Source organism: Glandiceps talaboti, chromosome 10 (assembly GCF_964340395.1).
Source record: "Glandiceps talaboti chromosome 10, keGlaTala1.1, whole genome shotgun sequence".
In the NCBI taxonomy this organism is placed as follows: Eukaryota; Metazoa; Hemichordata; class Enteropneusta; family Spengelidae; genus Glandiceps; species Glandiceps talaboti.
Window position 1 is genome coordinate 23,137,902 of NC_135558.1, and position 219,561 is coordinate 23,357,462.

At 35.1% G+C, this 219,561-nt stretch overlaps 2 protein-coding genes across 7 annotated transcripts; one reads left to right on the forward strand and one right to left on the reverse strand.

The window, feature by feature from the left end:
• Positions 1 to 40,304: 40,304 nt before the first annotated feature.
• On the reverse strand, positions 40,305 to 84,862 carry LOC144440983 (uncharacterized). 3 transcript variants are annotated; one of them, XM_078130479.1, is made up of 12 exons: positions 84,734 to 84,862; positions 76,104 to 76,306; positions 75,505 to 75,646; positions 72,072 to 72,338; positions 67,818 to 67,908; positions 64,333 to 64,356; positions 57,368 to 57,486; positions 54,502 to 54,567; positions 51,988 to 52,358; positions 50,873 to 51,007; positions 47,948 to 48,186; positions 40,305 to 41,686 (listed from the first exon to the last, which is right to left on the reverse strand). In XM_078130479.1, exons 2-12 carry the CDS (start codon positions 76,279 to 76,281, stop codon positions 40,667 to 40,669), a joined length of 2,652 nt encoding a protein of 883 aa, XP_077986605.1. In that variant the 5' UTR covers positions 76,282 to 76,306; positions 84,734 to 84,862; the 3' UTR covers positions 40,305 to 40,666. The 3 variants fall into 3 exon arrangements, with proteins under 3 accessions (XP_077986605.1, XP_077986604.1, XP_077986606.1); XM_078130478.1 differs by having other exon boundaries at positions 84,730 to 84,862; XM_078130480.1 differs by lacking the exon at positions 64,333 to 64,356 and having other exon boundaries at positions 84,730 to 84,862.
• An 11,994-nt stretch (positions 84,863 to 96,856) lies between these two features.
• Positions 96,857 to 205,522, forward strand: LOC144441174 (patatin-like phospholipase domain-containing protein 7). Of its 4 annotated transcripts, none has more exons than XM_078130718.1 (29): positions 96,857 to 96,987; positions 99,345 to 99,423; positions 105,795 to 105,886; positions 106,363 to 106,445; positions 108,365 to 108,508; positions 112,794 to 112,953; positions 118,118 to 118,198; positions 122,921 to 123,049; positions 124,532 to 124,781; positions 129,964 to 130,056; positions 139,820 to 139,989; positions 141,899 to 142,108; positions 147,883 to 147,960; positions 148,264 to 148,472; positions 155,158 to 155,289; positions 155,992 to 156,165; positions 159,870 to 160,144; positions 163,405 to 163,468; positions 164,823 to 164,937; positions 165,907 to 166,112; positions 174,667 to 174,828; positions 175,871 to 176,091; positions 177,605 to 177,727; positions 178,520 to 178,636; positions 182,696 to 182,844; positions 190,630 to 190,742; positions 193,043 to 193,196; positions 196,641 to 196,728; positions 203,995 to 205,522. In XM_078130718.1, the coding sequence occupies exons 1-29, from the start codon at positions 96,886 to 96,888 to the stop codon at positions 204,129 to 204,131; spliced, it is 4,110 nt and encodes a 1,369-aa protein (XP_077986844.1). In that variant the 5' UTR covers positions 96,857 to 96,885; the 3' UTR covers positions 204,132 to 205,522. The 4 variants fall into 4 exon arrangements, with proteins under 4 accessions (XP_077986844.1, XP_077986845.1, XP_077986847.1 ...); XM_078130719.1 differs by having other exon boundaries at positions 129,967 to 130,056; XM_078130721.1 differs by lacking the exon at positions 129,964 to 130,056.
• Positions 205,523 to 219,561: the final 14,039 nt, after the last annotated feature.

Here is a 219,561-nt window from a genome sequence, read left to right on the forward strand (position 1 = left end):
CCTATGTGTAGCCTCCAACTGCATCAAGTTAACATAAACTATTACCCTATGTGTAGCCTCCAACTGCATTAAGTTAACATAAACTATCACCCTATGTGTAGCCTCCAACTGCATTAAGTTAACATAAACTATTACCCTATGTGTAGACTCCAACTGCATTAAGTTCACATAAACTATTACCCTATGTGTAGCCTCCAACTGCATTAAGTTAACATAAACTATCACCCTATGTGTAGCCTCCAACTGCATTAAGTTCACATAAACTATCACCCTATGTGTAGCCTCCAACTGCATCAAGTTAACATAAACTATTACCCTATGTGTAGCCTCCAACTGCATTAAGTTAACATAAACTATCACCCTATGTGTAGCCTCCAACTGCATTAAGTTAACATAAACTATTACCCTATGTGTAGACTCCAACTGCATTAAGTTCACATAAACTATTACCCTATGTGTAGCCTCCAACTGCATTAAGTTAACATAAACTATCACCCTATGTGTAGCCTCCAACTGCATTAAGTTCACATAAACTATCACCCTATGTGTAGCCTCCAACTGCATCAAGTTCACATAAACTATTACCCTATGTGTAGACTCCAACTGCATTAAGTTAACATAAACTATCACCCTATGTGTAGCCTCCAACTGCATTAAGTTAACATAAACTATCACCCTATGTGTAGCCTCCAACTGCATTAAGTTAACATAAACTATTACCCTATGTGTAGACTCCAACTGCATTAAGTTCACATAAACTATTACCCTATGTGTAGCCTCCAACTGCATTAAGTTAACATAAACTATCACCCTATGTGTAGCCTCCAACTGCATTAAGTTCACATAAACTATCACCCTATGTGTAGCCTCCAACTGCATCAAGTTAACATAAACTATTACCCTATGTGTAGCCTCCAACTGCATTAAGTTAACATAAACTATCACCCTATGTGTAGCCTCCAACTGCATTAAGTTAACATAAACTATTACCCTATGTGTAGACTCCAACTGCATTAAGTTCACATAAACTATTACCCTATGTGTAGCCTCCAACTGCATTAAGTTAACATAAACTATCACCCTATGTGTAGCCTCCAACTGCATTAAGTTCACATAAACTATCACCCTATGTGTAGCCTCCAACTGCATCAAGTTCACATAAACTATTACCCTATGTGTAGACTCCAACTGCATTAAGTTAACATAAACTATCACCCTATGTGTAGCCTCCAACTGCATTAAGTTAACATAAACTATCACCCTATGTGTAGCCTCCAACTGCATCAAGTTAACATAAACTATCACCCTATCTGTAGCCTCCAACTGCATCAAGTTAACATAAACTATCACCCTATGTGTAGCCTCCAACTGCATCAAGTTAACAAAATACATAAATGATCCAAGACAAATTAGTTTCTCATCCCCCTTTCTTCAAACCTCTAAATATTTTAGAGAGTTCATTTTAACTGTACTTACAATAATTGTCAATACAATGAAAACATCAAAAGTGATGTACAACTTTTAACACAATACCCAAATACTGATCTAGTTCTCAAGTACTGAGCTAAATGAAAACATCAAAAGTGATGTACAACTTTTAACACAATACACAAATACTGATCTAGTTCTCAAGTACTGAGCTAAATATGTGTTTACTAATGGTCATGATAAAACCCCTTACTGACTGACTTTCTATTGAATCCTGTAGATGACCATTGTCTACTATTTGTTTTCATTAAACTTGTTTGGTGCTGGTTCTTGAAGGCTTCCATTTCTCTCTTAGTATTGAGAATCATTTTACTGAAAAAAACCACAATAAAATCATTGCATAAATATCTTTTGTTGCAAGACCAAGGGCTCTAGTTACCTGTGACAGATGCAACAGTTAAAGTAAGTATGACTGGACACTGCATTGCATATCTTTCAATTGGTCAAAGCTCTTGCGTCCTTGAGCTAGCTAGAGGGCACTATTTGTTGCATAGTTTGTGGTGGTGAAAACCAGGAAGCAAATGTTTTGGAAAAATACTTGTAAGTATCCCTTTGACAAACGCATGTTTGTGTGATAGTGAAATACAATGTATAAAACCAGACATGAAAGAAAGGACACATACAAAGGAATAAAATAAATACAATTCAAAAAACATGCAACAATCACAATTTAGATCCTAGAAGTGAAAATATGGGGACTAGACTGTTTAGCAAGGGGGTTGCTGTGGAATAAATGAGTATCTCTATTGGTTTTTGACTTTAGAACTTTATACTGCAAACAGAACGGTAAAAACTTCCAACTACTGGTGAAGGGGATGCCGGTTGTTACTTAATTAAAATGGTCTTGACTTTGCTTAATACTTGTACTTTTGGGATATAGAGAATTCACAAAGGAAGTTTCAATCAATCAATCAATCAATCAATCAATCAAATGGATTTATATAGCGCCAAACTCCAATATGTAGTAATGTTTAATGGTGCTTTACAAAGTCTGAGTAGAGTTGGTAGTGTGCTCTGCTAAAGGGAGAAGTTTTGATGTGCTTTTTAAAATTATCAAGGCTGGGTGACTGGCATACTTCTAGAGGGTCACTATTCCAAGTGAGGGGGGGGGGGAGTTTAAAGTTTAAAGACTTACTTCATAGTAGTTAGTTCTTGTATAAGACATGCAAGCATCTTTGATCCTCTACCATCATCAGTAAAAGACGAAGTCTGACACTTGGTTGGCAAGGAAACATATACTGGTTCCCTTGGAACTGGTGGTTTGACTAGGGCTTGGTTTGACTGGATGTCAGGAATTGTTGAAGCTAGGACACTTTCACTGGGAAAATTAAAACACAATTATCAAAGACTAGATCATAGATGTCACGGAAGCGAAGGCACTTAGACATACACTGGAAAAAGACTGTCAGAAAGTGTGGAAACAAAGGCACTTAGACGGGTAAAAGACTCAGAAAGTGTGGAAACAAAGGCACTTAGACTGGTAAAAGACTCCGAAAGTGTGGAAACTAAGGCACTTAGACTGGTAAAAAACTCTGAAAGTGTGGAAACTAAGGCACTTAGACTGGTAAAAGACTCAGAAAGTGTGGAAACAAAGGCACTTAGACTGGTAAAAGACTCAGAAAGTGTGGAAACAAAGGCACTTATACTGGTAAAAAACTCAGAAAGTGTGGAAACAAAGACACTTAGACTGGTAAAAGACTCAGAAAGTGTGGAAACAAAGGCACTTAGACTGGTAAAAGACTCAGAAAGTGTGGAAACAAAGGCACTTATACTGGTAAAAAACTCAGAAAGTGTGGAAACAAAGACACTTAGACTGGTAAAAGACTCAGAAAGTGTGGAAACAAAGGCACTTAGACTGGTAAAAGACTCAGAAAGTGTGGAAACAAAGGCACTTAGACTGGTAAAAGACTCAGAAAGTGTGGAAACAAAGACACTTAGACTGATAAAAGACTCAGAAAGTGTGGAAACAAAGGCACTTAGACTGGTAAAAGACTCAGAAAGTGTGGAAACAAAGGCACTTAGACGAGTAAGAAACTCAGAAAGTGTGGAAACAAAGACACTTAGACTGGTAAAAGACTCAGAAAGTGTGGAAACAAAGGCACTTAGACTGGTAAAAAACTCAGAAAGTGTGGAAACAAAGGCACTTAGACTGGTAAGAAACTCAGAAAGTGTGGAAACAAAGGCACTTAGACTGGTAAAAGACTTTCAGAAAGTGTGGAAACAAAGGTACTTAGACTGGTAAAAGACTTTCAGGAAGTGTGGAAACAAAGGCACTTAGACTGGTAAAAGACTTTCAGGAAGTGTGGAAACAAAGGTACTTAGACTGGTAAAAAACTCAGAAAGTGTGGAAACAAAGGCACTTAGACTGGTAAAAGACTTTCAGGAAGTGTGGAAACAAAGGCACTTACACTGGTAAAAAACTCAGAAAGAGTGGAAACAAAGGCACTTAGACAGGTAAAAGACTGTCAGAAAGTGTGGAAACAAAGGTACTTAGACGGGTAAGAAACTCAGAAAGTGTGGAAACAAAGGCACTTAGACGGGTAAGAAACTCAGAAAGTGTGGAAACAAATTAAGGCACTTACACTGGTAAAAGACTCAGAAAGTGTGGAAACAAAGGCACTTAGACGGGTAAGAAACTCAGAAAGTGTGGAAACAAAGGCACTTAGACTGGTAAAAGACTCAGAAAGTGTGGAAACAAAGGCACTTAGACTGGTAAAAAACTCAGAAAGTGTGGAAACAAAGGCACTTAGACTGGTAAAAAAGTTTCAGAAAGTGTGGAAACAAAGGCACTTAGACTGGTAAAAGACTCAGAAAGTGTGGAAACAAAGGCACTTAGACTGGTAAAAAACTCAGAAAGTGTGGAAACAAAGGCACTTAGACTGGTAAAAGACTCAGAAAGTGTGGAAACAAAGACACTTAGACTGGTAAAAAACTCAGAAAGTGTGGAAACTAAGGCACTTAGACTGGTAAAAGACTCAGAAAGTGTGGAAACAAAGGCACTTAGACTGGTAAAAGACTCAGAAAGTGTGGAAACAAAGGCACTTAGACAGGTAAAAGACTCAGAAAGTGTGGAAACAAAGACACTTAGACTGGTAAAAGACTCAGAAAGTGTGGAAACAAAGGCACTTAGACTGGTAAAAGACTCAGAAAGTGTGGAAACAAAGGCACTTAGACTGGTAAAAAAACTCAGAAAGTGTGGAAACAAAGGCACTTAGACTGGTAAAAAAACTCAGAAAGTGTGGAAACAAAGGCACTTAGACTGGTAAAAAACTCAGAAAGTGTGGAAACAAAGACACTTAGACTGGTAAAAGACTCAGAAAGTGTGGAAACAAAGGCACTTAGACTGGTAAAAGACTCAGAAAGTGTGGAAACAAAGGCACTTAGACTGGTAAAAAACTCAGAAAGTGTGGAAACAAAGACACTTAGACTGGTAAGAAACTCAGAAAGTGTGGAAACAAAGGCACTTAGACTGGTAAAAGACTTTCAGGAAGTGTGGAAACAAAGGCACTTAGACGGGTAAAAGACTCAGAAAGTGTGGAAACAAAGGCACTTAGACTGGTAAAAGACTCAGAAAGTGTGGAAACAAAGGCACTTAGACTGGTAAAAGACTCAGAAAGTGTGGAAACAAAGGCACTTAGACTGGTAAAAGACTTTCAGGAAGTGTGGAAACAAAGACACTTAGACTGGTAAAAGACTTTCAGGAAGTGTGGAAACAAAGGTACTTAGACGGGTAAGAAACTCAGAAAGTGTGGAAACAAAGGCACTTAGACTGGTAAAAGACTTTCAGGAAGTGTGGAAACAAAGGTACTTAGACGGGTAAGAAACTCAGAAAGTGTGGAAACAAAGGCACTTAGACAGGTAAAAGACTTTCAGGAAGTGTGGAAACAAAGGCACTTACACTGGTAAAAAACTCAGAAAGTGTGGAAACAAAGGCACTTAGACAGGTAAAAGACTGTCAGAAAGTGTGGAAACAAAGGTACTTAGACGGGTAAGAAACTCAGAAAGTGTGGAAACAAAGGCACTTAGACGGGTAAGAAACTCAGAAAGTGTGGAAACAAATTAAGGCACTTACACTGGTAAAAGACTCAGAAAGTGTGGAAACAAAGGCACTTAGACGGGTAAGAAACTCAGAAAGTGTGGAAACAAAGGCACTTACACTGGTAAAAGACTCAGAAAGAGTGGAAACAAAGGCACTTAGACAGGTAAAAGACTGTCAGAAAGTGTGGAAACAAAGGCACTTAGACTGGTAAAAAACTCAGAAAGTGTGGAAACAAAGGCACTTAGACTGGTAAAAGACTCAGAAAGTGTGGAAACAAAGACACTTAGACTGGTAAAAAACTCAGAAAGTGTGGAAACTAAGGCACTTAGACTGGTAAAAGACTCAGAAAGTGTGGAAACAAAGGCACTTAGACTGGTAAAAGACTCAGAAAGTGTGGAAACAAAGGCACTTAGACAGGTAAAAGACTCAGAAAGTGTGGAAACAAAGACACTTAGACTGGTAAAAGACTCAGAAAGTGTGGAAACAAAGGCACTTAGACTGGTAAAAGACTCAGAAAGTGTGGAAACAAAGGCACTTAGACTGGTAAAAAAACTCAGAAAGTGTGGAAACAAAGGCACTTAGACTGGTAAAAAAACTCAGAAAGTGTGGAAACAAAGGCACTTAGACTGGTAAAAAACTCAGAAAGTGTGGAAACAAAGACACTTAGACTGGTAAAAGACTCAGAAAGTGTTGAAACAAAGGCACTTAGACTGGTAAAAGCTCAGAAAGTGTGGAAACAAAGGCACTTAGACTGGTAAAAAACTCAGAAAGTGTGGAAACAAAGACACTTAGACTGGTAAGAAACTCAGAAAGTGTGGAAACAAAGGCACTTACACTGGTAAAAAACTCAGAAAGTGTGGAAACAAAGGCACTTAGACTGGTAAAAGACTTTCAGGAAGTGTGGAAACAAAGGCACTTAGACGGGTAAGAAACTCAGAAAGTGTGGAAACAAAGACACTTAGACTGGTAAGAAACTCAGAAAGTGTGGAAACAAAGGCACTTACACTGGTAAAAAACTCAGAAAGTGTGGAAACAAAGGCACTTAGACTGGTAAAAGACTTTCAGGAAGTGTGGAAACAAAGGCACTTACACTGGTAAAAAACTCAGAAAGTGTGGAAACAAAGGCACTTAGACAGGTAAAAGACTGTCAGAAAGTGTGGAAACAAAGGTACTTAGACGGGTAAGAAACTCAGAAAGTGTGGAAACAAAGGCACTTAGACGGGTAAGAAACTCAGAAAGTGTGGAAACAAATTAAGGCACTTACACTGGTAAAAGACTCAGAAAGTGTGGAAACAAAGGCACTTAGACGGGTAAGAAACTCAGAAAGTGTGGAAACAAAGGCACTTACACTGGTAAAAGACTCAGAAAATGTGGAAACAAAGGCACTTAGACAGGTAAAAGACTCAGAAAGTGTGGAAACAAAGACACTTAGACTGGTAAAAGACTCAGAAAGTGTGGAAACAAAGGCACTTAGACTGGTAAAAGACTCAGAAAGTGCGGAAACAAAGGCACTTAGACTGGTAAAAAAACTCAGAAAGTGTGGAAACAAAGGCACTTAGACTGGTAAAAAAACTCAGAAAGTGTGGAAACAAAGACACTTAGACTGGTACATGGTAAAAGACTCAGAAAGTGTGGAAACAAAGGCACTTAGACTGGTAAAAGACTCAGAAAGTGTGGAAACAAAGGCACTTAGACTGGTAAAAAACTCAGAAAGTGTGGAAACAAAGACACTTAGACTGGTAAAAGACTCAGAAAGTGTGGAAACAAAGGCACTTAGACTGGTAAAAGACTCAGAAAGTGTGGAAACAAAGGCACTTAGACTGGTAAAAGACTCAGAAAGTGTGGAAACAAAGACACTTAGACTGGTAAAAGACTCAGAAAGTGTGGAAACAAAGGCACTTAGACTGGTAAAAGACTCAGAAAGTGTGGAAACAAAGGCACTTAGACTGGTAAAAAACTCAGAAAGTGTGGAAACTAAGGCACTTAGACTGGTAAGAAACTCAGAAAGTGTGGAAACAAAGGCACTTAGACGGGTAAGAAACTCAGAAAGTGTGGAAACAAAGGCACTTAGACTGGTAAAAAACTCAGAAAGTGTGGAAACAAAGGCACTTAGACTGGTAAAAGACTTTCAGGAAGTGTGGAAACAAAGGCACTTAGACGGGTAAGAAACTCAGAAAGTGTGGAAACAAAGGCACTTAGACAGGTAAAAGACTGTCAGAAAGTGTGGAAACAAAGGTACTTAGACGGGTAAGAAACTCAGAAAGTGTGGAAACAAAGGCACTTAGACGGGTAAGAAACTCAGAAAGTGTGGAAACAAATTAAGGCACTTACACTGGTAAAAGACTCAGAAAGTGTGGAAACAAAGGCACTTAGACGGGTAAGAAACTCAGAAAGTGTGGAAACAAAGGCACTTAGACTGGTAAAAGACTCAGAAAGTGTGGAAACAAAGGCACTTAGACTGGTAAAAAACTCAGAAAGTGTGGAAACAAAGGCACTTAGACTGGTAAAAAAGTTTCAGAAAGTGTGGAATTGGAAACAAAGGCACTTAGACTGGTAAAAGACTCAGAAAGTGTGGAAACAAAGGCACTTAGACTGGTAAAAGACTCAGAAAGTGTGGAAACAAAGGCACTTAGACTGGTAAAAGACTCAGAAAGTGTGGAAACAAAGGCACTTAGACTGGTAAAAAACTCAGAAAGTGTGGAAACTAAGGCACTTAGACTGGTAAGAAACTCAGAAAGTGTGGAAACAAAGGCACTTAGACTGGTAAAAGACTTTCAGGAAGTGTGGAAACAAAGGCACTTACACTGGTAAAAAACTCAGAAAGTGTGGAAACAAAGGCACTTAGACAGGTAAAAGACTGTCAGAAAGTGTGGAAACAAAGGTACTTAGACGGGTAAGAAACTCAGAAAGTGTGGAAACAAAGGCACTTAGACGGGTAAGAAACTCAGAAAGTGTGGAAACAAATTAAGGCACTTACACTGGTAAAAGACTCAGAAAGTGTGGAAACAAAGGCACTTAGACTGGTAAAAGACTCAGAAAGTGTGGAAACAAAGGCACTTATACTGGTAAAAAACTCTGAAAGTGTGGAAACAAAGGCACTTAGACTGGTAAAAAACTCAGAAAGTGTGGAAACAAAGACACTTAGACTGGTAAAAGACTCAGAAAGTGTGGAAACAAAGGCACTTAGACTGGTAAAAGACTCAGAAAGTGTGGAAACAAAGACACTTAGACTGGTAAAAGACTCAGAAAGTGTGGAAACAAAGGCACTTAGACTGGTAAAAGACTCAGAAAGTGTGGAAACAAAGGCACTTAGACTGGTAAAAAACTCAGAAAGTGTGGAAACTAAGGTACTTAGACTGGTAAGAAACTCAGAAAGTGTGGAAACAAAGGCACTTAGACTGGTAAAAGACTTTCAGGAAGTGTGGAAACAAAGGCACTTACACTGGTAAAAAACTCAGAAAGTGTGGAAACAAAGGCACTTAGACAGGTAAAAGACTGTCAGAAAGTGTGGAAACAAAGGTACTTAGACGGGTAAGAAACTCAGAAAGTGTGGAAACAAAGGCACTTAGACGGGTAAGAAACTCAGAAAGTGTGGAAACAAAGGCACTTAGACTGGTAAAAGACTTTCAGGAAGTGTGGAAACAAAGGCACTTACACTGGTAAAAAACTCAGAAAGTGTGGAAACAAAGGCACTTAGACAGGTAAAAGACTGTCAGAAAGTGTGGAAACAAAGGTACTTAGACGGGTAAGAAACTCAGAAAGTGTGGAAACAAAGGCACTTAGACGGGTAAGAAACTCAGAAAGTGTGGAAACAAATTAAGGCACTTACACTGGTAAAAGACTCAGAAAGTGTGGAAACAAAGGCACTTAGACGGGTAAGAAACTCAGAAAGTGTGGAAACTAAGGCACTTAGACTGGTAAAAGACTCAGAAAGTGTGGAAACAAAGGCACTTAGACTGGTAAAAGACTCAGAAAGTGTGGAAACAAAGGCACTTAGACTGGTAAAAGACTCAGAAAGTGTGGAAACAAAGGCACTTAGACAGGTAAAAGACTCAGAAAGTGTGGAAACAAAGACACTTAGACTGGTAAAAGACTCAGAAAGTGTGGAAACAAAGGCACTTAGACTGGTAAAAGACTCAGAAAGTGCGGAAACAAAGGCACTTAGACTGGTAAAAAAAACTCAGAAAGTGTGGAAACAAAGGCACTTAGACTGGTAAAAAAACTCAGAAAGTGTGGAAACAAAGGCACTTAGACTGGTAAAAAAATCAGAAAGTGTGGAAACTAAGGCACTTAGACTGGTAAAAGACTCAGAAAGTATGGAAACAAAGACACTTAGACTGGTAAAAAAACTCAGAAAGTGTGGAAACAAAGGCACTTAGACTGGTAAAAAACTCAGAAAGTGTGGAAACTAAGGCACTTAGACTGGTAAAAGACTCAGAAAGTATGGAAACAAAGACACTTAGACTGGTAAAAAAACTCAGAAAGTGTGGAAACAAAGGCACTTAGACTGGTAAAAAACTCAGAAAGTATGGAAACAAAGACACTTAGACTGGTAAAAAAACTCAGAAAGTGTGGAAACTAAGGCACTTAGACTGGTAAAAGACTCAGAAAGTATGGAAACAAAGACACTTAGACTGGTAAAAAAACTCAGAAAGTGTGGAAACAAAGGCACTTAGACTGGTAAAAAACTCAGAAAGTGTGGAAACTAAGGCACTTAGACTGGTAAAAGACTCAGAAAGTGTGGAAACAAAGACACTTAGACTGGTAAAAAACTCCGAAAGTGTGGAAACAAAGGCACTTAGACGGGTAAAAGACTCAGAAAGTGTGGAAGCAAAGGCACTTAGACTGGTAAAAGACTTTCAGGAAGTGTGGAAACAAAGGCACTTAGACGGGTAAAAGACTCAGAAAGTGTGGAAACAAAGGCACTTAGACTGGTAAAAAACTGTCAGAAAGTGTTGAAACAAAGGCACTTAGACGGGTAAAAGACTCAGAAAGTGTGGAAACAAAGGCACTTAGACTGGAAAAAGACTGTCAGAAAGTGTGGAAACAAAGACACTTAGACTGGTAAAAAGACTGTCAGAAAGTGTGGAAACAAAGACACTTAGACTGGTAAGAAACTCAGAAAGTGTGGAAACAAAGGCACTTAGACTGGTAAAAAACTCAGAAAGTGTGGCAGCAAAGGCACTTACACTGAAAAAAGACTATGTCAGAAAGTGTGGAAACAGGTGCACTTGTATTGGGAAAATAAAAACAGTGCCAATGGCATTGTAGCACAACTGTGCAGTTATGGGTTAATTTTTGTTAATGTTAATGGACAGTCTGATCTTCATCATGAAGGTCATGAAACACAGTGATGTACATATACTGATTATTGCACCTAATATCTGTTGAAGGTTTGACCCAACATATAAATGTATGCTTATGGAAGATTGTGGAGAAATGAAAATAAAACAATCTACCATAAATAATTGACAGCAGATTTACATGACAAGTTGTAGCAATGAACAATAGTGTCTGTAGTGTAGGTTTTTCACCTTGTACTTGTCATCTGCCAATCTTCTGTTATACTGCAAAGCTGAGAATCAGTCAAATCCATCAAACCATCCACCATATGTTGTGCATCATCTGATCACAATAAATAAAGACCAATGGGAAAAAGAAAAATATTTAGCACCTCGAAAACTCAGTGGACAATTCTTCTCATTGAATGACAATAGCATGTTGTGTTGTGTTGTGTTGTGTTGTGTTGTGTTGTGTTGTGTTGTGTTGTGGTGTGGTGCCCTGACACTTCAATGAAAGTTCATTAAAGATATATCACCCCCTCCCATAGCTATGTAACCCCTCCCACAGCTATATCACCCTTCCCACAGCTATATCACCCTTCCCACATCTATATCACCCCTCCCACATCTATATCACTCCTCCCACATCTATATCACCCCTCCCACATCTATATCACCCCTCCCACATCTATATCACCCCTCCCACATCTATATCACCCCTCCCACAGCTATACTGTCAACATTAAAATCAAAGTCTTGCACCACTAACCTCTTTAACAACCATGATAGCTTTCTGAAAAAATATTTTAAAAAGAGAACTACAAACATAAAAACCCTCAAACCTTGTTTACTTGCTACCACTAGATGGTGGAAATTACAAACCCTCTAACTTTGTTTACTTGCTACCACTAGATGGTGGAAATTACAAACCCTTTAACCTTGTTTACTTGCTACCACTAGATGCTGGAAATTAAAAACCCTCTAACGGTGTTTACTTGCTACCACTAGATGGTGGAAATTACAAACCCTTTAACCTTATTTACTTGCTACCACTAGATGGTGGAAATTACAAACCCTTTAACCTTGTTTACTTGCTACCACTAGATGGTGGAAATTACAAACCCTTTAACCTTATTTACTTGCTACCACTAGATGGTGGAAATTAAAAACCCTTTAACCTTGTTTACTTGCTACCACTAGATGGTGGAAATAACAAACCCTCTAACTTTGTTTACTTGCTACCACTAGATGGTGGAAATTAAAAACCCTTTAACCTTGTTTACTTGCTATCACTAGATGGTGGAAATTACAAACCCTCTAACCTTATTTACTTGCTACCACTAGATGGTGGAAATTACAAACCCTTTAACCTTATTTACTTGCTACCACTAGATGGTGGAAATTAAAAACCCTTTAACCTTGTTTACTTGCTATCACTAGATGGTGGAAATTACAAACCCTCTAACCTTATTTACTTGCTACCACTAGATGGTGGAAATTAAAAACCCTTTAACCTTGTTTACTTGCTACCACTAGATGGTGGAAATTACAAACCCTCTAACTTTGTTTACTTGCTACCACTAGATGGTGGAAATTACAAACCCTCTAACGGTGTTTACTTGCTACCACTAGATGGTGGAAATTACAAACCCTTTAACCTTGTTTACTTGCTACCACTAGATGGTGGAAATTACAAACCCTCTAACCTTGTTTACTTGCTACCACTAGATGGTGGAAATTACAAACCCTCTAACCTTGTTTACTTGCTACCACTAGATGGTGGAAATTACAAACCCTCTAACCTTGTTTACTTGCTACCACTAGATGGTGGAAATTACAAACCCTTTAACCTTGTTTACTTGCTACCACTAGATGGTGGAAATTACAAACCCTCTAACCTTGTTTACTTGCTACCACTAGATGGTGGAAATTAAAAACCCTCTAACCTTGTTTACTTGCTACCACTAGATGGTGGAAATTACAAACCCTTTAACCTTGTTTACTTGCTACCACTAGATGGTGGAAATTACAAACCCTCTAACTTTGTTTACTTGCTACCACTAGATGGTGGAAATTACAAACCCTCTAACGGTGTTTACTTGCTACCACTAGATGGTGGAAATTACAAACCCTCTAACCTTGTTTACTTGCTACCACTAGATGGTGGAAATTAAAAACCCTTTAACCTTGTTTACTTGCTACCACTAGATGCTGGAAATTACAAACCCTCTAACCTTGTTTACTTGCTATCACTAGATGGTGGAAATTACAAACCCTTTAACCTTGTTTACTTGCTACCACTAGATGCTGGAAATTACAAACCCTCTAACTTTGTTTACTTGCTACCACTAGATGGTGGAAATTACAAACCCTTTAACCTTGTTTACTTGCTACCACTAGATGGTGGAAATTACAAACCCTCTAACCTTGTTTACTTGCTATCACTAGATGGTGGAAATTACAAACCCTTTAACCTTATTTACTTGCTACCACTAGATGGTGGAAATTACAAACCCTCTAACTTTGTTTACTTGCTACCACTAGATGGTGGAAATGAAAACTCAGGACTGAATGACACAACTATAATAACTAGTACTTCTGAAAGATTGCATTTTTGCAGTATTTTTATGTCGTTTAAAAAATTCATCTACAGGATATATATCTGTCTATCGTCACCTCACTGGTCTCCATAGACTCCAAAACTACTGTAACAGTCAGTTGTTAAATGTCAATAAATAAAGACAGGCTTACCTTTCATTGATAGTAACTTAGATTGGTGCTGCTCCACAACTTCAGAGCCTGTTTCTTCAACAGTTTGGAGTTTGTCATTCACTGATTGAGGTTTTACACCATTTATCCTACATTTCTGAGTTTCATCATAGTGTAGTTTAGTTTCACAAATCACATTGTTATGTGCAAGATGTTCTGTTGTCATTTCTTCATCATTTATCAAGTCACTGTCAATTTCAGGTAAATCTGCTGAGGATTTTGATACAGTATCATTTTTAGCCTCTTTATCTTGGATTGCCTGTACTTTTGGCTTACTAATACTACTATCTGTCTTTGTGGCAATTTCAACATATGTCTCATTTTCCATGTATTCCCTTTCAAGTTGTTCCTGGTTGCCAGTCTTCAAATCTTCTAACTGTGTCTCACATTTAGTGTTACTCTTAGTACTCCCTTCTCCAATCCAGTAAGTTGATGTGGTACATCCACCTAGTTCTGTAACTGTCTTTACTGTGTTACATTTTTGTGAAGGGATGACATCAATGTTCCTCTCAATTTCTCCATCCTGACACATGTTGTAGTTTTCTTTCTGTTTATTACTATCTCCTTTTCTCACTATTTCTTCAGTACTGTTCTCCTCTGTAGTTTGTGGTTTAGTTTCATCATCACTAATACATTGGGTTGGTTTGTTAACGACTACTTTCCTAACTGGTTCTGATGGTGTTAGTATAGTTGGTGTAGTAATATCTTGCACTGTTACTTCTGATGGTGTTAGTATAGTTGGTGTAGTACTATCTTGCACTGTTACTTCTGATGGTGTTAGTATAGTTGGTGTAGTAATATCTTGCACTGTTACTTCTGATGATGTTAGTATAGTTGGTGTAGTAATATCTTGCACTGTTACTTCTGATGGTGTTAGTATAGTTGGTGTAGTAATATCTTGCACTGTTACTTCTGATGGTGTTAGTATAGTTGGTGTAGTAATATCTTGCACTGTTACTTCTGATGGTGTTAGTATAGTTGGTGTAGTAATATCTTGCACTGTTACTTCTGATGGTGTTAGTATAGTTGGTGTAGTAATATCTTGCACTGTTACTTCTGATGGTGTTAGTATAGTTGGTGTAGTAATATCTTGCACTGTTACTTCTGATGGTGTTAGTATAGTTGGTGTAGTAATATCTTGCACTGTTACTTCTGATGGTGTTAGTATAGTTGGTGTAGTAATATCTTGCACTGTTACTTCTGATGGTGTCTGTATAGTTGGTGTAGTAATATCTTGCACTGTTACTTCTGATGGTGTTAGTATAGTTGGTGTAGTAATATCTTGCACTGTTACTTCTGATGGTGTTAGTATAGTTGGTGTAGTATTATCTTGCACTGTTACTTCTGATGGTGTTAGTATAGTTGGTGTAGTAATATCTTGCACTGTTACTTCTGATGGTGTTAGTATAGTTGGTGTAGTATTATCTTGCACTGTTACTTCTGATGGTGTTAGTATAGTTGGTGTAGTATTATCTTGCACTGTTACTTCTGATGGTGTTAGTATAGTTGGTGTAGTATTATCTTGCACTGTTACTTCTGATGGTGTTAGTATAGTTGGTGTAGTATTATCTTGCACTGTTACTTCTGATGGTGTCTGTATTATGGTTAGTGTTGTTATTTTCTTCTTTTTACCAAATGTTGGCACATATTTGGCAGCTTGAGAGAGTGGCATCTGTGATAATGACATAAATTCATCATCTAAATCATTCTCTGCCAACTGGGTTCCTCCAAATGCTTTCCTAGTAGTATTACTACAAAATAAACAAGTACAGATAATGTCAAAGTTTATCTATTCCAGCAAGCTATCATGCCTTAATACATATTCAGAGATGTAATTGGTTAAAACAGCTCCTAAGGTAATATTTATACAAATATTGATCCTGATTGGTTAAAATGGTTCCTATAGTAACAGTTATTGGATGTGATTGGTTAAAATGGTTCCTACAGTAACAGTTATTGAACATGATTGGTTGAAATGGTTCCTATAGTAACAGTTATTGAACATGATTGGTTAAAATGGTTCCTACAGTAACAGTTATTGGATGTGATTGGTTAAAATGGTTCCTACAGTAACAGTTATTGAACATGATTGGTTGAAATGGTTCCTATAGTAACAGTTATTGAACATGATTGGTTAAAATGGTTCCTACAGTAACAGTTATTGGATGTGATTGGTTAAAATGGTTCCTATAGTAACAGTTATTGGATGTGATTGGTTAAAATGATTCCTATAGTAACAGTTATTGGATGTGATTGGTTAATTAAAACAGTTCCCTTAGTAAGAGTTATGCAGACATTTTAAGAAAACATAGTCTACTAATCAATCTAATATTTATGCAGCTGACAAATAAGAGAGTGAAATTCAGCATATATTTGAAAGATAATAATTAAATAAATATTATATAATAATAATAATTTTGATAATAATCATGTTTATTTGAATATTAACCACCCTACCTGGGATAGTTTTTTATGCTGACTTCAAAAAAGGGGGTTATTTAACTAATCTCCATTGCCATGCTGGGAACCCAAATCACCATAATATGTGGATGATTTTTTCAAAATTTGACATAAAACATGGAAAAAAAATAAAAATTAATGAAAAAATTTCCTTGTTTTTGACATGTATGAGATGGGGCTATCTGTTGTAACACAAATTGCCTAAAATAGGATAGCTGTTTCCATGGAAACAGAGTAGAGTAAAACATGTGGTGTTGGTTAAACACCTAAATATCTGGAAAATAACATGAGAAATTTAATCATAACATAGTTTATTTGCATGTTAACCACCCTATATTGGGTAGTTTTTTATGCTGAGTTCAAAAATGGTTATCATTTTAGGAACATCTGTTGCCATGGTAACCTAAATCACCATATTATGCATTATTTGGCAAAATTTATGTAAAATTCGAAGAAAAAAATTTTTCCAAACCAAATTCCTTACTTTTGGCATATATGCACTAATGCCATCCATTGTAAGACAGATTATCTAAAATTGGATAATGGCTTTCATGGAAACATAAAATATGCTTACAAATGCCATGTTTTAGTAAAAAAAATACATCTGACATACACCTACAAACAAATGGGTTTGCTATTGAAATACCAAATATTTTGTTACTCTAAGTCCAAATAAAATATGCAACTAGTCACAAACTGAGTGGTTGTAAAAGCTTAACATGTATGTCAGAAGATCTGTGCCGATTACAAGGTCTAATTACGATCCCAAGTTTTGAAGGGAAGGGCCTAACTAACTACAGTAACTGGGTATGTTGTGGCCAACCAGTGCATACAACACCTTGGTAGCAGTGGCCTTAGTACCACACTAGAAACCACAAGATACTGTGGCAGTGTGAGGCATATATGGGCATCAATAGTGTATTTGATTCACACACTGGACATGTACTTAATAGTTCTACCAACTACCAACTACAATCATCTAGTAAACTACCATCCAAGGTTGTTAAATACATTTACGAAGAGTAAGTTACCAAAGGTCTTGGTCTACTCAACAAGAATGTGGCAACAATATTACCAATAATCCACATCATCATCTTGCATACCAAAATACTATAAAATAAGGGACTGGCCAGTTTCTCAAGCCTGGGGGAGTCAGTGGATTTGTTCATCGGAGCAACAAAAAGTCATCTTAAAGCCAATTTTAGGCTATCCAGACCCTTTCAAGCAATAACCCTCCAAGCTAAATACAAGACAGCACCATCAAGTATCAGAAACTATTCTTTATAACTTACATAGGGTTGAAATATGTTCTTAAAAGTTAAATGGCATCATTGTAGTAAAGGTGAGCACATCTAATGGTAGTATCATTGGTAAGGGAGATTTGGAGTTTTAAGGCAATTTTAGACTATCTTGGCAAACATTTCACATCTTTAAAAGACAATATCATCTCACATGTAAGGTTTATGGTATAGTAAAGTCACTGGTATGTTAGAGAACTTTAGGTGGTCATACCTAGTGTACAATAGAAACTTGAATCTGATGAGATGTGGTGATTTGTACTATCGATAACATGTAGTGTCCGAAATAGAAAGTTATTAATCCATTCTGACAAGTTCATACTGACGAGTAGAACAATTTAAGATTAACTTCTTTTATAAACTATCTATGAAGATTACCATTATAAAACCTTCAAGTTCATGTTTGCCCCAAGGTGCAATATAAGTGAAGCATTGATTGTGAAACAGCAAAGCATTTCCATGACATGTTCCGAAAGTGGTGTGGTAGCTAGGTAATACATGTGTGTGTGTGTGTGTGTGTGTGTGTATATATATATATATATATATATATATATATATATATATATATATATATATATATATATATATATATATATATATATATATATATATATATATATATGTTGAGGGTAGAAGAAAATCAAGTCAGGTTTTTCGTCTCTACAAGCCTGTTTCGTGAGTAAATCACTCGTCAGGAGATGTTGATGTATATATATATATATAGTTTTACTATTATGCTCTGCCACATATATGTACAGTTATGTTTGAACTCTTATGTGAAGTAATATTAAAGAATTGATGTAAGAAACTGGGATAAGAATTTTTTTTTACATGTACCACATTTCAGAAAAGGCTATATGCCATTGTAGAAAAGGATTTTTTTTCTTCCATCACAATCCAAAACACAATGACCCCCCCCCCCCCCACACTGCCAATTTCAAAAACAGGGTGACCCCCCCTACCAATCCATTGGTCCCCCCCCCCTCCCCGGCCAAAGAAACTGACTGGTCCCTAACAACTATCCTGCAAATCTAGTTCATATATCGTGACTACTTCCACTTGTTCTAGCTAACTAAGAAGATATGTATATAAAAGTCAAGTCAAATGTCAAATGACATAATGATGAAGAAACAGATTTATCAAAGGTAGAGTTAGCTATAGGTTCAGGTATCAAGGCAGGTCGCTTTTCTCTGCAGTTGTACCACCTATAAAAACTCAAAGAATAGATAGAGGGTTGTTAGACTAATAGTGAATGTGTGTCGTTAATGAATAAGAAAAAACACAGGCTTTATCGTAAATTAGTGACCAAAAATTTGGACCCCAGACTTAAGATTCATTAAAATAGCACAGAAACACTCTGAAAAGTTTGCTCAGAAAGTCTAAAAAATTGTATTATAGTAAAAAATTTAGAGATTTTAGAGATATATATTAATGATACTACCAAATCCTGGAAAGTTATCAATGAGCTCTTGGGAAAATCCCAGCGCACTCCCATGATGCAACTCCCTTGTAAATTACCCATTTAAATGGGGAATGCCAAGATTAGCATTGTCTTTGCTATTTTGCCAGCCCCCAGTCACACAGTTTTCAAATCCATGAGGTCTTTTCTCTCATTTTTCTTTCTCTTTTTTTTATGTATATGTATGAATTTCTTTCTTTCTTGTGATGTAAGCGTATCCTTTATGTGTGGCGAATAAATAGATAAATAGATAAAGTGTCTAATATATATTGGCAGATCTCTATTACTCTGCATGTACCCTCTAGACTCTTAAGAAATCATAGACGTGTCATCTGGCTAATCGCAACTCAAAGGCAATTCTCTGCAGCTTAGATAACAAGAATTAGACAAATTCAAATTTTCAGTCACCTAACTACAACTCTAACTGTTGAAAACCATCACTAATACACAGTGTTACAACCCCTACAGTTTTCTACTACATTTTATACTTTTTTGGGGTTCACTCGGTCGCATCAAGAAGAAAGTTTGGATAACCAATAGGTCAAACAACTCCCCTGTGTATACAAGTAGAATGTCACAACAAACCCTAATATACCCATGACAGTGTGACAACTACATAAGAGTTCATCAACGACTGATATATCACACCCTGTCACAACCCCGGCTACTATCTGTTAGGCTGCCCCAGTCAACAAATGACACTAGTAATAGGCCTTATCCCCTCGACAGATGGTCACACCATGCACAGGCTTCCAGTGACCATGCCCCTGTGACGAATTCCCTATCTCTACTTCAGACTGCTATAGTCTACACTCATATACAGTACACTGTACCTATTCTACCCATATGACAGTACCACAATTACAACCCTGTAAGTAAGGTATACAACCACTTTGACTCGGCCTACACATCATCAAACATGAATGGAGGATAACCAAACTCAATAGCCTACGACCCAGGATATTTATCCCTCTACACTGGATGAGGAATCATTCCATACAGACATGACAAATCAGCTTCTTGGTTAAAGTCAGAAGTAAAGTCCCTCCACATACGATGTATAGCAGATAACAGCCTGCCTAACCCATAACAATCAATAAGTTTACTAACCCAATTAGGGTACCACCTCCTCCTTATCCCAGGTTTACTATAATCTACACTTCCCACATTATCCTCATGGACATCTTTTACTGTACATGTACGTCCACCTGACTGGAGTTCCTCACACTCATCCTGACAATACAATCCATTTCAGCCTCTATAAGCGCATAGGATTAAAGCATTCACATTGCAACCTCTATCCTACCAGGTTTCCAATTATACAGCTGAGTGGACTGAAGCACAGTCATGGTTCAAATCTTGCCAAGGACTTTAGCCATTCAGAAACAAATGGCAGCAATGGTGCAAAACCTGCAACCTGCAGATTCCAAGCCGGCCACTCTAACCATTCGCCCTTCATGACTCCACGATGATGAAGATGAAGTTAGTTGTCATAGAACTTTATTTGAACTTACTGAGTTGGTTGTCTGTTTTCAGAGTTTGTTTTTGTAATCTCCTTCCCATCTAAATTCTGTATGGCTTGGTTAACTGCCTTACTTGCAATCATGTCATCGGCAGTATGTTCCGCTGAGTTTTTTAACAACTTTAATTTCTTCTCCTTTGGTTGTTCATCACATTTATGGATTACATCCTTTTTACCATCCTCTATATAATATATAATATTAAAGTAAAACACAACAGAAATGTGTTATAATACAAAACCCAGTAAGTGTAATTGTTACAATAGTTTTATACAAAACCTAGTAAGTGTAATTGTTACAATAGTTTTATACAAAACCCAGTGAGTGTAATTGTTACAAGTGTTATACAAAACCTAGTAAGTGTAATTGTTACAATAGTTTTATACAAAACCCAGTAAGTGTAATTGTAACAATAGTTTTATACAAAACCTAGTAAGTGTAATTGTTACAATAGTTTTATACAAAACCTAGTAAGTGTAATTGTTACAATAGTTTTATACAAAACCTAGTAAGTGTAATTGTTACAATAGTTTTATACAAAACCTAGTAAGTGTAATTGTTACAAGTGTTATACAAAACCTAGTAAGTGTAATTGTTACAATAGTTTTATACAAAACCTAGTAAGTGTAATTGTTACAAGTGTTATACAAAACCTAGTAAGTGTAATTGTTACAATAGTTTTATACAAAACCTAGTAAGTGTAATTGTTACAATAGTTTTATACAAAACCCAGTGAGTGTAATTGTTACAATAGTTTTATACAAAACCCAGTAAATGTAATTGTTACAATAGTTTTATACAAAACCTAGTAAGTGTAATTGTTACAATAGTTTTATATAAAACCCAGTGAGTGTAATTGTTACAATAGTTTTATACAAAACCTAGTAAGTGTAATTGTTACAATAGTTTTATACAAAACCCAGTGAGTGTAATTGTTACAATAGTTTTATACAAAACCTAGTAAGTGTAATTGTTACAATAGTGTTATACAAAACCTAGTAAGTGTAATTGTTACAAGTGTTATACAAAACCCAGTAAGTGTAATTGTTACAATAGTTTTATACAAAACCCAGTAAATGTAATTGTTACAATAGTTTTATACAAAACCTAGTAAGTGTAATTGTTACAATAGTGTTATACAAAACCTAGTAAGTGTAATTGTTACAATAGTTTTATACAAAACCTAGTAAGTGTAATTGTTACAAGTGTTATACAAAACCTAGTAAGTGTAATTGTTACAATAGTTTTATACAAAACCTAGTAAGTGTAATTGTTACAAGTGTTATACAAAACCCAGTAAGTGTAATTGTTACAATAGTTTTATACAAAACCCAGTAAATGTAATTGTTACAATAGTTTTATACAAAACCCAGTAAGTGTAATTGTTACAATAGTGTTATACAAAACCTAGTAAGTGTAATTGTTACAATAGTTTTATACAAAACCTAGTAAGTGTAATTGTTACAATAGTTTTATACAAAACTTAGTAAGTGTAATTGTTACAATAGTTTTATACAAAACCCAGTGAGTGTAATTGTTACAATAGTTTTATACAAAACCTAGTAAGTGTAATTGTTACAATAGTTTTATACAAAACCTAGTAAGTGTAATTGTTACAATAGTTTTATACAAAACCCAGTAAATGTAATTGTTACAATAGTTTTATACAAAACCCAGTAAGTGTAATTGTTACAATAGTGTTATACAAAACCCAGTAAGTGTAATTGTTACAATAGTTTTATACAAAACCTAGTAAGTGTAATTGTTACAATAGTTTTATACAAAACCCAGTAAATGTAATTGTTACAATAGTTTTATACAAAACCTAGTAAGTGTAATTGTTACAATAGTGTTATACAAAACCTAGTAAGTGTAATTGTTACAATAGTTTTATACAAAACCTAGTAAGTGTAATTGTTACAAGTGTTATACAAAACCTAGTAAGTGTAATTGTTACAATAGTTTTATACAAAACCTAGTAAGTGTAATTGTTACAAGTGTTATACAAAACCCAGTAAGTGTAATTGTTACAATAGTGTTATACAAAACCTAGTAAGTGTAATTGCTACAATAGTTTTATACAAAACCCAGTGAGTGTAATTGTTACAAGTGTTATACAAAACCTAGTAAGTGTAATTGTTACAATAGTTTTATACAAAACCCAGTAAGTGTAATTGTTACAATAGTGTTATACAAAACCTAGTAAGTGTAATTGCTACAATAGTTTTATACAAAACCTAGTAAGTGTAATTGTTACAAGTGTTATACAAAACCCAGTAAGTGTAATTGTTACAAGTTTTATACAAAACCCAGTAAGTGTAATTGTTACAATAGTTTTATACAAAACCCAGTGAGTGTAATTGTTACAAGTGTTATACAAAACCTAGTAAGTGTAATTGTTACAATAGTTTTATACAAAACCCAGTAAGTGTAATTGTTACAATAGTGTTATACAAAACCTAGTAAGTGTAATTGTTACAATAGTTTTATACAAAACCCAGTGAGTGTAATTGTTACAATAGTGTTATACAAAACCCAGTAAGTGTAATTGTTACAATAGTGTTATACAAAACCCAGTAAGTGTAATTGTTACAAGTTTTATACAAAACCCAGTAAGTGTAATTGTTACAATAGTTTTATACAAAACCCAGTGAGTGTAATTGTTACAAGTGTTATACAAAACCTAGTAAGTGTAATTGTTACAATAGTTTTATACAAAACCCAGTAAGTGTAATTGTTACAATAGTGTTATACAAAACCTAGTAAGTGTAATTGTTACAATAGTTTTATACAAAACCCAGTGAGTGTAATTGTTACAATAGTGTTATACAAAACCCAGTAAGTGTAATTGTTACAATAGTGTTATACAAAACCCAGTAAGTGTAATTGTTACAATAGTTTTATACAAAACCCAGTAGGTGTAACTGTTACAATCCGAGAAAGTGTAACTGTTACAATAATTTGCCCAAGTTATTGACAACCTATGACTGATTTCACTAATAGTTAGTGAAATCTGTGACATGGTCCATGGCTTCACAGAGAGGCTACCCGCTGAGGTGCCTACATTGTGGAGCTTGTGACCTACCCTATCTATATAAACACATAATTATAATTACAGACATTCTGATAAATATCTCCAACTGCCAGTTTTAAACTCTAATGATATCTTTATCCAGAGATTACCAAGATAATAAAATGTGAAAACTTACAATATGATTTGAAAGATGTACCTTTTTTCTTGTCTCACAAAAATTCAATAAAATTTGTATATATCTCAATGAACATTTTTCTTGTGATTACTTTGTTCTCTATTTCAAGAAACTGAGTGTCTTATTCGGGGGCAGTTGTCCTACGGGGTCAATTGTCCTAGAACCTTCCAACCTACACTGAAACAATTATGTTAGTCACTATTATAGTAATACCCTAAATATAATATAATTTCTAGACAAAAAATTCCTGTTTATAAACAAAAGAAAGAATAAACATACCTTTACCTTTAGCATGTGTATTTCCAACTTTCTTGGACTGCTTTAATCCTCGTTTCCTTCCTACCTTTGGCTTCTCATCTTCTCTGTTGTCAGAACAGTTATTTACAGACTTACTCTGTCTATTCCTTGGCATAGTGTAGCTTTTTAAAAGACTTGAAAAGTAAAAGATACGAAACAAAATTATCATTCAAGATAAATTGCAAAAATATAGATACAAATGTGAGTATACCAACAAATGCAAATTTATGTAGTCATGATTCTTGTGATCTTTTACTCATGTATTCAAGTGTAGTCAAACTTTCCTAGCTGCATTTACTTTACTAATAAAATCTACTTTATCGTCAGTATTGTAAAATGACATAGCTACAATATGATACCATAGGACATTTTTAGACGTCTTCAAGTTTGTTTGAAGAATTCTTCATCCAGATAACCTAGAATACCTGCACACCAAATTTCAGCCCTATCAGTCCCTTAGTTTTGATGCTGTCGCTTCTTTTTACTTTGAATTTTTTTATTTACAAAAAATCACGGTTTTTGACCCCAAAAATTACCAAAAACAGAAAATTGAAGATATCTTGCTGTCATAAACAAATCTGAATAGACTTCACGATAAAAAATATCGCCAATGGCGTTGTAGCACAATTGTACAGTTTTTAAAAATGTTTTCCCACATGCTGATCCATGCTGGGTATAGAAGTTCATTTGCTGAATGATCATCCATACATTATTGAATGTTTTTTCATTTGTCTATTTGTCCCTGTTATCTTTGCAATGTATGTGATCACTTGGCTGTTGCTTTGGGCGTGGTCTTGTTGCTGGGCACATTTGCATACATTTTTTAATGTTTATTCATTTGTCTATAAATCCGTGTTCTTTGCAATATATGTGATCATTTGGCTGTTGCTATGGGTGTGGTCATGTTGCTAGGCATATTTGCATACATTGTTTTGAACGGTTATTCATTTATGATATATGATATATGTGTTTTATTGTCATATATATACTGATACATATATAATGAAATGTGCATTGATTTTGCGTGTAATGAAAATTGACGAGATTGATGCGTCAATAGAGAACTTAAATTGTATCATTAAGAGTGCGGACTGCAGTTGGGTAAAAGCTAAACAATGTGCGATTAGAACCTGATTTGATCGAACGGTACCGCTCGCCTGAGCGCATAAGTTGGAATAAATTACGTGCTGGATGGAAATCGTCTTTTACAATTGACTGAGCTCTTTTTTTTACTGGAGCGTTGTACAACTCATTAAGAGAAGGAAGTTGGCATCCAATGATGCTACTGGCAGTGTTAACGATTCGATTGAGACGTTTCAGGTCATCAACTGTGGCATTGCCCCACCAAACGATAATTAACAGTGTCAGGACACTCTCAATCACCGCTCGGTAGAACTTAATCAACAGTCCCTGGCTGACACGGAAACTTCTCAATCGTCTTAAGAAGAACAGTCTTTTCTGTGCTTTCTTTCACAATATGATCAGTATTGATTTCCCATTTCAGATCGGCTGAGAGGTAAACACCGAGAAACTTAAAATACTGCACTATTTCAACCTCTGAGTTGTTGATGACTAGAGGAACAATATCAGATGGATTCCTTCGAAAGTCCACAATAATCTCTTTGGTCTTTTTGACATTCAGTTCAAGATTGTTTTCAGAGCACCATGTTATAATAGAGTTCACTTCATTACGATATGATGTTTCATCGTTTTTGATTAATCCGCCCACGGTGGTGTCATCAGCAAATTTGATGATAAAATTATTATCAGACACAGTAACACAATCATGGGTAAATAATGAGTATAACATTGGCGACAAATTACAACCTTGAGGTGTACCAGTATTAAGAACTAGAGATTTCGAATAATTATTTCCAATTTCAACAACTTGCGATCGATCTAATAAAAAATGTAACACCCATTTACATATACTAGCAGTAAGTCCCAGCGATATTAGTTTGTCATATAATCTAAAGGGTGAAATTTGTATTGAAAGCTGATCAATTATCTATCAATTCCTTTTATTTTTACAACTATTTTGTTGCTATGGGTGTGGTCTTGTTGTTAGGCAAATTATATATATTTTTTTAATTGTCTATTCATCTCCATGGTTATTCTTTGTGAAATACACCACCGATTGGCTGTTGCTATGGGCGTGGTTTTGTTGCTAGGCAAATTTACATATATTTTTGGAATGTTCATTCAATTATCTATTAATGTTATCATTGTTGCAATATATCTGATCATTTGGTTGTTGGTATAGATGTGGTCTGGTTGCTAGGCATATTTGCATACATTTTTTGAATGCTTATTCATTTGTCTATCAATTTGCCCAGTTCATGAAATAGTCAATCGTGTTGCCCAGGTTATGAAGTTAGTATGGTAAGATATGCCCAGTACATGAAATGAGCATCTTTTATAGGACACACACAAAATAGAATAAAAATCTTACTTTATTATCATGTATTTACAAACTCATCACTTCACAATTCTTATTTTATTATAATTCAGTGTAGCTTGTGTTTTTAATAGAGTTCGATAATCAAAATCCCAGTTCAATATGTTGTCAACACAACATAGTTTCAAAGTTGTCAATTAAAAAAAAAATGTCCCTATTTTTTGAAAACATTCAGCTGATTTCAAATTTTTGAGGCAGGAAAGTAGACATTTGACCCTTGGTTTCTGGCTCAAATGTAGACTTTTGATCTATTTTAAAAATTTTTTAGCATTTGTGCTTATAATTTGAATCTGTCAGGGTACATGTACCTGTGCCCATTACCCAGCCGATCTGAGTACCCCCCCCCCCCCCCCACTAATACTATTAATAGGTCGTGATGTTCATTCGCGCCTTTTTGAGATCTATACAGAAACTTGATATGCATCTTTTAACATGTCAATAAAACTTGAGGTACCTATTTTGCAGCATATACTGAATGATTTAAAGTACTAATTGCGCCATTACATAGCTGATCTGAGGTGGTAAAATCTATAAGATACATCCTTCTTTCGGGAGCAAGAGCATATCACGTCCTCATCAAGGTCAACCACGCCACGGGCACTTGTTACCCACGATATGTATCAGAATGTTTCTATCAGAATACAATAAAATGTCGATAATATCAACAATATTGACGTATTTAGCTAACTATAAATGAAAGGGGTAAAATTACACTTGTTTCTGTGATCGCGCGCGACAAGTGTAATATTACTCGATATTATCGACATTTTAGTGTATTCTTATATATAATCCCATGAAATCAATGTTAGTTTTACGTCATAATGCTCCGAGTATGATTCTGCGGACTAATTAAATACAAAGTTTCTACACATTGATTCCAGTACCTGTCATACTGTTGTGTGGTTTCTCAACCAAAATTATCGGTTATAACCTTGCGATGTACATTGATAATCTACGTGATTTTTAAATAGAATAAAATGTATCAAATTAAAATAAAAGGACTGCTATATGTCATCCAAGGATATATGTAACGTAATGTATGCATTTACGTTTTGAAAGCACATAATTATTACGATAAACTTGATCGTAGCGTAAGATTGACACGAGCACTCGAACAGTACGGAGAAAAAAATAGTTCGGTAGAACAGGGGTGATATGCTCTGAAATCACCCCTGTTTGACGTCACGGTGCACAGTAGAAGATATGCACGTATTTATGTGATAATGATACATTCTGGCAGTGATACATATCTGGGTAACAAGTGCCTGTGGGGTCACCGGTCATCATGTATACAAGTAACAATAACATGGAACTCAAAATTCAAAACATAGTCTATAGGCTCCAGAAAATGGGCAACGTCAGTACCGATCGACTTGCTCCAGTTACAAGCAGAACTAAGAGTATATCCATATTGATAAAACGATACATTAAAAATCTTACCAAAACACAACAGCTATAGCGTATAGGTTGAGTACAAAATACGTCAACTTCTATGTAGCAGACGACACACATGATACATGTGACATGCATGCACAATGTACCAGATCGAGGGCCAGGTAATTTGCATACATACCATGCGCGTCATGCATGCACATGATGTATGCGCTTCGTACGTACGTAGATTCGTAAATAACTTGCTGAGGCTTATTTCACAAGTATGTTTATGATAAAACAAAAAGTAAACAAACAACAACGAACATCAACACTGACATTCGTGTCTCGACAATGGTGATGAACTATGAATTAAAAAATTCAAATATGCAAATCAACTTCCAATCTACTGGAACGAAATTAGGCAAGAACCATTTGATTCCGGGGGGGGGGAGGCATGAGGATTTTGAGAAAAAAATTGTTGGCAGGTGAAGGAGGAAAACAAATAATTTGATCCCATAATAGCTTGAGAAAAAAAAATTGTTCAAACAGACAGAAAATAAAAAAAAATGTGATGTGCTGAAATCAGTTAAATTTGGGCGGTAATAAAGGGAAGGGGACTACAACACCATCAATATTAAATAAGTGTTTGACATTATTGCGTTTACCATATAACCACAGGGTTGTTAAATCAAGTTTGTTAATAAGTGGAAGTGTTTTCCAAAGCTGGTTCAAACTTGATTATTTTGTTAAATTGGTATAATAAATTGGTTTAAAGGTCAGTTAGCCAAGTGACCGGTTTGTCAAGGTTATTGACCCTGGTATTAGGGTAGGTACGTTAGCAGGGAAAACATTGGCGATACGTCCCCTGGTCGATACCTAGTTGACCCTTCTTTTAAGACGTATCGGACCGGCTGTTGGAGTCCTTCACCAATCGCAGTCATGTCGAACAAGACAGCATTCTCGCATTTGTTTGGCTTAAAATTTAATATTGTTCATCAAGCAGAGATGTATTATTTCAATCACATTATGACCAGCAAGGCTATTTTCAGCCTGGCTTTTAGAGGCAGAGGACTTCAGTTTAGTTATGACAAGTATGCCTTTAAGATTTTTGTTTCGTTCTTTTCTGTGCTATGATTGGTTTAGTCGGGTAGAGTTGGTTCAAGGTTTAATACATTATTTTCTAGCAGTTCCCAATGTTTTGTGAATGCGTCTTTTAGTTTAGACGTTTTGATGTTGGGACTATATATGTTGTTTTGAAGACGAGAGGAATCTCTTGAGTTGGTGTCCGATTTTGGAGATATTAAGTCTCGGTCCTATTCTCATAACGGACCTAACGAGCGAATCACTTCTGATTTGTTGTATCCTCTTTGTGTTAATATGTTTATGAAGAATTTCAATTTGTTTTGGAAATCTTCTTCGTTACTGCACGTTCATACCTCATTGTTTCGCCTTTAAAAACCATTAAAGACCGAATTTGGGTGACATGATTGTCTGTGGAGGTACTGAAAAGTGTCAGTCGGTTTGGTGTAAGTCTGGATGACCAGAATGTGGTTTCTATAACCACACACTGTATAAATCGTAACGATCGATACTGTATAGGAACTAGACTAGTTTGGTGTGAGTCTTGATAACCAACCTTTTGGTTTGTTTGAACCTATGACCTAGTTTGGAAATCACCAAATCAAGGCATACCACTTCCGTTTCTGAGCTGACCAACGAACATTTTAATGTTGGGTGCATTTCATTTATCTTTTCACTCAGAATATTGAGTTCAGTTTGTGTGCCACGGAATAACATGAATATGACATCTCTGAAACGTGTCCAAAGTGACATTTTATCCATATATAATGCGACACTCAAGTTTGTGGAATGTGATGTCAGTTATCTCTTGAGAAACTGGTGAGCCCATACTACAACCACATGTTTTCTACAAACAGAGGCTACTACAGGAAAACCACCGTTTGTAATTTCTCTTGAATTTATTTGTAATTTACCAAGGTGTTTAAGGTGTGTTTCGTGTTTTTGTCTTGAAAAATTTTCTTCTATACATATCGGGAGATTATTCGCAAGACTTTATTTGTTGAAACTATAGTTTAGTGGCTTGGTAGTTCTCTTTTTGGAGGATGTGGTGGCCATGGAAAGGGTCGTTAGCAATAAAGGGAAGGGGATTCCTAACACTATCAATGTTAAATAAGTGTATGACATTGCGTTTACCATATAACCAACTGTGTGGGTTGTTAGACCAAGTTTGTTAATTAGTGGTAGCGCATTTTCCAAGGTTGGTTCAAACTTGATTATTTTGTTTGGTAATAATAAATTGGTTTAAAGGTCAGTTAGCCAAGTGATCAGTTAGCTCCTCATGGATTTTTTTTACCAGCTATCTATCTTTAATAGAAGCATGGATTGTTAACTGCTACTTATTGCTACTTACACAGAACAAGTTAGTTGTAAACCAGTGACATGTAGGTATAGCTATGAACCGTACATTACAAAATTGGTAACCGAGAAAAAAAATTTGCATTGCTTCTGCATATGGAAAATATAATCAAATGTTCTCCCCTTAATTCTTTTGTTACCTAAGCTTATATTATACGTGTCTCTCTGTGTCTGTGTCTGTGTCTGTGTATGTGTATGTGTATGTGTCTATCTATCTGCCTGTCTGTCTATCTGTATGTCTGTCTGTCTGTCTGTGTGTGTGTCTGTCTGTCTGTCTGTCTGTGTGTGTGTGACTGTGTCTGTGTGTGTCTATGTGTGTCTGTCTCTGTGTGTGTATGTATGTGTGTGTGTGTGTGTGTGTGTGTGTGTGTGTGTGTGTGTGTGTGTGTGTGTGTGTGTGTGTGTGTGTACGTACATACACAATTTGGAAACTAATGAATAAAATGATGCATTCTACTTCATAGATATGAGGTGAGATCACCACCTATTCATTAGAACGACTTTATTCACATTAGGCTTATTACACAAAATTGTGTGGTTCTGATTACGCTCAATTTTAGAATAGGTGGGAGGTAGATTTTTAGCACAACTGAACTACAATGTAGGTTCAGTAGTGCTATAGCCTATAGGCATCGAGCTGTGTCTGTCTGTCTGTCCGTCCGTCCATCCGTCCGTGTGTGTGTGTGTGTGTGTGTGTGTGTGTGTGTGTGTGTGTGTGTGTGTGTGTGTGTGTGTGTGTGTGTGTACGACTTAAACTCAAAAACTGCTAACCCGATTGGCTTGGTATTTGGTGGGGATATTACTTGTGGGGGTCTAGTTTGGAAATTGTTCAAATCAAAATGATCGCATCACAGGTGTGTGATTTGGGTCAAAAAATGTGATTTAACAGATTGGGCTGGAATTTAATGAGGAGGTTTAAATTAATAATGTTGACTATAGGAGGTTTAAATTAATAATGTTGACTATAGGAGGGCTTAAATTAATAATGTTGACTATAGAAGGGTTTAAATTAATAATGTTGACTATAGGAGGGTTTAAATTGGTAATGTTGACTTGACTATAGGAGGGTTTAAATTGATAATGTTAACTGTTAACTATAGGAGGGTTTAAATTAATAATGTTGACTATAGGAGGGTTTAAATTAATAATGTTGACTATAGGAGGGTTTAAATTAATAATGTTGACTATAGGAGGGTTTAAATTAATAATGTTGACTATAGGAGGTTTAAATTAATAATGTTGACTATAGGAGGGTTTAAATTGATAATGTTAACTATAGGAGGGTTTAAATTAATAATGTTGACTATAGGAGGGTTTAAATTAATAATGTTGACTATAGGAGGGTTTAAATTGATAATGTTGACTATAGGAGGGTTTAAATTAATAATGTTGACTATAGGAGGGATTAAATTAATAATGTTGACTATAGGAGGGTTTAAATTAATAATGTTGACTGTTAACTATAGGAGGGTTTAAATTAATAATGTTGACTGTTAACTATAGGAAATTGATAATGTTGACTATAGAAGGGTTTAAATTAATAATGTTGACTATAGGAGGGTTTAAATTGGTAATGTTGACTTGACTATAGGAGGGTTTAAATTAATAATGTTGACTATAGGAGGGTTTAAATTAATAATGTTGACTATAGGAGGGTTTAAATTAATAATGTTGACTATAGGAGGGTTTAAATTAATAATGTTGACTATAGGAGGGTTTAAATTAATAATGTTGACTATAGGAGGGTTTAAATTGATAATGTTGACTATAGGAGGGTTTAAATTAATAATGTTGACTATAGGAGGGTTTAAATTAATAATGTTGACTATAGGAGGGTTTAAATTAATAATGTTGACTATTGACTATAGGAGGTTTAAATTGATAATGTTAACTATAGGAGGGTTTAAATTAATAATGTTGACTATAGGAGGGTTTAAATTGATAATGTTAACTATAGGAGGGTTTAAATTAATAATGTTGACTATAGGAGGGTTTAAATTAATAATGTTAACTATTGACTATAGGAGGGTTTAAATTGATAATGTTAACTATAGGAGGGTTTAAATTAATAATGTTAACTATAGGAGGGTTTAAATTAATAATGTTGACTATTGACTATAGGAGGGTTTAAATTAATAATGTTAACTATAGGAGGGTTTAAATTAATAATGTTGACTATAGGAGGGTTTAAATTAATAATGTTGACTATAGGAGGGTTTAAATTAATAATGTTGACTATTGACTATAGGAGGGTTTAAATTAATAATGTTAACTATAGGAGGGTTTAAATTAATAATGTTGACTATTGACTATAGGAGGGTTTAAATTAATAATGTTAACTATAGGAGGGTTTAAATTAATAATGTTGACTATTGACTATAGGAGGGTTTAAATTAATAATGTTGACTATAGGAGGGTTTAAATTAATAATGTTGACTATTGACTATAGGAGGGTTTAAATTAATAATGTTGACTGTTAACTATAGGAGGGTTTAAATTAATAATGTTGACTATTGACTATAGGAGGGTTTAAATTAATAATGTTGACTATTGACTATAGGAGGGTTTAAATTAATAATGTTGACTATTGACTATAGGAGGGTTTAAATTGATAATGTTGACTATAGGAGGGTTTAAATTGATAATGTTGACTATTGACTATAGGAGGGTTTAAATTAATAATGTTGACTGTTAACTATAGGAGGGTTTAAATTAATAATGTTAACTATAGGAGGGTTTAAATTAATAATGTTAACTATTGACTATAGGAGGGTTTAAATTAATAATGTTGACTATTGACTATAGGAGGGTTTAAATTAATAATGTTAACTATAGGAGGGTTTAAATTAATAATGTTAACTATTGACTATAGGAGGGTTTAAATTAATAATGTTGACTATTGACTATAGGAGGGTTTAAATTAATAATGTTAACTATAGGAGGGTTTAAATTAATAATGTTAACTATTGACTATAGGAGGGTTTAAATTAATAATGTTAACTATAGGAGGGTTTAAATTAATAATGTTAACTATTGACTATAGGAGGGTTTAAATTAATAATGTTGACTATAGGAGGGTTTAAATTAATAATGTTGACTATTGACTATAGGAGGGTTTAAATTGATAATGTTGACTATAGGAGGGTTTAAATTAATAATGTTGACTATAGGAGGGTTTAAATTAATAATGTTAACTATTGACTATAGGAGGGTTTAAATTAATAATGTTAACTATAGGAGGGTTTAAATTAATAATATTGACTATAGGAGGGTTTAAATTGATAATGTTGACTTGACTATGGGAGGGTTTAAATTGATAATGTTAACTATAGGAGGGTTTAAATTAATAATGTTAACTATAGGAGGGTTTAAATTGATAATGTTGACTTGACTATGGGAGGGTTTAAATTGATAATGTTGACTTCACTATAGGAGGGTTTAAATTAATAATGTTGACTATAGGAGGGTTTAAATTAATAATGTTGACTATAGGAGGGTTTAAATTAATAATGTTAACTATAGGAGGGTTTAAATTAATAATGTTGACTATTGACTATAGGAGGGTTTAAATTAATAATGTTGACTATAGGAGGGTTTAAATTAATAATGTTGACTATTGACTATAGGAGGGTTTAAATTGATAATGTTGACTATAGGAGGGTTTAAATTAATAATGTTAACTATAGGAGGGTTTAAATTAATAATGTTGACTATAGGAGGTTTAAATTGATAATGTTGACTATAGGAGGGTTTAAATTGATAATGTTGACTATAGGAGGGTTTAAATTAATAATGTTGACTTGACTATAGGAGGGTTTAAATTAATAATGTTGACTTGACTATAGGAGGGTTTAAATTAATAATGTTGACTATAGGAGGGTTTAAATTAATAATGTTGACTATAGGAGGGTTTAAATTGATAATGTTGACTATTGACTATAGGAGGGTTTAAATTAATAATGTTGACTATAGGCGGGTTTAAATTAATAATGTTGACTATTGACTATAGGAGGGTTTAAATTGATAATGTTGACTATAGGAGGGTTTAAATTAATAATGTTAACTATAGGAGGGTTTAAATTAATAATGTTGACTATTGACTATAGGAGGGTTTAAATTAATAATGTTGACTATTGACTATAGGAGGGTTTAAATTGATAATGTTGACTATAGGAGGGTTTAAATTAATAATGTTGACTATAGGAGGGTTTAAATTAATAATGTTGACTATAGGAGGGTTTAAATTAATAATGTTGACTATTGACTATAGGAGGTTTAAATTGATAATGTTGACTATAGGAGGGTTTAAATTAATAATGTTGACTATAGGAGGGTTTAAATTAATAATGTTAACTATAGGAGGGTTTGAATTAATAATGTTAACTATAGGAGGGTTTAAATTAATAATGTTGACTATAGGAGGGTTTAAATTAATAATGTTGACTATAGGAGGGTTTAAATTAATAATGTTGACTATTGACTATAGGAGGTTTAAATTGATAATGTTGACTATAGGAGGGTTTAAATTAATAATGTTGACTATAGGAGGGTTTAAATTAATAATGTTAACTATAGGAGGGTTTAAATTAATAATGTTAACTATAGGAGGGTTTAAATTAATAATGTTGACTATAGGAGGGTTTAAATTAATAATGTTGACTATAGGAGGGTTTAAATTAATAATGTTGACTATTGACTATAGGAGGTTGAAATTAATAATGTTGACTATAGGAGGGTTTAAATTAATAATGTAATAAACATTATTAATTTAAACACTCCTATAGTCAACATTATCAATTTAAACCCTCCTATAGTCAACAATATTAATTTAAACCCTCCTATAGTGAAGTCAACATTATTAATTTAAACCCTCCTATAGTCAACATTATTAATTTAAACCCTCCTATAGTGAAGTCAACATTATCAATTTAAACCCTCCTATAGTGAAGTCAACATTATCAATTTAAACCCTCCTATAGTCAACATTATCAATTTAAACCCTCCTATAGTCAACAATATTAATTTAAACCCTCCTATAGTGAAGTCAACATTATTAATTTAAACCCTCCTATAGTCAACATTATTAATTTAAACCCTCCTATAGTCAACATTATCAATTTAAACCCTCCTATAGTCAACATTATTAATTTAAACCCTCCTATAGTCAATAGTCAACATTATTAATTTAAACCCTCCTATAGTTAACAGTCAACATTATTAATTTAAACCCTCCTATAGTCAACATTATTAATTTAAACCTCCTATAGTCAACATTATTAATTTAAACCCTCCTATAGTCAACATTATTAATTTAAACCCTCCTATAGTTAACATTATTAATTTAAACCCTCCTATAGTTAACATTATTAATTTAAACCCTCCTATAGTCAACATTATTAATTTAAACCCTCCTATAGTCAACATTATTAATTTAAACCCTCCTATAGTCAACATTATTAATTTAAACCCTCCTATAGTCAACATTATTAATTTAAACCCTCCTATAGTTAACATTATTAATTTAAACCCTCCTATAGTTAACATTATTAATTTAAACCCTCCTATAGTCAACATTATTAATTTAAACCCTCCTATAGTCAACATTATTAATTTAAACCCTCCTATAGTTAACATTATTAATTTAAACCCTCCTATAGTTAACAGTCAACATTATCAATTTAAACCCTCCTATAGTGAAGTCAACATTATTAATTTAAACCCTCCTATAGTCAACATTATTAATTTAAACCCTCCTATAGTCAACATTATTAATTTAAACCCTCCTATAGTTAACAGTCAACATTATTAATTTGAACCCTCCTATAGTCAATAGTCAACATTATTAATTTAAATCCTCCTATAGTTAACATTATTAATTTAAACCCTCCTATAGTCAACATTATTAATTTAAACCCTCCTATAGTCAACATTATTAATTTAAACCCTCCTATAGTCAACATTATTAATTTAAACCCTCCTATAGTTAACAGTCAACATTATTAATTTAAACCCTCCTATAGTTAACATTATTAATTTAAACCCTCCTATAGTCAACATTATTAATTTAAACCCTCCTATAGTCAACATTATTAATTTAAACCCTCCTATAGTCAACATTATTAATTTAAACCCTCCTATAGTTAACAGTCAACATTATTAATTTGAACCCTCCTATAGTCAACATTATTAATTTAAACCCTCCTATAGTCAACATTATTAATTTAAACCCTCCTATAGTCAATAGTCAACATTATTAATTTAAATCCTCCTATAGTTAACAGTCAACATTATTAATTTAAACCCTCCTATAGTCAACATTATTAATTTAAACCCTCCTATAGTCAACATTATTAATTTAAACCCTCCTATAGTTAACAGTCAACATTATCAATTTAAACCCTCCTATAGTCAACATTATTAATTTAAACCCTCCTATAGTCAACATTATTAATTTAAACCCTCCTATAGTCAACATTATTAATTTAAACCCTCCTATAGTCAATAGTCAACATTATTAATTTAAACCCTCCTATAGTCAATAGTCAACATTATTAATTTAAACCCTCCTATAGTTAAGTCAACATTATTAATTTAAACCCTCCTATAGTTAACATTATTAATTTAAACCCTCCTATAGTTAACATTATTAATTTAAACCCTCCTATAGTCAACAGTCAACATTATTAATTTAAACCCTCCTATAGTCAACATTATCAATTTAAACCCTCCTATAGTCAATAGTCAACATTATTAATTTAAACCTCCTATAGTCAACATTATTAATTTAAACCCTCCTATAGTCAATAGTCAACATTATTAATTTAAACCCTCCTATAGTCAACATTATTAATTTAAACCCTCCTATAGTCAACAGTCAACATTATTAATTTAAACCCTCCTATAGTCAACATTATCAATTTAAACCCTCCTATAGTCAATAGTCAACATTATTAATTTAAACCTCCTATAGTCAACATTATTAATTTAAACCTCCTATAGTCAACATTATTAATTTAAACCCTCCTATAGTCAACATTATCAATTTAAACCCTCCTATAGTCAATAGTCAACATTATTAATTTAAACCTCCTATAGTCAACATTATTAATTTAAACCCTCCTATAGTCAATAGTCAACATTATTAATTTAAACCCTCCTATAGTCAATAGTCAACATTATTAATTTAAACCCTCCTATAGTCAACATTATTAATTTAAACCCTCCTATAGTCAACATTATTAATTTAAACCCTCCTATAGTCAACAGTCAACATTATCAATTTAAACCCTCCTATAGTCAACAGTCAACATTATCAATTTAAACCCTCCTATAGTCAACATTATTAATTTAAACCCTCTTATAGTTAACATTATCAATTTAAACCCTCTTATAGTCAACATTATTAATTTAAACCCTCCTATAGTCAACATTATTAATTTAAACCCTCCTATAGTCAACATTATTAATTTAAACCCTCCTATAGTCAATAGTCAACATTATTAATTTAAACCCTCCTATAGTTAACAGTCAACATTATTAATTTAAACCCTCCTATAGTCAACATTATTAATTTAAACCCTCCTATAGTCAACATTATTAATTTAAACCCTCCTATAGTTAACATTATTAATTTAAACCCTCCTATAGTCAACATTATTAATTTAAACCCTCCTATAGTCAACATTATTAATTTAAACCCTCCTATAGTCAACATTATTAATTTAAACCCTCCTATAGTCAACATTATTAATTTAAACCCTCCTATAGTCAACATTATCAATTTAAACCCTCCTATAGTCAACAGTCAACATTATTAATTTAAACCCTCCTATAGTCAATAGTCAACATTATTAATTTAAACCCTCCTATAGTCAACATTATTAATTTAAACCCTCCTATAGTCAACATTATCAATTTAAACCCTCCTATAGTCAATAGTCAACATTATTAATTTAAACCCTCCTATAGTCAACATTATCAATTTAAACCCTCCTATAGTCAACAGTCAACATTATCAATTTAAACCCTCCTATAGTCAATAGTCAACATTATTAATTTAAACCCTCCTATAGTTAACAGTCAACATTATTAATTTAAACCCTCCTATAGTCAACATTATTAATTTAAACCCTCCTATAGTCAACATTATTAATTTAAACCCTCCTATAGTCAACATTATTAATTTAAACCCTCCTATAGTCAACATTATTAATTTAAACCCTCCTATAGTTAAGTCAACATTATTAATTTAAACCCTCCTATAGTCAACATTAATTTAAACCCTCCTATAGTCAACATTATCAATTTAAACCCTCCTATAGTCAACATTATTAATTTAAACCCTCCTATAGTCAACATTATTAATTTAAACCCTCCTATAGTCAACATTATTAATTTAAACCCTCCTATAGTCAACATTATCAATTTAAACCCTCCTATAGTCAACATTATTAATTTAAACCCTCCTATAGTCAACATTATTAATTTAAACCCTCCTATAGTTAACATTATTAATTTAAACCCTCCTATAGTCAACATTATTAATTTAAACCCTCCTATAGTCAATAGTCAACATTATTAATTTAAACCCTCCTATAGTTAACATTATTAATTTAAACCCTCCTATAGTCAACATTATTAATTTAAACCCTCCTATAGTCAATAGTCAACATTACCAATTTAAACCCTCCTATAGTCAACATTATTAATTTAAACCCTCCTATAGTCAACATTATTAATTTAAACCCTCCTATAGTCAAGTCAACATTATTAATTTAAACCCTCCTATAGTTAACATTATTAATTTAAACCCTCCTATAGTCAATAGTCAACATTATTAATTTAAACCCTCCTATAGTCAACATTATCAATTTAAACCCTCCTATAGTCAACATTATTAATTTAAACCCTCCTATAGTCAACATTATTAATTTAAACCCTCCTATAGTTAACATTATTAATTTAAACCCTCCTATAGTTAACATTATTAATTTAAACCCTCCTATAGTCAACATTATTAATTTAAACCCTCCTATAGTTAACATTATTAATTTAAACCCTCCTATAGTCAACATTATTAATTTAAACCCTCCTATAGTTAACATTATTAATTTAAACCCTCCTATAGTTAACATTATTAATTTAAACCCTCCTATAGTTAACATTATTAATTTAAACCCTCCTATAGTTAACAGTCAACATTATTAATTTAAACCCTCCTATAGTCAACATTATTAATTTAAACCCTCCTACAGTTAACATTATCAATTTAAATCCTCCTATAGTTAACATTATTAATTTAAACCCTCCTATAGTTAACATTATTAATTTAAACCCTCCTATAGTCAATAGTCAACATTATTAATTTAAACCCTCCTATAGTCAATAGTCAACATTATTAATTTAAACCCTCCTATAGTCAATAGTCAACATTATTAATTTAAACCCTCCTATAGTCAATAGTCAACATTATTAATTTAAACCCTCCTATAGTCAATAGTCAACATTATTAATTTAAACCCTCCTATAGTCAATAGTCAACATTATTAATTTAAACCCTCCTATAGTCAATAGTCAACATTATTAATTTAAACCCTCCTATAGTCAATAGTCAACATTATTAATTTAAACCCTCCTATAGTCAATAGTCAACATTATTAATTTAAACCCTCCTATAGTCAATAGTCAACATTATTAATTTAAACCCTCCTATAGTCAATAGTCAACATTATTAATTTAAACCCTCCTATAGTCAATAGTCAACATTATTAATTTAAACCCTCCTATAGTTAACATTTTTAATTTAAACCCTCCTATAGTCAATAGTCAACATTATTAATTTAAACCCTCCTATAGTCAACATTATTAATTTAAACCCTCCTATAGTCAACATTTTTAATTTAAACCCTCCTATAGTCAACATTATTAATTTAAATCCTCCTATAGTCAACATTATTAATTTAAACCCTCCTATAGTTAACATTATTAATTTAAACCCTCCTATAGTCAACATTATTAATTTAAACCCTCCTATAGTCAACATTTTTAATTTAAACCCTCCTATCATTTGGGATAATTTGAGTTATTGAATCGAATTGAATTGACATATTCTGGTATTCAGACAAATTCAAGATCTTGAACAAATTTACAACAAAGAGATTAATATCAAATCACTTTATTTTCTATTGCATAAAAATGTTAGTGTAAAAACCTGTACAAACAACATCAAGCAGTAGAAGAGGTATTGTTAATAAGACTATAGTAGACAGAGTAATGCTAGAAGGACAACTTAAGCCTATTGTATGGTATTTGTAACTCTGTACAGAAAATAAGTTGGAATGAATAGATGATATACAACATAATGCGATATTCTGTAAAGAATGATCCACAACAAATACATATGAAGCAATCTTATACAATGGATGCTTATTTACTATATACACTACTCAAATGTGTGACAGATTTACAATATTAGCAAACATGGGGTAAGAGCGCCCCCAACGACAGCATTTTTTGCATTACTTTGTTTTAAATGTTCAATGCCTCAACAAGTTCAACATGTCAATCAAAAGTGTACATTATGAATTATTTTGTTCAGTTTGCTCACTACTAGCATGTTGATCTTCAACATTTTGTTGTGTAATGTCTGTGGATATATCTCTTGTTTGTTCAACTACATTTACAATGGTCTCTTCTACAGTGTCCCTTTCATTCTTTCTATCATCTAAGTTGCTGTCATCAGTTTCTGCTGCATGTGTCTCATCATTTATATTTAGTGTTTCTAAACTAAGTTCAGGAACAGTTTCACTGTCTTTGTCCTTTAGTATTTGATCATCTGTTTCTCCAAGTTCTTCTTCTTCTTCTTCTTCTTCTCCCTCCTCCTGTAGTGGTGCTAGAGATGACTTTGATGATGTCTTGCCTACCTCCATATTCTCATTAACAAAAGGTTCATTTTCCTCATCTAGTTCTTTCAATGGAGAGTCTCTGGGTTCTGGGGATGGAGGTGGTGGTGCTGGTGCTTCATCTTCCAGACTTTGCTGCTCTGCTAATTTCTGAGCTGCCAAGTCAGACTGTGCAGATCTCTTACTACTGTCTGGACTTCTGTTATAGTAATCCCTTTCATTGACTTGAGGCCAAGGCTCTGGTGACGGTGCTTCTAACACTACAGTATGGAATGACTGTATTGGTGATGGTTTAGATTTATCTGACACTTGTGGAATAAGGCTATTTAAAGCAGGTGACCAGCTTGTTGATGTTCCCTCAGACTTAGGAGGCATGACAGTCAAACTAGGTGGTGGGGATGGTGAATATAGGAAATTATCAGGTATGGTTTCACTATTTGCTTCTGTTATGGTTCTCAATGGGATCTTCTCAGGACTAGCAGGGCTAGGGTTTGGCATCATTGGAGCATTGGGTCCTGCCAATGGTGTATTGGATGGGGTCAAAGGTTGATCTGGTGACCAGTTCTCATCTGTCTTTCCTACTGTGCTATGTCCAGTCTTAGGAGGCATGGTATTGGGTGTAGCATTGGGTGGTTTAGGTACATGGGTTGATAATGATGGTGACACAGCATGCAATAGGTAGTCCTCAGTACCATCCTGTAGGAAAATCATATGGAAAGTTTGACATACATACAAAGAGAAAATGATAGATATTTGACACTAAACCTATTAAACCTACACTAGCTGCAACTAGGACAAGATATATTCAATCAAAATTGATCAGTTACTTATAAAATGACATTGTATCTGTTAGTGTTAATTAGTGGTCAGTATGTCATCTGTAGGCAGTGAAGTGTGGAATCTTGAATGAAAGCTCGGTTTTGAATCTGTCATCATGTTTTCAACAGTCACTGTATACTAATTGTAACTGGAGTTACTGTATCATTTTTTGATCAGACAACCACAATTGTTTTATGATCACCACTGACAGTGCAAAGCTTTTGGATGTAGACAATCCACTTGAACCAGTTTCGTTCTCGGCCAACAAAAACGATTTTAATTCTAATGGAATCTGCTTGTATCCCTAAGTAAAATACTTTTTGAAATGTCCTCAAATAAAAAATTGAAGTATTTTCGCTGGATTAAATGGCACAAGAATATTTTGGGAACAAGGTCAAATCCCAATCTGATTAAAATCCGATGTATGATTTCTTTTTGGCTGTTACGTTTACTGTCATTTGTTCTTTTGTGAGCACTCATTACATACATCTGACATAATGCCATAGGTTTTCCCAAACCCAATCTTGTGCTTACAAGTAGCCAACCAGAATCTGTCTTACAATATAACACTCAACATTTGAAATTGAAAGAAAGAAAACGACCAAACAATAATGATATGATCATTGTCTGAGCTCTGTGCTCATACTCTTTTTGAACAGTGTGTTCTGAAGTACTGTACCTGTATGTTTCAACATGTGGCTTGGGAAAACCAATAGTACTATGTCAGATGTATGTAACGAGTGCTCACAAAAGAACAAATGGCAATAAACATAACAGCTAACAAGAAATCACCAGTGTACACTAATACATTTACACGTACTGATGAATACGATTGGCTATAATAACACTCTAGTGAAAAATTGTTTATCAACCAAAGTTGAACCACAATGTGAGACAGTGTTCTCCCACTAAAATGTTTGTGCACTATAAAACATATATTGACAGTATTGACAAACTTGGGTACATGAACACATTCTAAACACACACAAGAGAAGACAGAACAGTGTTTACAGATGCAAAACTTTTGTATTATGAAGTTTAATGTTAATAAAGTCAATCTGCACACATGTGTTAGTATTTGAGAATGGGGAAAACATTATATATTGATGTAGGTGTGTAACATGCATTATTATGCTGTGTTTGCAGAGTTACTTTGCTGAAAGGGGACTACATAGCATAGTGTAATCAAATCTAATCTCATCTATTTGCTGATATACATTACTAGTGTATCACTACCTTTGACACCAATGACCACATATCACCTTACCTTGCTTATAAAATGTATTTCATATATACAGAATCAATTATAATTATCTAATATGGGAAAGTAGCAACAAAATATCACAGACACCAGGGCTGTTTTTAAAAAAAAAAAATGCAACCAATGGCATTGTAGCACAACTGTGCAGTTTTTAAAAATGTTTATCCATATGATAGTCCATGCTAACAATAGGTGTTCATTTGCTATCCAGTTGCCTATCCAACCATATTGCTATCTTTGCGATATACGCGATCAGTTGGCTGTTGCTATGGGTGTGGTCATGTTGCTAGGTACATTTGCATACATTTTTGAATATTTTTGTCCACTTGTGTATGAATTCCTGATATTATCTTTGCAATATACATGATCATTTGGCTGTTGCTATGGGCATGGTCTTGTTGCCAGGCACATTTGTATACATTTTAAAATGTTTATTCATTTGTCTATCAATCCTTGTTATCTTTGCAATATACGTGATCATTTGGCTGTTGCTATGGGCGTGGTCTTGTTGCTAGGCAAATTTACATACATTTTTTGAATGTTTATTCAATTCTTGCTACCTGCAATACAATTCTACACATTACTGTGGAGTCAAATGGAACGAATTCGTGCGACAACGCGTTCTAATGTCGACAACTACACTTCCGGTTGGCTATGCTAATACACAGGAATGTTTCTTTCCCATTTTCAGTTGTAGACATCTCTTGTAATTTTGCTCTGGAAAGATACTGTACATATTTAAATTTCCCACCTCCATAATTATATGAGCTTAAAACTTGCGTTTATCTTATTTGTTACAAATTAAACTGTTTGGAAGAAACATTCACGTGTATTGACATAGGCGACCAGAAGTGTAGGTGTCAACAAATGCAAGCGCGGTCACGAGACTGCATTCCATTTGACTCCTTAGCGATGCATAGAATTGTATTGCAGATAGCGAGAATTGTCTATTAATCCTTGTTATCTTCGCAATATATATGTGATCATTTGGCTGTTGCTATGGGCATGGTCTTGTTACTATGCACATTTGCATACATTTTTTGAATGTTTATTCATTTTTCTTTCATTTCCTGTTATCTTTGCAATATACATGATTATTTGACTGTTGCTATGGGCATGGTCTTGTTGCTAGGCAAATTTACATACATTTTTTGAATGTTTATTCAATTGTCTATTAATCCCTGTTGTTATCTTTGTGAAATACACAACTGTTTGACTGTTGCCATGGGCGTGGTCATGGTTGCTAGGGATATCTGCATACATTTTTTGAATGTTTACTCACTTGCCTACCAGATATTGTTATTTGACCAAAATATACTGCCATTTGGTTATTGCTAAGGGCATGGTCATGGTTGCCAGGGCCAATTGTGTCAAAATATTTTTGAAGAAAATCTGCTGAATAACACTTCTAGAAACATCTCACCAAGTTTCAGTCTCATTGACCAAGTACTTTCTGAGAAATAAATTTTTGACCAAAATTCACATTTTTACACCTAATTTGCATATCACTCGAGATCATTATATGCTTAATATTTCTTCATCTATACACCCACAGATGCATCCCTATTAAATTTCAGCCCAGTCTGCAGAGTAGTTTTGGAATTACAGGTTTTTGACCAAAAAGACACATTTTTAGCCCTAATTTGCATATTACTGAGGGAATTATCATGTCATGAACAAATCTTAATTCATTCACCCCTAAGAATGTTCCCACTAAATTTCATGCCAATCTGCCCAGTATTTTTGGAGTTTAAGTTTTTTGACCAATAATCACATTTTTTGACTCAAAACCCACATCTCTGATGCAATCATTTTCATTTGAATAATTTCCCAACTAGACACCAGAAGTAACATGACCACCAAATATCAAAGCAATCGGTCCAGCAGTTTTTGACTTTAAGTTGTTTACACACACACACACACACACACACACACACACACACACACACACACACACACACACACCTACATGAACACACACACACACACGCACACACACAGACAGACAGACAGACAGACACACACACACACACACACACACACACACACACATGATGATGTTAGAACTTGCTAAATGCAAGCATGACAATACCATTACTAGCAATATTTATAATGAATTCCCCTTCAGCAAAGCAAGTACTGACCAAACTATTAGCAAAACTCAAAAGGTTCACCACCCTAAACTATCAAACTGAGATTGAGATACAATCTGAAAATGACAGCTAGTAATACACAGTGAAACATGCACAGAAAAAGACATTTCATGCACAACTAAATTTGAAATTATAAACATTTGATATTTTATTAGTAAAAAGTGTTGTAATGGTACCTCTGTGTCAAGGTATATGGACTGTGAACAAAAAGATGACAGCTTTGTGTTAATTTTACAAACATAACATAACACATACAGTTAAAGAAAAATATTAACAAAATAGTCTTGTGTATGTGTCTGTATACATATATGTGTATGTGTCTATGTGTATATATGTGTATGTCTGTATACATATATGTGTATGTGTCTATGTGTATATATGTGTATGTCTGTATACATATATGTGTATGTGTCTATGTGTATATATGTGTATGTCTGTATACATATATGTGTATGTGTCTATGTGTATATATGTGTGTCTGTATACATATATGTGTATGTGTCTATGTGTATATATGTGTATGTCTGTATACATATATGTGCATGTGTCTATGTGTATATATGTGTATGTGTCTATGTGTATAATACATGTGTATTTGTCTGTGTATACATGTGTATGTGTCTATGTGTATACATGTGTATGTCTATGTGTATATATGTGTGTGTGTCTATGTGTATACATGTGTCTAGTGTATACATGTGTGTCTATGTGTATACATATGTATGTGTATATGTGTATACATGTGTATGTCTATGTGTATACATGTGTATGTGTCTATGCACATGTGTATACATGTGTGTCTATGTGTATACATATGTATGTCTATGTGTATACATATGTATGTGTCTAACATAGTATGTGTATACATATGTATGTGTATATGTGTATATATGTGTATGTGTCTATGTATATACATGTGTCTATGTGTATACATATGTATGTCTATGTGTATACATATGTATGTGTCTATGTGTATACGTATGTATGTGTCTATGTGTATACATGTGTATGTGTCTATGTGTATACTTGTGTATGTCTATGTGTATACATGTGTATGTGTCTATGTGTATACATGTTTATAGGACACACACAAAATAGAATAAAAATCTTACAACTTTATTATCATGTATTTACAAACTCATCACTTCACAATTCTTATTTTATTATAATTCAGTGTAGCTTGTGTTTTTAATACAGTCCGATAATCAAAATCCCAGTTCAAAACTCTTGCCCCAAAAATTCAATTTGGCCTTTTTAGATCATAATCTATACTCCCATTTGTATAAGGTTGACCACTCCATGAAGTTACATGCACATTTCATGAATTGGGCAGTTTCATAGATTGGGTGTAACAAATACTATCTATGTGTATACATATGTATGTCTATGTGTATACATATGTATGTGTCTATGTGTATACATATGTATGTGTCTGTGTATACATGTGTATGTGTCTGTGTATACATATGTATGTGTCTGTGTATATACATATGTATGTCTGTGTATACATGTGTATGTGTCTGTGTATACATATGTATGTGTCTATGTGTATACATGTGTATGTCTGTGTATACATGTGTCTATGTGTATATATGTGTATGTGTCTGTGTATACATATGTATGTGTCTATGTGTATACATATGTATGTGTCTGTGTATATATATATGTGTGTCTATGTGTATACATATGTATGTGTCTGTGTATACATATGTATGTGTCTGTGTGTATACATATGTATGTGTCTGTGTATACATATGTATGTGTCTGTGTATACATATGTATGTGTCTATGTGTATATATGTGTATGTGTCTGTGTATACATATGTATGTGTCTATGTGTATACATATGTATGTGTCTGTGTATACATATGTATGTGTCTGTGTATACATATGTATGTGTCTGTGTATACATATGTATGTGTCTATGTGTATACATGTGTATGTCTGTGTATATATATATATGTGTGTCTATGTGTATACATATGTATGTGTCTATGTGTATACATAATTATGCACTTCGTTATCAATTCATGTCCCAAATTATATTTAATTTGAAGCATGCATTATTAAGATATAGCTTAATTACTGAAAACTATTAATTATGTAACTAGCTCATTAATTTTCATAATCAGTTCTAGCCATTATCCTAAAGAATATGTGCACCAAATTTTGTTTTTTGAGAAAACTGTGACTGAGACAGACAGACATACAGACCTTTGGCATTATATGGTTGTGCCAGGGATAATCATTAGAAAGTGCAGTGTGAAAAAGTACTATAAACAAGTCCATATAGTAACAAAGTGAACTTGTCTAACTCAGTTTTTATGTTCATTGGACACATATCATAGAATGAGTCACAAATTGCAAATATAGTACTAATATTCTAACACTTCATGCACACACATATTCCTTTCATTCACAAGCTTTATACACTGTATGTGTTTCTATCAAGGTAGAATACAAGAGGGGGGGGGGAGTGCACATTTATGATAAATATGGTTGCTGTGTACTTGTATATGTTATGGATGTCAAGGCTAAGGCTGTGCATTGACAGGGAAACAGAGGGACAGACAGTCAGATACACATGTACATGAACATGCATGGACTTGGTCAGTCCTATTGCCAGGCCAGATCTTTGTGTTGTGTCTGTTGGGGTTTAAAAATATAGAACAAAAAGTAGACATACATAATATATGTTGGAGTCCAAATGAGTGTTAGACTTACAATATCTTCACTAGGCATTGGTGATGATGTCATCTTAGCAGATAAACCACCAGAATATCCAGCTGGCACATTGACAGGACTTCTATGATAGAATGCAACCGGTGTGTTAAGTCCACTACGATCAGTTGATCCAATTGTTGGCATGGTAACATGAATGGACGAGGCATCATGTTCAGAATACATACTCTCTGCTTGATCACCAAGTGATGGATCATGTCTTGCTGGACTAGGTACAGGGCCTGCAATGTATTGTTGTCAAAATTTGATTAAAATGGCATTTTTTTAAATTTGAACTTTAATACCAATTATTTTTTTTAAATGACACACGAGTCAGGAAACCAAAGGTGCAAACAAGCGACCTATCGGTCAGAATAGCTCCGCTGTTTTTTTATTTTTTATTTTTTTTTTATTTTGGTGACATGAAGTGGTTCAGTTCTTCACTATGCAGTTTTGTTTTAGCGATGTAATAAAGTGGTTACTGGTTTCATATGATGTCTCACTATAAAACACATTTTACACAGAAGTTGGTAATGTATTGTACTTTTATACCATAGTCACCATTTTATAACAAAAATCTACTGTTATGAAAAATTGCACAGAATCTCAGAAAAAAATGACTGGGAAATGCACACAAGAAAAAGAAAAAAAAGAGAAGATTTTGAGGTTGGCTATAAATAATTCCAGTGTCTTACAGCTTTAACCCTGGAAAATTTTAATGATGAATGAAATAAACTAGGGATCTAAAATAATTTTGAGGCAATTTGAATTTCAATTTTCTAACAAATTTACCAAGTCAACAACATTCAACTTGTACTAGTTGTAGTAGATATATATAGGGAAGAAATGTATTAATCGTCATCTTAGTTTCCGTACGATGACAATCCCAAGTACCCGGAAGAGAGTCATTCTCAGCCATACGTTACAGTGGTAACACTCGTTCATGTTCGATTACCTTTCATAAAGAAAACACAACGAAATGGTTGAAGTGATCTTTTTTTAAATTTCTTTTCATCACAAAAACAAAATCTGTGTGATCAAAGTGTTGTAAACTAAACCAGAAAGAATTATCGAACTGGCTAAACTTCCCGCTGAACTGGAGTAAGGTCCAAGCCTTGATAGTACGTGAGGAAATCGTCTCAAACTAGCGATACAACTTGCAAAATATAACTTGACATGTCTTCATTTGTTAGAGTTATACAATTCAAGACGGGTTTTCACTTGAAAAAACAATTCTGTGAATAATGACACTCTGAACGCAGCGATTTCTCGGATGATGTTACCACTGTAACGTATGGCTGGCAACGACTTCCTTCCGGGTTAGTCCCTCGTGCATCCGGGTACTTGAGATTGTCGCCGTACGGAACTACCACATCGGTAATTTTGATGCTGTGATTTTGCCACCAAGATTGATCATACAAAAACAAAACTCCATAAATGAACCACAAAGTACTTTCCCTTTCAAAATGTGATAATTTTAGAAAGAGTATTATCGTTTTTATTGACGACTGCTCTGTCAAAAATCATCCCATACACTTCAGTTCAGGCATGCTCATAGAGCTCACTTGATCGTGAGGTGCGTATACTGGAATGAACCATTCTGTAGGAGGGTGGAGAATTTGGATTTGAAGTTTACAACCCTGTTTCGAACAAATATTTGTCATTTGGGCGCACAATGCGTAGAATTAAGACTACAGCACATATTACATTTCTTGTTTGATGTCAATAGTGTCTTTTGAAAAGTTGCAGTTTACCTAAAGACTCGCGGACTGATTTCCAATATGGCGGCGGTCATAATGCTCATTAACATATTCATTTTTTTTTAAATTACAAAAAAAAAATCATAAAAAATAGATAAAGAAGACGTGCTGACTTGAAATTAACAAATCTAAGTAAGCTACCCCCTGCGCATCAACACACCAGATATCAAAGCAATCTGACAATAAGTTTTCAAGGATATGATGAAAATGACATTTTATGAAAAAAAATCATAAAAAATTGAAAATGGCACAGATCAACTTGGCATGAACAAATCTGAATAGCCTTCCCTCAGGGAACATGCACACCAAATATCGAAGAATTCCGACTGTCACTTTCGGAGTAGATAATGAAAATATAAAAGTTTGACGGACACCTATGATTCACTCTTAGTACTCTCTATACTCTATACAACCTATACCTAAAGCTACGCTTTCAGCTTTCGCTGACAGCAGAGCTAAAAAAAATTGATGTATGGAAGACCTATAAAACATGTCTTTGTTGAAGAGAAAGATTAGTGTCCTGAGATGAGGCTACTTTTTTTCAGTCAAACATAGTTGTCCTTCAGTTAAAAGATTCAAGTTTTAAAAGTAATTCATGCATCTATAGTAAAATGTACAAATTCTACAATGTATGAAATTTACTATAGTCAAATAATACACCGCTTGTGATACACAAGGAAAGGATTGATTTTGATGTCAAATCAAAGTCCAATTTAATACCATAATTATGGTAGTATTAGACAACTGAACAATGTCGCCATGTATTCTTATCAACTACATGTATACTAGAAATCATTTATTGAAAACAACAAATGTGACCAGCATTCCATCAAAGGTTGTATGTGCACTAAAATAATTCACACTAAATATGTTCATTATTTGTGTTACTTTTCAAACAAGGTTTTAAACAAAAAATTGACCTTTTCAAAATATTACCATATGACTTTGAAAGTCATAGTCATGGTCAAATCTGATGACATCGCCAGTAGATTCATATCTGATATTACTATGAAGGAGAATGCTTGAACCAAACTCTATGCATTCATTATCTAGTTCCTTAGCTTTTGTACACAAAAAATGTACTATACTATACTGACTGTGAGATCCATTTGTACATCATCTATCAACTAGTTTGAACCAGTTAGAACTGGGCCAGGTACTAACTTACCTAGAGTGAGATCCATAGAATTTCCTTTGTACATGAAAGGCCTTGTAGGCCTTGCTCCTGGTTCCAATGGGGGAAGACTTTGTGTTGAGATAGATGTAATCTTGGCACGGTGAATTGTAGAATCCATGGATGTCCCTAACAACAAAGAAATTGAAAAGTGAAACAATGACATGAATTTGTGACAGTAGAGATTATTGTGGGTTAATCTTGTCTTCTGAATTAGTATCCTGACAATAGAACTTAGAAGTATAAGAACTTGTCTGGCAAAAATGGCACAGCTAGTAAACTCAGTAATGTCTGTCTTTACTAACTCATCTATTAATGATGAAATGACTAACACTGACTTTGCTAGTGGCAAAGCTCAGGCAAACCATAACAGTGCCTTTGGTCTTTTAACTGGCTTGTGGTCACTTTTAAAGTTAACAGAGTTGTTGAACTTTTAAATGTTAACAAAAAAAAGTTACACTATGAGAGATATTGAATGCTTATACTTAGTGTCTGTAACTGAATATATATAAAACGTACATACACCAGAGATCCTTAAAGTGGCTATATGGAAGAGGATTGGGTATTTACTTTGGATTTTTAATTCATAAAAAACAATTTTATCATGGCTTCCTACTTGACAAATCAATGTGAACCAACATAGACCAAGTCCGTGTTTGTAACTCAATATATTGCAAAGAGCTAAGAAATGTGTAAAAAATGTTTGTTATTGTATGTACAATCATAGACAGTGGAAGGGGAGACTTCTACTGTCTATGGTACTATAACAAACATTTTATACACGTATCAGTCTTTTGCCATTTATTGAGTTACAAACAAGGACTTGGCATATGTTATGTCATGTTGATATTTCAAGTAGGAAGCCATGATAAACTTGTTTTATAAATTCAAAATCCACAATAAATACTCAATCCTCATCCATATGGCCATTTTAACTAACTATAAACATACATACACCAGAGATCCTTAACTAACTATAAACATACATACACCAGAGATCCTTAAGTAACTATAAACATACGTACACCAGATGATTTCCAATGTCATAAAAACATAGCAATCTACATGTACCTTATACATACTATTTATACTATCACGACAAACCATACCTGTAATTCCTGTAACTTTCTTTCTTGGTGTTGTTTCCGAGATAACAGGAGAAACTGTTCCATATTCTGTAGACTGTACTTCCAACTCTCTCCTCATTTGAATATCTTCACTTTCGTTGGCCGTACTTACTCGACTGAGTACTTGGTCATCCATATAATACAGTGCTCTAGGATGGTAGTGGTCTATTGGTGCTTCATGTTTCTCTCTACTATCCAAAAGAGTCAGTTTTTTGTTCAGTAAGACTTGGCCATTTTGAACTGCTGATGTCCCAGGACTTGGTTGTTGTATTGCCTCTATGTCTTGGTGGAATTGTAGCTGTGGAAGTATCTTCTGCAGGATGGAATGGATTTTCTCCTTAGACAGTAAATCACTGTGAAATCAAGAAATGCAACACATATTAGATATCAGCAATAGATACCAAAAACAGACAATTTACAACTTAAATATTAAATTAAAAATAAATATCTCCACAAAGATGAATCCTCACATAGAAACACTCCGCCACCAATATATACCAATCTATAGGGTAGCTACCAATATATACCAATCTATAGGGTAGCTACCAATATATACCAATCTATAGGGTAGCTACCAATATCTACCAATCTATAGGGTAGCTACCATGTATATACCAATCTATAGGGTAGCTACCATGTATATACCAATCTATAGGGTAGCTACCATGTATATACCAATCTATAGGGTAGCTACCATGTATATACCAATCTATAGGGTAGCTACCAATATATACCAATCTATAGGGTAGCTACCACGTATATTATGTACACTGTACATACTTGTTTTGTATATTGTAGATACATACAATATACCCAAATTAATAATATAAATTATACATTTTTATATAGTAACACCCCCCACCATATATGCTCTGCTAATATTGCATTGAGCACTGCTCTCTCCAGAAAGATGCCTTCATTGTTATTATATATAATATATAAAATATATCTGTATGTGTACACTGTACATAGATAGAATCTATCAGTATACACATGTGTATGTCTATTGTACATACATACATTAGTCTAGTTCCTGATGACCATGTTCCAATTTTGTTATCTTCACACATTAATTTTGTCTAGTCAGTGTTATTACTCTAGGTGTTAAATGTGGTTATAAACGCCATGCTCAGCAAAGCACAAACAGCACATGTCAGTATTAATCCATCACAAATTGACAGGCTATCGTCATCGCTCTTTAATATTCATTTGGTACAGCTGCAGTGTTTTGACTATTGTGAGAATTTTATTTAGCACGTAACAAGTTGTCGTTCATGTTTTCATTGGAATAATGCCCTAGAAGCGCTCTCATCATCATCAGAATGTTTGGTTTTGTTGATCTTGGATGGGGAAACAACTTTTACCAAAACATCCCATTATAGTAATAGCAGTAAATTTTCAACTGAAGATTGCTTAAATGTGATGGGTTGCTGGTAGTTCTTGTTGTCGTTTTTTGACCATGCACTACATCAGCACATGCCATTCTCCTTTGTGCCCCCTTGACTTTCAGGCATTTGGAATGATATCCACAGGAAATGAAGTACTTGATGAAATGATCTTGGCACTGATAGTACGATCAAGTTTTCTGTGAACCATTAAAAATGCAAAAACCTAACTCCACCTCCTGTCTGTTGAAACTAAAATCACATGGGGACGCGACGTCATCGAGTTTATATGAACACTATATAGTGACATTGACGAGACGTTGTAAAATCAGAACATGGTTGTCAGAAACTAGACTAACTGCACATAGATACAATCAATCTATCAGTAATATACTGTACATAGATACAGTATATCAGTAAATATATACTGCACATAAATACAGTATATCAGTAAATATATACCGTACATAGATACAATCTATCAGTAATATACTGTACATAGATACAGTATATCAGTAGTTGGAATCAAATGTGAGCACTTCGAAGGGAGAGGGATAACATCAACAACAAAATTCTTGCATACTTGAGGACACAATACATTGCGACATGTAAACCCTACGTGTATACTGTACATAGATAGAATCTATCTATCTATCTATATATAATATGTATACTGTACATAGATAGAATATACCAGTATATATAGCTTCTATCTAGATATACCGGTATGTATACTGTATAGATACAATATTTATATACATGTATATATATATGTGTGTGTGTGTGTGTGTGTGTGTGTGTGTGTGTGTGTGTGTGTGTGTGTGTGTGTGTGTGCATGTACTGTATATACATGTAGATACAATCTACCATGTACAAATAAGAAGGCTGTTTATATTTTTGACCCTTTTTGCAGTAGAAGTAGTTAAAACAATGATAGAGGAATGGGATACACAGATTTGTAACTATGTGTTACTTTGATATATGATATATCAATGAACATATCTATTCACAGAATAGTCCATTGTAGTATACCCCTGATGTAGTTGTTTGATCAGAGGGCTGTCAAAAGTTTAGATTAAATTTTCCAACAAAAAATAAGTTTGACTCTTACCTTTGTTTTGTATGTTGCAGTACTTCTATAAGTATGTCTCTTGGCAAACTTAGCAATTCATTAAGACTATTGTATAAAGAGAAAACAACAAAATAATTATTGAATGCAATTTGATAAAATGTAATCCATAAATCAAGTGCTTTCAGGATATGTAAGTATCTAGATATGACCTGTACAGGAATTGAGAATGATGTATTTTGTGTATATGCTATAAGATTTGTAGCAGTAGATGACCAGCAACAAATACATGTCCAAACATTTGCAAGTGTAGAAATATGATGAAAGATTTGATGTATTATTATAACCTATTAGTCTAGTGCTATCCTTCATTGAATCTTTCAGATCTCTCTTTAAGTCTAGCTCAATGAAGTCTTGAGATTCAATCAAATCAAATGTAAAATTCAAACACAGTCATTAATGTCATGTCTTTGTTAATCAATTGCAGAATTCTACCCAATAATAAGTTTATTGGGAACAGTTAAGTAATGTCCAAATATGGTAATCATAGAATACTAACCTATAATAAGTTAATGTTTATTGGGAACAGTTACGTAATGTCCAAATATGGTAATCATAGAATACTAACCTATAATAAGTTAGTGTTTATTGGGAACAGTTACGTAATGTCCAAATATGGTAATCATAGAATACTAACCTATAATAAGTTAGTGTTTATTGGGAACAGTTACGTAATGTCCAAATATGGTAATCACAGAATACTAACCAATAATAAGTTACTGTTTATTGGGAACAGTTACGTAATGTCCAAATATGGTAATCATAGAATACTAACCAATAATAAGTTACTGTTTATTGGGAACAGTTACGTAATGTCCAAATATGGTAATCATAGAATACTAACCAATAATAAGTTACTGTTTATTGGGAACAGTTACGTAATGTCCAAATATGGTAATCACAGAATACTAACCAATAATAAGTTACTGTTTATTGAGAACAGTTACAAATATGGTGATCACAGAATACTAACCAATAATAAGTTAGTGTTTATTGAGAACAGTTACGTAATGTCCAAATATGGTAATCATAGAATACTAACCAATAATAAGTTAGTGTTTATTGGGAACAGTTACATAATGTCCAAATATGGTAATCACAGAATACTAACCAATAATAAGTTAGTGTTTATTGGGAACAGTTACGTAATGTCCAAATATGGTAATCATAGAATACTAACCAATAATAAGTTAGTGTTTATTGGGAACAGTTACGTAATGTCCAAATATGGTGATCACAGAATTCCAACCAATAATAAGTTAGTGTTTATTGGGAACAGTTACGTAACGTCCAAATATGGTAATCACAGAATACTAACCAATAATAAGTTAGTGTTTATTGGGAACAGTTACATAATGTCCAAATATGGTGATCACAGAATACTAACCAATAATAAGTTAGTGTTTATTGAGAACAGTTACATAATGTCCAAATATGGTAATCATAGAATACTAACCTGTAATAAGTTAGTGTTTATTGGGAACAGTTACGTAATGTCCAAATATGGTAATCACAGAATACTAACCAATAATAAGTTAGTGTTTATTGGGAAGTTACGTAATGTCCAAATATGGTAATCATAGAATACTAACCAATAATAAGTTAGTGTTTATTGAGAACAGTTACGTAATGTCCAAATATGGTAATCACAGAATACTAACCAATAATAAGATAGTGTTTATTGAGAACAGTTACGTAATGTCCAAATATGGTAATCATAGAATACTAACCAATAATAAGTTAGTGTTTATTGGGAACAGTTACATAATGTCCAAATATGGTAATCACAGAATACTAACCAATAATAAGTTAGTGTTTATTGGGAACAGTTACATAATGTCCAAATATGGTGATCACAGAATACTAACCAATAATAAGTTAGTGTTTATTGAGAACAGTTACATAATGTCCAAATATGGTAATCATAGAATACTAACCTGTAATAAGTTAGTGTTTATTGGGAACAGTTACATAATGTCCAAATATGGTGATCACAGAATACTAACCAATAATAAGTCAGTGTTTATTGAGAACAGTTACGTAATGTCCAAATATGGTAATCATAGAATACTAACCAATAATAAGTTAGTGTTTATTGAGAACAGTTACATAATGTCCAAATATGGTATACATTGTATTTGTCAGGAAAGGATGCTACTTATACTGTTTACATGATTATAACAGTTAGGGTTTGCTCATTTGCATATAAAATGACTTTTGGTTCATGATTTAGTCAGTATGACCATATAATTCAATACCACATTGGCATCCAGACAACCTTTAAGCTCAATTGTTTCTAAGGCTTTTACACCTGTAAAAAATTTAATGACAGCTAGTGTGTTGATAACACTGTACATTTTTCATTATTGTTCACCTATCTCCTGTTGGACTATATATCAAACTTATAAACTTATCAGACTCATTCCGTAGAAATTCTGTCTGTCTGTCTCTGGTCTCTGTCTGTGTCTCTGTCTGTGTCTCTGTCTGTCTGTCTGTCTGTCTGTCTGTCTGTCTGTCTGTCTGTCTGTCTCTCTCTCTCTCTCTCTCTCTCTCTCTCTCTCTCTCTCTCTCTCTCTCTCTCTCTCTCTTTGAGATTTTCAGACTTCGGACTGTTCACCTGTTTGGAGATTTTAATGTTTTCAGGAATGTTTTATACATTACTTTATATTTTAACATCATTTGAGCACTGTTTTTATTGTCTCTTGCAGTCCTTATTTAAATAAATAAATAAATAAATGAATAAATAAATAAATAAATAAATAAATAAATAAATAAATACCTAATACTACATACAACACATAAACTTGTCCATAAAGTTTCAGCTGACAGGAGTTTCTGATACACTTACCCATCAGGTTCAATATTTTCAACTGGACCTATTTCTACCATCTGAATCTGTTGTTGTTGTTGAGATCTTTTGCCTTCTCTTGGCCCACTTGATGGCATTTTATGCAATCTTCTGGATTTCTAGTAATAAAAATCAACAATACACAAACACTGAGGCAGTATCCAATAATTTAAAACATTTTCACTTCTAACAATTGTATCCAGTCTAACCTGTCATCCTACAGCTTTTCAAAAGAACAAAGTCGTCAAAACTTATTGTCTCATTTATATCATTCTGTATCATTATCATTACTAATATATAATAGCATTGGATATTTATCTATCAGATATGATAGTAAAACTTATAGTGTAATATTTACCATTGAGATATGATATTAAAACTTATAGTATAATATTTACTATTGAGATATGATATTAAAACTTATAGTATAATATTTACCATTGAGATATGATATTAAAACTTATAGTGTAATATTTACCATTGAGATATGATATTAAAACTTATAGTGTAATATTTACCATTCAGATATGATATTAAAACTTATAGTGTAATATTTACCATTCAGATATGATATTAAAACTTATAGTGTAATATTTACCATTGAGATATGATATTAAAACTTATAGTGTAATATTTACCATTCAGATATGATATTAAAACTTATAGTGTAATATTTACTATTGAGATATGATATTAAAACTTATAGTGTAATATTTACTATTCAGATATGATATTAAAACTTATAGTGTAATATTTACTATTGAGATATGATATTAAAACTTATAGTGTAATATTTACCATTCAGATATGATATTAAAACTTATAGTGTAATATTTACTATTGAGATATGATATTAAAACTTATAGTGTAATATTTACCATTGAGATATGATATTAAAACTTATAGTGTAATATTTACTATTGAGATATGATATTAAAACTTATAGTGTAATATTTACTATTGATATATGATATTAAAACTTATAGTGTAATATTTACCATTCAGATATGATATTAAAACTTATAGTGTAATATTTACTATTGAGATATGATATTAAAACTTATAGTGTAATATTTACTATTGAGATATGATATTAAAACTTATAGTGTAATATTTACCATTCAGATATGATATTAAAACTTATAGTGTAATATTTACTATTGAGATATGATATTAAAACTTATAGTGTAATATTTACCATTCAGATATGATATTAAAACTTATAGTGTAATATTTACTATTGAGATATGATATTAAAACTTATAGTGTAATATTTACTATTGAGATATGATATTAAAACTTATAGTGTAATATTTACTATTGAGATATGATATTAAAACTTATAGTGTAATATTTACCATTCAGATATGATATTAAAACTTATAGTGTAATATTTACTATTGAGATATGATATTAAAACTTATAGTGTAATATTTACCATTCAGATATGATATTAAAACTTATAGTGTAATATTTACTATTGAGATATGATATTAAAACTTATAGTGTAATATTTACTATTGAAATATGATATTAAAACTTATAGTGTAATATTTACTATTGAGATATGATATTAAAACTTATAGTGTAATATTTACCATTCAGATATGATATTAAAACTTATAGTGTAATATTTACTATTGAGATATGATATTAAAACTTATAGTGTAATATTTACTATTGAGATATGATATTAAAACTTATAGTGTAATATTTACTATTGAGATATGATATTAAAACTTATAGTGTAATATTTACTATTGAGATATGATATTAAAACTTATAGTGTAATATTTACTATTGAGATATGATATTAAAACTTATAGTGTAATATTTACTATTGAGATATGATATTAAAACTTATAGTGTAATATTTACTATTGAGATATGATATTAAAACTTATAGTGTAATATTTACCATTGAGATATATTAAAACTTATAGTGTAATATTTACCATTGAGATATGATATTAAAACTTATAGTGTAATATTTACTATTGAGATATGATATTAAAACTTATAGTGTAATATTTACTATTGAGATATGATATTAAAACTTATAGTGTAATATTTACTATTGAGATATGATATTAAAACTTATAGTGTAATATTTACCATTGAGATATGATATTAAAACTTATAGTGTAATATTTACCATTGAGATATGATATTAAAACTTATAGTGTAATATTTACCATTGAGATATGATATTAAAACTTATAGTGTAATATTTACCATTGAGATATGATATTAAAACTTATAGTGTAATATTTACCATTGAGATATGATATTAAAACTTATAGTGTAATATTTACCATTGAGATATGATATTAAAACTTATAGTGTAATATTTACCATTGAGATATGATATTAAAACTTATAGTGTAATATTTACTATTGAGATATGATATTAAAACTTATAGTGTAATATTTACTATTGAGATATGATATTAAAACTTATAGTGTAATATTTACCATTCAGATATGATATTAAAACTTATAGTGTAATATTTACTATTGAGATATGATATTAAAACTTATAGTGTAATATTTACTATTCAGATATGATATTAAAACGTATAGTGTAATATTTACCATTGAGATATGATATTAAAACTTATAGTGTAATATTTACTATTGAGATATGATATTAAAACTTATAGTGTAATATTTACCATTGAGATATGATATTAAAACTTATAGTGTAATATTTACTATTGAGATATGATATTAAAACTTATAGTGTAATATTTACCATTGAGATATGATATTAAAACTTATAGTGTAATATTTACTATTGAGATATGATATTAAAACTTATAGTGTAATATTTACCATTCAGATATGATATTAAAACTTATAGTGTAATATTTACTATTGAGATATGATATTAAAACTTATAGTGTAATATTTACCATTGAGATATGATATTAAAACTTGTAGTGTAATATTTACCATTGAGATATGATATTAAAACTTGTAGTGTAATATTTACTATTGAGATATGATATTAAAACTTATAGTGTAATATTTACCATTGAGATATGATATTAAAACTTGTAGTGTAATATTTACCATTGAGATATGATATTAAAACTTGTAGTGTAATATTTACTATTGAGATATGATATTAAAACTTATAGTGTAATATTTACTATTGAGATATGATATTAAAACTTATAGTGTAATATTTACCATTCAGATATGATATTAAAACTTATAGTGTAATATTTACTATTGAGATATGATATTAAAACTTATAGTGTAATATTTACTATTGATATATGATATTAAAACTTATAGTGTAATATTTACCATTGAGATATGATATTAAAATTTATAGTGTAATATTTACTATTGAGATATGATATTAAAACTTATAGTGTAATATTTACCATTGAGATATGATATTAAAACTTATAGTGTAATATTTACTATTGAGATATGATATTAAAACTTATAGTGTAATATTTACTATTGAGATATGCTAGTAAAACTTGTAGTGTAATATTTACTATTGAGATATGATATTAAAACTTATAGTGTAATATTTACTATTGAGATATGATATTAAAACTTATAGTGTAATATTTACTATTGATATATGATAGTAAAACTTATAGTGTAACATATTAAGCAGAATGATGTTTAATTGCACAATGCTATAAATAAAAAGCTGGTAAGCTATTTGTTAGTGTGAGCCAAGTCAATATTAACAAAACAAGACATTTCATTTAGTTAAAATAAGCTACAAAGCAAATTACTAAAGTTACCACTTTGATATAATTTCACTTTTAATCTATTTTAAGTTCAAATTTGATGCATGCTGCAAAGATGATGACAAAGTTTTGAAGTACATGAAGTTTGTTAACACAATATGATGAATTGTAAACATGGAGATAACACACTATTTCAAACTATTGCCAAAGATTACTCTTTCCTCTGCCTATTGTGTATTTTATCATCTGTATAACTCCATTCAACAAAAGACGGTAATAATTCAAGATTACAAGATTCATTGTATCTAGTATATAACTGTATATGATTACTTGAAGGCCAAAGTTTCAATTCAATATTCTAACATTAGTAATGTTTTTGTCTTAGACTAACCTAATATGTTTTTATAGCTTTGAAAGACAACTGTTTTACACTGAGTCTGATATCAACTGTTTTACACTGAGTCTGATATCAACTGTTTTACACTGAGTCTGATATCAACTGTTTTACACTGAGTCTGATATCAACTGTTTAACACTGAGTCTGATATCAACTGTTTTACACTGAGTCTGACATCAACTGTTTAACACTGAGTCTGATATCAACTGTTTTACACTGAGTCTGACATCAACTGTTTAACACTGAGTCTGATATCAACTGTTTAACACTGAGTCTGATATCAACTGTTTAACACTGAGTCTGACATCAACTGTTTTACACTGAGTCTGATATCAACTGTTTTACACTGAGTCTGATATCAACTGTTTTACACTGAGTCTGATATCAACTGTTTTACACTGAGTCTGATATCAACTGTTTTACACTGAGTCTGATATCAACTGTTTTACACTGAGTCTGATATCAACTGTTTAACACTGAGTCTGATATCAACTGTTTTACACTGAGTCTGACATCAACTGTTTAACACTGAGTCTGATATCAACTGTTTTACACTGAGTCTGATATCAACTGTTTAACACTGAGTCTGATATCAACTGTTTTACACTGAGTCTGATATCAACTGTTTTACACTGAGTCTGACATTTAAATTTAATCCTAATCTGAACTGTGCCTTCATTAATTATTCCCCGTTTTATATTTTTCCTGACTTTAGGGCAACTTTACACATATTCCAGGCAAACAATAGCTTATTTACAGAAAGAGATTATGCTACTTGTTCAACTGAGACTACAACCAGATTTAAACTGAATGCCTACCGTAAGGGAATGCAACATTCTTAGCTCTAGCTATGGTCCACGATATACCCAAGTATCGGCAAATATAGTTCTGCCAAAATATATGAAATCTGAAGTTTACTAAAGCTATTGCAAAAAATACCGAAGATTGTTAATTATGCAAATGACTAATCTAGCTTTATGAAATGATGGGACATGTGTAATTGTTATCAGATATCATCAATGTGTGCATCAAATAATATCATGGCTTTTGAAACTTCTATTCTCAAATCGTTAATTATACAAACAACTGATTACAATAAAAAACTACACCAGTAAACTATATCAAAGCATGTACCAATTATATGAAATTTGAAGTATGCGAAAATATGCTTGCTAATGTCAATAAAGGATTCTAAATGGGAAAATTATGCATAGCACGTAGTTAGTCTTCTTCTCATTGGATGCAAGGTAACCACAGTTCTACATGTATTTGAGCACATAGTTAGCAAACACTCTGACAAATTCCTGTGCTGTCAATACATAACGTTCTGAAATGACGTACATGTACATCCTGAATGAGTGTGTGAATATTTGATACATTTGTGTAAATGTTCATTTTTCAGCAGAGCTGAAGAGGAATAAACTCTCCGGGCTTACGGAAAATATTCTGTATAAATTTAAATAAAGTTTCCAAACTATATCAATGCATGTACCAAATTACTACCAATTATATGAAATTTGAAGTATGCATTCTTAAAATATTCATTATATAAATGACTCATTAAACGTATTTACCAAATTATAAGAACTTGAAGTTGAAGCTTGCCTAATTTAATACTGAAAATCAACTGCACTTCCCTAGGCCCTAGCCCTAGTATTGCCATGCCTGAGCTTGTAGTATGTCGACTCGTGCGCCGAACTTGTAACAATTTCTAATCGAGGTTGATGATGCTTTGATACTCGCTACAGTGTTACGATAATCTTGTTAACTGACCTACTGTACATGTTACCCCCGGCCGGGACTGTTACAATATCATGTCCCTGAAATGACGACTGGGAGATGTATGGAGTAGCAAGATCTAAAGAAACACTGCGGCGCCCATTCAACTAATCATAGGCACGGTCTGTTGGGCGAAGTGTCTTGTGGAACGATCGCTTGACTGTCTGGGTTCAATCGGCGTGAATTTTGATTCATCACCCAGCGTGGCGAAAGACTTTGAAAATATTTTTGCGATTTTACATTTACGAGATTCAGAATCATATGAATGGGTGGCTCGAGCACAGACATGACGATTGTCAATATTAATCGATCGATTGAACATGATCATTTTCCAGGGTTTTCCAGGGGTAGGGTGCATTTTTCCAGGGTACTCCAGGGCTTTCCAGGGAGGGTTTGAAATTCCAGGGTTTTCCAGGGTTTTCCAGGACCGTGCGAACCCTGATGGATACAATCTACCAGTATCTAAGTATCTAAACAAAGCACTAATGCAGTATATAACATGTAATTGGTTTACCTGATGACAATGCGCAGGATTACATAATGAGATTCCAGAGCATTCCATCTCAAATTGGGGGGGGGGGGGGGGGGGGGTTCCGCAGTAGTTGGAATCAAATGACGTGATCACTTTGAATGTACAGAGATTTTTGAAGAGTCACAAGTCCATTATTATGATTGTGTAAAAGACACAATTATATATTACATCATGTAAAATCCCAACAGGGATATTTTCGTCCAGTTTTGAAGTAAATATTTTCAAATATAAACCTAGCTTGTGCCACACAGTGTGCAACAGTGGTGAACATGGTGAAGAATTTAGTACATGTAATATATTTGACATAATCGATAGGAAATACTTTGGCAATATTTTGAAGAATCCATTGAATCTACAAGTTTGCTTAAAAGTATATGAAAAATGTAGACAAGAAAAGTGAAAAGAAACGAATGGATGAAACACTTACAATAGACACATAATGCTAGACAGATGAACAAAAGACACCATTAACATTAAGAATTTAATATCTCTGCCACAAAACAGTGAACATCAGATAAACAGAGGTGGTTTGACTTACAACACTTCCAAATCTTGGCTGGCCCTAGTAGTAGTAGAAGTAGTAGTAGAAGTGGTAGAAGTGGTAGTGATAGTATCAAGAAAAGTGATAGTAACAGATAGCAAAGTAATCAGACATTCAGTTACAGATTTTAGACATGTGTCAAAATTTCATACAGAGTCACTGTGTCCTATATAACTATGGAAAACATATCGTCCAATACCAGATGTATTGTACTTTATTTGAAGACAAAGTCTCCAATACCAGATGTATTGTACTGTATTTGAAGACAAAGTCCCCAATACCAGATGTATTGTGCGGTATTTGAAGACAAAGTCTCCAATACCAGATGTATTGTACTGTATTTGAAGACAAAGTCCCCAATACCAGATGTATTTGTACTGTATTTGAAGACAAAGTCCCCAATACCAGATGTATTGTACTGTATTTGAAGACAAAGTCCCCCAATACCAGATGTATTTGTACTGTATTTGAAGACAAAGTCCCCAATACCAGATGTATTTGTACTGTATTTGAAGACATAGTCCCCAATACCAGATGTATTGTACTGTATTTGAAGACAAAGTCCCCAATACCAGATGTATGTGTACTGTATTTGAAGACAAAGTCCCCAATACCAGATGTATTGTACTGTATTTGAAGACAAAGTCCCCAATACCAGATGTATTGTGCTGTATTTGAAGACAAAGTCGCCAATACCAGATGTATTGTGCTGTATTTGAAGACAAAGTCCCCAATACCAGATGTACTGTGCTGTATTTGAAGACATAGTTTCCAATACTACATGTATTGTGGTGTATTTGAAGACATAGTCCCCAATAACAGATGTATTGTGCTGTATTTGAAGACAAAGTCCCCAACACAACATGTATGAATTGTGCTGTATTTGAAGACACATTCCCCAACACAACATGTATGAATTGTGCTGTATTGGAAGACATATCCCCCAATAACAGATGTATTGTGCTGTATTTGAAGACAAAGTCCCCAACACAACATGTATGAATTGTGCTGTATTGGAAGACACATTCCCCAACACAACATGTATGAATTGTGCTGTATTTGAAGACATATCCCCCAATACCAGATGTATTGTGCTGTATTGGAAGACACATTCCTCAACACAACATTGTATTGTGCTTTATTTGAAGACACATTCCCCCAATACCAGATGTATTGTGCTGTTAACTGTTGTCTTAAATATGGTCCTACAATTTGTACAATCTTATTAGAAAGATTATAGCATTACTGGAAATAATTATGGTGATCCTATAATCAAAATTTCAAAGTCATTTTATATATAATAGCAAATTTAAATTTTAACTTGAAGATGAAGTTCAAGGTCAGAAGGCTGTTGAAATACTAAGCTTACCTCTAACAATGTGTAACACACTTGAATGATGTCTCTAGGCAAAGAACTTACATTTTTTACAAAGTTATTGAAGAATTTGCTATGCGACCTTGAAGCTGAAGGTCATGGTCAAACTTTAGTGCTTAGCTTGAAAGATTACCTTGATAAACATGTGCAGACACGTCAATGACATCTCAAACTTCTTATTATAAGTTATTGAGCTTTATCCTATTTGACCTTGAAGATCACGGGCAAGAGGTCAAGGTCAAAAGTCAGACTATAAAAAGAAAGCTTGACTGTGATGATATGGGTTTAGACACTTGAATGGGGTATCTGTGTATTTACCCTTAATTATGGTAGAAAGACAAACTAGCTATTTGTCAAGGTTGGTCAAAGTCAAAGGTCAAATTCTCATTAGAAAGCTAAAATTAATAATGTGGGGTAGACACTTAAGTGGTGTCTGTATGTCAAATTATAGTGCTCATTAGAAAGCTAAAATTAATAATGTGGGGTAGACACTTAAGTGGTGTCTGTATGTCAAATTATAGTGCTCATTAGAAAGCTAAAATTAATAATGTGGGGTAGACACTTAAGTGGTGTCTGTATGTCAAATTATAGTGCTCATTAGAAAGCTAAAATTAATAATGTGGGGTAGACACTTAAGTGGTGTCTGTATGTCAAATTATAGTGCTCATTAGAAAGCTAAAATTAATAATGTGGGGTAGACACTTAAGTGGTGTCTGTATGTCAAATTATAGTGCTCATTAGAAAGCTAAAATTAATAATGTGGGGTAGACACTTAAGTGGTGTCTGTATGTCAAATTATAGTGCTCATTAGAAAGCTAAAATTAATAATGTGGGGTAGACACTTAAGTGGTGTCTGTATGTCAAATTATAGTGCTCATTAGAAAGCTAAAATTAATAATGTGGGGTAGACACTTAAGTGGTGTCTGTATGTCAAATTATAGTGCTCATTAGAAAGCTAAAATTAATAATGTGGGGTAGACACTTAAGTGGTGTCTGTATGTCAAATTATAGTGCTCATTAGAAAGCTAAAATTAATAATGTGGGGTAGACACTTAAGTGGTGTCTGTATGTCAAATTATAGTGCTCATTAGAAAGCTAAAATTAATAATGTGGGGTAGACACTTAAGTGGTGTCTGTATGTCAAATTATAGTGCTCATTAGAAAGCTAAAATTAATAATGTGGGGTAGACACTTAAGTGGTGTCTGTATGTCAAATTATAGTGCTCATTAGAAAGCTAAAATTAATAATGTGGGGTAGACACTTAAGTGGTGTCTGTATGTCAAATTATAGTGCTCATTAGAAAGCTAAAATTAATAATGTGGGGTAGACACTTAAGTGGTGTCTGTATGTCAAATTATAGTGCTCATTAGAAAGCTAAAATTAATAATGTGGAGTAGACACTTAAGTGGTGTCTGTATGTCAAATTATAGTGCTTAACATTTGTGCCAAGTTTTGTTAAAAATGAGTCATTATTATCAGAGATATGGCTGATGTACACATGCATGGACAGATGGGTAATTCCTATAGTTCTCGTCAGACTGTGTCCACTGGGGCTAATATTAGAATCATATTAGTATGACAATGTTGGCTAATATTATTTCATTATCTACATTTCAAAGACATATTATGTCACTATCAATATATCTGGATGAATTTTTAAAACCCCCCCCCCCCCCCCCCCCCCCAAAAAAAAAAAAAAAAAAAAATCATACAGGAGAATTAATCTAGGTTGTCATTTGGATTGTTGACAATATAGTGATAACATATCACCAATTGAGAATCACAAACAATCATGACCTGTCAACTATGCTACATGTTTTCAAAGAATCTGGATAAAAATTAATAAAAGTTGTTTGAAAAGTTACATTTTATCAAGAGTTTGGTTTGATACAAGTCAGAACATCAAACTATTCTGTATGCAAAGTACAAGTCAAATGACAGATTTGTACTTTTTGAGTCAGTCATCAAGTAGTAATAACTGTAAAGGCTTTATACAAATACAACTCCAAACTTCATTTTTATTGTAATTACCAATGATGTCACTTTGGGCAATGAAAAGTATTCACTATGATAACTAAGAAATAAAAAGTACAAACAATAACTTACCTTTGTTCTTTTGGAATGTTTTTGAAGTTCAAAAGGAAGGAGATCTCCACTAATGTTTTTGGTTTTTAACTGTCTTGGGTCTTTGGCAGATCTGTTGAAGGAGATACATGTATAACACAGAACAATTAAATTATCAAATTTAGTTACTAGTATACCATACATGTACTCTATTAGAAGGAGATATAAACACAGAACAATATCAAATTATCAAATTTAGTTACCGTACTGGACCTAGTTGGCTGACACAAGACAGAGCAAACCCTAGGGTATGGGTTTCTATGCTGAGGCATTACTCAGTGTTGTCAACGTCAACCACTTAATTTATGCTAAGTTATCCTAATTTATTTCTTCTTATTTTTAATTATACTAGTGTTACAATGTATATCAATGCAGTCAAATATTGTTACCATGTATATTAACATCATCTGGAGTCAAATATAATTATTTCTGTTTTAATGTCAGTTGAAGTCAAAGTCAATTGCTCGTAGGTTGTCTCCATCGTCACTTATCTGCAGAATTTTCTCAGAGATGTAAATGTCTCCTGTCCCATTAAGTACATTGGCAATACCAGTTGTCATGATAGCACATTTTATGACGTTGATGGACAACTTACTATGTAAATCAATATCAGAAGGTTCTGACTATAACTCAAATTCATGCAAATTAAATATATTAGTAGACTATAGACTTATTAGTACCCACAAAAAATTGTTACCGATGTATGAATTCTTTAAAATAAAGAGTTGATACTATATAAGACCAGTAGTTTTGTGATCCATTTTTACTCTTACTGAAATTTTGACATCGTAAGATGACCACAGGCAATGCTATGTGTATCCAACAACCGAGCCATTAGTCTGTACTCAGACGCAGATCATATTTTGTCGTATTCCTAAAAAATCCTTGTGAAATATTTATTTATTTATTACTAATTATGTACACATATATAACACATATCATGCAATATAATAATCAGCATGTATAGTGTACATTCTCTGTACTTTAAACATGATACAGAATGCGTGCTACTCCATGAAGATTCGAACACATATAATTTTATAATCCGATGTCTGTACCAACCTGGAAGCGCCCCCTAGTGTAGTGGTTAACAAGGCATCTAAGTTACACGTTCCATTTATAAATTAGCATAATATTTACATAATCATGATGGACAACCGAACAACTTCGATGCACAATTATGCATGTGAAATGATTTTTCACTGTTCATGGACAGTCCTAACCTTATCCCTGAACTGAACTGAATATTCTTTACTGAGGCTATAATTTTGTATAAACCATGTATTTCTTAGTGAGATACATCCATGCTATAATGTGTTATGTCAATGAACATTGTAATGCATGTAGTGTAGTGAACAGTAAATAAAGCTGCCCAATTATCGCAAGTTTTGTTTCTTCCCTGTTCTCTCGTTCCTCATGAGACTTTGTACTTGCTCATTAACAAAACTTTTAGTGGATCATTGTAACTGAAGTCTGTGGTCACTATTTTGTTGTATGTGAACAGCCTTACAATTACATGTATGCATCAACACATGATTGTTTGTAAACGCAGCTTTACAAAACATGTGGAAACTTCTATTCCTCTTTGATTCAGTCCACATACTGATCAAATCATTAATACATGTGTGGGCCTAATCTCACCCTTTATGGATGTAATTCTCATAATTATACTTTGCTGTACATATCTGTAATTCTCATAATTATACTTTGCTGTACATATTCTGTAATTCTCATAATTACACTTTGCTGTACATATCTGTAATTTTCTCATAATTATACTTTGCTGTACATATCTGTAATTTTCATAATTATACTTTGCTGTACATATCTGTAATTTTCATAATTACACTTTGCTGTACATATCTGTAATTTTCTCATAATTATACTTTGCTGTACATATCTGTAATTCTCATAATTACACTTTGCTGTACATATCTGTAATTTTCATAATTACACTTTGCTGTACATATCTGTAATTTTCTCATAATTATACTTTGCTGTACATATCTGTAATTTTCATAATTATACTTTGCTGTACATATCTGTAATTCTCGTAATTACACTTTGCTGTACATATCTGTAATTCTCATAATTATACTTGGCTGTACATATCTGTAATTCTCATAATTATACTTTGCTGTACATATCTGTAATTTTCATAATTATACTTTGCTGTACATATCTGTAATTCTCATAATTACACTTTGCTGTACATATCTGTAATTCTCATAATTATACTTTGCTGTACATATCTGTAATTCTCATAATTATACTTTGCTGTACATATCTGTAATTCTCATAATTACACTTTGCTGTACATATCTGTATTCTCATAATTATACTTTGCTGTACATATCTGTAATTTTCATAATTATACTTTGCTGTACATATCTGTAATTCTCACAATTATACTTTGCTGTACATATCTGTAATTCTCATAATTATACTTTGCTGTACATATTCTGTAATTTTCATAATTATACTTTGCTGTACATATCTGTAATTATCATAATTATACTTTGCTGTACATATTCTGTAATTCTCATAATTACACTTTGCTGTACATATCTGTAATTTTCATAATTATACTTGGCTGTACATATTCTGTAATTCTCATAATTATACTTTGCTGTACATATTCTGTAATTTTCATAATTATACTTGGCTGTACATATCTGTAATTCTCATAATTACACTTTGCTGTACATATCTGTAATTCTCATAATTATACTTGGCTGTACATATCTGTAATTTTCATAATTATACTTTGCTGTACATATCTGTAATTTTCATAATTATACTTGGCTGTACATATCTGTAATTTTCTCGTAATTACACTTTGCTGTACATATCCGTAATTTTCATAATTACACTTTGCTGTACATATCTGTAATTTTCGTAATTACACTTTGCTGTACATATCTGTAATTTTCATAATTATACTTTGCTGTACATATCTGTAATTCTCATAATTATACTTTGCTGTACATATCTGTAATTTTCATAATTATACTTTGCTGTACATATCTGTAATTCTCATAATTACACTTTGCTGTACATATCTGTAATTCTCATAATTATACTTTGCTGTACATATCTGTAATTCTCATAATTACACTTTGCTGTACATATCTGTAATTCTCATAATTATACTTTGCTGTACATATCTGTAATTCTCGTAATTACACTTTGCTGTACATATCTGTAATTTTCATAATTATACTTTGCTGTACATATCTGTAATTCTCGTAATTACACTTTGCTGTACATATCTGTAATTCTCATAATTATACTTTGCTGTACATATGTGTAATTCTCATAATTACACTTTGCTGTACATATGTGTAATTCTCATAATTATACTTTGCTGTACATATGTGTAATTCTCATAATTATACTTTGCTGTACATATGTGTAATTCTCATAATTACACTTTGCTGTACATATGTGTAATTTTCGTAATTATACTTTGCTGTACATATCTGTAATTCTCATAATTATACTTTGCTGTACATATCTGCAATTCTCATAATTATACTTTGCTGTACATATCTGTAATTCTCGTAATTACACTTTGCTGTACATATTCTGTAATTTTCATAATTACACTTTGCTGTACATATCTGTAATTCTCATAATTATACTTTGCTGTACATATCTGCAATTCTCATAATTATACTTTGCTGTACATATCTGTAATTCTCGTAATTACACTTTGCTGTACATATTCTGTAATTTTCATAATTACACTTTGCTGTACATATCTGTAATTTTCATAATTATACTTTGCTGTACATATCTGTAATTCTCATAATTACACTTTGCTGTACATATCTGTAATTCTCATAATTACACTTTGCTGTACATATCTGTAATTTTCATAATTATACTTTGCTGTACATATCTGTAATTCTCGTAATTACACTTTGCTGTACATATCTGTAATTCTCATAATTATACTTTGCTGTACATTTTGTGTAATGTTTGTAATTATACTCTGCCATACATATCTGTCATGCTTGGTAGTGATAGTGTTTGTTGTCTGTCTGTCTGTCTGTTTGTTTTTGTTTTTGTTTTGCTGTACACATAACTGCATTGCAGCTCCTGGGCTTCCTGTGTTTTGTATAGGAATACATTGTATCAATGATATATCAAATTTATTCTCCTGGCAACCAGTTACATATTCAAAACAAATTTGCAACATTTCTAGCAGATATCAAAAGTGTATACACTCACCTTTTCTTTAATTCTCTCTCTTTAGTCTTTCTTTGTAGGTATTTTTGAGATGGACACCAAACATAATACTTAGATGCCACAAATGTATCAGTCCAATCTTTCTTTAAGTCTTCCCAATCAAACACTTCATGCACCTCCACTTTCTTAATTGGAGGCACAGGTTTCAAAACATGTGGAGCACTATGTATTAACCGCTGATCCTCATGACTATGGGCAGAGTTACTGCTTGGTGATGTAGTTGGGGGCGGAGGGTTGGGAAGTACCATGCTGTATGTATTGACAATTCAAGGAAGAACATGTTAGAATACATGCAACACCTAAATGATATAATTGTCAATGTTTTGCATTGTTTTACTGAGGTTTGGGAACACTGATATTGGCAGATGAGAGAAAATATTGAAAAATTTGTATAGTTTGCTATACAAAAGCTATCATCCATAATACGACTGTGTGACATTGTGTGGTCGCAGGATAATTCACATTATGCAGTCGTATTACGCTATGGAGAATTTTACAGTCAAGGACATAGTAGAGGCACTCATTTTGTATTGGAGCAGCTATATCAGCTGCGGCAATCGGAATCAGAGATCACATGATACAGAATCTTGGCAAGTGGTCATCGAACTGCTATACTCGATATATTGCTAAGAAATATGATTCATAACATGCATGTACCCCTGTCGCAATCAACGTAAAAAGACGCAACACTAACGTTTGTTGCAATAGTGTCTACTGTGACTGCTATTCAAGCTATTAGCCATTAATATCCGCTATTAGCCATCAATAGTCTGCTAATAGCCAGCTACCAGCTAACAACCCTGGCTATTAATGGCTAATAGCTGCTATTAACGGCTAATAGCTTGAATAGCTGCATAGCCAGGCCCTGGAGAGTGCTGAGGGTTAGTAGCTGAAAGACAGCTGTTAGCCGGCTATTAATGGCTTATTGTGGCTATTAATAGCTAATAGCTCAAATAGCTGACTAGGGAGATATTTATACTATATTCCTGGTTTTACAATACTTCAAAACGAGCTATTTCCTGACAACTAATGGCTAATAGCCTTAATAGCTGCAGGGGGGGGGGGGGGATATTTATACTATACATGCATTCCTGGTTTTACACTGGTTTGTAATTAGCTATTTCCTGGCTACTAATGGCTAAACGGAAACTAATGCATGTGGTCAGACAGTGCTGAAACTAATGCATGTAGTCAGACAGTGCTGAAACTTATGCATGTAGTCAGACAGTGCTGAAACTAATGCATGTAGTCAGACAGTGCTGAAACTAATGCATGTAGTCAGACAGTGCTGAAACTAATGCATGTAGTCAGACAGTGCTGAAACTAATGCATGTAGTCAGACAGTGCTGAAACTAATGCATGTAGTCAGACAGTGCTGAAACTAATGCATGTAGTCAGACAGTGCTGAAACTAATGCATGTAGTCAGACAGTGCTGAAACTAATGCATGTAGTCAGACAGTGCTGAAACTAATGCATATGGTCAGACAGTGCTGAAACTAATGCATGTAGTCAGACAGTGCTGAAACTAATGCATGTAGTCAGACAGTGCTGAAACTAATGCATGTAGTCAGACAGTGCTGAAACTAATGCATGTAGTCAGACAGTGCTGAAACTACTGTATGTAGTCAGACAGTGCTGAAACTATTGTATGTGGTCAGACAGTGCTGAAACTAATGCATGTAGTCAGACAGTGCTGAAACTAATGCATGTAGTCAGACAGTGCTGAAACTATTGTATGTAGTCAGACAGTGCTGAAACTATTGTATGTGGTCAGACAGTGCTGAAACTATTGTATGTGGTCAGACAGTGCTGAAACTACTGTATGTGGTCAGACAGTGTTGAAACTACTGTATGTGGTCAGATAGTGTTGAAACTACTGTATGTGGTCAGACAGTGCTGAAACTATTGTATGTGGTCAGATAGTGTTGAAACTACTGTATGTGGTCAGACAGTGTTGAAACTATTGTATGTGGTCAGACAGTGTAGAAACTATTGTATGTGGTCAGACAGTGCTGAAACTAATGCATATGGTCAGACAGTGCTGAAACTAATGCATGTAGTCAGACAGTGCTGAAACTAATGCATATGGTCAGACAGTGCTGAAACTAATGCATGTGGTCAGACAGTGTTGAAACCATTGTATGTGGTCAGACAGTGTTGGAACTACTGTAAGTGATCAGACTGTTGAAACTACTGTATGTGGTCAGACAGTGTTGAAACTATTGTATGTGGTCAGATAGTGTTGAAACTACTGTATGTGGTCAGACAGTGTTGAAACTATTGTATGTGGTCAGATAGTGTTGAAACCATTGTATGTGGTCAGACAGTGTTGAAACTACTGTAAGTGATCAGACTGTTGAAACTACTGTATGTGGTCAGATAGTGCTGAAACTATTGTATGTGGTCAGACAGAGTTGAAACTATTGTATGTAGTCAGATAGTGTTGAAACTATTGTATGTGGTCAGACAGTGTTGAAACTACTGTAAGTGATCAGACTGTTGAAACTATTGTATGTGGTCAGATAGTGTTGAAACTACTGTATGTGGTCAGACAGTGTTGAAACTACTGTATGTGGTGTTGAAACTATTGTATGTGGTCAGATAGTGTTGAAACTACTGTATGTGGTCAGACAGTGTTGAAACTATTGTATGTGGTCAGATAGTGTTGAAACTACTGTATGTGGTCAGACAGTGTTGAAACTATTGTATGTGGTCAGATAGTGTTGAAACTACTGTATGTGGTCAGACAGTGTTGAAACTATTGCATGTGGTCAGACAGTGTTGAAACTACTGTATGTGGTGTTGAAACTATTGTATGTGGTCAGATAGTGTTGAAACTATTGTATGTGGTCAGACAGAGTTGAAACTACTGTATGTGGTCAGACAGTGTTGAAACTATTGTATGTGGTCAGATAGTGTTGAAACTACTGTATGTGGTCAGACAGTGTTGAAACTATTGCATGTGGTCAGACAGTGTTGAAACTACTGTATGTGGTGTTGAAACTATTGTATGTGGTCAGATAGTGTTGAAACTACTGTATGTGGTCAGACAGTGTTGAAACTATTGTATGTGGTCAGATAGTGTTGAAACTACTGTATGTGGTCAGACAGTGTTGAAACTATTGTATGTGGTCAGATAGTGTTGAAACTACTGTATGTGGTCAGACAGTGTTGAAACTATTGCATGTGGTCAGACAGTGTTGAAACTACTGTATGTGGTGTTGAAACTATTGTATGTGGTCAGATAGTGTTGAAACTATTGTATGTGGTCAGACAGTGTTGAAACTATTGTATGTGGTCAGACAGAGTTGAAACTACTGTATGTGGTCAGACAGTGCTGAAACTACTGTATGTGGTCAGATAGTGTTGAAACTACTGACAATGAATGACATTATTAAATTCCTTTGATTTTACCTGTCTATATGAGGAATACTTGGTAATGAACTGCTTCGTATGTGATGCAATGAACTCATATCTGGTGAGGGATAGCGATCTCTTGAGTCTAGTCCATAGTCATCTAACATGTTCACCACTTTCAAACTAGGTAGTCCAAAATCTATGAATAGAAATGTTTAACTTATTAATTTATATCCACTACTTTTGAACTAAGTGTAGGCAGACCAAACTCTATACAGGGTATCGATTTTAGTTTGGTAATAGCAGTATGGACAGAAACAATGTTGATATTCCTTTAATACCAGAATCGACATTTAAAGCAATAAGTATATATAAGGTTTTCATATACAATAATACATGTTCTGTTGACATCAATTAACAATAAACAGAATGATATACAGACAGACAGACAGACAGACAGACAGACAGACATACAGACAGACAGACAGACAGACGCACGCACACACACACACATACATACATACATACATACATACATACATACAAATGTCACCCATGTCATCATATCCAGTGAAGTGTTTAAATACATCTTCTGGAAGTTGCAAATAAATTGATCCAGATACTGTAATACAATGTAACAGCAATAATTAACCTACCATCATCATCATCATCACTGCCAGGAGAATCTTTCTTCTTTGGCAGTCCTACAGGTGACAATACCCTAGGTATATGTTTGACCAGTCTCCTTTCTGATGCCCAACATGCTGGGTGTTGACAGAAACCATTACATGATGTTTCATCAATCTTGGTTGGCATGGTTGATGACGACTTCATTCTTTCTGCCTCACACCATAATGTCCTGCCATAGCAATAAATATAGTACACTTTAAATTTCAAAAGACAACATACTGTAATAATATGACATACAAAATATTGTACATTCCACATGACATTACACTGTAATAACATGACATAATATTGTGTATTCCACATGACATTACACTGTTATAACATGACATAATATTGTGTCACTTTTACTTGCATGAGACCATATGTTCCAACAAGTGTCAAAACAGGGCTGAATATAACTAAAGTAGAAAAGTTTTTTAGTAAATACATCTATTAGTATTTAGAATATCATGAAGAGCTGCAAGATTAGAAGATACTTTGGCATGCAAATGTTGACAATGTGAAGTCCATGAGAGTGTAGAGTCAATGATAAGTCCGAGTGATTTTTCGACTTCGCTGAGGGAAAGAGACGCGTTGTTACAGATAACAGAAAAGGAGGTGGGCAAAGAAAGGTTCTTTTTAGGGGGAATTACCATAGCTTTGGATTTATTTGTATTAATGATCATATGGTTTTGATTACAGCAGTTGTGAACTTTAGACAGATCATCGTTAATAGTTTGATTTACTGTGGAAATATCAGGGGAGGAATATAGAAGAGTAGAGTCATCAGCATAGGTATTAGTATGGCAGTGTTCAACTTCTAAATGGAGGTCATTAATATAAAGGAGGAAAAGAAGAGGACCAAGGATAGAACCTTGAGGGACGCCAGACTTAATAGATAACATGGAAGAATTGCTATTTTTAAAGGAAACAAACTGTTTTCTGTCCTTAAGATATGAAGTGAACCAATTTATAGCCAAAGAATCAAAGTTGTAGAGTTTAAGCTTGTCAATAAGCAATGAATGGTTAATAAGATCAAAGGCCTTAGAGAGATCAAGAAAAATGATACCACTCCAGTTATTGTTATTTATTGCAGTATAGCACTGATTAATGAAATAAGTGAGAGCAGTCTGACAAGAATGACCGGGACGAAAGCCCGATTGAAATGAATAAAGAAGATTAAACTTGTTGAGATAAAGATACAGACTTTGGTGAACGTGGGATTCTAAAAGTTTGGATAAACATGGTAGAATAGAAATGGGTCGAAAATTGGAGCATTTATCAGTATAATTACTTTTATGAAGAGGAAGCACCTTAGCAATTTTCCAAGCAGATGGAAAGTGATTAATATTGATTATGCAGAGGTTAACAATTCTAAAAATGTGTAGCAATATAAGGAGCTGTAGATTTCAAAATCTTAGCACTTAAAAAATCATACCCGGTTGACTTAAAAATATCCAAATCCAGAAGGAATTTCAAAACGTTTGTTTGCGAGATACATGTAAGTGGAATTCGGAAGCTGTAATGAATGTCTTTAGAGTCAACAAAATTATTTAACTTAGTGGGATCAAAAGTCTCATGCAAAATATCTTTGTTGAGAGCATCTGCAATGTCAATGAAATGTTTGTTGAAAGCTTTGGCAATATCCATAGAAGATGTCAGTGCCATCAACATATAGCTTTCAGGGTTTAGACGGAGAAGACTTGGGATGAAGATCATGAATGGCTTTCCAAATATTGATGTTTGGTATTTTAATTATATTTAAATGTATTAACATTACGTAAAGGTTAACAGGTGGTCGCCTCAATTAGCATAGGTGACCTGTATATAAGGATGCCACGTCAGAGACTCTCGTTGCCATTCTGAATTTTTTGCTCCTCGTGTGTCATTTTGTGAAATTGCGGTTTTCGAAAATGGAGTTCGATGGTGATAAGCGAAAACCTCCTCAATGCAAGACTTGCAAGAGACCAGTCAAAGGACATGATGGTCCAACTGGAGAAGCCTGCAAGTTTGGAGTAGATATTGGTGTAAAACAGGAAAACGGTATAAACGAAGGAGCGGTTGGTGGAGAGACGATTGAGAACAACGATACTGATAGAGATGTATTGATAGGAGCTGTTGGTGAACTTTCACGTCGTGTTGAGCACCTGACAATGACTGTTAATGGCATGTCTGAGGCTCAGTTGACTATGCAAGAGCGGTTGACAAAATATGAGAGGGATAAGGATTCACAGGAGAAGCTAATAAGGGACAATGACGCGCGAGAGCGACGACTAAAGCATGAATGTGATGAAGGCATATCTGCTTCTGCTTTTCATGTTTCTTCAAAGACTGCTTCGCTTGGAGCAACGGCGGGAATTCGGAATACCTCTTTCCCTGTCCAAGAAAAGACTTTACGAGCAGCTAAAAGTGGTGAGTTCATAGACTTAGCAGATCTGATATCGTTTCAAACGAACCATGAATTCAGTGACAATGATGTAACGGTAGAGCATGGCGAGTTTGTCATACGACCGCGAAGAAGGAGAAGAACAATAGACAATTTTGATGACTGGCTGTCAGCATGGAACATTTATGAAAGCATTCTTGTAGCTGAACATTTGGTACCTTACAATGATTTATTATCCTATAGACAATTGATACAAGACTGTAATAAGAAGTATTCATGGTATTCAGTGTATAGCTATGATGTTAAATTTCGCTACAAACTTGCCAACAATCGTCAGTTGCGTTTCAGTTCTATTGATATTGATCTCTTTGTAACCACATTTGATTCTTCCACAGTTAAATCAAGCAATAGAAAGTGTTTTAGATGTGGTAGTTTCGATCATAGAGTAAGAGATTGTCCATTTCCGCCGGAATATTCGTTGGCGGAGAATAAGAAGGAAACGAAGATATCAAAAAAGTATGAGAAATGGGTTCATGACGGAAAAGAAGGTTGCAATTTGTTCCAATCTGGCAATTGTCGATATGACAAATGTAAACGAGCACATGTATGTAAACGATGACGAGGTCCTGAACCCGCGAATACATGTAAATGTAGCAGCTAAATCTCCTTTCAATTCCGATGTTTGGGAAAAATATCTTTCTTCTCACCCGAATAGAGAGTTTGTAAATAGATTGTTACATAATATTTCATATGGTGTTAATATAGGTTTTAAGGGCCAAAGGGTCAGTCGTATATGTACCAATTGGCCTTCTTCTCTCAAATACCACGAGGCAGTTGAAAAGTATTTGATGAATGAGATTAGGAAGGGTCGTAAAGCTGGTCCGTTCATCTACCCTCCATTTGAAAATTTTGTTGGGTCGCCAATGGGTGCCTTCCCTAAGAAGCGCTCGAATCCGATCAAATATCGTGTTATTAATGATTTATCGTGGCCACCGGGTATTTCGGTAAATGATTCTATTCCCACAGAAGAATTTTCTTGTCATTATTCTTCTATTGATGACGCGATAAAGTTAGTTAAGCATTACGGTAAAGGTACATTAATGGCCAAAACAGATCTTGCCGATGCATTTAGACATATATTAGTTAGACAGCAGGACTGGGAATTATTAGGTTCTACTTGGTTTTTTCAGCATCCGTCAACTGGTGAGTCACAACGTTTTTATGTCTTCGATATGTTTCTTCCTTTCGGCTTGCGTAGTTCCCCAGCTTGAATTTGCGGATGGTTTACATTTTGCAATACAGCAAAAAGGTGTTGAAGCATTACTTCATTATCTTGATGATTTTTTCACTTGTGGTCCACCTGATACAGATGTTTGTTATTCAAATTTAGATAATATTTTACAAGTTTCCGCAGATTTAGGGTTCTCTATAAATGCTCAGAAAACTATACATCCTACTCCAGTCATGGAATTTTTGGGGATTATACTCGATAGTATCAAGATGGAAGCGCGAATTTCTGAACAACGTCTTCGTGATACATTGGTTGAACTTGAGGGTTGGAAGCACCGCAGAACAGCATCAAAACGCGATTTGTTGTCTATAGTTGGAAAATTAAGTTTTATTTCCCGAGTGTGTAAACCTGGTCGTACCTTTATCCGGCGGTTAATCGATCTCTCTAAACGTGGTAAACATTTACATCACAGATTACGTATAACTAGTGCCTGCAGAAATGATATCGATTGGTGGCTTGAATATTTGCCTACGTGGAATGGCGTTTCTCTGTTCTATGACGATGAATGGTCAACAAACAGTGAATTGAACTTATGGACAGATGCGTCAAACAAAGGTTATGGGGCGTACTTTGACGGTCATTGGTTCTCTTGTGAGTTTGTACAACAACATGTTGATATGCAAATAGCATGGAAAGAATTGTTTGCCATTGTTGTTGCGGCAGCTACCTGGGGGGAGTCATTTAAACGCAAAAGAGTTCTGTTTCTGTGTGATAACGCTGCTGTTGTTGCAATATTAGCCAGTGGTTCTTCAAAAAACAAAGACATTATGTGCCTTGTTCGTAGACTATTCTTCATATGTGCAAAGTATAATTTTGAGTGCTCAGCAGAACATGTACCAGGTGTTAGGAATTCGATTGCAGATGCGTTATCGCGCTTTGATATTGCGCGTTTTCGTTCATTGGCTTCTGCTGCAGATGAATTTCCGACGGTTCATGCCAACATATTCAACTGCTTTTAAATTTACTGCTTTCTTTAGATTTGGAAGCAGAGGCTCAAAGGCTTGTTATTAGTGGAATTAAAGCATCGACAAGACGTTCCTATTCAGCTGGTCAACGCCTTTATTTACAGTTTTGCCACGACCACGCTATGGATCCTTTGCCAGCCAGTGAACATACACTAATTTGTTTTGTTTCTTTTCTTTACAAATTTCATTCTAAGTCGTTAAAGCATGGAACGATTTCTTGTTATTTATCTGCTATCCGTTCGTTTCACATTGATTCAGGTTTTGGTGACCCTCTTGAGGGTAGATTGCGATTAAAGAAGGCCCTTAGGGCAATTAAATTAGAACAAGGAGTTTATTTCAATCAGAAATTACCGATTACATTGGATATTCTCGAACAAATATTTGCCTTCATTGACCTTAGCATGCATAATGAGTTGATAATTTGGTCTGCTATGACGTTAGCACATTTTGGTTTCCTTCGCTGTGCTGAGTTTACTGTTCGTAATCCTTCAGATTTTGACAGAAATCTTAATTTGGTGGTGGGTGATGTATCAATCACCAATCAACGCTCGTCTTCATTTTTGACTCTTGTTTTAAAGACTTCGAAGACCGATCCATTTTGTAGAGGTGTTAATGTGTTAGTAGGTTGTTCACACCACGCGGTATGTGCAGTTTGTTCAATGATATTGTTATTAGAGTGGCATCAAAAAAATCAGTCGTCCTCTGATGCACCACTGTTTATGCTCAAAGGAGGAATGCCATTAACCAGATCTTTTCTGATTGGTAGACTACGTGTATTACTTGCAGTGATAGGTTTAGACCCAGATAAATTTGGAGGTCATAGTTTTCGCTCTGGAGGTGCAACTTCGGCGGCAATAGCGGGTTTCTCTGATTGGGAAATTAAATTACTAGGTCGTTGGTCAAGTGAAGCATACCATCGTTATATTAGAGCTCCTACTTCATTATTAGCCGGCATGGCACAGCGCATAACTTCAGGTCACAGATTTATATGTTGATATTTATTGGGCCTATTGTATATGTACATATACTATTTTGGGCAGGTTGGCCCATAAAGTATCCGAATTAAAGCCGGCCTGCAATGTGGCCCAATCTATTTGTACGTGTACTTGAGTGTTTGTTAATGGTATTTTAATTATATTTAAATGTATTAACATTACGTAAAGGTTAACAGGTGGTCGCCTCAATTAGCATAGGTGACCTGTATATAAGGATGCCACGTCAGAGACTCTCGTTGCCATTCTGAATTTTGGGATTTGTTGCAATGTCATGTGGAATACACAATATTATATCATGTTATTTGTATAATGTCGTGTAATGCACAATATTCTATATGTCATGTTATTACAGTGTAATGTCATGTGGAATACACAATATTATATCATGTTATTTACTCATTACACTCATTATTTGGATTTGTCGGCAATAAGCTTAGAGTAATAATTTTTCCTGAGGGATGATGTAAGCATGTTTACGTAGTTCCTTTGTTTCTTGTATTCAACAATATTATTTGATGCTTTCAACTTGTCTCTAACGTTACATGCATTATGAAGTTCAAGGGTATGCCAGGAAGGTAGATTTGCATAAAGAACTCGCTTGGATTTGAGTGGAGCATGCTTGTTGAAGATACTGGAGAAAGTTGAGACATATAACATGACATACAGAATATTGTGTATTCCACATGACATTAAATTGTAATAACATGACATATAGAATATTGTGTATTCCACATGACATTAAATTGTAATAACATGACATATAGAATATTGTGCATTACACGACATTATACAAATAACATGATATAATATTGTGTATTCCACATGACATTACACTGTAATAACATGACATATAGAATATTGTGCATTACACGACATTATACAAATAACATGATATAATATTGTGTATTCCACATGACATTGCAATAATATGACATAGCATTGTGTACTCCACATGACATTACACAGTAATAACATGACATAATATTATGTATTCCACATGACATTACACTGTAATAACATGACATACAGAATATTGTGTATTCCAATGACATCACACTGTAATAACATGATATACAGAATATTGTGCATTTCACATGACATTTCACTGTAATAACATGACATAATATTGTGTATTCCACATGACATCACAATGTAATAACATGATATACAGAATATTGTGCATTTCACATGACATTACACTGTAATAACATGACATACAGAATATTACTTGCATTCCACATGACATTACACTGTAATAACATGACATACAGAATATTGTGCATTCCAATGACATCACACTGTAATAACACGATATACAGAATATTGTGCATTTCACATGACATTTCACTGTAAAAACATGACATACTTCAATATTGTGTATTGCACATGACATTACACTGTAATAACATGACATACAAAATATTGTGTATTCCACATGACATTACACTGTACATCGGTCCAGGCATCTCCAAGAAACGGCTCTGGACGGACGGACGGGTGGACGGATGGAACCCAATCCATAAGTCCCCGTCCTGGACTTCGTCCGGCGGGGACTAATGACAGACAATAGGCAGGTTCAACTGGTTGGCAGGTATGCACACGTGCACCCATATGCACGCATGCACACATGCACACACACACACACACAGTTATCAACAGACAGCCACTGCACCATGCCTAGACTATAACTGAACCTTGCAGTTAAGTAGAGTTGAAAATCAATTAACCCTCAGATACAACTAAATGTACTTGATTGTGTGGTCAGTGACATATAATTTTCATCCCAATTTCCCCATTCAATTCACCACATTTTCACTTCACCCCACTGTCAACTCACCCCACTGTCAACTCACCCCAATTTCAGTGCATCGGATTTCTGGTTTGATTGTTTGTTATATTTTTCAGTATGTGTTAACAATAAAAGTTTGGTTTTCCAACCAAAACATGGGAAGGATAAACCAAACTAGAAAGTTAGTATATTGGATGTACAAACAGTGTATGGTGTTTTGTATGTGACGTAGTATCGTAATACTTGCCCAGGTCCCATGTAAATCATAATGCAGATCTACAAATTACTTTCCTATGTGATCATCGCGTCCAGTATGCAACCGTCAATATAACGCTACATTGGAACGCATGCGTACTGTATACTTTAATCAGTAGGTGGAAACAATAGTAAACATGAATTTACACAGTGTCTCGTACATTTTATTAAGACAATAAAAATGCGCAACTCTGGATGCCTATTCCGCCTGGGGTCGCTCATGCCACACTTGATCTAGGGTTAGCTTCCCCTGGAAGCCCTGTACTAAGACTAATTAAAATGCAACTTGTATCAGAATGGGTATACTTTTTGCATAAAATTGGTATCACAACACTTTGGGTTCCAAAGTTGGTGAGGAGCCTCCCCGTAATGTTACCCATGGAGTTACCCCCATTCTTGAATGTGCTTCGGTTCATACCTGTACAAATCACTGTTTTATCAGTTCTGTTAATACCATATATGTCATCTCTACATGCATGGTCATACATTTGGGTCACTAAGATATGGCATTGTAACACAGTAACCTATGCAGGGCATAGGGTTGATAATAACTACATAGGAATTATAATCTGGAATTAACACAGCAAGGTGGTATGTACATATTCAGATTTAATTAATAAACACTGCATTCCGACAATAAACATGTGTTACTGTTAATAACTGTTATACTGGTCTGACAATATTCTCCATTTTTTTACATTCCAATATTGTGATAATGAATGGCATGCCCACTTTTAAATAACAGATCATAAAATACAACCATGCATATACACGACATACAAGCCTACCGTTGCAAGGTTTTGTGATGTATGACATTGACAAAATATAAACGTTACATACAACCATGGATCATTGGATGTACATCAAAGGGAGAAAACTTACAACAAAGTTCAGATAACATGCGGAAAACTGCGATTGAAATCTACACTTACCTACTTAATGCGTTTTTTCCTGCAATGAAATTTCACTTTAATCCTCTATCCGCGTAATCAACGTGAAAAATTCTCTACAAATGGCTTTGTTTTGACTTTGTACTCACGAGCCCTGAAAGACCTGTTTGCAAACCGCCATGTTGAATAGTGACATCATCGTTGCTATAGTGACGAGACGCACACATGTATAGCGCCCTCTTTTGTTTCTTCACAAAATCAATACTTGCTTTACTATAGTCTATAGACAGAACTTTGCAGTTTCTTCTCCACTCAGTGTCAGGTCTATGCTTGTTAGTTACAAAACATTGTATAGGCCTAAACAAGAACCAAAACCGCCACACTTTTCTAGACTTATCCGGAGTACTTTCAGTTTACTTATTCAAAAAATACTACCATCCACTCCCATCGTGCGATTATGTCATTTTGTTAGTCTTAATAGCATTTAATGAATACAGGAGTGCAGATAAGACATTGTTAATCACTCAAATTTCATTTTTGTCTTAATTTGCATATTTTGGAATATATAATTAGTAATGTGTGGAAACTAAAATTTGTGCAAATCACTAAAACGAGTATTGCTATCAGAAAAGTTTGATTCAATATTTATCAATTGAAATTTTGAACATAAATATTATGGTTATATTTCTATGTCAAACAGAGATTACAATGTTTAGAAAAGGGAATAGAATTTGTCCAGCAAAAGCATTTATAGTGTGTGACTATTACAATGGACTTCCATCTGTCCGTAATATGTCATTTCTCAGACTTGTAATATCCGATTTCTTTCAAAACTGGCACAAAGGTGACATGTCATATGGAAAATATGCATGTCATTCTTTTTTTCGACATATGCAAATATGACCAAATGGCGGCCATATTTGTAATCAAAAATCTATATTTACTGCATAATTAAATAAAAAAACTAGGTTTCTTTTGAAACCCGACCTTGAGCGATTACAAATATTACCATTCATGAATACATAGCTGGGGCAACTCCCATGAACCATGTGGGGAGGGTCTGCTAGAAAATCTGTATGTCATAAGGTATGATATAGGGTATATACTTTTCTGGGCCAGAGGATTTTGGAATACCCTACCCATCTAGACTGGTTGATTTTATTTTAATTGTAGCTCAAAATGATTATACAATTTTCAAAATAATTCTTACAATTGCTAAAAGTAAGATTTCATTTCTCAAAAAAATAATTCTTTTGATCAGTTTTTAGGTATTACATCATATGAATTACTGCCTGCATGTATTATAGACCTGTATAGTATGTATTTTGAGTGATACAGTTGGTATAAGGAAGGGTCATACCCTTTTTAGGGTGTGTATTATGACAACAGTTTGGGTTTTGGGGGTTTCAACATAACCTCCCTATGTCATTTCACAAAGAGTTGCCCACCTCATCCCGGGATACATGGTCATGTGAACAACATTAATGAAAGTGGTTTATTTTGCCAATACTAGTTCAAAGAAGCACACTTAACATAAATTTTCTTTGACGGCCCTGCTATTAAATTCTATCTTAATGATAATAATAATAATGATGATGATAATAATAATAATGATAATAATAATAACATATAATAATTAATCACTAATAAGTAATACGTACTAATATATAATAAATACTAATATATAATAAATACTAATATATAATAAATACTAATATATAATAAGTACTAATATATAATAAATAAACACATAATTAGGCACCAATGACAATTAATTTCTAATTCTCCTTTCATAATTAATTGCACTTGAATTTGAAATAGTATTGGTATTATGGATTACTCTCATTATACATGTTCATATGACATCATTAAATGAAGTTATTTAGAAAATAAATTAAAAATCAAGAGGACAACTCTGTGTTAAATGATACTAGGAGGCTTTGCTGGGATCACCAAGCCCTTACTGTTGTCATACTACATACCCAAAAATGGAGACACTTTCTAATACCAACTTTATAGCACAAAATAGATACTGTACAGATCTATGATAGATACACACAGTCAGTTTGTATGATGAAATAGCTAAACACTGACCAAATTAATTGTCTTCTTGAAAATGAAATCTCACTTTTAAGAAATGTAACAACTTTTTGAAAATTAAAGAATTATTCTAAGCTGCAATTGAAGCAAAATCTATCGGTCCAGTTGAGCAAGGTTTTCCAAAGTCTTCCAGCCCACAAAAGTATACACTGTTTTCTAGCAGACCTTCCCCATGTGGTCACCTATGGGAGTTGCCATAGCTCTGCAAATAATAATTTTAGATTCTCTGAAATAGGCCAAAAATACACATTATGATAACACATACAAATTCTACCCACTTTGTACAACTTTAATCAAAGCTATGTCATATTAATCAATTTGATAGTGTAAAAATGCTTTCGCTTGACTTATTCTTGATCGTTTTTTCAGGGAGAAACAGTAAGACAATAAGAAATCAATTAATTGTACAGTTTATGCAAATTTACAAATGCAGTTCTTTCTTTAGAGCAGTTTCCCAAACCTGTGCAAGTGTACCTTAGTCAAGATTTCCTTTCTTCCTTTCACCCGTTTCATAAAAAATTATTGTCTCCAAATTAGAACCTTGAAAATTTGATGTCAGCCATATGGGAGCACTTTGGTAAATGTAATTTATATTTGATGTATTTCTTCATTATTTATCAATAAAACATAACATAAACAAAACTGTATTAATAAAATTTGCATGCAAGTTTATTTTCAGGAAGCCAGGCTCGACAAAGATGGACAAATGATAAGATAAGAAGACCCAAGACTGATTGATGTATTTGATTACTACGATACTGAGGTGTATTTTACAGTTATGTTATCTTTTGAAGTGTAATTTATATATCAAATTGTATTTTCAAGTTATTTTATTAGTAGAACTGGAGGTTGGAGGAGTTTAGAAGAACAGAAAAACAGTTTCAGACATCAGCACCAAGTAAGTTTAGGAGTTTTTTTTAGTATGTATGCCTGCATGAATGATTGCTCTTTTAACTCACCCCCATCCCCACCCCACCCCTTCCAACATACATACATTAAAAACATTACTTTCTGCATCTCCGGCAACAATCATCATATTCGCGTCATCATCTACCTCGCATCTCGGTCCGTTGTCGTCGCTGCGCGTGATCACATATTACATTTTGACATATACATACAGCACCCCATTGATTTTCTGTTATCCCATTTCAGTATGTCTGGTTTGTTACTGTGGCTTTTGGTTTTCTCTGACAAGATGGGTCTCTATGGTTGATTAGTTTGTCAGTTGGTTGGCAATGGTTGGTTGGTTGGTTGGCAATGTTTCATTAGTTGTTTGGTTGGCAATGGTTGGTTTGTTGGTTTGTTGGTTGGAAATGGTTGGTTATTGGTTGGCAATGGTTAATTGGTTGGTTGGCAATGGTTTGTTGGCAATGGTTCGTTGGTTAGTTGGCAATGGTTCGTTGGTTAGTCCTTTTGTTGGTTATATTTTTCATTTGTTGTTCATGGTCTTTCTCTCATAACAAACACACATACACCTCACAAACTTCCGCAGTTTTGCCGCCGTCTCAATTTCCGCCTTGTCTCCGCCTTTATTCGCTGCGAGTACACATTCAACAGTTACATTACACCAATAAATTCAAGTCCCCATCCCTTTTAACTTTCTGTATGTTTGGTTTAGAGTTATAATGGCACATTCCATTATAACTCTATTCATAATTTACAGTCAAGCATTATGTGCATGTGTGTTACCCCTCCCCATGAAAATAAAGAAAAACGTTGAATCAGGTGTCCGCTTGTATGGTGAGTCGAATTGGCGACAATGAGTTGCGTTGGCTGCAATGATACCCCTAGCACTGACTAGATAATATGGATTTTAGAGTAATCAATTTTGAATGCTGCCCAAATTCCACCGAGCTCATAGAACTATCAATCAATTATATCAATCAATCAATCAACCCATCAATTTTTATTGCATAACAACATGCCATAGCAAGCATGGTAAAGCATACCAAAATAACATACAGAAATAAAGTGAATTTGATACTATTTACATCAACAAGAAATTTTCCAAGATAAAATTTATGTAATAAAATTAAATTAAAAATGATACTCTTCAAAATTCAGGGGACCATATTGCCAGAATTACCATACGAGTATGACTACATTCTCAGTCTAAATAATTGTTGGCATAATGACCAAGAGAAAGTACTATCATATCTGGCTGTGTATTTCAAGGCAAATATCTATTACATTGTATGTCTGCAAAATATCAAATATACATCACCTACACCTAACAGCTATGAATGGTAAGTGTTATCTATAAATTCTTTACTAACTTTTTGTTCTTCATCTACAATTGATTTGTAATGTCAATAAGTTGAATTGGATCAATTAGAAAATACATTACAAACAAAGCCTGTCAAACACTTATCCATGCTATCTTGTCAGCCAAGCTGGATTATGGAAACGCACTCCTTTATGGTCTCCCTGATAACTCTATTGCTCTGCTTCAACATACTCAGAACACTGCTGCCAGAATAGTCACTCGGTCTAAGAAATTCACTCATATCACACCAACTCTCCGTGACCTACATTGGTTGCCTGTTCACTTCAGGATTGAATTTAAGATCCTTCTGACTTACAAAGCTCAAAACAATAAAGCCCCTGGATATATCTCAGAATTAATCAAGGAATATAAACCACAACGCTCCCTTCGATCAGCTAAAAAAAGCCTGTTTGTCCAGCGTACATTTAACAACAAAACCTATGGTGGTCGCGCCTTTACAATCTGTGCTCCAAAGCTTTGGAATGACCTACCACAGGATATACACCAGTCCACAAGCCTGGCTGGAAATCTTCAAAAAACGACTGAAACATCATATGTTTATGCGAGCATTCTGTGTAAATTGAACACCATCTAGCGCCTTTGAACAATTTGACTTTTTGGAATTTGGCGCTATATAAATTTTTATGATGATGATGATGATGATGATGATGATGATGATGATGATGATGAATAATGCAGATGAAAAATGATGTAGCCTCAAATATTCATCTGAAAGTTATTGATACAGTGACAAATTTTCATAAGTCTTCATCAAAGACAGTCGCCAGTATTTCAACTTACTATGTTAATGCTGAATTTTTTATGACAAATATGATCAAAATTTTGTCATCATTGGCAAGGTCACCAAAAAAGCAATGTCAAGGTCTTGAAGCTCATTATAAATAACACTGATTAAGTAACTTAATTTAGATTTCTATGTATTAAACTACTAGTACAGTCTGAGTTAGTGCACAAAATGTCAAATTTGACAATAAATATGGCTGCCATTCAACCATTATTGCCAATGTCAAAGTAGCCTGCATATGTGGATTACTGTTTGTGACATTTGTGGCAGGCTTGGTTGAAATTGGTCTATCATCTCTGCTGTGTACTATGCACTATAATTTTGGGCTCTTTGACCTTGAAGACAGAGGTCGAGGTCAAAGGTCATGGTCTCAGAAAGACCATTATTGATAATATGGATATGGATAATGTAACACTCAAATTGGGTCACTATTAAACTTCAATAGTTTAAATAGCAGGCAAAATGTGAAGTTTTACAACACTTTAATTAATGCTGTTTGACCTTGAGGATGCATTATAAAGCTTGCCATTGACTGAGAGGGGAAGGGACTCCCATAGAAATGTGTGTGCCATCCAAATGGGTCACTTTTTCATGAAAAAAATTCCTAAACATGGGTCAACTTTTTGTCTTAAAGTTCCCTAAGGCAACAAAGTTGGTCCCAACAAAATAATGATTGTACTTAAAATATGGCTCTATGGCTATTGACTAGCCCCTGGTAATAGCACTACTACAAGAAATGTGGAAATTGAATACTAGCACTCGGTAATAGCACTATTGTAAGAAATGTGGGAATTGAATACTAGCACCCGGTAACAGCACTATTGGCACCCGGTAATAGCACTATTGTAAGAAATGTGGGAATTGAATACTAGCACCCGGTAACAGCACTATTGTAAGAAATGTGGGAATTGAATACTAGCACCCGGTAATAGCACTATTGTAAGAAATGTGGGAATTGAATACTAGCACCCGGTAATAGCACTATTGTAAGAAATGTGGGAATTGAATACTAGCACCTGGTAATAGCACTATTGTAAGAAATGTGGGAATTGAATACTAGCACCCGGTAATAGCACTATTGTAAGAAATGTGGGAATTGAATACTAGCACCCGGTAATAGCACTATTGTAAGAAATGTGGGAATTGAATACTAGCACCCGGTAATAGCACTATTGTAAGAAATGTGGGAATTGAATACTAGCACCCGGTAATAGCACTATTGTAAGAAATGTGGGAATTGAATACTAGCACCCGGTAATAGCACTATTGTAAGAAATGTTGGAATTGAATACTAGCACCCGGTAATAGCACTATTGTAAGAAATGTGGGAATTGAATACTAGCACCCGGTAATAGCACTATTGTAAGAAATGTGGGAATTGAATACTAGCACCCAGCAATAGCACTATTGCAAGAAATGTTGGAATTGAATCCAACTTTTACCAATTTTCAGAATGTTGAATTCTCCAACAGATTTCCTCCACAAATTCCTAACATTGTTGAAAAAAAGGTTTGCCCTTATAGCCAGATCTATAGATGCCATGTGATGGAGTCGGTATTATCTCCTTTTCACTACGGTACTTGGCTGACTATCTTTAAACTATAAAACAATAATAAATATGATGTGTACACCTCATAACCAAATGTCCTGTTTGCAAATGTACTGCCCCATTATAGTGAGATTGGGGATTACAACATGAGATTTCCATCCAAGGGTTATTGTCCAATGTATTAAAGGGGATAAATTAAAGGGCAAGTTACTACTAATGGAAATAAAGGCATTTTGTATATAAACACTGTAATCTGAAGTCACTTCATGATTTTACATCACTTATGTTATGCACAGTTGCCTAGAAATACACATTTGAAACTTTCTCCTTATTCACTGTTCACGTTAGCTCCTTGTGATGAGCAAGCATTGCCTCATGGGAGTCCTACTCAATAGCAATTAATACATGAAAATAATGAAACTGAGTCTATGTCTCTATAACATTTTGTAGGTACATGTGCAGTTGGGGTAATTTTTGGTGCATGCTCATGTAGGGAGGTGTCCAGAGCACTCTATAATACTATGCAACTACTATACAAGTAATTGAATTGCAGAATCCATACTTGGTGTTCAGTCATACATGCATGTATATACATGAAGTGTAGCTAAAAATAGAATGGATTTACTAGCATATTGCACATATAATTGTTCCATGTATATGATTTAATAAAAGGGTGATCAAAGTAATAATTCAAACATATTCTATATAATTTCAAATAATCAAAATGCTATTTAAATGATTTGTTAATTTAAACTAAAATTTACAAATTTAAAACTTGCACAAATGTCATTCTTGGTGTGTGTTTTTCTTCAAGATTAGATAAATATCTTTTATCGATTCCTGTAAATGACAAAGTTGATTCAAGTTTGTGTATTACAGATAACAAGATGTAAATATTTTAAATGGGAAAATTAGATATTTATTTCCCAAATATTTCTTCTTTCAGCCAAGGAAAACACAAGTGACCTAAGGGGCCTTGTCAAGAGTCTGAAGATGATCAGTGACAAAACTCTTGGTTCATGAGTATTTTCCTTTTGATTGAAGAATTTTTAGCACTTCATCCAGTGACATAGACACGGATGGTCTAGACAGAACGATCGGGTATATCTACATTTTCTGTTTGAACACAATAACTTGGTTTGTACATTGTCTATAAATACATGTAAATAAGATGCAATTGTACAAATAGCCATTGTTGATTATATGGATAGCCGAATGCGTCCCTGGAAAGTTGACAGACTCAAAAATCATTTTGCATCATAAAATGTACAAAACGTAAAACATATATTTTGTACAAAACATATCATTTTTTTGATCAGACAACCACAACACATTCACTGAAAACTGTTAAAACACCAACAATTATAGTGGTCATCATTATCCATAAGCAGTACAGAAACAGGTTGAAATCATGATTACCACTGAGGGTACTGAGTTTTGGGTGTGGACCATAAAATCAATTTAATTATATATATTGTGTAACAAAACAAAACAACAAAAATACATTCATCCACAGGTGATGCAATACTGTTCACAGTGTACAATATTATGTTGTACAAATAAAAGTAAGTTTGTACCTAACAAAACATTTTTTTAAACATTCCAAGGGACCGGTCAGTTACTTCGGCCTGGGGGGGGGGGGTCACCCTGTTTTTGAAATTGGCAGTGGGGGTCATGCTGTTTTGAAAATTGTGGATGGGGGGGGGGGGTCATTGTGTTTTAGATTGTGATGGAAGAAAAAAATCCTTTCTTCAATGGCATATAGCCTTATATGAAATGTGGTACATGTCAATATTTGTTCTTGTCCCTGTTTCTTACATGATTTCTTTAATATTACATATTAGTTTAAACCTAACTATACATATTCATATACATGTACCGGTATTACCTACCTACCACACTAGTTACAGAACATGTCATGTAAATGCTTGGCTGTTTCACAATCAATGCTTCACTTAAATTGCAGTTTGGGGCAAAAGTGAACTTGAAGGTTTCATAATGGTAATTTTCATAGATAGTTTATAAATGAAAAAAAAATTGTTCTACTCGTCATGTTATTGACACTACAAATTACCACATCTCATCAGATTCCAGTTTCTATTATACACTAGGTATGACCACCTAAACATACCGGTGACTTTACTATACATGCAATATTAATGCCCCTATACTAATGTTACATGTCCATTTAATGTGATATGGGAAACTCATTTAAAATGTACATTTATGTTAGCTTTTCGAAGCTTGGAAATATTACCTCAAAGGTTATGAATAACCTAAACATTGCCTTAGTATCTCAAGCAAAAAACTGATCTATAAATTATAATACACGTACCATTTGTCGGATCAGTAGATGTTTACACTCACGGCATAATGCGTTAATTTGGGCAAATAGTGAGTTTGTTCTAACAAGCTACTAATTAATGCAAAGCTGATAAACTCAGATAAGACATTGATATCAGGTAGGAAATAGAAAAAAACAGTGAGAGGAAACAGTATTTAAAACTTTATTTGAAATATACCGAAAATAATATTAGAAATCCGGAAAATCGCGAGTACAAAATTGATTATTTGTCCTTTACCCTGTGGTATCGGAGAGCAAATAGACCGTTAGCGCTCGGCAAATTCAAACGTAGTTGGTCATTCAATTGGTGACACAGTGGCATGTTAATTGTTACTGTGGTCGTGCTATTGAACTGTGACATAAGGAAGTTATTATTTTCTTTGTTCTACCATACACATTGTCTAAATTTATAAACTTGGGCTATTTTATAATTTTAGACCGCTATTTAGAAAGCTGTAGTGGTGATTATTTAAAAAGTGATATTTTCACTTGCATTTAGCTGTGTTTATCATCTCCTATGGGAGCTACACTAGTTACAGTCTTTTTGTACGTAGACACTTTCCACTGGGGTATATCATATACGTAAACACTTTCCACTGGGGTATATCATATACGTAGACACTTTCCACTGGGGTATATCATATATGTAGACACTTTCCACTGGGGTATATCATATACGTAGACACTTTCCACTGGGGTATATCATATACGTAGACACTTTCCACTGGGGTATATCATATACGTAGACACTTTCCACTGGGGTATATCATATACGTAGACACTTTCCACTGGGGTATATCATATACGTAGACACTTTCCACTGGGGTATATCATATACGTAGACACTTTCCACTGGGGTATATCATATACGTAGACACTTTCCACTGGGGTATATCATATACGTAAACACTTTCGTAATGGCGACAAACAATACTTTGGCCATGTGTATTGACATCTACAAGACTATGTAGCAATGTACCAGTTCAGTTCACACCCCGTCTTTGGAGATAGTTAAGTATTTGTCGTTATTGTCGTTAATGGTCACCGACTTTTTTCTTTTATAGAGTTTCCTTTTGTTTTTAATCTCGGCTTAAACGTTTGATGGTTGGCAGATTTTTTTTAAGTGGGCAGCCGAAAATTTAAATGGACAGCCCGCCTCGTGGAGAACACGTTGCCTACCTGTAAACCGAAAGGGGTCGCTACGGAGTCTGCGCATTAAATAACACAATACATACTATAGCTATACTTTTTCAAGGGCTATAAAAAACTGAAGAGCAGGTAAAGTACCTGTACACAACTAATTTTACCTGCTCTCCAGTTTTTTTTATAGCCCTTGAGACTGTCTGTGCACAGTCAAAACGTCGGGATTCAAATAAAGCAGAAGTTTTAACCAGACTTGGACTTGTCCTTTTATTCAAACTCAAGTTATGCCATACTCAAGTCCATCTGTGTTGAAAAGTTTGTCCTACCATATCACTGTAGTTGGACTGATACTTGTTTGTACTACGAAGTCATCTATAGCTATAGTTATTTTCAACACCATAGGACGGGGTGTGCAAACGAATCGTTGTCAAGTAAGGGGGTCGTTATGTGGGCTTGCGTAGACCATCTGAAAAACAAAACTGTACACAACTAAACATTTCTAAGTAGAAAAATGAAAATAGTCACACTCTGAGGTTGTGGCTAGACTTCAGTTTGTAGTAGTAGTGCCGAACTGTAGCGTTGCGTTGTCAAGTACGGGGATCATGGTACCGAATCGACCAGGGTAATGATCGTAGTTTTCGCTGCGTAGATCATCTGAAAAATACAAAACTGAACACAACTAAAATGTTCTAAGTAGAAACTTGGTTGTGCTTTAATATAATAGAATATTGAACGAAAAACATAAGAAAAAGCAAACTCTAATCATTGTAGTGGTACCAAAACGATAAGGGTAGTGGTCCCGAAATGACCAGGGTACTGGTACCGAATCGTCCAGGGTAACAAAAAAGTGGTACCGAATCGACCAGGGTACTGCTGGTACCGAATCGTCCAGGGTAACAAAAAAGTGGTACCGAATCGACCAGGGTACTGCTGGTACCGAATCGTCCAGGGTAACAAAAAAGTGGTACCGAATCGACCAGGGTACTGCTGGTACCGAATCGTCCAGGGTAACAAAAAAGTGGTACCGAATCGACCAGGGTACTGCTGGTACCGAATCATCCAGGGTAACAAAAAAGTGGTACCGAATTGACCAGGGCCGAATCGGTCTGGTCCCGAATCGTCTAGAAAGCTATTAATACTATCTGTAGTAGTAGTAGTCTTGCTTGCTGCTAGACGTTCGGCTTTCCTTCGATACTATAAGCGAACGAAATTTGCAGTGAGGGCTTGCCCGAACATGTTCCATCCTCGATAGCGATGTTCGGTCGTGTGTCGTATTTTATCGGAAGAACATCCGAGGTCTAGCAGATAGACTAGTACTAGTAGCAGGATTCGTGTCATGATTTAGGAAAACACCATTAGAACGTCTCCCAGTGTCGAGCACTGTTTATTAACAACTAAACACTCATACTCAAAAAGTGAAAAATAGAGTAGGTTACACTTTAATATTAGTCCTATAATATGACTACTATGAGAAAAAGCAGTCTTACCTTAAATGCAGCAAAAAAACATTCATTTTACACCTTGCGTAAGGTTTATATGATCGGTTCCGTACGCCTATCAGTGTCACATGTATCAGTACCACCACAGGCACTCGAATCAATGTGTAGAAAAAAAAATATGTATGTAATTTGTAAATAAGACTTATTTACATACATATTTTTTTTTCAAAATCATACACATTGATTTGAGTGCCTGTTAGTATCACACTAGTATCAGCGGTGCATGCCAATATCCAGTGACAACTTTTCCAAAATTATTTGTTATCTGATTTGAAGCGTATACTAGTAATAGACCATTGGATGGAGCATGGAAGTATAAGTTTAACTAAGTTATACTTCCATGGATGGAGGGTTTCTGAATCACGTGATCATCTATTGCATATATGCATAGCAGATACGACCTTTAGCATTGACGAGATGTCATGTGTTTTGGTGGTGAGGTCAATCTGAGGTCAAAGTTGAATAGCTCCCATGATGCTTTCTTAGTGCAAAATGTCGTCGGCAGATGCGAGAGAGGTTGATATGCTTGGGATACATATGACAGATGTGGCGCCAGATATGCAAGATTTAGCCCAATATGACCAGATAACAGTGGTAAGCTCTTGTTTTTCCTTTCAGATAAACAATTTTAGAGAAAATTTTGGAAAATGTAATTTTCAATCCTACAGCGTAGTCTGTCTTCAGTCGATCGTACGGCTTGTTTTGAAAATTCCGCTCGTCGCTTTGATGTACCCGTGTTTCGTGACGCTCGCGTAAATTATGTTGATTATTGATATACTCTTATTAGCGATTTTGAATTTCGATGACGAGTCGTGCACTTGTTCTGCCACGACGTTTCAAAGGGCTTGGTCAAACTGTCCTGTATCGTGTATTCATAAGCGTGATTTTCTGATGACAACATTTAGCGTCAACGCGCAACGTCACATTCCGTGTTTGTTTTTGTGATACGACTCTTACAAGAATGATTTTTCGAATCAAAAAATGTTATTTCAATCGTTACGGCTGAATAATAATACAGTTGGAAAATCGATGTAAGATTAGTACTAAAACACCAAATCAGCTGTTGAATTCGAAAATCTGGACTCAGTGGTAATAATTCATAGATTGCTTTCTCCTTAATTGTGCGAGATTGCTTTCTCCTTAATCGTGCGAGATAAGAATCATCAAATATTGTTGATCAGTATCCCACTGTCTTTGTGTATGTTACGTAATCACTGAAATACATGTAGTGTGCATGCAAATTTGGAAAAGACGCACCGGAGTGGGATTTTAACGCGTCCCAGGGACGCATCAGAAAAAAAGTGACCACAACCTGTGATTGAAACTCATGTCAAAAAGTGACGTCGTACTCGTTCCATCTATTATTATATTCTTGGTGAAAACTCTGGATATACAAACAGTTGTTATGGTAAGGTTGTAATTTGCTAATATGTATCCAGCATGAATATATTGCAAAATAACTCATAACTTGTTTGTATAGATATGTCTATTTTCAGTTATTGCCCTATTTGTAAATGTATATGATACATTATGTCTATGAATGTTCTCAATCATCAAGGTATGAAGAAAATAAAGAAGTAATTATAATCTATCCTACCCGACTTACTGTTGTTTTGAATGGCAACAGTTTCATGTCTTATCCTGGACGCTTCCTCAGGCCGACTGGTGATCTGATGACAGATGGTTTGTGACAAGGAATTTTACTGATCACTTGAGGCCAAAGTTAGTTCATTCTAAAGACAAACCCCTTAGGGAAAAACAAAGTAACATTGTTTACGCAATACAGTGTAAAGAGGAGGGCTGCCAGGAATTGTATATTGGTGAAACAAAACAAACTCTGAACAAACAAATGTATCAACACAGAAGAGCGACTTCATCTGGTGTGGGGAACTTGGCAGTGTATACACACCTCAACAGTATGAATTACTCCTTTGACAATAAGGGTGTAGTTATATTGGACAAAGAACACAGGTGGTTTGAAAGAGGGGTAAAGGTGGCTGTATATGTTAAATGTGAGGAGCCTTCTCTTAATAGGGTAGGGGGACTATGTCATAACTTGGCAGGCACATACAACACTGTGATCAGTAAAATTCCTCAACGGTTTTCATCATCACATGACAATCTTACTCTGTCAGGTGTCACAAACCATCTGTCATCAGATCATTAGTCGGCCTGACGAAGCATCCAGGATAGGACGTGAAACTGTTGTCATTCAAAACAACAGCTAGTCCAGTAGGATAGATTATAATTACTTCATTATTATATTATACATTATTCAACTATTCTCGTTCTTAGGGCTGTTTGTTTGTGACATGATGATTCCTTTAGTGGTTTGCAAATTAGGTGTAAACATGTGTCTTTTTTTTTGGTCAAAATTTTATAATTCCAAAACTACATGTGTACTGAGCAGATTGGGCTGAAATTTACTGGGAATGCATCTTGAGATGTGTAGATTAAGGTGTATTCACAACATGATGATCCCATCAGCAGTATGCCTCATTGAGTGATATGCAAATAGTAAACATTACGTTATACTACTGAGCAAACACGCCCTTTGATTGGATGATAAAGTTAAGTCTGACATGGAAACAACCGCATTACAGTTATCAGAGAGGTGTGTGATACAATGCTGAACAGTATAATGCGGAAGTGATTTTATTTTTAAATGAAACAGCATTTTTAGACATTCAAAAATGAATTCGTAGTCGCAGGTGACGTATAAATATGTTACTTGCCAAATACAGTTCCACATCTTGCTGCTCAAGGTAATTTTGCCGATATAACAGCTTGCCTCCAGTTCTCCGTTCTTACCTCTCGCAGCAAGGTATTTGGCAAATAACATATACTTATTCATACAACATTAGTGGAAATAAAGAAATAATACTCAAAAAGGAGCTTGATGAGAGGCAAATTAGTACAGTTTGTCAAGTCTTTTTACTTTTATGTTTCAGACTGTGATACTACTTGTTGTTGTAGTTGTAACCATTCTTACTGTTGGTCTATATGTGCTAAAAAGGATCAAGAGACAAGGTAAGTGATGTTGGTTGAAATGTAGGTCATTACATATCCCCCGAGTCATTGCTGTTTTCAGTGTAGCAAAACAGGCCATTCTTCGAATGCTATAAACAAAGAGTTAAACTTTTGCCTACAAGTGTCAAAGATTCACCCATCACTAGGGCTGAACTGTATGTACTCATGAATTTTCATTAATATTCATGACGTTCAATATTCCTGATCACAGAGTGGTCGAGTGTGCGACATAGTACTACAATGTCACTGTCCTGCTGACATAGTGCTGACTGATTAGTGAACTTGTATTTTGATTCAGCCAAATTAAAGGATCGCATTGCACCATAGACCCTCCAGCTATGGTTGCACCATGTAACAGTCAATAGGTAATGCCGCCTGTGTTCAGAAAGGTCAACCAGAGGTAAAAATGCGAGCTTATATACTTTTGTAAACAAAATTCGTAACATATTTGCAAGAATATACATGTACATTTTTTGTACATGTACATGTAAATGTAGCTGCAAACTCCAGAAGTTGACAGTTACTTCCTGTTTTTACTGATAACATAAGCAGAGGAGGTTGGAATGGGTGCAGAGCATGATAGGTAAAAAACAACTGTGATAGCTCATTACGCTGTGAGCCTCTATTGTGTACACTTCGATCAGAGGAGACAGGAGGGGATGCAGAGCATGATGGGTAAACAAAAACTGCGATAGCTCATTACACTGTGAGCCTCTATTGTGTACGCTTCGATCAGAGGAGACGGGAGGGGATGCAGAGCATGATGGGTAAACAAAAACTGCAATAGCTCATGATGGGTAAAAAACAACTGTGATAGCTCATTACACTGTGAGCCTCTATTGTGTACACTTTGATGATGTGGTACGTTTACAGTGGTGGCTGGCTCAATACTCACCAGCCATATTTTGGGATATTTTCAATTCATGATTTTAGATACTATTAAAGCGAAAATCTTGACTGATATTTCTCCCTCTGTGCTACAAGAATAAATTTTGGAATTATTGATAGGAATACTGATTTCTCAGTGATTTCGTGAAGAATACTTGACCCTGAGGTCGTAAATTTCAGCCTGGTTTTTCACCCATTTGTTGTTTTGCCTAAAATTTATTCTTGTGTACTTTAAATGGCTATAGTTAGAAAAAGATTTTCGGTAGAAAACGGGTAATTTGATCCGAGTCGAAGGTGATCTCGTTTGACAAGCGATGTGACAAGGCAAACAGGCAAGTTTCTCACAACTTGCTCAACTACTTGATCACTGTTCACACCCAATTTCACATGTTTGAGATATTTTCAAGTAACATGTAACTTGTAAATTTGATATTACCCAGTAATAGTGAAACCTGAATGAAGGCAACTTGCGGAAGCAGGTCATATTTTTGTGTGCAGTGTCGTGAGTTCAGCGAATATGGTCATGCTGCCTCAACTTTATTCACTTAGTCTGACTAAAATGGTAGATGTGTAAATACAATGTATGTCTACCTTCCAAAATACATGTACAAACATTTGCTCAATGTAAATAAATACAAATGAATTACAACTTGAATTCGGCCTTTGTATTATCAAGTTATCTATTGCCACAAATTGTGCGAGTCTCTCAGTTTCGCATATTTTAATCTGTTGTCTGGTGACATAGCAAAATGTGCTCAGGCTACTGTACATAAATTGTGGTAATGTATGATGGGGTATTTTTGGTAATTTATGCCCAAATCATGTGTGTGGTCAAAATATGGAAAATAGACCAAGCCTCGCCTAGCCTGCAAAGAATTTCACGACAATGTATCAATAATGGTGACCTATACATTGACCTCTATATAATTAGTGTACAGTGAGGGCACGCCATTCAACAAAATCTTGACAATTTTCCTGTAAACTTGTGTTGGGACAGAAGGAAGTTCAAAACGCACATGCCATATCCCGGGTATGTAGGGATCACGAAAGCCGAGTGAAGTCGAGGATGGCAAGCTTTCCTGTGCTGAGAATAGGAGGCGTGGCGGGCATTTCAACAACATTTTTGATTTTTGATAACTAACTTTCATTGGGATTTGACAAATCACAGATATAGAGCTAAATTTCTTGCATAAATCATGAAATTTCTTGCGGAAGGCATTCAGTTTAAAGGTGATTCAAAATGCTCACATTCACTATCGCTAATTTGCTAGACGACATGTTTGTGAAATGCATTCTGGTTTTAAAACTTTTCAAAAGCGTCTGCAAACACCTTAAAATGACCCTTTTTCAGTCACTTCCCTTCGGATTTACTTCGAGAGTTTTCGGGTATTTCCGGTCCTACCTAGACCACGGGATTTTATGACGTCATAAAGAGACATGGATAGCACGTAGCCTATGGCGAGCGTAGTCACTAGGTGAACAAAACTCAACAGCATTGTGAAAAAATACATTGCTAGTGGTTGTAACAGACATCAGTAAACAAAAACTACACTCTACATGTCTTATTAACCAACATTTACCGATATTTCCTCACACTTTCTGACTAATTGGCAGTGTCTGTGGGTATAAATGCTAAAATATGATCTCCCCATATTATGGCAAAATAAATCAAAAACGGCTAGACTAGATATATATAAACACTTGTAATGTCGCGTGTTTCACACTCATTGACTTCTATTTATCTGATTTTTTATTATTTGCCGACAAGAAGCATTACGATACCGTGGTGACGTTTGACGGCATCCCCGGGCCAAGGACGGCATATTTTAGCCCAATCGTACTCGCGTCGCCTTTTGAACAGTGCATTTAGCAACAAAGTAAACATATTTCATCTCGAATAAATATACTAGCTATTAGAATACCAATGGGAAACTTCAAGAAGGCGTATCGGGACATGTGCCACAATATATTTGTTGGTCCCATAATACACTAATTGATTCGATTTGCTCCGAGCATATGGAAGTACGCTCCGAGTCATTGCATCATGTACATGTAAATGGAATTGTGACCGACCTAATTTTGTTGTCCATATATAAAATGAGACTGACCTGCAAATTTTTCACAGTTTTCGTTGTGGTCTTGTATTGCCACATGTTTGGCTTGTGAACACAAGTTTACATCTATTATTGTCTAGGGCGTAATACTCTAGTCCGAGTCTGAAACCCATATAAAACCTAAGAAACTCGCATTCGGATCGGACAGAACAGAAGTAGGTCTCATCGACTTGTTGGGGACTCGAATTATTGCTTGTTTTTATCACGGTATACAGGTGATTATTATATATCGGTAGAGGGGTAGTGTTGTCAAGTTTTGTGCAGTCACCGCGGCCGCGGCAGTAAGCTCATACTAGGCCGCCGATCAAAGCTGAAGCAGTGTATGTACAATGTACGTATGGAATCGGGAGAGCACAGCGCAAATTCGTGTCGGGTTAAATTTATCCACGTGTTGATGTAATCCATATTTATCAATCAGATATATTGTAAAATTCTTCAAGTCGTACAGAAATAACGTCTCTAAAACAAACCCTGAGAAACGGGACCGGACGTGGCTAGCCAAGTATCTAGTTGCAGGCTTTCTTTCATAACCATGTGCTGGGGTCACGACCTTGATTGCCGACGTCAATATTGTCCAATCGTATTTGATATCATGAACACATCGCGATATTTGATTTGTTGGTTTCCTAAACTGTACACTTCGAATACCATGATTCGTTACAGAATTCTTCTAATGAATATTAAATAGGCTTGTTGCATTAAATTAAGTGATATCGCAACAAGGGAAACCATACAAGTTTTCTTCCAGACGAGTTGCTAAAGTCATGTAAATGACAACACTAAACTCACGAAATTTCCTCAATTCTTTACAATTTTATTGCTGATGATATGGCAATCTAATAGCTAGTATATTTATTCAAGATAAATATGTTTACTTTGTTGCTAAATGCGCCGTTCAAAAGGCGACATCAGTGAGTATAGTCGAGTATAGTGGGCTATAATATGCTGTCGACGCCATGCCTGTCGAAGATATTGTAATGCTTCTCCTCGGCAAATAATAAAAAAAATCAGATAAATAAATTGAAACACGCGAGCGACATTACAAGTGTTTATGTATATCTACACTGTAGTCTAGCCGTTTTGATTTATTTTGCCATAATATGGGGAGATCATATTTTAGCATTTATACCCACAGACACTGCCAATTAGTCAGAAAGTGTGAGTAAATATCGGTAAATGTTGGTTAATAAGACATGTAGAATGTAGTTTTTGTTTACTGATGTCTGTTACAACCACTAGCAATGTATTTTTTCACAATGCTGTTGAGTTTTGTTCACCTAGTGACTACGCTCGCCATAGGCTACGTGCTATCCATGTCTCTTTATGACGTCATAAAATCCCGTGGTCTAGGTAGGACCGGAAATACCCGAAAACTCTCGAAGTAAATCCGAAGGGAAGTGACTGAAACAGGGTCATTTTAAGGTGTTTGCAGACGCTTTTGAAAAGTTTTAAAACCAGAATGCATTTCACAAACATGTCGTCTAGCAAATTAGCGATAGTGAATGTGAGCATTTTGAATCACCTTTAAATCTGGTGATATTTTGAGTGACTGACGTGAAAGGCATGTGAAGGGGAAAATGTTCACAACTTCGATCCATAATATGACAATCCCAAAATATAAGCTAGTATTTCTGAATATATTAAAGCTTTAAACATAAAATAGGCCTTGGAGGTCTCAATTTTCTATCATACAAATTTGTAATACATGATGACATTGTACATAAATTTTTTTAACAAGTTTTAAAGATGTTAGCTATTATTTCTTTAATGTCTGTTCCATGTGACCACATCAGTCATATTATATACAATGTATGTCTCTACATGTATGTAATGTACCAATAAGTTCCATATGCATTTCAATGTATCTACATGTATGTGTGTATTGTATATACAAATGTATATATAAATATGTATGTGTATCACGTGTATAAGCATGGGAGTACACCTCTCAGTAGTCTTATAAACTAAGATCAGAGCAGTGCTTGCATATAGGGTAAGTGGACCCCTTCTCTGTCCTGCAAAGAGACAGCAGTGAATCCTGGGCTTACCACAGATGCTGGTATAATTACCGTACCGTATGGTTAATTATTATCAACAATTGACTATTTAAGCAATAAACCACCCCCTGGGGATGGTATACCAAGAGGTTTTGACCAGTGAACGAAATATATGCACGAGCGATAGCGAGTGCATATATTGAGTTCACTGGTCAAAACCGAGTGGTATACCTTCCCCAGGGGTGGTTTATCGCTATTATATTATACCAGTATATTGAAAATATCGGAAACAAGATAAGAAATAACGTTTTCTCGTTTCATATGCGCCTCTGTGTCTAATTTGCATAACAATAACGCTGCTTTTCAAGACAGCTGATCTTGGCCTCAATGTGAACGTCGTGCAGCGACTGGATTTATTTTATCTGCTCGTCGTTTCTAGGGATAATCTGTACATTGATCGGCTCATTAAAAGTGCACAGTGATGAATAAACAACCTGTTTGACTCAAGGTATAAACTTGAAGTGGTTTATTGAATACAGCGTGCTTCGATCGTTCCCGGCTGAATTCGCGACTCGGTGAAATGATGATAGACAGGTTGATATTTACAATGTATTTATATTACTGGAAGTTACGTCAGTAGATTTTCGGGTTTGAGGATTTCCCTCTCGGATTGATGACTGATACTCTAGGACAGGATCCCAGACAAATTTCTATTTAGATTAATGGTAAGTCGGCCAGTGTAACCTCTTTCACTTGCTTCATTTTTATGACAGGACAGGACAGCTCACCAATGTTTCCACTCCAGCCGCGCCGCGCCGAGGCTGGGCTGGGACCGATCTCGTGCATGCCTAGCGCTATAGCGCCTTGACCTTAGTACATGTAGTAGGCGATGGTTTGAACAAATACGCGATGACTGGGTTGCTCTCGAAATTTCCTTCATAATTTCTCATAAAATATTGTCTCATTGAGAGAAAATCCTCCTCTGACAATTCGAAGAGTTCACTATCAGTATCACGGCGGACTACAACTCAACGCTCATAGACGAACAAAATTTGGACGCGTGCCAGCAGTGCATTATCGTACCAGCAGTGCATTATCACTCGTTTTAGACGCGCTAGTTCGATGTCTAGACCAATCAGATCCCTCGATTTCCACCATCAATATACTGGTATAATATAATTAGTAATTTTATCTTGTGTCAACAAAAGTACTAGTGGCGAATAATAAATAAATAATATCCCGGTATTTCTCATTCATGCTTAGTGTTCAATACTCATTCGGAATACCGGGAGATTATAGATAAATATTAGTTAGTGGTTTAGAGATGTTTCAGTGACTAATCTCAAAATTCATTTACAAACTGATTCCACAGTTATGGGACAGAGTCCAGGCTCTTCACAACCAAAGCCAAGATTTAGAAAAAGAGACAAAGTCATATTTTATGGGAGAAGAATGCTTCGTAAAGTAAGTTGATTTGTTTGAGTACAAATAGTAAAAATAATATATATAACTATTTTTTATTAACTATTTATATAGATTTTTGTGATATGCTGTTTTTCCTGGTCAAAAAAGATAAAGCTTTGGCAAATTTATACAATGCATAATTTAATAGATGTTCTTATCATGGATTGACTGCAGTACTCTATCACAGCATCTAAAATCTTTTTAGAATGCTGTTGATTTTGTGTTGGCATTTGACCCACTTGATTCCATAAAATACAACCCAATATGCAGATTAGGGAAGATAAGGGAGAAAAGAAGTACAACAACTGTTGATCAAGTCAATATCAGGACCAATAACAAGTATATGTTATTTATTGATATCTATAGATCAAGTCAATATCAGGACCAATAACAAGTACATGTTATTTATTGATATCTATAGATCAAGTCAATATCAGGACCAATAACAAGTATATGTTATTTATTGATATCTATAGGTCAAGTCAATATCAGGACCAATAACAAGTACCAGAAGTCGACTAAAGAAGAAACAAAGATTGCTTCTAGGAGATATCAAAAGGTGATGACTTACATGTATAGTTTTTCACAGAGATGTAGTAGAGGAGAATGACCTCAGTGAAAAGTAATTTTGAACTAGATTTAAACTGAATGTGCATATCCATTTTCGTCGTGATACGATCCCCCATACCCGACCCAATTTTTATTGTTGTAGGCATGTTCCATGTCCAACAAGCAGACACAACATATCTAAGTCTGTTTGATTTAGGTTCACAAGTGTTGTTGCGTGATCAGAGTAGTGATAATTCCTTAAAACCCAATCATAGCGGGGACGATGTCATTCTCAATGCATCTTCCTTTGTCAATCACTGTTACTCCTGACAATCTCCCATCTCTAGATAGTAACATAGGGGTTACGAATACCAATAATAAACCAGCTGGTAATCAAGAGTAATGGAACAAAGTAAAAGACAATGGTATAAAGAAATTAAATCTGTTTCAGACAAATGTCTTCAATGGATTACCATTCCATCTCATTCTTTGTTGTGTCGTAATTGCCAGTTTGATTCTCTCAGTATGATTCTAGTCATCACAAGGATAGTATCAATCTGTTCTATCATGACATTACCCAAGCTTTATCAAATGCATCAAGGGCATGTTTTAACAATAGAAATGGCAACTATTTTACCTCAGTTCCTGGCTGGAATGATTATGTGAAGGAAATGCATACAGTGCAAAAAATGCCTATAGATAAGTTGTGGGTAGGTACAGTCAAACATGCTCAAGCGGCCACCTTGATAGAGCGGCCACTTGCTCATAGCAGCCGCCTCTGTGTACTCCAGACGGCATTTCAATAGATACGTCATTGGATATAATGGCCACTCCTTTGATGCGGCCAGCGGCCACTCTCTGGTGGACCTCAGTGTTATCCGACCCTTTGTGTAATGGCCACGACGCCCCAATAAACTTTCACTGTGGTTCACTTCTTTGTACTTTTTGATAATTTTGTCACTGCGTATTGTCCACTTATAACAAAAGATGTTAGCACATTGCTCTGTGTGTACAGTGTACTGGTGAAGATTGACAAGCCGATGAAACCACTATGAAAGGGCTACTATGATCACAAAGAAAATCCTACAATACAATCAGGAGTTTGAAAGACATGAAACGAAATGTAATTCTTTAGCCGGTACATGGCCGGTATGAGTGATTACATGTATGTGTTGTATGAACTATGTAACCAACAAGTGTAATCGTAGTCGTAGCGAGTGACTAGTCGGTATGAGTGATTACATGTATGTGTTGTATGAACTACGTAACCAACAAGTGTAATCGTAGTCATAGTGAGTGACTAGCTGGTATGAGTGATTACATGTACGTGTTGTATGAACTACGTAACCAACAAGTGTAATCGTAGTCGTAGCGAGTGACTAGGCGGTATGACGTATATTGCAAAGATAACATCAGGAATTCATACACAAGTGAACAAAAACATACAAAAATGTATGCAAATATATCTAACAACAAGACCACGCCCATAGCAACAGTCAGATGATAGAATATATCGCAAAGATAGCAACATGGTTGGATAGGCAACTGGATAGTCATTCAGCAAATTAACACCTATTGTTAGCATGTATTAGCATATGGATAAACATTTTAAAAAACTGTACAGTTGTGCTACAACGCCATTAGCGGTATTTGTATTATTTAATTTTCATGTGACCTTTTTATTAGTATGTGCATATTTGACCCTGAACTCTACCCTATCATGATTATTCCTTGTCAAGACATAGTTGAACTGTTTCTGGACAATTCTCACTAAATACGTCATCTTTCACCTTGTCCATCTCCTTCGCCATTTATGTACAATATAACCATGGGGACCAACGGATGTTACATGTACATGTATACTAACCAATTGATCTATTGTCATTCTTTGAGACTTTTCATAATTCTTCATTATTCAATTTATTGTAGACTATTACATTTACGCAAAGATGCAGAACCAGTATTGCAAGAAAAGGAACCTCCACCAGCTGTTTTGGAAGCTGATTGGAGAGAACTACAACAATCTGATCTAACAATACCCCCAGAAGTTATCTATATGTTGAAGAGTGTCAGGTAAGCAAGTCATAAAAGGCAATACTGTGTGTGTGTTTCTGTCTCTGTCTGTCTGTCCATATGCCTGTCTGTGTGTCAATTTTTCTGTGTATATATTGATGCTTGCATACATGCATGTGTATGTGCCTGTGTGTTCATTTCAGCTCAACACTAAGTTAGCATTGGGGTAGCTACATTGTTGTAACTTGGTAAGTGTTTACACCATGCTAGCACTAGTAATACTTAACTCAGGAAAAAGACCATGCCCATAGCAACTGCCAAATGATGTTTTACATTGCAAAGATAACATTAGGGATTGATAGACAATTCAATTAACATTCAAAAAATAAAAAAATGCATGTCTAGCAACAAGACATACTCAAAGCAACAGAGTTAGTACTAGGATTTTTAAACCAATAGCCACAATCTTCATTTTATTATGTCTCTGTCAAGTTGAAAGTCAACAAAGTCGTTCATGTCATGGAAGTTGGAACTGTACATGTAGTTTGTGTATTGTACCATAGTGTGTACTGTATGGCCCGATTCCGAGAAGGGCCGGAGTGCATATTTCCAGAGAGTGATTACCTGGAAGTAAAAGGTGTGTATGTGTATACAATGTGCGGAAGAGTGACGTGTACAGGGTGCATGTAATTTGTAAACATTTATAAACTGTAATGTATTTCGTGTACATCTGAAATTAAATACATGTCATGTGTATGCAAATTTGGAAAAGATGCACTGTACTGGGATTTTGACGCTAATTTGGGGGAAAATGCGTCCAAGGGAACGCATCATAAAAAAGTTCCCATTGGAATGATCGTGGACTGATGCGATCGCGAATAGGGTGGGCGGGGCTCCTAAACTTCCATTGACAACAGCAAATTATTCAGTCACCACCGTGAGAACAACATTATCTTTTTTTTTTTGCCAATTAGGAATTTTATTCGCATTTGCAACTGTGGCGAGTGCTATCTCTGTGGATAAACATTTAAAAACTGAATTCATCTAGCAAGAAGACGATGCCCATAGCAACAGCCAAATAATGGTGTATATAGGGCTGGATATGCAAATGGTTAAACCTTCAATAAATCTGGAGGTGTATAGATGAAGAATATTAGGTGTATAATGATTTCATCAGGGATGTGCAAATTAGGTGTGAAAATTTGAATATTTGATCAAAAAACTTATATCTCAAAAAGTAATTGGCCAAATGAGACTGAAACTTGGTGAGATGTTTCTAAAAGTGTTATTCTGCAGATTTTCTTCAAAACAGTTTGACAGAATTGGCTCTAGCAACCATGACCACACCCTTAGCAACAACCAAATGCCAGTATATTTTGGTTATATAAGAACATTATCTGGTAGGCAAGTGATTAAACATTCAAAAAATATATGTAAATACCTCTAGCAACCATAACCATGCCTATTGCATCAGCCAAACGGTGGTGTATTTTACAAAGATAACAGGGAATCTTATTCAAGTGAACACACATTCAAAAAGTGTATGCAAATATGCCTAGCAACATGACCACGTCCATGGCAACAGCTGAATGATCACATATATTGCAAAGATAACAGGTATTAATAGGCAATGGAATAAACATTCAAAAAAGGTATGTAAATGTGCCTAGCAACAAGACCACGCCCATAGCAACAGCCAAATGATCACATATATTGCAAAGATAACAACACAGGGATTCATAGACAAGTGAATGAACATTCAAAAAACATGCAAACATATCTAGCAACATGACCACACCCATAGCAACAGCCAGATGATCATGTACATTGCAAAGATAACAACAGGGTTGGATAGGCAACTGGATAATCATTCAGCAAATAAACACCTTACCTAGCATGGATCAGCATGTGGGTAAATATTATTAAAATCTGTACAGTCGTGCTACAATGCCATTGGCACTATTTTTAGTCCGTGCCGGACGAAGTCCGGACGGGGACTTATGGATTGGGTTCCGTCTGTCTGTGCATCCGTGTGTCTGTCCGTCCGTCCGTCCGCAGCCGTTTCTTGGAGATGCCTGGACTGATTTTTTTCAAACTTGGTACCATGGGCAACATACGATGGCATACATATGCACGTCAATTTGTTTTATGATATGATCCAATATGGCCGCCTAGCAGCCATTTTGTTTGCGAATTTTCCCTGTCCAAAGCCATAACTCAGACATGCGTGAACAGATCTCATTCAAAGTTGGTATTAGCACAGTGTTCTATGACATACATGTGCATACTCATTGTCGTCGTGATACGATCCAATATGGCTGCCTGGCAGCCATTTTGTTTGTGAATTTTCCATGTCCAAAGCCATTACTCAGACATGCTTGAACTGATCTCATTCAAAGTTGGTATTAGGACAGTGTTCTATGACATACATGTGCATATCCATTTTCATCGTGATATGATCCCCCATACCCGACCAATCCTTTATTGTTGTAGGCATGTTCCATGTCCAACAAGCAGACACAACATATCTAAGTCTGTTTGATTTAGGTTCAAAAGTGTTCGTGCGTGATCGGAGTAGTCATAATTCCTTAAAACCCAATCATAGTGGGGACTATGTCATTCTCAATGACTTGTTTCCCATGTATCGACTTGTTATAGAATCATGAGTGTCTGCCAACACATGCAACACATACATGTAGGGGTCTATGCATGGTTTGACCTTGCTGTGAATCCATGCGTGTATGAGATATACCTAGTATGTATTTATGCCGATCAAGACTAAATCTTTCCTCTAAATGATGTGCTTTCAGGCCTCTTTTTTTCTATGGTGTCATATTCCAAAGCTTGTAATAGCTCGTCCAGCGGCAGCAGCAGCAAAGCTGCCGCGTAGCAGCTCAATGATTAGTACGCTTGCGCGTCATATATATTATGTGAAAAAAATTGATGGTTCTCTCAGGGATGCATTGCGGCGTGCAGTGACTACGCATGCGCCTTCCATATACTACGTGCATTCTCCACGCGCAACCGTATCGTCATATAGAATAGGCGATATCATGCATTGCAATATTGTAACAGTAGGCCTGTTGGCACAATTATCGTAACATTGTAACAAGTATCGAGGCATCACTGTACCCCAAGGAGAAATTGTTACACTATTGGAAGTTTGACGCATGGCGGTACATGATACGGACCACTGATGACATAGCGCAGTTAAATTTCTGGGTTGTGGAAGTGCGGTTTTGACATTTATATTGTCGATGATTGATTTTTTTTACATGTTCTAAAAAGAATAACTACTTTCCTATGTTTGTTGGTACAATAACATTCCTAAATCATCGAGTTAAATTGAGAAATCGTGATGTTCGGCAAGATGTCGACAAAAAACATTTGTCCAAAGACCAACGTACGTTGGTGGAGGGTCTATGATAAGTTGGCTGATTAAAAATGAACAAGATTAATCTAATGGCTATGATGGTTTTTGAAACCAACAACTGCATAGAGTATTGACTTTCTTTACTTCTCATCATATGTCAGAGAATTAGATGTCATTCAATAAAATAAATTTTGATGGTCAACACCCCTGGAAAATGACCCAAATCAAATGTATGAACCCTGGCCCAGGTAGCCGGTCACAAATGAATCTACCCTGAGCGAGCTTATGGGCTTTGCCTAGTTATGATATTATATTATAGGATGGTACAGCAACTTTTCAATGTCTAATTTCATTCATATTGATATGGCCGTGAATGCAAGTTATGTATTCTACAATTCTTGTTAATCAAACCATATATGATCAAACATCACTGCCAAGTACATTCCAAGTTTGTCTACAGTTCTTGTTAATCAAACATCACTACCAGGAGATCTAAATCTCAAACTTCACTTTGATGTATAGGATTATTTTGTTACTGGTTACTGATAGGTCAGTGGCAGTGTCAATCCATTTGGGTGGATGCTAAGTATACACTGCAGAGTTTCATATTGCGGTTAGAAAAAGTATTAAATTAAATGCACATAGTAAGAAATAGGGGCAGTTTTTGAAAACTGATAACTTAAGAAAAGTTTTCAAATACAAAATGTAAATGATTTATATCCATGAACTGAGTTGTATAGTTGTAATAAATAAGCCCCAACAAAAAGAAAGTATATTATAGTCAACCAAGTTGTAATAAAGACTGTGTGATATATTGAACTGAACTGAATCTAGGAAAAAAAACCAAGGTCAATGGTGTAACATTTGATATCAAGGATATGCCTACAACTTTAAGATATTTTGTCAGTTTCTTTCACTTTTAATTTTTTTCTGTTCATATAATTTTTTGAATTTATTTTTTTTTGTCTTCAGGGTATTTGGTCATTTTGAGAAGCCTTTATTTCTAGAACTATGCAGACATATGGAAACAAAGTTTGTTCCAGCAGGTGCATTCTTGTTTAGGAAGGGACAGATAGATGATAGCATCTATGTTGTACAAAGTGGTCAACTCAGTGTCTTCATTACTGAACCGGTAAGTCATTCCAAAGGTGCAAGAGTCATAGATAATACATTCCCTAATTAAAGTGAACAAATCACTACATTGATGTGGTTTGCATGAATAGCTAGGTCATGTCTGTCTGTCTGTCTGTCTGTCTGTCTGTCTGTCACTCTCTCCCTCCCCTCCCCTCCACCCCCCCCCCCTCTCTCTCTCTCTCTCTCTCTCTCTCTCTCTCTCTCTCTCTCTCTCTCTCTCTCTCTCTCTCTCTCTCTCTCTCTCTCTCTCTCTCTCTCTCTCTCTCTCGGTGGTTGGGTGGATGGGAGGGAGTTTTGTCTTCAACAGCAGTCATGGGTCTTGTATTGTTTTTATTTTAACAGACAGGTCACAAGTGAATGCATATTCACTAGATTAGAACTGTGTTTGGCCTGCACAGTAAAAAAGCTCACTGACAGTCTTAACTGGAACAGCTAAATATGTAAAGAGCACAACCATGATGGGATTGTGGATGTGTGAACAAAATAGTTTTGACAGGGAGACATCTGTCACTAGACCAACTTATCAAACATTTTTTATTCGCACAGATCTTGTCAAAAAAATCCTCATTTCTAGCCCAAAGAATGTATGATTTCGCTTAAAATGAGCTACCCAACCATTTTTAGCACAACTCAACTGATAAGGTTCAGTAGTGCTGTCGGCATGGCAAAGTGACTGTCTGTCTGTGTGGATATGTGTAAACAACTTAAAGTAAAAAACTGCTGGACCAATTGCCATGATATTTGGTGGGTGTATTACCTAAAAAGTATGGTGTCTAGTTGGGAAATTGTTCAAATCAAAATGATCTTAACATCGTCTGTGATTTGGGTAAAAAAATGTGATTTTTGGTCAAAACCATAAATTCAAAAACTATTGGGCAGATCAGTCTGAAATTTTGTAGGAACATTCTTAGAGGTGTTTAGATTAAGAATTTTTCACAGCATTATGATCCCATCAGTGATATGCAAATTAGGTATAAAAATGTGTCTTTTTGGTCAAAAATCTGTAATTCCAAAACGACTGAGCAGATTGGGCTGAGATTTAAAGGTGATTCAAAATGCTCACATTCACTTTTGCTATTTTGCTAGACGACATGTTTGTGAAACGTATTCTGGTTTTAAAACTTAAAAAAATTGTCTGCAAACACCTTAAAACTGACCTTTTTTCTGCCAGTTCCCTTAGGATTTACTTCGAGAGTTTTTGGGTATTTCCGGTCCCACCTAGACCACGCAATTTTGTGACGTCATAGAGGGACATTGTTAGCACTCAGGCTATGACGAGCATCGTCAACAGGTTAAAAAACTCAACAATGTTGTGAAAAAATACATTGCTGATGGTTGTAATAGACATCAGTAAAGAAAAACTACTATCTACATGTCTTATTAACCCACATTTACCGATTTTTACTTACACTATCTGACTATTATCAGTGTCTGTGGGTATAAATTCAAAATATTCCGTTCCCCATATTATGGTAAAATAAATCAAAATGGCTAGACTAAATGTACATAAATACTTGTAATTTCGGGGTGTTTCACATTCAATGACTTTTATTTATCTGATTTTTAGCACAACTGAACTGAGGTTCAGTAGTGTTATAGGGATCGCCTGGCGTGTGTGTGTGTGTGTGTGTGTGTGTGTGTGTGTGTGTGTGAACAACTTAAAGTCAAAAACTGCTGAACCGATTGGTTGGTCCATTAACTTGGGTGTCTAGTTGGGAAATTGTTCAAATCAAAATGATCGCATCACAGGTGTGTGATTTGGGTTAAAAAATGTGATTTTTGGTCAAAAAACTTAAACTCAGAAACTACTGGGCAGATTGGCGCGAAATTTGATGGGAACATTCTTACGGGGGTGTAAAGTAAGATTTGTTCATGACGTGATGATTCCATCAGTAATATGCAAATTAGGGCTAAAAATGTGTCTTTCTGGTTAAAAATCTATAATTCCAAAACCACTGAGCAGATTGGGCTGAAATTTAATGGGAATGCATCTAGGGATGTATGGAAGAAGAAATATTAAGCATACAATGATATGAGTGATATGCAAATTAGGTGTAAAAATGTTCATTTTTGGTCAAAAACTGATATCCCAAAAAGCACTTGGTCACCGAGTCTCAAACTTGGTGAGATGTTTCTGAAAGTGTTATTCTGCAGATTTTCTTTCAAAACATTTTGACAAAATTGGCCCTAGTGACCATAGCCACGCCCTTAGCAACAACCAAATGGCAGTATATTTTGGTCAAATAACAACATCATCTGGTAGGCAAATGAATAAACATTCAAAAAATGTATGCAAATACCCTAGCAACCATGACCACGCCCATAGCAACAGCCAAACGGTCGTGTATTTCACAAAGATAACAACGGGGATTAATAGACAATTGAATAAACTTTCAAAAAATGTATGTAAATATGCCTAGCAACAAGACCACATCCATAGCAACAGCCAAATAATCACGTATATTGGAAAGATAATATCAGGAATTCATATAAAAATGTATACAAATATATCTAGCAACATGACCATGCCCATAGCAACAGCCAAATGATAGCATATATCGTAAAGACAGCAACATGGTTGGCTAGGCAACTGGATAGTCATTCACCAAATGACCACTTATTGTTAGCATGGACTACCATATGGATAAACATTTTTAAAAACTGTACAGTTGTGCTACAACTCCATTGGGGGTATTTTTATAATTTGTCGACAAGAAGCATTACAATATCATCGTGACAGCATATTTTAGCCCACTCACTCATGTCTCTTTTGAATGGCGTATTTAGCAACAAAGTAAACATATTTCATCTTGAATAAATATTCTAGTAGTAGTAATTATTAGAATACCCATGGAAAACTTCAAGAAGGCATATCAGGACATGCATTGTCACAATATTATTGTTGGTCCCATAATACACTAATTGATTTGATTTGTTCCGAGCATATGGAAACACGTTCCGAGGCATTGCATGTAAATAGCACTGTGTACCACTCAATTGTCAAGGTTCATATAAGTTACTTGCTAAATTTCTATGAAAAGGACGTTAACGAAGGTTTATTAACCTAATTTTATTATCAGCAATAAAAATTGTAAAGAATTACAAACTTTCGTGAGTTTCGTGTTGTCATTTAATGACTTTATAGCGACTCATTGAAAAGAAAACTTCTATGGTTTCCCTTGTTGCGATATCACTTCATACAACAAGACTATTTAATATTCATTAGAAGAATTTTGTAATGAATCATGGTATCCGAAGTATACAGTTTATGAAACCAACAAATCAAATATCACGATGTGTTCATGCTATTCTATATGATTGGACAATATTGACATCGGCAATCAAGGTCGTGACCCCAGCACATGGTTATGAGAGAAGCCTGCAACTAGGTTGGAGCCACGTTCGGTCCAATTTCTGTTTGTTTTGATGTTAGAGACATTTTTTTCTGTATGACTTTAAGGATTTTGCAATATATCTAATTGATAAATATAGATTATATCATGTGGATAAAGTCAACCCGAGTGTGCTCTACGAGTCCATACACACACTACTACTTCAGTTTTGATTGGGGCGGGGAACTGTCCTACGTATACTGCCGAGGTGACTGCCCGTGAAACAAAACTTCTGCCTTGACAACACTACCCACCTACCGATAATAATATACCTAATAATCATCTGTACATCGTGATAAAAAAACTCGCAATATTTCAAGTCCCCAACAAGTCGATGAGACCTACTTCTACTTCCGAATCTGATGTTTTACATGGGTCTCAGACTCGAACTAGACCTTCACTCCCTAGACAGCCCTGCCTGAAAATAATAGATGTAAGCTTGCGTTCACAAGCCAAACGTGATAATACAAGACCACAACGAAAACTGTAAAACATTTAAAGGTCACTCTCATTTCATATATATATAGACAACAAAACTAGGTTGGCCTCATTCTACATCTCGCCAAGGAAGTCAAAGGCCTATTCTGTAAAATCACTGAACTTTAGTAGCAATCAACTTCTGCGACTGGAAGGAATCGACAATCTAAACATTATTGGTTCGAATTATTACTAGTCAATATATTCTAGTTTATATCACTAGAGGCATTTTGATATCGACCTGTAACAGTAGTTGAGCTCCTAGTTTTATCCAAGGCTGAATAGGCAATCAACTTGAACCCAGTATACTCTCCAACATCACTACCATTTTCACTATTGTTGCTAATATCATAGGACATGACACCTACATAAAAGCCAAATCTATCTATTGAACATTGTAAAATCGTCATTGAAAGAAGATTCATCACTCTGAGATTAATTCTGATGAGTATCAAAGTCAGAATTACTATTGTCTACCATTGCTTTCTATACTAACTGAGACGAAATGGTTCTCTCTACGATGTCATAATCCCCAAAAGGGAGAACAATAGGCAGTGTAACTTCAAGTTCATGGCTGCTTGGGTTGCCGCTGATCGCCAATTTTAACTCTTTTTTCTCACTTATCATGCAATTTTGAATAGTCAGCTTTGCATTTACTGGTTATGAGACGTATAAAGAACATTTTTCAAGGTTGTGGTATGAAGCATTTTGAATCACCTTTAATGGGGATGGATCTAGGGGTGTATATATGATCTCATCAGTGATATGCAAATTAGGTGTAAAAATGTGAATTTTGGTCAAAAACTTATATCTCTTAAAGTACTTGGTCAATGAGACTGAAACTTGGTGAGATGTTTCTAGAAGTGTTATTGTGCAGATTTTCTTCAAAACCTTTGAACACAATTGGCCCTAGCAACTATGACCACACCCTTAGCAACAACCAAATGGCAGTATATTTTGGTCAAATAACAACATCATCTGGTAGGCAAGTGAGTAAACATTCAAAAAATGTATGCAAATTTCCCCAGCAACCATGACCACGCCCATAGCAACAGCCAAACGGTGGCAGGTAAAGATTTTTAAAAACTGTACAGTTGTGCTACATGCCATTGGCGCTATTTTTGATCACCCAAACTGACCTACAGATAAACAGGTTGATAGTCATGGCAACATACTAAAATTACCTAACCCTTATAAGAAGTAAAAAACAAATATACCAAACAATATACAATCTATATTTCAAAAATGGACAAGTATATGGGCATTGAAAAATAAATAATTATTTTATAACAGGATGGAACTGAGATGGCAATGAAGGAAGTGTATCCAGGAGAAAGTGTCCACAGTTTACTTAGTGTTTTAGATGTCATCACTGTGAGTATACTCTCTTGTTTCTACATCTGTTTTCTGGATCAAATCTTAACTCTTTTAAATTTAAGATCACAAATAATTCTGAATATTTATCTGCAGAATGTACAATGTAGAACTGAACAGCCTTGACACACAATTGTACACTGCCGTATACAATTATTATCCCTAGCACAGACCTATCCTGGCACAACTACATAGCTTCCTCAACTCCCCTGCCAGCATACATTCTGGCCTCATTAAGCACATATGATTAAAGTGTACATGCAAAGGTACATACTTTTTTTCGTAATTATGTTTATTTTGCCATAAAAATAAAGGAAATCAGGTTTGTAATAGTACAATATAATTCTAACACGAGAAATTGCGCGAAAAATGAGGCACTCTCGGCTCAGCCACAGAGCACCTTCAGGTAAGTACCTCTCATTTGCATATGGATAGGACAGGATTTGGAACTTTATGACGTCAATGCAGGAACACAAATGCATTCGTCAGTGTATCTTTACATGTAAAGCCATTATGGTCGAACCAGAAGGTCAACTTCAAAACCCGTTTTCGCCAGAACCCGACGTTGAATATTGATCAGATTCCTCAAGCGTAGAGCAATACACTCCAGCATTAACATCTGATGGTGTGATTTAGCCAAATTCATTCGAACCGACCGCTAGCAGTAACGATAGTTCCTCTGGTAGTGAATGAGTATGTCCTAGTGAAGCCGTGTTGTTTACATAAAGTGAAGGCTGTTGTCAGCGTCTTTTGTTGACATAACTATTGAATGGGTGGAAAACAGCTCCTGCAGACAATGTAACGAAACAAAAATTATCTAATATTTCCATATCCATCAAACATACAGAGATCGAATGAGAATGGCTTCAAGGGTTCCCCATAATATTCTCTCAAGTTGTTCAAATGTAGCATGTGTCGTAACAGTACATTCGATCTATGACCAAAATCACCATTCAAAATCTTCGCAAAAGTAGACCCACAAATTAGTTAGAGCAGAAGTTTTGTTGGATAACCATCCATCCCTCTTGAAAGCTGTGTACACGTACTTTATTTCATTTTTTTACTGCGTTCATTTAACCATCCACACAGTGACATGAAGTGATTTTATCTTCTTTCAAAGCACGGCCCATGTTTACTGAAGCCGGCCATATTGTGGTGTATTGTGTATTGTCTCCGACCATTTTTGTTTGAGTTTTTTATGGATAGACATGTCTTACGTTGTGGAAGTTATTTGAGCATGAAGCTTAGTACTGACTGTACTTTGCTGTGTCCATCCACTTTGGACATGTGATTGGCATGACGCAGTAATTGTTCAGGTAGACAAAACAATGGAAACAAAAATAGCAACATTATAATGAGCATTGCGTCTTTTTACTTTGATATGATTCCGACGATGTACATGTGATGTATGACAATGAAAACGATTGACTCCCAGCAACATGGAAATCAAAACATACAGTCGGACTACGCATTGTTTAAAAACAAATGCTATCATAGTGAAAATATTTTATGAAGCTAACTTGCTTTCTTGAAAACATCATTTCAAATTATTTTATTTGTCTTCCTTTTTTCGCTTTGACCATGGCTACACTGGTGGCGTGGAGAACCCCGGCCCTGGTAACATTTACCGACTTTCACTGTATGGCGTCACTGTCCAGTTTTTACCCATTATTACCTACTCAGTTATATCACTCGGAAATGTGTGTAGGGTAATCGTTTCTCTGCGGGTGCTGCCGACAAAACACCAGGGAACCATTGTTGTCGGAAGACTATAAACTGGTACACCACAATATGTACAGTTACAGATAATACTATATGGCAAGCGTAATTAGTAATTCATAAGTAAACATTACACAAAGGCTTAGAAGGCTTTTGTAACACGTGGGACCTCGACACCTTTCGTGAGCTGGTTGAGGTGCACAGGGGATTAAGGGGGCAAGTATTTTTGCGACTTTCTTACCAATGGCAATGCGCGCAATATTTAGATGTATGAATGCAATTTCATTTATTTTTATGGCAAAATAAACATAATTACGAAAAAAATTATCAACCTTTACATGTACACTTTAAAGCATTGATATAGGAACATCTGTCCTACCATGTCCTCACTGATACAGTTTGGTTAATAACTGAGACGCAATCATGTTTCAAATCTTGCCCAGGGACTTCATCAGTTGAAAAATAAATGACAGTGGCAAGGCTCAAATCAGCAACTTCCAGATTCCAAATCAATCATTGACTACCGATATAACTGTTTAACCATTATGATCCCAAATAACGCCTTTCCAAATTTTCCTGTGTTGTGTTTATGGGGAAATGTTTTGGTCTCAGGTTTCCTTGGCAACCATACTCTGAGTAAATAAGAGTATTTGTGCCAATTATCAATGCATACACTATCATACACATATATGCCAACGACAATATACAATGTATATTGCCATTATACCATAACTCAGACATGCTTGAACAGGTCGTCGTCTCACCCCCCCACCGCCCCCCACCCCATTACCCTACAGACTCTGTCCAACCTGGTGGGTTCCGACAGGCGAGAGAGATTGTTGTGTCCTGTTCGAGCTCTACGTTGGTACATGGCTCATACTAAACCTTTTCGTGGAGTGAGATCTCGACTCTTCATTCCATATGATCCCGGGAACAAGTCTGATTGCTCGGCGGCCATAATCTCAAAGTGGATAATCAGATGGGCATACCAAGAAGTGTCTGATGATAGTCTTAAATCATCCAGAGTTACGGCCCATGAAGTTAGAGCCATTTCAACATCTTGGGCAGTACATGCAGGAGTCCCAGTAGCAGAAGTTATTAACGCTGCTACCTGGTGGTCTCCTAATTCTTTCATTAGCTACTACCTGAGGGATATGGCCCAGGAGGCTACAGAATTAAGCTCTCTGGGACCATTTTGTGTCAGCCAGTAGGTTGTATAAATAGTTTGCTGACAAATTCTAACCCAAGAGTAGTATAATAAAGGTGAGTATTTTCGATGAACAGAATTGAAGTTTCTACTGAAACTAATGTCTGTGAAGAAGAAAATACTCACCTTTATGGTGATTCCCTCCCTCCACCCCACAGTTCCTTCTTAGTATTCTTGTTTTCCCCTTTGTCTAGTATGAAAATTTTTAGTACTGAGCGGGAAATAGGGCATTGTGGGTCAACCACAGGTGGGTCAGGGGTCACAGGATGTTTTTTTATTTGCAAAGTTAAGGCTAAAGCAAATGGGTAAACCCAATAGTAGTATAATAAAGGTGAGTATTTTCTTCTTCAGAAATTAGTTTCAGTAGAAACTTCAATTCCAAAATTATTGAGCAGATTTGGTTGAAATATGATGGAACGTTCTTCGTGGAGTTTAGATTAAGAGTTGTTCATGACATGATGATCCCATCAGTGATATGCAAATTAGGGCTAAAAATGTGTCTTTTTGGTCAAAAATATATAGTTCCAAAACTACTAAGAGATTTAATGGGGATGCATCTGGGGATGTGTAGATGAAGGTGTATTTATAACGTGATGATCCCATCAGTGATATGCAGATTAGGTCTAAAAATCTCAATTTTGGTCAAAAACTTATATCTTGAAATTGTATGGTGAATGAGTTGAAACTTGGTAGGGATGTTTCTGGTATTAGTCTGCAGTTATTGTTGAAAACATTTTGACACAATTGGCCATAGCAACCATGACCACACCCTGGCCTTAGGAACTGTGAAATGATGATGCATATTACAAAGATATCAACAGGGATGGGTAGATGAGTGACTGAAGATTTTTTAAAATGTATGCAAATATGCCTAGCAACAGGACCACGCCCTATAGCAACAGCCAAATGATGGCAAAGATGAAAATTGGGAAGGGCAGGTAAGTTAATAAAGATTCCAAAAATGTATGCAAATATCACTAACAACAAGACCATGTCCATAGCAACAGCCAAATGTGCTACAACTCCATTGGCTATAAAGGAAGTATATTGGATTCTGCTACAACAGCATTGATGCTATTTTCATTCCTGAAGGAAGGGACTATTAAAATGGGCTCTGTTTTTCCGTCCGTCCATCTGTGTGTGCGTCCATGCATCTGTCTGGCTGTGCGTCCATATGTCATTTATATGACATTGAAATAGCCTATTTTATTTTCAAACCTGGCACAGAGGTAACCAGGTTTGATTAAAATACTAGTAGGCTATGTCCATGTCATGATATGGGACATATGCATGTCATTTTGTTTTGTGACATGTGTAAATTTGACTGTATCTGTGGTCAAAAATCAACATTTACTGCTTAACTCAAAAACTGTAACACATACAGACCCAAATCAAGTGTCTAACCCCCCCCATATTATCAGGTGCAAGCTTAGTTTTAAGACTACCACATAACTCAACGTCATTTATACATCGAGATCCCATTCAAACGTCTTTCCCCATATTATCAGGTGTAAGCTTTCTTTTCAGGCTTATAGACCTTTGACATGGACTTTGGCCCTCAGGGTCACTCCTGCCATTTCCTGCATAAACAGTCACATTATACTATGTGTATAGTATTTGTGCCTCATGTTCTTTCCAGTCATGTATTTGAGGGGACTGTCTTTTACTAAGACTGACTGTATTTTTCATACCAGCATTTAAATAAAGGTCATAGTGTGACCAGGTCATAAATAATAGTTTTGTTAATTTTGTGTGATGCCTCAATAACCAAACCTTTTATGTTGTGTTTTTCATAGGGTCACCCAGCTCCTTACAAGACAGTGTCAGCAAGAGCTGTAGTTGATAGCACAGTATTAAAATTACCCGCCAAGGCTTTCTGTACAGTGTTTGAGAACTTTCCAGAATCTCTTGTCAGAGTTGTACAGGTAATTTATATCTCAACAAAGGATCTATACCCGGATAGTTTATCATTTTACATTGCACTTTACACTGGGATGGCTTATCCCGTACATCACTGTACTTTGTGTGAAAGTGAATTTGTTTGCTTGGAAATCGAGGGATTTGTTAGTGTAGGTCCAGCAGGTGTTCCTCAGAGGGGACTATTACTTTTAGTTTGATCCATCTATCTGTTCTGTCTGTTTGGTGTTCATGTGTGCAGGCTTAGAAGTCTGTATTCAGACGCAGATTTTATTTTGTTGTATTCCTAAAAAAAAATTCTGAAATATGTTTTATTTAAATACTAGTTGTGTGCAAATACATAACCTATAACATACAATGTAATAGTCAGCATTTACACTGCACATACAGAACACATACTACTCACTGAGGATTCGAACACATAAAGTATAATCTAGCATCTGTACTATCTCAAACGCCCCCAGTGTTTAACCAAGCATTCAAGTTAAAGATGTTCCACTCCTGATTAACATAGAATTTACATAATCATGGTGGACAGCCCTAACAGCTGTTGACGTGCAATCATGAATGTGATTTTTTATTATCCACGGATAGACCTAACCTTATCCCTGAAGTGAACTGAACATTCTTTACTGAGGCTATAAACTGTGTATATGCGATTTATGTCAATGAACGACGTAATGCATATTTTATAAATGACCTTACACCTGCCTGTCGACATGTTGGTCATCCATGGTCTGCATCATGTACATGTAGTTGCATGCACACAAAAATGCCACATTTGTTTTGTTATGCAAATAGCTCATGAATAATTCATAGAAATGAAATGAATTGATACTATGAGTTTTTCTTGAGTGGCTGTCAAATTTGATGAAACTTGCCACAGATATTGATGATACAGAGATAGTTCTTAGTGAAATTTAGTGCTGTCAATTAATTGCTCATTTGCATAATTAACAAACTTTGGCAGTTAGGGCCTATTCCAAGAAAGACCACCAAATTTGATGAAGCTTGCCAAAGATATTTTCCGAGAAAGATATGATGGTATCAATTCAATTGCTAATTTGCATATTTGATGAACTTTTGCAATAAGAGATATATAGCCAGGACTGTACTGAATTCAAGTAAACTTGCTGCAGATATTGATTACACAAAGATACAACAGTACAGAAAGACATTTCAAAATCTCAGCAAGCACAATGACAACATTTCCCCTCATACGGGTTATTCTATATTTCTGTAACACAGGCATTGTATTGCTTGGACTACTGAGAAAAATATTGAAAATTCCCTGTATCATAGAAATATTTGTAATGAGACAATCTTTTCTTACAACACTTGACCAATATTTTCACTTGTAAAGTTTACAATATACACATGAATTTAAGAACCAGAAGGAAAACTGATAGTATCAATTCAGATATTCTTAGCTAAAGTTTATGTTTGCTTTCAGAATGTTATAGAATAGTGAGTACTTTGTTTGTTTATAGATAATTGTGGTGCGCCTCCAGCGAGTAACTTTCATGGCCTTACACAACTATCTTGGTTTGAGTATGGAGTTGATCAACCCAGCAAATCAGAGTGATAAATCATTCTCTGTGCACTCCATCTCACCAAAGACAAGTCCTGTCAAGAAAGTTTCACGTCGTGTTACATCTGAGGAAAGTGTGGACACTGAGGAAGTGACAGAAATATTTGACTTTGAGGAAGAAAGAATGGAGGTAGAAAGGAGAAAGAAAGGTACCATGTGCAACAGTCATATCTGTACTTAATTATTTGTGACCAGAATTCACTGCAGTTTTGTCAACTATTATGTGTACAATTGTAGTGCTGGAATCAATCTTTCAATACATGTACTCTTTCTATCAATCTATCAATACATCAAGTACATATACAATCTATCAATACATCAAGTACATATACAATCTATCACTATATCAAGTACATGTACAATCTATCACTATATCAAGTACATGTACAATCTATCACTATATCAAGTACATATACAATCTATCAATATATCAAGTACATGTACAATCTATCACTATATCAAGTACATGTACAATCTATCAATACATCAAGTACATATACAATCTATCACTATATCAAGTACATATACAATCTATCACTATATCAAGTACATATACAATCTATCACTATATCAAGTACATGTACAATCTATCACTATATCAAGTACATATACAATCTATCACTATATCAAGTACATATACTCTATCACTATATCAAGTACATATACTCTATCACTGTATCAAGTACATGTACTCTATCACTATATCAAGTACATATACAATCTATCACTATATCAAGTACATATACTCTATCACTGTATCAAGTACATGTACAATCTATCACTATATCAAGTACATATACAATCTATCACTATATCAAGTACATATACAATCTATCACTATATCAAGTACATATACTCTATCACTGTATCAAGTACATGTACTCTATCACTATATCAAGTACATATACAATCTATCACTATATCAAGTACATATACTCTATCACTGTATCAAGTACATGTACAATCTATCACTATATCAAGTACATATACAATCTATCAATACATCAAGTACATATACAATCTATCACTACATCAAGTACATATACTCTATCACTGTATCAAGTACATATACAATCTATCACTACATCAAGTACATATACTCTATCACTGTATCAAGTACATGTACAATCTATCAATATATCAAGTACATGTACTCTATCACTATATCAAGTACATATACAATCTATCACTATATCAAGTACATATACTCTATCAATATATCAAGTACATGTACAATCTATCACTATATCAAGTACATATACTCTATCAATATATCAAGTACATGTACAATCTATCACTATATCAAGTACATATACAATCTATCAATATATCAAGTACATATACAATCTATCACTATATCAAGTACATGTACAATCTATCACTATATCAAGTACATGTACAATCTATCACTATATCAAGTACATGTACAATCTATCAATACATCAAGTACATATACAATCTATCACTATATCAAGTACATGTACAATCTATCACTATATCAAGTACATGTACAATATATCAATACATCAAGTACATGTACAATCTATCAATACATCAAGTACATATACAATCTATCAATACATCAAGTACATATACTCTATCACTGTATCAAGTACATATACAATCTATCACTATATCAAGTACATATACAATCTATCACTATATCAAGTACATATACAATCTATCACTATATCAAGTACATGTACAATCTATCACTATATCAAGTACATGTACAATCTATCAATACATCAAGTACATATACAATCTATCAATACATCAAGTACATATACAATCTATCAATACATCAAGTACATATACAATCTATCACTATATCAAGTACATATACAATCTATCACTATATCAAGTACATATACAATCTATCACTACATCAAGTACATATACAATCTATCACTATATCAAGTACATATACAATCTATCACTATATCAAGTACATATACAATCTATCACTAATCAAGTACATATACAATCTATCACTATATCAAGTACATATACAATCTATCACTATATCAAGTACATATACAATCTATCACTATATCAAGTACATGTACAATCTATCACTATATCAAGTACATATACAATCTATCAATATATCAAGTACATATACTCTATCACTATATCAAGTACATGTACAATCTATCAATATATCAAGTACATATACTCTATCACTATATCAAGTACATATACAATCTATCACTATATCAAGTACATATACAATCTATCAATATATCAAGTACATGTACAATCTATCACTATATCAAGTACATATACAATCTATCACTATATCAAGTACATGTACAATCTATCACTATATCAAGTACATATACAATCTATCACTATATCAAGTACATGTACTCTATCACTACATCAAGTACATATACAATCTATCACTATATCAAGTACATATACAATCTATCACTATATCAAGTACATATACAATCTATCAATACATCAAGTACATATACAATCTATCACTATATCAAGTACATATACAATCTATCACTATATCAAGTACATATACAATCTATCAATACATCAAGTACATATACAATCTATCAATATATCAAGTACATATACAATCTATCACTATATCAAGTACATATACTCTATCAATACATCAAGTACATATACTCTATCAATACATCAAGTACATATACAATCTATCACTATATCAAGTACATATACAATCTATCACTATATCAAGTACATATACAATCTATCAATATATCAAGTACATATACAATCTATCACTATATCAAGTACATATACAATCTATCACTATATCAAGTACATGTACAATCTATCACTATATCAAGTACATATACAATCTATCAATATATCAAGTACATGTACAATCTATCACTACATCAAGTACATATACAATCTATCACTATATCAAGTACATATACAATCTATCACTATATCAAGTACATATACTCTATCACTGTATCAAGTACATATACTCTATCACTATATCAAGTACATATACAATCTATCAATATATCAAGTACATATACAATCTATCACTATATCAAGTACATATACAATCTATCACTATATCAAGTACATATACAATCTATCACTATATCAAGTACATGTACAATCTATCAATACATCAAGTACATGTACAATCTATCACTATATCAAGTACATATACAATCTATCAATATATCAAGTACATATACTCTATCACTATATCAAGTACATGTACAATCTATCACTGTATCAAGTACATGTACAATCTATCAATATATCAAGTACATATACTCTATCACTATATCAAGTACATATACAATCTATCACTGTATCAAGTACATGTACAATCTATCACTATATCAAGTACATATACTCTATCACTGTATCAAGTACATATACAATCTATCACTATATCAAGTACATGTACAATCTATCACTATATCAAGTACATGTACAATCTATCACTATATCAAGTACATATACTCTATCACTATATCAAGTACATATACTCTATCACTGTATCAAGTACATGTACAATCTATCACTATATCAAGTACATATACTCTATCACTATATCAAGTACATATACTCTATCACTGTATCAAGTACATGTACAATCTATCACTATATCAAGTACATGTACAATCTATCAATATATCAAGTACATATACTCTATCACTATATCAAGTACATATACTCTATCACTGTATCAAGTACATGTACAATCTATCACTGTATCAAGTACATGTACAATCTATCACTATATCAAGTACATATACTCTATCACTATATCAAGTACATGTACAATCTATCACTATATCAAGTACATATACAATCTATCACTGTATCAAGTACATGTACAATCTATCACTATATCAAGTACATGTACAATCTATCACTATATCAAGTACATATGCAGTCTATCACTATATCAAGTACATGTACAATCTATCACTATATCAAGTACATATGCAGTCTATCAATATATCAAGTATATGTACAATCTATCACTATATCAAGTACATATGCAGTCTATCACTATATCAAGTACATGTATAATACATCTATATATGAATGTATATTAATAGATGAAGTAAGCTGCCACATTAGATTTAAGTTTGACCTTGGCTTTCATGGAACTTCAAAATTGCTCAAGAGCTTAGCAAGTTTTGCACATAAAACTTTCTGTTTAAAATGTGACATTTTGCCGACACCCATTGATCAAGATCGTGAAGTAATAATTATTAATGTACATAATTTATGTTGATGGTTTTTTGAAGAAGACAATAATTTAATTGTCAACTCCTTTGTTATTAGAGGAAATCTGTCATGTTTACATTATTTCATGTCTTTAGCTATATGTAGTCTATGACACTTCATCTCTCCTGTAATGGAGTTAGGTAACATCATGACTATGCTAGGATTGATATCATGAACTCACATGGATTACAAGCTAATTGTTGGACCTTCTTTTAGGCACCAATTAACAGCAGAACAGTGTTTGGGAACTGTGTCATGACACTTGATATAATGATAGTATTTAGAAGAATTGTTGTCAAACAAGTGAGATTAATCATTCAGTGTTCTCCCCACTGTAGAGAAAGCACAGTACAAACACCATCCTTGCCACCTAGTCCACATGCTTGACAGGTTTTTACCATGCTTCAAAAGTGTTCTACCATCCTTGAGCTTTAGTAATCTTTGAATGACAAAATCATAATAATATTTTCACATGAAGAGAAATGGCTGTGTGTGTGTGTGTGTGTGTGTGTGTGTGTGTGTGTGTGAGTGATATAAACATATCAGCGTATATTCCAGTGCTGAAGACATGCATATTATATGCTGATCACTATGCAAACCAATATACAAATTACTATGCTAATTATATGTAAATTAATATGTAAATTAGTCATCATCCTTGCAATCTATCATGGGGAGAACACTGATCATTGTCTTAAATATAGGGAAGGTTGGTGACTAAAGCAACCTTAGCAACAAGTATACAAACAGTTTTGAAAATGTAGTTAAGAGGGTGTTTGATTATTGAGGTCGTTGTTCATTACAACTAGAAAATCATTTTTATTATCTCTTGTTGGTGAAGCATTACTGTCATTCATTACTACAAAGTTCTTCATAATTTTGCACTTTTAGTAAACACGGGTGTTCACATTTTCTGAGATTAGGTCATACTTAATTCAAAATTGTGCTTGTAATGTCTTGTTATGGACTGCCTTGAAACCAGAACCTGCACGGGGCTGGGAAACTATATTAATGATCTTTCCTTTTAATGGTGTTTCTGTGTATCTGTCTTTGATCGTGTGGGGTTCTGTTTCTTAGAAGAAGTAAAAGATGTCTCTAGTAAAGAAAGCTTGTCTTTGGAGGATGTTTTAGAACCACAGAGAAGATCACGAAGTACATCACTGCCTACAGGTATGCAATCTGTACTCAAATGACCATTAGTATGAAGGCTTCTTTTGTCAAATTTAAACTTTCATTTTTGGTGAAGGTTTAAAAAACATTGACATTGCATGATATATATTTCTATTATCACAAAACTGGTGATGGTTCTCACCTACCATCTTCAATTTCAAGGTCATAAAATTATTCCTCATTAAATGTTTGTGACTGTGTACTTTCCATTGAATGAAAAAACTATAGCATATTTTCTTTACTTTGCAACAGTCACAAATGAGAGGAATTTTTCCTTTCCAATTTTTGGCACAACTGAACTTAAAGGTGTGACACTGTGTGTGTGTGTGTGTGTGTGTGTCTGTGTGTGTGTCTGTGTCTGTGTCTGTGTCTGTGTCTGTGTTTGTTCGCATGATTTGTGTGTGTTAATGACTTTTATAAGATTAAATCCACCATACTGATTGCCTTAGTATTTGATGACATCATCACTTAGGGTGTGATCACACCACTGGTATATGTTTGATATTATATGATTGATGGTGTTTCAAGGGATATGTAGAAGAAAAATAGGTCATGAAATGATAGACAGGTAGACTTGTCTGAAATTTGATAGGAACTGAAAGAGATATTCAATTATTCAATACAATATAGTTTAATACAGTTACAAAAAATGTAGTTGTTCCGACATATCAAACTTCAGATAAACAATGCAATATGTCTCTTAAGTCTTGTCAATAAAAAATAATGACTAGTAAGCTTATGCAATGAGCCAATCCTGTGGAGGCCTAGCTCTAGAAATATACACATGTTAATGCAATGAGCCAATCCTGTGGAGGCCTAGCTCTAGAAATATACACATGTTAATGCAATGAGCCAATCCTGTGGAGGCCTAGCTCTAGAAATATACACATGTTAATGCAATGAGCCAATCCTGTGGAGGCCGAGCTCTAGAAATATACACATGTTAATGCAATGAGCCAATCCTGTGGAGGCCTAGCTCTAGAAATATACACCATGTTAATGCAATGAGCCAATCCTGTGGAGGCCTAGCTCTAGAGATATACACCGTGTTAATGCAATGAGCCAATCCTGTGGAGGCCTAGCTCTAGAAATATACACCATGTTAATGCAATGAGCCAATCCTGTGGAGGCCTAGCTCTAGAAATATACACCATGTAAATGCAATGAGCCAATCCTGTGGAGGCCTAGCTCTAGAGATATACACCGTGTTAATGCAATGAGCCAATCCTGTGGAGGCCTAGCTCTAGAAATATACACCATGTTAATGCAATGAGCCAATCCTGTGGAGGCCTAGCTCTAGAGATATACACCATGTTAATGCAATGAGCCAATCCTGTGGAGGCCTAGCTCTAGAAATATATACCATGTTAATGCAATGAGCCAATCCTGTGGAGGCCTAGCTCTAGAAATATACACCATGTTAATGCAATGAGCCAATCCTGTGGAGGCCTAGCTCTAGAAATATACACCATGTTAATGCAATGAGCCAATCCTGTGGAGGCCTAGCTCTAGAAATATACACCATGTTAATGCAATGAGCCAATCCTGTGGAGGCCTAGCTCTAGAGATATACACCATGTTAATGCAATGAGCCAATCCTGTGGAGGCCTAGCTCTAGAAATATACACCATGTTAATGCAATGAGCCAATCCTGTGGAGGCCTAGCTCTAGAAATATATACCATGTTAATGCAATGAGCCAATCCTGTTGAGGCCTAGCTCTAGAAATATACACCGTGTTAATGCAATGAGCCAATCCTGTGGAGGCCTAGCTCTAGAAATTTACACCATGTTAATGCAATGAGCCAATCCTGTTGAGGCCTAGCTCTAGAAATATACACATGTTAATGCAATGAGCCAATCCTGTGGAGGCCTAGCTCTAGAAATATACACCATGTTAATGCAATGAGCCAATCCTGTGGAGGCCTAGCTCTAGAGATTTAATATGATTTATGATTTAATATGATTGCCATGGTAACATCCATCCATGGCAAGTAAGGGAGAAAAGCCTTAAAGGCCTATATAATACCTGTAGTGTTCCAGTACTGGTCCAAGACAATTTTAAAGTCTTTAACAGTTTCTGTTCCAATAACATGTTCTGGTAAATTGTTCCAGTGGAGTACAACACGTTGAGAAAAGATATACACCATGTTAATGCAATGAGCCAATCCTGTGGAGGCAACACGTGTCCGACATACCTGAATGAAATATTTTTAATTCAAAAAAGAATAGTTTGCACCATAACTGATAGTCACTGGTGTGCTCATTCGGCACCATTATTTAAGAGGTTGAATATTCTTGACATTTTCAAACAGCACAAATTACAGCTTGCAAGACGTATTGCATCTCAGATTACCAGATACCTTTCAGGATTTCTTCACCGCATTCCACACTCCTTCACAACTTGATAGATAGTGATCAGAAACGACCTTACCATCCCAAAAGCAAACCAAAGGACTGGCCAGTTCACTGTCAAGTATGCGGGTGCTAAATTATGGAATAGCATCCCTAGCAACATTCGCAACATAAATAGGAGAAGTCATTTCCAAAAAGAGTTCAAAAACTATCTCCAATCAGTGTAAACTATTCATACTTCATATTCATAGATTGATTACTGTTTGTCTGTATATTTAAGTAGGTCATTTGTTGTTTCTTTGTGTTTGTGTATTTGTTTGTTTTTTGGTCCACCTATATATATAAGGTATTTTGTAAATCCTTTATGACTTTTTCTATTCTGTCAATATTGCAATGCATTCAATTTGATCAGCAGCCCCAGTAATTAGTAATTCCTAATCCCTAAGATTGTAAAAAAGGATGGACTCGACTAGTTGCAAAGACAACTATTTTTCGTCTCTCTTTCCCATGTTGAATACTTTATACATTGTAGAATTGCTATATATGTATATGTATTTCTGGGAATAAAGATTATTATTATTATTGTGTCACAGGTGTGTGATTTGGGTCAAAAAATGTACTTTTTAGTAAAAAAAAGCTCAAACCCAAAAACTGCCAGGCAGACCAGTCTGAAAGTTGGTGGGAACATTCTTAGGGGTGTTCATATTAAAATTGTTCATGACATGATGATCCCATCAGTGATATGCATATTAGGTATAAAAATGTGTCTTTTTGGTCAAAAATCTTTAGTTCCAATAGGATTTGGCTGATTTGGCTTAAATTTCACAGGGATGTTTCTGGGAATGTTCAGATCAAGTTATATTAATTACATGATGATCCCATGAGTGATATGCACATTAAGGCTAAAAACGTGATTTCGTTTGTCAGCTTTCGCTTATGACTTAACATGGTGTAACAAGTGCATGTTAGTGGCTCTTGAATTATCCCTCCTTTAGGTTGCTTGTAAAACATTCTCTAAGTTCTAGCACAAAGGGAACGAGAAATGGTTCATGGTAAAAGTGTGTCTGTCTGTCTGTCTGTCTGTCAGTCTGTCTGTCGGTTTGTTTTGTGGATGATGCAAGTGATTTTGGTATTAAACTTTACCATTCAAACTACTGGGGATAAAATTGGTCATGATTCTAAAAGTGTAAGTCTGTTAATGGTGGGTGTGTCATACTCACATAGGTGGCCCTAGCAACCATGACCACACCTTTAGCAACAGTCAAATGAAAGGATTTATTGTAAAGATTTAAATATGTAAAAGTCCTTAGTAACAAGACCATACAAATGATAACATATAATGTCAATATAACACAAGTGAAGGAAAGGCAAATGAATGAACATTCCAAAAATGTATGTAGATATGCCTAGCAACAACCACGTCCATAGCAACAGTTAAACAATGGTTTATATTGCAGATATAACACCATGGATGGGTAGGAATGGAAACATTTTTTCACAAAATGTATGCAAATATGCCTAGCAACAAGACCTCATAATCATAGGAAAAAATGAAAGTTTACTGTCAACAGTTGTGCTACAATGCCATTAGTGCTTTTATTCTAAGGATAGGTCCTTGTTTGTGTGGCAAAACTAACCCAGAGCATGAAAGCAAATCTAGCATCATCATGAGCAGATTTAACAAATGTATTCCAACCTGGTACATTATGTGTGCTGTTACTTATGGATTGAGGAACACTCACTTCAGCAGCTTCAGAAAGACTGTGCACATATTAGCAAGTAATATATTCAATTTCCTGCAGTTGATGCCTAAATAAGTTACAGTCAACATTAGTACTGTGTAATAAATCAGTTGGTATGACAATATTGCTCCAAAACTCATTGTTATGCACCTGATACAACTCAATGTTAGTTTGATCAGTGAAATGCCATTTAGAACTGTGCACAGTAATCTCATCATCAAGATCAAATTGTGGGAGACAACCAATATTTATCTATGAACTTTGAACTTGTGTGACTTTGAACATTTTTAACTTTTATCCCTTTTCAGTATTCCTTTCACCTTTTTAGTTTTGTTCAGCGCCTTTGAGCAAACCCTATATGTTATACTGGCGCTCTATAAATGATATTATTATTATTATTATTATTATTATTATTATTATTATTATTATTATTATTATCAATAATAATATTGATGGAAATACATAGAGGAAAATGGTCTGAAGTATAAATGTCATCAAGAATGCTAATGTTAGAAATTGAATTATGTCCCTGAGGAGTTGATACACAGTGATCTATTGAAATATACCCCTGAGGAGTTGACAGACAGTGATCTATTGAAACATACCCCTGAGGAGTTGACAGACAGTGATTAATTGAAATATACCCCTGAGGAGTTGACAGACAGTGATCTATTGAAATATACCCCTGAGGAGTTGACAGACAGTGATCTATTGAAATATACCCCTGAGGAGTTGACAGACAGTGATCTATTGAAATATACCCCTGAGGAGTTGACAGACAGTGATTAATTGAAATATACCCCTGAGGAGTTGACAGATAGTGATTAATTGAAGTATACCCCTGAGGAGTTGACAGACAGTGATCTATTGAAATATACCCCTGAGGAGTTGACAGACAGTGATTAATTGAAGTATGCCCCTGAGGAGTTGACAGACAGTGATCTATTGAAATATACCCCTGAGGAGTTGACAGACAGTGATCTATTGAAATATACCCTTGAGGAGTTGACAGACAGTGATTAATTGAAATATACCCCTGAGGAGTTGACAGACAGTGATTAATTGAAATATACCCCTGAGGAGTTGACAGACAGTGATCTATTGAAATATACCCCTGAGGAGTTGACAGACAGTGATTAATTGAAATATACCCCTGAGGAGTTGACAGATAGTGATTAATTGAAGTATACCCCTGAGGAGTTGACAGACAGTGATCTATTGAAATATACCCCTGAGGAGTTGACAGACAGTGATCTATTGAAATATACCCCTGAGGAGTTGACAGACAGTGATTAATTGAAATATACCCCTGAGGAGTTGACAGACAGTGATTAATTGAAATATACCCCTGAGGAGTTGACAGACAGTGATCTATTGAAGTATACCCCTGAGGAGTTGACAGTGATCAATTGAAGTATACCCCTGAGGAGTTGACAGACAGTGATTAATTGAAATATACCCCTGAGGAGTTGACAGACAGTGATTAATTGAAGTATGCCCCTGAGGAGTTGACAGACAGTGATCTATTGAAATATACCCCTGAGGAGTTGACAGACAGTGATCTATTGAAATATACCCCTGAGGAGTTGACAGACAGTGATTAATTGAAATATACCCCTGAGGAGTTGACAGACAGTGATTAATTGAAATATACCCCTGAGGAGTTGACAGACAGTGATCTATTGAAGTATACCCCTGAGGAGTTGACAGATAGTGATTAATTGAAATATACCCCTGAGGAGTTGACAGGCAGTGATTAATTGAAAATATAGTTTCCTATATATACAGACTCAGTGTACCATACAAGCAGGAAATGTGGTAAACAAGTGGTATATACAGTGTATCATGCAAATGGGGAATCGGGTGATAGTTTCATATATACAGTGTACCGTAATTTTGGTATGGAACCCTTCTAGATGACCTGAAAATCCAGGAAGATTTTATCCACTTAAATATTTTCTTTTTTTTTGTTTTAAATTTTTTTTTTTTGTGCTGGGTATTGCTCCCAGTGATTTTCTGTTATACAGACAAACACACACAAATGATACAGAAAAACATTTGGGTTTGGGACTATGTGACAGGGCTATGTTGCACGCTCTATATCACGTTACTGTGGAACTGTCAAGGCCTTCCCAGTCAGTCCATAGGCTATCCCAGAGTCACCCAGGCCCGGCAAACATAGCACCTGGGAGCTCCGTGTGAATGATCGTCCCCAACTTTTCGAGTCATTACTCCAGGAGTCCCCCCAAATTCGCACTTGTCTTGTGAGTGAAACACAGTTGAGTGATACAGCCTACCCATCAAGTCTGTAGAACACTAACCCTAGGTTTGGGTCAGTCACAGAAAAATCCCCTGTTTCCAGTCGGATTCTAACCTGTGACCTTCCGACTGCTAATCCTGTGCGCTAACCACTATGCTACAGGGAACCGGTTAAATATTATCTTTGACGAAAACACTGTTCAGTGCCATTGACACTATGTTTTTGACGGGACTTGTGTACCACTCTACATCATGAAACCATTCTCTAAAGCTTTGTTGGTGGTAAATTCAACAAATTGATACATTCATTATTAGCACAACTGATAAGGTTCAGTAGTGCTATAGGCATTGTGCAGTGTCTGTCTGTCAGTTGGGAGGGGAGGGGGGATGAACTTAAACTCAAAAAACTCCAGACTGATAACCTTGTATTTGGTGGGGACATTACTTGTGGTGTCTAGTTGGGAAATTGTTGAAGGCAAAATGATTTGTTTGTGTTTTGGGTAAAAAATGTAATTTTGGTTTTGGTTTTACCAAAAAAATATGCTTAACCTCAAAACCACTGGATGGATTCGCCTGAAATTTGGTGAAGATGTTGATAGGGGTATGTTCATAAAAGTATTGATGACTGTATAAAAGTATTCATGACATGGTGATCCCATCAGAGATATGCAAATGAGGAATACAAATGTGATATTTTGGTAAAAAAATCTTTAATTCCAAACATACTTGGCTGATTTGGCTGAAATTTCACAGGGATGTTTCTGGGGATGTACAGATCAAGTGATATTAATTACATGATCCCATTAGTCATATGCAAATTGGGTCTAAAACTGATGTTTTTGGTGAAATGTCTCTCAAGGATATTTAGCCAGATGGGATTGTATAGAAATAATTGTTTTATTGATCTCATTAAACCATTAAAATTTGTATGGGGTACTTAACATAATGTTACAAGTGTATGTCAGTGGCACTGCAATTATATCTCCTTGAGGCTGCTTGGAACACACAAACTGAAGCATAGATTGGTTCAAGGAAAAATGCCTGGCTGTCTGTCTCTCTGTCTTGTAGATGATGCAAGTGCTTTTGGTATCGAACTTTACCTCTCAATTAATCAAAATATGTACGCAAATATGCCTAACAACAAGACCACATAATCATAATAGAAAATTAAAGCTTAGTCTCAACAGTTGTGCCACAGTGACACTTTTATTGTGCATTGTGATAGATTCATTTAGATACAGTTAGTGTTTTTTTTAAGACCGGGGAAGATAGGTAAATTGATGGATGGGGAACTGTGGTAACAACTTGATTTTGCACGGGTAGATATATATAAGATGTAGTAAATGGAGACTACCTGATTGTTATGATATTACATCAACAACCATGTAATGTATTGTAAGAGAATTAATTCCTCCATTCATTGATGACATGCAAGCAGTTGAAAGAACCCAATAAAGAATTGTTTTCAATATACAGGTTCGCATCCTAGTACAAGTACGAGTTTTATGTAGGTCATTTTACGCAAATTTCACTGTTTCTCAAAAGGTGCAGCTATAACTTATAAGTTAAATCATCAAATGCAATAGATGATTTCGGCACTTTAACTCTCATGCGAGCTTGAAGCCAATTCAGATCAATGGATCATTTACATGTAAACACACACCGTCTTGTGTTTTTCACCGACGCTACTGAGGTGACACTAAATAAAATGTCACTAAAATGAACAAAATGTACATTCTAATTCCCAATTATTGAATTCTAATCAAAATGAAAATAATCTGATATTTTCGTACCCATCGGACTTACAGAGATCGAGTGAGAAAGGGCTTTGCGAGAAGACAACACATGACTCAATGTAATCATGGTCTCAATGTAGACGAGTCCACTGTTCATGGATGGGTGGGCCGTGACAAAGTGTTGGAGCGGTCTGTTTTTATGTGTACATGTACTCCAAAATCTATGGTTTTCAATGTCGCTATACTGTATATAATGTATCTATGATGGTGCTTCTTTTACGAAAAAAGACAAGTAAGATTTTCTATGGTTATGTCAATATCGAACGCTAAGTTCCCTCTCTGTCCATTCCCTGTATTTTAATAGTGCAGACGTTGCATGTGTCGTCACAGTGTAATCTTTGACATTTCAAAATCTTAGCGAAGTCGTCTAAGCAAAGATTTTGTCAGATAACTGTCCCTCTTGAAAACTATGTACTCGCTTTAATTAATTTAATTTTGAGTAAGTTCATTACCATCCACACAGTGACACGAAGCAGTTTTGTCTGCTTTCAAAAAACGACACGTGCTCACTGAAGCCCTACCGTGGTGCCGTATCGTTTCTGACTATTTTTGTTTTTGTAAAAACAAATTCTGAACATGTTGAAGAGAACTATGGCTAGACATGTCTTGCAGTGTGAGTTCTTTGACGTGTTGAGTGTACAGTGCTGTATCGATATGAACCTGTGCAGTAATTTTCAAGGTAGACACAACAATGACAACGAAAATTACAACATTAGTGTTGTGTCTTTTTACATTGATTGCGACAGGGGTACATGTTATATATCCAAATAAAAACAATCGACTCTCAGTACTATGCTGGAAAGCAAAACATACAATCGGACTATGCATTGTTTTTCCAAAAAGAATTATCGTCATACTGAAGATATTTATGAAACTAACTTGCTTCTTTATTTAGTTAAAACACCATTTTCAAAGCATTTTATATGTTTCCTGTCGTTTCAAGGCCACACCCATGGGGAACTCCGTAAGGTAACATATACTGGCTTACTGGCCTTAAAAAACACTGTACAGCGGCAAACCTGGTATCTGCAGTTACTCATACTTCACTATTTCACAGTGATAAAGAGTTTCATGTTAATAGTTAACATCCACAAGTACATTTGTGTACTAAAAACAACTCTTCTTAATCAAAATTTAATACAAATGAATAATCTCCATATATCAAAACTAAAAACTTTACACATTCTGTTTTTAACAGAATTTATTCTATTTGGAATTCTTTTGCTGATTTTATATCTTCATGAAAATAAGGATTTTAATTCTCAGATTGTGTATCATTACTGACAATTTCTTGTGAATAAGTTTGATATCTGAAAACCGCTTTACTTGGTCTCAATCTTCCTTTGTGCGTAACAATTTTTTTTCCTATGATTTTGTATTGCAACTAGTTTTTGTATCTCATATTACTTTGTTTGGGGCCACATTTATAGTTATTTGTCAGCTGTGTAGACTGCCTGACCGATGTCAAAGCTCAGTAAAATAATCTCAATTTGTTGATTTCCATGTTACACCTGTGTACTGAAAATTACATCAGATTCTCCTACAACAATTTATGAATAAATTAATAATCTTAAATGGGTAATCTCAATTTGCATGTTGTCTTACATGACAGGTGTACCCAGACCTTCCTTGCATCAAGTTGGAAGAGCAAGTTCATTAGACAGAGATAGTTCAACCATGCTTGGTACTAGTCCATCAGACTTTGATGCTGTTGTAGGACAGGCAAGAGTGCAAGGTTTTGATGACAAAGTCCTGTTTGTCTCAAGTTCACCTTCCAAAGAGGTAGGATGTATCTTGATTCCTATTATCATTAACATTTTTCAGATCATACCCCTTCTTAGCACAGCTGAACTGAGGTTCTGTTGTGGTATAGATATGGCAAAGTGTGTGTGTGTGTGTGTGTGTGTGTGTGTGTGTGTGTGTGTGTGTGTGTGTGTGTGTGTGTGTGTGTGTGTGTGTGTGTGTGTTTGTGTTTGTGGGTGTGTGTGTGTGTATGTGTGTGTGTATGTGTGTGTGTGTGTGTGTGTGTGTGTGTGTGTGTGTGCATCGTCAAAATGACAGTTTCACTACATAGAAATTCTTGAAAAATTACATGCGAATACTTACCAACAAGGCTATTCAATATCACCATAAATTAGGTATGGTTGGTTAACGACGATGATAATATGAAGTGACGAAAATTTCCGTGAAAACCCACTAACGGTTACTGTCCAACTAGAGGGCACTGTCTGAATTCAAATATAATCCTCATAAATATATGCTAATTAGGTACAAGCTGCTTGGGCCTCTTTTTTTCATATCATTCCTTAACGATTTACCGATGGTTGTTAGCAATCTTATTGAAATGTATGCCGATGACAATTATGGCAAAAGGAAAAACTCTCACTGAAATTGAAAAAACTCTAAATGATGACCTTGAATCAGTTAGACATTGGTGCATGCAAAATAAAATGGTTGTAAATACAAGCAAAACAAAGACCATGCTTATAACCACACGTCAGAGATTGTCACGTTTACCAAGAAACACACTTCATTGTAAAATTGGTCAGGATACTTTGCAGTGTGTAAATGAAGAGAGACTTCTGGGAGTTGTTATTGATCAACATTTATAACTGGAAGACAAACACTGATTCAATTTATTAAAAGGTCAATTCACGTATTGCATTACTCAGATGTATAAAACATTATTTACCAGTCAGCACTAGACGAATATATTATCATGCCTACTTACTTCCTCATTTGGACTATTGTTGTAGTCCATGGGGGGAACAAGTGCAAATTTAAACAAGTTATTTAAATTACAGAAACGCGCTGTGCGTGTTATGATGGACTTCAATTACAACTATCCTATAAAGGAACTTTTTAAATCTAAATGCATATTATGCCTTTGCCTGATAGAATTACATACAAAAATATGTGTTTAGTGTTTAAATCCTTGAAATGTATGGTAACATCCTATATGGCGGAAATGTTTCAATTTGTCAATCAGTGTCATAGCCGTACGACAAGAGCTAGCTCTCAAAATAAGTTAGATGTCACCAGAGCCAAACTTAATGTTTTAAAAAACTCATGGTCAATACAAGGTGCTATTGGGTGGAATAAGCTGAAAGCAGAAGTAAAATCTTCAGAGACACTTGCCTCTTTTAAAAACAGTTATGTAAAACATTATTGGCAAGAATTTTAATGTGTATCTTTGTTGTTTTGAATGTTGTTTTATGTCCTTTTGACATGTTTGTACTGATTGTTGTATTTTACATTTTTGTTAAATTTCTTAGGACCCTGGGGGAGATAAACTCCTTTTAGAGTTTACCAGGCTACCCTCATTAAACAAGGTCAAATAAAATAAATAAAATAATAAAATATTGACATCACTTTATGTTATGAGTAGACATTTCTAGGAATTAAGTCATGAACTTTAAAGTAAATTGTAGGACCATATTTAGACACAATTAACAACATATTTAGTGTGTTGTGTGTGTGTGTGTGTGTGTGTGTGTGTGTGTGTGTGTGTGTGTGTGTGTGTGTGTGTGTGTGTGTGTGTGTGTGTGTGTGTGTTGGGGGGGATATGTCTTTGATGAAGATTTGTTAGAAGTACCACTGGTGGTGTTACAAAGCTCTTCATAAAAGCTATTCCACATGTAAATGATACCATTAACTTGCACTGATGTAATCCATTGACATTATCACTTAGATGGAACCTAGTATTATCAAACAGGAGAAGTCAATGACAGAACGTCCAGACAAACTGGTTACTGAAGAATCAGGAAAATCAGCCAAACCACACAAAAAGAAGACTGTGAAAATAAGTCCTACAGAAACTGAAATTGATCCTCCTTCACCAAGTGATGATGAAATACTGCAACTAGCAACAAATGACCTTACAGTCCTGTTTGGATTAGAAGTAAGTATACATATCTTTATTAAAGGGTTCCACACACAACATTATTATTATTATTTAATTTCTTAAAAGCACACTACGCTATGTCTCAGTGCTCTTTACGCAACAAAAAGGATTGCATATACAATGTAAAAGGTAGCAATTAATAAAATACTAAAAAATGTCATACAATAAAGTATTAAAATGTGTCATACAAAAAAAAATAAAAAAATAATTAAAATGCCATATACAAAGTAATGAGTCGTGCAGCGGCATTCTGTACAGATTGTATCTTTTGAAGTTGGTAGTTGTTGATTCCGTATAGCATAGTATTGCAATAATCTAGTCGTGATGTGACAAACGCGTGTGTTAACTTCTCCGTAGTTGGAACGTCGATCAAGCAACGGTTCATTTTTAAATAATGCAAAGTATGCTGATTTGTAGATGTTATTTACTTGACTTGTCATGAACCATCTGAATCTAACATGTTACATGACATCAAGATTCTTGGCTGACATACATGAAGTTGGGCAAATTTCTGAGGATCCGATTTTGAGACTGTCAAGTTTAACTTTATCTTTCTTAAACCGCGAAGAAAAATGTATAATCTCTGTCTTATCATCATTAAGGATCAACATGCTAGATCTCATCCATTGCCATAATCTTGAACACATAGTTCAAGGTCTAATTTAACGTCGTTTGGTGTATTGCATACAGCATAGATTCCGGTATCATCTGTGCATAACATGTAATCTAGACCGTGTCAGGATATGATTTTGTCAATAGGTGTTGTTTAAAGAGTAAAAAAGTATTGGTCCTAATACGGAACCCTGTGGAAAACTGAAACGTAAGATTGCATCATGTGATGTTGTGGAGTCAATGGAAACGCGTTGAACACAACTTATTAGATATGAACGGAACCATTCTAAAGCCGTGCCCGTTACTTTGAATCAATACTGTAATCTCGTGCAGTAGGATGTCGTGATCTAGAGTATCAAACGCTGCTGATATATCGAGCATAACTAAGATGACATCCTTACGTGTATCCAGTGCCAGCATTATGTCATTATGTACACTTAGAAGTGCAGTCTCAGTGCTGTGCCAAGCGTGGTAAGCCGATTGACACTTCGCATATAACTGATTCTCAGACAGGTAGCCTTTCAGTTGGCCAGCAACGACGCGTTCCAAACATTTGGACAAAAAACTCAAATTTGACACGGGTCTATAGGTCTTAAGTACATTATGATCAAGATTTGGCTTCTTAATCAACGGTCTAACTATACCAGTCTTGAAACACTGTGGAAAGACACCTGTCAAAAGTGAAACATTGAATAAATGAGCACGATCTCATAAACACAGTCTTTAAAAAGATCAGTTGGTAAAATATCTAAATTACAGGATTTAGAAGGAGATTTCAGGATTAATTTTGAAAAATATCATCTTCTGTGACTGGAACAAAAGATGATAATGAATAATTTGGAGATGAAGTAACACTCTCATCAATTACAGGCGTAAGACCTCCCCTAAGCCTTTCTACCTTATGCTGGAAAAAATTCAATTGCTAAGTTCATTGAATGCTCGTCAGTTGGTGTAATCTTAGAACTGGCTTTCTTCAATCTGGTAAATAGTCCATCGATGATGGTAAATAGTCCCTCTTTGTGTCCGCAGCATCAATGCGCGAGCGATGATACTTGGTTTTAATTTCATCCACGTGACGATTATATTGTAATCTCTTTGCCACGAACATCTCCCGGTGAACAGTTAATTTTGTGCTATGCCAATTTCGCTCATAATGTCGGACTATTCTCCTCAATGTTAGCAATTCTTCATTATACCATGGGGCTCTTGGTTTTGGGGTGAAAGTTTTGACACTTACTGGCGCTAACTCGTCGAGAATTTTAGTCGTAGTAACATCTTATAAAACACACAGCTTGTTCACATCTACGTTCCGTGGAAAATTAGAGAGAGATGTAGATAGCCTTGACTTTAATACTGCTCGCTCGATGGATCGGAAATTAGCGACCGACGCAGGTTACCTTTGCGCTCAGTGGTCTGGTAACATTGACATTGAACTGGACAAGACTGTGATCGGATACAAGGATGTCAGTAGTATTAATACAATTCAGTATGCGATCAGACGACCGCGTTATCAGCATATCAAGTATGTGTCCATGCGTGTGGGTTGGTTTAGTTACATGCTGCTGAAGATCTTTGGCATTTAGTAAATCATTAAAATTATCAGCATCGCGTGAATTCAGGTCATTCAAATGGAAATTAAAGTCGCCAGCGATCAACAGACATGTGTCTTGCCTAAAGGGTCTATTAGAATGGGCCATGTCTTGCCTAAAGGGTCTATTAGACTGACCCATGTCTTGCCTAAAGGGTCTATTAGACTGACCCATGTCTAGCCTAAAGGGTCTAGTAGAATGACTCATGTCTAGCCTAAAGGGTCTATTTGAATGATCTGTGTCTTGCCTAAAGGGTTTATTAGAATGACTCATGTCTAGCCTAAAGGGTCTATTAGAATGATCCATGTCTAGCCTAAAGGGTCTATTAGAATGATCCATGTCTGGCTTAAAGGGTCTATTAGAATGACTCATGTCTTGCCTAAAGGGTCTATTAGAATGATCTGTGTCTGGCCTAAAGGGTCTATTAGAATGACCCATGTCTAGCCTAAAGGGTCTATTAGAATGACCAATATCTAGCCTAAAGGGTTTATTAGAATGACCCATGTCTAGCCAAAAGGGTTTATTAGAATGATCCATGTCTAGCCTAAAGGGTCTATTAGAATGATCCATGTCTGGCTTAAAGGGTCTATTAGAATGACTCATGTCTTGCCTAAAGGGTCTATTAGAATGACCAATGTCTAGCCTAAAGGGTCTATTAGAATGATCCATGTTTAGCCTAAAGGGTCTATTAGAATGATCCATGTCTAGCCTAAAGGGTCTATTAGAATGATCCATGTCTTGCCTAAAGGGTCTATTAGTATGACCTGTGTCTAGCCTAAAGGGTCTATTAGAATGATCTGTGTCTTGCCTAAAGGGTCTATTAGAATGATCCATGTCTAGCCTAAAGGGTCTATTAGAATGATCCATGTCTAGCCTAAAGGGTCTATTAGAATGATCCATGTCTAGCCTAAAGGGTCTATTAGAATGATCTGTGTCTTGCCTAAAGGGTCTATTAGAATGACCCATGTCTAGCCTAAAGGGTCTATTAGAATGACCCATGTTTAGCCTAAAGGGTCTATTAGAATGATCCATGTCTAGCCTAAAGGGTCTATTAGAATGAACAATGTCTAGCCTAAAGGGTCTATTAGAATGACCTGTGTCTGGCCTAAAGGGTCCATTAGAATGACCCATGTCTTGCCTAAAGGGTCTATTAGAATGACCCATGTCTAGCCTAAAGGGTCTATTAGAATGACCCATGTCTAGCCTAAAGGGTTTATTAGAATGACCGATGTCTAACCTAAAGAGGCTAACAGAATGACCCATGTCTAGCCTAAAGGGTTTATTAGAATGACCGATGTCTAACCTAAAGAGGCTAACAGAATGACCCATGTCTAACCCAAAGAGGCTATGAGCATGAGCCATGTCTATCTGTCTGTGCAATAAAAATGCCGCTCAAAATTTTCTACTTGAAATTGCAATTGAAATGTATACACCTATGCTCAAGATGGAAATAATCAGGATTGACGTATATCAACCATAATAATGCACACACATCCTATGAAGTTTGTCAATTTAGCGTTCACACTTAAGGACTAATATACATAAATTAATGATTTTCGGCAGTTGAGATTTATCTGGAAAATGCAAGTTTCAGATATTATATAATTTGGTGTATTCATTTATGATAACAAAGTGAATGTTTTGGTATAGTTTTTGATTTGGTGTATTCATTGATAATAACTAAGTGTATATTTTGTTATAGTTTTTGATAGTGATGTGTTATTTGCATAATGAATGATTTTTTTATAATTATACTACTTGGAATGGAAACTTTAAATTTCATATATTTTGGTACATCATACATCAAACATAACAAAATACACATGTACTTTAAAGTTTGGTCATTTTGCTTTTAGTTTTAATGAGAAATTTGCATAAATTATTTTTTGATAATAAGTGACTGTTCAATTTTTATACTTTCATATATTATAGTTAATTTTCCAATGGGAGGGGGGGGGGGGTACATCATGTACAATAGTTATATCCCTGAATTTTGCATTTCAACTATGTGTGTAGCAGTGTTCTCCCTAGGCCCTTGAAGCGGCACGGCACCGTGACGCTTGGACGGCAGGCCGTGACGCTTGACAATGTGCCGTGACGCTTTAGATCTTGCCCGACATCCTTGTTTATGATATGGTAATGATTACCAGACAGATTTCATTGAAGTTTGCCATCAGTATTGTTTTCGATAGGAATAAAATGCGTAAACCCGCTAATGTTAGTGTGATTCACACTCGGTACAACAGCTTTCGGTAAATCAAAGGCAAAACCGGCCCATCCGTAACGTCGGTTCGACCGTAGAAGCATGTCGGAACTGCCAGATTTTGACAACTATAAAATCAAACGATGCCGTGCCATTTTGCTATAAAGTATAAAAGTTCGACAAACGCATGAAGTTGACATTCAGTGTCTAGTTAATTTTCTATGAGTGACAGAGTAACAGTGATAACACCGTATGTCTCAACCCAAGAGCATGAGCATGTGCATTCTTCAATGTCGTGAAAAGAGTTGAACAGACTAATGTACCTTTCGATAAAGTGGCAATGTTATCTCCGATTATCAGCTTCATGTTCAATTTTACCCTGAAAACACGTTTAGTTTGTAGTTTGACATTGTAATTTGTAGACTGATACATCGTACGATCGTACGACTACGCATGGATTTTCCAATATGGCGGCCACGACGTCACAAACTATCGCGAGTTTTGGAAGTCCTCCATAGGGAAGTATAGTAAGTCTCGTGTATCACGATATTTCGGACTAACACGATGTCTGTCGGTTGCTGTACACAAACTTTTCGTGTTTCGAAAGTCTAATTTATCTGTGGACATTAAGATTTAAATAATTTCAGCTTTCCTAACAATAATAATCAAGAACACTGCTTTATGAGTTTCTTTTTGGTGCTAATATTTTGAATTAATAAATTGGCCTTCAACTTTCCTTTGGTCACATGTACATGTACTACTTGTTTGATATTAATTTTATTATGATGTACTTTGATTTTTCGGAATATAATTATATGTAAATTTATGCTAATTTATGCTAATGAGCCAACATCCTATCAACAAATCCTGGGGAGAACACTGTGTAGGAATAAAAAATCTATGATGGTTTTACCCTTATGAGAGGCATTCTGTTTAAATCTGGTTATGCAAATGGCAATAAAGTTATATTTTGTATTACATTATTGACAGTTCTCATAAAGCTTATTGATGTAACATTTAATGAGTCATTTGCATAATTAATGATTTTGAGTAATTAGGCTATATCTTAAGAATGCACTCTCCAAATTCAATATAATTTGGTACATACTTCAAACAACTAATCGTGCATGTTCTGAAAATCTTGGTGATGTAGCTTTTAGTTTTATGAGTTGTTTGCATAATTAATGATTTTCAGTTATTAGGCTATATCTTAAAAATGCACTCTTCAGATTCAATTAAATTTAACATAACTAATCACATATATTCTGTTGCATTTCAACAATCATTGTGTGTAGGAACGAAAATCTAAAGACTTTGCCCTTACGGAAGGCATTCAGTTTAAATCTGGTTATTGTGTTATATTTTAGGATGATTCCTTGCTGCATGGAATTTTGACATTGGCACATGTGTCTATTGGAAGGTACTTAGCAAAGGAAGGTGACCAGGTAAACGATCCTATTCCTGTTTATAGATCTTGTGTTAACTTAGACCAGAGCAATACAATGTATATATGGCAAACAAGAGAACAGTGCCTACCTTCTTTGGAGTCAAAAAAGAATAGTCAGTGATGAGGTACCAAGATATACATGTACTGTCCAGTTTTGAAGTAAAGCTTAGAGAGATTGTTTGTAAACAAATGAACACTGACACATCACATACTATAGAGTAACAGTGATATACAGAGGATGATGTGTTTGCATTATTCTGATAAATTTGCATGACTTTTTTTGATTGTATGTTTTTTGCAGGAAGGTAGTTTATATTTTGTTGTCACTGGCACTCTTGCTATGTGTCAGAAGAAGATTGGTAAAGATAATGAAGAACACACAGTGTTTGTAGCCCACCCTGGTGAACTGGTGGGCACAATAGCTGTACTCACAGGAGAGCCGTCATTCTTCTCTATCCGAGCTAGACAAGACTGTAGAGTTGTGGTGATTAGTAAAACAAACTTTTACAGGTAGGTAGAGGCGATATATGTCATTAGCCCCCAAAGGGCACTGACCTTTGGGGTTATTACATTCGGTTCTGTCCATGTGCGCGCATCGATCCATGCATGTATGCATGCACCCTCATATCTCTGGCATACACTGAGCGATTTCAACCAAACTTGGCACAAACATAACATACTATGTGAGACATATGTATGTTACTTTGTCTTGTGACTGAATATATGGCCGAACTGAGGCCATATTTATTGTTAAGTTCACAATATGCATCGTATCTTTGAAGGTGTAATGCATAGTAACATACATGTAGTGATTATATTCAAGTGCCTAGACCCATATAATAATAATCTTTATTTATACTGGATAGTTCTTTAAGCATATAAACACTTGTCTCCCAAGAAGTCCAGTGAGGGCCATACCTCATGGGTTCAGTGTTAATGCAGGAGGAAACCGGAGTACCCGGGGGAAAACCTGCGTTGTTTGGTAGAGTCAAACTGAACGACACTCTTCTTACTTACAGTGTGGTAAATTTAATCGAACCCTGAATGGTGTTCGAACCCCTACCGCAGTGGTAAGAGGCAAGTGGTTTAACCACTCAGCCACCGACAACCCTGATCAAATATGAACTTTCTTTTAAGATTTATGACCTTGAAAATTTTCTCCAAGGTCAAATAGCCAAATTTTGGCTATCTTCATAGCAGTCCAAGTGATAATCATGACTTCAGTATGACTATGTATAGTCTTGCTGCTAGACGTTCGGGCTTTCTTTTGATACTATAAGCGAATGAAGTTCGCAGTGAGGGCTTGCCCGAACAGTCTAGCAAATGTCATTTTCAGACCGGACATTCCATTGAGATTACATTGAGCGGTGGGTTGGGCCATGTATGCATATATGTACATACTTTAATATATTCAATCTCTGCATGCAGGTGTTGACAAACACATTTATGTCATTACTATGTCTTATCAGTTTATGGTAATTGTGTTTGATGAGTGTGGAGACGTTGTCATTCACACATTTTAGTTAACGCATTGGTGGTTATTTATACAAGCCCCTCCTTAAGATGAATATGCATGAAAAATTAGCTATTATCCTCTATTTGTGCTTGTCGCTCATACCGTTCTCTGATTGGCAGTTATTTATATCCTGATGACATTTGCTAGACCTTGGATGTTCCATCCTCTATAGCGATGTTCGGGCGTGTGTCATATTCTATCTGAAGAACATCCGAGGTCTAGCAGATAGACTAGACTATGTAAGGCATATGCAAGTCACCTAATTTCATTACCTTGACCTGTATAGCAAAATGGCGGCCATATTTGTGATAGAAAAGCACATTTTGCCTGTTTTCCCCAAACGTTTTATACATATGCCTAGGACACCATTCCAAGTGTCTACTCTCACATAATGAATGGTGAGCTTTCTAATGAGATCATTACCTTTGACCTTGACAAAGATTATGAAGGTGAAATCACTAGTCTCTGCAGAAACACAAACACTCATGTGGGTACCTTAGTGTTTCTGCTGAATATTCATGATATGCAGGCCCACAGGTATCGCTGGTGAAAGGATTACTTGATTACAATAAATTATCACATGCCGGTACTTTGGCTTCATACAGACACCCACATGTAAACAATTAACATCATCATATGAATACGAATGAATAAATAATGTGTCAGTTTTGATTTTGTTAAAAAAGAAGAAGTAACTGAAGTTACTTTTAATTAGCTCGTTCACCACCATTGGCCTCATGGGATTGTTTGTTCTTCACCAGCCCCCTCACTAACATAAGTTGAGAGTGAGTGGTATGCTATCAAATTGATATAAAAATACTTAGAATAGCCCAAACTTTAAAAATTAGGTATCATTTTACTGGAAACTAAATTGTCTATATCATACTTACAAGTGCATATATTCAAATATCACATTCACAACTGAAATTTGGGTTAAAATAATAAAATATTGGTGAAAAAAACGTGTTGTTTATTTATTGACATCACAAATAAACAAAACGTTTATATTACAAACAAAATTCAAAATACTGACATTTATGTTTCAACAAAAAATCTGTATACTGGTTAAATGGTCAAAATTGGTAAAAATTGGGAGAAAATTTTATTTTTAGTCGTATTAAATTTGAACGAAAAAAATTAATGGCTCACTAATCTGATTATGACACAATAGTCGGTCCCACACCGGCATTGTAAGGGACAAAAATATCTGAAGTCGTCACCCCAATACCTTCTGAAAAATCAGTTTGTGTAATTATATATCATTATTTGACAGAACAACAAAAAATTATCACCAAATTTATGCTCAAAATCTGAAAAACAAAAAACAAAACAAAAACAAAATGCCCACAAGTTGGTAGTATACAAGTCCAACATGGCGCTTATTGCCAACATGCTTACCCACAAAAGCAAATATGCAGTCGGAACTTTGAACTAACGTTGCGATAATGTGATCCTTCCATATACTGCATTAAGTTCACTGAGCCATCTCCTTGTATAAAACATCGTATTCATAGTCAAAATTGAGTGGAAATTTCTACGAACAGCACCTTTATTTATATTGCAAACGATGTTAGGGGAGACAGATTTTGCTTCACCGATGTTGAAATTTGAATTTTACATTGAAAAACGCACATAAAAAATCCAATCAGAAAATCACTGGTATTGTGCATAAGTTTCCCTCCACTGACCTTCACACACTGAGCTAGTACAAATACAAGTCATTACTGAAACGTAACAAAAGAAAACCCCCAAAAATAAACTGTTTTATAGCCAAAAATTACAACCAAGACATTAGTATGGGCATCAGTACCTGTCATGAGATTGCGTAAATTTGCCGACATTCAAAAATTCAACTGTAAACTACTGCTGACAGCTCATGACGGACTTAGCATGAATTTGATGCTTACACCCAAGTACACTGTGTTCCCACAGCTAAATACTTAATATATTCAATGATGTATTTTGAGTCAAATTCAGTTGAAATACTTTACAATTCTATATTGTGAATTTTGATCGATATGCATGCCCCTGCTAAACAGAGAACTATTGTACAGAAACCCCATGCTGAATGGTTCTCACCTGACCTATTGACTGAGCGTAGAACTCTGAGGTAACTTGAGCGAAAATGGCTCTTTTTAGTCCTCACCGGACGAAGTCCGGAACGGGTCTTATGGATTTGGTTCCATCTGTCTGTGCGTCCGTCCAGAGCTGTTTCTTGGAGATGCCTGGACCGATTTTTTTCAAACTTGGTACAGGGGCAACATACAATGGCATACATACGATCCAATATGGCCACCTAGAAGCCATTTTGTTTGCGAATTTTCCCTGTCCAAAGCCATAACTCAGACATGCTTGAACAGATCTCATTCAAAGTTGGTGTTAGGATAGTGATCTATAACATGCATGTGCATATTCATTGTTGTCGTGATACGATCCAATATGGCCACCTAGCAGCCATTTTGTTTGCGAATTTTCCATGTCCAAAGCCATAACTCAGACATGCTTGAACAGATCTCATTCAAAGTTGTTGTTAGGACAGTGTTCTATGACACACATGTGCATATTCATTGTTGTCGTGATACGATCCAATATGGCTGCCTAGCAGCCATTTTGTTTGCGAATTTTTCATGTCCAAAGCCATAACTCAGACATGCTTGAACAGATCTCATTCAAAGTTGGTATTAGGACAGTGTTCTATGACATACATGTGCATATTCATTGTTGTCGTGATATGATCCAATATGGCTGCCTAGCAGCCATTTAGTTTGCAAATTTTCCATGTCCAAAGCCATAACTCGGACATGCTTGAACAGATCTCATTCAAAGTTGGTATTAGGACAGTGTTCTATGACATACATGTGCATATCCATTTTCGTTGTGATATTAGCCAATATGGCCGCCTAGCAGCCATTTAGTTTGCAAATTTTCCATGTCCAAAGCCATAACTCGGACATGCTTGTACAGATCTTATGTAAAGTTGGTATTAGGACAGTGTTATATGACATACATGTGTATATCCATTTTCGTCGTGATACAATCCGATATGGCTGCCTGGCAGCGATTTTGTTGGCGCAGTTTTCACATCCAAAGCCATAACTCAGACCTGCTTGAACAGAGATCTGCTGTTTTATCAGTAAATGTTTTAATATAAGGTACAAGACGTAAATTAGATCGAGCGCATCTTCAGTCACTGCATGCAGGCGACCTCATGTTGCGCAACTTTTACCTTTGACGTGATACTAAAAAGTATACCCTGTCTGTTTCCTGACAAATGTCAAAATACCGGTAGACTGCTGGACACGACATCGTTTCACTCTGTGACATTGTTGCGACTAGTCGTGCTGTCTTCAAATGAAGGAGACTTTCCAGACTACTGTTATTTGCAGAAAATGCACAGTGCATGTGTGGCACTTTCCCGCACAAAGAATTTTTAATTCGCTACAGTGCAAAAAGTTACAATTTTTAACTGGACATATTATTAAAAGTTAAGCTCGCGTACAATAGAGAGACAAGGAGTCAGTGTAAGTACAGTCACTTTTGACTTTAGTGAACCATCAATTCAAAGCATGTGTGCTAGGAATGTCACCTAAATAACGATTGTAATAACATTGCTGTGTATTCGAAAAGTTGCTTTTTTTCTTCTTTCTTTTTTCCTAAAAATCTTGGGGGGTACCTCCCCCCACCCACCCAACACCCACCCACACACCCACCCACACCCACCCACCCACCCACCCATCCACCCATCCACACACACACACACACCCACCCATACACACACACACCCACCCACACACACACATCCACCCACCCACCCACCCATCCCCACACACACACCCACCCACCCATCCACACACCCACACACACCCACCCACACACACACACACACCCACACACACACACACACACACACACACACACACACACACACACACACACACACACACACACACAGAGGCTATAGATCTGAGGCCAAGTTTCCCCATGAATGGATTTGACTAAAATACATAATTATGGTGGTTTGTGGAAATGTACATTTTTCAAAATGTGTATAAAAGACATCACAAATCTTTTAAATAAAATGATCCAAAACATGTCTGTCCCATTCAAAATGTCTGCAATCCTAGAATATGTGGAAACAGAACAACATAAAACAGCTATAAATAAAGAATTGATGCAAAGAGTGTCGTTCTTCCAGAAAGAAATCAATGAGAGGAATATGGTGAGGGACACAATAATGAACTTACAAAAACTTTCAAATTTCCAAAACTTTGCTAATTTAACTGGATTGATTTACAAGAAATTATAATTATCATCACGCTATCTATGAAACCTGTCAGACAACAAATTCACATCCCAACACACTATATAGCATACATATGCATCTTAATTTATTTTGTGATACAATTCAGTATGGCTGCCACATGGCCAATGTGTTACAATGTTTTCATGTCCAAAGCCATTACACAGACATGCCTGAACAGATCTCATTCAAAGTTAGTATAAGGACAATTTTCTATTATATACATATTCATGTCAATTTATGTCGTGACACAATCCAATATGGCCACCAGGCGGCCATTTTTTGAACAATTTGTTCATGTCCAGAACCATTACTTGGACATGACTGCACTGATTTCTCTCAATCTTGGTACAAGGACAACACACTATGGCATACATGGCATGCATGTCAATTTATGTCTTGATACTGTCCAATATGGCTTCCGGGCAGCCATTTTGTTACCATGTCTGAACCTTCAAACCCGGGGTACAGGGATATATATTGTACCATATTCTTCATATGCACGTTAACTTGTGTGATGATACAATCCAATATAACCACTGGGTGAACATGAACAATTTCCATCAAAACTTTACACAAAGACAATGTCCTATAATGTATAATGTCAACTTGTGTCACGATATGATTCAACATGACCGCTGGGTGACCTTTCTGTTTTAACCGATTTAAACTGGGTACAAGGATATATATTGTACCATAATCTTCACATGCATATCAACTTGTGTCATGATATGATCCAATATGGCCACTGGGCAAACATTTGACATTGTCCTTATACAAACTTTGAATGAGATCGGTTCAGTCATGTCTGCATAATGGCTTTGAACATTTTGTTATGATTTTTCCATGTTTGGGACCATTACACAGACATGCATGAACAATTTCCATTAAAACTTTATTTAAATACTATGTACTATGATGTATATAATTATGTATGTCAACTTGTGTCATGATATGATCCAACAGGACTGCTAGGCAGCCATTCTGTTATGATTTTTTTCATGTCTGGAGCCATTTGATAGACATGTCTGAGCAGATCAATTTCAGTCAATCTTGGTATCAGAGCAGTGTACTATTAGGTATATATACATGTCAATTTGTGATTACACCTATCACAGACCAGAAGTGTTACAATCCAAACAGGGATCAACAGCTTCCAAACAGTGGGGCCTATGTCATATATGATGGCTTGTTTGTATATGTTATACTCCATGTACAGTTTACATACCCCCATTTCAGCTTCATGGAATTATATAATCACTGTTGGAACTATGATATAATGTTCAATGTTTTGCACATTGCAACCTTATATTTCTGAGTCGATGCTTTGCATATATGTAATGTTATGACTTATGTTATCTTATTTTTTCTCTGTGCAGTATTATGAGGTCCTGTCCAAGGGTTGTACTGAATGTAGCAAACACCATAGTGAGAAGACAGTCACCCTTTGTTAGACAGATTGACTTTGCCTTAGACTGGATGCATCTTGAAGCTGGAAGAGCTGTTTTCAGGTATATCTGTTATTAAGTTCCAGTTACATTTGATAGATAGATGGATGGAAGCATATTTGGAGTAACAATCAATATATTACTGCATTACTCAAAAACTTCCATATAAGTCCATTCGAGTGCCTAACATATGTGATCGCATGCAAGCTTTCTTGTGATAATGTGACCTTTGACCTTAACCCTTACCTTATGTGTCAATTGTCAAAATTTATATGTGGCCAGTTTCTTTGAAAATGATATCTAAAGGTAATGCAGAACAAAGGAAGAGAAATATATTAATACATGCATTAATTTTGGTTCTTACATAACTGAATGGGGGCTATAGTTATGTTGTAGTGAACAATCATGATTTACTGCATAACTCAACAACTTTATACATGGAGACTCCATTCAAGCATTGATCACATTAGGTGTACAATCTCTTTTGATACCTTGACGTTTAATTGTGATTTTCACTTCAGGGTCAGTTATCAAAATCCAGCCATTTTCTGCATATCCCCGAGTCTGACACTTTTTACTATTTGTGTATTTACTTATTGCCATGAAATGATGTCAAAAACTATGTCACCATTCAGTCACATAGAAGTAAAAGTACTGGGGGGGTGGGGGCTGTGTCTTGTATGAATACTTGTTTCCTCTGCAGACATTTACCCCAGTGTCCTGTTAAATCTGTCTAGTTTGATGTACTCCATTTGCAACCTACAGACAAGGAGATGAATCAGACTGTACATATATCATCCTGAATGGGCGATTGAGGTCAGTAGCTACATTAGAGAATGGTAAGAAGGAACTTGTTGGAGAGTATGGACGAGGAGACTTGGTTGGTATAGTAGAAGTCTTAACGCAGGCTAGGAGAGTCACAACGGTACATGCTGTCAGGTTAGTCATACGTACATGTTGTGTTTGAAAGGGTAGAAGGGACTATTGTGATGGGTTCCATCCATCTATCTATCCATCTATCCATAATATGCCATTTCAGTGGAGATATGCAATAGCTGATTGATTACTATCAGCACTGTGATATATAGAAAGTCTGAATATACATACTTTGTACTTTCAGGATAAGATTACATGTGAGAATGAAGAAAAATAACAAATTTATGAATAAAATTCTACAAAAAGTATCGCGATTAACTTTGGATGTTTGAATGAAATGTTTTGACAATTGGCCTGGCTGATCATAGCATCTTTCAACCTATATATTAAACAGATAAATAATTCTCTGCTTGAAAAACTGCATGCAACACAAGTTTTTACCTAACAAACATTGTATTTATAACCCATACGAAGCATTGGTTATTTTCTAGTGATTATAAAATATGACTAATATGACTATGACTAAATGGTAGCTAAGTCAGATTTGTTGAAATAAATTACTCAAAAACTGTATTACATTGAGATTCCAGTCAAGTCTCCACCCTTGTCAGTTGCAAGTTGTTTTTTTTACAAGACCCTGAATCAAGCCATTACTTGCATATTACAGATATACAATGTAGGTGTTACCAATTTCTTTCAAATTATGTACAGGTGATACAAATTAAGAGAACTACACATACTGGGGACCATTTTTGGTGCTTGTATAACATTTCACTATTAAAATGCCATATTTAGCCTCCAAGAGACATAGTTCCAGGGGTCGACTATATGTATGTTGGGTCCTGTGTGTCTATCCTTGCATGAATGCATGTCCACCTGTATGTCAAACATGCATAGGCCAATTTGTATGTTCACCTGTATGTCAAACATGTATAGGTAAATTCAACCAAACTGTCAATAAATGTCAGATGCACAAAGTAGTGCATGTCACTTTGTTTTGTGACCATTTGCAATAGTGGGGAAATGGCAACTTTTTTTGTCATAAATAATTACATTTTGCCCATTAAAACCATAAGGTTAATAGATAGCGAGTTTATTAATGTGTCTACACCCGTATTATCAATAACAAATTTTCTAATGGTACTTTGACCTTGACCTTCATTTTCAAGCATAAAATGTCATAAAATGTAAAACTAACATTGATTTACATTGACAATAATTCCAATCAAATGTATGCCATTATACTGTGGAGTGCACCTGGTTGACAAAGTAATACTTGCCATTTGTTGACAAAGACTAATACATGCCATTTTGGATATAGCAGTTTTGTGCACAAAGAAAACACCTCAGAAATCCACAAGAGTATGTCCAAACATAAATTATTATCACAATATGTCAGTGTAACTGACTATGACTTCACCTATACATGTACATACCTTGACAGGCTCAAAAATTTTCATGTACCCTCCTATAAATGAACACAGTAATTCCCCCCCCCCCCCCCCCCCCCCCCATATACACACAACGTAAACACAGTTGCAAGCTAAGGCTAAATAGAGTTTGTACGGTAACATCTTTCCACATTATGGATGAACATATGTAAGCTTGTTATGGTACCCTACATTAAAGTAACAGTGACAATTGATGGTGAGCATGTTTTTAGAATAATTACATGTTGGAGCATTCTTACCTTTAACTTATACATATGGTTAATATTTCTTGCCTCTAAGAAATATTACACCATATGCAAAAGTTAAAGGTGAGAATTTGATGTAGTCCGTGGAATAATTAATACAAGGAGAATTATGACGTGAAACTCATATTGATTTCATGGGATTATTATGTTTATCACATAATTAAGTTTTCCACATATTTTTTCTGAATTGAATTTTCTGAATACTGCATCATTTCTTTGCACTTTATTCTTCATGATGCAAAAAATGGTATGTGACAGCTATGCAAATTACATAATCGTGTGACCTGTTGTGAGGTCAAGCTCCTGTACAGGTCATACTGTGCTGTGGTTTCTCAACCAAAATCGGTTATTACCTTGCAGTGTACATGTAATATCAAATTTAGTTTTAAAAACTTTGTCTGAATGCGACCTTTGTTCCATCATTTTAAGTACAGTATATCCGCTCAGAATATGCAAGTTCGGAGCTCTGAACTCAATGGAAAATTGGAAGTAAGCTTACCATCTGCTGGTGCTACATACGAATTGTCATCGATAGTTTACATGATTTTTAGATAAATGAAATTTATTTAAATAACAACAAAGTACCTCATGTATCAGACTCATGCCACCAAAGGATGTATGTAAAGTAATGTGTGTATTTGCATTTAGAAAGAGTACATCTTTATTATGATAAATTGATCGTAGCGTAGAATTGACAGGAACACTCAAACAGTTGAGAGAAAAAAGGTCAGTCAAACAGGTGATATGGGTTTTTGATCTGTCCTGTTTGAAGTCACACAGGTGAAGATTTGTACGTATTTATTTGATAAATAAAATGATATTGTTATACTTATATTCAAATAGTACAGAGCAAGTTCCAAGCTCCAAAGTGTGACAACAGACATTAATAGGCAAGGGAATAAACATTCAAAAATTATATGTAAATATGGCTAGTAACAAGACCATGCCCATAGCAACAGCCGAATGATCGCATATATGGTAAAGATAACAACAAGGCTGGATAGGCAACCAGATAAACATAAACAAAAACAGTAACATTAGCAACTTCACCGACCTCTCTTGAGCTGACTTTACAAGATACTGTAATATACTAATAAGTCCCAGAAAGACAGTCAATCAATCAGCGCAATGTAGCTTTCAGTCGTGACAACCATGTGATGATGCGTGTTTATTTCGATCGTCATTGCAGTACCGGCGTGTAATGACACGATTGGTATTCATAAACATGGTTGTGTAAATACATGTATTGGTTGGTACATGTATGTACAGATAAATGTTTTGAATTTAATTTATAGTTCTAAATTGCAGAGACATGATGTGTAATACATTGTAGAAATGACTTGATTTGCATAACTTCTGGACCATGGGTAGGACTGTCTGGAGTAGAATTGATTTGGAAATGCCATTTCATAGGATTGACTTGCAACCATTCTTTTATGTTTAAAATAAGTAAAAATATTTTGTATATGATACTGGTATAGCCCTAGCCAAGTGAGATCGCCAACATTGTTAATACAGATCAATAACGCTTTGATATGAGATACACGTGCACTGTATACTCATCTCAATCTTAAAGTCTTACCCATGCCATGTGGCTCATGTATTACATCTTTGAACACAATCTAAGCGTATCACATTGACAATCTAAAGTTGTTTATATATTCTGTAGAGCAATATGTGCACCTTGATACTTCTGCAGGATGGCTTGGAGAATGTATCATTGTTGCATATGTATTTTAATAAATAGTTCAGAAATGAAAAATGGTATCAGGATGGTTTTTAAAAATTATGAATTCATAGGATTGAAATTTGATGAATAAGGTCTGTAAAGGACATTGGATTTTCAGAAATTGCATGATACCTCGAGCTCAAGATTGAGAATGCAATATGTTGTTGTTGTTGTTGTTGTTGTTGTTGTTGTTGTCATTGTCGTTGTCGTCATTTTGGGGGAAATCATTGACAATGAAGAAAATCTATCACAAGTTACTACTTAACAGCCAATATTTCCTCGTTGTCCACATTGCGAAGCACACTAAGTCTTGTTTTTCAACAAAATATTTTTTGACTGCAGAGACACTGAGCTTGCCAAGGTTCCAGAAGGACTACTGAACACCATCAAGAGGAAATACCCACAAGTAGTTACAAGACTAATTCATCTACTTGGTCAGAGAATATTAGGTACTATAACTGGTAAATCATTAGGTGGTATGCAATTTACAGGACCCTTTAGGGTATCAGAAAGACCACTGTTGTCAAACTTGTCTACAGTAGCAATACTTCCAGTTTCTGATGATGTGCCACTATGGAATTTTACCATGGAATTGGAACATGCATCATGTGCAATAGGTGAGTGAAATTTCTAATCACCAGTGAGTACATACACTATGTGTCGGCACTAAAATTTGAAGATATCAACGTGAAGAATATTGAAAAATTTGCAAATGTCTTCAATCAAAGATATTATCTAAGTATGTGTATCACTGTAATATTTGTTTTCCTTTAACACATCAAAGGCCAACTGTGTTATCAAAATCCATGGTACTGTGTTCCGCCATGGCTGTCTTTTTACATTGATGTCACAGAAAAATTGCAGATGACACATAAGAATTATGCTCGCAAAGACATCAGATGCCATCTATTTTTCTGGCTGAAACCCAATTTCTTTTGAGTCAAAACCAGTGAATCAGTACTCCACAGCTGCAATATTTCATCATACTGACTACAGATACAATGTGAACATTACATAATATTGAGTTAATTTACTCATCTGAATTTTGGTTTTGGAACTGAATTGATAACATAACAACATTGTACCAGAAAGACTAATGTAAATAACTTTGATGAGAATTACCAACATTTGAAATATTAGCCCTAATTAAAGGTGATTCAAAATGCTCACATTCACTATTGCTATTTTGTGAGACGACATGTTTGTGAAACGTATTCTGGTTTTAAAACTTTAAAAAAGCGTCTGCAAACACCTAAAAATGATTTTTTTTCAATCAGTTCCCTTCGGATTTACTTCGAGAGTTTTCGGGTATTTCCGGTCCCACCTAGACCACAGGATTTTATGACGTCATAGAGAGACATCGTTAGCACGTAGCCTATGACGAGCGTAGTCAACAGGTGAATAAAACTCAACAGCATTGTGAAAATATACATTACCGGTGGTTGCAATAGACATCAGTAAACAAAAACTACAGTCTACATGTCTTATTAGCCAACATTTACCGATATTTACTCACACTTCCTGACTAATTGTCAGTGTCTGTGGGTATAAATGCTAAAATATTATGTCCCCATATTATGGCAAAATAAATCAAAACGGCTAGACTAGATATACATAAACACTTGTAATGTTAGGTGTTTCACATTCAATGACTTTTATTTATCTGATTTTTTATCATTTGCTTAGAAGAAGCATTACAATGCCGTCGTGATGCGTCGACGGCCGAGTTGACGGCCAAGGATGGCATATTTAGGCTACTATACTCGTACTCGCATCGCCTTTTATTTCATCTCCAATAAATATACTAGGTATTAGAATACCCATTGGAAACTTCAAGAAGGCGTATCAGGACATGCAGTATCACGATATATTTGTTGGTTCCATAATACACTAATTGTCGATTTGCTCCAAGCATATGGAATCATTACATCTGTTTAAGGTTGCTTGGCAACCTCGGCCTGTTTTTAGCACAGCTGAATTAAATCTTAGACACTATGATTAAAACAGGTTCATATAAATGCACAATCCTTAGGCATTCAAAAAAACAGTTTGTACAAAGAATAAGAAGTCACACATTTTATGGGGAAAGAAAAATAGTCATATCAAGACCTCCATGATCATACTGTGTTTGGCAGGTTAAATTTCCTGCATGTACCGATTGCCATGATATTTGATGGGTGTATTACCGTGGGTGTCTAGTTGGGAAATTGTTCAAATCAAAATGATCTTACTACCGGTGTGTGATTTGGGTTGAAAAATGTCACTTTTGGTCAAAAAACTTACTCAAAAACTATTAGGCAGATTGGTCTGAAATTTGGTGGGAACATTCTTAGGGGTGTCCAAGCATTCAAGTTATGTTTGCAAATGTGCCTAGCAACAAGACCACGCCCATAGCAAAAGCCAAATGGTGAGGTATTTCAGGAAGATAACCACTGGGATTAAAAGACAATTGAATAAGCATTCAAAAAATGTATGTAAATTTGCCTGGCAACAAGACCACGCCCATAGCAACAGCCAAGTCATCTCATACATTACAAAGATAACAACAGGAATTGATAGACAAATGAATAAGCATTCAAAAAATATATGCAAATATGCCTAGCAACAAGACCACGCCCATAGCAGCACCCAAATGACCAGGTATATTGCAAAGATATCAACAGGGATTAATAGATAATTGAATGAACATTCCAAAAATGTATGTAACTTTGCCTAGCAACAAGACCACACCCATAGCAACAACCAAATAATCATGTATATTGCAAAGATAACAATAGGAATTGATAGGCAAATGAATAACCATTCAAAAAAAGTATGCAAATATGGCTAGCAACATGACCACGCACATAGCAACATCCAAATGATCACATATTTTGCAAAGATAACACAGACACATTCAAAAAATGTATGCAAATGTGCCTAGCAACAAGACCACACCCATAGCAACAGCCAAGTGATCACATAATTGCAAAGATAACAGGTATAAATAGACAAATGAATGTATGGATAATCATTCTGCAAATGAACGCCTATACCTAGCATGGATCAGCATATAGGAAAACATTTTTAAAAACTGTACAATTGTGCTACAACGCCATTGGCGCTATTTTTGGATTCAGCACCATTAAATTAGTCTAGAAAAGTTGCCCTCCAGCTTTCACATAAAAAAGCGTAGAAGACCATTTTCCAGTGACTTTTTCTGGAATCGAATCCAGACTTTATTTGTCATATTAGTGATATTAAGCAAGAATGACAAACTACAATGGTTATTCTTAATTGTAGCATAGTTGAACTGTTTCTAGAAAATGCTCAACTCATAACATTTGAGGTTTGTCATGTCCATCTTCTGTACCATTTATGTAAAAAGAAAAGAGACAAAAAAAGCTGAGCTATTTGACCACTAGGTCACTTATTTTTCATCTTGGGTAAGTTAGATAAAAAGCAAGGGAAAAACTTGTGCATCTGTTTCATCCACTAGTCACACAAGTAAAGTCATACACAGCCATTGTGTGTTCTACAAAGGCCTGTTTTTTCAATTTGTTGTTTCAGTTGTTTTTCAAAACACAATGATCATGAAAGATGAGTTGGTAGATGTAACACCTAGAAGTTCAACAAATCTTGAAATGAAACAAGTGGTAACACACACAAAAAACCATTTCAGTAAACTTATTCAATGCAATTACTTTATTTTTGATAAAATATAATATGTATTGGCTAGTCGATGTTATATCAGCAATTTATTTTATTTGATTTCTCAATTTATGAGAGCTCCCATATTTTTGCCAATATGTCCCCACTTTTTACAGCCATTGACCCATCTAGTTTGAATTGTTGACAGAACACTGATAGTAATAGTATTCTTTTACTGTCATACCAGGTACAACATTAAGACTTACAAGTGAACACATTAAAGATAGACTTGGTGCTGCAGCTCTAGATAGGTAAGTCCTCTCTGACAGTATTCCACAGATTTTGCTTGTGAGATTTCAATTCTATTTTCTGTTACTTCTCATCAAGGCTTTGTACAACCAACATTTGTAATAATTGCCGACATTTGTAATAAACCAAAATTTGTAATAAAATTGCCGACATTTGTAATACATTGCCGATATTTGTAATAAACTGACATTTGCAATAAATTCTGTGAACAACATTTGTAATAAAATTGCCGATATTTGTAATGAATTTCAGAAAAAAATGTACAATAAACCTGCTGAAAATGTCAAGGAGGTTCCTCTCTGGCTTTCAGAGAAATGGTGTTTCTTATCCTAAACTTGGAAGGGAGATTAACTATCATCATTACAGGTTTCCTAGAATCGTTTACAACAATTCTTTGAGCTTCAATCAATCGATCAATCGACTGACCAACTGACCGACCTACCTGCCTGCCTGCCTACCTGCCTGCCTACCTACCTACCTACCTATCAATCAATCAATCAATCAATCAATCAATCAATCAATGAACTAACCAAGCAACTGACCAACCAACTAGTCAGTCAGTCAGTCAATAAATCAATAAATCAACCAATCACTCACTCACTCTGTCTCTGATGGTCCATGGAGGAAATGAGTATTTGTGACAGTCTATATGTGTCTGGTATTGTATGAAGCTTTTAGAGTGTGTGTGCCCAGTTTGCCTTTGAGATGGTGACAGATAGTTTTGTACCTGCAGTGGCAAGTGACCCCTATGGCTTTGTGTAATATAATATGCTGAGACATACTCCTACATTGGGATGGAGATAGACTGTGAATGAACATATTGACAACTGGCCATGGCAACCATGACCATACCCTTAGCAACAGTCAAATGCCAGTATATTTTGCAACATTGTAGGGTGGCAAGTGAATATACGTTCAAAAAAATATATGCAAATATGCCAAGCAACAAGACTGCCCAGAGCAAGAGCCAGATGATGGTGTATATTGTAAAGATAACAACAGGTATTAAAAAACAAGTTGATAGATATTCCAAAAATGAACGTATATGTACCTAGCAACAAGACCATGGCATATCAGCTGCCAAATGATGGCATATGTGGCAAATATGAGCTGGACAGGTAAATGGATAAACATTTGGCAATTGAACATATATATGCTTTAATTAATTAGTTAACTAGCCCATGCTCATAGCAACAGTAAGATTATAATAATTATTGCAAAAATAACATTGAAATGGTTTGGCAAGTGGATAAACATTTTTTTAATATTATTTTTAAAATAATATAAATTGTAGAGTTGTGTTATTGGCACTATTTCAACTTTACTCAGATTGTTAATGTCACATTTTGTTTTCAGTATAAATGAATTCCGTCTGTCCAGTTGGTTGGCCCAACAAGAAGACATACACCGTATCACATTGTATCAGGCTGATTTCAGAATGACCCCATGGACACAGAGGTGTATAAGACAGGTATTATTGCTATAATGATTCATTATGTATAGTAATATTAAGAGTGTATGAAATTCCTACATCGGCCATGTCTTTCCCCAGAAGACCTGAGGTTTCCTTGAACTCCAAGGAACTACCACCTTTGTACATATCATAGTTTACTATGAAGTTATTACTCACTATCACCTCTTCGTTTGTTGTATCACCTCAAGTGCAGTTAATGTGACAAAACCAATTTATCATATGCCTATCCCCCCAGGAATTGAAAGAAAAATTACGAAAAATCAAAAGAGCACAGCTTGCTATGCATTGGGCTTTGTGCCAATGACATTGTTGAAAAGATTGTAAATTTTCATCAGATTTGGTGTTTCTTTTCATAATTATTTTGAAATCCAAATTTGGTAGTAGCGTAGGTTCTCTAAAAGTGTCAGAAAATGCTTTCGTAGTTTAATAAAACTAGATGCGTACAATCGACAGAAGTAGGTAAAACATGGAGGCAAACTAACTAGTTCCAAATAAACTTGCTGTTTTCAGTATCTCTTATTGTACTGGACGGATATGATTAGTCTGCTTTTTTAAAGGCATTTCTTTGTGATGATGTGATGATGTCATCATATTAGGTATGTCACTAGAATACAGAATATCATAACGTTTAACATTCCTATATCAGAAGTGATATTTGGCATTAAACGTCATCAAAAATAAGTGATCTGAGCATAGGTGTATGATAATGATATTTATTACATAGCAAAATTATAGAACATACCTTTTCTGTGTGTTAGTATTTGTATATTAATGAGAAACCTTGTAACAATAAACTGATACTTAATAAAATTTATGATTGTAATGTCTGGCAATAAGACACACTTGTGGCAGTTAGTGAGTCATGGTGGTCATGATGACAGTGATAAGGGTGGACATAGAAGGCAATGAGGCTAGTTTGTAAATAAATAAATAATGAGATCGTAAGATGTATGTAATCCTCCTCAGGCTGATTCCATTCTGATAGTTGGTTTAGCCAATAAAGACCCAAATATTATAGCAGACATGGAGAAACAACTTGAAACTGTGGCTGTAAGAGCTCAGAAAGAATTGGTGCTACTACACAAAGAGGTGGATGGCTATTACAAACCTCCTACAAGGACAGCTGAATGGTTGAATGCTAGGGGATGGGTCTCTTCACATCATCATATCAGGTATGTCATTAAAATACAGGATACTATGAAATTATTATCCGATATCAACTCTTCATTCATTGTATTGTCGTGAGTGCCGTTTCCACATAGGTATCACTCTTGTTATGTTGCGGAAATGGCACAAATGGTGATACAATGAACGAAGAGTTATTTTTAGCACAACTGAACTGAGGTTCAGTAGTGCTATAGGGATCGCCCGGCGTCTGTCTGTCTGTCTGTCTGTGTGTGTGTGTGTGTGTGTGTGTGTGTGTGTGTGTGTGTGTGTGTGTGTGTGTGTGTGTGTAAACAACTTAAACTCAAAAACTGCCTAACCGATTGCCATGATATTTGGTGGGTCCATTACCTTGGGTGTCTAGTTGGGAAATTGTTCAAATCAAAATGATCGCATCACAGATGTGTGATTTGGGTCAAAAAATGTGATTTTTGGTCAAAAAACTTAAACTCAGAAACTACTGGGCAGATTGGTGCGAAATTTGGTGGGAACATTCTTAAGGGGATGTAAAGTAAGATTTGTCCATGACGGGATGATTCCATCAGTGATATGCAAATTAGGGCTAAAAATGTGTCTTTTTGGTTAAAAATCTATAATTCCAAAACTACTGAGCAGATTGGGCTGAAATTTAATGGGAATGTATCTAGGGATGTATGGACAAAGAAATATTAAGCATACCATGATTCCATGAGTGATATGCAAATTAGGTGTAAAAATGTTCATTTTTGGTCAAAAACTTATATCTCAAAAAGTACTTGGTCACCGAGTCTGAAACTTGGTGAGATGTTTCTGCATGTTATTCTTCAAAACATTTTGACAAAATTGGCCCTAGCAACCATGACCACGCCCTTAGCAACAACCAAATGGCAGTATATTTTGGTCAAATAACAACACCATATGGTAGGCAAATGAATAAACATTCAAAAAATGTATGCAAATACCGTAGCAACCATGACCACGCCCATAGCAACAGCCAAACGGTCGTGTATTTCACAAAGATAACAACAGGGATTAATATACAATTGAATAAACGTTCAAAAAATGTATGTAAATTTGCCTAGCAACAAGACCACCCCCATAGCAACAGCCAAATAATCATGTATATTGCAAAGATAACAACAGGAATAGAAAGACAAATGAATAAACATTCAAAAAATGTATGCAAATGTGCCTAGCAACAAGACCACGCCCATAGCAACAGCCAAATGATCACATATATTGCAAAGATAACAAAGGGGATTAATAGACAATTGAATAAACATTCAAAAAAAATGTATGTAAATATGCCTAGCAACAAGACCACGCCCATAGCAACAGCCAAATAATCACATATATTGCAAAGATAACAACAGGAATAGAAGACAAATGAATAAACATTCAAAAAATGTATGCAAGTGTGCCTAGCAACAAGACCACGCCCATAGCAACAGCCAAATGATCACATATATTGTGAAGATAACAATGGAGATTAATATACAATTGAATAAACATTCAAAAAATGTATGTAAATATGCCTAGCAACAAGACCACATCCATAGCAACAGCCAAATGATAGCATATATCGTAAAGATAGCAACATGGTTGGATAGGCAACTGGATAGTCATTCACCAAATGAACACTTATTGTTCGCATGTTAGCATTTTTAAAAACTGTACAGTTGTGCTACAACGCCATTGGCGGTATTTTTTAGTATGCCTATGTCTAGGAATTCAAAGAGAATACATGTACATGCAAGAAAAATGAAAAGGGCAAAGCCTGCTATGCACTTCATACATTGCTGTACTTAATTTTCAGGTGGTATTCAAGTGCACATAGTCTGTTGAATGTGTCAATCTGCTTCAATGAATAGTTGAAATGATTGTCAACTTTCATCAGATTATTCCAAAATACAAATTTGGTAGTAGTGTAGGTTCTCTAAAAGTTTGAGAAAAAATTAAAGTTTTAATATATTACTAAAACCAGATTTAAACTGAATGCCTCTGGTAAGGGAATCACTAATTATGCAAATTACTCATTAACCCATAAGATGCCATAGACATTCCATGCAAATGACCCCCTAGGCCAAGGACTTTTTAGGTTGCACACAGTTATACAAAATGTTTTGATAGTGATCATTTTACACCAAAACAGATGGGATATGGTCTCATCTACAAGTATATCAATAATTATAAAATATTGAATTTTAATTTATATGAATGTATGGTCAGTAACTTGACCAAGGAATTAGAGAAAATTGGTATAAAACACTTGTTTTTGGTCAAAAAAGCATGTGAAATTAAGTTTTTTGATAAATACAAGGGTTACAATTGAATTGGAAATTTGCTGTAAAAATAAATAGACAGTATGGGTGTTGAGTAAAATATTTATCATAAAATCAACAAGTACTGTCCGTCGATGTTTACAGTAAATACAAACAAATTTGCATATTTCATATATACAAATATACATATAAGTCTACAGATAGCAGCGTAACGATATGTCTCACGGATGATTATATATCCAACACTTCGTCTGTTAACAAAAATCTGACAAAAGACAACGATGTAGATTCTGCCGTAACATGAATGTAAACCAACCTTGGAGTAATCGTATGGCATTGGCACGGCATCTGTGGTTTGTCATCGGCAGGATCACGGGACACGCCATTGACGACGTCAGTCCAAAAGTCAAAGTCATCAGGAGGGTTTTCGATACGTTCTAGTAGGACAAAATTTATTTCTTCAAACCCATAAAATTCTTCATCATCATCACTATCACTGTCTAGAAAGTGTCGAGCGAAAAACTCTCTGTCTTCCAGTATAATGTTAAAGGTCAACATCAATATTCATAACGGCCGCCATATTATTATTAGGCATTGCTAAGTAGGCGCTATTTGCATTGGCAGCAAAAAGTGAAAGAAATCGAACATGTGACTGTTTCCCGCCTGAATGATTTAATATTTAATGAGATAACATTGTGTACATCATTACTTATTATGGGTATAAGGGCAGGACAACGATAATCCATTACAACGTCACTTTATTGACAGCATATGCAAATTACTCTGTTGTCGTTAATATCCACGACGTGGCCTAGAATGCGGAAGTGCTATGTCGCGGATATCCATGACATGGCGTCACAAGGGTTTAAACTAAACTAAAACTGGCTTTTTTGGACAAGTGTGCTTTCTTAAGTTAATGTATCTGCCAAATTATACGGAATTTGAAGAGTGCATGATACCGCTTAATTACTGAATATTTTTCATTATGCAAATGAACACCTATACCTAGCATGGATCAGCATGTGGGTAAACATTTTTTTTAAAACTGTACAGTTGTGGTACAACGCCATTGGCGCTATTTTTAGCACAGCTGAACTGATACAGTTCAGTAGTGCTGTAGGCATGGCAAAGTGTCTGTGTGTGTGTGTGTGTGTGTGTGTGTGTGTGTGTGTCTGTGTGTCTGTGTCTCTGTGTCTGTGTGTCTGTGTGTGTGTCTGTGTGTGTGTGTGTGTGTGTGTGTGTGTGTGTGTGTGTGTGTGTGTGTGTGTGTGTGTGTGTGTGTGTGTGTGTGTGGACCAATTGCTTTGATATTTGATGGTCATGTTACTTCTGGTGTCTTGTTGGGAAATTGTCCAAATGAAAATGATTGCATCAGAGATGTGGGTTCTGGGTCAAAAAAATGTGATTTTTGGTCAAAAATCTTAAACTCCAAATGTACTGTGCAGATTGGCATGAAATTTGGTGGGAACATTCTTAGGGATGAGTAAATTAAGATTTATTCATGTATGGCTTTCGCTAACTTTTTAGCTCCGCTGTCAGTGAAAGCTGAAAGCGTAGCTTTAGGTATAGGTGTGTATTAAGGTATAGAGTATAGGTGAATCATTGGTGTCCGTCAACTTTTTATATTTTCATCATCATCTCCGAAAGTGTTCAGAATTCTTCGATATTTGGTGTGCATGTTCCCTGGGGGAGGCTATTCAGATTTGTTCATGCCAAGTTGATCTGTGCCATTTTCAATTTTTTATGATTTTTTTTCAAAAAATGATATTTTCATCATCTCCTCAAATACTACTTGTCAGATTGCTTTGATATCTGGTGTGTTGATGCGCAGGGGGTAGCTTACTCAGATTTGTTAATTTCAAGTCAGCACATCTTCTTTTCTATTTTTTATGATTTTTTATTTGTAATTTAACAAAAAAATTAATATGTTAATGGAAATCAGTCCACGAGACTTTAAGTAAACTGCCTTTTTTCAAAAGACACTATTGACATCAAACAAGCAATGTAATATGTGCTATAGTCATAATTCTACGCATTGTGCACCCTAATGACAAGTGTTTGTTCGAAATAGGGTTGTAAACTTCAAATCCAAATTCTGCTCCCCATCTACATAATCAGCCAGTCCGCAATACCCTCATTTGCATATAATCTATCCTCGAGATAGCGACCGTGAATGGTTGCTCACGGGCCTTATTTTTCGGTATTTTCAACTCGCCATAACTTTCACTAGAGTCCACCATTTTAGATACTGTAAACACCTAAACCTCAACTGACATCTCTTCTTTCGTGCCAGCCAAATAAATTTTGGCATTATATTTAGGAATACCGATTTTCCTACGAATTTCGACTCGGTTTTTCGCTCGTAGTTTCCTCAATATGGACCAGAAAGTTTACAAATTTCACAAAAAGGTGGATTTTTATGTGTTTTAAATAACCATGGCAAGTAAATTTAGTAGGATCGTTGTGTAACAGTCCGGACCGTTCAAGAATTTTCGGTAGAAAACGACTGATTTGACCCGGAAGTTGAAGCTGGCCAAGCGTTTGACCGGGCGATTTTCCACAGCCAGTAGCTAGCAACGCGGGAGTTCTTGGTACTCACTAAAATCACACTTCAGACCCAATATAAAAGTTTGATGTTTTCAGATAACATGTAACTTGTGATTAATTCTATATTGTCGTGCAATTTGGTGTGACAGTGAACCAGAATGAAGACAACTCGCGTAAGGAAGGCATGCCTAGGCATGCGGTTGAAGTTATGCAAGAGCAGTCTCGTGTCGACGCCGACTGTGAATCGACCAAACTTTGTTTATTGGCCGACAGTTTACATGTAAAGTTAAACGACATGAACGTGTCTTGCCATTTCCAAAATGCAAATATTTGGCAAGTAAAAATAATTAAAATAATTACAACTTTAATTTGGCTTCAGACTTTGCATTATGTTTTGCGTATCTTTCCCCGTTTTACATGTAAATCCGAAAAGGTTCTCTCTAGTCATGTCAGTGATCATACCGGGGCTGGTTTGAGTACGAGCGAGGTGAAGCATGTTGAGGTATTTTGTTGAGAATTATAAAATATTGCGAAATGTCAAGTACAAGGTTTAAATACAATGGAATGATGAAAAAAAATTGGCGTTGAGTCTGCTGACAGGCGCCGGTCACAAGACACTCCGTAAATTTAAATATTAGACGATGTTATGTCTACTACAAGTTGAATATTGTTGACAATTAAGCTTATGGACAGTGTTTTTGGTAAATTTGTTAGAAAATTGAAATTCGAATTGCCTCAAAATTATTTTAGATCCCTAGTTTATTTCATTCATCCTTAAAATTTTCCAGGGTTAAAGCTGTAAGACACTGGAATTATTTATAGCCAACCTCAAGAATCCTTTGTGCATGTGTGTGTGTGTGTGTGTGTGTGTGTGTGTGTGTGTGTGTGTGTGTGTGTGTGTGTGTGTGTGTGTGTGTGTGTGTGTGTGTGTGTGTGTGTGTGTGTGTGTGTGTGTGTGTGCGTGCGTGCGTGCGCGCGCGCGTGTGCGTGCGTGTGTGTGTCATTTCCGAGTCATTATTTTTCTGAGATTTTGTGTAATTTTCATAACAGTAAATTTTTTTATAAAATGGTGACTATGGTATAAAAGTACAATATTTTACCAACTTTCTGTGTAAAATGTGTTTTATAGTGAGACATCATATGAAACCACTAACCACTTTATTACATCGCTACCAAAATAAAAACTAAAAAGAACAGCGGAGCTATTCTGACCGATAGGTCGCTTGTTTACAAATTTAAAGTAATTGGTTTTTGCTGAATGAACAACTTTTGTAACAGCTTTGCATGGTTATATACCTGTTTGTGAATTATCATTCCGGTTTTCAATCACTGTCTCTCTGCATGCCAACGCTATTGTTGAGCTGCCTTTGATTCGTCCCGAACAGCATTAAACCAAGAAGCATTCCTTCGTTATATAGCTAGGTGATGAATGTGTATTTAGAATTGAGTACATGTAGCTGATTGTATAGTATTCAACTGACTGTAACTGGATTGGGGTAACTGAACAAGGGAAAAGCCACTGTGGTAGTGCTGAGTAACCAAAGAAGATGACAAAAAAGAAAATGATATGAGCTAAAGTACAGCTGCAGAAATGAACATAGTGATAATAGTAAATATCATATTGGATATGTAGCACCTTATATCAATGATGCTTGTAGGTGCTTCACAGAAGAAAATGCCATTAAAACAAAATACTGACAAGGTACAACAATATTTGCAGAAACAATGTCCAAACAAAGAATAACAATGAAGAGAAAAATTTATTAAAAACAGGTTTCAACTAAAGGAACACACCAATACCAGCACACTTGTACTATACTGTAGAAAGATAGAAAATGTTTCAATATGCCCCAATAAATGTCTGATTTTATACATGGATGCCAAGTGATCGCTAATGCCTATTAAAAGGAGTCAATTGTGAAAATATCATTATGCATCACTTAGATTGGCACTAATGTCATTGCATGGTGAGGTAACCACAGTTCTAATTGGCAATATAGCATTGCAAACATTCTGATGAATTTCCTGTGCTGCCATCACATAACATTCTGAATAACCTACACCCACTGAAAGAGTTGTGAAAATAATTGATACATCTATGGAAATGCCAGCTTGTAAACAAATGTAAAGAGGAACAAAAACTCCAGGCCTACAGAAATAAAATTATTTATAAACTAAAATTAAATGAAATTGTCATTAAAAATCACTGTTTACCTAAATACATTGCGGAATTGTAAGTACCATGAAGTAAGTTGATGTTTTTTCTTCCGTACGGAAGAGATGTATTTAATGGGTGAAAGTCTGTGTGTGTGTGTGTGTATGTGTGTGTGTGTGTGTGTGTGTGTGTGTCTGTCTGTGTCATCGTTTTCTCCATAACGGCTTGCTCAATTCAAACGAAATTTTGAAGTCGTATTCCGTAGGGTAATGGCAAGACTTGATTAGGTTTTGATAAAAATCTAATTGATATTAATGAGCAGTTTACGTAATTAATGGTTTTCGGTAATTAGGCTATATCTCAAGAATGCACGCTTCAAATTCATTATAACTTGGTACATACATTTGTGATACCAAAGCGCACTTGTCCTGAAAATAATATTGATGTAGTGTTTAGTTTTAATAAGTTATTGGCATATATTTGGTAGGCCACAGAAAAGAAAAAAACAGTTTCCGGTCAGGAAATGTTGTCTAAAGTGGTGCGACTTTATCAACATTTTGTAAAACACGACTGGCTCACTTCAAACAAAATTTATTGCATGTGTTCTGTAGGGTAGTGACAAGAACTGATTAGGTTTTGGTAAACATACCATGAATATTAACGAGCAATTTACATAATTAATGGTTTTCGGTAATAAGGCTATATCTCAAGAATGCACGCTTCAAATTCAATATAATTTGATACATGCATTTGTGATACCAAAGCGCACTTGTCCTGAAAATAATATTGATGTAGTGTTTAGTTTTAATAAGTTCTTGGCATATTTTTGTAGGCCACTAAAAAGGAAAAAAATAGTTTCTTGTCAGGAAATGTTGTCTAAAGTGGTGCGACGATGTGATTATTTTTTTTACATTCTCAGCAAATGTTAATCAATCTACTTATCATTGCAGTTACTGTTCTTTTTATTTAGTACTTTACAGCAAGTGTGCATATATGTGGGGCAGATGTCATGGGCTAGTTCATGATTAGTTTTGCAGTTGTCTTCACTGGTGGCAATTAATGTAGGGAGAGTTACTTTTGTGTTTTCCCTTTCATCTGCAGACTGAATTGGCTGGACAAACATGACAAAAAAAATTAACGCGGGAAGGGGGGTATTTAAGTGATGGGCACTGACCAGAAACAATTTTTTGTGGCCTTTAAAACTCTTTCTACGTTGACTGCTATGCTACTACGTTCTATAAAGCTTCAAATTACATGTTGTTGTTGTCCAGGAGATCACTAACAGCAATGGGCAAATAGCAATCAATGAAAATAAAATAACTTATTGCATATGTTCTGTTGTATTCCAACAATTGTCTGTCGGAACGACAGTCTCAAAACTTTGCCCTTACGGAAGGCACTCAGTTTAAATCTGGTTATTTCTGGCATATGTGGAAAAAAACAGCATATTATTACAGAACATCATTGCATGTTCAGGTACCTGTAATTGTTAGTCATATGTACAAATCTATGATCATATAACTGTATTTATATCAAAGAATGATCACCACTCTCATATACTGTCATATACTGTCATATACTCTTCGTATTCCACAATAGGTGTCATAAAAGAGTGTTCTCAAGGAAGGCTCCACACAAAGTCCAAGAAATGTATCGGAAACAGTTTGAGAGAGCACCAGATAAACACAGTGATTTCTCCAGATTAGCTAGGTTTCTGACTGGTACTTCCATTGGTGTTGTATTGGGAGGCGGTGGAGCAAGGTGAGTTGACTTTAGAATATAATGAATGATGGAAGTTATGCTAAAGTGTTCGGAAGCCCTTGTATTGAAGTTGTAACAGCCTCAGCAGGGCCCTGATGTTCAGGCATACATTTAATTTTTCTGGTCCAAACACCACACCTATTGAACTGAACTGTATTACAAATTTAAGCTCCCAGCAGCAAAGCCGAGGGAGGCTAGTATGTTGGGTCCCATCCTTCAGTCAGCCCATCCATATCCACCTTTATCTCTCAAATACATATGGGCCAATTTCAACCAAACTTTTAGTAAACATCAAATAATATCCTGTCAATTTGTTTTTAGCACAACTGAACTGATAAGGTTCAGTAGTGCTTATGGCATGCTGAGGTGTGTGTGTGGTCCCTCTTAGTTTTTTGAGACTGTGCAACTTTAGGAGAAGGAAAAACAATGAAAAGGGTGACATGGTGGCCATGTAAAATCAATGACATATGTTTGTTTATTTGGAATACGAAGCTAACATCTTTTACCTGCTCTTGGATACTGAATAGAGAGAATAAAACTCTATGACAACATTTCATTTAATCAATTATTACACATTATTTGTACATATTTTCTGTTTCATTCTTGATACTTGGTTGCGCAAAACATGAAATTTGACTGCAAGAGCAGATGTAGACCCTGCACAAGTATAGTAGCTTGCAAATAAGCCTCAACAGTGTGTGTGTGTGTGTGTGTGTTTGTGTGTGTGTGTGTGTGTGTGTGTGTGTGTGTGTTTGTGTGTGTGTGTGTGTGTGTGTGTGTGTTTGTGTGTGTGTGTGTGTGTGTGTTTGTGTGTGTGTGTGTGTGTGTGTGTGTGTGTTTGTGTGTGTGTGTGTGTGTGTGTGTTTGTGTGTGTGTGTGTGTGTTTGTGTGTGTGTGTGTGTGTGTGTGTGTGTTTGTGTGTGTGTGTGTGTGTGTGTGTGTGTGTGTGTGTTATCATTCCATGAGAAAGAAGAAATTAAGAATTTATTGCCTTGAAAAGACATAAAGTGGTAATTGTAATTTGCATACTGTCTTTACTCAGAGGGTCTTCTCAAGTTGGTATCTTGAAAGCCATGGAGGATGCTAGTATTCCAATTGACATGATAGGAGGTACCAGTATTGGCTCTTTTATGGGTGCTCTATATGCAGATGAGGTCAATTCAGATGCTATGAATAGACGAGCCAAAAAATGGTGTACAGTTATGAGCTCATATTGGGGTCAAATATTGGATTTGACCTATCCAGCCACTGCAATGTTCTCAGGTAACACTATGTTTACATGCACATTGCCTTCTGACTTCTAATCTAAGTAAAATTCAGAACAGATATTTAGATTATGGAGATATCCTGAAAGCTCTCTCTATTGTTGTAAATAAGTATGTAGTTTAATAATTGTAGATGTCGGCCTAGGACTTCCTGAGATGATATAACAGTGTATTCACATACAACTATCTAGTTTTACTTCAACTTGTAGGTGTAGGCCTTTTCATAAAGCCTTTTATTATATACACAGACCCTCATATTCCCAGGGTGTGACGTCAAAGTATAGTAATATGAAATCCATACATTTCATATTACTGTACTTTGACATCACACTATAGTAATATGGTCGGAACTACTTTGAATTATTTGTAAATATCATCAACCTGTACAGTTACGATGTTGTTTGAAAATATGATTTCCTTGCTATTCATCAGTGTAAACAGTGAACAAATACACCTCTTTTGGACACATCTATCGCCTTTTGTACAGCCACTAATGTACATAGACATGCTAACATCAACATCATAAAAACTTCCAGTTGTGATAGTTGCCCAACACAGTGAAATCATTGTCCGTTAAATTAAACTATTGATAGAATTTTGGAACGACTTTTGACAATGTGTTTTTGAAAATTTCAAAATGTTTTGACATACACTCTAAAACCCACAGGAAGAAATGTCTTTGTATTTGGTTGGGATATTACTTTGGGTGTATAGTTTGGAAATTGTTCAAATCAAAATGATCACATATATGTATGATTGGGTCAGTAAATGTCATTTTATTTGTTTTTAAAAAAACTTAAAACTAATTAATTATTGAACAGATTGATGTGAACGTTGGAAGGGATGTTCTTAAGGCTGTGTATGAAGAATTAATGTGACTTAATGATCCTATCAATCATATGCAAATTAGATTTTAAAATGTGATATTTTGGTCAAGAATCTTTCATTTCAAAAGTACTGGGCTGATTGGGCTAAAATTTAGTAGGAATGATTCTGGGATGTGTAGATGAAGAATTATTCAGAATATGACATGTATTTTCAACCATGGACCCACCCATAACAACAACCATGGACACACCCATAACAACAACCATGGACACACCCATAACAACAACCAATAATGTTTGATGTAAAGACAACAACAGGGATGAGTATGAATCAACTAGAATAGACAGAATAATAACCATCCAACCAAACACTGAACATTACATTATCAATTATTACCCAAACTCTACCATTGTCATACAGTGTCGTTATTGGTGCTTTTTTATTTGTGAATAAAATATTTGTTTGTATCTCTACCTGTTGACAGTTGAAGTCAAGCCACAAACTTACAAAAAAGACTGTAAGATACAGTTTCTCTCTATTTTAAAAAAAAACAGAAATGATGATTTTCATATAAGCTGTACAAACTATCAACTTATTAATTGTTAATGTCTGGAAAATACTGTTTATCTTGGGTAATATTAACTTTTAGGTAAAATATAACACTCTTGTACTTGTTACAACAGGTGGAGCCTTCAATAGATCTCTAGAGAATGTTTTTAATGACAAACAGATTGAAGATCTTTGGATTCCATACTTCAATGTTACAACTGATATTTCAATGTCACATATGAGAGTACACACCAGTGGTAAGTCTCTCAATATTGTAAAAATTTATTACCAGTAATGTGACATAACTAATCAATGTAATAACCAAAAATACTTACTAACTGATGATATATTATCATAATTCAAGTTTCATCGTTCATGCTGATCACAGTAATGATTTCAATATTGACTATGAGGGATACATTGTAATGATTTCAATATTTACTATGAGTGATACATTGTAATGATTTCAATATTGACTATCAATGAGTGATACATTGTAATGATTTCAATATTAACTATCAATGAGTGATACATTGTAATGATTTCAATATTGACTATCAATGAGTGATACATTGTAATGATTTCAATATTGACTATCAATGAGTGATACATTGTAATGATTTCAATATTGACTATCAATGAGTGATACATTGTAATGATTTCAATATTGACTATCAATGAGTGATACATTGTAATGATTTCAATATTGACTATCAATGAGTGATACATTGTAATGATTTCAATATTGACTATCAATGAGTGATACATTGTAATGATTTCAATATTGACTATCAATGAGTGATACATTGTAATGATTTCAATATTGACTATCAATGACTCTTGCATTGTTATGATTTCAATATTGACTATCAATGACTCTTGCATTGTTATGATTTCAATATTGACTATCAATGACTCTTGCATTGTTATGATTTCAATATTGACTATCAATGACGATCCAAACAATGGTTACACAATTTGTTTACATTTCTTTTAAAACAGAATAATTATGTAATTGACAAAGCCTAGCATGTATTGGTTAATTTCAGGTTCCTTGTGGCGGTATGTTAGAGCTAGTATGTCACTATCGGGATACCTGCCTCCACTCTGTGATCCCAAGGATGGACACCTCCTATTGGATGGTGGATATGTAAATAACTTACCAGGTGAGCATCTACTCTGCTATTGGTCATTTCTGACTTGTGATTACCAAGGTTTTACATCAGTGTTGTATTTACAATTATAACTTCATGAACAAAGATGTATTTTGATAATATCACACAGGATTTGTCTTTGTAATTTGTCCCTATATGTTCTCAATAATTCCACTGTGTGATTTTGAACAAGAATGACACAGGTGGAATTCATGATAGTTGGAGATAGATGGAGATATTACAGTGACCTTAATTCCGATAGCCGACCATACCATTTTTGAAAAACCTTGCATCTGTTTTTGGAGTCATTCATGCCTTATGACCCTGTTGAGAAATTGGAATAAACACAACTATTATTAAAATGCTTATGATTTCTTCAAATGTACTTGTTTCTCACTATTAAAAACAACTAATAACTATCTCTCCCAAACTGCTACATGGTAAATACATGCAGAAGTGATATATTGTACATAAAAACAGGAGAGACAGACACAATTGTTGTATTTGTAGAGGGTAATCTGATAAGCACTAGACTATATGAAAACCCAGACACCAAACCTAGTGGTCCGAGATCAAAAACACTGCAGTGCATCATGTGTCCCCCTTTTACAATTTTGACAGAACCCCCCCCCCCCCCCAAAAAAAAAAAAACAAAAAAAAAACACAAAAAAAAAACACAAAAAAAACAACAACAACAAACAAACCTATACATTGAAATTATATGCTGCATCTGGAAAATACCATGCACAGATGTAGAGTCTGTGCAGTAAATGTTATGTCTCCCAATCTGCACTACTTTGTTTTATAACTTATAAGACAAGATCAACCTGACTTGTACATTCCAGAGTATTGTACAATTACCATGATGTAACTTTATGTTCTACCTCTCAAAATTGTTAAACAATGCACATTGTCATTCATATTATTTCAAACATCGCCACTGTCTTCCTGATAAATCTTGGCCTTCATTGTAACTACAGTCAAATATTTTTAAAATACCGTCACCGATGTCTGCTACCATAAACGATACGGGAGCAGTCACAGGTGTGATGGTGATGGAAATATCAACTTAACAGAAAGAAGAGTTAATATTTACCATTCTACCAGCATGTGCACGCCTCAGTGTTAGACCAACTATAATTTGTAGTGCAACCATGTCCTTATTGTGTTGATTCAATAGCACAGCAGCTGCAGTGCACAGGCCAAGTAAACATTGCTCTTCTGTTTTTGTCTTTGATGTGGCAGCAGAACTCAGAAATCTGTACAACATCGGGGCTTTCAATTTAAGCTCATTGCATAAATGCTTCCAAGTCCTCTTCTAGTTCTTTCTAAATCTTGATTTGTCCTTAGAGGTGCATAGTTTTCCACAGTCCTCTTCTACATCACTAAATATGGTGTCTCTCACTGCCTCAGATCTTGATTTGTCCTTAGAGGTGCATAGTTTTCCACAGTCCTCTTCTACATCACTAAATATGGTGTCTCTCACTGCCTCAGATCTTGATTTGTCCTTAGAGGTGCATAGTTTTCCACAGTCCTCTTCTACATCACCAAATATGGTGTCTCTCACTGCCTCAGATCTTGATTTGTCCTTAGAGGTGCATAGTTTTCCACAGTCCTCTTCTACATCACCAAATATGGTGTCTCTCACTGCCTCAGATCTTGATTTGTCCTTAGAGGTGCATAGTTTTCCACAGTCCTCTTCTACATCACCAAATATGGTGTCTCTCACTGCCTCAGATCTTGATTTGTCCTTAGAGGTGCATAGTTTTCCACAGTCCTCTTCTACATCACTAAATATGGTGTCTCTCACTGCCTCAGATCTTGATTTGTCCTTAGAGGTGCATAGTTTTCCACAGTCCTCTTCTACATCACCAAATATGGTGTCTCTCACTGCCTCAGATCTTGATTTGTCCTTAGAGGTGCATAGTTTTCCACAGTCCTCTTCTACATCACTAAATATGGTGTCTCTCACTGCCTCAGATCTTGATTTGTCCTTAGAGGTGCATAGTTTTCCACAGTCCTCTTCTACATCACTAAATATGGTGTCTCTCACTGCCTCAGATCTTGATTTGTCCTTAGAGGTGCATAGTTTTCCACAGTCCTCTTCTACATCACTAAATATGGTGTCTCTCACTGCCTCAGATCTTGATTTGTCCTTAGAGGTGCATAGTTTTCCACAGTCCTCTTCTACATCACTAAATATGGTGTCTCTCACTGCCTCAGATCTTGATTTGTCCTTAGAGGTGCATAGTTTTCCACAGTCCTCTTCTACATCACTAAATATGGTGTCTCTCACTGCCTCAGATCTTGATTTGTCCTTAGAGGTGCATAGTTTTCCACAGTCCTCTTCTACATCACCAAATATGGTGTCTCTCACTGCCTCAGATCTTGATTTGTCCTTAGAGGTGCATAGTTTTCCACAGTCCTCTTCTACATCACCAAATATGGTGTCTCTCACTGCCTCAGATCTTGATTTGTCCTTAGAGCTGCATAGTTTTCCACAGTCCTCTTCTACATCACCAAATATGGTGTCTCTCACTGTCTCAGACAGTTTTTTCACATCATAGTCATGTCTGTCAAATTCTTGACGATGACTTCATTGCTGTGTAACATGTCATTGAGTTGTTTTTTTTCAAGTTTTGGTAATACATTTACACCAATCTGTGATCTAAAATTATGGAAAAGCTGTAGGTCTATTTTCGATTTAAAAAAAATAAATACTATGATTGGACAAGGATGTAAAAATGAGCCATAGATAATGATGGTAAAACATTTCTAGTTGAGTTTACAATCTTTGCTAAAACAAAATTGAATAGTGGAAGAGGTGAATGGCAGAATCACTTGTACAAAAAAAACCAACAACCCAGAGCCATTCTGACCAATAAAACGGTTAGGGTAAGGTAAGGAAGATCGATAAATGAGCAATAAACAAAGAATAATAGAACATTACCTCATACTAGAGGGTCAAAATACAGCAACAAGATGTCATATATATCAATAAACAAACTTTGTTCATGGGGGGTGGGGGGGGGGGGCTGGTGTCAATGCTATTGCTGAACTTCATTTTTAATGAGTTTACCATCATGTTCAAATTGTTTACATTGTATCAATGTGACTGCTACAATTTTCATCATGACATACATCCTGTATAAACATGTCGATATTGCACTTATGAACGGTAATTTTCATCATGGCATACATCCTGTATAAACATGTCGATATTGCACTTATGAACGGTAATTTCCATCATGGCATACATCCTGTATAAACATGTCGATATTGCACTTATGAACGGTAATTTTCATCATGGCATACATCCTGTATAAACATGTCAATATTGCACTTATGAACGGTAATTTTCATCATGGCATATATCCTGTATAAACATGTCGATATTGCACTTATGAACGGTAATTTTCATCATGGCATATATCCTGTATAAACATGTCGATATTGCACTTATGAACGGTAATTTTCATCATGGCATACATCCTGTATAAACATGTCAATATTGCACTTATGAACGGTAATTTTCATCATGGCATACATCCTGTATAAACATGTCAATATTGCACTTATGAACGGTAATTTTCATCATGGCATATATCCTGTATAAACATGTCGATATTGCACTTATGAACGGTAATTTTCATCATGGCATACATCCTGTATAAACATGTCAATATTGCACTTATGAACGGTAATTTTCATCATGGCATACATCCTGTATAAACATGTCAATATTGCACTTATGAACGGTAATTTTCATCATGGCATACATCCTGTATAAACATGTCGATATTGCACTGATGAACGGTAATTTAAGGAGTTTGAGGTGGTTTTGTCCTAAATGAACAAAGTTCGTTTATTGGGCGACATTGTGTGATCGTCAAAATTGTTTTGATAGAGGGGGTTTTGAGGCAGTGTTGCCCTAAATGAACAAAGTTTGTTTATTGAGTGACATTGTGTGATTGTCCATTAAGGGCAATATGTGTTTCATCATTGAAAGCTTAATGTGTGTTTGATTAATGAAAGCTTTTTTCATCAATTTTCATTTTCTTTGTTAATTAGCTGATGTGATGAAAGCCATGGGTGCACAGACCATTGTGGCAGTTGATGTGGGAAGTCAAGATGAAACAAATCTAACAAATTATGGAGACAGTTTATCAGGATGGTGGTTACTATGGAAACGATGGAATCCTTGGTCATCACAAGTTAAGGTTTGTCACTATTTATATTCTAGTTGGTCTATTTTCATGATTCTGGATGTGAAGTTGAACTTTTATTTCTGTACTGATTAAGAAATAGCACAAAGAATAATAACACATTACCTTATGTTAGAGGGTCAAAGTACAGCAAAATGATATCATACACATCCATAGAAATACATGTTTAACATATTATAAAGTCAAGGTCTCAACCCAGGAATTGAATGATTTTTAGCACAAATGAACTGATAAGGTTCAGAATAAATGCTAAAGGCTTGGTGTGGTGTCTGTCCATCTGTCTATGTGTGTCTATGTATATGTGTGTGAACAAAAACCGCCAGACTGATTGCCTTGGTATTTGGTGGGGACAGTACTTTTGGTGTCTAGTTCAGAAATGTTGAAAGCAAATGATCGCATCACAGGTGTGTGATTTTGGTCAAAAAATGTCATTTTTGGTCAAAAAACTTAAAATAAAAAACTACTAGTAGTAGTACTAGACAGATTGGTCTGAAATTTGGTGGGAATATTCTTAGGGGTGTGTAGGTTAAGATTTGTTCAAGGCATAATTAGTTCATCTGTAATATGCAAATTAGGATTAAAAATGTGTCTTTTTGGTCAAACATCTTTAATTCCAAAACTGTTTTGCAGATTGGCCTGAAATTTAATGGGGATGCATTTGGGGGTGTATAGATGAAGAAAGTACTAAGCATATAATGATATCATCAGCAATATTCAAAGTAGGTTTGAAAATGCAAATTTTTGTCAAGAAATTATATCTCAAAAAGTACTTAAAAATGTGATATACAGTGTGGGATTTCCAGTATTATTTTAATGAGTGTACCATCATGTTCAAATTTTTTACATTTACAAAAAGTCAGTCAGACTGAAATTTGGTGAGATGTTTTGAGACGTGTTATTCTGCAGATTTTGTTCAGAACATTATGACACAATTGGCCCTAGCAACCATGACCACACCCTTCAAAACAACCAAATGCCAGACTGAGTATATTTTGCTAAAATAACAATACCATCTGGTAGGCAAGTGAGTAAACAGTCAAAAAAGTATGCAAATATCCCTAGCAACCAGGACCACACCAATAGCAACAGCCAAATGATGGTGTCTTTCACATAGATACCAGGGACAAATGAACATTCAAAAGTGTATGCAAATATGCCTAGTAACAAGACCACGCTCATGGCAACAGCCAAATGATCACATAAAGATAACAGGGATTAATAGACAAATGAACATTCAAAAAATGTATGCAAATATACCTAGCGACAAGACCATGCCCATAGCAACAGGCAAATGATCACGTACTTCTATATTGCAATCAGTGATTCACTATAGCTTCATACAGATCAATGATGCACTATAGCTACATACAGATAGTGATCCACTATAGCTACATACAGATCAGTGATGCACTATAGCTACATATAGATCAATGATGCACTATAGCTACATACAGATTAGTGATGCACTATAGCTACATACAGATAGTGATGCACTATAGCTACATAAAAATCAATGATACTGTAGCTACATACAGATCAATGATGCACTATAGCTACATACAGATCAATGATGCACTATATCTACATACAGATTAATGATGCACTATAGCTACATACAGATAGTGATGCACTATAGCTACATAAAAATCAATGATACTGTAGCTACATACAGATCAATGATGCACTATAGCTACATACAGATCAATGATGCACTATAGCTACATACAGATCAATGATGCACTATAGCTACATACAGATCAGTGATGCACTATAGCTACATACAGATAGTGATTCACTATAGCTGTATGATCTACAAATCCTACCTCTGTCACCCTGTCTGATCACTCAAGCTAGCTACTTCAGAGACGCGTTGTTGTATGTTCAAAGTCTTTAATTACTGTTCATTGTGTTACTGACAATTGAATCATGAACGAACGAAGCTACAAACGAACGGTTCTACAAGAAAATAAAAACGGAAAATACATTTCAATTATATTTAAATTACGGCGTCCAACCACACCCAAACTGCGACATGCAGGTCCAGCACATTGTCCCGCAAAGAATAGTGACTTCTTCTCACTTAAAATTTAATGGAACAAAAAAAAACTCACCTTAGACAGTAGCGTCTTCAGGGGACAAAGTACGTTGGCCGCTGCTGTTGGCTATAAAGACCTCCCACCAACGACTCGGAGCATAAACTAAACTATACAAATCTCTACATGAAGGTACAGACCAACACGGCCAATTTGAATAATACTACCGTACAGTTGTACATAAATCTAGCCAATCAGAGCAGCACTTACAATAGCTACATACAGATCAATGATGCACTATAGCTACATACAGATCAGTGATGCACTATAGCTACATACAGATAGTGATGCACTATAGCTACATACAGATAGTGATGCACTATAGCTACATACAGATCAATGATGCACTATAGCTACACAGATACTGATGCACTATAGCTACATACAGATCAGTGATGCACTATAGCTACATACAGATAGTGATGCACTATAGCTACATACAGATCAGTGATGCAATATAGCTACATACAGATAGTGATGCACTATAGCTACATAAAAATCAATGATACTGTAGCTACATACAGATCAATGATGCACTATAGCTACATACAGATCAATGATGCACTATAGCTACATACAGATCAGTGATGCACTATAGCTACATACAGATCAATGATGCACTATAGCTTCATACAGATCAATGATGCACTATAGCTACATACAGAGGTGTGATTCACTATAGCTACATACAGATCAATGATGCACTATAGCTACATACAGATCAATGATTCACTATAGCTACATACAGATCAGTGATTCACTATAGCTACATACAGATCAATGATGCACTATAGCTACATACAGATCAGTGATAGCTACATACACATCAATGATGCACTATAGCTACATACAGATCAATGATGCACTATAGCTACATACAGATCAATGATGCACTATAGCTACATACAGATAGTGATGCACTATAGCTACATACAGATCAATGATGCACTATAGCTACACAGATACTGATGCACTATAGCTACATACAGATCAGTGATGCACTATAGCTACATACAGATAGTGATGCACTATAGCTACATACAGATCAGTGATGCACTATAGCTACATACAGATAGTGATGCACTATAGCTACATAAAAATCAATGATACTGTAGCTACATACAGATCAATGATGCACTATAGCTACATACAGATCAATGATGCACTATAGCTACATACAGATCAGTGATGCACTATAGCTACATACAGATCAATGATGCACTATAGCTTCATACAGATCAATGATGCACTATAGCTACATACAGAGGTGTGATTCACTATAGCTACATACAGATCAATGATGCACTATAGCTACATACAGATCAATGATTCACTATAGCTACATACAGATCAGTGATTCACTATAGCTACATACAGATCAATGATGCACTATAGCTACATACAGATCAGTGATTCACTATAGCTGCATACAGATCAATGATGCACTATAGCTACATACAGATCAATGATAGCTACATACACATCAATGATGCACTATAGCTACATACAGATCAATGATGCACTATAGCTACATACAGATCAATGATGCACTATAGCTACATACAGATCAGTGATGCACTATAGATACATACAGATCAGTGATTCACTATAGCTACATACAGATCAATGATGCACTATAGCTACATACAGATCAATGATGCACTATAGCTACATACAGATCAATGATTCACTATAGCTACATACAGATCATGATAGCTACATACAGATCAGTGATTCACTATAGCTACATACAGATCAATGATGCACTATAGCTACATACAGATCAATGATGCACTATAGCTACATACAGATCAGTGATTCACTATAGCTTCATACAGATCAATGATAGCTACATACAGATCAGTGATTCACTATAGCTACATACAGATCAATGATGCACTATAGCTACATACAGATCAATGATAGCTACATACAGATCAATGATGCACTATAGCTACATATAGATCAGTGATGCACTATAGCTACATACAGATCAATGATAGCTACATACAGATCAATGATGCACCATAACTACATACAGATCAATGATGCACTATAGCTACATACAGATCAGTGATTCACTATAGCTGCATACAGATCAATGATGCACTATAGCTACATATAGATCAATGATGCACGATAGCTACATACAGATCAGTGATTCACTATAGCTACATACAGATCAATGATGCACTATAGCTACATACAGATTAGTGATGCACTATAGCTACATACAGATAGTGATGCACTATAGCTACATAAAAATCAATGATACTGTAGCTACATACAGATCAATGATGCACTATAGCTACATACAGATCAATGATAGCTACATACAGATCAATGATGCACTATAGCTACATATAGATCAGTGATTCACTATAATAGCTACATACAGATCAATGATGCACTATAGCTACATACAGATCAATGATAGCTACATACAGATCAATGATGCACTATAGCTACACACAGATCAGTGATTCACTGTACCTTCATACAGATCAATGATAGCTACATAAAGATCAATGGTACACTATCGCTACATGCAGATTAGTGATTCACTATAGCTACATACAGATCAATGATGCACTATAGCTACATACAGATCAGCAATTCACTATAGCTACATATAGATCAATGATGCACTATAGCTGCATACAGATCAGTGATGCACTATAGCTACATGCAGATCAGTGATGCACTATAGCTACATACAGATCAGTGATGCACTATAGCTACATACAGATCAATGATGCACTATAGCTACATACAGATCAGTGATTCACTATAATAGCTACATACATATCAATTATACACTATAGCTACATATAGATCAATGATGCACTATAGCTACATACAGATCAGTAATGCACTATAGCTACATACAGATTAGTGATGCACTATAGCTACATACAGATCAATGATGCACTATAGCTACATAGAGATCAATGATGCACTATAGCTACACATAGATCAGTGATAGCTACTTAGAGATCAGTTAGGCACTATAGCTACATACAGATCAGTAATGCACTATAGCTACATACAGATTAATGATGCACTATAGCTACATACAAATCAGTGATGCACTATAGCTACATACAGATCAGTGATGCACTATAGCTACATACAGATTAGTGATGCACTATAGCTACATATAGATCAATGATGCACTATAGCTACATACAGATCAGTGATTCACTATAGCTACATACAGATCAATGATGCACTATAGCTACATACAGATTAGTGATGCACTATAGCTACATACAGATCAATGATGCACTATAGCTACATACAGATAGTGATGCACTTTAGCTACATACAGATTAGTGATGCACTATAGCTACATACAGATCAATGGTGCACTATAGCTACATACAGATTAGTGATGCACTATAGCTACATACAGATCAATGGTGCACTATAGCTACATACAGATCAATGATGCACTATAGCTACATACAGATTAGTGATGCACTATAGCTACATACAGATCAATGATGCACTATAGCTACATACAGATACTGATGCACTATAGCTACATACAGATAGTGATGCACTATAGCTACATACAGATTAGTGATGCACTATAGCTACATACAGATCAATGGTGCACTATAGCTACATACAGATCAATGATGCACTATAGCTACATACAGATAGTGATGCACTATAGCTACATACAGATTAGTGATGCACTATAGCTACATACAGATCAATGGTGCACTATAGCTACATACAGATCAATGATGCACTATAGCTACATACAGATTAGTGATGCACTATAGCTACATACAGATCAATGGTGCACTATAGCTACATACAGATCAGTGATGCACTATAGCTACATACAGATCAGTGATTCACTATAGCTACATAGAGATCAGTGATGCACTATAGCTACATACAGATCAGTGATGCACTATAGCTACACACAGATCAGTGATGCACTATAGCTACATACAGATCAATGATGCACTATAGCTACATACAGATCAATGATGCACTATAGCTACATACAGATCAGTGATGCACTTTAGCTACATACAGATCAGTGATGCACTATAGCTACATACAGATCAATGATGCACTATAGCTACATACAGATGAGTGATGCACTATAGCTACATACAGATCAGTGATGCACTATAGCTACATAGAAATCAGTGATGCACTATAGCTTCATACAGATTAATGATGCACTATAGCTACATACAGATCAGTGTTGCACTATAGCTACATACAGATCAGTGATGCACTATAGCTACATACAGATCAATGATGCAATATAGCTACATACAGATCAGTGATGCACTATAGCTACATACAGATTAGTGATGCACTATAGCTACATACAGATCAGTGATTCACTATAGCTGCATACAGATCAGTGATGCACTATAGCTACATACAGATCAATGATGCACTATAGCTACATATAGATCAATGATGCACTATAGCTACATACAGATCAGTGATGCACTATAGCTACATACAGATCAATGATGCAATATAGCTACATACAGATCAGTGATGCACTAGCTACATACAGATCAGTGATTCACTATAGCTGCATACAGATCAATGATGCACTATAGCTACATACAGATCAATGATGCACTATAGCTACATATAGATCAATGATGCACTATAGCTACATACAGATCAGTGATGCACTATAACTACATACAGATCAATGATGCACTATGGCTACATACAGATCAGTGATGCACTATAACTACATACAGATCAGTGATGCACTATAGCTACATATAGATCAATGATGCACTATAGCTACATACAGATCAGTGATGCACTATAGCTACATACAAATCTGTGATGCACTATAGCTACATACAGATCAGTGATGCACTATAGCTACATATAGATCAATGATGCACTATAGCTACATACAGATCAGTGTTGCACTATAGCTACATACAGATCAGTGATGCACTATAGCTACATATAGATCAATGATGCACTATAGCTACATACAGATTAGTGATGCACTATAGCTACATACAGATCAGTGATGCACTATAGCTACATACAGATCAGTGATGCACTATAGCTACATATAGATCAATGATGCACTATAACTACATACAGATCAGTGATGCACTATAGCTACATACAGATCAGTGATGCACTATAGCTACATGCAGATCAGTGATTCACTATAGCTTCATACAGATCAGTGATGCACTATAGCTACATATAGATCAATGATGCACTATAGCTACATACAGATCAGTGTTGCACTATAGCTACATACAGATCAGTGATGCACTATAGCTACATATAGATCAGTGATGCACTATAGCTACATATAGATCAGTGATGCACTATAGCTACATACAGATCAGTGTTGCACTATAGCTACATACAGATCAGTGATGCACTATAGCTACATATAGATCAGTGATGCACTATAGCTACATATAGATCAGTGATGCACTATAGCTACATACAGATCAGTGTTGCACTATAGCTACATACAGATCAGTGATGCACTATAGCTACATACAAATCCATGATGTAGAAATGTTAACTGGATTACAGATAACCTTACCAGAGGTTAATCGAGGTTAATGTAATTAAATGATGAAATGCGAACCTTGATCATTAACTTTTAAATCTTGAAATTTGACATATATTGCTTGTTTGATTATTGCAGGTACCTGATATGACAGAAGTACAAAGTAGACTTGCGTATGTTTCCTGTGTAAGACATCTTGAAGAACTCAAAAACAGCAGTCTCTGTGAATACATTCGCCCTCCAATTGATAGGTAAATCTATATCTTAGCATTAGCTGTTTGTTAAGCAGTTATATTTGAATATTCGGGAAAGGGTATGTGGGGGGCTTGGCTCTTGAACACATTGTAAGTGCCTCATATTATCATAATGATCACAAATTTATTATCATTAAATATTACTTGGAAGGCCTCACACCCAATGCCGTAGCGTAATGTTCAGATGTATACAACACACTGATAAGAAATTAACATTATAGGGTAGAGTGGTATACAAAAAGCCCCCTAAGATATACAAAAAGCCCCTAACTTTGTGGTAGTTATTGTGAAACTTGAATGTGTACAGTTGACAACACAGTGATTTTCCATGAAATCTGGGTGTTTTTTAGCACAACTGAACTACAATGTAGGTTCAGTAGTGCTATAGGCATCGAGCGGTGTCTGTGTGTCTGTGTGTGTGTGTGTGTGTGTGTGTGTGTGTGTGTGTGTGTGTGTGTGTGTGTGTGTGTGTGTGTGTGTGTGTGTGTGTGTGTGTGTGTGTGTGTGTGTGTGTGTGTGTGTGTGTAAACAACTTAAAGTCAAAAACCGCTGAACCAATTGCCATGATATTTGGTGGGTCCATCACCTTGGGTGTCTAGTTGGGAAATTGTTCAAATAAAAATGATCTTACCACCGGTTTGTGATTTGGGTAATAAAATGTGATTTTTGGTCAAAAAAGTTAAACTCAGAAACTACTTGGCAGACTTTACTGAAATTTGGGTGAAACATTCTTCAGTGTGTTTTTACTAAGAATTGTTCATGATATGATGGTCCCATAAGTGATATGCAAATTAGGGCTAAAAATGTGTCCTTTTGGTCAAAAATCTATAATTCCAAAACCACTGAGCAGATTGGGTTGAAATTTAATGGGAATGCATTTAGGGATGTATGGATGAAGAAATATTAAGCATACAATGATTCCATGAGTGATATGCAAATAGGTGTAAAAATGTTCATTTTTGGGCAAAAACGTATCTCAAAAAGTATTTGGTCAATGAGTCTGAAACTTGGTGAGATGTTTCTGAAAGTGTTATTCTGCAAATTTTCTTCAAAACATGTTGACAAAATTGGCCCTAGCAACCATGACCACGCCCTTAGCAATAACCAAATGGCAGTATATTTTGCTCAAATAACATCTTCTGGTAGGCAGGTGAGTAGACATTCAAAAAATGTATGCAAATATCCTTAGCAACCATGACCGTGCTCATAGCAACAGCCAAACGGTGATGTATTTCAGAGAGATAACCACTGGGATTAATAGACAAATGAATAAGCATTCAAAAAAGAATGCAAATGTGCCTAGCAACAAGACCATGCCCATAGCAACAGCCAATTGATCATATATATATATATATATATATGTGTGTGTGTGTGTGTGCATGTATGTATGTATGTATGTATGTATATGTATATATATGCCAAAACCACCAAAACTATATATATATATATATATATTATATATATATATATATATATATATATATATATATATATATATATATATATATATATATATATATATATATATATATATATATATATATATATATATATATATATATATATATATATATATATATATATATATATATATATATATATATATATATATATATATATATATATAACTCGGTGAGTATTAATCTGCTAAGACAGTGCTCTATACCGCAGTGGCAGAGCGTAATGTCTGACGATCGCACTATGCGTGAAACTCTGAATTACAACCAAGAAAGAGTTCCAGTACTACCAAAACTATATATATATATATATATATATATATATATATATATATATATATATATATATATATATATATATATATATATATATATATATATATATATATATATATATATATATATATATATATATATAATATATATGCAAAATAACAATAGGGATTATTAGACAAGTGAATAATAGTTCAAAAAATGTATGTAAATTGCCCAGCAACAAGACCACGCCCGTAGCAACAGTCAAATAATCATGTATATTGCAAAGATAACAAGAGGAATTGATAGACAAATGAATAAGCATTCAAAAATATATGCAAATGTGCCTAGCAACAAGACTACACCCATAGCAACAGCCAAATGATCACATATATTGCAAAGATAACAACAGGAATTAATAGACAATTTAATAATCATTCAAAAATGTATGTAAATGTGCAAAGGACCACCTATAGCTAGAATGGCTGACCATGTATTACACATTTTTAAAACTGTACAGTACAGTTGTGCTACAATGCCATTGGCACTATTTTAAATACTTAAATCCTATTGTTTGCTTTGCAGGTTTAAAACCTTGGATTTTCACAGACATGATGAGATCAGAGAAGTTGGGTACCAGCATGGAAAAACAGTCTTCAGTGGATGGGAGAAAGGTAACATCATGAGAAATATGTTCCAAGAAAAACAGGAAAAAACTACACCCTCAGCTAAACCACAGGTAATGGTTTTATTATATAGCAAAATATAATAACAGAAGTTGTTACAATATAAAGGTGACAATTAGTCATAAGACAAGACATTTGGAAGATATGGTATATTGCATGTCCAAAATAATGTATGGTAAAATTATAATTTAGAAATTGTTGACATTTAAAGATTTTAACATTTTCAATGAAGTATTTTATTTAACTATAAGTAGTTGTAGATTTTAATACAAATGTTAACAAATATTGTGTCAAATTCATTGTGTTCGAAAAAGTGTTTCTTACACTTGTCGGGATATCTTGAAGTTTTGGTTTTAAGGGTAAATTCATATCTTGGAAGTTTTGGTTGAATTTAATAAGCATGAAAAAGTAAACAAGGTATGGTACAGGATGTTCATACCCTAATTCTTTATTATGTCAAAAAACAAATTTAGAAAGTAGTATTGAAGATATCAACATGTAAACTTCTTTGGTTTTAACCTGTGCATATCTTAATTATAGGAACAAATTTAAAATAATAATGATTCCTACAATCATTAAATGAAGTTTGATACCTTGTAAAACTTGTATGTACCAAATTATATGAAATTTGAAGCTTACATTCTTAAGGCCAAATTGTGTGTTTCCGATAACAGGACCGACCCTAGTTTAAGGCTCTGACCCTAAACATGTTTTTTAGCCCCCAAAGGACGAAGCCTGACGGGGGCTACTACTATGTTGGGCTCTGTTCATCTGTCCGTCCATCCATCTGTATCCACCTGTATCTCCAATATGTATGCGCTAATTTCAACCAAATCTGGTACAAATGTCAGATGTTATAGAGGGCATATGCACGTCACTTGGTTTTACAACCCTCGTGACAACAGTGAAATGGCAGCCATATTTGTCGTAAATAATCACACTTTGCCCAATAACTCTTGAAGTTTAAGAGATAGAGACCTCATTCAAGTGTCTTCACCCATGTTATCAGTCATGAGCTTTTTAATGGCACATTGACTTTTGACCTTGACCTCCATCTTCAAGGTCAAATATCCATATTATTGTCAAAGTGTGTATGTATATCTCTGATATGCATGGACTGATTTCAACCAAACCTTGTACATATGTCAGATGCTATAGTCTGCATATACACATTACTTCATTTCACGACATCCATGATAACGTCAAAATGGTGGCCATGTTTGTCATAAATATTCACATTTTGGCCGATAACTCTTAGACACCTTATTCAAGTGCCTTCATTGTGGTTATAAATGATGAGCTTTCTAATGACACACTGACTTTTGACCTTGACCTTCATCTTCAGGGTCAAGTAACTGTCTTCCTGTTTTGAAATCATTAAGATAATATAAATATTAATGCTAATTTGCCTGAAATTGTCAAGGATCTACACATAATAGATAAGAAATGAACAACCCTTTCAGGTGTTCTCAGTGTATCTTTTTGAAGGCCATACAAGAATTTATTTATTTTATTTTATTTAATTGATTGATTGATTGATTGATTGATTGATTGATTTTTTTTTTGGGGGGATATGTCTTCCATGAAGACCTGTTAAACATAATATGCATATTACAAAGATAACAACAGGGATAGGTAGGTACATTTGTAAGTGAATAAAAAAATGTATGCAAGCCAAATATACCTAGCAACAAGACCACTCCAATAGCAATGTCCATTGTTATTGGTCACACTTGGTTGACAAGGTTTATTTTCCATATGAGTGGCATTAATTTCTTGTCAGAGAACTACCATGTCCATTGTTATTGGTCACACTTGGTTGACAGGGGTTATTTTCCATATGAGTGGCATTAATTTCTTGTCAGAGAACTACCATGTCCATTGTTATTGGTCACACTTGGTTGACAAGGTTTATTTTCCATATGAGTGGCATCAATTTCTTGTCAGAGAACTACCATGTCCATTGTTATTGGTCACACTTGGTTGACAAGGGTTATTTTCCATATGAGTGGCATCAATTTCTTGTCAGAGAACTACCATGTCCATTGTTATTGGTCACACTTGGTTGACAAGGTTTATTTTCCATATGAGTGGCATCAATTTCTTGTCAGAGAACTACCATGTCCATTGTTATTGGTCACACTTGGTTGACAAGGGTTATTTTCCATATGAGTGGCATCAATTTCTTGTCAGAGAACTACCATGTCCATTGTTATTGGTCACACTTGGTTGACAAGGGTTATTTTCCATATGAGTGGCATTAATTTCTTGTCAGAGAACTACCATGTCCATTGTTATTGGTCACACTTGGTTGACAAGGGTTATTTTCCATATGAGTGGCACCAATTTCTTGTCAGAGAACTACCATGTCCATTGTTATTGGTCACACTTGGTTGACAAGGTTTATTTTCCATATGAGTGGCACCAATTTCTTGTCAGAGAACTACCATGTCCATTGTTATTGGTCACACTTGGTTGACAAGGTTTATTTTCCATATGAGTGGCATCAATTTCTTGTCAGAGAACTACCATGTCCATTGTTATTGGTCACACTTGGTTGACAAGGGTTATTTTCCATATGAGTGGCATCAATTTCTTGTCAGAGAACTACCATGTCCATTGTTATTGGTCACACTTGGTTGACAAGGGTTATTTTCCATATGAGTGGCATCAATTTCTTGTCAGAGAACTACCATGTCCATTGTTATTGGTCACACTTGGTTGACAAGGGTTATTTTCCATATGAGTGGCATCAATTTCTTGTTCAGTGAAGCCAGGAAATCATCAGTACTGGACTCTGCTTCAAAAACCTCTTAGATGTAGTGTTAGACACATTTCAGTTGTTCAAAATCACATAAAATTGGCCATGATTTACTTGAACTCATTCACTAATGTTATCAAAGAGTCAAACTATCACCTTGGTTATCATTGCTACTATTACTCGATAGTCACCATATTCTGTGGAATTTTAAAATTGAATTTTTAAGAGATTGCCTAGTTACTGAAAATTGTTAATTATGCAAATATCATTATTATCCACAGGATGTTTACCATAATATAATTAGTTCTTGCCATTACCATAAGGGAGATATAGAGCAAGTACATTTCTGAGATGTCCAGAGTCAGACGTGCGCATGCATGAAATAACCATTCGTTAGGGAAAGTGTGAATTGAGATACACATTTAAATCTGAAGAAGACGTTGTATTCATTGACAAGTTTTCACATATCCTTTTAACAAGTTTATTTTTGTCATTATTGGGCTTCCCCACTCCAAATTTGTATATCTGTATTCTGCTTTTGCATACATGTATGCAGACTGCCATGTGGTCAATGCGTTGCCATGGCAAAGTTGTACGATTAGCACTGATTGAGGAAAGAGTGTTAACTCATTTTTCCTTGGCAATTGAGTGTAATGGAGAGATGTAAAATCATTAAATAACTTGTGTTGTGAGTGCTACTACTAGTTTCCTAAAATGTCTCTGTCTTGTATGTTAGACTTACGTCAAAGCTAATGCTATGTTTACTGACCTGGCTGAGATGGTATCCCGCATTGATCCACCAAGACATAGAACATATGAGGATGGTAAGTACAAGAATGTTTGCCGTCTATCTGTACTACCGGAGGTCCACTATCTCAACTGTCTTGTATTTGTTTCTTTATGTTGTCAGCAAATTAATTAAACTTGACTCTTGACATATTTACTGACCTAGTGGCAAGTAAAAACTGCAAATTGTAAGATATATTATTGGGCACAATATATGGTTCAAAGAGTCTCTGGCAGTCTGCAAATTATATTATACCAGTATAATGATGGTGCAAATTGAGAGATCTGATTGGTCAAGACATCGAACTAGCACATCTGAAATGAGCAATAATGCACAGTTGGCACACGTCCAAATCTTGATGTTCGCTGTTCATCAACGAATGTTGTACCGATAGTCTGCAGTGATAGTGAACTAGTTTATGGGAAATTATGAAGGAAATTTCGAAAGCATCCAAGTTATCACGTATTTGCACATATCATAGCCTACTAAGGTAAAAGCATGCATGCAATCAGTTCTACTTCTAGCCTCGGCTGGAGTGGAAACAAGTGAGCATGTCCTGTCATAAAAATAAAGCAAGTCACCAAGTGTGAGAACTTTAATAGACTGACCAAATTAACATTAATCTAATAGAAATTTGTCTGTGATCCTATCCTAGAGTCTATATAGTATCCCCGGATAGTATCAGTCATCAGTCTTAGAGGGAAATCCCCAAACCCAAAAATCTACCGCCTTAACTTCAAGTAAATGCATTGTACATGTAAAATCAATCTGCCACCATCTTCTCATTCCACCTTGTCGCAAAGCTGGCCGGGCACGAAGCATGCTGTATTCAGTAAACCAGTGAAACAGGTTGTTTATTCATTACTGTACACTTTTGCTGAGCCGATCAATGTACAGATTATCCATAGAAACCCCTAACATAAATCCAATCGCTGCATGACGCTCATGATTGTGGCATCCAACAGATCAGCTGAAAGCAGTTTATTGTTATGCAAATTATGGGGGGGGGGGGGGGGCAAATGAAACCAATAAATGTTTGTTCATATTTTTTTCCGATTTTTACAATATACTGGTATAATCGCTCCTGCATATATTCATATATTTCATTCACTGGTCAAAACCTCTTCGTATACCATCCCCAGGGGTTGGTTTATTGCTTAAATATATGTTGATATGTATATATGTATGTGTGCATGTGTGTGTGTGTGTGTGTGTGTGTGTGTGTGTGTGTGTGTGTGTGTGTGTGTGTGTGTGTATGTATGGATGTTATTGTATGTATGTATGTATTTATTTATCATGTATGTCTGTCTGTCTGTCTGTACATACGTATGTATATATGATAATGATATGTAAATTTGTCTGTCTGTATGTATGTACATGTATGTATTTATGTATTTATGTATACCAACAATGCTAGAGGTACTTTTTCACTCCTCTCACAAACAGTAGAATTGATCAATAACATTTCCTATGTTGGTCTGTTAAATCATGCTTCGCAGAATGCACGCTATACGTATTTCAATTTTTGGAAGCAGAAATCAATTAATTCTTACCTTAGCGACCTTACTCAAGCTTGCCGTTGAATACACAATGGCATTTGAATTGAAGCTGGGAAAATCAGGGCTTGCATCTGTAGCTAATTTGATTTTTTCCACAACTAACCTCCTCATTCCTGGTACCATGTAGAATTTCCTTGCAACTTGTATTTTAATTTTGTATTCGTTACTATATGGATTGGGCTCTTACCTAATATTTGTTACGTACCTCTGATAAGTGGACCAAAAGACTGAGAATGTGAGTTTTATGACTGGCATAAGGAAACCAAAATAGTGAGATTGTGAGTTTTATGACTGACATTAGGAGACCAAAATAGTGAGATTGTGAATTTTATGACTGACATAAGGAGACCAAGATAGTGAGATTGTGAGTTTTATGACTGACATAAGGAGACCAAAATAGTGAGATTGTGAGTTTTATGACTGACATAAGGAGACCAAAATAGTGAGATTGCGAGTTTTATGACTGACATTAGGAGACCAAAAGACTGAGATTGTGAGTTTTATGACTGACATAAGGAGACCAAAAGACAGATTGAGTTTTATGACTGACATAAGGAGACCAAAAGACTGAGATTGTGAGTTTTATGACTGACATAAGGAGACCAAAAGACTAAGATTGTGAGTTTTATTACTGACATAAGAAGACCAATAGAGTGAGATTGTGAGTTTTATAACTGACGTAAGGAGACCAAAATAGTGAGATTGTGAGTTTTATGACTGACATAAGGAAACCAAAATAGTGAGATTGTGAGTTTTATGACTGACATAAGGAGACCAAAAGACTGAGATTGTGAATTTTATGACTGACATAAGGAGACCAAGATAGTGAGATTGTGAGTTTTATGACTGACATAAGGAGACCAAAATAGTGAGATTGTGAGTTTTATGACTGACATAAGGAGACCAAAATAGTGAGATTGCGAGTTTTATGACTGACATTAGGAGACCAAAAGACTGAGATTGTGAGTTTTATGACTGACATAAGGAGACCAAAAGACAGATTGAGTTTTATGACTGACATAAGGAGACCAAAAGACTGAGATTGTGAGTTTTATGACTGACATAAGGAGACCAAAAGACTAAGATTGTGAGTTTTATGACTGACATAAGAAGACCAATAGAGTGAGATTGTGAGTTTTATAACTGACGTAAGGAGACCAAAATAGTGAGATTGTGAGTTTTATGACTGACATAAGGAAACCAAAATAGTGAGATTGTGAGTTTTATGACTGACATAATTAGACCAAAATAGGGAGATTGTGAGTTTTATGACTGACATAAGGAGACCAAAATAGTGAGATTGCGAGTTTTATGACTGACATAAGTAGACCAAAATAGTGAGATTGTGAGTTGTATGACTGACATAAGGAGACCAAAATAGTGAGATTGTAAGTTTTATGACTGACATAAGGAGACCAAAAGACTGAGATTGTGAGTTTTATGACTGACGTAAGGAGACCAATAGAGTGAGATTGTGAGTTTTATGACTGACATAAGGAGACCAAAATAGTGAGATTGAGTTTTATGACTGACATAAGAAGACCAATAGAGTGAGATTGTGAGTTTTATGACTGACATAAGGAGACCAAAAGACTGAGATTGTGAGTTTTATGACTGACATAAGAAGACCAATAGAGTGAGATTGTGAGTTTTATGACTGACATAAGGAGCCCAAAAGACTGAGATTGAGTTTTATGACTGACATAAGGAGACCAAAATAGTGAGATTGTGAGTTTTATGACTGACATAAGGAGACCAAAATAGTGAGATTCAATTGCGAGTTTTATGACTGACATTAGGAGACCAAAAGACTGAGATTGTGAGTTTTATGACTGACATAAGGAGACCAAAAGACTGAGATTGAGTTTTATGACTGACATAAGGAGACCAAAAGACTGAGATTGAGTTTTATGACTGACATAAGGAGACCAAGAGAGTGAGATTGTGAGTTTTATGACTGACATAAGAAGACCAATAGAGTGAGATTGTGAGTTTTATGACTGACATAAGGGGACCAATAGAGTGAGATTGTGAGTTTTATGACTGACATAAGGGGACCAATAGAGTGAGATTGTGAGTTTTATGACTGACATAAGGAGACCAAAAGACTGAGATTGTAAGTTTTATGACTGACATAAGGAGACCAATAGAGTGAGATTGTGAGTTTTATGACTGACATAAGGAGACCAAAAGACTGAGATTGTAAGTTTTATGACTGACATAAGGAGACCAATAGAGTGAGATTGTGAGTTTTATGACTAATCAAAAGATTAATTTGTTAGTTTTGAGATCAACACATACAAGTGATGTGAAATTTATGATTAGTAATATTATACCATAGATATAGATGATGTTGGAAATAGTGTAAGCCATTGCTTTTATATTCAAAATTAACAGTTTTATGACTGACATAAGGAGACCAAAAGACTGAGATTGTGAGTTTTATGACTGACATAAGAAGACCAATAGAGTGAGATTGTGAGTTTTATGACTGCCATAAGGAGCCCAAAAGACTGAGATTGAGTTTTATGACTGACATAAGGAGACCAAAATAGTGAGATTGTGAGTTTTATGACTGACATAAGGAGACCAAAATAGTGAGATTGCTAGTTTTATGACTGACATTAGGAGACCAAAAGACTGAGATTGTGAGTTTTATGACTGACATAAGGAGACCAAAAGACTGAGATTGAGTTTTATGACTGACATAAGGAGACCAAAAGACTGAGATTGAGTTTTATGACTGACATAAGGAGACCAAGAGAGTGAGATTGTGAGTTTTATGACTGACATAAGAAGACCAATAGAGTGAGATTGTGAGTTTTATGACTGACATTAAGAGACCAAAATATTGAGAGTGTTAGTTTTATGACTGACATTAAGAGACCAAAATAGTGAGATTGTGAGTTTTATGACTGACATAAGGAGACCAAAAGACTGAGATTGTGAGTTTTATGACTGACATAAGAAGACCAATAGAGTGAGATTGTGAGTTTTATGACTGACATTAAGAGACCAAAATATTGAGATTGTTAGTTTTATGACTGACATTAAGAGACCAAAATAGTGAGATTGTGAGTTTTATGACTGACATAAGGAGACCAATAGAGTGAGATTGTGAGTTTTATGACTGACATAAGGAGACCAAAATAGTGAGATTGTGAGTTTTATGACTGACATAAGTAGACCAAAATAGTGAGATTGTGAGTTTGATGACTGACATAAGGAGACCAAAATAGTGAGATTGTAAGTTTTATGACTGACATAAGGAGACCAAAATAGTGAGATTGTGAGTTTTATGACTGACATAACGAGACCAAAAGACTGAGATTGTGAGTTTTATGACTGACATAAGGAGACCAAAAGACTGAGATTGAGTTTTATGACAGACATAAGGAGACCAATAGAGTGAGATTGTGAGTTTTATGACTGACAATAAGAGACCAAAATATTGAGATTGTTAGTTTTATGACTGACATTAAGAGACCAAAATAGTGAGATTGTGAGTTTTATGACTGACATAAGGAGACCAATAGAGTGAGATTGTGAGTTTTATGACTGACATTAAGAGACCAAAATAGTGAGATTGTTAGTTTTATGACTGACATAAGAAGACCAATAGAGTGAGATTGTGAGTTTTATGACTGACATTAAGAGACCAAAATATTGAGATTGTTAGTTTTATGACTGACATTAAGAGACCAAAATAGTGAGATTGTGAGTTTTATGACTGACATAAGGAGACCAAAAGACTGAGATTGTGAGTTTTATGACTGACATAAGAAGACCAATAGAGTGAGATTGTGAGTTTTATGACTGACATTAAGAGACCAAAATATTGAGATTGTTAGTTTTATGACTGACATTAAGAGACCAAAATAGTGAGATTGTAAGTTTTATGACTGACATAAGGAGACCAATAGAGTGAGATTGTGAGTTTTATGACTGACATAAGGAGACCAAAATAGTGAGATTGTAAGTTTTATGATTGACATAAGGAGACCAAAATAGTGAGATTGTGAGTTTGATGACTGACATAAGGAGACCAAAATAGTGAGATTGTAAGTTTTATGACTGACATAAGGAGACCAAAAGACTGAGATTGTGAGTTTTATGACTGACATAACGAGACCAAAAGACTGAGATTGTGAGTTTTATGACTGACATAAGGAGACCAAAAGACTGAGATTGAGTTTTATGACTGACATAAGGAGACCAATAGAGTGAGATTGTGAGTTTTATGACTGACATTAAGAGACCAAAATATTGAGATTGTTAGTTTTATGACTGACATTAAGAGACCAAAATAGTGAGATTGTGAGTTTTATGACTGACATAAGGAGACCAATAGAGTGAGATTGTGAGTTTTATGACTGACATTAAGAGACCAAAATATTGAGATTGTTAGTTTTATGACTGACATTAAGAGACCAAAATAGTGAGATTGTGAGTTTTATGACTGACATAAGGAGACCAATAGAGTGAGATTGTGAGTTTTATGACTGACATTAAGAGACCAAAATATTGAGATTGTTAGTTTTATGACTGACATTAAGAGACCAAAATAGTGAGATTGTGAGTTTTATGACTGACATAAGGAGACCAATAGAGTGAGATTGTGAGTTTTATGACTGACATTAAGAGACCAAAATAGTGAGATTGTGAGTTTTATGACTGACATAAGAAGACCAATAGAGTGAGATTGTGAGTTTTATGACTGACATTAGGAGACCAATAGAGTGAGATTGTGAGTTTTATGACTGACATAAGGAGACCAATAGAGTGAGATTGTGAGTTTTACAACTGACATAAGAAGACCAAAAGACTGAGATTGTGAGTTTTATGACTGACATAAGGGGACCAATAGAGTGAGATTGTGAGTTTTATGACTGACATAAGGAGACCAATAGAGTGAGATTGTGAGTTTTATGACTGACATAAGGAGACCAAAAGACTGAGATTGTAAGTTTTATGACTGACATAAGGAGACCAATAGAGTGAGATTGTAAGTTTTATGACTGACATAAGGAGACCAATAGAGTGAGATTGTGAGTTTTATGACTGACATTAGGAGACCAATAGAGTGAGATTGTGAGTTTTATGACTGACATTAGGAGACCAATAGAGTGAGATTGTAAGTTTTATGACTGACATAAGGAGACCAATAGAGTGAGATTGTAAGTTTTATGACTGACATTAGGAGACCAATAGAGTGAGATTGTGAGTTTTATGACTGACATAAGAAGACCAAAATAGTGAGATTGTGAGTTTTACAACTGACATAAGAAGACCAAAAGACTGAGATTGTGAGTTTTATGACTGACATAAGGGGACCAATAGAGTGAGATTGTGAGTTTTATGACTGACATAAGGAGACCAATAGAGTGAGATTGTGAGTTTTATGACTGACATAAGGAGACCAAAAGACTGAGATTGTAAGTTTTATGACTGACATAAGGAGACCAATAGAGTGAGATTGTAAGTTTTATGACTGACATAAGGAGACCAATAGAGTGAGATTGTGAGTTTTATGACTAATCAAAAGATTAATTTGTTAGTTTTGAGATCAACACATACAAGTGATGTGAAATTTATGATTAGTAATATTATACCATAGATATAGATGATGTTGGAAATAGTGTAAGCCATTGCTTTTATATTCAAAATTAACATTCGCAACAAATTCATTGTTTTAAACATCTTTAATCTTTACAATTTATTTACTAATTTACCAATAATTTCAGATGATGAAGATCACCATCCTTATCTAAGCTACAGGGGAGTACGTCACAGGAGAGGCAGAACATCAGATGAATCTGATGACACAGACTCTGGCACCTGGAGACCAAAGAGAGCATCAAGTAATATATATTATTATTAGAGTACACACCCTGCTCCTGGAACAAACTATGTTGTATAATCAGAGAAGTACTGGAATAGAAGTGACAATGCTTGCAATCTTCCAACTAAATCCTATTTGTGTACAACAAGATATTTCTCTGTGTAATATGTATTTAACTTAAGGCTCTCATCTGTGTGAGAAGTGTGAAACACAATATTTGTGGTGCTTAATCTGAAATATCAGAAAAAATTATTTGTATCATATTTAGAAGTGCGAGTTTCTTCCTATTGAGTGTGTAAGGCTATGAACCTACCTACCTTCTTCAATTCTCTGTAAACTGTGCGATATGAGAAGTTGTTCCTAGTCCTTTTGAAATAATACAAGAAATTAGGAGGTTTGTGATCTTAGGAGGTTTGTGATCTTATATAATTCTTTTATCTGCCATAGACTTCAGACAGTATTCTGTTGTCATTGTAGATTTTAAACTGAGTTCATTTTATTTTTAATGTTAACCCTTATTTCTAATATTTGCATTGTGACCTCTGATGATGTTTTTGTAACTGAGAATGAGTTGGATCAGAGTTTTGTTAAACAAAATAACAGCAAAAGTGTTTATGTCCAACATGCATAGTAAATTAAATTCCATCACTACCAAACAATGTATCATGCCAACTTAGGTTTCTTTATATGTAGCACACTACAGTTGAACAACCATATCTACACTGACTCTAATGTGACATGTAAAGCAATTTTATAGTGTACCTATCCCTTAGATAGTTTATACATCAGTTGTCAAATAACACTTAGTACTGTTTCAATTTCTTTAATTCAAAGCATACTATGTGGTCTTTCTATTGCACAAACACTTGTCAGCTGACTTATTAAACTGTAAATGGTATAATAGCATCACAACATGCAAAGATCAAGGGGGTACCATACTGTACTTGGGTCCATGTGTCTGCCTGTCCAGCCATGTGTCCATTTATGCATCCACATTTTGCGTGTAAGCACTCGAAGTTTAATAGATAGAGACTTTTTATCAAAGTATCTACACTCTTGATTTTTTCAATGGCAAGCTTCATAATGAGACTGTGACCTTTGCCCTTGACTTTCATCTTTAAGTCAAAACTGTAAAAGTTGAATACACAGAGCTAGGGACCTATTCAAGTGTGTACACCCATCTATACATATATGACTATCTTATACTATTTACAGTAGATTGCTATTTCTGATCAGTGTCATGGTGTGTACAGACAGTGCCATGGTGTATTTCTCTTCTATATAGGCTGTATGTTGTGCTTTGTTAAAGCTGTTGTTTATTGTTAAACATTTACATCAATGTATGATTTGTTATTTTGCTTGTGATAATAAGAAATAAGAAATTTATGCTGCAATTTTTAATTTTTAGCACAATTACTATACGCATGGAAATGTGGTGTGTGTGTGTGTGTGTGTGTGTGTGTGTGTGTGTGTAGTCAAAAGCTGCTGGAACTACTGCTGTGAAATTTGGTTGGGTGTTATTACAATCTATAATGGATGCATTGTTCAAGGCAAATCAGATTACAGATATGTAACTTAGGCCTAACAAAAAGTGGTTTGGTAAAAAAACAATTTAAAATGTTGTGGTAGATTGATCTCAAAATTGGTTGAGTGCATGACTTATTGTGACTTTGTCAGTTTTCATTTACTTTGTGCCAAATCTATGTGTTTGATAAAACACTGCATTTAACAGTATATTAATTAATGTTATAGGAAAAGAACTCAAATACAGTGTTTCTCTACTATAGGACTATTTCTCACGTTTATCTCAAGGTCTGTATTGAGCAAAAAGGATAGTAAAAGAAGATTACTCAGCTATAAATTACAGGACATGCATGTAACAGGGCCTATGCAGATGGGGTCTATAAATTGGATAAGATTTCAGAGTTGTATTCACAGACATGTAACAGGTCTGTTGGAACAGTATATTCTATGTATACAAGTATGGAATTTCTGACTGTAAATTGCTTTGATCACATGACCAAAACAGGAATGTACTCATGCGAGTATCTAGAGATGTGTTTACAATTGTAAGTTGCAGTGTTGCTATAAATTGGGTCAGATTTCAAGATGGTATACACATAACAGGTCTGTTGCAGTGTTGCTATAAATTGGGTCAGATTTCAAGATGGTATACACATAACAGGTCTGTTGCAGAGTTGCTACAGGTGTGTATTAACAAGTTGGGCCAGAAAAAATGAAAAAAGCTGTTCAACCTACCTGCCCATATTTTTGGCATTTCATTATTTTATTTATTTTATTTGGTGATGGGCAATATATTGTCATGCGTGCTTCACATATCAGTAAAATGGCTGCTGTACTACTTTGCACACTTTGTTTTATTATAAGTTCCCTGCCGGACGAAGTCCGGAACGGGGACTTATGGATTGGGTCCGTCCGTCCGTCCGTCCAGAGCCGTTTCTTGGAGATGCCTGGACCGATTTTTTTCAAACTTGGTACAGGGGCAACATACTATGGCATACATATGCATGTCAATTTGTTTCATGATACGATCCAATATGGCCGTCTAGCAGCCATTTTGTTTGCGAATTTTCCATGTCCAAAGCCATAACTCAGACATACTTGAACAGATCTCAATAAAGTTGGTATTAGGACAGTGTTCTATGACATACATGTGCATATTCATTGTTGTCATGATACGATCCAATATGGCCACCTGGCAGCCATTTTGTTTGCGAATTTTCCATGTCCAAAGCCATAACTTAGACATGCTTGAACAGAACTCATTCAAAGTTGGTATTAGGACAGTGTTCTATGACATACAAGTGCATATCCATTTTCGTCATGATACAATCGGATATGGCTGCCTGGCAGCAATTTTGTTGGCGCAGTTTTCATGTCCAAAGCCATAACTCAGACATGCTTGAACAGGTCCCCCCCCCCCCCTGTACCAGACCCATCCTTTATTGTTGAATGGTTTATTCCATCACGTCATCTTGAAGAGTAGGCATGTCCCATGTCCAACAAGGAGACACAACATGAGTAGGCATGTTCCATGTCCAACGAGCAGACACAACATATCTAAGTCTGTTTGATTTAGGTTCACAAGTGTTGTTGCGTGATCAGAATAGTGATATCAAGAAAATGACAACATAAACTGCCAGTTCCTTAAAACCCAATCATAGCGGGGACTAAATGACTTGTATAGACATACTTCTGTTGATAGGCCTGCTGCTAATGTAGACACTCCTGTTGACACTTACTGCGACAACTCTCAATCCTATGCCATCTTTGATAACACAGATCTGTACCACAGGAATGCTTCAGATTCTGCACAGGACCTATTCCAGGGTTGACATTTTTACCTTCCGCAAGAAAGGTTATGTAATAGTGATGAAAAGGATGTGTGTGTCTATATGTGTCAATGTTTTCTCAAAATACCGCTGGCTTTATTCAAATGAAAATTGGTGCAAATATTCTTTCGGTAATGGTTAGAACTGTTAGGTTTTGGTAAACATTCCATGAATACCAGTGATAAATTTGCATAATTAATTGTTTTTGGTAATTAGGCTATATCAGTCTTAAGAATGTTCAAATTCAATATGATGCGGTACATACATTTATGATAATAAAGTGCATGTGTCATATAAAGTTTGATTATATAGCTTGTTGTTTTAATGACTTATTTGCATAATTAATTATTTTCAGTGGCTATATTTTAAGAACACACACTTCAAATTGAATATAATTTGGTACATAGTCCAAACAGAGTAAAGAGCACTTGCCCTGAAAAGCTTGTTGATTTAGCTTTCAGTTTTAATGAGTAGTTTGTATAATTAATGATATTCAGTAATTAGGCTATACATTGTATATGAAGAGTACAAGCTTCAAGTTCTATATAATTTGGTATATACATTCATGATACCAAAGTGCACGTTTCATGAAGCTTATTGATGTAACTTTTAGTTTTAATGAGTGCTTTTCAAAATTACCAACTTACAGTAATTAGGCTATATCTTATAAATGCACTCTTCAAATTAAATTCAATTTGGTATTTACTTCAAACATAACTTATCACATTTGTATTGGTGGATTCCAACAATTATTATGTGTAGGAATGAAAATCTAAAGACTTTGCCCTTATGAAAGGCATTCAGTTTAAATCTGGTATTTGATGTGAATGTATGGCCCTTATGAAAGGCATTCAGTTTACATCTTGTATTTGATGTGAATGTATGGCCCTTATGAAAGACATTAAGTTTAAATCTGGTATTTGATGTGAATGTATGGCCCTTATGAAAGGCATTCGGTTTACATCTGGTATTTGATGTGAATGTATGGCCCTTACAAAAGGCATTAAGTTTAAATCTGGTATTTGATGTGTATGTATATGGCCCTTATGAAAGGCATAAAGTTAAATCTGGTATTTGATGTGTATGTATGGCCCTTACAAAAGGCATTAAGTTTAAATCTGGTATTTGATGTGTATGTATATGGCCCTTATGAAAGGCATTCAGTTTAAATCTGGTATTTGATGTGTATCTATGGCCCTTATGAAAGGCATTCGGTTTACATCTGGTATTTGATGTGTATCTATGGCCCTTACGAAAGGCATTCAGTTTAAATCTGGTATTTGATGTGTATCTATGGCCCTTACAAAAGGCATTAAGTTTAAATCTGGTATTTGATGTGTATGTATATGGCCCTTATGAAAGACATTCAGCTTAAATCTGGTATTTGATGTGAATGTATGGCCCTTGTGAAAGGCATTCAGTTTAAATCTGGTATTTGATGTGAATGTATGGCCCTTGTGAAAGGCATTCAGTTTAAATCTGGTATTTGATGTGAATGTATGGCCCTTGTGAAAGGCATTCAGTTTAAATCTGGTATTTGATGTGAATGTATGGCCCTTGCGAAAGGCATTCCGTTTAAATCTTGTATTTGATGTGAATGTATGGCCATTACAAAAGGCATTTAGTTTAAATCTGGTATTTGATGTGAATGTATGGCCCTTATGAAAGGCATTCAGTTTACATCTGGTATTTGATGTGTATCTATGGCCCTTGCGAAAGGCATTCAGTTTAAATCTGGTATTTGATGTGTATGTAAATGGCCCTTATGAAAGGCATTCAGTTTAAATCTGGTATTTGATGTGAATGTATGGCCCTTACAAAAGGCATTCAGTTTAAATCTGGTATTTGATGTGAATGTTTGGCCCTTATGAAAGGCACTCAGTTTAAATCTGGTATTTGATGTGAATGTATGGCCCTTATGAAAGGCATTCAGTTTACATCTGGTATTTGATGTGTATCTATGGCCCTTGCGAAAGGCATTCAGTTTAAATCTGGTATTTGATGTGTATGTAAATGGCCCTTATGAAAGGCATTCAGTTTAAATCTGGTATTTGATGTGAATGTATGGCCCTTATGAAAGGCATTCAGTTATATCTTGTATTTGATGTGAATGTTACGGGAGGCAGTTTATTTGACATTTGATTGCAATATCTATCAAATGTAGATATCAGCAACTATTTGGGGTTTTAAGCTATATATCATTGTTGCTGAAAACATTTGAAGAAAGTTATCAACAAGACTTGTTAGTCCCTGGAGGGGGTACTTATAGACGGGGGGGGGCTTATAGACTGGGGGGGGGGGGGGGACGACTTATAGACTGGGCTCTATCCGTATGTCCATCTGGGCCGTGCGTCCATCTGTGTGTCCGTCTGTGTGTCTGGAGCCATTGCTCAGAAATGAATGGACCGATTTTCTCTCAAACTTGGTACAAGGACAACACACTTTAACACATATGCACATCAATTTATTTTATGATACGATTTTTTCATGTCCAAAGCCCTTACATAGACATGCCTGAACAGATCTCATTCAAAGTTGGTATAAGGACAATTTTCTAATTAAATACATATGCATGTCAATTTATGTCGTGACACAATCCAATATGGCCACCAGGCGGCCATTTTTAAAACAATTTGTTCATGTCCAGAACCATTACTTGGACATGACTGGACCAATTTCTATCAAACTTGGTACAAGGACAACACACTATGGCATACATGGCATGCATGTCAATTTATGTCTTGATACGATCCAATATGGCTGCCATGTGGTCATTTTGTTACCATTTTTTCATGTCCAGAGCCATTACTTCAATGTGTCTGAACCTATATTGTACCATATTCTTCACATGCATATCAACTTGTGTCACGATACAATCCAATATGACCACTGGGCAAATATTTGACATTGTCCTTATACCAACTTTGAATGAGATCTGTTCAGTCATGTCTGTATAATGACTTTGAACATTTTGTTATAATTTTTCCATGTTTGGGACCATTACACAGACATGCATGAACAATTTCCATTAAAACTTTATTTAAAGACTATGTACTATGATGTATATAATTATGTATGTCAACTTGTGTCACAATATGATCCAACAGGACTGCTAGGCAGCCATTCTGTTATGATTTTTTTCATGTCTGGAGCCATTTGGCAGACATGTCTGAGCAGATCAATTTCAGTCAATCTTGGTATAAAGGCAGTGTACTATTAGGTACATATACATGTCAATGTGTAATTACACCTATCACAGTCCAGAAGTGTTACAATCCAAACAGGGATCAACAGCTCCCAAACAGCGGGGAGGATGTCATCTACAATGGCTTGTTTAATGTTGCATATTAATTGACACAGGAAAAGTGTGTCATGGACTAATAAAAGCAGTGATTAATTTCTTTCACTAAATTATCATTTCTGATGCCTTCAATTGATTCTTTTATTTCAATGGTGCACACATTTTTTGGCAATAAGGTTTTACACTTTCAGCGATTGTTGTTTGTGACATAAAGTGGATAGTTGGTCAAATTTTCTTCAAAGTACCATATATTTCAATATATCCTTACTACATACTCTTATAATTTCATGATTTTCCTGGAACGAATTGTTGTTGACACCCAATCCCATAAAAATTGATAAAGGTCAATTTTTGTAACAAGGAACTTGTTAACAAAATAGAGTTCAACATTCTTTTCAAATATTGTGAAATATAATATTGAGATACTGTCGGGAATGTTTGCAATACTGCTGTGTATATCATTTCTTGCCGAATGGTAGCCATAATCCACCATTTGCATAGTAGTTCAAAAACAAAAAAATATATGGGCACGTCACGCGTCATTGAAGTATCTCTCCCGATATTTGATATGACCTTTCTGTTAGTATGTTATATTTGACCCTGAACTCCATAACCCAGCTGCAGGAGAAGGAAATTTGAAAATTATAGTTCTCTCAACATGTAACAATAATTGTAATGTTTGAAAGAAACTCTGGCTTTCTCAACAAACAGTGAAATTCCTAAGTTAATACAGCCATCATTAAAAAAATATTTGGATAACATGGACAGAGATCAGTATTATATATTAAACAGTCTCTCGTATATGTTAAAGGAAATGCCCAGCAGTGCTTTATTTCTCTTTCTTTCTTGCTATTTATCATTTTACTTCTGTAATTCTTTTTCCAAAAGAAGTGCGTGCTCCTCAGTTACAGAAGTTCGAGCAATATGAAATAATTAACCATTAGAAGTTGTGATAACAGCTGGTTGGCCTTATCCTTTAACAGTCTGTGTTATTATGTTAACAGTCTTATGAATATATTATGATATAAAATGTATAGACTTATTTAACAAACTTGTCTATCTACATTGCTGCAAATATTGTATTTATTGTTTTTAGAGCAAAATGCAACCTAATTACGGCCTGTAATAATAATACAGCCTAGGCGTGGTGCATGTTGTATTGTCAAAAATAGTGTTTCATTTTAAGCTGTATATCATTTGCATTATTGTTATTTGTTCATTTCATTTTTCAACACTTCATTTAAATTGTATGTCTACTTTGCATTGGTCTGTTGCATGTAACAGGTCTTTTGAAATATCTGCTATTTGATTCACTAGCCAATGCAATGTACAGTACCTTTGTATAACTAGACCAGTTTGAGCCATGTGGAGATTGTATATGACTTATATTGAGATTTCTTAATATCTACCCAAATGGTGAAAATAGCATAGATGCCATGAAAACAATAACCAAACAGAAACAAGGTTATTATTTGTGGCATATATGCAAATGTCACCTTCCAGATGTCGGTATATAATTTGTGAAACCCCATTATAATATGCTGGAAATGGGACAAAAAATGTGACAAGCAGGTAGCATTGCATCATTTGGGTAGTTTGATAATGTAGTAGTAGCAAATTTGTTTTTCCAAATTATTTTGAATTCTGTAATATTCATTGAACAAAAGTTGAATTATATGTATTACCTGTTCATATAGTTTGTGTTTTATTGCTTGAATGATGTGATTCTGACATGGAAATAACCATATGATATTTCTATTTGCCCATCAAACCAAGTATCATTGTTCCTTTCCTGTATGTGATATTTCTATTTCCCCATCTAACTAAGTACCGTTGTTCCTTTCCTGTATATGATATTTCTATTTCCCCATCTAACCAAGTACCGTTGTTCCTTTCCTGTATGTGATATTTCTATTTCCCCATCTAACTAAGTACCATTGTTCCTTTCCTGTATATGATATTTCTATTTCCCCATCTAACTAAGTACCATTGTTCCTTTCCTGTATGTGATATTTCTATTTCCCCATCTAACTAAGTACCGTTGTTCCTTTCCTGCATATGATATTTCTATTTCCCCATCTAACCAAGTACCATTGTTCCTTTCCTGTATATGATATTTCTATTTCCCCATCTAACTAAGTACCATTGTTCCTTTCCTGTATGTGATATTTCTATTTCCCCATCAAACTAAGTACCATTGTTCCTTTCCTGTATGTGATATTTCTATTTCCCCATCTAACCAAGTACCGTTGTTCCTTTCCTGTATATGATATTTCTATTTCCCCATCTAACTAAGTACCGTTGTTCCTTTCCTGTATGTGATATTTCTATTTCCCCATCTAACCAAGTACCGTTGTTCCTTTCCTGTATGTGATATTTCTATTTCCCCATCTAACCAAGTACCGTTGTTCCTTTCCTGTATATGATATTTCTATTTCCCCATCTAACTAAGTACCGTTGTTCCTTTCCTGTATGTGATATTTCTATTTGCCCATCTAACCAAGTACCGTTGTTCCTTTCCTGTATATGATATTTCTATTTCCCCATCTAACCAAGTACCGTTGTTCCTTTCCTGTATGTGATATTTCTATTTCCCCATCTAACTAAGTACCATTGTTCCTTTCCTGCATGTGATATTTCTATTTCCCCATCTAACCAAGTACCATTGTTCCTTTCCTGTATGTAATATTTCTATTTCCCCATCAAACCAAGTACCATTGTTCCTTTCCTGTATATGATATTTCTATTTCCCCATCTAACCAAGTACCATGGTTCCTTTCCTGTATATGATATTTCTATTTCCCCATCTAACCAAGTACCATTGTTCCTTTCCTGTATATGATATTTCTATTTCCCCATCTAACCAAGTACCGTTGTTCCTTTCCTGTATATGATATTTCTATTTCCCCATCTAACCAAGTACCGTTGTTCCTTTCCTGTATGTGATATTTCTATTTCCCCATCTAACCAAGTACCGTTGTTCCTTTCCTGTATATGATATTTCTATTTCCCCATCTAACCAAGTACCATTGTTCCTTTCCTGTATATGATATTTCTATTTCCCCATCAAACCAAGTACCATTGTTCCTTTCCTGTATGTGATATTTCTATTTCCCCATCTAACCAAGTACCATTGTTCCTTTCCTGTATATGATATTTTTATTTCATATATCATTGAATCTTTATTCACTTACAAATGTACCTACCCATCCCTGTTGTTATATTTGTTAATCATTTCACTGTTGCTAAGGGAGTGGTCATGGCCAGTTGCTAAGGGAGTGGTCATGGCCAGTTGTGCTACTATGTTTTGAACAATAACTGCAGAAACATTCCCATCAAATTGTACCCCATTCACCCTGTCATTTTTAAGATTTAAGTTTTTGACCATAATTGAGATTTTTAGACTTAATTTGCATATCAATGAAGGGATCATAATGTTATAAATAATTCTGAATGTAAACACCCCAAAGAACACTCCCTCCAAATATCAGTCCCATCTGCTCAGTACTTTTTGAATGATAGATTTTAACCAAAAAGTCACATGTTTAGACCTAATCTGAATATCACTGAAGGGATCATCATGTCATTAACAATTCTTAGGGACTGGTCAGTTTGGGGGGTTGATTCTTAAATCAGGCCGGCAAAAACCCACTGACCCCCCTATCTGTAAAACCAATTTTGTCACAAGTCAGAAAATAATTTCCATAAGACAGCACCAACATGTAAAAACTATTAAAGCAACTACATAAGTTTGAAATGTTTTTGAAATATAGTTTGATAGCATCTTGACAGGGGGGGGGGGGGAGGGGATCCCCCCTGAGAAGCCCTGGAGGTTTTTTATTCTGAAAAGTAAATTTTGAGACTATTCAGACCCTTTCAGACAATAATTTCCAACAAAATTAAGAAACTACATAGGGTTGAAATATTTTTAGTCCTCGCCGGACGAAGTCCGGGACGAGGACTTATGGATTGGGTTCCGTCTGTCCGTCCGTCCGTCCACAGCTGTTTCTTGGAGATGACTGGACAGATTTTTTTCAAACTTGGTACAGGGGCAACATACAATGTCATACATATGCACGTCTATTTGTTTCATGATACGATCCAATATGGCCGCCTGGCAGCCATTTTGTTTGCGATTTTTCTATGTCCAAAGCCATAACTCAGACTTACTTGAACAGATCTCATTCAAAGTTGGCATTAGGACAGTGTTCTATGACATACATGTGCATATCCATTTGTTGTCATGATACGATCCAAAATGGCCGCCTAGCAGCCATTTTGTTTGTAAATTTTCCATGTCCAAAGCCATAACTCAGACATGCTTGAACAGATCTCATTCAAAGTTGGTATTAGGACAGTGTTCTAAAACTTCTATGACATACATGTGCATATTCATTGTTGTTGTGATGCAATCCAATATGGCTGCCTGGCAGCCATTTTGTTTGCGATTTTTCTATGTCCAAAGCCATAACTCAGACATGCTTGAACAGATCAAGCCCTTCCCTCATTACTGTGTAACAGCGCCACAAGTCCATTCCAAGCCCTTCCCTCATTACTGTCTGTAACAACGCCACGAGTCCATTCCAAGCCCTTCCCTCATTACTGTCTGTAACAACGCCACAAGTCCATTCCAAGCCCTTCCCTCATTACTGTCTGTAACAACGCCACAAGTACATTCCAAGCCCTTCCCTCATTACTGTCTGTAACAACGCCACCAGTCCATTCCAAGCCCTTCCCCCATTACTATCTGTAACAACGCCACCAGTCCATTCCAAGCCCTTCCCTCATTACTGTCTGTAACAACGCCACAAGTACATTCCAAGCCCTTCCCTCAATAATGTCTGTAACAACGCCACAAGTACATTCCAAGCCCTTCCCCCCATTACTGTCTGTAACAACGCCACCAGTCCATTCCAAGCCCTTCCCTCATTACTGTGTGTAACAGCGCCACGAGTCCATTCCAAGCCCTTCCCTCATTACTGTCTGTAACAACACCACGAGTCCATTCCAAGCCCTTCCCTCATTACTGTCTGTAACAACACCACGAGTCCATTCCAAGCCCTTCCCTCATTACTGTTGGTCATAGCACCACCACTCCATTTATCATTTATCATTGTATGATCTTACATCTCAAAGGGAGCAATGAAGGTTACTCCTATAAAATCATACATACAACCACTATATCACTGAAATAAGTTTATTTCTTTTTTCATCATTGTATATGCTTTGGAAGACGCTGCAGGCATACAAATGTGCAATAAATCTTAATTCACAATTCATATACATGCAGTGAACTGTTCAATGAAAAATTTATGATTATTACATCACATTGAAGAGATAATAAATAAAGTGAATGATAAAATATGACTTATATAAGAAAATGTGTAAAAATATAAGCCAGACAAAATGAGTGAGGAAAAATACCGCCAATAGCGTTGTAGCACTTTACAGTTTTTTAAAAATGTTTATCCATATGATAGTCCATGCTAACAATAGGTGTTCATTTGCTGAATGACTATCCAGTTGCCTATCCAACCATGTTGCTATCTTTGCAATATACGCAATCATTTGGCTATTGCTATGGGTGTGGTCATGTTGCTAGATATATTTGCATACATTTTTTTGTTTTTGTTCACTTGTGTATGAATTCCTGATATTATCTTTGCAATTTACGTGATCTTTTGGCTGTTGCTATGGGTGTGGTCTTGTTGCTAGGCACATTTGCATAGACTTTTTGAATATTTATTCATGTCTTTCAATTCCTGTTATCTTTGCAATATACGTGATTATTTGGGTGTTGCTATGGGGGCGTGGTCTTGTTGCTAGGCAAATTTACATAGATTTTTTGAATGTTTGTTCAAGTGTCTATTAATCCCTGTTATCTTTGAGGAATACACAACCGTTTGGCTGTTGCTATGGACGTGGTCATGGTTGCTAGGGATATTTGCATACATTTTTTGAATGTTTACTCGCCTTCCAGATGATGTTGTTATTTGAGCAAAATATACTGCCATTCGGCGTGGTCATGGTTTGCATATTACTGATCAGATCATTATATGCTTAATACATCTATACACCCACAGATGTATCCTTGTTAAATTTCAGCCCAATCTGCTGAGTAGTTTTGGAATTATAGGTTTTTGACCAAAAAGACACATTTTAGCCCTAATTTGCATATTACTAAGGGAATCATCATGTCATGAACAAATCTTAATTTACTCACATCTAAGAATGTTCCCATCAAATTCCATGCCAATCTGCCATGTAGGTTCTGGAGTTTAAGTCTTTTGGCCAAAAATCACAATTTTGACCCAAAATCCACATCTCTGATGCAATCATTTTCATTTGAACAATATCCCAACTAGACACCAGAAGTAACATGACCACCAAATATCAAAGCAATCGGTCCAGCAGTTTTTGACTTTGAGTTGTTTACACACACACACACACACACACACACACACACAGACAGACAGACAGACAGACAGACATTGCCATGCCTATAGCACTACTGAACCTTCAACCTTCAGTTCAGTTTCGCAAACCAGAATTATTATTTCTACCACTACATTTCAAAATAAAACTCTTGGCATCTTACGGTTGTCAAAGCCATATCTCACGTATACGTAATACATATTCATAAGCAATGACATCATGATAATCTGACCAATCAAAGTCCATCTCTCAAAGAATGCGCTTCAGATAACAACAATGGCTGGCCTCATGTTATGGCATGGCAAACGACAGGGTACTCACACATACAACTTTCCCAAAAGAAGTCCTAAAAACTATAATTGGGGAGTACAACAGAAATGATGGACTTTCACATGACGCTGCAGTAAAAGAGGCCGTGGTTAGCACCCGGGGGTTAGCGACGATGTTCAATTAACTGAGTCCAACACAGCTAGCTAGCATGAACAGCAAACGTTGTACAGATGCATGCACTGAGTGAATGTGAACGGGCGATTCAAAAGACCCGAGTAAAAGTTACTAGTTTCATTTAAATCTACTAGGATAACCAATATTTGACAGGGTTAAAGAGTGTAAAGTATGAACGGGGAAAGATTTGTTGAACATGTAAAACATTAAGGGATCATAAACAGGTACTGTACAGAGTACGGGTGATGAATGCAGTCATTCCGGCATTCTTAACTTGTGCGCCCGAAGACACAGTGCTAAAAGGTCGTACTTAATTAGTGGTCAGCCCAGGTTCAGTTCCTTGTAAAATCAAAGAGTATGGTAAACAACACTTCAATAACTACAAGTTGTGAATGGAATTAAGATTATCTCAAGTGAACTCGCTTGAATCAGCCAATCTTGGCTTGTTGTAACCATGGCTCTAATAATATTGAGATAATCCACATTGTAACCTACTTCAGTACTTGCTACAAACTCACGATTGTATCAGATGCCCGGTCTGACGGTACAACAAATCCATGCTCTCACAAACCCTGCTTGACACTTCGAGGCAAGATTTATTGATCATTATGTTATGTTCATACATGTATCAATCCAATCTTGTTTGTAGGATGGCAAAAATAAAATTTCAGCAACAAGAACCCAACTTGACCAAGTCAGTTTTCAGTGTATGTACTAGTCTCTTGCCAAGGCATTGTATATCATGTGGTATGTAAGGGGCAATCTGATTGGTTCTAGTGTTTACATACAAAGCGAATAAATTAGCTATGCCATAAATACCGATATAGTACATGAATGCATCCACAGCCTGTGGGAGGCTCGTTAAGAACAGTGCCGCAGGATGTGGTTTGCAACGATGGTTCAGTTGTGCTAAAAATCAATTAACATTTAAACATGGCATATATAAACTCTTATGGTAAATTGTATCATGGTTACCATGGTTACCACTAACACATGATATTCATGGAACCAAACATTTCCTCATTTAGAACTAGAAGCAACCTAATTTTTGACTATACGAAGTATCACATATAAATTAAACTTATGTACACTTCCAAATCATATATTATTGTGGTTGCTATGGATAACAAGGGTCTACTGCTTTCTACTGATCTGTCTACCAATTTCCTCACTTACACATTTACTCCTGTAACTACAGATATTGAAGACATCTTCCCTCCTCAGCAGTTGTGGGCCATCAGTGTTCATTAATCAATTAATTAATTGACACCTTAGAAACATGATGCTAGCTGTGTATTGTCCTTTGCCAACAGTTATCAGCTCAACATGGTCACAGTTTATTATCAGAAGCAATGTCCTCTGTTTATAGCTATTTAACAACATTATTTAGAATTAGGAAACCAACCGTTACAAGTTGAATAATTTCATAATTGTGCTACACTATGTTGTTGTGAATTACAAGGTGTATGAAATGGATTTCTCCATTTCTGTCACATTCTGAACAACTTTTTGTCAATGATATAGTCCCTAACATGTCAACTTAGTAATTCATATTCAGAATTTTTTTATGACAAGTACGGCAGCCAAAACAATCAGTCATTATCGTGAAGGTCATGAAACAAAGTGCTGATCATATATTCAATATTTTATGTTGACATCTGTGCCAGGTTTGGTTGAAATGGGCTCATGCACATCAGAGATATACATGTGCACTCTGATGATTTTTGGCTATTTGACTTGAAGATAGATGTTGTGGGTCAGAGGTCAATGTCTCATTTGAAAGCCCAATATAAACAACATGGTTTAGACACTAAAATGAGGTCTCTATTAAGTATAATATTCCTACATTCGTACACAAAATGTGAATTTTATTTTTAATGATAACTATGACTGCCATTCAACCATTATATTCAAGGTCATGCAAAAAGTACTGTGC

Coding starts and splice junctions, on each gene's coding strand:
- LOC144440983 (XM_078130479.1), bottom strand. CDS start 76,281: ATGAAGTCGTCATCAACCATGCCAACCAAGATTGATGAAACATCATGT. Junction 64,357..67,817: donor AACATTCCAAAAGAACAAAG/GTAAGTTATTGT, acceptor TACTACTACTAG/GGCCAGCCAAGATTTGGAAG. Junction 52,359..54,501: donor CTGCAACATACAAAACAAAG/GTAAGAGTCAAA, acceptor TTGATTTCACAG/TGATTTACTGTCTAAGGAGA.
- LOC144441174 (XM_078130718.1), top strand. CDS start 96,886: ATGTCGTCGGCAGATGCGAGAGAGGTTGATATGCTTGGGATACATATG. Junction 106,446..108,364: donor CTTCTAGGAGATATCAAAAG/GTGATGACTTAC, acceptor AATTTATTGTAG/ACTATTACATTTACGCAAAG. Junction 108,509..112,793: donor TATATGTTGAAGAGTGTCAG/GTAAGCAAGTCA, acceptor TTTTGTCTTCAG/GGTATTTGGTCATTTTGAGA.